This window comes from Cygnus atratus, chromosome 4 (assembly GCF_013377495.2).
Source record: "Cygnus atratus isolate AKBS03 ecotype Queensland, Australia chromosome 4, CAtr_DNAZoo_HiC_assembly, whole genome shotgun sequence".
In the NCBI taxonomy this organism is placed as follows: Eukaryota; Metazoa; Chordata; class Aves; order Anseriformes; family Anatidae; genus Cygnus; species Cygnus atratus.
Window position 1 is genome coordinate 6,865,960 of NC_066365.1, and position 288,358 is coordinate 7,154,317.

The 288,358-nt window shown below is 41.0% G+C and overlaps 1 protein-coding gene across 1 annotated transcript; it reads left to right on the forward strand.

Annotated features, from left to right (window-relative positions):
* The first annotated feature begins 40,833 nt into the window (after positions 1 to 40,833).
* Positions 40,834 to 239,293, forward strand: PPP3CA (protein phosphatase 3 catalytic subunit alpha). The gene is made up of 13 exons (XM_035540680.1): positions 40,834 to 41,257; positions 122,720 to 122,920; positions 179,333 to 179,457; positions 188,657 to 188,768; positions 189,744 to 189,889; positions 192,155 to 192,294; positions 203,927 to 204,004; positions 205,885 to 205,979; positions 215,669 to 215,794; positions 218,389 to 218,463; positions 227,294 to 227,378; positions 231,533 to 231,630; positions 237,541 to 239,293. Exons 1-13 carry the CDS (start codon positions 41,200 to 41,202, stop codon positions 237,732 to 237,734), a joined length of 1,533 nt encoding a protein of 510 aa, XP_035396573.1. The 5' UTR covers positions 40,834 to 41,199; the 3' UTR covers positions 237,735 to 239,293.
* Positions 239,294 to 288,358: the final 49,065 nt, after the last annotated feature.

Sequence of the window (288,358 nt, forward strand, 5' to 3'; positions counted from 1 at the left end):
CAGCACACCCTCATTATGAGAAAACAAATTTTATAACCCACCCTACCAAAACTTGTTATAGAGGAGGCTGGGAAAAACCTTCATTACAAATAAATGAGGTAATGAGGGGGAAATGCCATCATGTTTTCCTGAAACAACCAGTGCAGTCCTTACAGCAAATCCCATATTCTTACTCAAATTCGTACAGGAGAACTTCTCTTCCCTGCACACAGTAGTATCCCTGGGAAGAAAGAAGAGTTTGTAATCTGACCTAGAGTCTGTAGGTCTGTACTGCATCCCTTGAATACCCCGTGAGATACATGGGCACCTCACAAAGCCGTGATGTAGCTATATGACCACTGGTGTTTTGTCTGTGCAGTCTCTTAGAGGAGTCTGTAGTTTTCTGTGTCCTCCTGGTCCAGGCACATCAGAGATTGTCATCACTAAGGGAGCAAAGAAGGTAAGAAAAGGTTTTTAAATTGGGACATTTTCCTGCTGCAGTCTGAACCAAGACTAGTTATCAAATTAATTCATAAACACCACCAGCCACTGACAGTTCGCTTTTTCCAGATTAAACAGAATTCAGACCAGTGATCAAGCAGCGAAGGGTCTCTCACTCATTAGCAAACCCCTGAGCCATCACTTTCCCAAGAGCAGTAGGTTGTTAGGAATGTCAGGAAATATGCAGTAGTTGTGGTGTAAAGTATGCTTAAAATGTTAATGACCTTTCTAGCTTAAATATCTTAAGCTTAACTACTGTAATTAGACAGCAGAAGAGTTTTTTAAGATGCTGTCTAGGAGCAAGCTAAGCATTGTTTCCATTACATGTCATTCATCAAAGACAGCACCTGAAATACGTATGTGCAGCGTAGCATCTGAACTCTACTTCATTTACCCCTGACTTCACTGTAGCAGCCTTCTCTGAATTTAATAAGGCTTCATTAGAATGTGCCGTGCCCAGGGTAACCTGAGTCAATGAACAGCAATTTAATTTAGTGTATGGAAGAGGCACACTGTGTCTCTCCCTTCTTTCCCTCCAAATGTAGATTAAATGAAAATCTTTCTTATATATTGAGTGAATGCTTTCTAGGGTTGTGTATCATACTGTGATCTCTACAAAAGCTGGTGTAAATTTGTGTATTTGGGTCACTGTGTATTTGGTCTAAGATGCAAAGATGAACTGAGCATAAATGAATGCACTTCTCTATACATACATGAGGATAACTATTTAATTTGCTGAGATCCAAAAATAAGAACAAAATAGCTGAGGCACAACTGGTACAAACGGGAAGGCTGTGATAGTCTGTGTATAAATGCATTGCTTTTGTTGTTTGCAGTTCAGTAACACCTCTGATGGCATACATACAGGCCACACACTAATAAATGCTTTCTCTTACTACACCGTGGAGTTTTGCTTTTTGGTGACATGGTGCAAAGAAATATCCGGGGCTAGTGTCCAAAAATCGAAAAGGGCTATGTCCTCTGCCATGTGCTGATTTGGATTTCACACTGATGCCAAGGGCCAGTGAATGTGATGCGTTACATGTTGGTAAAGTGAGAGGCAACTGGCGTCCCTGAAATATCCCCATCTCTCCAGCCAAAGATTTTGACCTTGTTAGCCCACAGAAGAAAACTTTGAAAAGATTTCTGCATCCAGGACCACAGTCAAGATAGATACATGACATGTTCTGCCTGGAGGCTGTCAAGTGTATCCCTTAACTAGTGCTTTGCAAAGCCAGCATGGGACAAGTCCTTTTTGCATTTTTTTAATTTAGGTTCAGTTTCACCTTGTGGAGGATCATCTCTCTCCACTGACTGTAGACAGAGTCTTGGGAGAGACAAAGAAAGGGAGAGAAATATCAGAGGCCAAAAGCGTTCTGTGCCTGATGGTAAGCAGTGTAATACCTCTCAATCTACCTCAGTGAGCTCCCCAAATACAGAAGTGGTGCAATAGAGCTTAACCACAATAACTTTACTTGTTTTGTTTTCTGTCCACGAGAGTGTGGCTATATGGAGAGCAGGCTGATACATCCTGCAGCCATTAGTTATGGCTTACGATTGCCTCCAGTTGCTTTGCTGTGTGCTTTAGTGTAACAGCAAATACAGCCTCTGAATACTGTGCATTAATCAAGACCACCAAGGATGGGGCTCTCCATCACCATGTGGGGATACGGCACAGCGCATATAGGTGTTCACAGCAGAGGTCACTAACAGAAAACATCCTTTGCCACAGGTACAGAAGCTGTGTGTTTTAGTCTCCTTTGAACTATAAATACTCAGAAACACCACCATGATGTGTGTTGCACTTTTATTTTGTTTGTATTTGATCTCGTCTTTCATGTTTATTTCATATACTCTGTTTTTCACATTAAGCTTTCTGCTAGCAGCTTGGATCTTTTTGAGGCGTAGATGTTAAAACTGAACGCTTAAATGGGGAGGTCAGTGATTGTTATTCTCTGCTTTGAACTGTATGTGTTAACATTTAACAGCAAAACTTAAGTGCACAGGATGCTGCACTAAGAGTTTTAGTTTTTCTGGCCTAGAGGGCATCTGTACTTCATCTTTTGCTACCAAGGCAACAGTTTAGCTTCAGGCAACAACTCATAAAGTAACTGTATATGCTTAAAAGAGATCAAGCCTCATCAGAAAATAAAACTGTCACCCTGTGATTAGATGTAAGAATGAATTAATACCAGAATTGCAAAGCTAAACATAATCTCTGTAACACCAAATTTACTTCTGCCTCTGATAAACTGAGTTCATGTTTGAGACATTAACATCCAACAGGCTTAACTTCTCTTGCTGTAGAGAAAAGGTCAGGAGGAAAGTGAGATTTATTCAAACAGATGTCCATACTCTCCTTACAAGTAGGCTTAGAGGGACAATATATCACAACTGTATTCAGTGTTTGTTTAACAGAAATTATCTCACAATTAAGAGTACATAATTCCAGATGTTGCTAACATCTGTACATACTATAAACATCTAATAGATAGTTTAATGGTACCTTCTGCTGTTTGGAATTGCTATGGACTCGGTTTGATCAGCCATGTTGGAAGATATACAAGTTTCATGCATCAGTTATGCCTGGCCTGATTCTCTATTCTGTTGTGAAACTCAGATAAAAAATGGCAAAAAAAAAAAAAAAAAAGGGCTGGAGTACTTCACTGAGCATGAAGAATATAACAGTACTTTCAACAGTAGTGGTGTGGTGGTGGTGGTGGGATGGCTCTGCTTGTTGTTGTGAGGTGTGGAAGGATCCTGGTGCAACGGTAACACCCAGGCAGTGTGCTGATGGGGAGTATGAGCCAGTGCTGTGTGCTAGCTGGATTTACAGAATCGCTTGGGTTGGAAAAGACCTTCCAGTTCATAAAGTCCAACCATCAGCCTGACCTACTGTGTCCCATCACTAAACCATGTCCCTCAGAGCCACACCCACATCTCTTTTAAGTACCTTCAGGGTTGTGTACTCCACCGCTTCCCTGGCCAGCCTGTTTCAAGGCTTGACCACACTCACCATGAAGAAGTCCTTCCTGCTATCCAACCTAAACCTCCGCTGGTGCAACTTGAGGTTGTTGCCTCATGTCCTCTCACTTGTCACCTGAGAAAAGAGATAGACAACCTCTTTGCTGCAACCTCCTCTCAGGTAGTTGTAGGGGGCAATGAGGTCTCCCCTCAGCCTCCTCTTGTCCAGACTAAACAACACTGGTTCCCTCAGCCGCACCTAGTAACTCTTGTTTCCTGGTCCCTTCAGCAGCTTCGCTGCTTATCTCTGCACAACTGTGAGGACAGGAGGATGGAGCGAGGGGACACAGCAGGGCTGTGGGCCGTGCAAGACCACTGGGAAGCTGGACTGCAAGGAATGGGGAAATACAGCTGAGAGGTAGCCCTACGGTTGGTCTGTAGAAAGGTACTTGAAAATCCTGTTTGGTTCTCATAAAGGAAAGTATTTCCCCACCATGCTTTAAAGAGTGTATTTCCGTGGCTAGACAGAAGCATTAACAAAGAGCTTTCAAATTTCTGAAGCCTAGTTATGCCATCCTGATAGCCATCAAGAGTTATATTAGCAGCTGTTCTGTGGGAAGAAGCGACTCTCAGTAAGAGAAGGCCATAGTACAAACCTACTCGCATCCACCATGGATTATACATGAGCAGAGCAGTGACATCCTCTTAGCATTAGTAAGTACCTCGAAGTTGGAAAGCTTCTTGGGAGTGCAGGTTTGTTAGAGCTTCCCCTGAAAATGGTCCTTAAGCAGTGCTAAGTGAGATGGTACAGTCATGTCCCAAGTCAAAAACTCCCTGGACTCTTACACAAAAATCACGGTGCCGTGGCCGCCTTCTCTACTACCCCAGCTGCTGCTTCCTTATTTTGTAAGCTTCTGCCTGCATACTCCATGGAAGAAAGTCTGTGACTTGTAATTTTCATATGCTATTTCAGATAGAGCAAAGAAAGTCATCAAATGAAAGAACACTGTGGTATATACATGTAATGTGCTTATAATACAAAGTTTTATTTTTAGAATCTCTGTATCAAGCTACTGTAGTCTAGAACTAGTACTCAGCTTAATGGTTCCTCTCCTCTTTTACTTTGTCCCATATTTTCTGCAATAAAAAAGCATATTCATTCAGAAGCAAGCAATCAGTAAAACATCAGTACAACATACAGTAAAGCATCAGTAAAACAACTGGGACAACTCTTCAGTATTGCCAATTCATACCCTGGTTTTCTATCCACTCGGGAAAATACAAACAAACAAACAAAAAAAACCAACAACAGGGTCATACACTTTGGAGCTCATTTTCCATCCTGTTTTACCCAAGAAACCTGAGTAAACTTTGTAGGAGTACGTAGACAAAAATAATAAAACCTGATAGCACAGATACAATATGAATGGATTGACAACAACAAAAAAAGAGGAAGCCAACTTCTGAAAATATACTTGAAATTTATTACTTTAAGCAGCATCTCGGCATTCATACCATCCTTGGAGCCCTACCATTACTTTCTGAGTAATTGTCCTTCTCAGCCTGGCCCATACTGAACAAACCCTGAATAATTCACCTTTCCTCCACCTTAGAGTCTGTGTTAATGTTTTCATCAGTGTGTTTACATGAGAACATGTGTACAGAAGACCCACTGCTCTTCTCAGCTGGGATTTCCCGTGCAGAAGCATCTTTAGTCAATCCAGTTCACACTCATATTTTCCAACTCAGTATCAGAAGCCTGTCCCAATTTGATTTGTTTCTTTCTGGTCCAAGAACAGTTTTAGCAGAGATTCAGCAAAGACTCTGCACCAAATACTGTCTCCATGCCATCAGATGCAACTCTGTGGACCATACTATACATACAAAGTTTTTTTTGTTTTGTTTTGTTTTTTTCAGATTCCCTTGTCTCTCCTTCAAACCTTTCCTTCTTTTGCAAGAAGGACTGGTACGAGTTTTTTAAGCACCACAATTCATAAGTACTTCATGAAGTCCCAGATGTGCTCAGCTTACTGTGGTCAACAGAAAGCCTTCCACTTTTTAGTCCTTGGAATGAGTCCAACAACACCTCAGGTACCATTTTACCATATTTACGAGACAAAAAATTGTTAAGGATCTTCGACTTCATAGGCTTTCATTATTTTTGGAAGTACGGTTTCCTGTGAAATCATAAAGTTGGTTTTCAACTAAATGTGCAAGGATTCCCATTTCACTGCAAAAACTGATCCTGCACACAGCAGGAAAAATATAAAAGCAGTGAGGCTGTGTATTCTAATTCATTTTCATTGTTTTTTGCAATCTTATTTTTAGCCTTTATTAAAATATATGATCTTAGACTGTACACACACTAACTTATGATTCCCTTTTGGAAAAGTCAGTTTTGCAGGTTTCTTTAAGGCCTCTGAAAAGCATACATAATTGACAACACTAGTTGATCTATGAACATTGTAGATAATTTGTTAAAAGCAAGAACACCATTTAGAGAGGCAAATTGTTTGCAAATTGATCCTGACTACTTTTGAAGTATTTGTCCATGCTATGCAAGCAGCTTAAGTGAATAATTTTCAGCGCGAGTTTGTGACTTACTTGTTTTGGGTATTCCTTGTGTTTTGTGTGACTGAGACCGGGCACCAAAAACTGGAAACTTAGATAAAGCAGCCCAAATCTTTGTCACATGGAAGCAAATGATAGGAAACTTCTAGGAGTCTTAGAGTTCATTCTTCTAAAAATTCTCATAATCACATTATTTTCCTGAGTCCTACACGAAATTCTAACAGGAAGCACGTGACTAGGATAATTTACACTGCCCTTTGGTCCTTGACAAAAAAAGACTACAGTAGAAAGAATATCGAAACATTTGCCAGTGTTTTCTTCTATTTTACCCCTCAGTAATTGGATTAGAGGAATTTGTCTTCCTTGTTAGATCCATCTCTGTAGCCAAATCAGTTGTTCCAGATACGACTGCTCTGAGGATCATAAGCAATGATTCAATTAACCTTCCTTTGAAAAGTTTGTTGATAGCATTAGAAATTAATCTCTAACAGCTAAATTAGTATTTTTCTTCATTCTATTCTAGTTTTGACTTCTAATGAGTCAGAAGTGGCTCTCCTAAATAAATCTATGGATTTTGGATGAAGAAAATATTAAAGTATTTGTTTTTCCTCTTTTGGGGAAGGACATATTTCACTCACTTCTTATCACAAATCTTTTGCTAAAAAAAAGCATTCTCTCTTTTTGGTAGGAGAAAGAAAATGGCTTCAAAGAAGGGCTATGAAGCTGAATTCCAGAAGAAAGATAATTATTGAAATAAACAAACAAACAAAAGTCCTCATTCAGAAGCCAGAGGTTGTTTTAATAAACTCTGCTGGGTAGGCTTGGCTTGGGGTTTTATGTTTGTTTTCTCTGTCTTGATTCCAAGACTCTGGACAGTATGTGTATGTTATATATGATGTTGGGAATGAAGGGAAATAATCTTCCTTGTTCATACAGCATGAGGGGAAATGATCTTCCTCATTTAATTATTTATGTATATAGTCCTGGTAATATAAGATTTTCTGTTATATGTGTCTGTGGTTTTTCTTTTTCCTCTCAAGAATTTAAATTTCCCTCGATGTTAAGCAAGTATGTTGGTCATTTTTTGCATCAGTGTCTGGTTCAGAATTGCACCAACACTGAGAAGTCCTGTTTAGAGATGAGAAGAGTGTCAGACTTTGGACATGAAGGTTTTAGTAATTGCAGTTGCTACTGATTTGCATGCAGAGACAAGATTACTAGAGAAATGAAAACTTGACATTTATCTGTTCGTATAAACAGAATGATTTATTCTTTAAATCAAAGTAACCTACTTTAGTTACTTTTAAAGCTTTTTTTCCATTTTTTTATTTAGCATTTGATTGAGTCTGTATTTCTTTAGCAAAGGAATTTTAATTTTAGCAAGTTCAAATTTACTCAGTCCTGACCTTAGAAACTGCAATTTCTGCCTAGAAAGTTATATTTCTGAAAATCAAGGTTGAATGCCAGTGGAAACCATGGGTAAATCTTAACAGATGGCAGTACATGTTGCGATTTTATGAAATTCCTGCCCGTGACTGTATATACAACTTATCCTGCATAGTTGGTGGGATCTCTGCGTTTTAGTATAAATATATATTATGTGGTATTAGTTCTGCCTGAAGAGAAGAGCTTGTGTGGCCTGACATGGTGACACAAATGAATGCTTTCTTGCATGTGCCTCTGCCTTGGACAAAATTGCATTAAGGATGATATTCAATACAAGGGGTGTAAGTTGTACAATGCTTCCTGACATGGCCCGAGCGATAGCGGCTGACACGTCTCTGAGATGATTCACGTACACATGTACATGATCTGAGCCTGTTGCAAAGGTCATTTGTCCTGAGATATATATACAGATGGACAGAAGCATCTGTGCAAAATTTGGTTAACAAGAGAGCAAGTAAAGACCGAGGGATAATTTGGTACTGAGCTATTTGCCCTTTTTAAGGAATGCGACTTGTTTTGTACCGGTAGGATTCTGTTATGTTCTGTGTCCCCAGCAAAAGGTTGGGGTAATGTAAAAGTAACTTACATTTCCTCTGCAAAGATTTCTTGGCAACATCTCTGCTGCCCACTTCATTGGCAAGATCCTACTCTACCAGGTATTGCAGCAGATCGACCAGAACGACCACGTTTTACTCTCTTTTGTTCTTTGGGAACGATTTCTGGCTGGCCACAGAAAGGGTTGGATCTGACTTGCCAAGCTGAACAACTAATCAGTCTTGAACTCCAGAGGCAGCTCGGGTGGATTTCCACAATAGTCTCAATGCAGCTGATCCAAGTGTGTCAAGCTTTTTTTGGTTAGTGAAATATGAGGGAACACCGAATGCAGAAAAGAGGTATTAGGTTGAAAATGGCATGAAAATTCAAATGTGTCCAGGAGAAAAGGCTTAAAGCATTTAAGTCACCCCTCTGCAAACTAAATAGTTGCTGACCAGCATAAAAGAGTTAATTGCAGCTTGCTTTCCAGTAAGTAAGACCTTTCTAATACCTGCAGGTGTCCAGTGGATTCTTTTGTACCCACCAGCCATAAGGGATAACACAATCCTCCACCATTTCCTTTTGAGTGGAAGTCTACACAGTTTGTAAGGTAACGGGGAAGATGAATGGCTTCATCTCTGTTGAAAAGAAATCGAATACCGTACCGAAATGCTTTTCAACTTTTTGGAAGTTCAGACTGGGCTCCAGCAGGGCTCTAATCTGCCTCCGAACTCAAACTGAAGCACTCAAATCCGAGCCGCTTTGTACGTTTGGATCATTGCTTTACAGCTGAGTTTCAGCCCCGTCCTGTTGGAAACCCCCGTGCCCCGGTGCTCTCTGCCTGGCAAGGTCAGGCACGGGATCCTGGCTGCCAGGTACAGCAATCAACCTTTTCCTGGCAGCTCTCACAAAAGCTGGCTACCAGCTGTTTCCTGTGACTGAACGAAGCCCGTGCTTGCTGCTGCTTTCTTTTTGGCTTTCCTGCCTTTTATCAAGAGGTTTCTTTTCATTAAAAAGACGGTTATAGCAGCGCACATAAAAAATTCAGAAAGCTTTCAGCAAGGAAAAGACTTCAAATGCTCGGTGTCTTGGTGTCGTAATGAGGACAACAACGGCCCATGCATTCAAAGGCTACTCCAAGGCGATGCTTTTGGTGTTGTACGCCCATGAAAGAGTTTGCAGGGGACTCTGCTGGGTCCTCCCTTAGGCTTATGGAGAAAGGAGGGGCTGGTGAAAGAAGCCCTCCTCCCACTCAGTTTGGCTTTTTACGCCAACATTTCTGACCACAAGAAGCTATTCTTGAATCTTCAAATGTCAAACGTTCATAGAAAATGGGTTAATGGCACAAACTAAAACGTGGCCTGTATGCTTTGATTCAAATATATATTCAGATACCGCTTTACTAAATGGGACTCGGAGAGTTTGCTATCTGCAAATGGCTTGCTATAGAAATCACAGACCTAAAAAGCTACAAAAAGTAATTTTATCAGTCATTAAGCACTTCTAGGAAGTGATCACATAACAAAAAGCTTACCACTGCTAGGCTGGTCATTCTACGTAACAGTGCAGAAAATTATTAAATTTCTTCCTTAGGAAAAGTGGAATCTGAAAGCCTAAAAGAGGGGTGCTTTTTGACTCTGCGTGTCTGCTATCTTTTTGCACTGTTTTTTCAGCCTTTGTAATCTTACAGGGTAAGACATTGTAGTCATTGTGTCTTATCTGTATATACTGAAATACAGATGCTTGCAGAAGCATTTTGTAAAATGTAACATTTTATTTAATTAGTAAGCTAGATTGACTTATATGTACCAATGCTATGTGTATTTTTAGCCTTTGCAAAATGCTTCAGCAAAAATGGGACCAATAGTCAAAACCCCAGGCATATTCTCTATGTTTACCCAAATAGCTGCCATGAAAAATCTCCAGACAACTCTATAGCGATGCTTCTCTCTTTAAATGTTGAGGTGCCATCCAAAGACAGGAAACCTGTGAGTAGCCAGGACCTGATCCACAGAAGTCATCTAAACAAGCAGTCATGCAAAGATCTGGTTGTTTCTTCAGAGTAAATGCCAAGATCCAAAGACGACAACATCAGAAGTGGTCACTGAGACTCCAGTTTGTCTTCCCTCTAAAAAACAAAGTCTTAGAACTTCCCCAAAATAATTGCTGTTAGCACTGAAACATGATTTTATGAAAGCCTCATCTCCTTTTTCAAGAACTGCCAACCATGGAGAATTCAGCACAGCCCTTGGCAAGTTGTTCCAGTGCTTAGCCGTCCTCACTTACAGAAAAAGCACTTTGTTCCCCATCTAGACTGGTCTATCTGCACCTTTAAGACAGTCACACTCAGTCTGCGAATCCCAGGGACCTTTTGCTCCTTATGGAAATACTCACGGAGAGAGGATAAATTTCTTCTCTTCCATTGTAAGCTAAATGGGCTAAACTTTTAGTTTTGGACTGATGCAGGACTTTTCACAACCCTTTAAGCATTCTCATGGCTCTTCTCTATGTGCCTTGCATCATTTTCACTCTCCTCCTGGAGCTGTCAATACCAGAACTGGAGATTAGCATCCCGTAGCAGCAGCAGGAATGCCAAATGAAGGGGTTATGCAAACCTTCTGCTCCCACCAGGTTCTCCTCTTTATGTATCCATTAATGCTGGTGTTTTTTAACAGAGGAAGGTTAGAGTTACAAAGCTTCATGTTTCTGGCTGGAAGATGTCCCTCTTCCATGTAAACTGAAAGCCCTCAACATCTGAGCCTCTGTTCCTTAGCACCATGCCCTTTGCTTGTAAAACGAGGCAGCGAGCCGTAGACTTTGGCAAATGGAAGCGACGCACACACAGAAGGACCTAACTCTGGCATGCTTTACAGAAAGAGTTATCTAGGGTCTGGAAGGACATCTTTTCCTCCTCCCAAAAAAAAGCTTGATGACAAACATGCATCTGGGCACCCAAGCACCTGCTGGAGCTTTGAGGCCTCAGCATCACAGCAAATGATGTGTTGTGCTGATGCGAGAGATCGAGCTTGAAAGCAGGGGGGGAGAAAAAGTGCTGGGGCTACCCTGCTTGATCCCACCACACCGGGTGGCATGGGGCAGGCATGCCAGACCCCGACCTCCATCCCACCTGCAGTGCAGGGAGCTTGCCATGAGGCGCACCGCTGGCTTCAGCCCCAGCTGAAGGAGCGTGTGAGTCAAACCAAGTCCTAAACACACATCCCAAATGCACAAGCGCATAGTAGTGCTGATGAAAAGTCTGCGGCTGATAGCAGGTAAACCTCACACATTTATTAATGAGGATAACGGACCCATACCTGTGCCTTGAAAGGAGGCAGTGGGAAACTGAACAAAAGATGGAATAAAGTAGATTTTTTGGTTCCGTTGGCTGGTTTATTTTTGTCTGTTAGTTGGTTCACCCTTGTTTCTCCGTCCCTTTTGCCGTAGCTACTTTTGTATGCCTCCCACAGTGCAATATCTTTACAAACAAAAATATATAAAGATAACACAGCAATACACTCATTTTGTAACATACATACATGCGTACGTAACAAGGGATATAAATATATGTGCCTCTGTGTGTGTGTGTGTGGTTTCAAACAAGTTCCGGCATCTTACTTTTAACTTCCCTTCTATCGTTTTCTGTAAAAGCACACTTGTTTTAGCAATATTTGGAAAACGTTAACTTGGGAAGAAGCCACGAAAATAGTCTGACGTATTTAAAGGGCAAATAGGAAGTCTAGTACTCCTCTACAGTTAGACTGGGGTGAGGTGACAGTCTGAGAAAAAGAGTTAGGAACCCAGTGGGGACACAAGAGGATGTGTCATCCCTGCAGTGAATGTAAATAACGCGCAGTCCGGGGAATAAGGCTGGAACAAAAACCAGAGGATAGGACCAGTCTCTGAAGAGGGTAGTGCTCAGGAGCTGAAATTAATTCAAACAAACCGATCAGGTTTGATTAATTAAAAAGAGATACCACTCATAATTCAGGAGGGTTGTGGCTGTATAAGCAATTTTGAAGTTTCTGTTTCTCTTTCTGAGAGAGAGGGGATGGGTGAAACTGGTAAGAGAATTGCTAGAATAAAGCCATTTGGAAAAGAAAAGATACAAAAATCATCCTTTGGCCTTTACCAGAGAAATTGGCAAAATGTCTGGGAAAGTGTCATTGTAAATAACCTGAAAGCTCCCAAGTAGATTGTTTTTTCTTACAGGCTTATGGATTTCAGAATTTCCTTTCATCCTTTCAGTTCTTGGTCACGCCATAAGCACTCGGGTTTCTGGTTTCCCTATGACGACGTTCTCACCGTGGCCAAGAAGTAGATTTTAATAATCAGTTTTCTCTTGAATGGTGCAAAGATGGTCTTTGAAGTAAAATAATCCATGAAAGCTGCCCATGTGCATAAAATCCCTGTGCACTGCTCGTGCAGGCGCCTCATGGCCAGCCTGGGGGGGCTCTCATGGCCGAGCTGCCGCCTCCATCCCTGTTGCTTGGGCCATCCACACGGGCGTTCTCCAGTACTTTCCAACCCAAAGCCCTGTTTCTGGGTCTAAAAATTACGTGGAAATAAATGCAATCAGATCCCATCCCCGCACAAAATATACCCCCTCACAATTACAGCGCAAACAGTTCCAGATGTATATAAAGGTTGGTTTGAATTGGCTATAACTTCGGGAAAGTTGATATGGTTTGGTTTGTTATGTTATTTTAGAAAACAAATGCAAAATGTTTATTTAACTTTAAGCAGCTCTGAAACTTGCCTACTGTAACCCATAATCCTCTGATATTTTTAGATAAATGTTTTTAGACCAGACACCACGAATGCAACAGATTTTACATAGCCTTCTGTGGTTTCTTCGCACAAAAATAGTCTGGGACTAAACAAACACACAGAAGAAAAACCCAAAACAACAAAACAAAAAACTCATCCAGAAGAGAACTATTTCTACAACATGAAGAATTGTGTCATGTCTTTAAAAAAAAGTTCATGCTTTCATTTGTATTTGTCATAGGAAACTTTTCTTAGCAAGGATCATCTAACACTACCAGAACTAATGTGCCATCTTGCCTGTAGGATATGAAAATATCTCTGGGTAGCTAAGTACAGCTGCTTCTCACAGAGATTCACACTAAAAAACAAGAGGATACTTTATCCAGCTTGCATTGAAAAGAGGCTGGACGTGCTCCCTTGAATAACAAGAAGAGTATCTAGCAAAATAGGACAAAAACTTATGAAAACACTTCTCACTGCTTACAGTGCCAAAAATCTGGAGATTCCATCAATAACTCTGTCATCACTGACATGAATCAACAATTTAGAATACTAAAAGATATGTTTTATGCATTTCTCATCATCAGTCTTCTGTGCCCTATTACATATATATATATTTGAAGTTATTTGTTCTTTGTCCCCTGCTTTGCAGCTCTCAGAAACAAACCAGTCATTATAACATGTACTTTTTTTTGTTTTGTTTTGTTTTGTTTTGTTTTGTTTTCCCCAAAATTTGCATTTCTACCACAAGTCTTCTGGATTCCTGTACCTGTATAATTAGCTGGAAGTCGCTTTTTTCATTTAGAAAAACAAAATGTTTCTGCTCATTATGGTTGCTAGAGACATCTTAAGAATATAAATCCGAAAGGCTGTGAGTATAAGAATATGGAAAGAAAAACCCAATGTACTTTAAGAACTCATATTTTTAAGTGAACCTTGTGATGGTAGGCACCTTTTTTCTCATGTTTTGAATGTTCATATTTAGCGGTACTGCACTCTGTGAAATTAGAGGTTATCAGAGTAGCAGCTCTATGAATAAATGTTAAAAAAAATAAAATAAAAGGAATGCAGAAATATAAACTAGGGCTGTACCAGCCCTGGGATCTGGAATGGGCTTTCTTTTGTTCTACAGATTTGTTTCAGAATCTCTATCCTCCAGGAAGAACAGGTGTAGAAACAGAAGGCACTCTACCCAGAAGAAATTGCTGTCTAACCTAATACATTTATTTATTTCTAGTGAATTTAAAAGATGAGGATCTGTACATATTAATCCAAAAGGAAATCCAGTAAATACATGCTCAAAAAGGGAGAGGAAAGCTTTCCTTTGAAAATACAAAATATGAACAACTTGATCCAATACATAGAACTGAGGAATTGTTTTCTTACTGTCTCCTCGCAGCATATCTTCATGGCATAATATGCATCTATAAATAACCTCACTTATACTGCTATTGTATATTGCCTATTTATGTTGTAATATCCCTGGAATAGCCACACAATTTTTCTGCTTCGCTGCCCAAACCATACATGATTTCTTCTTGCATTAGCACTCACTGGAAACGCACATTTTCCGTATAAAATGGGCCTGATGTACCTCTTCCATGCATGCAAGAAGAGTCCAGTTACAGAGTTCGTCTACCATATGAAAGAGTGAAACAGTTTAATTTCAAGTAAAATAAGTGGGAATGCAGTTGTAAAACAGCTGTAAATGCACATTGAAGGTGTACAGAAAAATTGTAGGTGGTCCAATGATACAGTAGCATGTCTCAGTGTTTACATGGGCACAACCTGTTCCTGGTGTGATTAGCCAAAGCCTGTAACTTGCTAGCTGATTAAGCTGCCAGTATTTCACTTCCATACTGTGTCTTGCATCCCCAGAACCTGTAAGGTACTTCACAAGTTGCTAAGTTTCAAAAACCCAAGGAAATACACTTGCCCCTGGCAGAAGAGAAGGCAGTGAATGGCCATGCAGCACATGCACAGCATTTCTCATTCCAGTGCTTACAATACTGTGCACAAAGTCAAAAGGACTTCATTTTGATTTCCCTGGCACAATTATTTTTCCTCATAATTAACTCCACTGGCTATTTGAAAGTTTAGCTCGATTTCCTCTGGCGCGGGACCAGATTCAACACAGATTTGACTGAACAGTCACTCCCTTAGTTACCCAGCTGGATTACAGCAAAGCGAAGCAGCAGCCGAAGATGGATCAATACCATACCCAAGTCCTTTCCGAGCCCCAGCCTGACGACACGATGTATTGATTGAGCAGGAAGCACAGCCAGAATAAAGCAATTCATTAGCTGAAATCTTGGGATACAATTTCCAGTGTCTTTTCTCTCATCACTCTCAGACAACTCACTCGTGCTTCTTTTCCGTGGTACACACTCAGATTCTCCACAGTGTTTAGCTGCCAAAGTCTTCGTGAAAAAATACAGCAGGGCTCTGGTCCCTGGAGCTCTCCCCTGAGCTCTTCCTATCCATAACCAAGCATCTATGCACATAACATTAGAAACCCAAATAAAATACTTTTAGTAGTCATGTTTTGGTTATGCCTGACTGAAAATGTACCATTCTAAGTTTGATCAGCAGGACCAAAGTGCAGCTCTTGTCAGGTCAGCCTTTGATTTATGTATTATTTTTTCAACGGGATGTTTGCATCAAGTTCTTGAGTGGCTTGAACCAGTAGCAGAGGAATTGCAGCACACTCTGGAACACTGGTGAGGCATGCCAATGTCATTAGTGATGCTGTTCCACTTATGCAATGTATTATACTTATAGTCAAAAGAACATGCAAATAAATCATGTTAGTTTACTATGAAATTACTTGTTGATAAAGTACCTAATCATGACATTTCTTACCCTATCTTTTATCTCAACTGATCACAGAATTCACATCCTTAGAGTTTGAAATGGCTCACAAGATTGTCCCAAAATGTTTAACACTGTTTAAAAGGCAGGGAAAAGAAAGGGCACAAGACTTGATATGACACTGTTATTATGTGATTACTTCTAATACTCGTCTGTCTTCCAAGAAACAAGGAAATCAGTTAATCACAAGTTGGAGAGGGCGATGTAGGCAAAGTCCACTCTCAGTATCTCTTAAGATTCGACCAAATACTCCCAGCTCAACTGGCGTTACTTGCCTTTGGCTGCACTGGGTTCAAAGAGCAGGCTGTGCTGTCCTACCCTGCCCTGCCTGGTGGCCCTGCCACCCTCCCCGCGCTTCCTGAATGACCAAAAAGCTATTAGAAAAGGATGATAATTAAAGCTATTGGACCCTCTTCTGGTACTGAGAGATTATAATGGCCTAAAGACAAAGAAACTCCTCATGGACACCTTCCCATGGTGTGGTGGCAAATTTGCTGCCTCTAGAAGTGGTCAGGCAGCTATGGGTTGGGGAGTTCTTTGAAGCAGTATTTTACGGTGTCTCTTGAAATAGGTATAGAAACCTATATAGAGGTCGTACAGAAGTCTTGTTCCTTTTGTTATAATAATTTAAGTGCTAAAATTAGCAGTCCCCCCTCTCCCAAATGCAATATGACTCACATTGATGTGATGATGCCTACAGCCCACCAGACAGACCAATGCACTCAGATGCTCTGCATGAGGAATTCCTTGGCCACTGACACTTCTATAATTACTGCCCTGCTGTAAAACGAGACGGTGCACACCTGTCTAACACGTGAGCCACACACAATCTTTGACTTTTCTAAGCCCTGAGAGACACCTACTGCTACTGTTCCCATATCTAAAGGAGTATTGAGGTTATTTAATGTTACACAAGTTATGATTGACCTGGAAAAGTGGCATAAGCATTAGATACATCCCTTTATTTTGCATGAAACAAGGTAGGGCAGGAGTCTTGCTTGTGTTTACAAATATTATTTTTATTCTGTTGGAAATTTTATTTTGGTTGGAAATGCATTGATGTGACAGAAAAAAAAAAGAAAAAAAAAGAAAAAAAAGGAAAGTCCTGGCCTCATTAACTGTTGTAGCGTGGTTGTCTTCTTTATGAAAAGGAGGTGACTAACAGAGGTATGACACAGGTCTCTAAAACTGTAGATGGTTTGGAGAAAGCAGGTAGGCAGAGATGACTCATTAGTCCTTGCAGTACAAGGCTTGCTCTACACTTCACACTATCAAGCAATTTCAAAACAAACAAAAAGAGATAGTTATGGTGCTCGTGCATAGTGAATTGATGCATCTTGTGAATTCAGGGTATCATGAAGGCAAAGCACTGAGAGTGCCAAAAAAAAGGATTAAACATTCCTATGGGGGACAGGTCGGTCAGTGGCTAGCAAAAGTGTTTTTCAGGTGTAGTCTTCATCTCAGGGTGTTTGTTCTTAAGCAACTAGTTAGGAAGGTGGCTGAGTATTTCAAGGAATGGATAATTTCATAACTGTCCTTGCCTTTCTTCCCTGTGTAAGTGCTAATGGCCACCAACAAAGAGTGCATAGCGGAGCTAGAGGGATTTACACTTTGATCAAATTTAACTGCTTTTATGTCCCTTTTTCCTGAACTTTGCCATTTTCCATAACATAAACCATTCATAACTGTAAAAATACTAATTTTCGTGGCATTTTCTTGGCTTTTGCCAGCTAATGGGATTTGTATTTAGACCAGCACATGGCTTCTCATTTTGCCTAAGCATTGGCACTTGTGATGGGGCAGCGAGGCTGTCCTGTCAAAGTTACTCTTACCTGGACTGCTGGACACCTGCAGTTCCAGATGAAGTCTTCTCATAGAGCAAGAGCTGCGTTTAGTAGCAGGCTCAGATTAAAAAGGGCCACCAGAAATGGACTCAAACACCAAACTTTCTGTGGATTTTTAAGTTTGTTCTGTAAACTGGAGTCATTTCCTCATCAATTCTAATCCAGGAAGAACTTCAGGACATTCCCTGCCTTTCCTGGTGAACCCTTAGTGATGGATACATTTTCTAATGCTACAGCTACATTGCCAGAGTGGGTGGAAAGTTCATCCCCATGTCTAAGGACAGCTCCGTTTGCAGCTTAGGGAACCTGCTCAGAATGAACTGAATCACTTGGTAGTTAATAATAGCTTGGCAAGAGGTAGTTTTTAGAGTGAGCAGAGTGAGCAATGGCAGGAAAAATGACGGGAAGCTTGTTGTCACCTCTAGGACTCCTGCTGCAGGCTCCTTCATTGAGGTACAGCAAAATAAATGCTGACTGACTGTGTACAAGATAAATATTGGGTGCAGGCTGGACAGAAAATGTGTTAAGTACTCACTTCCTGGAAAGCTGATTTTTAGTCAGTATGCATGCTTAAATATGAAACATGTGGCTGACCTTCTTCAAAGCTCCAAGTGCAGCTCTGGACACATTTATCAGGAACAAGTTCCCTCGGCTTTGGGATTTAACGCGAGCCCTGCAAATGCTAAATCTGTGTAGTTGCATCAGGTATGTGTGGCCATTAGGCACGAAATGGATACAAGTGACTATAATGCATTTGCTGCCCAATTTATACACCCTGCATACAAAATCTCACTGCATTTATGTCACCACTGAATTTCTCCAAGCTTATGCTTATATTTCATTGCTTTCAACAACATGACGATAGACCAGAGCACAGCAGAATCATAGTTGGTATCATGCCTGAAAGTCTGAAGACAAGGTATTAGAAAGCCATAGAATAAAATCAATGCTGTGGTTAGTAACAATATGCTATAGATTAATTGGGGCCGGAGGCAAGGGTTTAAGCACAGCACAATCCTTTATGCAGTTTAGAGATTCTGACTGCAAACGCAGTTGTAAGTTCTCTAAGTGCTCAAAGGTTAAGGTCACGTTGTATGACATTGGTGACACTTGTTTTTTCCCCCAGAATTTCAGAGGGGACTCAAATTTCTCTCAGTCTCTGTAAGTAACAACGTACTTGGAACACTGTGGCCACGTGAACAAAACCTTTAATATTGCCTGTGCTGCTGTGATGTAGAACAGCATGTCATTTGTCTGGTCGTTTTCTTCAGATTGGCAATTACATTTTAGATATTGTTTTCCCCAGATTTATGTCATGATAAATCCTTGTTGTCAATGTGCAGACTCCTTATGAGGGAACCTTTGCCAGCTGGAGTAAGTTCTGCATTATTACTTGTCTATGTGGCTTCCTATGGTAATTAGAAAAGTAGTTCTAATTAAGTAGGACCAAAAGTGACAGAGGGATTGATTTGGTTCTGCCTTGAACTGTAATCAGCATAATCTCTGCCTCTGCACCCTACAAGGAATCTCCCACTCTCATCATGTTGCTCAGATGCAGCCTGCACACCTGCAGTGTTGTAGTTCAATGATCAGTAATATTTTTAATTAACGTGTCAAACTTCTGAGGTTAGAAGCTTTTTAAAACAATAATTAAAAAAAAAACAGTTGAAGACTTTTCCCAACTTCCTGCCAGAAACAGTCCCTTTGAAGCAGTGCTCTGTTGGCAGAGCAGCCATCGTCAGAGTACGGAAAAGCACGTACTGTGAGAACCCAAACCAGCGAATGAAAATTCTGATAAAGCAAGTAAAATCCAAGCTGAAAGCACATGGCAAAACCTTCAGTTTCGTGATCGTCTTCATTTCATGGAGAACACCAGCTGCTGCAAATCTAGACGCTGATTGTTATGGCAAACTGAAGGGCATGAAGTTGTCTACTGGTATGATCCCAACACAACTAGGAGTAACTCCTTTTTGGTGCTGTGTGTACTTAATGTTGTGTTCACTGTTGCCCTGAAAGTCATAAATCTCAAAGCAAATGCGAATCCTTAACACTTGCAATGCAGCTTCCCAAAATTGTGTTCTCTGCTGAAGGTTTTCCATGGTCTTTGAAGCAAGACCTCTGATCTGCAGGACTTTTGCTATCAGCACATCACTGTGCAACTTCAGAGCATTGCTTATTCTCCAGATGAAGTAGAAGCACTTTTATCTTTACACATCCCACATCTACTATAGCTCCAAAATATCTCTCAGTTTACAGGGTTTCTGTAACTATTACTCTTTGTGCAGTGGTTCTTTCCACTGATCAAGTGGTCAAGCAGTTCTTTCCAAATAATAAATTAGTTCTATTTTGGTTGAACAGTTATTCATGACCTAGTCTCAGTGTCCTCTGATTCTTTTTTCACTATTTGTAATGCTTATCCAGATATTCCCACTACAAAACTGTGGTTTGTTTGTGAATCACTCTCTTTATCCGTGCATTATTTGTTATCGTAGCTAGTCACCTAAATCTCATGGGATTCTTTTTGTTTTCTGATGAGGTGACTGCAACTTTTTAAGCAAGGGCTTCACAAATGAGCTCTGCTGTGAAAGATGGAGATATAATTACGCCACCGTAACTATGGGGAGGCTAATATTCACAAGCATTTAATTAGCATCCACAAGGATCTCAAATGCTTCAAAATAACTAATTACTGCATGGCTTACTCCAAACAAAAATTATTCTTTTGTTAAAAATGCATCAGCAAATTGGGATGAGAGTTTTGCTTTTGGGGGGAGGTTAGGGTTGTCAGCCAGACCTGTGACAGACACTGGTACCACAACATCACGGGGTTGCCCAGCGATATCTGAGGACAATGCAGAGAGCACTGAACAAATTGTACCTGCAGCGCAGAAGGTGCCAGAAACTACTCTCAACATAACTGAGTGCATCAAACCAGGTTTTTTGGATATACGGGAAAGGAGCAGCATAAATAAAATGTTATTTCCTAAGAGAAAACGTGGAATACATCAAACTCAGAGTGAGAATATAATAATCATACAGCAGACTCTCCCAGGAAAAGGAAGGGAATTTAGCTGCCCAAGATTGTTGCAGTATATGGCGTTAAACTTCTGTTAGGGTACATTGTTTTCCCCAGTTCTCTTCACAAGTGAAGCAGCTCCCTGGCTCCTTAGAAGCCAGCCTGACTGATGTAGAAATACCCGTCCCTTGCTCCCTGTCTTGCTTTGTTACACAGCACACCTGGCAGCAGTCACCTTTGCTTGCAGGGACTCACTGGAGATCGAGCACCATCCACAGCCCTCAGGGGGTTGATTCCTGTGTGTGGCAATTTGGTCCTACAGACTTCCCCGTCCCCTTCACAGTCTGCAATGCTGGAAGTGTGACCAGCTCTCTGTCCCTCTGCCTGTCCTGCCTGAAGCCACCAAGAAGCCTCCACGCTTCAGAATGAACTTTGGTGTGCCCCATTAAAACACTTCACCGGTCCCTTCGTGGCCAGGGGCACAGCTTTCTCCTGGGTCTGTCCCCAGCCTCAATAACCTGAGTGCATGTGTGTCTGGACTCTCTGTGTGAGGCTTAAAGGGTTTGTGCTGTTTCCAATAGGGCCCAGGGCCCTATTATACTATGGCAAAAAAATTTCGCAATGTTAGGGACTTGTCGGAAGTGTGAAAGAGACCTGATTTGCATGTTCATCCACAAAAATGTGCACGCATTCTCTACTTGCTTGAACAATAATTGGTACAGTAAAATTAAAGCTATTTAGTGGCTTCCTTTGGAAGTTACCATCTGCTTCAATGCAATATTTAACATTCAGGACTCTATTTATAAACAGGAAGAGGTGTAGACTTCAAAGCTGGATTTGCTCATCCCAGCATGATGGCCACCTCACAAGCTATATATACATTTAACATGATACAGACTACAGACCAAGCCCTGTTTAAGTGAAGGAACAGAATGTGAAAGTGAAGGATTAGCCACCCTCCTCCCCAAGCTTAAACTAGAAGCAGTCAGTGGGCGATAATTCTTCTTATCATTCTCCTTTCATTAAATAATCACCAGCACGTGAAAATATATTGGAGAAATAGAAATTGCGTAACTGCTTTGCCATGATACAGATGTATTTATAAATAGATCCTGCAGAAGAATACCTGTTGTATTGATCTAAGAGCTTAGCTTTAGTCTCGCCTTTTAAAATTGTCCTTTGCTGGTCAATAGATAAAATTGGTTGTCCATGAATGGTGTTTGGATTCGATCCAGTTTCTGCCTTAACCAAGCAACCAAACCCTGGTGTATAAAGGAGCGAAGGAACAGTGCAGAGAGGTCTGCGGTTGTCGGAGCTGCCTGAGAGGACCTGAGTAAGACCCATGAGGCTAAGCAAGCCAGGTTTTGTCTCCTTTCTACAGTGAAGGCAAGCGGGAAAACCCCTTGCTGTTAAAGCCAATGCTTATCAGTTGAGTAGTTTTGCTTTTGTATTTTGCCTTTGTATTTAAATGATAAATTGTTCTATGAAGCAAGGACCTTGAAAGGACACAGTCGTGGTGTTTGCTTCCCCGCTTTGGGACACAGCCTGCCAGGTTACAAGGTGTTTTCAAGTTAAAGGCAGGTTAACATATCCACCCAAATAGCAAATTGTTCTTTCTTTTTTTTTTCTTTTTTTTTTTTGTAATAATAATTTCTCAGCATCTTTTCTTTTTCTACAGTAGCTTTGAGTTGGAAAACATGACTACAGATTGATGTTTCATATATGTTCCAAAGAAAAAAGAGTAATTTGTAAGATAGATTTACAAATTAAAACTTGAATCTTTCATGACCATGCTCTCACGGTTGTCAGGAGCATCATCTCCATTCCTCTGCCTGCAGTATTGATTTCAGCCATCTTTGGTCAAACACGGCTCCTGGATCCATTTGAATGGCTCAAGTAGTCTTAGTTGTAGTCTTAGTTATATGTTCAAATGGGTTGCAGATGTGAAAAAACCAACAACAGCAAAAAGAACCCACCTCTTCTATAAACCCACAAATAAACTTGAGCAGAAATCTGAGTGCGAACAAATGCAGTACTTTTTGTGTTAGAGAATATAAAAGCACAACCACCTGAATTGCAAATGGATTTATTTTCAGAACTTATGTTTGGCATTCCGGGCTGACAATGAAAAGTCATTCTGACATTTCACACTGAAAGGCTACCTTCACTCCCTGCCATGGTCGGCTTCCACGGCCATCGGCGCGTGCTGCAAGAGGCAAGGTACCATGCAGACCTGCTGCTCCAAACCTCCCGCTCATTAGACCCATGGATACCTTTATTTGGATTTTGGACAGGGAATGACACAGAATTTCTTTGTTAAAATACCTTAGTTTGGTGAGTGTCTCAAAGTCTCTGCCATTGAATCAGTGAGAGGGAATTCTTTCCTCTCTTGGAATTTGCTTAGGGTGTTGCCGATCCTAACAGCACAGATATTAAGTTGTGTTCAACTCCACAGGTGTATTAAGTCTGTAGATACATTGGCTGAGGAATAAACCTTTGCACAGGTTGTTTTTCATTTGTCTGGTGATACATGTTAGCGAGACAAGGCAGGCAGTTGACTGGGTTATTACCAATAATTTCTGAAGCAGACTTGAGACTGCTGAGAGAGAACTGGGTAAAGAAATTGAGCTTACGCTTTGGGAAGAACATTCTGAGCATTATACAGAATCTGGAGGAGGTTATAAATGCTCTTTTATTGAAAGAAGTAAAAAGCAGCAAAGAAAATGTTGTTTGCATTTGGACAAGGCATTTGTACTGCCCTTGCCTTGCTGTTGTTCGAACCAGTGGAGAGAAAGAATGGTCAGCCTTGAAACATTTGTACTAGAGAGAAAACAAATGCATGGATGTATAATTAACAAGAAGGGGGGAAAAATAAAAGGTCTACAGAAGGAAGAACTTAATTTACCTGGCCAAGGGTTGAGCAGGGTTTGTTGTAACTGAAAAATGCCGAACTGATGGAAAGGCTGGTCTTTCCATGTAAATGTTTAGTCTATTGACTTCTGGGAGTCCTGGTGGACAACAGATTAACCATGAGCCAGAAAAGGGCCCCTGTGGCCAAGAAGGCTGGTGGGATCCTGCCCCTCTTCTCAGCCCTGGAGAGGCCACATCTGGAGTGCTGTGTCCAGTGCTGGGCTCCCCAGTACAAGAGAGACCTGGAGCTCCTGGAGAGAGCCCAGCAGAGGGCTGCAAAGATGGTTAGGGGACTGGAGCATGTCTCTGATGAGGAAAGGCTGAGGGAGTTGAGCTTGTTTAGCCTGGAGAAGAGAAGGCTGAGAGGGGATCTTATCACTGTATGTAAGTATCTGAAGGGAGGGTGTCAAGAGGATGTGGCCAGACTCTTTTTGGTGGTGACCAGCAGTAGGACAAGAAGCAACGAGCACAAACTGAAACACAGGAAACTCCATTTGAATATGAGGAAAAAATTTACTGTGAGGGTTACAAAGCGCTGGAACAGGTTGCCCAGAGAGGTCGTGGAGTCTCCTACTCTGGAGATGTTCAAAACACACCTGGATGTGATCCTGAGCAACGTGCTCTAGGTGACCCTGCTTGAGCAAGGGTTGAACTAGATGATCTCCAGAGCTCCCTTCCAACCTCAACCACTCTGTGATTCTGTGATTCAGTAGCAGAAGCTATATTTGGGATCAGCATCTTTATTTGGGTACAGAAGAGAATCTTATTATGTATATAGAAAACAAATATATCCAGAGCTACAGTATTAAATGCACAGAAAGTACATAACATACTCTCAAATTTCAGAGAACAAATGGATTACAAACAACTAAATGTTAGGAGGAAATTTTCTCTGGAGACATGTCTCATAGACTGTCTACTGTATGCTTTTTTTTTTTTTTCTCTGTATTAATAGCAAAATACTACACTAGATGCAAAAAAATATGGCTAAATTTCTTTTGGCCCATTGTTTTGAAGTAGATAGGTGCCTTAATGTTCGAAGTCCTTATGAGCCTAAGACTCCTGTGAGATTTTCTTTAAGTGCTGGTGCCTCCAATTAATGCCATCATCAACAAACAGAAAAAGGGTTTGTTTCCTGATGATCTTAATATTACGCCTCTGTCCGGAATACCTAAAATCAGATTAACAGCTGATGTAAATTACTAAAATACTGTAATTTGGACACGATTCCTGCAAGAGCTTACTAATTACTATTGTTTGCTCTTGTTCCTATTGTATCTAGGTTTAAGCCAAAGGTATCCACATCCATACAAATATGATGTGTCATCTTACTTGATTCAGCACTTTTCAAATGCTGCATGAAATCCTTTCCCCTTTCTGAAGCCCAGGGAAACCCTCTGACACCAGGAGAGAAGGAATTTACCTTGTTCACTAGTACAGGATGGCAACTGAATGTATAATCTCTGTTATAAAAAAGTAGCTAACTTAACCTCACCATGGAGAACGCTTCATTCATTTAGCCTGTAAACTTAAACCAGGGCAAAACTTAAAGGACAGAAAGTCCAGTTTCCTTAGGAAACTAGGAAGAAATTGTTAGCCAGATAAAATTCTGGGTTCTAGGGACTGTGTTGATGCTGTTTCCTTCCCCAGTGCTGCTGCTACAGTGAGTCCTGCTGCCTTCTGCTCTTAGACATATACTTGCAGACACAGGTGTCACACATAGGTAGAGAGGAATGCAGATATTTTTTTTTGCATAATTTGTTTGTATACCCAGCCTTGTCTCTTTTAAATAAATCCTATGTGAGCTATGCTTGATCATGAGGCAGATGTTGTAAAAGTTGTGTTTGTCAACAGTGGTATATTCACTCAGTTCCACAATGATTACACTTTTAGGGTCAATGTACAGAAAGCACATATAATTTCTCTCCATACACCTTGCATATGTAGCCTTTTTTTCAGGTTTTGGCAGCTGGGTAGCATCACAGAATAATACCAACCTATTTTTACTCTCTATGCAGCAATTCAAAGTGAGGACTAAGAAGGAATTCCACGTACAAAGAGAACTCAAGTAGAGATTGAGACCTGCGACACAAGCAGGAGGGTGGATGATTCTGGCTCTCTCTAATTTCTGATCCTGAAGCAAAATTCACTTCCTAATTCAGTTCGACCTAATAGGCACAATCTTGCCTGCCTTATACACCCCTCAGATGTGAGATGTGCAATTTGAGTAGGAATGAAGGGAGGTAGGATCAAATTCCAGGTGAGATATTGCACAGTGCTTCAGCCCATCCGTTCCTGAAAGAGATCGTCATGGGCCTTCTACTGAATAACATGGATTTGTGAACACTCTGTACTTGGATGTATAATCTTATTCATATGGTTACAGATCATATTAATTAACGAACATATTTATGAATGATACTAATTGATAAAAACATTTCCTTAGGACAATGTTATTTGCTCCGTCACGTAGCATGCTCAGCTCCTGCTCGTGGTTTATTTGATCAGTTGACAGTCAGTAGCCTGGGAGGGGGCTGTGGCAGATGCACATTTAGTTTAGTTTTAGAGCTGAATGCTCTTTGATACACAATTGGTGAATCTCCATTAAAAAGTCCTGATTGCTAAAGTTATAATACCATCTGATCCTGACAATTATTTTTGCAAACGCTGGCCCTCGAAGCCAGTCAGCCTCCTCTGTCCTATGCTTTCTGGCTGCCAAGTCCCCGTTCTTTACAAAATGTTGACAAAACACTGGTGCTACTGAGTGTCTATTTAATTTTTGACTGATTTTCCTGCTGCATGAGATCACTGGCAACTGCTAGAACACACTCTTGCTTTCCCAAACTTTGTGTTTATTTCCCTGAAGATCTTGCCATCTGCTGTGCTCAGCTGCCCAAATAAGTAAAATTTTCCATGTCTTATATTTTTTTTCCTGAAAACATTATCTGTTCCCTCAATCTTTCCAGCTTTCATCAGGTTCTTTACGATCAGTTCATCTCATGTATCATAACGTGCCATGTTACCACAAACAGAAGTATTGACTTTGGCAGTGAGACTGAGGTTACTGAAGCAATGTTCATTAAGTAGCATTCCAGATACTACTCAGAGGTCAGCCAATGTGGACGACACAACCATATATGATGCTCTTTGTGCTGTGTATATTTTGTTGGCCTTACTTATCATTTACACCTCATTTGTTCCAAGTTGCTCACTGTTGCCAATCCTGAGTGTTCAAAATCATGAAATTGGCTCACAAGCGATAACGCTTTGAGCAATAATACGTTTAGAAGTTCTTACGGCTTTTTAACCAGAGTGCTTGCATTTTCAAGCTTTTTCCTGTAGCTAGCAGGAAACATGCTTTCTTGTGGGGAGGGCAGAAGTGACAGCAGATATTCACACAAAGCATTGTGACCCCTCTGAGCTGAGAAAACATCAGATATCTCACTTTTGAGAACTCCTTCGTGCCGGCTGAGTGGCTGAGCTACTCTTGGTTTAAACCAGCATGAATAAAAGAGAATGCAGCATAAATAACTCATAAAATGACTGTGTGCAACAAAATCCATGTATTTTTTCGCCTGTTAGAACTTACGTGATCAGGGTCCCTCTCTACCTGTTCTGTCTTATTTCTCTTTAAGAATCAAGTGAAGAAAAGCTCTTGGAGATGGAAGGGCATGGCGTGCAATTAGAGAACTGAAGCAGACCAGCTAGTTCTCATGCTGATCTGGTTGTGCCCATCGTCTCTGCCAGTCTGTGGTATCACAGGATCAGTCTGAGCATACTTCAGGTCAATCTGAGCCTTGCTAAAAGTCACTACATTAGCAAGTGGGAACTGGGCCTGATTACACAAACATACTCTGTTCCTTTGCCTTGAAACGTGTTCAGAAACAGAAATATGGCCAGGCAGAAAACCACCCCAAAAGCCTGAATACCTCACAGTCAGCTGTTTGAAAACTAGAGCTGGGACACAGAGCAGAGATTCTTTCTGAATTTTATCTCCAAATCTATTTTGTCTATTGCTTCACCAAGCAAGCTCTTCAAGTTCCTATACCCTAGACCTCATTTTGTTTTCTCTCTTAGGTGATTTCTAGTGGCATGAGAGCAGGAGGCTGAGGGAAAGAGCAGAATGAAGAATAAACATTTCTTGCACGTTGATCTTGGGGACTCCCATAAAATCTAAAAAAGAAACAGAGAAGGAGGATGTGGCTGGCTGCTGAAATGTTCTGTGGGCTACATCCTGCCTGTGGCTAGGCCAGAACCTGCACAACCTTTTTCCTTCTTTCTTTTTTTTTTTCTCTTCTGTGTGCCTGTGTATGTTCTAGGCCCGTAAGGGTGCTTGCCACTGTGATGCATGTATCTGATATAAAAAGGGAGCCCATGCCTTGGCATCACATCCTTACTGTAGGTAGGCTCATAGTGCGCATGCTTGCTTTGTTAATTATCTGCTTATTCGTGCAGCTTGGAAGCGAATGTGAACTATCGCAATGTTACGAGGATGAGCTCTCCCCGTGGGAACTCTGTTTTTTTCTTCTCTCCAACGCAATCTGAATTTTTGTCCCACAGTGCAGTGTTTTCCCCCAGCTCTGTAAAACTTTTCTGAAATGCCTTTATATCACTTCGTGTAGTTCAGCAGAGTGTAAAATAACCTCTTGGCATTTGCTTTAGTTCTGTCATATTCTGTTTACAAATTCAAAAGGACCTAACATAAATAGCTGTCAACACTTAACATATTACTGTGATTCACTGACTTCACCACAAGAATTTTGGTACAGCGGCAGAAAGAGCATCAGTATAAAAATCTTATCTTGAAAGCCATTGCAGTTGTTCATCTCCTTCAGGGAGCATGAACAGTGAGTCTAATTTGCTACTTAAGATGTAATTATGCCGAACAGGACATCCACACAGTACCTCAGCATTAGCATGTGGGCCTGAACCACCTAGAGTAAAGGGCTTGCTTCCACTTGTATGGCTGTGATAGGCACTGCCTTGATCCGCTGGATTTAAAACTCAGGTTAGTAGGGGAAAAGGGGATAAAAGAGAAAAAATAGAAGACATCAGTAAAAACAAAGAATGTATGTTTTTTCTTCTTCTGTAAGTTTGGTTACACATACATCAAATTTTCCTGAAATTCTGCTGATTTTTTTTTTTTTTTTGGGGGGGGATGAATTCTGACGGAATCCTGCTAAGCAGTTTTCAGGCCTGAGGAGTTCAGCTTTCAGGAAAGACTACTTGGGGTCTCTAGCTTGTTCCACCTATTTGATACCTAACCACAGACCAGGAAAAACTCACCGCGCTCATAGCTAGCTAGCGACCCATGGTCCTGTGATCTCTGACATGTCAGGGCTTTCAGGTGAAAAGCCATCAACACACAGCAAACATCACAGACTAGGATTTAAATCGTGTCTGCCGTGGCATGGGAAGGGAAAAGCAGCGAGACTTGTTGATCCACTCTTACACAACAGTGTGGTGGATAAATAGGCTGCTGGCACCTATCACATTTTGAAAAATCACAGAGCTCCGGGCTTTCCTTCACAATTCTTGAGTTGAAAAATGCAGAAACACTGAAGGAGAGTTTGCAATTCAAAATGACAACCAACTCATTTGTGGCTACAGGACTGGGCTGTCTCCAGCTGGTTCGGTTTAGTCCTATTGTCTGGAAATGCAGTTGCAGGGATGCCAGCTTGACGTCTCGTCTGAGAGGCCTGGTTTCTCTGAGACCACCACCTCACTTCGCTTTGGTGCGGGCTCAGAGGGCTCTGGATTGCACGGTGACTGATCTGGGCAGTAAAAGGATCCTAGGAGACATATTTAGCTCTTGTGCAGGCTTGTGGAGCTTCACTGAAATAAATGGACTAATTGAGGAGTGAGGCAAAACCGCTGCCTTTAGTGGTTTTCATGCACAGGCTGAACGGGCCGAGTGTCGTCTTTTTTTTTTTTTTTTTTTTCCAACCCTAAACAAGGTAAATTTCAGCCCACAGTTCTGGCTAAAATATTCCATATACCTAGTCCAGTTGATGAAATTTATCTGGCAATTGAATAGCTGAATTGAATTTATCTGGCATCTGGATGACTGGCTAAAGTTAAGAAAAGCCATGACAGACTGTGAGCAGTAACCTGGACTAGTAGCACTAGAAAGATGTCACACTGTGTCAGGGCTGTGAAACAGTCACATTAGGGACTTTGTCACTGAGCTGCGAGGAAAAACAGTCTGGTGTTTTCATGGACGTCCTATTTTGCTTTCCTACAGGTACTTGGTGTGCGGTATTTTGTAAAAAGAGCCACCTAGTCAACAGGCTGGGTTGAAGAATTTGCTGGCATAAAATGCCATAAAGAACTTTTGGAGTTAATTGGAGGTGGCAGGAGGACACGGGACATCCAGCATTCAAATACACAATTCCTAGGAAGGAGAAGCTGCCATGGGTTCTGGCTCTGTGGCTAGAAGCCAAATGTTTACGCAAACCAACAAGGCGTGGGCTGTGAGGCTTCATTGCCTTCGTGATGCCTGGTCTGGGTGACCAGCGCTCCGAGGGAAAGCTCCGGCAGTAGAGGCCGAAGCTCCTTTCTGTTAATTGCTGGTGAGGGCTGGGTGGAGTTTTTCTGTTTACTCTCTCCTACCAGGATTTTGCTTTGCAGGGGGCTAAAGCTGCCAGACAGAACTGTAATTACGCTGAGCTTGACTGTGGCTTATACAAATTAAATGATGAAGACATACAGGTGTATCAGAGGAAATCCAAATTGCAGTGCCTTGGGAGTCTCAGCAGCTTGGTCTTGGCCAATGCAGGGCTACACGGGGTGACTTTGGTGAACTTCTGCCCTTCAGTTCTCCAGCTGCAGCCCGTCAGTATACTGCTGCTTCTGGAGAGCATTTCTTCACTTTCAGACTATTAAAAAGAACTGAGTAGGAAAAAGAATACAAGAGCAAAAGTGTGCAGACACAGGCTTTACATTTTATGGGAATTTTGCCTTGGTTGCACCTGAAGCCGTGCTGTCTCCCAGTTGTACACTTTCTGGTGTGTATGTTGTATATTCTGGTATGAGTTGTGCGGATACCCACAGAAAGCTCATTTGAAGTTCAAGTGCTTGAAATACTCAGCAAAGTGAATTCATAAATAGCGTGTATTACCAGCATTTGTGCAAACTGTGTTTTACATTTGACTGTGTTTCTGTATTTGTTTCCTAGCCACTAAAGCCCTAGGGACTGTCTAGTCTAACCTTCTGCATAACAAGGCCAGAGGTTCCTGCACCAAGCTCAGTATCTTGCAATCGAAGCGGTCAGTATCTTTTTGTAGACATCCAGCCTTGATGGGAGAGCTCCAAGTGTCAAAGCACATTCCAGGGCAAACAATTCCAATGGTTAATTACCCACACTGTTAAAGACGTGTGTCTTGTCCCCAGTTTGAATTTTGCTGCGTTTGGCTTCCAGGCACTGCATCTTTGAATGTGAAATGTGAAGCTCTCTTGCTGCCGATTACTTATGTATATCTGTGCAAGGAAAGGAAACAATGCTCTGTGGTTGGTGAGTAAGGTAGAAAGAAGGGTGTTAGTGTTCCTGCCCTTCTGCATAAGCAATTATGGAAGATGCCAAATGGTAGCTTTTAGAGCACTGAAAGGATAAATCCTACCAGGAAGTAGCAGGAATGAAAGGAGATGCCCTGAATTATAATAAATATATACTCTTAGTCTAATATAAAGTAAACAAAAGGCTCAAAAGCATCTCTATGCTGCTGAATACAAGAAATTATAAGCCTTTTTCATCCTTCAGTTGGGCATTCAGCATACTCTTAGGAGAAAGTAAATTTAATTTTTTGAGCATTTATTCATAAGAGCTTTCCTATATGATCTTCACATAGCATGAGCGTTATGTATGAATGATATATTCTTATATAATATGAAAATATTAACATCATATAGATGAACAGGCTCTCTCTGACGACCAGCAAAATACGCAGAGCTTCAGAGTAAAAAAGGCTGCTGTCTGTCACTGGTGGGTCATCAGCTGCTTCTCCCTCACTTTTGTGCTTGTATCTGTTCCACTGGCCTGCCCGATTAACTTTATCCAACGCCTCTGCAGTGTCTCCCCACCAATCTTTTGATTATTGCCAAGGCTTAGCAGTTTCTGGAGCGATACCGTACAGCTTGTCTGGGAAATCTCAATGCAGATGGAAGCTGGCTGCTATGTGTGTTACTGTTGGCAGTGACTATGTATTTAGAGCAGTATTAGCAATTTCTTCCTTTTTTTTTTTTTTTTTTTTTAAACGGAGAAACAATAGATTTATTAAGCTTCCCCTCTGTTTGTGAGCTACGTAGTCAGATTTTACCTGCAAATGTATTTTGGTAGATACTTCAAAAACATTGGCCAAAGAAAGCCTGAAATCATTCAAAGTACACGGGAGATGGGGAGAAATTGGAGATCACTTGCAGTAATGGAGTTTAAGATTAAGAGTCTCCAGAATACTTTGGAAAGTGTTTCTGGACACTATGAGAGTATATTCTGGGAATGCTGTGAAATGGCTCCTTCCTGGGAAAGAATCTCTGGAAAATGTCACAGTAGGGCCTTCTTCATCCTTCCCTATCACTGCCTGCCAGGGGCTGTAACAGAGCTAAGAAGATGAGCGGAAAGACAAAAAGAAAGGAGGGGAGGGAAAGAAGGAAAAGAGAGAGAGAGAAGGAGAGAGAAAGAAAAAGAGAAGGAGAAAATGAGAGAAAAGGGAAGGCAGAAAAGGCCCAGCAGCCCTAATTGGCCATTACAAAGATTCTTCTAGGAGCAAAGGATTGTATGTGCACGGTGCAATCTGCATTATTAAGAGGAATCATGCTGTTAGAAAGCTTGTCTGAAATACTCTTCCAGGTACTTCTGAAATGGGGGGATGGGAAATAATAATAATAATTAATAACAATAATAAGAAGAAAAACAATAAAAGGAAAGAAAAAGAAGAAAGGAAAACAAAGGAGGGAGATTTTGAGGACACAGAAATGGAAGGAGGTGGACCAATCACTTCCCACTGCATATTCTCCATCTGAGCCCATGAATATGCAAGCGAATATCCGAGCAAACATTATCACTGACACAGATTCCCTTCCACAGCATATTTGTGTTGCCATGCGTATGAATAATTGCATTAGCAAGGCAGAAGGTCTGGTTCCCATATTTTACATGCATCTATATTTTATCTGTGGCCATGCTTTGCACTCTAATTATATGGTGCTGGAAACATCCATTTGTCTCGCTTCTTTCCAGAAGGAACAAGACCTTTTTTCCAGCTGACCCAACACCTAGAAGAAATTGGAGCGAGAATAAAAGGTGTCAGCTCAAGCAAAGTCTGGACGGGGCAAAAGGCAAGCTTTTTAGTGAAGTGATGGAGGTCATGACCCACTCCTCAGGCCATCTGCTGTCTGGTAGGATCTCAGTGTATTGGTAGACCACATTTAACTGTTTACCTGCATCGCAGCAATCACTTTTTTCTGACTCATCTCCTGCCCCTTGCTCTTTAATGTAAACCTGTGGCCTGCAATGGGTGTATGTGTGGATGGGACATGGCTGCTCTCTCTACACCCTGCTCCCCAGCGAGGGAGAACAGGACCCAAGCACGTGGTGCTAGCGCTCCCTGTTCAGCACCAGCCACGGTGTCAGCACTGCTCCTGGCCTTTGAATCTCCAGGGACTGCTGTGCTGCAACGACGTCCAGATCCTCCAGCGGGATGGCTGTGATCCTGCTGACATGCTCAAGTGGAAAACTTACGAGAATCGGGCAGGGCCTGCGTCTCCTGGGCTACTTGCTGGGATTTTGGAGCTGGCCTCACCGGTCCCCACACTGAGGCCAGGCTAAGCCCTTGCTAGTTTTTAACTCAGAGCAAACCCATCTTTGCAGATATGAGATGAATTCGCTACCGAGCAGAAGGCTGGTGCTGGAGTACTTAAATATCACTTAGGCCTTATCTGAAGATTTTAATGGGACTTATTTGGTATATGATCGTGGCCTGGCCACGGCTCAAGGGTTATTTTCACCCGAAATGAACTACTGAGGGGCTGACAACATCCTTTGGAAGACAACCAGCAAGAAGTCATTACTCTTGGGATAACTGTGAACTCCAGGAGAGTTAGAGAAATATTTCCTTCTTAGGCAGAACGCAGTATCATACAAAGCAACTAACACAAGTGCTAGCTTTATTGGCAATGTTAAGATGGCGAGAATAACTGAAAGATATTTACTTACACTCAATAAGCAACATCTTCATAGTTTTGAATAATGTTAATATCTGTTCCTGGCTTACGGTTTAAATTATTTTCACAAACCATTAAAGTCAAGATGATGAAATTGCCCTATCCTGTAGGGCACATCTATTTATAGAATGGATGTGCCCTGTACCAATAAGGATATTTTAAACGGAAAATATATTATCTGAGTGCTTTTCAACTGCCTTCCCCAGTCCTGTGCACTTGATTGTCATCATCTAGAGCTATACCAGCCTCTCGGTAACACTTTTTTAGCAATTCAGAAGATTTATGTGTCTGTTGCTGTGCTGAATGCCATTCTTTGAGTAAGCACGGAGCACTGAAACTTTCTTTTGAGGAGTGAGGGAGGAGGAGGAAAGATTAAAGCAGCTCATGTGATTCTTACATAAAACTCGAGAAACTGAAAAGCAATTTTGATTAAAATATGATTGAAAGGATGTTCTGTGGCATGCCCGAGGTTGATGTTTTTAAATGACGCAGGTGCACGTGGGAGAAGGGGGGTGTTTGGTTGTTGACTTTTCTGCTACTGTTTAAGGATATTAACACCTGATCCTGCAGGCTGCCCTGCAGGAAAGCCGTGGGGGACCAGCAGGGCACCGGTGCGGTGAGGGAGTCCCCGTGCAGCAGTTGGTTAAGCCCGCAGCCCTGAACGTGCAGCTCTGGTTGAGAATGTTGGTAGTCAATTAGAAACCTGGTTCTGCCTTACATTAGGGCTGCTCTTCATCACCCCGGGAATATAAAATGGATTTTAAGTGAGTGCAAGTGTAACTTATAACCATTATAAAGCAGCTTTGCATCTTACAGCAATTTAAAGCCTTGGGGTAAGTAGGAGTCTGGATTCTCAGTGTATAAATTATGACCAGTCTGACTGAAAATTAATTGAAGATTTTTATATTTTGTAATGCTGCCACTAAACCAATCTGAATAAGTCAGCTACATTTAATTCAAGACAACAACTGTATGCATTAGAGCTCCTTAAACTGTACGGTAATCTCCAGGTTTCAGTGTTTTGCTTTGTAAATATTTGGGAATTGTATGGACACACGTTCAGAGATCAAGTTGTTCTGTCCTTTCTTTCCATAACAAACTTCCTAGGAAAAGGCATAGCACAGGAGGCCAGTACAGAAAACACATTCTAGTCTGTTGTTTCTTTTTGTATTCACCACGCTGCTTTAAATAATACATTACAAGCCGCTTTATATTCTGGGAGTTTTTGGCAATTAAATTGAATTTTTCAGTGTTTGTTTCTTGGGTATTAACTTATTAGTGATCTCACCCCTAGCACCAGTTATGGTCTGCTTGCTACCACCGAGCCCTCGGTTGGCACCGATGGCACTTGAATAAATCATTTACTCCAGGATGTGTTCCATGCATGTTACCTTTACAGGAGCAGGGCTTTAGCCTGTACTGCTTTCTGGCAGCAGAAGACAGCAAAAACAAATAATAAACCATGGCACCTTTATGAAAACAAATAAGGCTCTACTCCTGCAAAAACAACTACATGCATTCCTCCTTGTCCTTTTGTCTCTGACAACAGCATTGCTCCTGAAAAAGGAGGCAGAAAGGCATCCTGGGTATTAAACAGGCTGAGCATCCCATTTTGCTTCAGAATCTCGTCAGCTGCTCCTACGGCTGGTAGTTTTTAATTCCACGCCATAGTTAAATTAACCAGATAGGGGATGACTATAACACGAACTGAATGTGTGTCTCGTTACTTTGCTGTTCCCATTTCCTTCAAATGCTGTTCCTTTCTCTCTAAGCAGGCATCTGTCTGTCGTGATGTTTGCTGCTGCAAGTACATCTTAAAAAATGAATGAGCTTTTCTTCCATTCCTTTCTTAATTTATATATATATATTTTTTTTTTTTCTGGGAGATTTTAATATTCACGGGGATAACATCTTAAGGCCCAATGTGAAATTCTGTATTCCGTAGCCTCCCATTAAGAGCAGCGCCTAATTAAGAACCAGAGCCTGCAGGATGAACTCCCTGGGAGCAAATGACTAATTCTTGATAGCAGGACTGTGATTTTAAGCCGTTGCCAGCATCTTGAGAACGGTTTGATGTTGGAGGCTGCTCCCAAGGGTCCCCTCCCGCAGCTTCTCCAAGTGCTGGCACAGGCGAGGCAGAGGAGGCGGCTGCTCCCAGGCACTCTGCTCCTGGATGCTCAGGCCAGCAGGGGGAGACGAGGGGATGTCTTTCCACTTTTGGGAACCTTGGCACTGCTGCCTGCCATCAAATACATCTATTGCTTCTACACTAAGCCCTTTCCAATGCACAAACTTGCAGCGTTTAATTAAAGCTATAATTTTAAAGATATTTTGGCGAATCAGGGCAGTGGATTTGCACTGGATACATACACCAAGTTGAATCTGCTGCTTGCACCAGTAAATTTATAGGGACGAGCTACTCCTGCAGGTCCAGCTTTAAGCTGGTGCACAATTGTCCACACTGTCGGGCTCTGCCTGGGCTACGGTCCCTGCAGCTGGATGCAGTAGGGCGACCGGGACTGTGGCCCAGCTGCGCAGGAGCTAAGGCTTGTCTAATTTCCTCTAACAGCAAATGTGTCAGGCAACTCCACCAGTTGCTCTTGGCAGTCTGCAGTGCCACTTGGCTGTAGTTTTGCTTCTGTCTCTCCTGCTTTTCATTCCTGTTTGCTTAGTCTTGATCCCCGGTTCCTGTCTCCTTTGTGTTAGTCTCCTAGACCTCACCTTGTTCCAGCCCTGACTTATCTTAGAACAGAGATTTTCAAACTTCTGGCTTTATGGCTTTCTGACCATGCTCCTCAGTTTGGTAGACTCTTTGCTTCTCTGGTCTCCTGACTTATTCTTATGCTGGCTTCAGTATTTAGCCCCAAACTTAATTCTAACTTGGTCTTCACCTTTGAGCTTAATACAGTAGTTAGCCTGCTGAAGATATGGGCCTCTTAAGAAATCTGAAACTGCAGGGTAAGAAACCTGCATTACCTGATGTGTCTGCAGTGTTGGAAAGGGGGCAGATGGAAGACCTTGGCATGATTTGTCTTGGGTCTGCATGCTGCTTGGGATGACAGGCACGGCTTGTGGATCTGTTTTGCACCAGAGGCTGAATCCAAATGCAGATTTTCATTCGCAGCCTTGGATGACCATAGCTGTGCTTCTTTTATATTGAAACCTACTGCAAGCAGGCTAGTTTTTGCAGGGGGTATGACTGTTTCCAGGGCTCAAAGTTATTATCTTTCACTTGAGTTCTTTTTTATTACTATCTGTTGACTCTTTCTAAATGTCAGTTAGGCTCTGTATAATTGCTCATAGCACCATTTGTTACTGTTTTCCATGCAGATTCATCATCTTGGAATTTGGAGCTAACCTGCCTTCCCTCTCCAGCATTCCTGATGCCACTGCTTATATTTTATTCCAGCACGAATCATTCTGGTAGCATCCCCTCTATGACTCTGTAAAATTGTCTATTTTTCTTTGCTTTCTAAACCGGGCACAGTATCGTTAACAGCATGTATAAAATCTGCTGATAGCTTCAGGACCAAATCCAGAACCTATAGAAACAGCTGAGCCTAACAGATGCGTGCAAGGGGAAAACATGCAAAGCTCCAGAGAGGCTGACCATGCGACAGGTTAAGTGCCTGCACTGGATGCATGAGGATCACACACGGGGAACCCAAAGAATGCATTAAGTGATGGATTACGTGACTTGTGTTTTGCCATCTGAACTTGCCATCTCTTTGCAAGCTGGGCAGAACGTGTTTAGATGAAACAAAGAACTGTTAACCTGCTACAGGCCCTTTATCTAGCTCCCTCTTGTGTATTGAGGTAGAAGTGTGGGAAACCATTTGTCAAGAACACCATCGGATGGTGCCCCTTGGCCCTTTTAAGAGTGATCTACATTGCTGTAAAGGCTCTTTACACCGACGTGAATTTCCTCTCTTGGACGTAACAGAACCAAATGGCACCAATAAATTATATTGGCCTTCCAAGGCACTCGGTGTCAAATTTACTTTTGTCAGATGTAGATGAACGTTGGCCTTTTGGAAGTTTTAGGTGCTTGTAGTCAGCACTGTGAAGTTCAGCCTTGGGTTCTGCATATCTCCTAGAAATGCCCTGTCAACATAGGCTAGTAACAGTTTTAATCTTGTGGACAGCTGTGTTGTAGACATTATGGCCTATGCAATAGACTTCGATACACAGGTGTTAAGAATCCCATCACTTTTTATAGTGCAGGGAAGTAAACTGAAACAATTACAAATCTCTCTTATTTAAAAAAATAATCAGAAAAATAATCAGTTAAGGCAACACTGGTATCCAGACTAACCTCGCTGCACATATTTTCCGTGCAGCCATCATAATATTCAAGCACACTCTCGCAGTTCCCTTTACTTCCAAGATACTGCCCAAGTTACATTTATCATATGTGAAGCCAGAACTTCCAGGGGCTAAAGCTAATGTGTGAAGGACAGACTCCCTGCAGTTAGAACAGTTTTTCTCTAATAATAATGATTAAAATTTAAAATGCTATCTCTTACAATCAATACTTTTAAACAGGATCTTAATTGGTTGAGTCAGTGTGCAAACATATGGTTACATTTCTAGAGAATAATCTTCAGCTTGCTGCTGAAATAAAGTCCAGGCAACTCGACCACTGATTTTTCATGGGACACATGACAAGGTTTGGAGTCTATTAGCCCGTACATCATCATGAAACACTTGACCTAAAATGACTGCCTTCTCATTGCGTGGTCATTTATTCCTCCTTCCACTTCAGGTGGGTGCTGCTGCTTTCTGGAGCTGCTGTGTGCTTAAAAGAATTGTCACATCTCTGCTAAAATGGAAAAGAATTGCTCATATGAGGTGAAGAGGTAGGGACTGGCTTATTTCAGACTTGAAAAAAAATCCCTCTTCCCCTTCTCTGCCCTACCCCCAGCTCTCACAGACCTTGTCTCCAAAACCTGTGATCAGAAGATCAGAGCTTCCAGTTTATAATGCTGGGCTTCCATTCTACTAGGGGATGAAATGACTAACAATGCTACTAAGGTTTCCTGATGCGAGAAGTCAAATGTGTTAGAATTTGCCCAGAAATCCACGGACCGTGTTGTTTCCATTCAGAGGTATCTCCATGTTCTCCTCCTGTTAAATGAAATAAAGGAATCCAATAGAACTCAGATCTCATGAAAAAGAAATCCCTCTATGGTAAAGGAGGTCTTTGTGAGAAAAAGATGAAGGAAGAAGCTGTGCAGATGGGGGGAAAAGAAACATTTAAGTACTAAGGAAGTTACACAACCTTTACTACTAACATGGATCCGAAATACAGAATTTTTCAACTTTGTTACCATTACAAGAGAACAAAGAAGGTGTTCTCTGATTTTTGTCTCTCTCTTTCCTTCCCTCATGGCAAGGATAAGGAATTTACAAATGCTCCTGAAACAAGCCATGAGGTTAAGACTGCACCAGACCAAGACAAAGTGGTGATGAGGTCTTTTACCTGTGATCTGAATTTTAACTATACCATGTATTGCAGAGGTATGATATGCGGTCCTTGGCAGTGGTACTCATCTTTGTCTTATGTAAACTTATCTGAAAACTTGTTATGAAGAAAATACCTGCAATGGGGATTCTACCTTGGAAAGGAAGACTAAATGCAACAAATGCATAAACAAGACCCTCCCTCCACAAGATAAAATGAGAGAACCTCACCTGGCCTGGATGGCATATTATAAGTAAAAACTTTGAAGCAAAGGAGAAATGCTAAAAGAAGTTCTAGATGGCCTTCAGAATTCCTAGGAAGGTGCCGGAGTTGTGACACTAAATGTCCTTATATAGCTGCAACAATAGTCATAATTACTTGTTGAAAAAAAATCAGAGCTGAAGTCTTGTCCTGTGACTAATGGGGGAGCAAGTGTAAGCTGGAGACCCAGAGTCTCTGTTATTGCAGTCTATCAAGAATCCAAATGACTCATGCAAACAGCCTGCAGTCACAGAAGAACGGATCCAAACTGGTCCTCTGCGTCTCATGAAGTTGTGGCCCACAAGGCGTATGCAATACCTGAATTTACTGGCCATACCGCATTCCTGACGTGCTGCTTCTCCTTCTGTGTCCAAGTGCCGCTAAGCAGTGCCTCCCAGCATCCAGGATGAAGGTGTGGGGCATTTCTGCCCAGGCTCTTCTGTGTGCTTGGTGCTTCACAAAGTATGCTTAGCATGTGGGGAGCTTTATATGTACCTGATGTGGGCTCTGGGGTTTATTTGGGTGTATAGGAAATACCTTGCTTGAACACTGGATTTGTTTCTTATTGTTGTGTTACCGCTGTGAGAGGAATCGCAGATGGGTGCCTTGTTCTCATGTTCATGGGACCAGAGGATGGTGGCACCACAGGGAGCTCACCACGGCTGTTGGAACAAGACTCATGCCGTTGTACTGAAGGCCAGTCACGTACGATGCCTTCTCATGTTCAGGGAAAATACCACAAGGATGGCCAACCAAACATCCCCTAGAAACGCCAGGCAAATCAAAGCTGAGAATATGTGTCATAACTGCCGTGTTATTTTCTTTGTGGCTTTCTGAAGCAATAATATCTGCTAACCAAGCAACTCGAACGTCACCCCGGAGGGAAACGGGGAGCCGGGCAAGGTGTCTCTGGCTTCTTGGCTCACCTACACAGGAGTTGTTCAACAAGAGCTCTCTAAACACCCCTCTCTCCGAAGAGGCGCGCCCCATTTCTCCTCTTTAATTAAACCCCACAGCGCAAAAACCCAACCGGAACCGCTCAGCCCCAAAAACGAGCTCCTCCTCGCCAAACACGCACCAACAAGCCCTACGCGGCACCCACCGCGGGGCTGGGGGTTGCCGGCAGAGGCACGAAGCCTGCCTTCGGGGCACCCACAGGGACGAGGGGCGGCGGGCTCCCCCACACCGAGCCCCCAGAGCCCCCGCTGCGGGGCGCTGCGGCAGGGCCGCGAGGCGTCGGCGGCCCCGGCCGGGGCGCACCTGGGCGGCCCCGCGGTGGGCGGGCGGGAGGCGCTACCTGACAGTGACTGGCAGCGGGGCGCGGCCAATGGCGGCGCGGAGGGGAGCGGGGCCGGGAGGGCGGCGCGGAGCCGGCAGCGGGGCCGAGGCCGGGGCCGGGGCCGGAGCGGCGGGGCCGGGGGGAGCGGAGGAGCGGGGCTGCGGGGAGCGGAGAGGCTGAGCGGGGAGAGCGGGGCGGGCGGGGGGGGGAAGCGGGGGGAGACGGATCCTGACCTTAAGGAGGAGGAGGAGGAGGAGGAGGAGGAGGAGCCGGCGCTGCGCCGCGGAGGAAGGAAGCGCAAGGCTGCTGCGTTTGCAACCTGGCCGCCGCCGCCGGCTCGGGGCTCTGCCTGGTGCCGCTGGTGCCTGCTGACACTTGCCTGGTTCTGCGCGGGGGGAGAAGCCGGCCGCCTCCAGCAGCGGGGAGCGGGGGATAATCCGCCGCCGGAGGTCGGAGGAGGAGGAGGAGGAGGAGGAGGGAGGAAGGCAGCGCCGACCCAGCGGGACGCGGCAACTTCGGGCCACCTCGGAGGAGCCGGAGCCCTGCCCGCAGCGGCGGCCGCCGCCCGGCCGACATGTCGGAGCACAAGGCCACCGACCCCAAGCTGTCGACGACGGACAGGGTGGTGAAAGGTGGGTGCCGCGACGGGGTATCGCCCTCCCCGCCGCTCGGGGGGCTCGCCGCGGGGGTCGGGGGCGTGTGGGGGGGCTCACCCCGCGGGTTGGGGTCGGGGGAGGGTGTTCAGCACGGCGTTTGGGGCCGGGGGGGTCCCCCCGCTGCAGCGCGGCCCCCCCTCTCCTCGCCCAGGCTGCGCAGGGCTGGCTGCAGAGCGAGGGGGAGCTCCGCCGGGCATCCCCCTTCCTCCTCCTCCTCCTCCTCCTCCCGGTTCGGCCACCGAGGGCTCCTCGACGAGGGTATCCCCCGGTGCCGGGCAGCACGCAGCCCCCGGCAGCCCGCAGCCTCCCCCGGCCCGCGGGGCTGCAAGGGAAGGCGGCTCCGGCACATCAGCGCTTCCCCATTTCCACGAGCCAAAGCCAAACCTTCCATGTAAATGTTATTTACCGTGTTATTATTTGGAGGTGTATATTTACGCTTCCTATTGCCTTTTTCCCCCTTTTATTATTATTTTTTTTTTACCCTTTTTCCTCCAAATGGAATTGCAGATGTCGTAAGAAATGCAATTGCAACCATGACACTTTTTTTTTTTTTTTAAAGTGGCTTGGAAATTTATCTTCTAATACCCGGAATATTTATAACAATCAGTTATATTACACCAGAAGCAGGCTTCAGAGACCTGAAGCAGCTCTGTTTAGCTGATGCATATCCTCTCTAGGTACAACAAACCCTATTGGGGAGGCTTTGTCGCCGTTATGGGGTGGCTGCCTTTTTTTTTTTTTTTTTTGGACTTGTTTTAAAATCTGCCTTGTTCCTGACACATGACCAAACGTCCTGATCGCGTGTGTGACAGAACTTCCTTTGACTAAAGTAGGTGTTCAGCATGAGTAAGAATTGCTGCAGAATTGGAACTGCTATCTCCATATTGACAAACCCCCCAGTGGTTTGCATCTTAATGGGTTTTGTCAGCAACCACTCTTTTACATTTTTTTTTTTACACACGCTAATATGTTCGTAATATCTCAAAGCACCATTTTCTTAGAAAACTCAGCAGTATTGCATAAATAATTTTATGATGCAATTAGAAATCGACTTTGTTAAACTGAGAAAGTATTGAACAAAACCGAAATGCTGCTTGGGTGTCTCTTCATCTCCGCTGGTAACTGTTGTCTTGTGTCACTGTGTCACATGAAGATTTGTTTAACCAGTTCATTTTTTTATTAGATAGTGAGTTCTTTTCAAGGTCTTAAAATAGTACCTGAAGAGGGTAGCACACAGTAAACTGATTTCTTAATAGGATTATTCTTTGCTGTATCATAGGCACTCCACAGTGCCTTCATATAGACTGTAAGGAAATCTAGTAAGAAAACAATTGGTGGTGATAATGGGGATAGGAAGAGGTTGCCTTGTTTCTTTTCCATGGGATGTCACTTGTGCTTTCTTGAGGTGAGCAACTGGAATGGGCTTACAATGTTAAAATGAATAAGAAATAATAATAATAAAGGAAATAACACCTTGTTAGCACCTATGCAAATAGCCAGAGAGCCCTGATACTGTAGAAGGCAGACCAGGGTTTCTGATGGTGCTGAGATAGAACCGTGAAAACAACTTTATTTTTATTTTTTTTTAAGGTTTCATATCATGTGATATTTTAACTTAATTTGGAAAGGAGATGTTTGTAGCATATGGATGTAAGCTCTGGCTTAAGCTCTTTTCCGCCCGCATGCATGCGGTTGGTTGTTTTGTTGTTGTTATTTGGCTTGTTCATTTATTTATTTATTTATTTATGCGTGTGTGTGCGTTAAGCCCTTTCGATTTGCTGGTGCATGACAGGAGATGTCTCCTTCTAACAACAGTTCTGAGCTGGCCGGTGAAAGCCCCGGCCAGGCAGCGTTACGCAACGATGGGTGCGCTCGGGGAGGTTCCAGCTCCAGCAGCTGCCTGCAGGTTGCTCGTGGCTGCGTGCTGCCTCTTAGATGGGCTCTTGTGGGCTCCTTGGCTTTTTCTCTGCCCGAAACAATCGAGCATACCGAGGAGTGGGATATTTCTGTAGGCGAGAACTGCATCTCACACTCATTTTGCATTGCTTATTGAATCTTCTGAGCTGTGCTTAAACTGATTGCAGTCCCAAATAAAACGTGCTTTTGGGAGAAGGGGAAGATGGCTGAGGAGTCCCTAATGCTTATAAGGTTTTGGTCTTCTCTCTCCTCTGTTATGCCATTGGTGCACGATTACATCTGACAGTTTGAGTGAAATTTGCAGATCTGGGATGGTTGTGCAATGAGGGGTGCAAAGAAGAAATTCAAGTCTGTGTGTCATGTTAAGTTTTCAGAAGCAAATTAACCCTTGGTAAAGCTGGCAAAATTGTATTCTTTGGAGTTAAAGGGAAAGGGGTTCCTGTATGTGAATCTGCAGCATGCAGTTACAGTTCGAGTAGTACTTTTTTTTTTTTTTGATTTATTTTTGTGCTCTCCTTAACGTAGTATGTACTTTGTCATGAAATTTAGACAAATCATCTTTCATCTGTTGATTTATTTTTATTTTTTCCTCCTGTAGAGGAGCAATGCTTACTTGCAGTTATCAGACCATTCAAAGATGACCTGTACGTTCAAATGCTTGCAGGATCAAGGCTCAGGACAACATAGTGTTGCAGCAAATGCTGACTTGGCATATTTACAGATTGAAATTCCTTTCTTTTTTGTTAGAGGTATGATGCAGCCTTCACCCGGACAGAGCTGTTTACAAGTTTTAGTTCTCTTTCAGGATTGAGAAAGCTACTCCTTATCTACACTGCTTTAAACTCCTGAGACCTGCTAGCCAGAGCGTGGGCTCGGTTGTGCTAGTGAAGGTGGGGATACCTGTCCAGGAAAAACTGGACTGAGAATACTAGCTCATTCCTCGTGGGTCACAGAACAGCTGTCTGATGTCAACAGCTTTTGGTCACTACTGACATTAGCGAGATATGAACCCCACTGACCTGGAGGCAAAAGCTGCGTATCAGATTACTTGACCTCTTCAAAATATTCAGTGTTGCGTTACTGCCTTCTAGAAATACTGCTCTAAAGCAGAGTAATCCTAAATCAAAACTTCAAAAGTGAGCCGTAATAGTCATACAAAGAAATAAAAGCAGTATTTCCTGGAAATCTTGCTGTTAGCTAGGTACAGTGATTGATTCTTCTGTGCAGGTCAGATGGTTGTGTGCTTTTGATTTTGATTTTTTTTTTTTTCTTCCCCTTTGAAGGAAAGTAGAGTTTTAATGGAATCCGTCCATCTCAGCTCTTCAGATGGGCTGTTGCCATGGCTCTTGATCCCTGGTGTTGGCAATCTCGTTGTGCATTGTGTGCTTAGGTGCACGCAGTTATATCAAGAACTGACACCCCCCAAAACGCCAGACACCAGCCTCTGCTATCTCTGAATTTCCAACCGTGTCATTGTTAACGATCTCCTAATGTTCAGGCTGTCAGTTGTTTGTAATATAATATGAATGTCAGTTCCCAATCGATATGTTAGCCATCAGTGTTAACTTCAGATTCATGAAAGATAAAACTGGTGTTTATTGCCGTCAATAATAGGAATTAGCCATGAAGTTTAGGGTTTCCATTAGTCCAGGAGAGACCTGTATGCGCTCTCCAAAGGCTGGTGTACCAGGCTGGTCTTTACAGGAGTACTATAGAAGCCTGCCTCTGTCTTCCCGTGAATCAAATACATTTTTTTCCCAGCATGCACGTACCCTGCAAGTGCTGGGCTGTCCTGTGTTTTTTGGGTAGTTCCGTGCCATGACCTGAACGTCAGTAGTGCTGGTGCATTTGGTGTGTATTCTGGTGTGAATCTAAGTATTAGGAAATCTCTGCTGAGGACTGGTGCTACTTGGCTAGTTAGAGCTGTCCAGTGGCAGGAGATGAAACTGTTCTGTGCCCCTTCTCTGAGGGTGCTGAAAGTTCAATATCTGTCTGATCCTCGTGAGGGAAAGGAGGGAGTTGCGTTGTAGTGGTTTCTATTGGCATAGGAAGGCTGACTCTATTTTTGTTTTAATTAATTCAATTTATCCTTGTAATGCTTAAGAATGCACTCAGAGGGAGCCTGCATCTGGGTTTAAGGGATGTTACTGAGTGGAGAACCCACCTTGAGCTGTGTGCTCCGCATCCCCTTTTACCACCCTTCTTAGGGTGGTCCCCCCCTTGGCTTTGTTACCTCTGTAAGCAAGGACCCCCAGTACATTCATGAAACAAGCTGTAGGAGAAGCAGTTGAGGACAGAAAACAAGTGGGTGTGCTTGCTTAGTCCTTATCTTACAGGTACTTAGAAAAGAAAACAAGGCTGGCTTATTTTCTTACATGTAACTATGTTCTTGTGTCTCACGGTCAAAACTCAGTTAATGCTTGTAAAACCGATGGCTTCTGTCAGCTGGATGCTGCTTAGGTATGGCAGTCTGTGTGTGTTTGACTCCTTGTGAACCTGTGTACGTGTGACTAATGTACAGCACTTGTCGTAAAGGATTGTGAACGTAGTAATGAGAAACCTAAATAAAAGCAAAGTACAGCGCTTGACAGTTACGCTTGTGTAATTAAACTGGTGATGTATTTTGATTTGTGAACTCTCCGTACCTCTTACTCATTAAGATAATTTTGTAAATAAGACTGTACTGAAACAAGTCTTTTACTGCATAAGGAAGAACCATGTGTGCGCTGGAAGACACCTTTCTTACGCAATTCACGTTGCACTGCATAGGTGGGAGATTTTCCTCGTGCTTTGGACTGATACGAGGCGAGGGGAGAAACAAACTACCTTATCTGTGTGTTTAAAACCTTTATGTTTCTGAATTCCATGTTGGCTAAAGCTGTCTTCTGTTACGTGCTCTTTCTGGCTGAGCCCAGCGAGAGGATTGGTGCTTTTGATACCACTGGTGGTGGTGGTGAGAAACTTGAAAGAGGAGTTCATGCTGGATGTTATCAGTGTTTAACTTAAGTGGAAAATATGAGCCAGTTGAGGTAATTTTCCATAGGGGAATGTTGTACAGGGCAGTTGTTTCCTCCCCGCTATCTATTCCCAAATTCAATGGTATCTACTTCCATTGCGTGCATCCCACTTAGAGATGAGAGATTCTACACGGTTATGCTCGCTTTTCTGTGCGGGTTGTGGCAGGAAGATAAAATACAAAATATATTTATCTCTGAGTATACAGCCTGATATTCTTTTTTATTCTTTGTAGTTCCATGTCTTCCAGAACTCTCATGATTCTTCTTGCCTGGTATTTCTTAAGGAAATTTATCTTGGGCAGTGTTAATACCTCAGCCTGTTGTTTATTTGTTTATTGTAGCTTGTATGTTCCAAACTCATCCTCTTTCTTCAGCTCCTTCTGTTTTGCTGGGCAGCTCCTACTTAAAGTACAGAAGAAACACAATTTAGATTTGGTACTCCATTAAGTATGAATGTTAGTTCATTTAAGGCTTCCCAGTGATGTTGAAGCAGCAGGGTGTGGGGGATAGTTCCTCCTTTATAGCTTTAAAGAATATGGAGAAAAGCACTCCCTTAAGAGTATTTTAAGACACAAAGATACTGTTTTACGCTTTTCTTATTTTCTCAAGTATGCCATAAAAGAAGCCACAAGTTTCTGAAGTAAAAGCCACTTCAAATCACCTTCATGAAAAGGTGCCTTCTGATATTCTTTTATATGTGGTTTCACGAGTCAAATGCAAGTTGCTATTACATATCATTTCTTCTGCTGAATGCTTAAATCATTTCCTGTTCTGATAATCAGTCATTTACCTTGACTTTACCCCGTAAAAGATCGTTTTATGGCTTCTCAGTCGATAATGGTGAAATGCATCATCCCAGTTCTAAAAAACACTTTAGCGTATGTGTGGCCTAGTTTGTATAGGAGCGGGGCTTGGTGAATAATCTGCTACTTGGCTTCTAGATGCAAATGTAGCAGTGTTGTGCCCTGGGTATGTCCTCCTGATTATTTATTCCTTGCATGGAGGAAGAGATGGAAGAGCCTATGTGGAGAAACAGGGACAATAGATGCCGTGGTGGTAAATTTTATTTTTAAAGATAAAAATCCAAACTACTTTACTCCCTCACCAGAAAGCCAATACTGTTGAAGTAACACCCCCAGAGTAGGATCTCTTTGACAGTCATTTCCATGTGTTTTAAGCTGAGTATGAGACCTATTTTTATTAGCGAGGTTAGGCATGTTAACGTTGATATGGCAACACTGGTGTATGAGGAGAACATGACTGTCTTATTTAAGACTTTAATTATGATGCCAACACAATTTGCAAGTTGATAGCGCTTGTATTTGGAGCTGGAAAGGAGAAAGAGTGGAGTGGAAGGGCATCAGAGGTCAAAAGCTATGTTTTTATTTAGGAGTTAATTCCTGGGTGTTTGTGGGCGGGGTGTCCACGTTGCACGTGCTAAAGGTGTAGATTTTTATAGGGTTTTTCATGAAGCTTTGGAAAACTTTTTGCTGAACAGTAATCTTAACAATTAAACCTCTTTGTACTTAGAAATCAAGGTGTGCTATACTGAACTTCCACTGCAGCTTTCCTTTGTTTTCAGTCTTTTTTTCTTTTTTTTAATACTTTCTCCCTCTTAAGTTTCAATGTGCTCCTTCTTTTCCTGTTCATACTCTGTCCTTATATTCTTTTTAACTTTATTTTTTCTTCCTATTGCACCGTATGTTGAGCAGCTTAAGTGCTGCCTGTTTGTAGTTGGGATGCACTTTACCTAACGTAAGAGGTTCACTGGGTACAGTGTATAGCCTTTGATGCATCTGTAGGTGCCTGGGGGAGCACGTGAGAACAGGGGAAGTATATTATGACTCTTCCTCTGACTTCTGTTGTAATTCTGCAGCCAGCTGGTGACTCTGTGGCTTTCTTTTCAGTGACTAGCTCCACTATCAGTGTGTTACTCAAGCTCTACCCAACTTGTCCCAGAAGGATGTCTGTATTTTGCAGTTCAGCTGCTGCTTGCAGGTTGCTTAGCAGTAACATTGAAAGCTCACAGCATGACTCCTGGTTTTAACTCATGTAGCTTGCAAAAAGTTATGTGAGGGCTAGTGTGGTCATTGGTGGTTTTAGTTAATTTGGGAAGAGAGGCAGTGCAAGTACTTATGCTTTGGTGTCTCTGCAGCCCGACACAGAAATTAATTAGCAAGGGAAGGTAAGATTTGATGAAGGTGGTAATACTTGCTTGAAAAAAAAAAAACAAAGTTCATCACGGATGAGTGAACTTCAAAGCCTCCACCTTAAAGTCAAAGCGTTAAAGGTATAGAACCTAGTCTGTATAGAGATTAATCTCTATGGCAAAATCTCTGTGGCAAAGAAAGAAGAAAAAACTCTTCTAAAACATAGTTGCATTAAGCCTTAGCAGTATTGATAGCTGTTTTTCCATTTTTCAGATAAGCATATATGGATTGATTAAAATAATTGAAGTTTGCATTTTGGGGTTTTCCAAATCAAGAAGTTCTCCAATGGGATGAAGCAGGTATTGGTATGAAACTGCTAGTATTCTACACCATACTCTTTTTCTCCAGGCAGTCTTTTAGATACATGCAGCTTAGGAGTTCTGTTGCACCATGTTCTTGTTGGCCTTGAGTTGTCCTAGTTCTCGTACAGTGTAGAGTTGATGGACTGGAGGGGAAAAAAAGGCAACAGATTTAACCAGAGAATTTATTCAGAATCCTAAAGCCAAGTTACCTCTTTGTGGTGGTGAAGTTCTTACCAACAAAATCAGTATAACTAATCTCCTGCAGAGCAAACTGTGCTATAATGTTGGCTCTGATTCTTGCCAATTACACAAAAATATCAAGCCTGCACAGTGTTGCCACAAGAAAGGAAGTGCATTTTGACCTTGTGATTGGAATGGTGGAAATAACATGTGTTAATAATGGGTTATGCAGATGCGATGTTGCAGACAGTCTTTAGCACTCACTCTGGGCATTGTTCAATAGACTTAATTAATAGAATCCCAACTACAGTTTTCTGGCCTAATTTAGTGTGACTAGGGCTTAATTTTTAATTTAAGCATTTGTGAGTGTCCTTGTGAAGGTAGGTTATATACAGTTGTTTTTTTTTTTTTTTCTTGCTGATAGTGACTGCCAAGTAATTGTGTGGCCAGATAAAAGCTAAGTTCATGAGTTGTTCCTGTTTTGGACTACCCATCATTTTGAAATAAATCTTTAGTGGTCCAGATAAATAGCTCAAGGGGAGAAGAAGAAGCTCAGCTCCTTGTCTCCTTGGTTTTCCTGTTCTTGAGCTTTTTATGTTTCTTTGCTGTGGCTGTATGTTACTTGTTATAACGTCCCAGATCAGTTCCTATGGAGAAGGATATACGCCATGTATGGTTGTGTGGTAGTCTTTCTGAAGTGTTTGGAGTTCTTCTGGAATTGTTTCTGACATGGAAAGCCTGGTGGTAAAGTGAATGCTGGTTTTCTTCAATAAATCAATGTTTTTATTAGTAACAAGGAAAAAAAGCAGCACGGGGAAAAAAAGGAGCTTGGGATGTGTTTCTGGTCTATAATCCTATATGGGTGATTTTGGAGGGGAAAGCACATGGCTAGAGAGAAACATATGCTAATGTATTTTCTCTGGAAATTACATGAAATTGCTTGAAATAGTATATTCCAGGTTCTGCAGAGGGTTTTTTTTTTTTTTTTTTTGTGGGCATACATACTTTTCCCCTAGCTTTCTCTCCATCTGTCAAGGAGTAATGTTCCAGTAGAGAGATGTCTCTGAAAATTCTTTCTTCATCAATCTCTGTTTTTTTTTCTATTTTCACATTTTCTTTGCATGTGTGTTTGAATCCTTATGGAAAATTTGATTTGGTTCACATATACAGTTAACAAAACAATTAAAAGCTTCTAGATGGGGAAACCCACCCTCTTGCTGGCCTTGGAGAGAAGATGTTTCATCATCCACTTTGGACTTGAGATATTGTTATACTCAGCAAATTTGGAACAAATTTGGAAATTTCTGGCTCATTCCTGCTTTTATTACTGCAGAGACAATTTTAATAATTAAATACCTTTCATTTACAGTGATTTTTTTAAGGAATTTAAAATAATAGACAATTTGAATGCAGAGCCATTCAGACAAAAATTCAGAGCCATTCCCCCAAACACACACACAGAAAAACAACCCAAAAACCCACAAACAAAACTAAAACATCAAACACAGCAATTTAAATAAATTTTTTGGTCTTTTTTTTTTCCGTGATGTTTGCCAAGTTTCAGTTTGATGTAGATTACAATGGTCATACTGCGTTACAATCTTTGAAAAAGTGCAACTGGTCATTAGCTACAATGACACGAACAGCTGTAGTATTTTATGATAACAGCTGGGAACAATCTAGTTCTCTTCAATAACTTTTTTTTATTGTTCCTTTCATGCCATTTTAAAATGAGAAAGCGAGATTATTGTATTTGTTCTCTACTTTACACCAGGGATTTCTTCGTAGGCAATGGTGGCAATTAGGTATCAAAATATCGCATTGCTGTTTGTGACTTGGAACATTTCCCTTTGCAGGACCTGTTTCATAACCCGCTGAAATCTGCAGGAGTTGGAATCTTTTCATTAACTTGAGTAAACTGTGAATCAAGTAGTCAGCCTGTGACTTACAGTTTTGCTTTTGCTCTTCCTTTTCAGTGCCTGATTTTTGTCCACTGTAAACTGTGTTGTTATATCCGACCTTATGTGGCTTAGGCAGGACAGCGTTATCTCTTATTTTCACACTGAGCAAAGCACGCTCCTATTTGCAGTGCTGTCAGCTAGCAAGCAAAAAGTGAGTTGTCTGTGTGGCTCTTTAGCTAAAGCAATAGTTTGTTTTGTTGCCGTGTCTTCAGAGATTGTCTAAAATGTTTTCCATACATGTAGGAATGTTTTTATCACTGAAAAAACACATAGGAGCCATTCTTATATAAGTCTTTTTTGCCTGTGTTCTGCTCACTTGAAAACGAGTTTTCTTTAGTAGTGAATGCATCTGGGTTGCCTTAAATAAAAGGTAGTCTGCTTTGCTTAACAATTTTTCTGGCATAATAGAGTACGTCCTAATATTAAAATCACAGTGGTAGTACTGAAGATGGACATAGCAGATGTGTGTAAAAGCGTAATTTTCCTCATTGGGAGACCTGTAGTTCTGTGCTGCACAAAAATAAGGATATTGGGGGGTGAGAAGAGGGAAGCAGGGTGGCGGTGGCTGGTGTGAGCAGCTGCCTGCCTAGGAAGGAGGCCAGCAGCCTAATCAGGTGTGTTGGACATGTGGCTGGGGAGATGGGGGAGCAGAAATGAACAGTGCAGTGGGCGAGGGCAGCGTTTTCAGGGCAGCAAAGCATTACGTAGGGAGTCCTAGCTTGCTTAGAAATCGAAAGCACGGAGCTGTTTTAGGAGCGCTTTGCATAATGAGTTGTTTTGGCTCAGGTGAATGTCTTGGATTTTTAGAGGTGTTTGTGTGCAGCAGGGCGGGAAGCTGTGCGGTAACCACAAGGGAGCTGGGCTGAATCAACAAGGGGAGGACTGGCAAAGGCACTAGGTGAAACTTTTTTAGTGACTTGGATACTTTGTGTGTACAGCCCTAAATTAGGTTTAAATTATCTGCAAACGATCTTTGTGTGTGCATGTTTTTTTTTCTCTTAAGAAAAGTTTCCTGAGATAGTGTTTATAGATTTGGTTACAGCTTTTAAGCTGTTTGTCCATACGTTACCAGTAATAAAGAGGGGAAAGTGACTTTAAGGTGGTGTCCTTTGAGTGTACAAGATGAGGTTACTTTTGGTGGAGGAGAAGGAACAGTGAACTACAAAAAAAAACAAACAACTATTTTGTTTGTTGCAAATGGGGATGAGCCTGCCTTCATTTCAGTTGAGGGACTAGCTTTAGCTTATGGGTGGTCTTCTACCTTAGCAGGTGTGAGTGTATGGTATTTTTTGGTAACAAGATATCCTTAATTTTAACAATTTATCCTTCATATCAAAGTTCTTTTCTCAGTCACTTGCAACTTCATGGCATGAGCTTTGACAACTTCAGAGTCCCAAGATGGTTGAAGCTGGAAGGGACCTCTGGGGGTCATCTTGTCCAAGCCCCTGCTGAAGCACATAGGCCCACTTGCCCAGGACCATATCCAGTATCTCCAAGGAGGGAGACTCCAGAACTTGTCTGGGCAACCTATTCCAGTGCTTGGCCTGGGGAGCCCAGAGCTGGACAAGCGGTGCAGGACTACGCTACTTCACTCACCATTTGATTTTTGAAATGTCAAAGCAGGCAGTTCCTGTGTGAAATTTAAATGTAAATGCAAGCGAATACACGTAAAGTTCTTGCACATGAGGGAATAGCATGTCCTCATACTTTCTAACAAGACACCGCTGCTTCTCCAGAGCTATGAATCCCAGGTGGCACCAATCTCACATGTAAACAGTACCTGTTTACCACACACACCATATCACAAGAGGAGGGATAGCACCCTTATTAACCGAAGTCTTAACTGTGTGTAACTTTTTGTACAAAATGTTAACTTCATGTCTTGTATCCTATTTCCACAGACAATACTTCACTGTAGGATATTGTTTGTTTAACCTAGGCTAGCTGTAGAAGTACTGCCAGTCAGAAAGTTACTCCGCAGATATCTTTTTGGTTATAATCCAGTTGCTATGGTTTCTGAATATGTATTAGACTTCTTTTTTTTTCCCTGGCTTTGTGGGAGTTGAAATAGATGGATTTTTTTTTTTTTATAGGTAATCTTTGAGAATTTTCCAACAGCCTCCTGGGCTGCATTAGGAGGCATGTTGCCAACAGGTCAAGGAGGCGATCCTTCCCTTTACTCAGCAGGGATGAGGCCTCACCTGGAGTACTGGGTCCTGTTCTGGGCTCCCCAGTACTCCAGTGATGTGGAGCTACTGGAGAGAGCCCAGCAATGGGCCATGAGGATGACTGAGGGACTGGAGCATCTCCATTCTGAGGAAAGGCTGAGAGAGCTGGGGCTGTCTGGCCTGGAGAAAAAAAAACAAGGCTCAGGGGGAACCCAGGAAAACATTTTTGAGTTACTGAGAGGGTTGTCAAACATAGAAACATGTTGCCTGGAGAGGCTATAGAGTCTCCATCCTTGGTGATATTCAAAAGCTGTCTGGACGTGGTCCTGGGTGGCCTCCTCCAGGTGGCCTTGCTTCAGCAAAGGGCTTGGACCAGATGACCTCCAGAGGCCCCTTCCACCCTAAATGATCCTGTGATCGTCTTTCACTGAACTCTTTTAAATGGATAGTTGAAGCACAGTTTATCAGTTCACAGGCCTTTTGACCAGACATGAGATAGAGAAATCTTTCTTCCTTTAAAAATGAACAGCTGTGTCTGATAATGAGATCTTCTACAGGAAGAATGCTTTGTGTGATTATGAGGATCCACCATAAAATACTTACTTTGAAATAACACCACAATACAATGTATTTGGGAATCATATATTTTATTTTTATATTTCTACAGAAATTGACACATCCATATGTAGATGGTAGTGTTGCTGGCAAAACACTTGCATAGACCACTTTTGATGAGTTTCAGAACTTTCTAAGCATTGACAGCTCCAACATTTTGTGTAACTTAAAAGGGGAAACAGGAAGTATGCCCACTGTAGTTTGCTTTGGGCAGCTCTAAGAAAAGTTGGAAAAAGCTTTTATGTGAATTTTTCAGTCATTACCAAGGCTTCTGACATGATGGCCAGAAAGGTCCATTTTCTTTCAATTACTGGATGGAAGTTGTTATCTTTTACTAGTCTTTGGTTCATCTGATCTTTTCATAATGGCATGAAGATTAAAACTGAGATTGCTGTCAATCAGTTAAAAAGCTTTGAAAATTGTAATAATGAAAAAGGCTCTGTCTTTCAGATCTGAAGTTCTCTTTGCTGCTTTCTCATGCTTTTTTATTTCCCTGTGAAGGTACATGTTGCCATGCAGGGCTAGTTAGGAAACACCTGAGTACTGTATGTATAAACGTAAAATCAAACCTGCAATAAGTGAAGTTACTGGTACTACCCTTGTAGAAGTTCTGAGCAAGTTCTCTATGCGGAATCACCTTCACAGAAAATTAATCTGGATAACGGCCTTTTTTTTTGTAGTGAAAACGTGGCTTTCTCGCATTGTTCAGTTGACTAGATAGATATATTGGAAGAAAATGATAGGCATTCAAATATTGTAATTTGAAGTGAGAATTGCCTCAGTGCTCATGTAGATCATACTGTATAATAAGACATGGGACAACATGTGAAAGAAGTTTAAATACATTTACTGTCCTTGCAACATACAGAACAAGAACCAGCAAAGGATTTGCTTGTTCAGCTAATATGTCTTTGGCTGAGGAATTTGTTATTAGATAAATGTATGTCAGAAGAGTCATTGCTATGGGGAATCTTCTGGTCTCCAAAGAGGGATTCAGGATGTTAAGAGTTGCTGTAAAGGTACTTGTTGAACAAATCAAAAAGGCAACAGGTTGAACACAGGTACTGCAACCTGGAAGGATCTTCCTGGCAACTGAACACCCAAGAAGAGCTGAGGAGGTGCTTTGAATAGGTGGAAATGAAGAGCAAAACAAAAAGCCCAACAACCATCAGGTGCTGTTAATAGTATATGCACGTTTACCGTAAGCATGAATGGATATTCCAGTAGTCTTTCTTCTAGCCATGCTGCAAGGCATTTCTTCCTAAATTGCTTTGACAGTTACGCACTCTTCTTTTGTTGAGGTAGAGGCCATGCCAAGAGAAGGCTTGTTATCAAAGTGGGCACCTGTCATAGTCACAAATATTTTACCGGAGGAAATTGTTTCTGTGGGTTATAATCATGAAAAACTTCTCAAGAGTGAACTGATCTGTATCCTGATGCGGTGATATATATATATCGGGCAAGATTAAAAGCTGACTTCAACTTGTGCCCTTTTTAATCTGAAACTATAAAGCAACTCCCTCAGATAAATAATTTTATCAGCAAGTATTAAAAATTCACCAGAGTTTTGTAGGGCTTCCAAAATTGTTGCCTGAAGTGTTAACGTAACAAAGTTGTGCAAAGATAAACCCCGGTTCCGTGGTGATTCCCCAAAAATAAAGGGCTGTGTGAGGGCAGTGGATTCTTCCTGTGCCTTGATACAGGGCTAGGATTTTAACTGCCTCCCTAAAGGTTTAGCAGAGAAAAACCTGTCTTCAAAGATGTAAGGTTTTGTCTTTGTTCAAAGAAAATAGTTGGTGGCAGTAATAACGCTTCTAATGTGCACAGCAGCTGAGTGAACGTGAAAAGTCAGTGAGATCAGATGGCGTGTCTAGCCAGACGGTGCTATAAGATCCTTTCACAACTGCGTTTTAACTACAGAATGAATTACCTTAGCCTGAATTTTTTAATCTACTGTCATGGATTATTTTGGTGAAAACTGTTCATTTCAAGGTGTTCACCTTGCCTCCTGAGCATCAGTCTTTTAAAAAAAAGCTTTTCTTATTAAAAACAAACAAACAAACAAAAAAAAACAAAAAAACCCATCATGGTGCATTTCTAAACAGTAGTCTATAAACATGGGAATAATATATGGCAACCATTTCATTACAGGAGTCCTTGTTGAAAGAAATGCTTTTTTTTTTTTTTTTTTTTTGCACCTTCTGGACCTGCAAAATCGTATTTGTTGTTGAGCATCTGCCAAGATTTGTCAGACTCATTTACTGAGGGATGAGTCTTCTGGAAGTTTCGGTAGGCTGGGGATCCAGGGAAGAGCAGGCTGGATTAGTTCTGAAACTTTGAGTGCTGTAGGAGGCTGGAAAAGAGCAGGCTGAATTTATTGCTGGCGCAGTGCTCAGCAGCGGTCAGAGAGGATACTGCTCAGAGTTAGGGAAAAACACAAGTGGCGTTTGAATTACCTTCCCTTGTCTTCATCAGCCCTTGTCACAAGGTTATCCTTATGCCTTCCATCTGCGAATGCTAATAACATTGTAAATATTTCCTGCAAGCCTAGGAGACTCTGCTTTTGCATATTTTGAATTAAAAAAAGAAGAAAGTTACTTCTGTACTGGCTCACCCTGGAACACTCTAGTTTGGAACTGTGCTATTTAGAGGCGACTTTACGTGTGAGTAGTTCAAAGGAGAAATCTTTTCATTTGATGTGACCTTCGCTAGTGAGGAGTGCTGAGTATGATAAATGGACTGGAGAGCAGGGTTATTTATTCATGTGTGCGCATCTATATTGCATTGTAGAAGTCTCTGAGTGGCTGGTTTCTCCTGAAAGATACCCGAAGAAGAAAACGGGTCCACATAGGTTATGTGTTTGTACCTGGCAGTACTGTAGCACAGTACAAAGCTGTTACTGGTATTAGCAGGTGATTCAGACCTTTACTTCAGAACTGGAAATAGCAAACGTCCGAACAGTTCCTATTGAGCTGCAAATACCGTCACATTACTGGTGTGTTTCTGGTAGAACAGCATCCTAGGTCAGTGCACGTGAATGCACTTCTCATGTACTGGTGGTGTAGTGAGAGGAGCAGGTGCTCTTAACCAGAACCAAACCAGTGTGAAAGGGAGAGGTAAGTGCTAAAGGCTTTCTACTGATAACCCACCACTTCTCTTTTCAGCCTTTGACTTCCAGTTTAGATGGGGAAATGATGGGGGTAGTTGTGTGGCCTGGGTGGTCTCACAGAGGCAACTGCATTAATGCTTTGTGCTGTATACTAGCTAGATTTTGACGTTAACACTTCAGAAAAATACTTGCCATTTTCACCTCAGAAAAGACTCAAGTCTCAGGCTGCTAAATCCTACTGAAAATGAATGATTTTGTTCCCAAGTTAACCCAAATGAATGCCTTTGGTTCCTTTTAACAACAAAAACAAAGCAATCTAAAACCAACCAAACAAAATTGTGTACAGCTATACAGGATCTCTTTTTCTTTATATGCAAATTTGGACTTGATGAAAAAGAGGATGTTTTCTTGCTTTAGTGACCTTGCTGATATAAAGCCTCTGTTAATATGGCCTGTCTAATGTCGTAACCTTCTTCTTGAACAAGAAAACTGATGACTGGAATGCATGTTGTCAACTTCTGTAATCAGGGTACTTGAAATATTTACAGTACCGTGATTGCTCTAAGACTTCTTACATATACACACGCTGTAGCACTCTTAAATATTTTTGCCTTTCAAGTCTACTTCCTGGTTTGTCTCTTACAGTAGATTTTTTTTTTTTTTTTTTTTTTTAACCTAAGGTGTTTGGCAAAATGAATCAAATACAAACTCCTTGACCTCCTGGCTAAGGTTTGCCATGTAGACACTTAAAAGATTTCCTGCTGAAGTAGGTGGGAGGAAGGAGCAACTGTGCAAAGCCTGAAGCTTTCTTACAGGCCTCAAACCCCCTCAAGCACCTACTGAAGCTGCCAAGCTCTGTACCAGGGAGTTCCCTGCCAAGAGACTCAAACCTTTTTGTGGATCCAACGAAGGGCATTGAGAGCAGGGGGATAAATCCTGCTTTGCTGGGGAGGACTCTGTGCTTGGACAGCCACCTCAGGTGGCTGGGGCGACCTATGGGTAACTGCCCAGCTGCGTTACTTCCAGTAGGAGTGGGATGCAGAGGAATTTCAGTGCAGGGCTTGGCAGAGCGATACGTCTCCTTTCCATTGTGTCTGAGCTGTGAACAGTTGGTGTCATACCTGACTGAAAAAGCTTCGTTCACAGAAGCAGCTTAAGCTTCTTGTTTCAGACCCTGATATCAGTCCAACGGGAAGTAATAATGTAGCCCAAAACTATTACAGCTGTAATCTTTCTTGCCTGCAGGGCAAAGTTCACAGAAAAACCTTCTAAAACCTGGCTACAAACTCATTTAATTGAATCTCATATTTTAAACTGGGCATATCTTGGAGTGAGTCCAGGGCATGAAACTGGAGAGGATTTGGTGGCAGTAATAGATGATGTTCTCCTGTAACTGGATTGCCAGGCATCTGTTTTCTGCCCCGGAGGAGGCAGTGTGAAAGAATGTGCCCACCCAGCGATAGGCAAAACTTTGCTCTTGGATTGCTACTTGCTGGGGATCTTTTAGACACTGCTGGAGTGTTGAGCTCTGAAATGTGAGGCTTTTGGAAGTGGTTTTAGTCCTCTGGTACAAGAGGAGTACCCGCAGCAAGAAGATACGGATTTTGCTTTTTTTTTCCTAGTCTGAAATTGTGGAGCCAAGTCCCTCTTTTTCCACTGGAATTAAGGGTGGTCCTAGATGTTATGCTCTGTGTTATCTGTGTAAGACATGTTTATCTTTGACTTTCCCTTCTCTCATGTAATCTAGCAATTTTCTTTATAAAATCTAGGTGCTTTGGTGTAACTCCTACCCAAATGAAGCATGCTTTTTGCTTGCCACTCCCTCTGTGGAAAGGCCAAGAGTTTAGATATCAGTTTGCAGATGCTGATTGTTGTTTAATTCAGCTCAGGTTTTATGGCAAGAAGGATGATGCAAGAAGAAGAAACAGTGAAGAGAAGATAAGTATAAATAGAAACAAGTCATGCCTGGATATACAGTGATCTAACTTCTGTCTTCCTTCAGACATTCTCTGTTCATGTCTGCCTTAGTCACCTGGTCTTCACTGCCTGACTGTGGAGTCAGTCTTCCCTAACAGTTTTTCACCTCTGTCTGAGAAATTTCCATTTTTCAGTTGTTTATTTAGCAGTCTATTCCCTTCTCCAAAACATCTCTTGATGGTGATGTACATAAACTACCTCAAGATTTTCTTAAAGAATAGTGGAAGCAAGCCCACTAGTTCTCCCAGGAGGAAATCTCAGTGAGGTCAGTCATATTCCTTTAGCTTCTCTTTTGGTTTTGTTCCTTCCTATGCCTTGTTAAACAGTCAGGAAGATTTCTCATAAATCACTTTTAATTTCCTCTTGTGCAGAATACAATCCAATACGCGCTTTTTATAAATCTACCAGAAATTGTTGTAAGGGTTTAAAAAAAAAAAAAGAAAAAAGCCAGGTGTTACAAACATATCTGATGTTTAACCTCACTCAGACATTATGTTATTGGTCTTTCATTTGCTTGATCCCTGTGTGGTTAAGTTATTGGCTCATGGAATAGGTAATTAGGGTTCACCTTACCTGTATAGCCATTGGTTATTTTGACCTGATTTTAAATATTATAAATTCAAATACATATTTAAATGACTCTTGTGAGCATCTTTCTTTGTATCTGTTTATGGAGTATTATTCAGGTTTTCAGGCGTTTTAGGGTTTTATTGGGGGGACCATGAGATTAACAGAAGTGCTGCATGGAGAGAGAACCTTCAGAAAGGGGGAAGAGGGGAAAGAATAGACAATACAATGTTTTGTTCTCTACCAATTTATTTTTTGTTTTCATTTTAAGCCCAGCAAGAAGGGGGAAAGTTATATTTTTCTGTTTCTAGCTACTCTATTATATGTTGGCATCCTCCTTCTGTTTTCAATACAAGTTACTGAAAGGAGAAATGGATCAGGTGGCCTCAGTGGGAGTAACACGTGCTGGGATCCACAGCAAATTCTGAAAATGCAATGTTAGTTACTGGAGTTTGTTGTGTGACATTGCACATCAAAGGAAATGACAACATAAATTGTATTTTGCTATGCTGGTACTCTTGCTAATATGCAGGCTGTTTTTTGTTTTTGTTTTTTTTTTTTTTTTCTTTAACTTCTCTGAAACACGGAAGAAATTCTTATATCTCCAAGTCCACATGTGCTCAGTGGCTTTCCCGTGGTCTTGCAGGAAACCAGCAGTGTTTTGCCTCCTGAGTTGCAGCCCAGTGCCCCAATCTGTTGTGTCAACGCTGCTCAAAATAGTGGTGTCTGGTGCTACCTGTGTGACAGAACAGTTTGGTCTGGCACACGCCCGCTTTGCTTCTTGCCTAAGTTGAAGCACGTATTTTATCCTCTAGGAACACAGTCCTGCTCTCCCCAGCTGGGATTCCAGAACGGAAACAAGGATTGATCTTTAAATGAGAGTCTGAATCATTACAGCAAAGCCTGGACTTTAAATACATTCGGGTGTCCTTGTGTTTTCAGTAGCAAATCTCTTTTCCAGAATGGTCACAGTTAATTTTTATTCCAATTAAAAAAAAAAAAAAAGGGAACTTGCTACTTTTTTTTTTTAATTTTACTTGACATTTTAGGATGGAAAGCAGTTGAGCTGCTCACAGCACAGTATTTGAAGATTTACAATGTATATTTAGTCTGCTTTTTTTTTTCACAGCAGCTTTTGTTTTTGATGTCTCTAACTTGGTCCAAACCCAGTCTCTCTGGCACTGGGAAGTAGGTTTGAACAGCAGAGTGTCTCCTTCAGGCAGTGGCTCAGGTGAGCAGTCACTTAACTCCCCGAAGGCTTTCCTGTATCTTAAGGCTGTGTGGATCACTGTTATTTCCTCAGACCTTGAATGTGTTCTTAGGCATTCAGCCAAACACGGAGTATCACGGCCCTTGAAAACTGGTTAGATCCCAGTATAGTTTGCAGTCTTTCATAGGTACTTTGTTTTTATCTAGCAGTGACTAATTACAGCAAATGCCGTCTGAAAAGGCTCTTAAAATTTGAGAAAGGTCTTTTTTATAATATAGATTTTTCCTAAGGCAAAGTGATTATTCTGTAGAATCTGACTCGCTTGTGGTGATTTTTTTTCCCTTAAGAAAATCTACAATAAATCCATAGAAGAGCTGTGCATAGAGCATATATTGCTCTCTGCTCCTCTAAGGGAGAAAGTATTGTTACGATTTGTAAGTGCAATCAATTTACAGCATTAAGGAGGACAACTAATAAATGACTTTTTTTTTCTAATGCTTTCCTTGGGAGGTGGTGACAACAATTAAAAAAAGGAGTTTTACTTTTCAAGCAGAAGTTGAAATTGCTATTTGTAAAGTATTTGACTTCTGAAAAGGGCTACCAAGATTCATTGGGTCTGTTTGCAGGAAAAAATCATTCTGTGGGTTGGAGATGCTGGCTTAGAGGAGTGGCACTGTCCAGAGAAGAAACCCTGTCCTATTTTATCTTTCCTTCTACTTTGTCTCTCGCTTTTTTTTTTCATTCTTAACTGAACAGTGTTGATTTGTGACATTATCTGAAACACAATGAAAACAAAGTGTGTTGACAGGTTGGCATTCACTGAGCTTTGGTGCCAGGAGGCTTTTGGAAAAACACCTAGTCCTAACACGTACAAAAAGTCAGATCAAATACTGTATGGGAGACTGCTTGCATTTTGGTCACTGCAAAATAGGGACGAGTTGTTATGGGTGTTGTAGCTGAGGTGGGCTGTCAGTGGTATTGTCCTTCTGGGGACATGGGTATACTAAAGTGGAAAGGGCTGATTGTGTAGTTGTAGGGTGGGATTCTCTCTCTGCATTGCTGTTAAGTTGCAATTTTGTGCATTAACCAGCATTTTGTGTGAACTTAGTCATCTGAAAGTAAGCTGAAGGGGATAATTGTGGGTATTTGTGTAAATCACTCTTACGGGGGTTTTGCAGTGTTTCATGGAGGAGCAGTATTCCTGGGTGTTAGCATCCTGGATTGGCCATGCATGGAAACAGACCTTTCTTCACTCTTGTCTAATGAAGTATTTGCTTCAGCTGTGCAGAGACTGCTGTGCTCTTAATCCGACTAAGAGCTGATGAGAGCTCTCCAACAGGTAGCAGTGGAAGAAGAAACAGCCTGGCCACGCAGCAGGGCAGAGCAATGCCTGCTAAGTACGATGGTGTAGCGCAGCCCCAGCAGTCCATGTGGGCTTCTTGCAAGAAAGCCTCCTCGCTGAAAGATGACAAGCTTGCTGTCGAGTCTTCCCAGCTCATAGGCCTGTTATCGAGTCAGCTTATCAAAATGGCAGCTGCAACCTTGTATTTCTTTTCTTTTGTTACTCACTAACGCTGGTTCCTGGTGTGGCTCTGGAGCCCCTTCTGTACGACGTGCCACACGGGAGTTTGCTGTGTATCGGCAGGCAGCCCTGTCTTAATGTATCGGGTAAGCATAACAGTTTACAGAGGGCTGCGGAAATTCACTTAAGGACTGGTAAATATTGTTTGCCTTATCTCTGTTAACCTAAACAATTCCTCTAAATGGCTGCTGGTAAATGATCTCGACTAGGTTCTATGAAAATGAAGTATTTGATTTTAAATGAGTTTAAGAGGCCAGCCAGGGTTTACTTCTCTGTGATGGCAAGTTCTCAAATAAATCACAAAATCGTGCATGGGTGGTCTCGAGTCAGGCTAATTAACTATATTTGGACTCTTAAACTCTGTGATGCCATGACTTCTCTTCCTTATTTTTGTTCCTAAAGGCTTAGTTATTTTTCCAGAAGTGTATGATCTGATGGCTTACAGAAGCTTGCAGGGATTGTAAGAGTTTTAGCATCCCCTCAGAACAATTTAAGCGCAGTGCTTTTGCAAACATCTGCAAAAGGTTGAAGTATGTTACATTGTCGTTTCATAGGAGCAGGGCTGGACCAGAAGTTTTTCCTGCTGATGTCTCATTTGCTGCTCTGTGGTCTGCTGAGAGGGTAATTAAGAGATGTGGGGTCTTGGCTGTGAGGAAGATACAGCCCTCGACACATTCTTGCAAAGGCTAGAAGATGGCTTGTTTTCTCAGGGTCTTGCCTAAAGCCAAGTATAAAGTGCTTGTTCAGCGACTTAATGATGTGTTTCTGGTAGTGTTGCCAGGTCTTGTTCAGCTCGTGAAGTCTTGCTGATTATAAAAGAGTTACAGTTCTTTTTATTTTGATTTTAAATCTGTCATCCTCTTGCTTAATCTTTCTCCTGTAAAACACCAGGAACATTGCTAGCCATTTTCTTGCTTTGCTTGATTTGTGACATCCTTCTGTTTTATGATAACTTGTTAGAAGTATGTTTTAAACCTGAAGCCGCCTGTCCTTCTGCAGGGATAACAGGTGGCTGCCCAGCATTTCTGAAAGACTTGATACCAGTCACCTGCTAGCCGAGGATGTCTTAGGTGCTGTTGACCTGATATGAGAGGAAGAGATGCTGCCTGGTGGCTTGCTTCCTTCTGTAGTCACCCACTGTTCAGATGGAGCAGCTTCAGTATTTCTGGTGCTGTCGCCATGTCCTCTGTTACAGATTGCAGGCCAGATGAGTTCTCACCTGAGGGTGGGAATGGCCTGTAGTCCGCTGTGCTGTAGGGTTCTTCAAAGCCTCTCTGCCAGTTTGAAATCCTCCTGGAGAAAGAGGAGTGAGAAGAGATGGGTCTTCTGAGCTTCCTCCTCATTTCCAACAAGAAGCAGCTTGCTAGCTGATTGCCCAGACTTGCAGCAGTTGTATCCATGATGCCAGGCAAAGGTCACAATAACTACTACTCTTAAATATTTATCCTAAAATGAGGGATTTTAAGACTTACTAGAATATTCGAGATCAAATCTGGAGCTCATAAAGTATAGGGCTCTATTTGTTATGGATGTGCTATTTCTTGTCCCTTTTTAGTGGTTTTTGTGTATTTGAAAATCTTCAGTAATTTCTTCAAAAAGATTTCATTGGGTTGAACTTTTCAGCTTTAACTCACCAAGCACAATATATGAAATTTAATATTCTCCAAAGATGAAGTATATGAAAGAAGTGGTAAGGGTTTCCTAAAATCACTAAAGAAATCTAAATCCAGTATTTTGCCTTTTTTAAATTTTATTCCAGCAAAACCTCCCCACTATGCTGGAAAGTCCTGATATGATGCAGGGCTGTGCTTACACAGCATCAGTTGTCTCTAGGTAGGGAAGTTGTCTTACAAATCCTTCTTACAGTGTTGTAGCAGAATTTTTCTCTAGCCATGTGCAGAGCATAGGCTATTGTGACTTTTAAAAACAATTCTTACTGCTTATGAATGCAGCAGTAAAAATGAGGGCTCTGGAAACAGATCCAAATCCATGTTGTGGGTGGGAACACGTTTTTCTTTTTTTTTTTTTTTTTTTTTTTTTAAATCTGGAGTCTTGAGACAAGCAGCTGCAGTGCCTATAGCATGGCTCAAAGGGCTGCAAAATTGAATTAGGCAGACATGCTTCTCTTACTGATATTCAGAAGCCAATGGCTTCCCAAATGCTTTTTGCCTTACCCAGGGAAGTTTTTTTCCAGCTTATTAAGGGCTGGAGCATTCGGTCCCTTTGTTCCTAGGAATCTTCTGTTATCCTGAAGACGTCGACTTAGAGGTTGAAGAGTGGACGTTTCCTTCCTGCCTCAACTTTTCTTATCTGTTTTCCTAGGAAGAAAAAAAATAAGTGGTCATCGAAAAGTAAACAAACAAGGAAGTCTGACAGTTTCACGATAATAGTCTAGATGTTTGCTTGTTTTATTCGTGCAAGTTACAGGTGGAAAAAGCGTCAGTATTGAAGAGTCTGTCCCTGGTTGCAGTTAGTAAAATGGGTAGAGACAGAAACTAACCACTTTAGCACATTGCAATTTCCCCCTAAAGTTTTGAGCAAAACATCCTCAACCAATAGAGTTCTTAAACGCATGTGAAGGTTTGTACATAAAGTTCTCGTAGTTTTGCTTTTCAGGAATACAGACCTGTCCTTCCAGGCTGAGCTTTTTTGCATCAAATTCTCTTCTTAGGGTTCCAGATGACTCAGGCTGAACGAAAGTTACATTAGCCCTAATTATTTGTACCTCATTAGAATTAGTTTTAATATAGAGCCTATACATAATTCGTATGTTTGAAGTGATGCACAGGAATGTATGAAATTCCTAAGTTGACGAAACAAAAATGAAGATACTTGGCTATTCACAAGGCAGCTGACCGAAAGTACTGTTTTCTACTGGATTTACAGTGGTGTGAGAACCTCTCATATTCTGTTCTTTAGTCACTGACTTTCCTTTGAAGTACAAAATAATAATGATAGAACTTGTGATGTCTACTAGTGCAGTATGAATACATTTCAGATGGTGTTTTAAAGTCTGCTAGGTTTTCTGTGGTAACTTGTCGGATTGGTGGTGGTCAGGTTTTTCTTGACACTATAGAAAGAGGTATGGGTGAAATGCCTGTCTTATTCCTTCACCTGCTTTTGTCTGATTGTTAAGTGATCCCTTGGGGGTGTGATAACAGCAAAACCACCCAGCTGCTGCCAGGCATCGAGTGGGGTGCGCTGCGGTGCTGAGATGGGTGCTCGTGCAGTCAGCAGGCTGGATCGAGGCTCTTCTCACCTGCCTCTGGATGGGGCCTCAGTAGAGCTCCTTGCTTCCTTTATTCTAGGTGTAGAGATATTTGGCAAGGTCACAGAGCTGGAAGGAGGAGAATGTGGCTCTTGGTATGCAGCCCCTTGCCTTGGCTGTGTGTTGGCCCTCACTTACGGCATGGGAGCAAGAGGAGAGGAGGAAGAGCTGGGGTACAAATGTGGTGCCACGTCTCAGATTGGTGAAATCCTCCTGCTTGGTGCATTTTAATGTGTGCATTTCATGATTGTGTGCAAAGACCAGGCTCTCGTAGTGACATCCTGAGGGAGCCTTTGCATGAAGCACATTATGAATGAGAAGCTTGGCTTCATCCTAAAGGTGGAGTTTGCATTTCTTTCAGGATGCCTCTCTCGTTGTTCAGTCTGCATAAATACCAGATCTTGTCTTTGCTGTGCTCAATAAAATCTGAATTTTTCATGCAATTCTAACTAGTGGTTGACAAGAAGAAGCAGTGCTCTTGTGATTTTTGTGATTCGTAAGGTGACTACTTGCAAAGAATTAAAATGAAGCTTTTGAAAACTGGGAGTAGAAAAATATTTCAACTAGAAGCATGCTATTATTAGCTTTCTTTTTTGCAAGTGGACTTTCAAACCTTGTTAAGCAGAAGTGTAGCGATAAGAAATAAAAACCATTGAAAAGGAAGACAGTATTCATGTGTTTCCTGTTTTATCATTATTTTGAGTTTAACTTAATTTGGCAGCGGCAAGATTCACGTGACCTAAAAACATCCTTTTGAAATAAATTTGCCAACTTACATGACTGTGTTTAGTAGTTCTGCGTTTTGAAGAAATCCGGAGTGCATTTGCTAAGAAGCTTACTTTCATTATGATGCGTTGTATTGCGTGTATATCAAATATTGCTTTAGTTCACTTACGGGAAATGAAGCCTGAATGACCTTAAGTTATTTAGTAGGTGGTCCTTGTATGTTTTGGTGTATAATTTATAGAAAAAGCAATATGTGAACTGTGCAGGGGAAATGTACATTTCTTTTCCTCTATGAATAAAACCAAGGTTTTAATTGCTGTCCTAAGGAGTAGGGTTTATTTTACAAATGTATTGCTTGCTTTAGAATGTAACAGCTCTATTACTATTTTGTCTCCCTTGGTACTCTTGAATGGAAGAGGGGGAAACTGCACAAAATTTTATTTAAATTATAAAATAGGTATATTGTACAAAGGTTGTTAAAAATACTGGTGTGACTCTTCCAAAGATCAAGGCTGCTTCCTAGGCCTGCATCTGCCTTCTAGTTACACCATGACTCTGTCTCAGGACAAGACATGACACCTAGCGTCTTTTCCCTTGCCCGGACTCAGTTTTGTTGTGTTTTCCAACACAAAGAAGCTCATGGGTGGTGTTGGCAGGGTGCCTGGGTGCCTGCAGCTTGCCCTAGGGTGCGTGGCCAGCAGTGCCACCCAGCTGGGCTTCCCTGCGGGCTCCCCTGGGTGAAGGAGAGGAGCCCAAATGTGTCCTCTGCAGGGAGGGGGATACTGAGGGAAGGGCCTGAGCTCACCTTATTCTTGTTTTGAACCCAGAAACAAATCCAGGGCATTGTAGAGGTAAGAAATAGTGCCAATAATAGGCATTGGGGAGAAAAAAGAACTGAGCGTTCATGTGCAGAATAGAGCAACAGGAAGATATGCTTAGCTTCTGAAAAGGCTGGCACTTGTCCTACTGAAGTGATCTGTATAATGTTACAGTAGCCTGCTGACATTACAGAATTTTGGTAGATTAAACTGCAGTTTGTTTATATAGATTTTTTTTTCCTCTAAGGTTCAGTAATTCCAGTCGAAGGTGTAGGTCTTTAATTAAACAAAATCATTTCCATCTCTGTTTACGAAGCATGCATGGTGTTCAGGTTGAAGATCAGTTGCTATTTTTGGTCTTAAGCAGTAAGTTGTTTTTTGAGTAACTTCACAAATATGAAATAGCCTATTCTCTTGACTGTGGAGCTACAAATCTACACAGATGTGCTCTGGCTTTATTTCAAGTACATGGATCCTTTAGCATAATTTTATTACCTGTGTCTTTTGTGCATTTGGGGAGGTTTTTCTCCCCCCTCCCCTCTGTCCCATCTGGGGGAGCGCATGGTTTCAGGAGAGTTGCCTTACATCTGAAAACTTGGCAAGGAGTCTGCAGCTCATGTAGTCAGTTCCATTCCTAAATAGGGACTTCTCCAGATATCTTTTCGGTTTCTGCTTAATTACCGACTTGCGGCCACAAGGATGTTTTTAGGACAGTAAATGGGCACACGCATTTAAAAATATGCCCTGTTCAAACTCTGACCACTGAAGTAATGCTGGCATTCAGGAGTGTATCAACAAACTCGGCGAGGGAAAGAAGTGCTCACAGTGACAGGATGAGACCAGCTTGGTAACACAGCCGCTGAAGAAATGATTTCTTTCCATTGCCTGCATGATGGCAGGCAATGCACAGTCCACTGAGAAATTAGTCTGAAAGGTTGAGCTAAGCTCAGTAGTTTGCTGTCAGACTATTAAGTTAATTCCTGAAGGAGGCTGGCTTAGGTTGTTTACTAGTCAATATTGTCATTATCATCCATTTGTTACTGTCAGCGGGGATAATTTGAGCATTTTTGGAAGACAAAGCTGGAAGGGATTATAAACAGTTAAGAGGACAGATTGAGAATTTAAGATGATGAATTGGAAAAATGGTCTGAAATCGATGAGATGCAATTTAATAAAGACAACTGTAAAGTGTTACACTTAGGAGAAATCAAATGCACAAATATAAATGGGCAAGGCAGCATCCTGGCCAGGAAGGACCCAGGAATTGCAGTGGATCAAAGACTGAGTTTGTTAGGGGTGGTGTGTATAGCACTGAGATTTCATTAGTGCTGTGTAGCTGATAAACATGTCAGATAAATAGCTGAGGAGATAACTATTCTATTGTGCTTAGTGCTGTGTGTTTGCTCTCCGTTTTACACTTAATAAAGAAGTATGTGGTAGACAGAGGAGGCAGGGTTTCAGTGGCAGCAATGAGGATAGGATATGAGACTTGAAAAACTCAGCCTTTGGGGAAAATTTGAAAGCTCTGAGTTTCTTTAATCCAGAAAACTGAAAGCTTGGGGAATGCCTAAATCTTCAGTGATGTGAAAAGATGGTGTAAGGAAGATAGAGGTCAACTCTATTCCTCATTTCTGTTGAGGCTGAGACGAAAACAAATTGTTTTAATTGGCAGTGGAGACCATTTAGATTATGCAGAACCGAAATTTTCCAGCACTGAAAATGTTTTTAGGACTGAAGGACGTTCTCCAGAGACTCGCAGATGGATGCATTGACACTATTGCAAAGATGTACAAATTAAAGCTGACCTAAATAGGTAGCAGCCCCTCGCCCCCCCGCCATGGTACGGCATAGGAAAGGAGATTTCATCTGGACTCAGAACAGCAGAGGGGTGAGTTAACCCCATTAAGAGCCTGTGCTCTCAGCCTCAGAGCTGCACTGACGTAGCCAGGGATATCTGGTTCTGTTGATGTAGCTGCCCTGAGTGTTTCTGCTGAGGGCTCTGCTGAGAGTTACGGAGGTGCCCTAAAGATGTCAGAGTCTGCCTTGGGGGCAGGAGCTGGTATATTCAGGGCTTCTCAGCCTTTCTAGTCCATACCCAGCTTTTTGTATTAAAAATTCTTGTCGTGTTATAATATGTGCTTCTAGAGTGAGGAAGGGTCTTCGTGCTTCACTTGTCTCCTGCGGTGCTGCGGCAGTGAAGTACACCTTGCAAGTTGGGAGGAACAGGCTTAGACGACTGCCGGAGGGTATTTTGGAGTTCTGGGTTTCTGTCGTTCTGTGTTAAAATGATCAGCTGCGGTTTTCTCTTTGTATAACTCAAGACTGTTTGCAACTGACTGAATCTGAAACCTTAAATCTATCTCTTTCATTTTTTTTAATGTTTGTGCAGTAGCTTCTTTCAGGGCAGCATCTTTCATCTACCTAGCATTAGCATTAGTAATATTGCTTTTAAGATGTTATTAACAGTTATTATATGTTTGTATACACAGATTATTATTCTCACTTTTTTTCTCCAGTGTCTTATGAACTGTGTTTGATAAGCTAATGTGATGCACACTCAAACAGCTCCATATTCATTGTGGTCAATCTAGTATTGAATTTATCATTAAAAAAATATGCTTCTTTTCTACCTCTTTCTTTATTTCTTCCTTATTATACAGATTCTTCGGTCTTGGGATTTAAGGTTATTGGGATTTGTGTTGTCCCTTTAGCTTTGGTAAAGCTGTGTCCAACTAGGCAACGAATTGAAGTTCTGTAGCAAGTGGTAGTTTTATTGCTTCCTTTTTTATTTCTGAAGAGTACAGCATGTACTTCTGGATTCTCTGTGTGTGTGAATGCTTTAATTGGATAGTTTTCATGTTCTCTAAATAGTACTGAGTGATTATTTCTTGGATGTTTCTCAGTTTTATCTAAAGGTGCATTTCAAAGTTAGGAAAATGACTATATGAGGATTAGCTTGCAGCTTTAAAACAAGTCTTGGATTCATAAGAAGCGTTTAGTTTACCAACCTAAAGGAAGTTAAACAGTAGAGCAGGCTGTAGTGTACCCATCTGAGTCAATGCGGAGTTAGCTCCTTGGCTAGGTAAATTTGCCTAAATGAGACTTGGCGCTACAATGGCTAAATTACTACTTGTGCCTGACCTAGCACATTCAGAATTGGCTTGTGTGTCTCCGTAGGGTTGACCTACCTGAGTCTCGGGCATGTTCCCCAGCCCTGCAGCTGCTGTGTAGAGAAAAAAGCAGTCTTTCCTTTGATCTGTGTTTGGCAGGATTGCTTCTTTCAGCCAGCCTATGCTAACTAGTGTCTTTGGAGAGTTAGGTGGTACCTGGAATCGCAGTGCTTTTTCTTTTCCTGTCCACATCTATCCAGCTGCGTGGAATACTGGACACAGATAAACTATTTACTCCTTTTTTGCTGTGACTTGTACTAGGAGCTGCTTGCACTGATGAGTAAGAGATGTTTTTTCTTTCTTTTTCCCTCCACTGGCCTTAAACAACAGAGCAGTAGATTAAAGCATTAGTTATGTTTGAACATCACAGGAAATAAAATTCCTGATTATAGATCCTGATGACTTTTGCTTTTTAAATATAGTTGCTATTTTTGAAATGAATGTCTCATCTCTTGCACACAAAAGGGAGGATAAGACAATTTCAGGGAAAATGAGATGAGCTGTTCTATAGAAGCTGTAGAGCTCTATTTTTTTTTTACCAAAAAAAAAGAAAACCAAACAAGTTTTACTAGAGATTGGCTTTTGATTTCAGTGAAGTCATTTTCAACTTAGGTGCTTTTTAAAAAGGGAAAGTAAGTTAAGGAGGGAAGATTAATCTGAGTCTTGTGTGAAGTGATTTTATATCCTTGGAGATGGAGGAAAGTGCATAAAAGTGAAATGATGATACTTAAACTCATTCAGACAACAAATTAGCTTTTTAACTGATCGTGTAATGTGCAGAAGCTAACATTTTGAAACTCTTGTATTCATACAAATTTTTCACATGATAAGGGCCTAACTTTCAAAATGTTCTAAATACAAAATTTGTCTTTCTATAGCACTTGATAATGGCCATGTGTACAAAATCAATGTTGAGGCCGTTGATCATTTGCGTCGGTCTCAAGGAAATCAAGTTAAACGGCCTCATGCATAAAGAACACGCATTCCAAATGATTAATAGGAGGTTGTTATTATAAATTAGCACAGTGTCATTTCTAGGCTGCTATCATTAATTCCTCATTCAGGTGCTACTTGAGGAGAAAGGTGCATCTTGTTTGGAAAACAATGTTTTGAACAATTGCTTGTAGTGGTATTCAGGCTGCTGATTTATTTGCATCGTGGTATCTGGGTTGGTTCTCTCTCTGTGTCTCTTGGCTTCTCTCCTACTCCTGTAGCACATCTTTTTAACCAAAATTTGCCTAACCTTGATCAAACTCAATTAGACCCTGTGCACAAAGGCCTTCCAGTGCATGTTTTATTACTTGTCGTTGATCATGACTTGTCTGTGTGACTTGTTGGCACGAAATGAGAAGTAGGCTCAATGCCTCTATTTTCTCTTCAGTGGGGCTTCTGTATCTCCACTGTGGATGTGATTCAATGCTTTTTGCAGCTGCCTCTTCAACTGATTTAAAGATTATGTTGGAAGTCTATCTCACTGCTAGGAGTAAAATTAATAGTGGAAAGGTTTTTCCAGATAGTCCCTAGACCTGTTTTGTGACAGTCATCGAGATGAAGCTTAAATGATAAAGTGACAGGAGGCCTCTAATGAGCTGTTTCAGTGCAGTTTGTCAGTAGTAAGGCCGGTTTCAGCAGACCTGACTACTTCATTTAGCGACTTGCATTAGCCTACTGCGTTTTAGTTTCATTTCCTTCCTTGACAGAATACCTACACAAGTTTATCAGGCAGTTTTCATCAAGTGGAAATAGCTTTGTTAATTTGTTAACGTCACCATTAGGGTTCCCTTTGGTTCTGGTCAGTCCTTCAGTGTGTGAAAGTATTAGCTTTGCTGTTCATGATAGTATCTAAATATTTTTCAGAAAAACTCAAATATTTAGACAGCTGTTTCCTCTATTCAGTACAGCACTAAAGAGGATATTTTTACTATCCTGACACTGTGCTCTTAAACTAACTCATTAATTCATTTGGCTTGTTATTCTTCCTTCTCTGCGCTAAGACAATTGGTTTATGATAGTCTGTTCTTTATTTCCCCACACTGCTCTCTGCTTTCGCTGTGTGAGGCACAGCAGGTATTTCACCAAGGGATTTGGCATGTGTAATATCAGATGGTGTTGGAGATGGGGCTTGACTTCCCTGAAAACCTGAAGTAATAATGTTCAGTGTTGTAAGTTCGGGCTCTGTACATATTTTATATGCATCTGAAATAAGACTGTTGCACCGAAGTGCGAGCAGTGTGCTCTTAACCAGCATAGGCAGAGCTTAGTGTTGGGTTTTGCACACCAACGCTACTGCAAATCCCTCCCAGAGCACACCGAATGCTCTCCATGTTAAGTGAAGGGCATTTGTTCATGTCCAGTAGGATTTTACATACCGGCTGTACTTGCTACTCTTGCAAGGTGTAAATAGACTACTTAAATATGGTATATACTTCATTATACCTATTTAAATATGATATGTACTTCAGACATGTCTTCAGCTGGTGCGTCCTTGCACATCCAAGCCCTAGGTGCTCCTGGTCGAGGTTTGCTTGATCTCCTCTGAGAGAAGCACGTGCTGTCAGTCCCACTGTGAACATTGCGTGCTTAATGACAACGTGTAGTCACCAAAGGAGTTACATGGGAGGATTTTTTAACCTCTGATTCTATGTAGGCCAAATAATTCTCTGCAGCATGTGTCCTAAGTTCTCTGAATTGTTAAAACCTTTCGCTGCTTGCAGTTCCATGGAGCTTTCAAAATGTTCTTTAAGGCACGCAAAGCTAGAGTGTGAAATGTATGCAATGGTAGGAAATCAGTACAGGGCCCTCCAAAACAAGGCCTTCATAGTTAGAAATCTTTATGTTGCGAGGTTGTGAAGCATGGGTTAATGTTACTTGGCATGCAATATCTGTGTTTGCCAAAGATTTGTTTTTGATAGCAGATTTGTATGATAGAAGCACGTTTATATGAATCTGACCTTGTATCTGCTCATCTTCTTTTCCCCTTCAGATAACTTTAGGAGTGGCAGCAAATCTGGATACTGGGCTTTGTAGAGTTATCATATGGCAGAGGCGTTCTCCTGGTGGTTGTCTCCTTTTGATAAGAATCTGAAAACATCTGACATGCGAAGATGATGAAACACTATGTTGGCAGGTTTCTTCTGAGCAAACTGATGTAAAGCAGTCTCTCTCCTTACCTGCATTTTTTTCCTTTTTTTTAGAGGGGTTCGCTGAAAATATATATATTTTTTAAGCCTTCCTCGTTTTATTGTTTTCCTCAGAATTCCTTAACTGCCTGTGTTTTCCCCAGGTGCCTATTTATAGCCAGCGTCTCAGTTACTGGGAAGACTCAGCTGGCAGGGCTTGGGGGGGATTCCTGGAGGTGACATCACCCGCTCGGCAAATCAGCCTCCTGCTGGCATGGCGAGGAGGGAGAAACCCTTCCCTGCAGACGAGATGAGAGTGCTTGCAAAATAAAGAGAATACGTGCAAAGGTGGAACATCTTACCTGCTTCTCGCTTTCTGAAGAAATAATGTCTCAAAACTCCCGTTGCAGGCTTGGTCTTGAATTTTTAAACTGTCCACCTACTCCTTCTTTCTTCCTGAAGACTCCTTTGTATTCCTTTTCAAGTGGAACTTAAAAGCTTTTTTTGAAGTGAGTAGAGGGGAGAATAGATTTTAATTTCCTTGTCTTCCAAGCGGTGGCACATGAATTGGGTGGAACTCGAGACGCTTCATGCTGGCAATAGATGTGCATTCAGTGGCAGGTAGGGCTGAGGGAGATATGGGTGGTGGCGTTGTCTTGTCCTCCTGGATGCTCGCTGCTCCCAGGCTGCCCCTGCCCCTCACATCCAATGGCTAGAAGGTATCGTCAGAGGAGGAGATGTACGTGAGGCGCTTAGGTAGCTTACTTGACATGCATATTTTTATATACAAGGAAGAGAAATGCTTTTTATGGGGAAAAAGGGAAATAAGCATTTTCTCCTATTCATGAACCTTGTCTAGGAAAGTCCAAGTACTGGAGGAGGGAGGATAACCTTGTCCCATCTTGCAGATATGGATTTAGAGTGCATAGAGGCGTGTTGTTTTTTTCTTCTTTTTAAAAAATAATTCTCAAACCCAAAACGGAATGGGATCCAGCTTTCTGCATTTGAGGTTTGCCTTTGCTGAAGCCCTGGGTGCAGATAAGTGAGCTAAGTAGAGGGGCAGTGACCGCATAGCAAAAGCAGCACTTGGGCTCCCCAGGATGAGTCTTGATTGCAGTGTGGTAGGACTGGAGCAGCAGCTGATGAGCTGATGAAACCTGAGCAGCCGTATCCCCACTTCTTCACTTGCTTGAGTGTCAGAGGACTTGAACTCCAACCCATCTTCCCCCTCCTTGTCCCCCAGTGGTCCAGCAAGCTCAAGTTTAAGGTAGTGCTGCTTGCTCTAGAGACTTCAGTTGTGGTGAGTCAGGTGATGGACAAAGCTGTAGCTAAAATGCAGCGAAAACAATCACTTAAAAATAACATGCCCACAGTGATATGTGCATTTCAGGAATGTTTGTGCAAGAAGAACAGAGTTTGGAATAGGCGTTTTAAAGGAAAAAAAACCTGATGTGATAGATATTAGGGTGTTTATTTTTTCTGGCAGGACTATAAGAGTAGATGGTATATATAATCAAATGGGGGTATTTCGGAGGTTACTTAAAGTTGTAAGTACGACTTTGCTTCCCTCCCTGATTTGATTATGTACTGAGGCATGATGTGTTAGGCTTAGGTAGGCAAAAAAATATTAGGGGTGTTTCCAGACTTGAAAATACTGACTATATTAGTGTTTGTCTTCTTTAAAATTACCAATTCTTGCATTTTAATTCTTGTGCAAGTCTCCAAAACAGACAGCAGACAGTGGAGGGGAAGAGGTGTTGCCTGCAGTAGCCTAAGGACTTCCTGCTCCTGTCATTCCTTTTATAAAACCAAGGTGAGGGGGGCGAAAAAGCCAATTTCTTAGCCAAAAAATACATCCTGCCCTAGGAGAGGCCACTGGCCCCTCACCACAATTAATGGTGGTGTGGTACCTTCAGCTGGACTGGGTAGCAGATGGGGGGGGAGAGGAAAGGGGTAAGGTATGCTGTTAAGTCCTACTCCACGTGAGCTTGTGCCCAAGGAGGCTGGTTGGCAGCTGAGAGGCTGTAGAAGGAAGGAAATCCCAATCCATGGATGATACCACTTCACAGAGTCACTTCCATATCCTTTAAATATATATATATGTGTGTGTGTGTATATATACGTATATATATTTAAATGCCAATAAAAATGGTGCTTTGCTCCTTTTTAACTCCTTGAAATAAGCCAATTTATTTAGTTGCATAAGGTGACGTATGTGCTCAGGCTCTCGTACTGCCAGTCCTGATTAATTGTCCTCTCTTAGCTTGCTAATTGCTTCAAAGAACATATTAATTCCCATCAAATGTTAGCAGAGGCCTATCACCGTGTGCTCCTAATTTACTTGTTTTCAGGACTGCAGTGGGAGGGAGGGAGAGGCACCACATCAGTAGGACTTTCATTATTGTCACTTGTGTGTTGGCCATTTAAGTCAGTCAAGTGGAATTGGAAATGTATCGCATGCCCTGCGCTCTCTCTGACAGTAATCCCGAGGAAGGAAAACAATTAGTTCCTCTTCGTATCACTGGGCCTTGAGTGCGTGCTTGGGGCTGAGTGCAAGCTGGAATGCTTTCTTCAGCCGGGGCCATTAGTCATACTGTGCAGTTCAGTAATTTTCTCTGTAAAGAACTGATGTTTTCATGAGCCTTAAAATAAAGGAAATAATGCCTGCGTACAGCGTAGCCTCTTAGAATTTTTTTGTGTAGGCTTTTATCCTATTTCTGCGAGAAGAGGTAAAGAAGCCAAGAGGGATCAGACCGATGAAACTGCCCAAAGCACAGCTTTTATTGGCACTGGTGCCAGTGCTCCCTAGCTGTGCCTTGTGAGGGAACCTGTTACTATTCCTTTTAGGTAAAACAAAGATCTCCATCTGTGTATCCCTCCATCTGTCTGTGTGGTCCCTCTCTTTGTGTCTCTATTTCAAAACCAGACCTCAATGGATGTATGTTAATAGATCTGAAATCTTTGCTTCGTGAGCAGATCCTGCTGGGGGCCCCGTAGTCCTCGATGGCAATTTGGTTGATTCAAGATCTTGTGGGTTTGACCAACTTGAAAACAACATGAGCGTAAGGCAGAAGAGAAATGCGCTTGTCAATTAGAAAACGAAAAATATTTTCAACACCCTGTAAAGGTTGCTTTTCACTGTAGTGACTTGATGTTAATGAGGGCGTTGTGCAGTGAGGGTAAAGCAGCTCATGTTGGTGTCCAAGTGCAAGCTGCTGGGCTGGGACTCCTCACAGTTCAGTCCTGATATGGCATTCGTTTCTGTTCAGAGGGCAGATCCCAAGTTTGGAGATGGCTAATAGGAGGACTTAAATTTCCCGGAATGGTGTGGGTTTTTTTTGGGTTTGCTGCTCTCCCCTCCACCTCTGCTCTGCTCCTTTTGTGTGTGTGTGTGTGTGTGTGATGTTAGGGGACTGTGTGATGATGGGGAGAACAGGATAAAACAGATAATTCTCAGCTCACTTAACCATTGAGATTTCTTTTTTTAAATGAAAGCAAAATATGAACTCTTACACCAAAACTGACAGAGTGAAGAAAAAACAAGCTTCTGCAGGACTCAGAATCGTGCTTTGTGGCTGAGCAGTATGTTGCAGGCAGCAGCTCAGATGTTGTGCTTGTTTGGTAGCTCTGCTTCCTTTGTTTTGGTTGGCTTTTCTGGTTAGCTGCCAGGCTGTGACAGCATGGAAATGAACAGAGAACAGTTCGGGTTAAGTTAAGGCTGGCAGTCCTCTGGCTCCTCAGGTTGCCATGACTCCGGTAAGTGCATTCGGCCTCCTGAGCGCTGAGATGCTCAAGTGTCCAACGCAGTGTAGACGAGGCTGTGGTAGAGGTTGATTTGCAGCATCAGAAAGCTGTCGGCTGCAGAACAAATTGTGAAGATTTTACCAGCATTCTTAAAGCATGTGTACTGCAATGATTGTGGAAAGCCTATGTCAGTCGGCTTTGGATTTCCTTCTTGGAATTGTCCTTTCCATACAACCTGGCTTCTCCAAAGTCAATTTGTTCATGATAATTCCCAGCAGGCCCACACCCCATGGTCTTCAACTCTCCTCCTGCCAGGAGCCTGTGGCATGGTGGTAGGTGTGAGGGGAGATGCTCTGCCAAGATCAGTTCAAGACACGCAGTCAGTGGTTGCATTTAGACTTCTCTTCCAAGCAGCTCTGGCTTGTCTCAACCCCAAGAGCAAAATTCAGGAATAGAAAGTAATTGAGCCTGTGAAGTTCAAGAGGCTGAGAACAAAGTCCTAATAGAGTATCTCCTTCAGTCACTCAGGAGCTGCCATTTCCTTCTGTGGAAGTCAGATGCCATGCGTGATATCTAATGTGTCTTTTTGTGGGAGGTGGGGGGGAATCCTTGGGTGACCCAGCCTGCTGCATCCACATCATTTGCAACTCTAATTTCCATCTCCACAGAGGTATTGTGTCATGAGGTCTGTATGGCTCCAAATTTAGTGTTTGTGACTACTCCAAATTCTTTGTGCATAGCACAGCACTGAAAACCTGTAATCGGTAGAAGTGTTATATTTCGACATCGTTTTTCAACCTCTTCTCCATCCTCTTTCTTTGAAAAGAAAGGGATGCTTTTTCAGCAGAGCTGTTAATTATGCTTACAAAATTGTATAACGTGGTGGATACAAATAGTTAATGGCACTACATAAGCTTTTGAACATTATTCTTAAATGTGTTATACTGTTTATACTGTTTGCAATAATGAAATACAGCAGCTGACTTCTGACCCTCACACATCTTTGTAGAGTTGGATTTTTTTTTTTTTGCCATGAGTCAAATCTGCTTTTAGTCAAATAATAGCTGTATTTGAAGTTCTGTAGTCATTATCTTAGCACTGGCTTCTGATTTTCTACATTTATCCCGTAATATTACTTAACTTTACTGTTCTTGCTGGGAGGTGAAGAATCTACATGAAATTTGGGGTAATTATTAGCCCACACATTTGGTCAGTCAGGAGTGATTGTCTTCAATAAGTGTATTACTAGGATTTTTGAGCATATTGCTGAGCATGTACTAATTTGTAAAGAATATTACTGTAAGTAATTGCTACTAATGTATCTGTATTTAGGTAGTTTGTTTTTATTCTATAATGAGTTTTGCTTCGTATGGTATCTGGCCAAGTTCAATGATTAGCAGTTGACATGTCTTAATGAGCACAGCAATGCATAATGAGTATTTTCTCTCTATTTAGCTGGGCAAAATGGACTTCTGAGTGCAGACAGGGCAAAGTTGGGAGTGCCTGTGTAACACTAATAATGCATGTGGTCCTTCAGACAGCAGATCTTTAGGATGGTCTGGGCAGCTGCTGTATTGACAGAAGAAAATCATGGAGTGATGTTGGAATTCCAGTATGACTATTTTGTATTTGAGGATTTCTAAATTTAGTGCTATACACCTACAGTACTCAAAAAAAAAAAAAATACTTTCTGGAATTTTTGGCAAGTGCATGCTTTCATGTATTCTGAGGAAAAGGTGCTATTTTCGTGTGTGCTGCAGTGAGAAAGAGGCCGTCGGAGAGCCACGCTGCTGCTGCTTGCAACAGCATCCTTGAAAAGCTGCACAGCTGAACTCCCAGCAGTTAAAAACCTGTGGTTGTGGGGGGGGGAGAGAGCATATTGCTTCCCCTGCAAAGGAAGCGAAGATTGTCTAACAGTGCCACCCAGTGATGCCTGCCATAACAGCACACCAGGACAAGGTGCTCTGTGTGCATCTGGGAGGGAACCCAGGGCCATGGGGCACCCAGCTGCAGGCATGATCTGCTTTGCATGGGCTAAAGCTGCCTAAAGAGTTGGGTGTTTGAGAGGAAGGAAGCAAAGCTACCTGTTGGCAAGGTACATCTACTTGCAGCTTGAAGGGGGTATCCCATTTAAATACGTGTGGATGTGATTAAGCTTTGTAACTCGGTTTTGAGAGAGATGATTCTCAGTGAAGGAAATGCATTTTGTTTCATGTCTTACTCATGCTAGTGATATTAAACTGTCAGTGCAGTTGTGTCGCCGTACGTGCAGTAAGCACTCAGTCGAGCTCTTTGACTTGCAGTATGTACCCAGAGCACAGTCATTCTGAGACTGGGCTCGGTGGACAAATATGGCAGTAATTGAACACAACGGGGCTGCTGAATCAAATCTCCACTAAGTGCTCCTTCCTGATCTCACCTACCGAGCAGTCTTTTGCAAGCACATATATCTTTTGTGTTCAAAAATCACTTTCTAGATTTTTTAAAGTGTTAGGAGAAAGAAGAGAGCCTGCATAATTTCCTCTTTAGCTGGCATCAGTCCTTCTCTTGCCTCTTGCTTTGTCTTCCCAGATACAGTGGTGGAGAACAGCAAATCTAAAAAGTTAGATTTCAACTTGCAAATGCTGAGTCCAGAATTGGAATTAGACAGAATTGTAATTGTTAACCTCTGAAAGCCACCTGGAGAGGTGGAAAGATGCCTGGACTCTGCACGGGGCGGGGGGGGGGGTTGCATTTTAAGACTGTAACAGCTGTCATGACCTGTTTTTAGAAAGGTAATGTAAACAAGCCAGAGTGTTTTCACAGATTTGAAACCATTGAGCAGATTACATGAAATAAAAGACTAAAGCATATTTAAAAGAAAAAGGTGCTTAGCAGTGTGCTTGTGGTCTGAAAACTGAAAAGGATGCTTGTTATTATTCATACTATTGATGTACAGTCAGTAAAAGTCTCTCTAAGGCTATGGAAAGATGATCAGTCTCCTATTATTATTTACACTTTTTAATACTGTGACAAACTTTAAAAAAAAAAAAAAAAGGTGAAGAAAACAGTCTGTATACTGATGATATCATAAGCAGGTTCTGTTGTTTTGCATAATGTAAAATCTGAATTTTATTATTTCAAACTGTGAAAGGTTAAAATGCATTTTAATATCACAAAGAAGAGCTGAATACTCATGTACAGTGCTTCCTAGACATGTTAAGGAGAGGAGGGATAAGGTAGACACTTCACCACTAGCCTCTGGAGAAAGGTTAAGCTACCAGTAAGGATGTATATGAGCAGTTTTGTTTCAGATCTATTTTTTTTGAGAGAGAGAGGGGTGGGGAGCAGGCTTGCATGTTGGTAATGTTAAAATAAATAAAACATACTCTGGAAAAAGGGATTTATTTTCTTTGGCTTGACAATACATATAGAGTTCTTTAAAAATTTTCAGAACCGGAGTCCTAAGGCAGTTGCCTTTACATAGATCAGGCTTTTCTGTGGTGCAAGCTGGAAATGCCCGCACTGGCACCCAACCTGTAAACACTGCTTCCTTGTAAGACAGGGTTAAATCCTCAATTTTGTTTGGTAAGCCATGTGAGTGAAAGTAAAAATTGCTTGTAGGCCTTTTTCAGTCTCCCACCTTTTCAATTTCTTGATAGTGGTCAAGACCTGAAGGGATGTCTTTCACACTACTGCCTTTGAAAATCTACAGGTATAAACTGAGTTTGGCTTTTGTGCTGTCTACTTGGAATTTGCCGAGTCCATTGATAACATTTTTAGACTCTATTTAAGAGAGTCTCCTGCAGTTTCTCCTGCAGCTACTCAGTTTCCTTGAAGCTGTTTTGTCTACTTAAATTTTTGCAGTAGATGTAGCAGAATATATTTAGGTATGCCTTGTGCTTGCTGATTATCATCACTTTAAACATCAGGAAAAAAAATCATAAATGCTTAAAAGGGACTGATAGGACAACAAAACCTTTAGATTGATCAGGAACGTTAAAGAAAAGATGCTAAAAGATGAGTACAGTCACTATAGCCTGTCATAGTGGAATGTGGTACTAATTACGGTTTGCTTGACGGATGCAGAGACCGTAGTAGGTGGGAGGCTATAGGGAGGCTTGTCTGTATTTCATGGGTCTGGCTTTGTTTTGCTTTTTCTCTTGCTTTCATAGTACAGGGATGCTTTATATTTGTGTTTTTCTGCCTTAGGAGTGGTGGAGTTGGAGCATGTATGTCCGTGAACTCCTTGTGTGTTCATCGGAGTGCTGGTAGCAGGGAGGAAGCTCCTGAATTGGATGGGTTTAAAGCTGTGCCTTGAATTCAGTGGCTGCTGGGGTGCCTGATCTCCTGGAGTGTGTGAGGGGACTGGGTTTGTTGTGCTTGGAGAGCTTTTCTATACCTGCGTGTACTAACATAGGCAGAATTTGACAATTTTCCTTTAGTGCTCTGCTTTTGCCTGTAGCTGTGTTAGGGTAGAAGGGAAGGAAGAGCAGTAAGATTATTTATTACTTGGAAATCCAAAGGGATAAATGGGAGTGGCTCTTGAGTTTGGGTCTTGGCTATGCAATTTCTTCTTTATGAAATAAAATCTTCATTGAAGTGCTAATTGCATTCTTGTCTGTGTAAGCCACTTTACTGGGGATGAAATGAAGTGGAGTGATTACTGACTATTCTAGATGTTAAAACTTTCAGATTATTCACTTTTTTAACTTGGGCAGTATAACTTTATGTAATTACTGGTAGTACTGCTAAACTTTCCAATTTGACCTAATTTTGATAACAGCACTCTTCTTAACCCCATTAAGCTTGGCAGTGGCTCCAAGAACTGGTTTTTGTGGTTCATTTGGTGGTTTTCATTTACTTTAATGAAATTAATGAAGAAGTGTCTCAACTTTGCCTTTCAATAATCATCTTCCAAGAAAAAGCCCCATGCTGAGCATTTTTGGGATGATGTGATCTCCTCTATATCAATATCAATAGTTCCTCTTGACGTACACATTGATTTCTAATGATTGTCTATGTTGAATCTTGTGTTTGGATATACTGTGGTTTCTGGCATTAGCAAAGTCTGAGAAACATGCCATGCAGAACAAATTGGCAGTCTCCCCACTCCGTGTCAAAACATTTGGGCCTCGTGCTTGCAAAGGAAGATGCACTGGGCCACCTGCATTCAGATCCTGTGTGGCTGTCAGGACACCCAGCTCTGAACTCGTCCTTGGCACAGCTGTTTGTAGATTTCAGTAGTAACGGCTGCTAAGAGGAAAAAATCTCTTGGTTATCTCTTGGTAATGAGTGTGTTTTTAATAGAATAATTTTCACAGAATCCAACTTTTAGATTTGCTTGGTCTCACTTTCTGAATTCTAATGCTGAGACTTATTTTGGCATTTGTTCTAATGTGTTCCATAACTCAAGTCAACTGATTTTTTTTTTCTTTTTTCCCTCTGGTTTCTTAATGTCAGATTTGCAGTAACATGCTGTGCATGTACCAGGACATGAGTGTGTGTAGGTGTTTTGGTCTGTGTTAGTTCTTTACTCAGATAATTGTTAGCACTATTTAAGTATTTGCTTTCCTCGCTTGGATTTGCTTGTTCCTGTTGCATTGGAAAAAAGTAGTGTGGTGCCATCTGTTAGTTTCAGACTGCTGCATAGTTCGACCTTTGGAGTCCTGGGAAGATGCAGCACAGTGCCTTCTTGGCTGGGAAACATTAACAAGGCAGGTTTTTGCTCCACCCGCCATTTAAAAACTCAACTGGATGACTTTATTGTTTGGGGGTTAATTATTATGTATTTTTGAAAAGGCTTTTCCTACCAAAGGGACTCGATTGGCACATAGGCTCCAAAATTACATCCTGCTCACCGTTTTCTGCTGCACGCAGGCCATCGTTTTGTTCTGCCATTTGTTTTAGTTCACTAGATCATTTAAAATATTAGGATATAGGGGAAATCTGTTCGGTTTGTTCTGCAGCAGTACCATTTGTTTTCCTTTCTTAAATTGGTAAAATGTTAACCTTTCAACACAGGGCACAAAACCTGGAAAAACTTAATAAAAGTCTGCATGCAGTTTCCCTACTGGAAAGGGAGAACAAAAAGGTACTATGGGAATATGTGAATTGTGTAAATACCAAAATTCTCAATTATGATTGTTTTCTGTATTGCTATCTTATTAACAGACTGATCTCAAGTCTCCTTGAAAGCTCCATCAAAATTTTAGCTGAGAGTGAATTCTCAAATCAGTCTGCGATGCAGTTTCAAATAGATGCTGCCATTTTAATACTTAGTTTTACTTAGAATTATTTCTGTTATCTATGATGATGATACTGTGATAGCTAAGAAAAAGAAATAAATATAAAAGTCTACCAAAATAAATAAGTCTTGAGATGCCTGCATATTCCGAGAGGAAGTTAAGTTGTGTTTGGGAAATAGTCTTGTTCATGGACAAAAGGTCAGTCTTGAAATATTTGATACAGCTGTTCCCTGAACCAAAGGTGTTCAGCATGCTCCAAGCTATTTAATACATCTCAGTGATAAAAAGAGGAAGACCTGTCTAAGCAGTGTTGCTACCTGAGGACTGTGCAGTTAGCTGCTGGGTGATGCACCGAGGCGAGGACTGCACACTGCTGCCTGCAGGATGCACAGAGGTGTCAAACCCGACCCACGTTCACATGTGGTCTGATCAACTGATAGTCCTGCTAGGTCATAACACATCAGTCGGTGGCTTTGGTTGGAATAAACAAAACCAGGCTTACGAGTATCTTAACAGTAACTTTACTTTTCTTTTTTTTCCTCCCCCAAGAATGTAGAGCAGGTTGTCTTGAATTATGGGAAGGAAAATTTTCCTTCACTTGAAAAAATAAATGATAATAATAATAAAAAACTCTAAACCAACTGCTCTCTCAGAATCATGACTATATGTTTTTCTGTCCAGTTCAGAGCTCTCTATCCTTTCGAGAGAAACAGTAGAGCAATGGATGAATTTCTTTCTAAGATTTTAAGTACACATCTGTTAAAATGATCATCTTCTTTCATAGCTAAGTTTTCTTATTTTTTTCAATACTTGTTAAATTACCACATTTCTTTCAGTAATTGAGCTGGGAGATACCAAACCTCTCAGTTAATTGTGCATTTCTAAGCAAATATATAAGTTTTTGACTAGTAATTAGGTCCTTCACTATTAGTTTATTTTGGAGAAATTAGGTTGGGTAAATGATGTGATAATTTTAGTTGCTGAACTGCTTGTCAGAAATGTGCTGACCTGTGTAGAAGTTAATCAAATTGTTTGGCACATTAACTGAAGAAGTTGACTAATTAATAATTTAGAAATTCTTATGCATCAAGTATTTGAAGTCTTAATGACGTTTGAAACATATCTATATGCATTATATTTCATAGAGGCCTGAGGAATACTTCTATATATGGGGATTAACCAAGGTGATGTTTTCCTTGTGTGTGAATACAATAAATCTGGTCTTGGTGGAAGAAGGGAGAATTCCCAAAATGCAGTCTTAAAGGTGGAAGCAGTCTAGTTCTATAGATAAACATCTGTTGAAAAATGCTGATCTTAAGACGATAGACCCTTCCTGCCTCTGTGTGTTAAATCTCAGAAATAATCGACTGGATAAAATGAAAGTAACAATTCTCCTCCTGCTAAGCCAAATGAACTTTGAATGGTGCCTAATATATAGCAGGATTTCATAATGGAAGCAGTTGCAAGAGGTTCTCAGAGGGTAATATGTTATCAATGGAACAAAAATGGCGGTAATTAGAAAAAATATTTAGCAGATGAGTTACTGCTGGCTGAAAAAGCAAGAGCCTTACTTGGTAAAATGGATTCACTTACATGCATTGCACAAGAAGTGGAAAGGTACACAGGGCATGATGTTATTTAAAGCCACATCATACAATTATTCATGGTTTTATACCTAATATTAGGAATTTTTTATGTATTTCAGTGGAACCATATTTTGCAATAGTATTTTCCTAAATGTTTATCTGGAGCGACTTTTGAATGGGAACATTTTATGTTTTATTTACACATGCAATATCTATTGTGTATGTAGTACACACATAATAAAATTTGAAGTCATATAAATACGTATAAAACTATATTAAAATATTTTATTACAGTGGTCACTGGGTAAGATCAGACTTGACCAGGCAGTATGGCAGAAATCTGACCCATAAATGCAAATCTGATCTCTGAAGAAAGTTCTGCCTCAAAGCCAGGAGCTGCTGCCCTCTCCCTGCCTTGCCGTTCATCATCAGGGCTCTTCCCTGTGTTTGTGAATATGCAAACTATTGGTTGATGATGAACTAGCAGTTGCTGCTCAAGAAAATGCAGCGTTGTTTCTGCTCTCGGTAGGACAATGCAAAGTATTGTGCACTTGAAATGGCTTCCTCTGGGAAGCTGTGGATGTGAACCCTGTGGCTTGATTGAAAAGGCAACCAGCATCTGCATGGCACAGCTGACAGAGCGGAGGAACATGCCCAGTAATGATGGCAACCGACCAAGAACCTGGATGGGGTATACAATAAATCTCAAAACGAGGAGGTACAGGATATGTGGGCATGGGGAAGACATCTCCTGGAGCACTGAATCCTCTCACCTGTCACCCTCCAGTGTTCTTGCAAATTATTTCCAAGAATTGCTCACACTCCACTTTAACACTGTTGAGATCTGTTTCCCCATTTGCTGTGTTCAAAGACTAAATAAGAACTCTTCATGATTCACGTTTTTAAAGTTTATCATTGGCCAGACTTATACCCACTTCTCTGGTCAGCGTTGCCCACCAATTTATCCCTAGCTCATCTTTCCCCCCTGCTGGATCCAAATTATTTATAGCAGGCAGTCATCTTTCTCCCTTCCCCCCCTTCCATTTTGCGTAGCAGAACAATGCAAACTCTTGCAGCTTCTCATAAAACAGACCCAGGGCTGCTGTGATCATCTCCCCAGCCCTGCTCTGCACCTGTCAGGATATGAGATCTTCCTGAACACAGGTGGCCAGAGCTGTACTTGGTGCTTGCAGCCATCTCTCACCAGAGCCCTCCTAATTACTGCATCTCGAACCTGCCTCACGCATCCCAGGGTTGTGCATGGTAAATAACTTGTGCTGTTCTTCCCTCTCCTTTAAATGTATTTAGAGACAAAGACAACGCATGTTGTTTGCAAGAGGTAAGCTGACAGTGAGCATATAGGACCAGGACGCGTTTTGAAAATACGAAGCTGAAGAAATAGAAACATAAAACTTGGACTAATGAAATGAAAAAACATGGAGTCTTGCGGCGGAAAAAAGCAAAAGACCCTCAAACCTCCACTAGCCAACAGATAATCAGTGACAAGAGCAGTTCAAAATGATATTGCTAAATATTTGTCAAGTCAAACTGCAAAATGTCCTAAATTTACAAATAGGAACAAAATCCTGCCCTGTCAGGAGAATGCTTGGGGTGATGCAATCAGCATTTCCTTTTTTAACCTCTATTTCTGCAATATACCATTGATATTCGCTTCAGAAAATCATGTACAGAAGCAGTCTGAAATAAATACTGCAGTGGAAACAGCCTAAAAACATTCTTGGATGTGATGCACCAAGTCTCTAAGTGCAGTAAGCAGCTTGAGGGGAACTATCAGCTGGATTTTTGCACATCAAAAACCTGCCGTATTGCAGATTTCGGTGTTTAGGATGTAGTGGTGGAGACCTTGAGTGCTTGCATTTAGTACTGTGGGAATACGCACCTCAATTTTTTTTGTCAAGCTGTTGTTTCCCTCTCCTTTTTTTTTTTTTTTTTTGGAGGGGGGGGAGTAGGGGGAGCGGCACAGTTTGAAAGCAAACAAATCTTTCAATTTTTAAGAATTGCTGTGGTCACGAAAGAACAGTCATCACAAATTTCAAAGTAACTCTGGCCTTCTGAAGGCCTAGCCTAGCAAAGATTTGCCTCAACCCTATATAGTTGCTGTCATTGTGGATGAGATGCGGTTACTTTTATATTAAACATGATTTTTTTATTTTTTTAACCTCATTTAACTCGAAAAGCCTCACACAATCTTAGTTATTCAAAATTCCTCTGTCGTATTGGTAGCTCTAAGCATTGCTTACAGAAATCTCTTGAGCTTGGTGTGAACTCTTACAGGTGAAAGGGAGAAATCTAGTAGCAAAGCAAATGTTGGTAAAATGAGGTAATAGCCCAAGTTATACAGGTAGCAAGTAGATAGGAACCCCTTGTGTGGCAACACCTGAACCTCTGATCCCAAAACTGGGGGAAGGTCTGGGGGACACACAACTGTGCTGTTGGCTGAATTGTTGTGGATGCTCGTGTAGGGTTGGAACTATAAAAACCGTTTCTGACCACTCCATTGGAAATAGCATCCTGCTCAAACCTCGCAAGGGTCTCCCGCTGCTGCTGTGGGCTGCGTGTGGTGGGGGCTGTGGCATGCCTGCAGGGCTGAGGAGTTCCCTGCAGTGAAACGGCACGAGGCATTAGTATCTGCCTACATCGTTTCCGAAGAATTGGTTTAGGTACAAGAACTAGAAAACGACCTAGTTTTTTTCTTCATTTAAGTCCTCACACTGCGACTCCATGATTTCAACGCAGAATTTACATCGGCAGCAATTCTACTTTGTAAGTGGTGGCAAATCCATTTCTAATTAATCTAGATATTTTTCTCTGGGGGTGAATAAGTCATTCATAGTTAGCGTAGTACAAGGTTTGCTTGGCAGTTCAGTTCTTTGCAGAATATTATGTCCACAATGAATACTTCTTGGGAACTTCTCTTGTGTAGCAAGCAAATGTGAAATATACAGGGCCAAAAACTGTATTGCTTGTGTAAATTGAGTTCTGTTTTGCAGTTAGGAGCTGTAGGTTCACAACATGCCTGTGTGTCTACCTTTGACAGGTAATACCCTTCAGCTAAGGAATCATTTAAAGAAATCTGAGAGACTTTTGCAGCTTCCTCGCATAGAGGTTTTCACCATGAGTGAGTCATTCTGGCTGTGTGGTTCCTCCCCACCATGGGACCACTGAAAATCTTGGGTTTGGTCTAAACCTTAACAAAATGTGTCAGAATTCTTTCCTTCCTTTTCCTCTTCACCCCCTGAAACTCAGCTCAGCACTCTGAGCTCATAGGGGCTGGAACTGGGCAGAGCTTTCAGTTGGTGCTTGCAGCCAAAAATGCAGTTTTAGAAACACTAAAATATTTCTGGAATTAATTTTGATTTTGTGCAGCGGTTTATCTCTTGCAGGGAGATGACATTTCAAAAGTTAAGGGAAACCTAACCTTGACATTTAGAAAGAAATATTTTGATGTACATTTTTCATTGGTTCAACTTCTCTTAGCCTCAACAAAATAAGCTCCACAAATGCTTTGTTTGACCCGTTTCCTGTGTAACAGTCCTGTAGGAGCTAAGCTTCAATGAAGTGCTAGTGAACCAGAGCTTGTTTGCTGCCATAATGCTCTCACAGCGAGTTCTCAAATTTTTTATTGCTGGGAAAAAGAGCAGGAGAAAGCAGGAAGACTGATGTTTTCTTGGGACGGGCTTTTGATGGAATTTAATTAAAAAAAAAAAAAAGTTGGCAATCGACAGAAGTAATCTGTTCCTGGTGTAATTACTGTTCAGTAATTACTTCTCTACCCATCAGCAGCTTCTGTTTGATGGGGAGAGGGGGAGGAGTTTTCCATTTTTCAGCTCATAGGCCTCGCTTGTAGACCTCTCCTGCTTTCTTCCTGCAGCTCCCCACCCCAAATAACTTCTGTGCCCACCTGGCTCGCAGCAGTGGGGCTGTGATGTTTGTACCGATGGGTCTCTGGTGGCTGAGGAGCCCCTAGCTCCATTGGGGTTGCTCTGATTGCCCAAAGTGAGCCAATGGCAGCAGCACCGTGCAGGTCTTGGCCTTGGCACACTGGGGAAGCAGTGTGATGCTCGCAGACCAGCTGGAAGGAGCAAACTTGGTTTCTGCTCACTGACATAGAGCAGGAACCATCGCTTTGTGCACCTGAATCAGCATCTTGCAAGGACCTGCACCCCTTCCAGTTGGTGCTCTTTTGTTCCTCCTTCCCAGCCCTGATGGAGTGGGTGCAGTGAATGGGGGAGACAACTGAAGCAAGGCTGTGGAGGAGAGGGGCTGGGGGGCCCGGAGGAGGGAGGGAGATGCTCAAAATGGGCTGTCTCTGGAGAAGGGATGTAGGAGATGTAGGCTGGAAGGCAAGGAGGCAGCCTGCCATCAAGGTAGTGATGCAAGAGAGCTGTCAGAACCACCTCACTCTTCATTCACCCGTAGATGTCACTTGCTTAGATCCCTGTATAATGGAATAGGAAAATCGTTGCAAGCTGACTAAAAATCCTCTCCAGCTAGGATTTTCTCCAACCCCTCCTACAAGGGGTTTTCAGTTATAATTCTGTTCCTTGTTGTGGTAGATGTGTTCCTCTTTTCTCCTGCATGCAGCCATGGTATCCTGTTGTGATGGTGGTGTGCTAACAAAGCCGATGTGATTTTTAGTGCCCTGTTATTGATTCCAATAGAAGATACACAGGTATATTACGAATGCAAGTTGCGTTGCCCTTGCGATGCTGCAGATTTATGATTGTATTGGAGTGAGTCAGAACCAGCTACCAAAATTATTTATTTACAGTCATAACAGTAAAGAAGATGGCTCTTTGCTTCAACAGTATCGGTCCCTGTCTTTAATCTTTAATTAACTCTCTGAATTTGACTAGATCTGCAAATAGCAGATGGTGAAGTGCTGCCAAATTGCCGCTCATCATCTGCTCCTCACATACATAATTTGTAAGAATATAAGTATAAAGAAAATATATCAAAAGTCCTCAATACAGTATTCCATGATAACAGGGGGATTTGTCCTTTTTTTTTTTTCTTTTTGCAATAAAGTTTAAGAGCGAGCAAGAGATAAAATAAAGCATTTGCACAAGGGAACACTTTTATGATAGATCTTGAGACCAAGCAAATGTGTTGCTATTCTAAAACTCTGCGTTGTTCTAAAGCAAGTGAATAATTGATCTTTGAACTGTATAATGTTTGAATGAAATGGGTAGTGACCTACAGATGAAGTATGTTGCTTATTTCTGGTGCTAATAAATAACACCTTCTTGTTACTTGCAGTGATACTTCATAACTTTGTCTGGATTTTAGTAGTTTAACATGAAAAGGGAAAGAAGGGTTCATTAAATGCAGGAGTCCCTATTGGGGGCTGGGGGGAGAATTGTGACTAATTTTACCCAGTAAAAATATCCAATATTTCTCCCTTCAGCTCTGAGGAAAACTGGAGACGTAGACTGTTGTCTTGGCAGCATCTTTAAAAGCTCTCCTTGATTACCGAATATCTGCTATTTCCTTTAAAAGAAAAACTATGAACATAAATTTAAAAGTAAAATTGAAATGTGGAGAAAAAATGCTGCTTGCCCAGGCACTTATCTCTCAATTTCATGTTATTTCATATGCAAGGCTAGTTTTGCTTTATGTTTTCAAGGCTATTGTCTGTGGACAGTGCAGTCCTTGCTTGAATTATGGCAAGTGTAACATGAAAATGGGATTGTAGCTGTGGGGTTATGTTTTCAGGTCATATTAAGGAGGTGACTTGAAGCTTAACTGTGTTGGCTTGCCCATATTGCTTCTAAGGATGGCCTCTCCATCCTCTCAGTTGGGGTTTATTTAGAGTCCTGCAGCTGGTGGATGTCTATGTGAAAACTTGCAAGATGGGGTAGGAGATCACTTCTGCCCTTTACAAATTGATTTGGTCGTGGAAGAAGGTACTACCCTAGATTTTTATCACAGGGGCAGAGCCTTACTGCATTTAAGCAGTTTAACAAATGGGCAACTGAGTAAAATATGTCTGTACAAGCAACACGGAAAGGCTTGGGGGAAGGAGGGAGGAAAAAATGAGTAGTTTTTTTTTTTAATCCATTATCTGTACTTTTTGGCAATATTTTATTAATGTTTTTTTATGGCTTCTTAACTTTTCAATTCCATTCTAATTAAGTTTGCATTTAGAGCATACCCATTACCTCTAACTGATATTTGTCATGCTGTCAGGGCTTTATACTTATTTTTGCTGTCTAGTAATAGACATGTGGAAAGCTACATCTTGAGTATATAGGCTGGAAATGAAGGCATTAATTTTTCCTTCTTCACAGTTCAGTCTGTCAAGCCACTTAAAAAATCTGTTTCAAGAAGAGAGCATTGCTCAGTTACTAGATAACGTGCCTGTAGTAGAGGGAAGAAGGAATTCCTGAAAGAGAAAAGGTAAAATATGTTTTGAGTGTGGTTCAGGAGGTAGGTAGACTTGAATCAGATCGTCTCAGAGCTGAGATGGTGTCAGCTGTGTTCGTGGAGGCTGACTCTCTCCTGCGTTAGGAATTATGCGTGCGGGTAGTGTGGCTGCCATCTTCTTCAAAAGAAATTCACAGAAAGAAATGTAGATATATGATAAAAACCTTCTCATTCGTCATTACTTGTCATGTAAGGATTCAAACCAGATGGGCCAGCAGCCCAGCTTTTAGATCTAGAGGTTTACATCTACATCTGCCACATCGTATGTAACCAGAGGATGGGCCGTGATTGGGGGACTTTTCTTCTTCTCCACTGACTTAAATCTTTTAAATGTGTGGTGGTAGCAGGTAGAGGCCTTAGCTGAAAAGGAGACTGTTTTAAGGGGTATGTATAGAGACTTAGGGCTGGATTCATCTTGCCCTGTGACTCCATCTCAGCTACTCACTTCCACCTCTTCTCTAGGTGCTTAGGTGGTCTGGCAGTGGAAATCTCTGTTATGGGAGCATGTTTTGCTTTAGGACAGCATCTCGGCATTTGTCACATTAATGGAGAATTCCAGGGGGATTGAAAAGTGTTTAGTGAAGTTGTGTCTGAGATGGTCATTGAGGTGGTTTTATGATCTGTGTTCAGATATTTTAGGTCAAAATGCAATGTGGGCAAGCAAAGAGTACAGGAAAGCAGCAACGTTTGCTTGGAGTCACAGAGCAGGTTCATGACAGAGCCAAGAAAAGCGTACCTGACAAGGGACGTAGTCCTGTGGACAGAACCGTTAGGTTCATCTAGCAAAGCATGAATAAATAGGTTGGTCTTGCTTTGATATTCCATATGCTAGGTCATATCTGTAAGTATAAGTATGACCTAACTATAATTTTATAACTGGGTCAGACAGAGCTTTTTGATCCTCATTTTGACATACTGAATGTTATGAGGTCTTCAGTAAAATACGGGAGATCCACCATGTTGAGGATGAAACCATGGATGGGTGGGATGGGAAACCATTCCCTTAACCCTCTTTTCTAAGTTAAAAACAAACAAAACCCACAACTAAGAATGAAACACAACTTCCTCTATTTTGTATTTTACTTGGAAATGAACGTATCTGAGTGTTTCAGCTGCTTTCTCCTGCATGCTGTGAAAAGATGGATATGCTGCTTATGCTAATGTATAGATTAGATGCATAATGTCCTATATTTTGTCTCCCAGCAGAGGAAAAAAAAAATGACACTTGCAACTGATAGATGTAAACCAAAACTGGAAACCCACTTTTGCAAGTAAATAACGGGGACAGTAACAAGCTAAATAGATTTACAGTGACAAAAGCATACTGAAACCTATGTGCAACTGTAATTTTTAAAACCTGGCGTTTAATTTCTGCTTTGTAAATTCCTGCCCTTAATGGTGGATAACGAGATTTAAAGCTAGGAAGACTTCTTGGTTGCAGATTCAGTCATAATTAGGGTTTGGGCTAAAGCCTCATTGTCTCTTTGTCTGCCTTTTATTCCAATTCCAAAAAAATCTGTCAAGGAAAAAGAAAAGCGAGAAAAAATATGGCTGGAGTTAACAGCATGTTTGTGCTTTTGTGATTTGTTAATTGATGTAAAGGTAGTTTTGCGTGAGAACATTTAACAGCAGTTGATGAAGTTGTCCTAATACCTTGTATGTGCAAGCATTGCAGAAGCACCTAGGAGGGGAAGAGAGCCCCTGGCCGAGTCATGGCCTGGCGTCAGGGTGCAGGAGGTAGGAGATGGGTCTGTCTGCACAGCAGAATCCTGTAAACAATCGGAGATTATCTACTTCCCTTCCTCCTCATCCCTCTTCTTCAAAACCCCAAGACTATTTTCATATTTTGACCAATATAATAGCCTTAGAGTTAGAGGAGAGAGGTGGATAATAAGTCTATTGCTGTTCGTGTTACCTTGTAAGCTTGCTGGTGTATGTTTGTGACCATGCTGGGCTGCACACAATGGCTTTATCTTGGCAACTGCTTTGTTTGCTGTAAAGCAGATAAAAAGCTGTATAACCCTTGTGGCTGGTACTTCCAGGAGACTTTAAAAGTGGATGTGAAGTTGCCACTCAGGTGAGTGCTGCTGTCCCATGGTGCTAGCAGCACGTTCTTCCCTTCCATGGCTGCTGTGTTCAGGATGGGAGGTGGACGCTTGATGCCTTGGTCTCACAGTGATTTCTGATGGTACCCAAATGAATGGCATGTGCAGGTCTTGGCTGTGAACAAGCAACCTGCTTGGAATTTGTTCGTCCTCCTTGCCCCTTTTTCCAGTGACAGCAATGTCAGTGTTCAAAGGAATGAAGTTTCTAATGGCTTCTTGCAGCTGCCTCTTCCATTTACAGACATTCGTGGCATATGGAGAGCAATATTAAATATGAATAAGAATGCCTGTGATTGTAACCGTTGAAGAGCAAGGACATCAGATGGGCCAAGTATGTAAAGGCCTAGGTATTCAAGTGGTAAAGTCAATCTGTCGTGTGTGCAAAGAAATTAGGGCAGTAGTGAATGTGGCTCAGTGAAAGATGTATTTGTTTTTGCTCTAATTGATTGCAAAAGATGCATTAAAACAGAGAATGAGAAGTGCTGACTGGCCTTATTCTAGAGGTAGTATCAGACCTGAAACCTGTCATTAGCCTATTTAAATTTCCAAGAACATGCTTGTGTACATATTTTAAGAATAACACAGTCCCCACTCCACTCTTCTGTAGGGATACTTAAATCAAAACTTGTGGGCTGTTTTGGTGTTTGTTTGTTTTGTTTATTTTCTTAGAAGAACAAAGGCAGTTTATCATTACTAGGGAAAGCTGCAGAGTGATTTCTCCCTTTCCATCATATGCTAGGCATAAAAAAGATAGTGTACAAATCGACAACCAGTTGATCAACATGTGTGCCCTATCTGGTTTGGCTGTTAATATTATGCTCTTTTTTTGGTCCTCTTGGAATGAGAGCACAGTAAGCTCTAATCAAAATTTGCTGATGTTTCCTGTTGTTGTAAGTTATTGGAAAAAATAGGAACACAGTCACATCTGAGGATTGCACAAACCAAGCACTACTGCTGCTTAAGTTTTTTTTGGGTTGCAGGTTTTTCTATGTTAGTTAACTCCCAATGAGATGTAACATCAAGTTGTGTCCTAAAAGAAATGCCTGATTAGCTTCTGATACTAATCAGGCTGTGCTGCTGCTTTTGTGTACTTGCCCTATATGATGGGGTGGGTAACCTTTCTCAATGTTTTATTCCAGTCAATAACAGACTAGTACTTTTTTTGCAATGGGTGTAGGTATTGCTTTTCCTGCTCTTTTAAGATTGTTTCCTGTGGTCTAATAAATAGTGAGGCCAAAGTAGTTCTAGTTTTATTGCTAAGTTTGTGTGTGCATGTTATTTGATGTTTTAGCTATGTGTTGAGTGAAATGACAACCATGAGATTGAATCTACAACTTTGTTTAGCCCTTACTGACAGTAAGTAATACCTTTTGTGACAAAAGAGACTTTAGGCGCTTAGAGGTGAGAATTTTTTTTTAATAACATTAGAAAACTTTATTTGCAACAATATACCAACAGATGCTTTTTAAAGCGTGAATAATCATGACTGAGTTGTGCTTTCAGAGACTCTCTAGAACAAACTTGCTCAGTCTGAAGGTAAAAATATGATGTTTCTCAGCTTGTAATTGCCAACTCTTCAGTCCTAGCCTAGAGCATGAAAATGGAAGAAAGAAATATTTTTAGTAGATACATTATTCCTGTTGAGTAGAAGTTCTGCAATTAAATTTAAAGAGATCTTTTGATGATGCATGAGTCAGAATAGAATCTATCACCTATTCCTATAGGTTTCAGTTGCTAATTCTGTATTGTTAGTAAGAATAGTAGGACACAGTTTTATCTCAAAGCAGGTGATGTAAAATCAATAGAAAACACTAAAGCTTACAGACCAAGCGTTCCTAAAGTGGGAATACTCGTTCAGCTGCTGTTCGCATATGCATCACAGTACAATCACAACATCCGTTGTGTGATCATAACTGAATTTCCCAAGATCTTTTTTCAGTCTGCCCTTGTCTCAGTTTCTCGTGTCCTTTGTGATTCACTTTCCGTTTGCCTCTGAATATTAGCTCCTGTTTGTGTGCCATTGAGTAAGGAAGATATTGTTTTACACAGTTGACTTCTTGTAGCTACTCTGCTTTTTATTAAGAAAGTTATAAATGTTCCTTATTGACAGATTTCCTTTGGCAAGCAATTCTCAATGTCAGCAGATCTGTCTTTCTGTGTGTCAGAATATGAGCTGAGGTAGTCAGTTGAGTCAGAGTGCAAATGGATATTCTGGTTAGCCAGAGCGTAGCAAATGCAAACTTAGATCCCTGTTTGTAACTCAGATTTTTGTGCTTTTGGTCACTTCTTGACCAATTCTGCTAACTTTCAGGAGGAAACTTCAGTTTGTTTGTTGTCTCAGACTGTGATGACAGTATTCTATTAGAGTGATATTAATTACTACAGGCCAGCAGTACATCAGATCGCTCTGTGCTGTAGGACAATCTATAGTGATTCAGACATATGCTCATTATTAAATATCAACGGGTGTCTTTGTACAAGGTATGAAACACAGATGCATCTCCACCAGGGGAATAGACACAGACACAGACACAGACACAGATTTCTAGGTTGGAAGAGACCTCAAGATCATCGAGTCCAACCTCCGACCTAACACTAAGTACTCCACTAAACCATATCACTAAGCTGTACATCTAAACGTCTTTTAAAGACCTCCAGGGATGGCGACTCCACCACCTCCCTGGGCAGCCCGTTCCAATGCTTAATAACCCTTTCGGTAAAGAAGTACTTCCTAACATCCAACCTAAAACTCCCCTGTCGCAACTTTCGCCCATTCCCCCTCGTCCTGTCACCAGGCACGTGGGAGAACAGACCAACCCCCACCTCACTACAGCTTCCTTTAAGGTAACTGTAGAGAGCGATAAGGTCGCCCCTGAGCCTCCTCTTTTCCAGGCTGAACAAGCCCAGCTCCCTCAGCCGCTCCTCGTAAGACTTGTTCTCCAGACCCCTCACTAAAGAGGGGTCCAGACCCCTCAATAAAGAAAGCAGAGCCAGGTTCTTGTCAGTGGTGGCTACTGACGGGACAAGAGGCAGTGGGCACAAAGTGAAACGCTAAAACTTTGTTTTAAAGTGGTTTGAAGAAATCATTTGACTGTGGTGGTTGTCAAACACTGGCACAGGTTGCTCAGAGAGGCTGTGCAGTCTTCATCCTTTGTGATGCTCAGAAATGACTGGACAAGTTTGTCAGCTTCGGCACTTTTCCTTTCGTGAGAATCTGACAATGTAAATGGAAAACAATGCAGGATTAACGTAAATGTTAAAGGTAGTAAGTTTGGAAAATGACGGTAGTATAGTTTTCTACTTTAGGTGAAATCATTTAGTCGCGTTTACCAGTTCTTGCTATTGCACTGGCTTTTCTGCAGCCACTTGACTTGGGCTGATGGAGGCTGTGGAGCACAGGCTGCCTGCCGCCTCCTCTGCTTTTGTCTTTGCTCTTCCATTTGACCCCCTTGTGTCCTCCACTGCAGTTCCCTTTGCCATCTTCCCCTTGTTACTGGACTAAAGTGGTGTAATCTTGTCATAACGTTTGTCACAATCCCCATGCAAGCTAACCACATTAATGGCTGACTGTCAGAGGCCGTGTGCTTCCAGAGCACCCAGAGAAGTGTTCAGGCACCTCACTTCAGACAGGCCACAGTCTGGATACCCCGTGCTACTCATACCCTTTGTCACAAATGCTCACAGTTCGTAAAGCCACTCTTGTTCAGGATGTGCCTGAGGACACCTTTAAAGACCAGACGCACAGATTCTGCTCTTCCAGGATACTTGTGTGGTATGTTTAAAGGAAATGCAAGCAAACTTGGCCTGTGCACAGAAAGCAGCGCCCTGAGCTGAAGCACACACTCTGCTTAAGCAGTACATTAGGGCAGGTGCCATCCACAAGTGGTTACACGCCTTCCACACGACAGGGCTAATTCACGTCTCACTATGCATTATCTTATGCATGTCCCACAGACGTAGATATCGTCTTCATCTCCATAACTAACTCCACATTGCATCTGTTGCGAGTCTTCTGTTCTCCTTTTCCTTCCTCTGTGCCAAATTATGAAATCTAGGAAGTGAATTTAACATTTAGAATTTAAGAAAATGATTTCTTCTCCTGTCCTCTTATTACTGAAGTTCTGAAAATAAACTACCTAAGAGAATATGCTACTACTGAAAAATTGGAAGAGTGATGTATGAAGAGATTATAAATGATACCATCATGAACCACAATTTAATGGGTTGAAAAGTCAGTAAGATAAATATTTGGGCAGCCAAATGTTTTATGCAGACCTTTAAAATGCTCACAAGTAAGAGAATGAATGAGGAGCAAGGCTAAGGAAAAAAGGCACACGGGTATGGCACCGGTTCTCCCTTTCTGTAATAAGGTAGGGGTAGAGGGAGACAAAAGGAAGTAAAGATTAATTGTGTGGAGAAGCCAGACCAAAAACTATCTACCATTTGAAGTGCAGAGTTGCAAAAGGAAAATAAGTCTTCCCCAAATGCAGTGTTTTAGTTTCTAATTGAGCTCTTTCTCCATGTCTCTTGCATTCTGCTACAATCAGTAATTTCTGTTAAAATCAGAATAGAAAGAGAAAACTGAGAAAGCACTAAGTAAATCACAGAATGAAGACATTTTTCAGAAAATAACAGCAACAACAAAAAGTTAGCTTCCAGCTCACACTTGTTCCTGCTGTTTGGTTGCCTCTATTCTGATGAATGATACAATATGGCTACAGTACAGAGCTAGTGTTATGAAATATAAAAATTTAAAAATAAAATATATATAATATAAAAATTTAAAAATAAAAAAAAATAAAAAAAGAAATATAAAAACTATAAAAATTCGTTTTTCTCTGTTTAAGCCGGTTTCTAGCCAGTTTCTAGCTACTAGAGGTGAAGAGCAGTGGTACAGTTAGACCCCAGCCCCCTCCAGTGTAGGCCTCTAGTATTTTCTTCTGAAATGTTTGATAACGTCTAGTGTTGAAGAGACTAGGGTAACCTACCAGCATCAGGAACAGCCAGGATATTTCACTGCATAGGGGAATAATCACTCTTGATTTCTTTTGTGTGCTTTGTAATCCCAGACACATGTAGATACCTAGTAAGGCATTTATTCATGGGCCCAAAACTTGCTTTCACTCAGACGACTGGAGACCACCTTTTCTCCAGGCTCAGATGCTACAGCAGTTAATAAATGACTTTTGATTGTGTGCATCAGAAAGACCTCTTACTGCTACATGGATTGCCAATTCACCACTATGTTTGTGATGAAACACAAGTTTTTTGTTTGTACCTGTTCTTTATTACCTAAAAAAAAAAAACAACACAACTATCAGCTGCTGAAATTGATGGGCACAGAGTAAAATCCATTATTAGTTTTACCTATATATTGCATGAAAGCAAGACGTGGCTGAGCAGAAGTTTTATTGTTGGCTTCTGTAGCTGCTGATTTCATCTTCATCTGCTAGGTCTTGTACATAAATCCAAGCCTCAACCAGGTACTTCAAGTGTATGAGATTCCTCCTTTATTAATGTATTAATTCCTGTATAGTCTGCCAATTAGGTATGTGCTGCTAAGTTAGATTTCTTTTTGAGTGTAGGCAACCGTTTGACTGTTTTTCCTCTCTAATCTTACCAACTACCTTGCTCAAGTGTGAGAAATCTCACCCTTTTTGCCAGTGTTGTGTTTTGTTAACTGTTTTCAAAATTAATCCATGTGTTTCCCAGGTCACTGGGGGAGGAGGCCCACTTGATTGTTAGTGCATCTTGCAGTGAAATTTCAGTAGCTACTATCTTGAAGCTACTATACTGAAATTTCATGAAATGGGACTGAAGATCTGTTAGCAAAAGCTAAAGTATTTATTGTAAGCTTGGAAAAAGCTTTTTCTTGTGCTGAAATGACATTTGAACAATCTTATTCTAGTTTTGCAGGGAGCATGGCTTAGTGTACTTAGCCTGAAGTTGGAGTTCCTTATTTTGCATTCCCTTTGAGCCAAGTCCCTGATAATAGATCAAACTGTCATTCTTAATGGAGTCAAGAGCAATAAAAGGAGGACGAAGTGCAATGTGTTGTAACAGTGTGAAACTGGAATCAGGTCTGTTACTGTGAGACATAATGGCATATAGCTCATTCCTGCATGCAGGCTGCATCATCTCAGGATAATGATCTCCGTGATGAGACAAAGTGTTTCTGAGAGAGACTGCCAAAAATGAAGAGTATGAGTAAGACAGTGGGTTTTTTCCCTGCAGAAAAGCACTGTGTTCCATAGCCCTAAATGTCAAATTAAACGGTAACTTCCAAGTATAAATACACTTTATAATAGGCACTATCAACTGTGCTTTGGAAAGCTGGAAATCTTGCAATATATATTGGAAAAATGAGATAATTTCTGCTTACTTTATCATTGGCCATATAAATGATCTGGAAGAGCAAGTGAACAGTGAGGTAATGAAGTCCTAATTCGGTCAGAGTATTTAAGAGCCAGCTCTGAAGAATTGTGCAACTACCCTACAGTGCTGCTTAACTAAGCCACAAAATTGTAAATGGTACTTGATGTAGAGAAGAGTAAGTGCAAGTGTGCACGTAGGAATGGGAAGCATCAAGACATTACAGCTCTGCTGGGGTGGGCTCTGGCTCGTACCACTTTATGGTTACTGTGGGATCATCTTCCCATAGGTGGCTCTGGGAAAGCATGAGCTCTGTGCTCAGTAGCGCTTAGTGGTAGTATAAGGCAAATTGAACACCAGGTGTTAGTAGGGGAAAGATGAAGAACAAATGATGAGACGACATTGCACAGCGCTGTGCCAACATCTTAAATATTCAGAGCAGTTCTGGGCTATTCCATCGGAATAGATGTGGAAAAGTGGAGTAAAATAACAGGATCAGATGTGTGAAACAGCACCCATGCACAGGGGAAGCGCATAGTCGGGATCCCCAAGCCTGGGAAAAGATGACTGCAGACAGATAAGACAAAAGTCAGCACATGAGGAGCACAGTCAAAGGGAACCTCAAATCCCTGTTGCTTCACTTAGCCCCCTGGTGCTGGGGTGGCTTGCCAGGACAAAGACCATGGGGCTAGTTGGGCTGCTGGCTGTGGTTAAGCCTTTTTTTTTTTTTTTTGAGTCCTTTTTACAGAGTAGATTGGAAGGGTAATATTTCATTTTATTTAGGGTAGATTGTGTTAGGTGGGTATTTATGTGTAGGTGTATATGTGACTTATTTCCTTGGCTCTGAGCTCTTTTCTTTGTATAGAAGGCACTAACCTCTGTCCTCTCAAGGCTCACTGTAGACTTGATTTTCTTCATTTGTGTTTTGTTGTTTAAGAGGATGTTTTTTCTCCCTCTGAGATGGAGGGGAAGGGGAAAAGAGAACCGTTCCAAAGTATAGGTTTCTATTTAAAAGAGTTTTGGTTTGTTTTATTTCTCCTAATAGCAAGTAGTCGATTTCATGTTCTGGATGAAGATAAAATAGCTCTGAATATTGTTTGTGTTTGGGTGGATCTCAAAAGCCCTGGAACAGAAACAATTGTAGAAATAAAAGCTTAGTTGGGGTGGGGGGAAGAAAACACTTTTAAAGTTTTTTTTTTTTTTCTTTCCCCAACATTGAGTATGAAATAAGTCACTCAAGCTGTTTTCTGTGTTTAGGGCAAGGAGAAAAGTTACTTTGCTTTGGTTGCTCTAGCCTTTTGTGTGTGTCTGCAATTTGTGTTTTTTTTTTCCTCCCCTCCATCTCGCCTTCCCTCCCTCCTTTCACGTGCATGCAGACACAATCTTTTCCCTAGTTCTCCATGAGGATCCTAAATTGAGCTTTCCATTTTCCCAACCATGTGTAGCAGTGAGACCAGGAGGGCCCTGTGAGATTGTGCATAGTGAAGTTTGGGCTTTGTAAACCAGAATTTGGAAGGGATCTAGCCTCAGTGGGTCTGCATCTGTGTTTCCCTTCCTATTTTTAAGAGTAGGTGTTAATCCTAATCTAACAAAAAGCGTGGTTGTCCTGGTATTATGCTGCTGCTGCTTGTTTATATAAATGTGATGAGATTGGTTTGATACCTGGTTTGGTTATTAAGAAAGGAAAAGAAAAAAAAAAAAGTACCCACACCATGACGGCTATAAAGCCCTGCAGAATGATGCACAATGTTACAAATACTTTTTTCCCTCTTAGGAACAAATGCTGATTGGAAACCCTTATATTAGGGAGGAGAAAATAGTTAGGAATTTTCTTGGCGAAGTCTCCAAGCGTGAATGTTGCCTCACTTTTGTGGCAAACCTTGGAGTGCTGAGGTAATGCAAGCTGCCAGATGTTGAGGGAGTATTTTCAATTTTGGAAAAGATTAAGCTTTTCCTTGGGCTCTAAGGCTTCCTGCAAAGGAAGTAGGTGAAGGAAAAACATCAAGAGCCTACAAAGGAATGCAAGGCAGCCTTCTGTTTGAAAGAAGGACTTGCATGTGCGTTAGGTATAAATTTATCTTCAAAGAGCTGTTCAGTACTTACACCACAATAACTGTTTGGAAATAGTGTGTTGCCTACAGGAGAGGTTACTTCTCGTTTCTGAATGTAGTCTTATTTTGTCTTGTATTTTGAACCAAGTGTATCCGCCTGTTTTCAGAGAAACACGTAGGCCCCTGTTCTGTCCTTGCCTCATAGATGCGTTTATTCTGTGCTTTGTGGTTTGCCATTAAGGTTTTCTAATCTAAATTCCTGAATGCGGAAAGATGAGGGATAGAGTGCTTTTCAAATATGGTTTGAAACATCATTTCTCAAGTAATCAGGTAGAGTTAAATGGCCTTGATGGCAGCAGACTGTTTCTTAGTGTTTCAAAAAGAGAAGATAGCAGTGTGATTGCATGTCCTGGTTCATTTTGAATTCCAGAGGGAAGGATTCAAAGTTGTCTCCATCAACATATGTATGTATAAGCATAGATTTTGCTTTTTCATAGCCATTTTTTCCCCTGTGGCAAGATTTTTGCAATGAATACATCTTCAACATGCTTCTATATTATGTTGTTGTTTTTTTTCTTTCTGGAAAATGTGAAAATTAGTGTTACTAGCAGTTTGTAGACCTGGTAGACTGGAAAGCAAGCCTTTTGCAGTTGTGCTGAGATGTCTACCTGTAACCCAAGCAAGTTAGGTTTAATTGATTTGTAAGTTGCTGTGTGAGCATTGCTGGATTTGTGAGTTTAGTATGTTCACTAGGTTAATAGGGAATCCCACAGATGAGAGCACAATTGAATGCAGTCCAATGTGCATCACAAAAATTTCAGGGTGAAGCTTAAAGAAAGAGGGACTGCTGTAGAAACTAGTTCAGTTTCTTTTTGCAGGATCTCTGCCAAGGTCATTCCTTTGTAGGAGAAGGCATAATCTGTTTTGTCTACACTAGTGCATTATAAAATATATAATGCACAACCCTCACATGGAAAAGATGGATATGAAATGTTTTCTTTCCACTTTCTGGGAGTCTGTGAACCTCAGAAAACACCTTAATCCATTTCCTTGCTTGCATTTGTTGTGAGGAACAACATTTTCTTCTTGCTTACTGGATTAGTCCAAACAATTTTTTCTTCTCCTTGAAAACATAGCTCAATATATAGCTTCCAGCCAGGAAGCATTCTGGGATTCCATTTGGAAGGTCTTAAGCAGGGGGAAGAATCGACAAACAACTTAACTTGCTGACATCTGCTGCTAAAGTTGATGTGCGTGAATGTGTCAGATCATTTTGGCTGCCTGCGGAATAGGGAAATACTAAAACTGTAAATTCAGTAATGTTTTGTTTGTCCTGTCAGACGAGGTCGCAGATTCAAGCGATGACTGCTGGTTGAGAATTTGGGATGCAGTTTAACAAATCTCCCTGCATATCTGCCCCCGACTATAGGCAGGGTGGATTCTAACAGTGATACTACCAACATATGAAGTGTAGGACACAAGTAATTTAGAAATAGCATTTTTGTAAAGCTGAGAATTAAATAGCTTTTTTTTTTTCCTCAAAAGGAGTTAAATCAGAAGACATTAACTTTGACCATTAAAGTTTTAAATGAAGAATTTATCCTTTTTGAATTTGCCATTAAGAATTTATTTTAATATTTAAATATTTTAAATGATTAGGACAGTGACGTGGATCTTTTACGATCTTCAGATAATGAAAAAAGAATGGATATCCATGTACTGTGATTCTTTAAAGCATCCTGCGGGGTACAACCATGAAACAGGTCTGAGTTTGACTTGAAGTCCTTAAAAGTGTGCTAACTGCCCTTCTGTTGTGGATTCCCTTGTTTTGGGGCCTTTTAGGCTTTCTATAAGAGTAAGTCCATGAAAGGTAGTAACCGAGTATGGCTTTGGGTGATGATGGGGTATTTGCCAAAGCATGCAGTGTGACGGTGCCTCAGGTGGAAAATGGCAACAAGGCAGAAGTCAAAAGTTAATATTACTAAAAGTTAAACCTTAGAGGCTAAATAATCATATTATTTCTGACATGCTATACTGGACTAGTATGAGTATGGATGGAATCTATAACCTTACTTGCACCTAGGAAAGGACAGGGTGGATTCTCTGCTGCTTTGGGAAATTCCCAGAGGAGGTCTTGGACTTTGTTAACAGACATTCAAGAAATTAAGCATAAAGGATTTTGTTTGTGTCATAAACCCTACTTAGTAAACATTGTAACTTTATGTTCTTAATGCTAAGATAATATTAGGCTTAGAAAAGCCTTTGTGTCATGCAAATGTAATATGTAATAAATACTTGCCTTTCACTTGAGTGACAGAAGGGTAGGATTTTCTACCCTTTATCAAGTTGCCAAGCAATTTGAGACTGCTTCATTCTGCAGAAAATGATTCAGTTGAAGTGCACTTAATTTAATCTCCTCTGTTTCACTGAGTATTTGATAAAAGATAATTGAAAATGCCTCAACTTGTGCTTCAGAAAGTTGTAGTTAAACCAGGCTTTGGTTTGCTCTTTTGTTTTTTGCTCCCTCCTAAAGGTCAGTGGATCTTACTTGTAATGTGAACTGTGCTGGCAAACTAAGCCATTTATGGGCTCGATCCAGAGCCCATGGAGCAGCCAGTTAAACATGCTTCTAAAACGTATTTGTTGCATTATTCACTCTCCTGTGGTGTGAACATTGAATTAGTAATTCATGCAAGTTGTCGCTGGCTATAAGGTGGCTAATAGTTGATTTGTTACCTCGCGATTTCTAGATTTTTATAGCAAATCTCTTTGTTCATTTATGAAAGCAATTTGAAAAGGATGTGCGAAGGGAACGTGTAATTGGCTGGGATTGTTTCTGCTGCTTTCTTCACAGATATTGGTTTGCCAGAAGGTCGATCAGGGTGCTGGTTCTGTAACATGAGTTCCCAGCCAGTTGTCATCTAAGTCATTGCAATTGTCTTGATACTGCTGAGAGTGTCTCACTTGCATGCCCCCAGTGCTGCTTTTTCACCAGAGAGAAACAAGTATCTTGTCCTTTCTTTTTTCCTTATAAAGTTTAGGGTGTTCTGTACTTTCCCCCAGAAGGCAATGCTAGAAATATTACCCCATCCTCAACAGAGCAAATTTTGTCCCTGACCTTCACCATCCTCTTTGTTAAAAAATAGTTGTACCCCTGTTGTCTAACAAAATGGTGATGGTTTGAAGACTGTTCTTTAAAGATATTCAGGAAAACAAAATGTCTGATAAAAACGATCAGATATGGTTTATGAACAGAACAGTCTATGAGATTAATAATGTTTGAGGGAGATAAAGGAAGGGTAAAACTTTTAAGCAAATAATGACTGTAATTAACCTACTATTTTTTAGTTTAAATGAAATCTGAAATAACCTCTCAGTTGTGAGGTGAAAGATGTTCCTTCAACAGTTGGTGCTATATTGCTGCTACTGTGCATTACTTTTGGGGGCATTGACTAAGAAGTAATATAGGGGAGAAATGTGGGTTTTCACTTAAAGACAGAGGGAAGTGCATGGTTGCATGCCATAAACCCTTGTCAATTCAAGCATTCATTTAAAATTATTCAGAAAATGGTTCAAGAAGCTTGAGCCTACCAACTCTGGTCAGGAATTTGAGACAGTGCACTGCAGAGCTTCTCTGTCAAGGGGTTTCCACAGGTCTTGTCTGGTCCCTGTGCCCAACAAAGCAAGTCATGTAAAGATCGTGAGGCTCAGGCAGGGCTAAAATCATCCTAACAGTGCCTTCTCTTTGCTTGCTGCACTGAATCAAGAGGTCACGCAGCAACATTAGCATCATTAATGAAAACCTCGGGGGCAAGCATGTTGGAAAAGGCATGTGGGCTGTTATGCTGGGGGAAGACTGTTGGACAAGCTTTTGCCACGGCTTGTACCAGAGCACAGTCACCTTTCCGAGCAGGGATGAACACGAACAGAGGCTCCGTGCAGGCGGTGGGAGGCATGAGTGGTTAAATGTGCTACTTTCAGCTGGAGTATGCTGGGTTGTGCATTGTTTCCTGTGGTGGAGACCTCCTTACTGCTGTGGCAGAAGGTAATCAGCTGTGGTAAAAAAAAAAAAGAAGAGCGAAAACCCAGACTCTCTGGAACTTAAATATACATTGAGCTGAATTGCAGTACTTAAGTATTCAAAGATGGATTAATTCTTGGATATACTTCTACAGGCAGAAAACCAATAGAAAAACTTATGTCACAGACACCAGAAGACTACCTGGCCACCTGTGGGCGGTAGGCCAGGAGGCACAGAATGAGTTACGCTTGGAGAGGAGGCTGGATTTCCCTCCTGGCTGCCCACCGAGGAGTAGTTTGTTGCATTGTAATAAAAAGACACAAATTAGACTTCAGTGTCCCGAAGTATACATCAGTGATGTGTTTTCAAGACAAAATTATATGCCAGTCAGCTAGGCCTTTGCAGCTTCTGTTAAGATTTTGAAGGTGTTTGATGACAGGAATTAGTTCAGTTAAGTCTTGTGCTATACAGTATAAGCATTGTGAAAATTAGTTTTATCCTATGGTAAAATGTAGTCGAGATTGTGTGTGTGTTTGTGTGTGTATGAGATAGAGGGAGATTCTGCAGTCTTTTTTAGACATGTGCTACTGGAAGCCATTCATAAATGTGAAGTACAGAGTAAAATATGTGCTTTCTTGCATGTCAGGACTGGAACCAGATTAATGGACTGGGAGCATTCTGGTCTGGAGCACAGTTTTTTTGATGTTGTTATTCTAACTTTTACTATGTAGTCTACAAGAGTGTGATTTTACCAAGTATAGAAAAATGCTGTTGTCTCCAGTCATAACGTGCTCTAGGGGAAGAACAAAGTTATTCCTAATGCAAAGATGGTTATTGATCTCTATCAACTCTATTTATAAATTTATTTCTCCTTAAGCATTTTTTTATACTGGATTACTTTATCTTTTTGGTAATGTGCGTATGATGCGTTAATAATGACAACTGTTGGTTTTGTCTGGTCATACCAGACATTCAGAACAGCTGCGTTTCTAAGGAAATAGTGTAGGCCATTAGAAAAAGCTGCCGTTTAGTCATGAAAACCAGACAGTCTACTGTGCTTAGTGTCTCTTACGTTACAAATATGAAAAGACTATAAAAAGGTGTGAAGGCAAATTTAAATACTGTTTCAGCTCTCCAGTGGCACTCCAGAAGTCCAGTTAGCAGAATGGAAGAGCTGGGAGCTGCTATCACCATACTAATTTGTTTTGTCTTGGAGAATTTATTTTAAAAATCAATTTTATTTTAAAATTGGAAATGGGGGTATTCAGTACCTTTTTGATTGTATTTTGAGACCTTCATAACAGGGCTAAGACCTTATAGCTGATCTAAGATTACTCCCAAGGGTGAGGAGGAGACAAGCATCTGTCCCTCAGCCGAGCACTTACCTGCAGTGTATGACTGGTTTAGCTGTGCCTAAATGGAGGCCCTCGAAAGACTCACCTCCCTAGGGCCCTAGAGTTTTCTGGTGATAAAAGAGGGTACTTCAAACGTGGAGCTACCCACTGGCTGCCCATGGAACATGAGAGACTCTTCTGTGCGTTCCTCTCAAAGTAATATTGCTTGTGGAGATAATGGCTTTCCTTAAGATGCTCTTTGAACAGAGACAAGGCTGTTGTAGTGATTTGGGTCAAAATGAAGGTAACTGGCACTGAGAAATTCCTTTCAGTATGCACTTTGGGTGTAGTACACGTTATTTTAGAAGGATCTGAAGGATCCAAATTGCCTGGGGTACTCAAAGCTCCAGGGTACATTTCTTGTTTTACATCTTCACTTGAAAACTTGTTCAAATGGAATAGGAATTTCTGGTGGTAATGTGCATTTGGGAGTTTGTGCTTGAATTCGCATCGATTGGAAGTTAGTACTGTTTAGAAGCCTTACAGCTGTTCATTGTGTTTGCTAGTTATGATCCTTGAAGCTTTTGGGAGCATGTGGAGTAGCGTCCATTGCCCTTTGAATTCAGGTGGAGTATCTCATTTGAAGTGGTGAGACTTTGACGTATACTTCCCTCAAACTTTTAAAAAATTGATTTAATTTTGGCCCATTTGAATCTAATGAGGTTCCACAAGTCTAAGCGCAAGGTGCTGCACCTGGATTGGGGCAGTCCCAGACATGAGGACAGACTGGGAGAAGAACTCACTGAGAGCAGCCCTGCAGAGAAGGACCTGGGGGTTCTGGTGGACAAAAAGCTCGACACGAGCCAGCAGTGAGTGCCTGCAGCCCAGAAAGCCAGCTGCGTCCTGGGCTGCACCAACAGAGGGGTGGGCAGCAGGTGGAGGGAGGTGACTGTCCTCCTCTGCCCTGCCCTTGTGAGGCCCCACCTGGAGTGCTGCAGCCAGGTACAGGGCCTCCAGCACAAGGAGGATGTGCGGCTGTTCAAGCGGGTCCAGAGGAGGACCACAAAGATGATCAGAGGGCTGGAGCACCTCTCCTATGAATAAAGGCTGAGAGGGCTGGGGATGTTCAGCCTGAAGAAGAGAAGGCTCTGGGATGACCTCACTGTAGCTTTTCTGTACTTAAAGGGGGCTTATAGAAAGGATGGGAGCAACTCGTTGCTGAATCAGGTAATGACAGGACAAGGGGGAAAGGTTTTAAACTAAAAGAGGGGAAATATAGATTAGATGTTGGGAGGAAATTGTTTACTCTGAGGGTGGTGAGGAACTGGCACAGGTTGTCCAGAGAAGCTGTGGATGCCCTGGAAGTGTTCAAGGCCAGGCTGGATGGGGCTTTGGGCAACCTGGTCTGCTGGGAGGTGTCCATGCCCATGGCAGGAGGGGTTGAACTGAATGACCCTTGAGGTCCCTTCCAACCCAAACCGTTCTGCGATTGATTCTAAGAATTTCTTAGAGTGTCAGTCTTAGAAGTGACCAGTTGATGATGTTACTGTTCAGCAAACCTAGAGAAGTGCTCTTGATTTCTCAGCTATGTGTGGTGTGATTTTAAGTTTTTTGTGTGTGTGTGGAAAGGAACTAGAAGTCATTATAGGTGTTGGTACTTTTCTCTACGTGTGTATAGATAGATAAATAGATACAATCTGTAATCTATATAGGTTTTGTGTGAATGAAAACACAAATACAGGTGTATGAATGCATTATTTCTGTAGTCGTAATTCCTTCCTTTGTTACTAGACATGCGAGTGTTAAGAGCATAGGCAGTATGTCTTGATACCACTGTGGTATAGATTTTCTTTCTTCAATAGATTGTTATATTTTGCATTTAATAATGTTTTATTTAGAATAATTGTGTAGATTATTCTAAATATTTCACGTCCAGGTGCAGTCTGTCCACCTGATAGGTACTTCTGTGGATTGCAGATGGTGCAGGATAATAGAAGTTAAAAGCAGAGAAGTCACTCTAAGAGACATAATCACTGTAATTTTTGCAAATGTTTTAATATTGCAAAGCTGGAAGTATATCTTTATATAGAACCCTGCTGATTTTGAAAATGTAGGGGGAATTACTGGCTGTGGGATATCACTGTAATTTTTAAAGGTGCCTCCTTTTGTTACTCCATCCACTATAGTAACTGTTACTATGGTCATATCATATCCAGAGAAATGGGTTTGAGGTACTGGCTGTGTAATTCTTCACATACCTTTCTAAGGTCTTTCAACTCTATCTTCCAGTTAATGATATTGTGGATACTGTGTCATTTTTTTTAATGTCATTCGTGTGCACATTCAAAGCTAGAAGGGGTTTGTCTCTTCTCTAAACAAACCCCTTTGCAAAAGCCTTTGTTCTCTTACCTAGGAGAAAACTACAGCAAGCCTTGACAGAGATGGTATAAAGTGCTTGTGTTGTGCGTAAATAACAGACATCTGCAGGATCCACGGTAGAGGCTCAGCTGAGAGATGAGGCAAATATTGTGTTTTATGTGATGTGTTCACCTAGTCTAGTCTGGCTTGCATCAGGGTGTTAGAATGCAGCATTGTCGCAGGCATTTTGCTGCATTTATCAAACTTTTTCCTACCTTTTATCCTGCTTGTTTTCCCCCTACTTGTTCAGGCTGTGAATTTTTCTTTCTCCCGGAGTGTCTCTGATCTTCCTGCTGCTGCTGCTGCCTCTCTTGCGTCGTCGTGGGGCTGGAGATCTGCATAAAGCAACAGCCAGTGAATCCTCTTGCATTGTGCCTTATTGTTCCCCCTTGTTCGAGCTGTGAAGTATGCCTTTCATCTGTGGTCTTTATTATACACTTAATGCAAAGCCGTTTTTCAATGATAAAGATAGCTGCAGTCTTGGAAGGATGCTTCTTTAATTCACTAGTAGCAGGAACTAGCCCCTTGATATTTGAATAAAAGCACTAACAGCTGCATGTTCCACTTAAGTCAAAGTTGGTTTTTGTGACTCAAGATATGCAGAAATGAAGTAACGTGTCTAACAGAGTAGAACAGCACAGTGCTCTCTCTCAGAGGAGAAAAAAAAAACAAACAAAAAAAAACACAACAACAAAAAAACAGCTCGCACATTTGTGATTGTATGTGCTGGGTCACTTCTTGGTGCTAGGCTTTGAATAAGGCTTGCTGCATTGCTTTATGTCGGTAATAGTGTAATAGACCAGCTCTATTATTTAGATCAGTAGTATCAGCTATATATAATTTTGGATAAAAGTCCTGTTTCTTGCTAAGGTCATCTATTCAAAAAAATTCTGGTAAACCTTTAGCGGTAAGCTCATATCTTGGTAACGCAGCGAACGAATAATTTTGAGAGATTAAGAACCAGTGTAAATGTGTAGGCTAGTTTTATTGTTTGCCATCCATTGGTGAATGGATCTGTTGTTGTTATTTCCATGACAACATCATCTGTGGCTTCTCTGCTGGCTAATGATGATTACTTTCATGCATTAGCAGAAATATTACAGAAAACCTGACTTGAGAGCTTTGCTACAACCCTTGAGTCCTATTTGCTGCTTTTGTTTTTGCTGTTCCCTATGTGAAAAACATGTTCATTTTATATCTGTTCTAATGTTCATTATTAATAATAATTTTTATAGATGTGCACACACTGCAAACCTGCCCTGCTGCACCATCAACTTGCACAATTGTCCACCCCTTCTTCTCCTCCTCTCCCTCCCCCCAATTCATCCTGTAGCCATAGCTGCATCTCAAGTTAATTAAAGCTCATCAGTTTAAAGAGGAGTGAAACTTTCACTTCCAGGGAAGGTGCACTAGCACTCTATCTCTTCCTGGAGGAAAAGACAATTTCTTCAGCTTAAAGAAGCCGAAGAAACTTGAAAATTTACTGCTTGGTGGGGGTGGGAGCCGAAAAGACCCCAGTCAGCTACGGACTGGAGACAAGTTGTTTGTGCAGGAGAGGAGCGCTGCCCACCTTCCTGGCCCTAGAACAGATGAACCCATTTTTTCTCCAGCAACTCCTGAGCGTTAAATATGGGACAGGCTTTGGAGCAGACCGTGTAAGTTCAGCTTCTTCTCTGCATGGGGACTGCACCTGCCTAGGCTGCAGCAGCACGGTTCCTCTCTCCGCAGGTCCCTCTCTCTCTCATAGCTTTGCTGACTTGGTGAGCACATTGGGAGTTCCCTTCTGCGGTGCTGATCTCTCCTGGGGCATCCTTCACGTAGCCACGTGCCTGACGCACACCTGCGGGATGCAGAAGCGAGCACCCCGGTGCTGAGGTCTCTGGATGTAGTCATCGGCAAGTGAAGATTAAATTGCTTGTACATGACAGAGCTAGGAGTGAAGCACACATCTCTTCCTCTCTCATAGCCTAATAAAGCTTTTTCAAACTCGAAAGCTCTGCTTAAGAACAGGATGTTTCACTGAGTATCAGCAAAATGATAAGTTTAGACAGATTTATTTTTATCCAACATGTTTATTACATGGCGATTGAGATTTGAGGGGAGATACGGTTTACAAAAATATAAAAGCATCTTTAGGACAAAAAAGGAGGATTTGGCTTCAATATCCTTTTAAATACAGGACTAGAGGCTTATACCAAGGGCTTTGAAACTGTCTCTGTTTCTGCCACGTATGCCCAGATAAAACACTGCTGAACAACAGTTTAAAAAACAAAACAAAAAAAACACCCTTTTTTATTTACATCCTGCATGTGTTTTCCCAAGACTTTTTTTTTTAAACTAAAAGCAGCTTTTTACAGCAGTCCAGGTTAGCTGATGGAAATAAATGTGGATGCTGAGAGGTGCTACTTTGGAGACGATTCCAGGGGAAAATTTCTGTGTTGACACGCAGTGGTGTAACTGCCAGTAGAGCCAAGCCATGAAAACAGAACAAAAATACCAGGGCTGATTCATGGCCACATTACTTCAGATTAGTGCCAGCGTAACTCGATTTGGTTTGGTAAGTTTTATTTAGACATCTAGAGCAGGCTGAACCCTGTTTCAAAGCTCGCAGCATGATCTGCTAAGGCTGGATTAGAAAGACCATTTGTTTAATGGAATTACAGCGGCATAACACAGTGATGAATGGGGTCCATAATCTTTAGCACTGATCTATGTGAACTGCAGTAACATCACAAGAAAATTAGTTCTCAAGTATGTTGAAGGAAGAACAAGGAGTTGTTGGGAATTGGTTCATACAATATATTGGAATAGTTTCAATTCTTTTCGTCAGGAGTGAAAGGCACTATTGTTTACAGGGCCAGTGGAGGACTTGTGTACCCTTTCCATTCTTCTTGTACCCCTTCTGAAAATGCTGTGCCGAATTCCCTTAGTGAAGGTTCTCGTAGGTCTTGAATAGACTTTCAAGTGGGGGTATTAGTCTGAACTAGCAAGCAGTATCTCGGCTATCAGGCAAGACAGAACAAATTGTGTTGAGCGTGTGGTGAGTTGATTAAAGTTCAGTTCCAGGAGAAGCCAGTCATTTGAACTGTATTTGAGTATTCAAAGCATCAGCCAGTGTGAGTCCATGTAGATACACTTTTATGCTGATTTAAAATCTCTGTCAAAGGCAAAAAATGCTACTAAAGCAAAGCCATTTGGGACCGAATAAATAAATAATCCATCAACTGCAGTTTCCAACTACATTTTAAGGTTAATTTGGCTCTTGGTGCACTTAGGCCAGGCACGTATCTATGGTTGTAAGCCTTTACTCTTTATACAGTTTTTGGCCTTGTCTGACTGATGTGGAAAGTGATGTTGTAGATCTACTTTCTGCATTTCTCGTGACCAGCAAAATAATAAAACCATATTGCCATTTATGAATCAACATGATTTTTTTTATTTAGTTCACATGGAGTAGTTCAGACATTAATGTTATAATGTTTTTCATGTCCTGAAAGTGACTGGCTTAGGTAAGGTGTGCTGCTTTTTTTTCCTTTTATTCTTTTTTGTTTTTTCCCCTGAAGGTTTTGAGGAGAGGGGGCTGGATAAATCAAAATTTGAACGATTCAGACGTGCTACTTGAGGGTGGCACTGGTCAGCACTAGTGGCTTAGAGCCTGGAAGAAGCAGTCGGACTAACACCAAGATCTGTTAGTGTTCCTATCCCAGTGTCTTTGTTCTGTTGGCTGCAGGCTCTTTGGGCAATGTGTTGATTGCTAGATGCCAAAACATCCTAAATTTGAAATGTGACAACATAAAGGTACATTTTTTTTTTTAGGGGTTACTTTGCAAGGATAGCAGGAAGTTCTATTTCCTCCGCTTGGTAAATAGCTTCATGATTTTCATGTAACAGGGATAGGTGAGCTACTGTTTTGTGTTCCAGGAAGTGACTTTTGTAGTATGATGTTTAACCAAAGCAACTTCTGTAATAAAACATTTAACCATAAATGTTATAACTTCATCTTTCTGTCTAAGACCCTTTTTAACAACTTCATGGACTAATGTGAGATAATGCACAGTGGTCAGTGTTTGCGTGTTGAAATTTCCTTGTAGTTGAGTCTTGTCCTGATTGAACAACTTTGGAAAGGAAAAGATGTGTGCTTTTCTTCCCCTTTGCATGGCGCACAGCAGGCTTTCACCTGAACTAAGCTGATTTCTGGCCAGACTTGGTTATGGTACCTCATGGTGCCCCAAATCTGTGAGAGGGACCGAACTAAGATTTCGGTTTCTAGGTGAGGAATTGTCAGCAGTGCTTCTTCTATATGTGTTGCCAGATACGAGACTGAGATAGATTTATTAGTGTCTATGGACTGAAATGGGTTGAACAAGAAATTCAGAGCAAAACAGTTCCATAATCTGTGTTGATACCTGTAGGTTATTCAGGTCCAAGAATTTATATTTTTTTCCAATATATTTAAATAATTTCAGTTATTACCCACATGCAATTGCTTCTTAATTGCTTCCAATTGGGAACAATAGTTCAGTCTTACCATAGAAGAGAAGTTATCCATCACTCAAGTATCTTGGGGGATGGAGGAGTACGTCTGATTCCTTATCTGCGTCTTGGAAGATCTTTGGTATTTTCCATTGTTACAGGGCTTTTTTCCTCTGACTTTGTTTTCTCCAAATGAATTGTTCCTATAAAGGAATTTAAACTGTGGATAATGATTGTTCTCTGTTCCAAAAGCTAATAAAAACAAAGCTCAACAGTATGCAGTTGGAGGCCTATGGAAAAACTTGGGTGTAACACACAAAGTAGAAAAACAAACTTTGCTGATGAGGCCAGGAAGCTACAATCACATTTTCCAGTTTTAGCTGTATGTTTTGGTCCTAATTGGAAAGGTTTCCTGAAAAACTTAATTTTTCCTCTCTCTTTGACTTTGTAGTTGTTTTTTATCCATAAACTGTGGACAGGAGGGAACATTAAATGTCAAAAATATTCATGTATGATCTTGAACATAGGGAAAGGATGTATTTTTATAATATTTTACAGGAACACATGTTGTTTTGCGCTCAGTAAGACTGTTAGGATTTGTTTGTTTATTCCAACAGTTGGCCAAAAGATACTTCGGGAATGCTGTTGCTAAATAACCACACACCCTACAATTTTATATTTCAAACAAACCCAGTTCTTTGACTTTTGAAACGTTCCTTTAAGGCAGCTTTTAAAAAGTGTACCTCTTTCCCTTCCCCTTTCCAACGTGTGCTTTTTCCTAGGTTCCCAGGGTGTTCTGTGTGATGTGTATGTTGCCTGTAGATGTCTTTCTGTGCCTTTTTAGATTTTTTTCTTGAGAAAATTTTTTTTATTGCTGATTGATAATGATTGTGGAGGCAAGATTCAAGTTAGATTTGGCTTGTAATGATTCCAGTCTAAAAACTCCTTCGCTTCAACTAGCAGTAATGAAAATTTATATTTGTTACTGATATGAAGAGTGTTCAGAGCAGTTGGGATGGATACATGTCAATCACTTCATCAGACTAAAATCAAACAACCGAAGCAGTTTTCTGTGTTTATCCAGGTCTTGGTATGTTTTATTACTCTTGATTGGAGCTCTGAGTAAGAATAATGTTTCACTGCTCTAACCTCCTTAAAGAACCCCTATATCTGAATTCGTCTTTATGGCTCTTAAGGTTTCCCACATTGAATATAAATTATACCCAGTCCTGTACTGGTGGGTGGTTCTGTTTTGTTTTTAATGACTGTTTCTTTGTGGTGGCTTAAATTGGAATAGCTACTTATGGTTGTTCTTAAGTAAGATTTTTATGAGGAGTTTATGGAGGCATTGGTTATTTTGTCTTTATTCTTTTGAAGAATTGAAGACAAGGGTTGCTATGTACTTGGCTTATTGTTAGGTCTGGAAGAGGCCAATAATTTGATGAAAAGACCAGACCGATTCTTGAAATGGTGGAAAGGGGTAGCACTGTGACATTTAATCCTCTTGCCTGATAGCTATGAGAATGGGTAACTTTAATGGAAAGACTGACAGTAATTCAGATTTGAAGTTGCTGAAAATAATCTCTTAGCTGAGCCAAATAATTCAACAGAAATAACAGAATTTCAGCCCTGTTCTGTGGGTTCCAAGCTAATGGGGACTTCTGGCGTCCTTTCTGTCCACTGTGTCACAAATACGCTTGCAGAAGGGGCCATTTGTGCTTATTCAAATAACAGAGGTAGTTGAGACAAGATTATCCTGTCCAAAATGTAGCCTCATCATTGAGAGGTGACAAAACAGTACAGTCCCTGCTTTGCGGCCGGTGGCATGCGACTTTCTCCTGTAAAGTAGCAAGGGTTAGGTGTTATGGGGGGAGAATCGGTCATTCCTTTGCAAGCTTGAGGGTCATATCCTGCAGAAGTGCTTTGTGTGAAGGATTGTCTTCCTATATGTATCACAGAGCTATGCTGCATGAGGACTGCTTGTGGTGTGCTCGGGCAGATTGGCTTAAGTAAGGCAACGCAAGTGAGGGGTGAGGAGGTGATGTGTACTGGCTAGAGATGGATGGAGGAGCTTGCACTGCCCCTGTTCGTGTGGCTAGGGATTCCAGTTCATCCTGTTTACAGGATGTGCCACGTGGCCTTCTGGCTCCTGAGCTCACATGTAGCTTCCAAACTCAAGGTGAAAAGTTGCCCAAGTAGTGGAAGTGAAGGAACTGCCAGCGATTTATTTCAGGGATCAATCTTCTGCAAAAGTGCCATTATTCCAAGTGAAACTGATAATTTAATTCAGAAAAGCAGGTAGAGAAAGTGCACAACTCAGCATTTTAATTAGGTGGCCACTTTGAGAGCTTTAGCATCTGGAAACAACTTGGCGCTAGGTTGAGGGCGCTGCGTGATGGACTTAGGCCTTCCTTTTACAAACACCTTCCCAGCACAGCCTCTATCCAGAGCTAGGCAAGCTGGTCGGGGGCACTCCCATTGTTGCTGTTGTGTTCTCTAGTTGTGATTGAAATGTCAAAAGGTATTAAAAATAGTGAGCTAACTCCTCAGAGCTGTAATACTTGATGAAGTGTCTTGGCTAGTTATTTCTTTTTTTTAATTTTTTTTTCTGAGCCTACAGATATTGAGAAATGCTGCTAGCACAACTCATCTCTGTCTGTTTTGTGCAGCAACTTCCATGCCAACTCGTAGTACCTTTTGGTGATGATATAAATGACTAAAATTGGTTAACCTCTTCAACAACAATAAAGCAACCCTGCTGTGGTGGGTTTTGTACATGTGTTATGTTAAAAGGACTATGAGTTGACTATTTTTAACACAACTGACTGCTCACTCTATTGGTAGTGGTTAATTTTGGGCTGCAGGTATTATCGCCTCTTCTCAAGTGCCCCACTTTCCATGCTGCCAAATGAGACAGCTGTTTAATGTATCTGTCGAAGGAACTCTATTCTTTCTATTTTTCTCGTAAGTCCAGTATATGTGGGCTTGACTGGGGAATGACCCTTCTGTCTGCTTCCTGATTTGGTTTGCAGATGCTGTTACTCTGAGGTGACTTCATGTAGCAGCACCTTCTTTTTGATGGACTGTTTCTTGATAGGTTATTGACTAGCTCGCCCCTGGTAACAGGCAGCTTTCTGTGAAGTAGCATGCCTTGTTCTCTGGGAGATTGATCTAATTACATCTTTAAACAAATACATCTGTGCCGAGCACTTCCAACTATGCTGCAAGAACTTCTTGGCCATGGGAAAATTGATGCTAAATTTCTGTAGATAATTTGTAATCCTCATAGTTTATTTTATACTGTAGATACGTTTTCCAGACTTCAGTTTTTGCTGTTTTCACCGTATTGGCAATTATTTAGTTTAGTCAAACTGTTTTTGTGAAAATCTGATGAACGTGTTTAATAAAATAAATAAAGAAGTAGTCCTCAGGTACATAATGTCTTAAAACGGCACATTAGAGTTTGATCTTTTAGAGGTGTGTTGCTAATTCCAGTGATGTTTCAGAGTCAGTAATAGCTTCAAGGTAGGGTTTGCATCAGCTATGCCTAGCCTTAATGAAACTAGCTATTGTAAGGTGAAACCCGAGAGTTCTTCAAAAATAGCAGAATGAGTTCCACTTGTAGTTCCACTGAGAAAATTTTATTCTGAGTTGAGTTTTTCACTCTCATACGAATATTTGGATTTTTACCAGTTAATGACATTTTTACTCTCAACTCAAATGGACAAAAAAAAAAAAAAAGAAAACAAGAACTTGCATATGTTAAAAGTGCTATTGTACAAAATTTTATATTTAAAGAAATGATGTCTTCGAAGTAACTCACTCTCCTGTCTATTGCTCTTTAAAATACCTGCTAGGAAAATGTGCAGGTTAAGAGAAGATCACAGTGATGTGCTTGGATTGAATGGCTAATCTGTCACTGGATAACTTGTATGTGGAGACAAAAACATCTTCCATCTATATGCTGCCTGAGGAAATCTGTGGAAAGGGATGTTTGTCATGTGGCAATTGTACGCGCTTTCTATACGTGTCAGCATTAAGAGAGATTTTGGCAGTGCTTTTTTCCCCTCTCCCTGCTTTGGTGAGCTCTGTGCTGCCTGGGAGGCTTTGCTCTGTTCTTCTAGCAGCTATCAGTGACAGTGATTCATTCTCTAGCTCCTATCTGTCACCTGAAGTAAATCATGGAAAAAAATATTTACTTCATTCTTTCCCTTTTGGTTCATAGAAACCTTGTAAGCCAGAAATTCACAGGTAAATGTATAAGAACATAGACAATCAGATCACAAAATGTTAAAAGTAGGTCAAAAGGTGATCCGTCTGCTGCTTTATGTATTGGCCAGCATGACCATGCACAGTGTATGTGAAATGGGGGTAGACTTTCAAAGTCAGCCTGAAAAAAGTATTTAGGTAGCTATTAAAAATGTTACTGTCCTTTGAAAACACGGTTTTGTTGGAGTTTCTGAGGTGGCAGGGAGAAATTGCATGTATCTGGGTCCAAAGATTATGAATAAGTAGATGGGAGTGGGGTGGGGAAAGCTGCAGCGACCCTTTTGTGAGCTTTTCTTCTGCATGTGGAGGAAGCATCGACCTGTTCACGAACCCGTGCTGTCACCACTGCTGCTGTGCCAATGTTTCTTGAAGTGCAGAATTGCAAATTGCCATCAAACAAAGGCAATATATTGTAATACTGAGATGATGGTAGGCACCGGTGTGTTTCCCCTACAAATGAAGAAGAAAGCATTTACTTATTTCCCCTAGAAATCCGTCATGCTCTAGACATAGTTACAAATAGACATATGGCATTAGTTGTATGAAATTACAGGACAAGTTTGTTACAGAGGGGAGATAAAATGCAAGGAACTTGGATATTGATGAAAGATAGTTTTTCTTACGGGCAGCCTCCTCTGAGAGTATTAATATAGTGTACAGCTTCATTTTGAAATGAATAATATATAAACAAAATAATGCATTCTTTGTCGCATGCTTGTATTTTATTTATGTGTGTGCACATGTTCAACACTAATTAAGCACAGCTCTTTATGGTTTATTTATTTGTTCTGGAGAGGCTGCTTAATATTTGAGAGAAGCAGTAACAATGTGTCTGACCTTTACCGTGGCTGTGTTATCAGTAAGATGGGTTCTGCAGGAGTCTGCAAGAACAGGAAAATAGCAGGTTGATCTTTTTCTCCATTTGCTGGAACACGTTCAAGAGACCTGAAAGCACAAGAAAAACAACTGCCACCACCACCAAAAAAACAGTGAGTGGCTCAACAGTTTTCTTGTGTTTTCAGGTCTTGGGAGGATGCTACTGACACGGTGAGGTAAAGGGTGGTTAAAAATCTGTTTCATTGCTTTTTGCTATGGTCTGTGTTTTATTACCACATCCTGGTGATAGTATTTCATATGGTGAGCAGTTTTTCTTGTTTAATGCCAATACCAGGAAACAAATGGTATGCCTTTAAAAGGTTTCAAACAACTATAAATGGAGTTAGCGACCAGGCCTTATATTTTCCAGAGTATGGATAGCGTGCATGACTTCTTTGTCTAGTGTTCTTGTGGGATTTGTCATCAAACTTCTTCAAAACGTATTTGCTATATGCACACATGTTTTATGGCCTCTCCCTTTTCTTCATCTGAGGTTGCATCCCCATCTTTGTGCAGCAGAGACCCCAACTCTTGTTACAGAAGCACCCACCGGGGCAGTGCCAGCAGCCCTAAGCAGCCATCACCTCCTTGGGCTCTTCTCCAGGGCTCCTCCAGCAAAGCCTTCGCCAGCCACCCAGTCCTGGCTCTGCTCTCCCCAGCCTCTGCCTCCAGCATTTTCCCTCCCAGGGTTTTTTCCTGCTAACACAGAGGCTGCTGCAGTATTTGTCCTCACCTCTAGATAATCAGAGTATCTAGCAGAGAATTATTCAAGTACCAGAAGATTTTGCTTCACAAAGAGATCAAAACTTAGGTCATTTTTTTGTAAAGAGGGGAAAAAAGGTTGCAACTGATTCTCTCTCTTTTTTTTTTTTTTTTTTTTTTTGGTCTTAGCTACATACTCTTCCCTATTGTGCATGCTGTGTGCACAGTTGCTGTCTGGTTAGGCTCTCAGTTTTATTTCTGACAAATACTAAACCACTGGGAGAGACATAGTTATTTGTTGCTTGCACTAATATCATAGGTTTAAGGAAAAGCAGAAAAAGCAAGCAGGTATGGAGAAGCTGATAGATGCCTGTGTATTTGGATGGTAATGCTGTATAAAGCAATGTAAACTAAATGTTTGTTATATTTATAAGAGGACTGTGATTGATCCTGGCATTTGTTGGCGATTCCAGTAATGAACTCTGTTTAACTGATTTCCACGTGAACATGACCATTTCTTATGTTGTTCTGTGGAAGCGCTGTGTATGTGTATATACAAAATTAATATTCTCATAATGGAAGATGCAATTTGTGCTCTATTCAGTCGCTCATGTTTGTGCTAATTAATCATTAATCATCCGCTGTTGGAACAGTATCTTTTTTCCTTTAATTAGCCACTGGTACATGTTTGTTAGAAATCTGTCTGCAGAGCTTTTCCAGTGCTGCAGTGTGGGCCATATTTTTCTGTTAATCAGTAGGTAACATCTTATAGCTTGCTTTGTTTGTGTGCTTGCTTGCTTGTTTGTTTTGCTCTCTGTCTTTATAAATGTAAAAATCTCCTCGTGGCATGCATTTGTGTATGGCAGTTACCTCCAAGAAGCAATATGCTGCATAGGTTTTTATACCGTGATCCCTTAGGGGAAGAAGAGAGGCTGCTGTCTTGCCAAGGAATGCAAGCTAATGGTAGCACTTCTTCCAGCCACGTGGACTGGAGATAAGCAACAACTTTCTCCTCTCCTTCCCCCATTCAGGAAGGATGAAGGATTATTATAACTAGCTGGCCTTTTATTTAAGTTCTTCTCCAGCAGGACGATTAAGACGTGGAGAACTGCTGAGTTCTCCCTCACCTTCATTTATCTCACAATGATTTGTTTTTTTTTTCTGCGTTATATAACAAATTGTTCATAGCTTGTGTAGATCGTTGACTTGCTTTTGAGGAATTGAGGCCTACAGTGGATATACCTGAAAGAGACACAAAGCACAAAACCTCCTGATTTTTGTGAGTGTCGTGGGCTACGCCTAACCACAGTAGTTGCAAAAAGTAAAATGAGGTTTTGGTCTTTACCAGTTTAATTATAGAAGTAGCAGTCAAAGCATGAACTAATTTAAAGCAGTTTAGGAGTTCTTGTAGATTGCGTGAGAAAACTGTAATGGATCTGGGGAAGGCCCTTCTGAAACCAAGGGCTGCGTTTCAACTTCATTGTTCGCTGCACACATGAATCCAGGTGGGGTCTGGGGCTTGACAGCACTTCACCTCTTCCCAATTTTGTTCCCTTTTCAGTCTGTTCTCCAGTTTCAGTGAATTTCATAAACCGGTATTCATTAGTCCACACCAGAGTATTTCAGTGCATGGACTACTGGAGTCAGGGCAGCAAAAAGTTGAGACAAAAAAAGAAAGTGTTTTCTGAAGACATATGTGTTTCAAGTATCAGTAGAAAACAACTGCACAAAATGAAATTGTTTATTATCTGCTCCGCTACTTCTGGTAGAAGTTCGTGGGTCCAGGCTTTAAACGATGTGTGTGATCTGTGGGCTGCTTCCAACGCACAGGGATCGTGAAATGTGAAGAAAATTGAAACCAACAGACATACTGGTCTGCTGTGTTTCATTTCTCACAGCAGAGCTCCCAGGAAGAGGCTCAGCAGGGGACAAAGGCCCTTGGCAGGGCCCAGGTTGCTCAGGGGATGCAGGGCCGAGGTCAGCCCTGCAGCTGCCTCTTCCCTCTCAGAGCTCCCCTATAATCTGACTGTCCTGCAGCTGTGGCAGGGAGCAGTGTAATTACCCTGCAGCAGGCAGCGCCTAATGCTGCTCTGACTGAACCGTGAGGGAAAGGGGGTTAAGCTGGGATAATGCTCCAGCCTCATCCTGGCAGCCGACAGCATCACCTCAGAGCCTTCTTGCTCCAGCTGGCTTCGGGAGAGGGAAGGCGTGAGCGTCTGAAGTTTGCTCTAAGCCTGAGCCCTTACGTGATGGCAGTGCGCAGATTGCTAGTCATTGCTGTGTTGCTAGGGCAACCAGCTGATTTATTAATTTATTTAAAACTCCAGACCGATGCAGCTTTTGCTAGAGTGGTCCGCTTTGCGTGCAGGTGTGCTTTGGTGGTGGTGGAATGTGTCTTGTATAACTGGAGAAGACATCTTCTACCTCCTCCCAAGTCATTAGAGAGAGGACTGTCTTGGAGTTCAGCATTTTAATTGGAGTGTATCTGTGCATGTCTGTGCACAGAAATTAAATATCACACTGGTTTGTGTATTCATGTTGATGCTTTGCAGTGCTACCGAGCACTGGAAGCTCCACTCCCTTCTTTCCCTGAAATTCCCATGCCTTTTTTTGTTTTGTTTGCACATATCTATCTGTAAATGTGGCATAAGTCTTCCTTTCAATTTTGTTATAAACACAAAATAGTTGTTCTCGTATGCGTGGATAACTCTGCCTGCAGAATACGTATGCTTCAGTGATATCTTCATTTATGTACACTTTAACCCACAAGATATAAGAGGCAGTAGGAAATTCATTCCAGTACTGTTCAGCAGCAGAGATGACTTTTTGAAATGTGTCATGATTAGTAATAGAGGCTTGACTGTAAAAACTGATGAGACTTTTTTTTCTTCATGCAGCTGTCCCGTTTCCTCCAAGTCACCGGCTCACAGCTAAGGAAGTGTTTGATAATGATGGAAAACCCCGTGTGGATATCTTAAAGGCACACCTTATGAAAGAAGGGAGACTGGAAGAAAGCGTTGCTTTGAGAATAATAACAGAGGGAGCTTCAATTCTTCGTCAGGAAAAAAATTTGCTGGACATAGATGCACCAGTCACAGGTTAGTATGGAGTTTTTTTTATGATGATGGAGGTGATGGTTGTTGTTTTGGGACATGTTAAATAATACATTAGTGGATGCAGCTTCCTAAGGAGCTGAAAGGAAGCTTGAAAATAACTTACTCTCTTCAATTCTTTATGCTCTCTTCATTTCTTACCACTAAGTTAATGGAGGCCATCAAGCAGCTTGTAAGAGAGGAAATGATCATATCTCCTGAACTCCCAATGTTTCTAAATCAGACAATGTTTTTAGCCTATATGAGATGATTAGAAGAACTTTCTTAAACTTGAAAAAGGTGTCTGGCCTTTTGTACCAGGAATTAATCCAAAAATGTTATAGATGTCCTTTACCATAGTAGCACTATTCAGACATACACAGTTTGGCTCTGAAGGAACGATGGTGGTACAGTAAATGGAAATTTTAATTAAAAGTTGAGGAAAATAATGAGTACAGCAAAAAGGAAAAAAATTAACAGAATCCCAGTTTGTGTTGCCTGGGGAATTAATGAATTGTGCTGGCTGCAGAACCCATTCTGCCCTTGACTATCAAATACTACCACCCACTCATTAATCCTCAGGAAATGCCTTATATTTTGAATTTCCTTCTCTAATTGTCTCCTGCCTCGACTACATTCTGAACGTATGAAAGCATTTGCTTGCTCTAATGTGCCTCCTCCCCTGTTTTGTTGCTGTTATCAGATATTAATACATTTTTGGCATGAGATCTATCTGTGGCATAAAAAGTTAGTTGTGGGGCAAAAGATAACTAATTTTAGTCAGATTAAACTGTGAAACCAAACCATGAACTTGATTTAAAAAGGCAAGTCTTTTTGTCACTTCTTTTGTTCCTGGGGAGGCCCCCCTCACCTCCCCAAGCAAATGAACAAAAAATCAAAGCAATATTTTCTTCTATTCTTTCTAACCTAGAAGGGTTACCAGTATTTATTGTCTTGTACTGGTAGCATTCACAAAAAAATACATAGAAATAGCCTTCATTTTCAGGAAAACTTTTCTTCTCACCAAAGAGCGTAGTGTCTGGACTAGAATGATGCAGAAGTTATTAAAGCCTGTAATTTTTAAAATGACATCCAAATAAGGGATTCTGGGCTGACCTGGAGAGGTAATGTATATCATCTCTTATGTAATAATTAGCTTGTCACGCTGCCTTACAATTCTGATGGAAAAGATGTCAATCATATTGCAGCTCAAGGATGAATAAAGGGAATAGGACGAATAAAAGGATCCCCTGAGTAGACTGAGAATAGTGTTCAACAGACATTTTCTTTGAGGGGAGAATACAGGCTGTTCAGGATGTTAAATGGAAGAAGTTGTGGAGAGGCAGTACCATTGTCCGTAACTGAGTGGCAGACGTGCAGAAATTCTGCCTGCTGTTCTGTGGAATATTTAATCTACTGAGAGACAGACTGTGGGATAGGTCTGCTGTGTCCTGACTCATTTCCATAAGTCCATACTTAAAAACAAACAAAAAAAGAACATTAATTTTATTGCTTCTTAAATGCTTTTGAAGGTGTGTGGCTTGTTTTGAATTGTATTTTGGCGATTAATCTCCTGAAGGTTACCCGATTGTATATCACTGGTATAATTTAAGTCTTTGATTCTTTTTTCAGTTTAGCCTACGTCTTGCTTTTGAAATTATTCTTATGTGATGATTGTGGTACTGCAGCATTCTTCAGGGTAGCTGATAGGTATTCTCTTTTAAGCTAGCGTAGGAAGGCTGGACTCCTAATGCTTGTTAGTGGGGTAGCTGAGAAGTGCTAATGTTCTGTATGAACAAACTTGAAAGCTGGAGTTGTGAAAGTGATCATCAAAAGAAGAAAAAAATATGAAGGGAGGTTGGCAAAGCTTGTGAGACATTGCAGGCCTGACAATTTGCTTTGTATGAGTAGTATGACAGCAGATGACTGGATAATGAGAATATCAGTTGACCGATGGTGTGGTGGAAGTGCAAGGTATACAGGCAATCAAGAAATAACTATGGAATGGAGGAAGGCTTTTTTCAAGCATACAGAAAAATAAAATCACTGAAATAGTGGAGAAGAGAATAAATTTATAGATTTTAGACATGGCAGGCAGTCTTGTTGAAGAGTGTCAGTCATTAATCATTAATATGAGATCCTTTGTGGGAGAAGCATTCATCTCTTAGAAACATATCCCTGTAGTTGGTGGTTGAGATGATGATCATCAAAAAGGGAAGGAGGAGAGAGAAAACTAACTCTTGAAATAAGAGCATTGTGGATTAGTGCGATCTGATACTTGTTAAAAAACATGAAAAGTTTATTTTTCTTGAAGCCTTTTGCAGCTACCCCTTAGCTTGAAATGTCTCTTTTTGTTCATTTTGAGGGGCGAGATAATTTTCCTTAGAAAAAAATATCATAGTTCTGCTTATAAGAAGTAATGTGAGATAGAGGGTACATAGAAGACCCTGATTAGAGGGAGAAGATGATTTGTATAATTAGGGGATGGGGCAGAGGCTCTGAGAAGAGTCTTAATGTGGAATGCATAATCCATTATTTTGTATCTGTGTAAAATTTATTCTGATTCTGTGGTGAGCTGGAAGTACCAATATGATTGTCATTTTGAGTTAATATATTTTATTTTCAAATTTGTCAGAGCTTTCCAAATTCTCCTGATTAATTCATTTGAGACTTTAGCTCAAATTCCTACAGTTTGCTACATGCAAACCTATGCATGTATTTATGTTACAGCTCTGGCTTATAATCAAGGTGAAGTATCCTGCAGTTGTTCCTCAGGGCTGCTGTTTGCTGGTATGAGTCTAAGAGACTCCCAAGTCCATGCTTTCAGGGATCTCTTTTTACGTCTGGAAAGCATTTAGGCAACTTTGTTTTGACTTTTGAAGGTGAGTTTGGAAGGATGGAGAGAATTGCATCAAAATAATAAAAGCTATGTAGAGGGGAAGGCTGAAAGTAGGTATTAAAAATGGTCCCAAGAACTGCTCAGAAGACAGCAGGAAAATGGTTGAGACTGGCCACTTGTCTTGGCCGAGAACATGATGGAGGTGGAAAGCTTGGGAGATGAGGAGAATGAGGAGCCAAGAGCGCTGAGGCAGCAGGCGATGGCTGGTGGCTGTGCAGGTCAAGCAGGAGATTGACGGGGTACTGGGGTAGCTGGGCAAGGCACCTGGGCTGGGAGGCGGAGGGGGCACATGGTGGTGTGGGCCTGGCTGCAGTGGCAGCTGCCTGTGGGAGGAGCAGTTACCAGCACAGACCTGTCTCATGTGCTCATGGCAGCAGTGGTGGGCTCCACAAGGGTTGTGGGGACTTCTAGGTCCCTAGCCTGGGGAAGAAGTGAGCCAGGCACCCTGGGCTACCAGGATGCTGTCTGGTTGCCTGCAGCACCTTGGAAGTAAGTATCCCTGCCAGCCTTCATCCCCAGGGGAATGGGCAGCCAGCAAGGGAACAGGGATGCTGCCACCTTCCATGGCTTTGAATTGTTTCTGACACCATCTTCTCTTGGAGGCATGTGGTCTTTTTCTTAAGCTCATGGGTTCGATGAGGTTAATGTACCACTAGCCTACAGCTGTTCAGTGTTCAGATGAAAGATGTCTGTATAGCAGCCTTAGAATTCCCCATCCTATATTATGTACTTAGCAATATAATGGCTTGTGGTGAAATTAGCTCCTTTTTAATTGGTTCTTTCAAAAGGCTAAGGAAGCACAACTCTGAACCTCCCTGATGGCAATATTACTGGAGTGACACCGCAGAACACTTGGGAATGCCAGATTTAGGATTGCCTGAATAGTTTTATATGGCCTTATTATATGCGTTTCATTGAATGCTCTTACCTGCATGCTGAGCACTTGCCTCTTTGACTTCAGTGCACAGGTGTATGTGTCGACTTCTGTGGCATTATCTATAAAATGGTAATTTTGGGGAGTTTTGAATGTGTTCAGTCAGGAAAAAAAAATGTAGGTAGAGGCTTTGATGGGAGTGTTGTCTTGCTTAGTCCCAAGCTGTAAAACAGACCCCTTGGCTTGCTTGTGTTGCAAAGACAGTAAGTCATGCATGTCTTTTTGAAGTGATGAGATACTGTTATGCTGAGTGGTGTTGAACGGATGCGAGCAAGTTGACCATACTGTCTTCAGACCAGGGTTTATAAAAGTTTTGTAACTAAAGCATACTTCATGCAAGTGAAGAGACCACAACTTGGAAATTGGTCACTGTCAATGGTTTATTCTGTCCACTGCGTTGAAAAAAGTGGAAAGTGACAATATGATGAAGGAATTTGTAGCATATGCAAGAGAGGTTGTACTTGAAACCTTAATTTTGTCACATCCTACATATGGAGGGTTTTTTTCTCCTCATCATATTTGTAGTGTTCTCTTTAATTACTAGGTGTATGATTTATTGTCATTAGTGGGCCTCAATTCAGAGGTTCTTTTCAGAGCAACAAAACCTTTTGAAACGTTATATATTGTTGTTTTCCTACATCTGCAAAAATCTCTACAAAAGGTTAAATAGTGTTATTCCATCCCCTCCAGATTAATAAAATAGAAGTGGTGAACGGTCATATTGCAGAATTTTATTTCAACAGTAAAGTAACTGATGGCAACAGCCAATTCTAACTTTAAAGCTGGATCTAATTTTGAAATCGGCCCAGTTTTGAGTCTAGTGTGTTGCACTTGATGACCTTCCAACCTTAACATTTCTGTGATTCAAATTTATACCTTCTTAAACGACATCAACTCCAGAGTAGACCTAGAACTTGAGTGGTTTGTCTAATATATTTCATTGTGCATCTTTTACCTTTTGAGTTATGTTTCTTGAAGACGTTGTTAGTTTTACAGATACTGAAAGGAAATACCATGATATCTTTTGTATATATGATAGCACAAGTGAATAAATTTGTAAGAGATTTGTGTTGGGGTTTTTAAGGTAAGTCTGTTTTTCCTGTTTATCTATTTTAAAAGAAATTATCATGTACTCCGTTTATTCCTGTAACATGTGGCATCTCTCATTGTATACTCAGTGTATGTACCTTTTGGTTAGTCTCTGCCCATCATTACTATGAAAAGTTTCCTCTAGTGAACTAAGAACACAAAAATCGAAGTCATACGCATCTTTATAAACCTGTGCATTTTTGCATATGGTGCTTACATGTAATACACCCACATTACACAGGCAGCTAGCTGCCTGTGTATAGATATTCTCAATTCTGTTTGCCTGGGTACCATCACCAGCAGTAGCAATGACAGCAGTTTCTGGCATGGTGACAGTAGCCAGGCCACGTGCAGGCATGGCGTGGAGCTAGCATCTATCAGTCTCTCATTTAGAAGAACAGGAAAATAGAATCAGAGCATATATTTGTTTTACCTAAACTTCCACGTCCTTTGTTGAGAATGCACTTACTGTGTGCTATCCTGTGTGCAAAGCTTTCTGAAATGGTTGGTTCCTTGGCTGCGTTGTTTGCCTCTACAAGTGCTAGTTTTTGGAGTTTGCATGTTTATAGATGTTGTAGACACACAGAAAACACTGTTGCTTGTAGAGCCTTCCTTGTTATTTGCATTGCATAATTTAAGGTCGGTAAATACACATTTCCAATAGGTATATAAGGGTGTTAAAGGATAACGCACCCACTTGCAGTTTCATTGTACTGTCTTTGGGAGAGGGCACAGAATTTCATTGGGTTGGTTGAATATCAGAATGGTACAGAAATATAACTTAAATACTTGTTTTGCTTGCTATGTTTGTATTGTACTGAGGACACAGAGTTTCAGCAATTTGAATGAGAAACTGATTGGCTGGGGGGAGGCTGTAGGCATCTGAGAATGGCCTGTGTGGGAACAACCGCAGCAGCTCTGGTGACCGTCAGAATCATTTGTTGGATTGTAGGCTCATAAAAACTATAGAGGGAAAGCCCTTTCCTGCCAGCATGTGCCTTTCTGATCTTTGAGGCTTCTGGATATTCCCCAGAGGCATTATTCCATGGGATGGTCAGGCCTCCTGGGTCTGAATGTTTCCTCGTGTTCCACGTACATTTCTCCTTTAAACTGCATCAGTTAGAACTTTGTAAGCATAGAAAGCTTCTAGCTAAAGTGATGAATGCTAAGATGAGCTAATAAAAGTATTTATGCCCACGTTATAGTAAAAAGGCAATAATGCTTAAAATTGCCTCAAACTGTAGCACACATTTAAATGATCTGATGCAATTGAAGAGCTGAACTAAACCAATTCTTTCTGTTTTTTACTTTTGAAGCAGTTTGAGATAGAATTCCAGCATGGAAAATAAACAAGATTGCTTATTAGCGGCCTACAAGTAATGTAAAGTCTGTCTATATTAGCACAACATCAAAGTTTGTCTGAAATTAACATTTCAGTAAAAGCAATTTTAGTTAAAACTTTTCTATTTCACACTTCAGTGATTTAATTTATACTCTAAACCTAACATGCCATGATTACTGTTGAGGACACTATTGAATTTCCAGGACACTGTTATAACTAAAATATTTACTTGTCTCGAAGAAAACCATTTGCATGGTCAAATCCTAAAACTTCCTCCCAAGTAGCTGGTGTTTTCAGATGCCAAGCCTAAATGCTTTAATGCTAGTCGGAAGTCTGGACGCCTGCTGCTTCTGAGGGTAAGTGTTAATCACAAGAATTTTTATTTTCCCATCTTTGCCATATCGCATTCATTAAAATTATCTTTAAAGGCTGTCTTTAATATTGTTTGTGATGCTATCACATGGGTCTATACAGATGCTATATCACAGGGGTCTGCACTCTGAGCAGGGTGCGGGGGGTCCTATGTAACGTCGTTTTCTGTACCTCAGCAAAGTAGTGGTATCTTTCACTTGTGAGTAACTTCAGCTGCTTTAACTGTATTGTACACTTGCATCCTTATTTAAAACAAATGATGCTACACTGCTTTTACATGGCTGTGTAAGGCAGTTCTTTGACTCAATAAATAAACTAGACGTTATGAAGACGTATTTGCTATAATTTTTAAAGTGGTTAGGTTTACTCTCAGTGTATGCATGAGTGCAGTTTACTGTTGTAGCAGTTATTTACGTTTACATATCACTGTTGAAAATGTTATTAGAGAACCTCCATGTTAAACTTCTGTTAAAAAATAATTTGATATAAACATACTGTTGAACAGCTAAAGTGAACTTGATTAAATCCTTTAATTGGCTTGCTGATTAAAGCTGACACTGCTCCAGCTATTTTGCATGCTTTATTGAGAACTCATAATAAGTCAAATCACTCGCGACTTAAAAACTGAGACTTCTGAAACAAGGTGAAGATGTAAGGCTGTATGTATTGCAGTTTTTTGATCTGTTCCTTTGCTAAATGCTTCTGTCAGTTCCAGATATGGATTGAAATATGCCTGCCTGCATCCCTGGTAGAACAAAGTGATTGCATCTTGTAGCTTAATTGAGCTGCCTCAGACATTAGCATCTGACATTTTGGCAGAGCTGATGTTTTCTAGTAGCAGCTGCCTAAATCTATCATTATTGCCAAGGCAGTGGATACTACAGACAGTGTTCTTTACAACTACCTCACTTGTTCTTATAAATAAGCCATTTATAGTTAACTTGCTGTGGTGCAGAAATCATAGTCAAATAATCCAAAGTGAAATTGTGGAGTCGTAGATTCCCTTCAGGTATGAAGCTTAATTTGAGGCTATGAAATGGAGGATCAAATCTGTATTGGGCTTCAAGTCAGCACACAAGTTGTATTGATTTTAAAACTAACCACCAGTGAAAATACAAAAAACAAAACCAAAAAAAAAACCTGCTTGCAAATACCTAGCCCTTTTAGGCCTTCGTTCTGACCATTTAACTTTTATTTTAATGTAGGGATGCTTCTTCATCATGTAAATGCCAATGACTCAATATAGCATGTTAGCATTTCATCTAGGGCTACTTCATGAAGACACAGAACAGCACATTATTTATTTTGTTTCTCAAAGATATTTTTTTTTTTGAAACTTGGATATTTGTTTTATGATCATTTAATCAGTGGCACAACTGGGGTTAGCACTCGGTAGTTCTGTAGTTTTGCTCCTTGGGTTTCTTTTCAAAAACAAGCATGATGTTTGCGCTGTGTAGTGCTTGTTAGAGATAGAGAGATCCTTTGTTCTTGCCTTTTGTGCTTTCTTCACTTTGCCTAGTTATCTCTCCTTTTGATTCTGGCCTCAGGTTAATTTAGCTCCATCTTAAGTCATAGTTTATATTGGAAGGAGGTGTGGGAATCCAGTGGGATTGCTGCTGAAATCACAGCCACCCACGTTCCCTCCTCCTCCCCCAGTTTGGATTGCGGAGCTGCTGAAATGAGTAAGACAGAAGGGGGTAGAGGGAAATTCCAGCATACGTTTGCCTTTTAGTCCTTCGCCCCTGGCCAACCCAAAATCTAACAGTCGTGCACGAACTGGAGTGTCCCTCCCCTTTGTGCGTGTGTGTGTGTGTACATGCACGTGAGGAAAAAGTAGAGGATAAGGATTTATACATAAGGGAAGGGAAAGGGAATTGATTCTGTGTTATTCACACCATACCTGCAACTGTAGAGCAGCCAGAGTATAGAAATCAAGCTGGGAACAGTTAAGAGAGAGAAGAAAAGGAACTGGAGGAGTGTGAGGGGGTGGACTAATAGCAAGACAGAGACAAACAGCATTTGTGTTAGCTGATCATTGCCACTTGGAGACTATATCCTGATGAGATAAACCACTACGTTTATCTGATTTGGGAGCTGCTGTGCAGATGCGTTCCCCTATTGCTTAGAATCCTGTTGCATTTTCGGAGCTAACACAAGCTGTCTGCTGTTTTCATCTGTGCTTGATGGTTGTGCAGGTAGCCTTTCACCAAAGCCTGGCAAGTGCAAAGGAGATCGCTGGCAGCCTCTTTCTTAAGAGATACTATAAATATTACCTGCCTTCACTTAGGAAGAGCATGACTCCGAGAGCGTTAGTAGTTGGAAGTGATGCTTATAGAAGGATGTTATTCTGGGCTGGGTTCTTTTTCTGCTTCTCCCTGCCTTTAGATGCTTTTTCATTAGCATTTTAATCATTTAAAAAAATGCTATCAGAGCTGAGATGGATACTTCCTCTATTTGGTTTTCTGCGATTTATCAAGATAAAGCATTTATAGAATAATTTTCAAGTGTATATAATATTCTCTGTGAAGATTTTGCCTTTTAAATGGAAAAACTGCTATAGTTCAAAACATTTTAATTAGTTTAAAAGAATCTAGTACTTCTAAATTGCCTTTAAACTCTGTAAAATCCGTGCTCTTTACATAAATGCACCAATTGTGAAGATTCATTGTGCTGAACAGGAGCATGTTTTCAATCTGCAGTTGATTTCAGAGAATCTTGGCAAGTGTCACTGGTAGGATTGTGGTAGTAGTGTATGTGATTTGTACTGGTGGTGTGTCCAGCCATACAGTCTTCCGCTGACTCTAAGAGTCATTATCTGCCTTTTTAGGGCACCAAACTATTAAAGGGTGAATGAGTTTCAAATTGTTCCTTGTTACTTTTTTTTTTTTTGGCATCCAAAGCTAGTTGAAATTTATGCGTTGATACCATTCAGGATGCTAATTACTTTGTGAAAATACTCTTGGTAAGTGAGGAGCATCTTGTTCCTGGTCCTGAAGCAGGAAGTCCTATGCTGTTTGGTTACTGCCTTTCTTTATTGCGTAAGTAATACCTGGAGCTTAGCAGTTGTGTTGAACTTCATGCATCACTCGCTCTGAGTGTTGTGGCTTTCTGTGAGGTTTTTTGAATCCAGCTTGCACAGTCACCTTTAAAAGAGGCAACCTAAGGCAACAACAGCAGTGGAGTAAGCTCCGCTTAAGAGCCTGTGACTAAATATCCAAAATATTCTTCTGGTGCTTAGCTCAAGGGAAGGCACTACAGAGAGTCCTTCTGGCTTGTTAGGTACATCAGTATCATTGCTTTCAGAGGTTATGTCTGAAAATTGCTATGTTGATTACTGGGTAGACACTTTTTCCCCTCTGCTCCTTCTCCAAATCTACCTCCATATGAAATTCTACTTTTACAGGTGGAAAACACCACGAAAGGATTGTTCCAATCAAAAGGCACAGAACTCTGAAAGCCAAATGAATTGCTCATGAGAATTCACTGCAGGGGTTTATTCTGCCAGATCAAAAATTATTGTCTGAATAATGAAGGAGATAGAATTGAGTGAACTGTCAGATTTATTCTTTATTAACCTGTATTAATAAAGAAAACTTTCAAGTATCGTTTTAAATGTTGAAACTTAAAAACCAAGCCAAGCACATTTCAGCTCATCTTTCATGCGTGTTCTCCTGTGTTCCGTGCCCTCTGTACAGCAGTCTGAGAACTGCAGGGTGGCAGCATGGGTGGGAGGCACTGCTGGTGGTCACAGAACTCAATCCTGTGACTTCATCCTTTGGCAAAGTGGCAATGCAAAAACACTTCTATTTTCTTTCTGCTTGGCTTACTTTCTGTCACAGGCAATAGTCGGGGTTGTCTAAAACAATAAATTATGAAAGTTAATGTTGCTTCTTTGTTCCACTTCATTTCATTTTTATTTTTTTTATCAGGCTTGAGAGAAAAGGCTAGCCTCAATGCAGATAACACAACTAAAAATAAAGAAAAAAAGACTGGAGAGCTGTTTGTGAGGTTAGCCTACATACTTAAAACTTGAGTATATTTTTTCCCTAAAGAAACTCAACAACTGTGGTTGAAAGGGTAAAATACTTTTGAGAATCTTGCCTTCAGATTTTGAACAAGTGAGAAAATGTATATTGTTATTAATTATTAGAGCCTAAGACAGGTGATAGCCGTTTAACCAAAATTTTACCTTCAATCAATGAGATTAGCATGATAAGCCAGTGTTGAAATGAGAGTAGGCTGCTCTTTAATTACAGCTAATACGATCATTGTTAAGAATTTGAAGGTGGTTTGTATGTGATGCTTGTTATTTTAATGATGGATTGCAGCAGATTAAAAATAGGTTTGTAGTCTGCTGGTACTCTTAGAATCACTTTTTGTTTGTTTTTGTTTTCATTAAGGTAACTACTGGAAATAGAGTTGCTAATTACAGGATAAAAAACCAACAAAAACAATAGCTTAATTTCTAAATGCATATGGAAGTTACTTAGGGGCAAAAATGCCTCTTAATATAAAGGGTCAGAATCAAACAAATCCTTTGTAAGTCAGTAGTCCCTCCATGGCAATCCAGTGGCAATGCACCTAGTTTTTCTTTTTTGTAAAATTAAAGAGGAAACACTAAGGACGTGTGGGGAGAAGTCACCAACGAAGCATGGTGTAGACTATTTGTATTGCTCCCTGAATTCTTGTTAAGGGAACAGATCTATCCTCAGTAAACTGATGACTTTAGCAATACAAAATGACTTGTGACCACTGCCTCTAGTCTAGGCATGTGTAAGTGCTTCTGCTTTTTGTAGTTTAGAGGCTTGAGGCTGCAAAATATGGAGGCTATGTCAAATGCAAGATCTTCTGAAGATACTAGCTGTTTCAAGTGTAACTGATTGCAGATATCATCTGGTGGTATGCGTTTGGTACACCTGGCTGCCTCCATCAAGGCCATATATTCCTCCATACGCATGAGAGCAGGAATAGCCACAGCCATTATGGTAGGTCCAGAACACAAAGGTCTCCAGCTGTTGCTGCAGTCATAGGCCAGAAAACTCCAACAAGCGTGCGTGAGAATATGAGTATAAACACTTAATGCAAGTCAGCCTTTTATTTTTGAAGTGCAATTTCCTTTTTCAAATTGCGCATTTCAGAGAAGTTTTGGTTATCTTAATGGCGCAGGCGGGGACAAACTGGGTTTGTATTGGATAGAGGTGGCAATGACATGATGAAAATCTGCCACCTTTGCTTGGCGCACATTTTTATTGCAGAAGGAAATTTGTTTCAATCGCCTAAGCGGAAATTTTAAGTTTTGACTTTAGTTGATCAAACCTTGTTGCCTCTGAGTGTGTTGTAGCACCTCAAGGGCTGTATTTTAAAACATCAGTAAGAATATCAGGAATATATCATCTTTCCTGAATTTTATATAAGGCGTTTTATCTTTGAGAAGCGGTCTTAAAGTCTAATATTAATTGAGTGGGTAAAGGTTAAAACGTTGTAGCAGTAGCAGTTCTTCACTGTGCTTTTGAAGCTAAATTACTCACTTAAGCTAGTTTAAACAAAATCAAAGCATTAGTCTGCCAAAAGACATCTATCTTCTGTCACATTTGCAGGTTCTTTTGTTCTCATTTCATCACATGCTTTCCCCAGGCATCAGTGACTTGTTCTCCAAACTAAGTCTTTATTTTCAGCATGGGATTTCGTTCAGTAATGAAGATGATAATGTTTTTGTTATGTTCTCGCTACACAAGCCCTTTCCTTAAAATCACAGAATAATTTAGGTTGGAAGGTGTTTTGGAAGTCATCTGGTCCAGTCCCTTGCTCGAAGCAGGGCCAGCTTCAAAGTTAGGTCAGGGCTAACTCTGCTGCTTTGTTTCTCAGCTCCCATCTTCCAAATTGCATGCATTCCTTCTTCTGACACCATGTTTCTGAACAGACCTCCTACTGTTCCAACTGTATAACGAGGGAAGGAATCATATTCTTTAAGCATCAAGCCTATCCCATGTTATCAATTATCCACATTGTCTGTTTTGCTCCACGAACCCCAGTGACTCATTCTGAGCTCAGACCGTTTCACACTAAGCCTATGAAACATTTCTTTGACTCTTTGGACAAGGAGGACTAATATGCAGTACTCCCTCTCTTCTTCCCCCCATCCCCCTGCCCCTTGTTTTTTTTGTCTTTTCCCTCTTCTCCTTGTGACTTTATCCGTGAAAAAGTCTGGCCATGGACGAGTAATTTTTTTCAGTGCACTGGCTTGTCTCTCTTCTAAAGACCAAGTTCTTTCACATGTATTTCCTGGGGCAGGCATTGCTGACACTTAAACCGTTGTTAATAGCTACCGCTTTGCAGTGCCTGACTGATGATTATTCACCATTAAGCGTACAGAAGGGTTTAGGGGAGAGCATGTTATTCAGAAAGACAGTCGTGCCTTTCTGTAGCTGTCTTGTCTGTACCTTCCTTGAGTAGCTGCCTCCTCTGTCTGCCTTTGGAGTTGTAAAGCATTGCTTGTAGAAGACTTTGAAGATATTTTAATAACAAAGAGAATGCACCTCTCCAGTTTTCCACAGAAATTCACTATTTCTCTTTTAATAAGAAAGAGAATCCACCTGATGGGTCGTTGTTCTAACTGAAACCTTGGCCTCGCTAACAGATAATATTTAAAATTTGAGTTTTGTGTCCTGAGGTGTACTTGGATATGGAATCTGACTTATCCCTTTTTTTTATGTTTTAAAGTCATGGCCTAAATCTTTTGAACCTTTGGAAGTGAAGTGTGAGGTTCAGCTCCTGTTAGCAGTTTGTGTTATAGGGGTATAAAAACAAGTTGTCTTCTCAAAGTGTTTGTCTACAGGAACAGTATGGGGAGAAGTAGTTAAGAAGGGCATGTTTCTAGTTGCAAGAAATGAATTCACATTGAGAAGTTTGTGGAAACTATAGATGCTAATGTTAGAATTTTTGGTTCAGTGTCCATCCTGTTCCATTTCTTCCTGGTGAACTGGAAGCCTTCTTCCAGTAAATAAGTATTTATATTTACAGGGCATACTATATGTGATCTCAAAGCATGATTATTGTAACTGATGAATGTGCTGTGTGGGTGCTGTATCAGTTGTGAGGCTCTGGTGTATTTGCATGCATACAGGGAATCATGTAATTAACCACATTAAACTGAATAATACACAGCCTCCCCATTGTTCCTCTTTATGGGTGTAATTAGATGCTGAGAGAACTATAGCAGGAAATAGGAACAGTTTCCTCCTGCCACCCCTCAAACAAGTTTTCAGTTCCAATTAAAATAAATTACATTTTCAACCAGAAGAGATTACTCACGTGATATCTATGTCATTTAGAAACAGGCACAGAAAGCCTGGTGCAAAGGTAAATATTAGAAAAGAGAAAGCGGAGGAGAACAATTTAGAAATTACAACCAAGAGGAATTCCAAAGCTGACTCTCTGAATTGCTCAATACTCTCCAATATGAAATTTCTACTAGAGGTTGAATAATGGGGTGGGAAGCCTCCTTATGAAACTTTGGGTACCAGAGATTCCTTTTGTTAAACTGGGTGTTGTGCTTTGATGCTTTGATTGAAGAGTAAAGTTTTATAGGTTAGTATATTTAAAAAACAAAAACAAACATAAAAAAACGACAACAACAAAAACTTTATTTTGTGAAACTAAGTAAGGAAGAAGTAATATATGACACTTTGTGCCCCAAACCCTCCTATTCTGATCCATCAGATACACCAAGAGTACATTGTTTCCTGCACCGCTGCAGCAAGAAGACTTGTAAAACAAACAGAAGAAAACCCTTCACTATGATGCAGTTAGATGAAAGAATGTTTTATTATTACCTTTTTTTTTTTTGCCGAGGCATCACATTTCATGTCACAAATAAAGCAGATGTTTGGTTTAAAAGCATAAATAAGAAATGAGAGGGAAAAACACAGTGAAAATCGTATGAAAGAGGAAAAGCCTAGTCTTCGGGCTAATAAACTATGCAAGGGAAAACAGCTGTCTACTTAGGTGTTTTCCAGTACAGGTAATTTTATTCCTTTTCATGAGGATAAAAGGATGAGTAAGATGGTGCGAGAAGGAAGTTTTGGGAGATTCATAATTCTCTAGTATCATCATGTATTTTCAGTGACTTTTAAATTTTTTGATAGAAGCCATGGCAAATGATGGTAGTCCCTTTAGTTTAAACGTGCAGAAAAACTAGCACTAAACTGCAGGAAAACAACTGCTGTCTCCTGTCCTTTCCTTAAGTATTGTGGCTGTATAAGATGGTTTAATTATGTATAATTAGTATATTAATCTCATTGGCTTGTGTATGTGGAAGATGGCTCCCTAGGCTGTGTCTTCATGGTACCAGCTACCTACAGTACTTCCACGTGCTGATCATAATGTGAACAGAATGTGGTTTGGGGGAGATTCTTGGGTCAAACAGAAGGGAGCAAATACATATGTATTTTTATTATCATGCTGCTGTATATTTTTCAGCACTTTCTTATCCTGCAGATGCAGTCAACCTGTGTTTGTGTGTCTGTTGGAGGATGCTATCTGTTATCTGTCCTTTCTTCTTCTTAAGTATGCTTTTGAAGCTACGCGTGTAATGCATCTTACAGTCCAAATTCAGCAGCATCAGAGGATTCTTGCAGGCGAGAGAGCTCCACTGTCAAAAAAAAAAAAAAAAAAAAAACCATGATCTGAAGCCTGACTAGTTGAGTACAGTCTTTCAGAGGTTATAGCTGAGTATCTTGATAAAAAAACGAAAAAATAAAAGTGTTACCGGGTTAATTGTTGTATGGAAAAAGCAGGGAGGTGGAGAACCTGGCCAATCAAGCCACGCTTGTTACATTTGGATTAGGAGCAACCTCACCTTGTTTCTGTGAATTTTCAGCATGGCTTATCTTGTGAAATTTAGTATAAAGATAGTTTAGATCTGGACTGAAAATCTGAGCTGCATTTGCAAGATTGGGTAGCAGTTCATGTTTCTGCAGTTGTGTGGTAAACTCTGAAGTACAAGCATTGCTATGACAATTCAATTGGAAAATTAGCAGCACAGTATGGAAGATAGCTCATTCTCCTCCCACTTCTTCCCCATCTTTTCATCTACAAAAATAGTATAATTCCTGGCAATCTTCGTATTTTCTCTGCAATTTTCCAGTGTCCTTGATGATATTGGAGAAAGTACAAGGCTTAATTGCTTCCTTTTTTTTTTAAGATATATGAAGAGATTGCTCTTCATATTTTTTTTTCAATGAATACTGTTACTTTTTTAGGTTTAAAGTTAAAATGCTGAGACAGTTTTGTGAAATTGGCTGTAATAGTAAGTTCCGCTCATTACATAAGGAATTTAGAGCATGTTCTGGTGCAATCCCCACTGCTAGTTTGCCAGCTGCATAACTACTCTCCTTTTTGGTCTGATGCAATCCTAGAGTTATTCTAACAACATTATACCTGTTGTTGGTTGAAGGGTGAAACAAGTTCTTCAGAAGCTGCTTCCTCAGGTTAGCAGAACTGAGCATCTTGAGGCCTTCATTTTCCCTCATCTGCTGAGGAACTGCTGAGCCCATGTAAGTGACATTTCCTCCAGTGTGGTGGTGACCCCTGGAGCTGAGGTTGCTGCCACCTTGGCTTTCTGACTCATTTGTGTGGCAGCAGCCTGACCTACCTGCTGGCTGTCGGGGCTCCCCAGGCTCTGGAGCACCTCTGAACCTGTCTGCAGCTGTTTCAGTGCGCTAAGCACGCTGAGACCTAACCTGGCAAAAATTACATAATTAAATATAGCGACGGACTTTTTGTCCTTGAGCTGTGCTGAAATGGTTCATTCTGCTCAAGGGTGGTTGGGATCAGGAGCTGGAGTCAAGGGGGACTATGGTGGCCAAGGGCATGATGAGCTGAGACTGCCACAAAACCTCAGGCTGAAATTACTTTTACTTATTAGGGAAGCTAAAGCTACTGTGCTTCTTGGAAATAAGGTGTTTTCCTGAATGCTCAGGAAAGATTAAATACCAGTACCTCAAATGTGCAAGAAAGTCAAATATATAATCGAGGCTTGTTTAATATGCATAGCCAAAGTGTGTAATGTTTTTCTCATTTTCTTATGGTATGATATTTAAATTATAGGAGAGATTTAGGACTTCTTGAAAAGTAATTTGCTATGGTCCTGTGTTGCTGAAGTATTGCTATTATATGGAAAATCTGCTGATATTTTTCTGACTGTTGTAGAATTATCCTAGACTCAATATTTGAGTCATCCTGTTTCAAATGAGCTGTGATGCTTTTGTCATCAAGGAATTCAGTACAGCATGACGCTTCTTCACAATGATTTCTATCTGGTAAATATGCTGAAATTATACTCGTGAAATTTGCTCAAAAGATGAAAAGGTTGCATTTGGTTTCGCTGAAATAATTCTCTGTGGAACCAATGTAATGGAGGTCAACTGTTCACTTGTAGGCTTAAAGAGAATCTGAAATCAGTATGGGTATATGAACACACGAGACAGAATTTATTTTGGCCTGGGTTTCATGCAATTGTGTGTATAAGCACACACACATTACGCTTTATCCTAGTGAGGCATCAGAATATATATTTTATCTTTTTTTAAAGATATGTGAAGTATTGATAGTAAATAAGCCTGCATTCTTCTTCAAAAGTAGCAGAGTCACTTGTGCAAGTGCTCGAAATTATGGCTTGGCTTGCAATTGTTTGTAACTTGTATTCTAAATACCGTATAATTATATACTAGATGTATCTTTTGCTGCAGTCTTCCTGGGGTTTTGAATTCTATCCTTGCAAGTTTCATTTTGTTGTACTACAAGGAATATCAGTGAGAAAGTAATTTCCGATAGCTTAGCATCCATTCGCTACTTTTTCTTGTTTTCAGCCATGAAGTCTGTTTATAGAGATTTTTTGTCTCTGGTGATAAATGATCTACTTCCTCTTGGCTATGTTGTCTCTACGATGTCCTTAAAGAAGCCAGCTAACTTTGTGTAAGGTTAGGAATGCCAACACGTAGTTAACTCTGCAATTAGTTCCGGCAGGAAGCTTTTAGCTATATTCTTCATGTAGGCTGTGGTGACCTGAAGTGGAGATTTTTTTGATGTTATCTCCTCCCCTGTGTTTTCCATTTTTGCTGAGTATAAGTAGGTTGATCTCGTGCTTGTGTCCTTTTAGGGGCAGGCACCTGGCATTTCATCTTTTCTATTGCATGCTTGGGTGGAGGCTGCCTGAATACTGGGGCCAAGAAATACTCAAGTCTAATTTAATTTTTTGTCCCATTTTGTTTCATCAGAACCTTTTGCTGAAAGCATGGGAAAAACAAAAAAATCTCATGTTGGGGAGAACTTTGCACACTCTCTCATGTGTTCTCTTAAATTAAAAAGCAGCCCCTTTCAAACAAGAAAATCTAAATCACCCAGAAATGTCTGCTTCTTACTGCATCATGCAATGTTTTTCTGTAACAATTTGTCTTGCTAATTCTTCTTGTTGAAATTACAATGCCTTTGTTTGTCAAAAGCCCCGTGCAAGTTCTCTTCCAGTCATCTTTCCCCAGTTCTCCTGTGAGAGTTTTCAACGCTCTCTCTGACCTTCTGCTCACTTCTGTTTTCTCAGCACATCTGGTCTTGGCTCTTCTCATTGTTTTTTTGCTATCTGAAGCCCGCTTCCTCTCAGTCACATCCTTCCGCAGAGACACGTGAGATCAGTGCAAGTGTTCACTTTATTTTGGCTGTCATTTGCATGCTGTGGCCAAAGGCTGGTATGTGGATTATGTACAACTTCGTTTGAAATTCTTTATCTTAGTGAAACCAAGCTGCACCTTTCTAGGACTAGTATGTCAGTTCTTCATCAGCTGTTGCGGTTTATGTATGAAGTTCAACAGCCTTCTTCCTTCTTTTGAAAAGCAATTGCTTGTTTTTTAGTTTGGAGTGTGTGTGTTTGGTGGTGGTTTTTGTTGTTGTTGAATTTGGTGTGTGTGCCAAGTCCCATTATAAACAGAATTGAAAGGACTTGCATCTTAAAAACAAAGAAAACCCATTCTAGTTCTGTCTTTAATCCTGATCACTTCAGCAGTCTCATTTACACTCAATCTCATTGAGTTGCCTTGGCACATTGTATTTTCTGTGCACAAATATTCAACAAGTTTGTCTGGTACAGTTTGAAAACAAGCTGTATAACTTGCCTTCTGTGTGAGGAAATGTGGAGATGGATTAGTTAATATCGATTATGCTTGTTAACAGATTTTAGGAAATTCTGGAGAAAGATGCAGTGTTGCCTTAAAAAAAAAAAAAGCAAAATCTTAATGTAAATAAGTGTCTCTGCTTCTATCTTCCTCAAGGAAAATGGGTTATGCTTTAGATGTCTCTAAGCAGGAGGTGAGGAGGGGGAATTGTGCTTAAAAATTAAAAAAAAAAAAAAAAAATTTTCTTTGTGAAGGAGTTTGAGTTTATTATAGTTCTTATCTCAGACTTTTCTTACAAGATGAGCAGCTATGACAACTATGGTATTTAAACAGGTTTTAGGTCATTTTTTTCTTCATATCCCATAGTATGAAATACATTTTGTCTGCATTTGGTAATGGTAGTAGTAGTAATTCAGCTAGCACTGAAGTACTGCTGTGGAGTCATTTGGGATGTTATATCCATGTTATACTGCAGTAGTGGATGTGACATTCCTAAAGTACCTAGTACAGTATCTCATTTAAAGGGATATTAAATGGCCTTTGTACTTCCGGAATCAGACATTATCAGGTCTCTTTTTCTCTGGAATCGGGCATGAGTGTTCTCTGCTCCCAGCTTAAAAAGAATAAACTTCTAATTCATTTACTGAGAGCTGCTTTTGAAATAAGAATTGCAGCAAGCACTGTTTGCGGCAGTTCTCAAAGGACATGTAAAGCTTGGCTCTCTCCCTCTAATGGATGACTGCTGTTAATCCTGAGTGATGATTCTTGCTGTAGTTAATATTTCATAACCAGGCAGCGTGTTTGCTGAAGGGAGTTTTAATATAGTGGGCCCTGGTTTTGGGAATAGCTTAGGGGCTCTGTACCCGTGTGTGTTCTGACAGAGCAGAGCACACGTTTTCTCTTCTGTGTCACTGCTCGTGTTTGCAGAGCTTTCAGCTGTGCTTTTATTTACTTACTTAGATTTTATTCCAAGTACTTCATCTTGCAGGCACCTTTTAGGTGCCTCCTAATTTTGTCATAGTGGAGCTGCAGGCAAGGTTGAAGCAGGTAATCTGAAGGTTAATTGCTGTCCCAAGGTACTGCGCAGCCTTCCACTTGTGGTGCTTCTAGCAGCGGGAGAAAACTGCACTGAGTTCTGTTTCTTCTTTTTCCATGAGATAGCTAACACAGTATATAGCAATAAATGTCACAGAACTATGAATTAATACTGCTTTGATTCCTGTGTTAGTAGCAATTTTTTTCTGGAATCTAATGTTCCTTTTCCATTCCTTATTTTATTTGTTAGCTCATTATATATTGCTTGGGCAGACTGATTGCTCTTGGCAGCTCTTTGCTGTTCTTAGCACAGGCAGCTCACAGGCAGCCACTTTGTTGTTGGGTTTGGGTTTTCTTGGGTTGTAACAATATTGACTATGGAAGCGACCACTCACATTATTGGTGCTTGACATGATTCAGGGCTAGCTGTAGTTCTACTGAGTGTCCTGCTTGCGATGACATGTCATGCACTGGATTTTCTCCAGAAGAAGAAAAAACCAGTTATTTCTGACAGGCTGAGGTAACTCTGTGGTAGCAGGATGGAGCTGTAAGCCCTGAACCCCAGAGGTTGCAGGGGCTGCAGTGTCCAACCACTGCTGGGACAGTGCCAGGGCACCTTCACGCAGCAGTGTCTGGAGAGGGGCAAAAGAGTGGGTATGGGAGGACCCTACTACAGAGCGGTCACTGGGACACTTAGTGTATTGGTCAATAAACTAACTGGGAATTCTTGAAGGAAAGCCTCTTCTAAAGATAAAAACATTATTTTATGCATTCAGTCAACCTGGGAAGAACACAAGTCCATGTGCTTATTCCTTGGTGTAAACATTCCTGGAGATAATTCTTTTGTGGTTGCTATTACCCTTAACATTTGAATCAAGCATAGTCAGTGATTGCATGTAATATTTTACGAGGTTCAGTATAGTCGTCTCAGAACAGATGAACCCTAAATGGTATTTAAGCACTGTTCTTAATCATGCTTGTTATGCTACATATGCATCTCTCTATATGTATTGATTTTTTTTAATTAGATCTGTTCATTTGGACTGCTGTTTCATCCCAACAGAGATGAGGAGGTGCTAAAGAATGATCTAGTTTAGATGCTCCGATGGAAAATGAATTTGAAAGAAACAGCAGAATGTGTGTACTGTATAGAGTGGCCAGGTGTATTGCTCTAAGCTTTGTGCCAAAGACTTAGGCACGTGCTATTAAAACAAACAAAACAAAACACCAAGAAAACCAACCACCACCACCAGAAAAAAAAATAAAAAATTGAAAGTTGCATGGTGTGGCCTTTTGTATTCTCTTGGAGTATGTTTTGTTCTTTGGAAAGGCACATTAACTTGATGTTCATCAAAAAGCTTTTGTCAGTAGGTGACTCACATGGAGTACCCCATAAATGTGTGATGGAATGAGGACACTGAGAAGGCGTTCATTTTGCTTAGTTGTTGTTCAGAGGAGCACAGTATCAAATGGGCAATGCACGTAATAATGGTAACATTCTGGAAAATAGAATATTCCAGGAGTGAAAAAGGCAAAATTGAATGGATTTTGAGCTCTCAGGGAACAGCACTCAAGAAAATGCTGGGATTTGTAGACTGAGTTAATTTTCTTGTGCCTTTTTTCCCTGAGGACTTGTGTATAATGATGTATACAGCAGGTTGTCTGTAGCCAAAGGCTTTTAGAAAGTACTCTGCCTAGGTCTTTGTTTCATCCTGCTGAAATGGAAAAGGATTTCCAAGGGACAGAATCAGGCAGATGTTGAAAGGTTTTGAAAAGCTCCCTGTTCCTACATGCTGACTGGATTAACGAGGCACTTCTCAGCTCAGAGCATAATTGTATATGCTGTTTATCTTTTTCAACTTAAAAAAAATAAATTCCTTTTGTTATTACTAGTCTTTGATATAACTATTCCATTTACCTGTCCAAGCTTCATTTTTGACTATTCCTTCCGAATTTTAAATGAATATAGAATCTTCACATACGTTTTCTAGATATCTGCCCTGATGAAAAGACAGTAGATCTGATCTGAAAGAATCCATCAAATTCTGCAGAAGGTTATTGCACTGCTCAAAAATACCCTAAATTGAAACAAAGCAATAAAACCAAGAACTCATCAAATACATGCTATAGTAACTAAAAAGTTACTATATATATTAAAAAATTATATATTAAAATACATTACATATACACTATTGTATATGTAATGTATTTTTAAAAATACAGAGAGTATGTTACAGATGTACATCCTAAGTAAGGGGGAGTATGGTGCAGAAGTACTTTTTCCTTTTCCTTTCCTTTTTTTTCTTTAATGAAGTTGCTTCCACCCAGGTGGTCAGCATCTTAAACCTGTGGAGCAGATGGTTCTCACCAGGAGAGTGAAATGCAGAAATGCAGAGTGCAATGTAATGGTGCCAGACCATGCAGGACAATCTGTTGCCTAAGCTTGCCTTAAAAGCAGAACAGGAACAACCCAGAATTCACAGATGAAAAACAGTCACAGTCCAAAGTGGGACAGAATAAAATTTAATGGAGTATTTCCTGGGGAACACAAAGAAATGCTTGAATAGCAGTAGGAGAGAATGGATTTTAAATGTATAATCATATTTGAATTTATTTCCCTGCTTTTACCTACTTTACCTACTGAGTGGCCAAACTGTACAGTGAGGAAAGATTACTTTTAAGAGCTGTCACCCCCTTTCCTGTGATGAGCCCATAAACACGTGCTTTGCTGACCACCTCGCACATAAATAGATGTAGAAGGAATCCTTCCATTTTTGGCCATATAGTAAGTCCTGCAAATCTTGTGTTTTACACTTTCTCCCCTTCTCTGAAAGCGAAGTCCAGTCCTTTATGCAGTCATGCATTTGTTTATTTGAGGGGCTACATTCCTCTCCTTTCTGTTATGCTCTTTAAATTGCAGAATTTCCTGCAGATAATGTCACTATACCTTGTATCAAAATGGTGGTGCTTCCCATCTCACCATGGAAGCATCTTTTTTTATTATTTTCTTTGGCCTTCAATCACATTTTATGTCTCTTCTGCAGGTGCACAAGCAGAGTTTGAAAGGCCTCTGCATTAGAAATGTGGGCTTGCTCATATTAGCTTTTCTCATATTCTTCAGTGCATCTGCATTATGTTTGCCTTTGGGACGCTCATGATGTCCTGTCTGAGAGATGGGGTGGGTTTGCATCTCAGAGAGCAGGCTCTCAAGGCAGGCCAGTGTTAATTTAATGTCTTTGTAGCAAGTAGGCAGGTTTGATGAAAATCAGGCAGCAGATGGAAACTCAACTAGGAATGGAAGTCAGAAGGAATGCATCTTGCAGCATTGCTAGCTGGAGAGGTTTCTTGAAGTGGTGCATTATGTTGGTTTTTCAACTGATTAATGTCTGTTGTTCTGTCTTAAAACTTAAGATAAGTATGAGGCGTTTTTCCTTTCAATTTAATTCTGTTTGCAGCAACCAAGAATTCTGGTGTGTAACAGTGCTTTGATCTATGCAGTAGTCCTTCCTAAGCAGCTGATGGTTGAAAGAATATAATTAATTTACAAGCACATGCTGCTTCCTACTTGGGGCATATTTTGCTTTTGTACTTCCTTTTGCTGACATATGTGTAAGTGTGAGACTGTCAAAAAGAAGTACAAGGTTTTGTTGTCTTCTTTAGAATAAAAGACTTCTCCCTCGCCCTTGGGTTGAAAGATCCAGGAGAGAGCAGGTACTGATATGTGTCTGTCCAGGGAGAGCTCATGGACCTCTCTGCTGTACGTCAGTATTCCCTAGGACTCTGGGCCAAGCTGTGCCGATGGTGTCCTGTTCACCTGCCTGTAATGGCTCTGTTTGGCGTAAGGCAAGTGGCTGTAGGGCTAAATACGATACTGAAACACAGGCATCTTCCACGGGGGCTTCTTGTACATGCCCTTGTCAACAGGAGAAAGCAGTAGGCTAAGATTTTTCCTCGTGCAGAGCAGCGGGTCCGTGTCACCCAGCCCCTGAGGTGGGCCTGTCAGCCACGCATCCAGGCAGGAAGCAGCGGTGTGCGTGAAGGAGAGGACAGCTTGGGCTGTAGTCCTGGCCTCATTTTAGCTGCATATCCACTGCCAAGATGGGTTTTTGCTAGGTGTGTGGGTGTGTCAGTACTTGAGCGAGGCAGCAGGCGTGGAGACAAAGCCATAGGGGTCAGCGTCCCTGCTGTGATGTATACATACAGGTGACATGGAGCAGTTAATTTGGAGAGGGAGGGTCCTGATGATCAGTTAACATATATGCTTGAATCTCTCTGAGAAATCAAATTTGGTCATGTACTTAGCACCCCCTGAACTTACTGCAATATTGAATTATTTTAATTTCTACCGTCTGAGAGTTCATTACTGTAAATTATTATTTAATAAAAGTAGTAGTGAGCCATGCTAATCAGATTGCAGCACCATTATGCCAAGCTCTCTGCAGTCATCTAGAAAAAGGCAATTTCTGCTTCACAAATAGATCACTTTCCCACTCATTCTTGTCCCCTCTGTTTTTGTTTGCCTGCTTGCTTTTGCTTATGTGCTAAGGTGCTAACTGGTGCTAAGGAGTCAAGGTAAGAATTTGAGCTAACCAGCATTTGGAGCAAACTTCACGTGCTGTTACCCAGCACGTTTTTTTTCAGAGGTACATTGAATAGAGGGAAACGATTGGTGTTTTCCAGTTTTTCATTACCAGCTGAGAGTGAAAGTATTCTTTTTTGACCCAAACAATATTTTAAGGCACTGTATAATCCTTTATTTAGAAAGCCTTTAAAGTCTTCTCTTTTATCCTGTGTTGCTCTTGAACCTTTTCTGATGTGATTTTTAAAGTAACATTGGCCTTTGCTTTCAACTCATCGTTGTGTGGGCATTGGGGAAGTAGTGTTGAATGGTGTGCCTTTGCTCCTTCCAAAGGAGAGTAAGAAGGTTTATCATTTTGTATGACTTGACATCTTTTATCAGAGTATAAAGAGAAGGGAGAGAGAGATGAGGAATGGAACAGGAAAAGAGTCAGGGTAAAGCACGCGTGCCTGATACACACAGTTTCTCTCAGTGCTTCTAGAGAAGCAACAGAAATTGTTTTGAAAATCACCATGGAGAAGAAAAGTGGGTTCAAGGAGAAAAGTGGATTCAAGCTTTAATTTTTTTCTGTGGCTTTCATTTCCATTAAATAACTGTTGTTGGTGATGTTTTGTTCTACAAGCAGAGAACCAAGTCTGTGTGTCACTTGGTAGGTCCAGTCTCAGGAAGACCCCAAGTTGTCTTCCACCCCTCTGAGAGCAGCACCTGTGCATCAGCTGAGTCCTACCAGCTTTGGGCTGCAGCCATGGCTGGGATGTCAGTGCCCGGGAGGTCAGGCAGAGCACTGAGGGGTTGTTTGGCTCAGCTGGGCATACTGCTTTTGTATTCTGCTAAATACATCTCTAGAGCCATAATAATTGAGCAAATTTATTCAAATTTAGCTGTGAGTCGGTAGGAATGTATGGTACATGACACAGAAGAGGATGCTCTGCTTTTAGATAGTTGCATGAAAGAGAAGGATAAACATGCATTAGTATGGAGCCAGAGAAGAGGCAAATATTTAGCACATGTGACGGTTTAATTTCATGTTTTCTATAAAATACTTTAAGCAATTTTTCCATGGTTTTTGCAACTTTCTTGATTTACAAATATTTCCATTCTCTCAGATTTTAAGTCTGGAGGTTCAGTATGGGTAGTATCAGCTACATGATGTGGAGATTGTCAACCTTATGACCATTTTGGCTCTACAGATATGTGAGGCAGCTTTTGCAGGTTAGGCTGATACAACTGATTCAGCCCAAGAAGTGAAGAGGGAGATTTGTGAAGGGAGACGAGGTCAGAGAACTACATGTGGGAATTATAGAAATCTTAAAAATTGAATTGAAGGAAAAAATATTTCCAGCTCTTTATCCCCAGGTATATACTGTACTAGGAAGCTATTGAAACTACTGACGGTGTAGAATTAAGCCTCCCAGTTCTAATGTGCATCTACAAACATTATTTTATTTTTTACTCTAGTAAAAGGCCATTTCTAGTAAAAGGCCATTTTTTTACTCTAGTAAAAGGCCAATCTAGGCCATTGGTGAAGATGGCGGTTTCTACTTACATCCAAATAGGTTAGATTTGTGTAGGGAAATCCAGCAGTTGCAAACTAGGTTGTGAGAAACAAAAGCATAGAGCAAGTTTAGTTTTATTTCTATATAAAATATAATACAACATTAAGTATGTGTGAATAAAAGGGGATGAGGAATTGCTTAAATTCAGATTCAGATTTTTATTGTCTAAATGGGATTCTTGATAGACTGAGTGTTTTTTTAATTATTTTTTTTAATGGAGGGAGGAATGGGGAATGAATTTAACCATGATCTCTCTCAATAAAATGAATATATTTAAAATTGACAATGTGAATTTCTGAATTTAATGGAAAAGTAGGCCTGCTCTTCTTAGAGTATTACTTTACGTTACATTCTCTTACGCTAATCACTACTGTGCAGTGTGAATATGTGCGCCAAGTTTTGACTGGTCTTGAAATTGAAACAGTAAAAGATGCTGTCTTGGAAAACTGTCTAAGGAGCATACAAATGGTTGATCAGCTGTTGCTAATGCACGCTTTAAGGGGTAAGTTTTAGTTCCTGGACATGTAGCTGTGATTGCAGGGACATCAGCATTGCTCACATCAGCAGCTGCTTGTTGCCAGGGCAGGGTGCTTTACCTGGTACAGTTAAAGGTGAGGGGTTTCTGGAGACAGGCATGCAATTTACTGAGAGCAGTAACTGAAATGCCAGCAGAATAATCCCTCATCCGTGCATTCACCCGTGGTAAAGCTCTGTTACGTACAGTTGCACACTCCCCAGCAACGTGTTTCCAAGTCTGGCTGAACAACAGGGTTTCAAATAGCATCGTGTTAGCTACAGAAGGGTGTTTTCTCGACAGGAGTGTTGCAGTGGCTTTGTACTAAATGGTATGAAGCAGGTGCCTCGTGTAAGTTCTTTATTGCAGTGCAAGTTAGTTTGGGGAAGGGTTAAAATTCTTTCAGAGAGTGAGCTCAGTGGTGTGGGTGGATGGCCCATGCTGCTCACCACCACCGCTCGATTGTGTGCGCCGGGGGTTGTTCTCGCTGTGGGAGGTGGAGCGCAGAGAGGAGGTGAACAGAAAGTCTCTGCAATTCCTTGCCTTGGTGTCGATGTCAAGAAAAAACAAGCCAACCCTTAATTCCTTTCTTGAGTCGCCTACGGAGGCGTCTGACTCACGTTGCGTAGCTGATGCTTTTGTCAAATAGGTAACGGATCGCTCCCGGCAAGTGGTGCTCCCCCTTGCCATGCTAATACCAGGCAGTACTTGGCTGCTGTGCAGATGTTTGCCCCCTTCATATGTGATGGCTGTCTTGTGCCCGCCAGCTGATGTGCTGCGGTAATGTCTGCAGCCTTGCCGTTTATCTGAAGTTGCACCAAAAAGAGAATGAGGATAAAAGAAACAACCAGCTCTTGAGGGCTGTAGTCAGCTTGCTGCGCAAAGCCTCTTCTCTGCACTGTGTGCTGACAGGATGTTTCATCCTGGGATGCTCTGAAACACCTGGAGACAAACACCTGGGATGGTGGGGGACTGTTCCCCGCAGTTGCTGAAGGTGCCTGCCCTGAGACGCTGCAGCAGCCTGCAGGCAGGAGGCCTCCTTTGAGGTGTTTGGAAGGATGTGGCTTTAGCTGTCCATCTGGACAGCTGAACTTTGGCCATCCTACAAACTGTTCCCTGATGATGGATGCATAGCAAGGCTTTGGGAGGAGCTTTGTCCTCGTGCTAAGAGGGTGCTGTCAGTGCATCTTTCAGAGCTTGCCAGTTTTTCAAGATACAATCAGTGATTTTTGCATGTGGTTTCTATCAGTGCAGCTGAGGTAAAGCAGGTTGCTAGTGTTTTCCGAGATTGTGGATAAAATTTGCAGCAGGCGTATAAGAAGGAAGATGAACTTCTCTGTTGTACTTCAGTGGAGCTGTTTCAGTTCACCAGAATTATACAAGCTGCTAAAGTTTTCCTGAGGTTTGCTTGATATCCCTTCCCCCCAACATAGAAAAAATACACTTAGTCTGTGGTACTGTAGTTCTTTAAGGGATTTGTTGAGCCAAGCTGGGATGACAGCATGGTGTTTTGGGAGACAAAGGGAACCGATGGTCGGTAACTAGAAGGCTGCCAGTTGTTACATAGCTCACATATTACAGCTGTACGATGTTTCTCCATTTGCTCTCCCTTGTGCATTTCTCTGTCCTTTTCAGATCTTGCAAATGGCCTGCCTCTTGTGTTGAGAAATGGGAGGATGGAGAAATTACCTACTGTCCTGGGAGTTACACAAAGATACCAAATGCTTACTTTGGGTTATTTTCCCTCCGTTCCTAGTTTTGAAGGCCCTGGACGTGCTTTTAACTGAGAGAAGCAGCAAGCAGTTACTCTGTTGTTCTAATTGTTCTGTATTTTATACGGAAAATATGAACATATATATTACAAATACATTGCCTTTGTCCCAGTTTTTTCTGTTCTCGTCCACAGGACTTCTTCCTAAGCATGGGAGATGCTGAAACTTGAAAGTCCTCTTACCACAAGTGATGGAATCCTCTACCATTTTAGAAATCATTTATTTATGGTTTTATATTTTGTGTCATGGTGTGTAGTTGTTCTTTTTGACTGTGTTCACATTTCTGGATTTAAGGCTGTAATTTAGGACACAGTGTTTGATTAGAAAACATATTCAGTTCTGCAGACAGTGCCAATAGAGTTCTGCAGCCCTGACCTGCAGGACCAAGCAACATGGATGGAAGAAAGCCAAATGAAGCCAAGTCATGCATAGGCACATCACCATGGGCACGGTCAGCTGTGTAGTGTTGTGTGACTGGAGGACCTTGGCACCTAAAAGGAACAAGGAAGGAGGCAAACCTGGCTTGTAATGCCCTGCAAAAGCAATTTGTGCATCTGAAATTCCATCTTATACTCCCTGTGGTATGATTATAGCTGGCTGTGCATTGACAGTTTTTCATGGTGATGTTAGGTACTGGAGGCTAATCACATTTGAGGCTTGTAAATAGCTGTGTGAATTGCAAGTGTCTTAGCTAGAGTTTCAGAACTGTTTTATTGCTACCTCTTGTGGGTTTTATCCTGATGATCAGTTCTTATTAAGGTATGTACTGAGGAGAGGATAACCCAGCTGTTTTTCACTGCCTACCTGATTGTATTTTTTACTTTCAGTGAACATGTGAATGATCTGATTTATCTTCTGTTGTTGGACACAGTGGGCATTGCAGCCAAGGACAGGGTACTGAGGGCAATGTTGGTCACAGATTAGAGGGTCGGGGGAAAGGTATGTGAGTAGGAGTCTAACTGTCAGATTGCTCCATTACAAAGGTGGCTGCAGCATTCCTGCTGAGTATGATGTGGTCAACCTCTGAATGTGCAACAAGGAGATGCAAGGAAGTTGGTCAGAAAGAAGGGGCCAGACTAATAAAAGACAGAAAAAGGAAAAAAAAAAAGTGAGCAGGTATAGTGGCTGATGGATTGCATTTTGCCAAATTGCCTGCTCCGTTTTCTCCCAATGGAGCTGCAGCTGTCAGTCTGCATGTGCAGGTGCTGGTGAGGGAAGGTAGCTCTGAGGAAGGGGAAGGGTAATAAGACAAGCTGCTAGGTCACATCCTTCCAAGCTGGAATTTAGCACCAGGGATAAAAGATGAATGCCAGGTGAGTATCACAAGATACCAGAACTTAAGGTAAAGATTTAGTGATTGTAATATTGCAATCAGTTTGCTCTATGACTGACTGGCCGCGTGAGAGTTTTGGTGTAGGCTGGGCACTTAGGTCATCTGGTCATCAGGCTTGTGATTCTCGCTAAAACTCTGTCAGCCTTGTAATGAGGAGATGAGGTGGTATGAAACTGTTGAAGCAGAAAAGCCTCTTTCCAGAAGGCTCAGAGGTTTATCAAGAGACAACTTACGTATAATATTTTCATTGGTTATCTTGGCATAAGAAAGAGGGAATGTGCTAATAAAATTTGCAGGGGACACATTGTGGGAGGCACTGTCAGATAGAGAAGGATTGGAAATGAGGGAAGAACTGGAATGTATGAAAGGTTGCAGTAGTAGGAAAAGGATGAAATTCTTTGGTTTCATAGCATGAAGCTGAGAGTATCTGCTGCGAGCAGGTTGTTCCTCAGCTTGTCTGTCGGGGAGAAAGTCCTGGGTTTGGTGGCTAATGGCAGAATGGCTGTAATTGCGAGAAAGGTGAATTCTGTCCTATCTGGAAAAAACATTTCCAATAAACACAGAAGTGTTAAGCTGATTTTCATCTGTGTGTCTGTGTGGTTCAAAGCTCTGGTGAAACCCTGTCTGGTGTGAAGCACAGAGTTCTGATTTGTTTGTGTTCAAGGTAAAGTTAAACAGAAACAGGAATAGTGAAAAGGCCACAAGGACAAATGATGGAGGACTGATGGAACAGGCGAGTCCGAAAACAAAAGGTTAAGGGAAGATGACCTACTTTATTTAAAAGACAGTGTTGGTACAAGAACTGATGGTCACCTATTAATAAAGATAAGAACTGAGCTGTGAGTGGGAAGAAATGTTCCTCATCTTCACAGCAAAAATGTTCTGGAATGATTCCGTTAGAATTAGTAGAAACAAAAAATGAATTAGTTTAAAAATGGACTTGGTTAGTTTTTGTTTTTTGTTTTTTAAACAGATTTTTTAACGCAAAAGGTGTTTGTGAGGTCTGTGGGCTTTGACCATCTCAATCCTATATTGCAGTGCCTCTAAGAGTCATAACTGAGTGCTCACATATATTTAACAAGCCTTGACCGATTAAAGATTTTTGTTTGTTTTTAAATATTTAATCTATGTATGTGCTTGTGGCTTAAACTGGACTGCTATAGGAAGGCAGCTGAATTCTGACATGCGTAGATTGTCAACTAATTTGTTCTCAGTGCTCAAATGAATTCTTCCCACAATATCATATCACTGGAAGATCTTTTAATTTTTTTCCTCAGAAAGCAATCTTAGGGGAGAAGTAGCCACATGGTAGTGTGTGTTTTTTTTTAATTTAGTAGCACATGAGGCAGAATTCCTGTTGGTGGTTCTTGTTAAGATTTCATATTGCAGTATAAAAAATGAAAAAGTATGCAGATTATGAAAAATAAGCTCAAAAGACTTCAGAGTAGCTTTAGTGAGGAAAGAACCTGTTGAAGAACAACAGCAAATAATCTTGAAAGGAAATAAAAATTGCTTCAGAAAGGAAAGAACAAAGAGAATTATCTACAAAATTAAGAAGCACGAGTCTATTGTAAACACTTATAGTTGTAGCTGCTGGTGGGAATCTAACTGATTTACAGGGGTTCACTGGACACTGAACAGAATTAAAAATCTGGAATGGAAGAATGAGAGAGCTATCTACTTAATCAGTGTTTCCATTTCAAAACATTGCTGGCGTACTTAGAGGTTTGAAATCTTACGTATCGTAGTTTAAGATGTTGGAGATGATATGGCAGAAGTCCAAAAGGAATTCTGTTGGGTTTTGCAGCATGGAGGCTGTAAAGATCACCAGACGGTTCTCACTATATTTAATCTCTGCAGTACAGCATTGGTAGAAGTACCAGGGATGTTAGCTTATGGCATCTGGGCTAACTTTAGCTGTAGAGAGAACTTTAGGCTTCATTACCTCATTCTAATTTCACATGTGTAGCGTAAATGACGGAGCCCCCACTAACACTGTTAAAATGTTGATGTGGACAAGGTACGTGACCATGGCTTTGCTTGTACTTGTAAGAGTTGTGATTCAAAGGCATCCCAAAAGAAAGGACACAAGCAGACGAACAAGTCACTGCAAGGTAATCATGAAGGTGTGAGGTTTTCATAGTGCCTCTGCTGATACTGAAATCTTCCTATCTGCCCAGGCCTCTCCCACTGGCAGAGCAGAGCAGCCTGCCTGTTGGTGCAGACCAGGCATTTTACAGCTGGCTCTTCATCAGATTTTTCTCATTTTGAGGGCTCCTGAGTTGAAACCCTGGGTTTTGATTTTGCTGAATTGCTGGTTAATCATTTCTGCACATGAAGTTGTTAGGGTGTGTGCTTGAGTTCATCAAGGCCTGAATGTTTGTGGTTGTTTTTTGTTTGTTTTCCTTCTAAGAGTTTGAGTTAGCCTTGCAAATATATCAAGTTGATGTGTAGAACTGATAGGTTTTTTGTCAGGAATCCACCTGAAGTCCCCCTTGTGTCTGTTGCTGCACGCATTAGGAAGAATCTCTGAGGAAAATGACCACTTCACTGCTTGAATCCTGGTGTGAGAGTGCAAAGCTTCAGCATGGACCCATGTGTTGCAGTAGGAGAAAAACAGAACATGGCTCTTTGAAACGAGCACGGTCCATCCTTTGCACTCCATGGGGCAAGATGCCTGGGGAGGAAAGGAGATGATACCCTTGTCTCCGATAATGCATGCAAAGACGACTGAACTCTGATGCTGAATACTTTACTTTGCATTTTTGAAATGTTCTTTTAACTCTTATACAGTGCCTACAATTTACGACTATTATTTGGGTTAATGCAGACAAGGATTTAAAAAAAATAAAAATCATGAAGTTCCATACTTTCACTTCAAACAGAAGGGGGAAAATTAATATCAAAAGAAGAGGTCAACTGCAGAGAATAAGCCCCAAAATGAAGGTTTCGAGCTCTGTGTGACTCCTTTTGTGGATTAAAAGGAGTTCTTTAAGCTGAAATAGCCACTTTGAAAAGGGGTGGGGAAGCTTAAGTTTCATGCAAAGGAGGATATAAGTTCAGAGGCAGGGGCACCACAACTCCTTTATCTAAGATGGTAAGGAAATTCTTTAAGTCAGACAAAATGTCCAGTATACAGCTAGACAAAAACATCTTATGATGGATGAATAACTGGCTGATGGGAAGGGCTCAAAGGGTTATGGTAAATGGGGCTGCATCAGGCTGGCAGCCGGTCACCACTGGGGTTCCCCCCAAGGCTCCATTTTAGGGCCAGTTCTCTTCAATGTTTTGATAAACAATGTAGGATGTAGGACTAGAAGGTGTTTTGAGCAGATTTGCTGATGACACTAAACTTGGAGGAGTTGTGGACTCGGATGAGGGTGGAAAGGCCTTGCAGAGAGATCTGGACAGATTGGAGAGCTGGGCGATCGCCAGCCGCATGAAGTTTAACGAGCAAGTGCCGGGTCCTGCACCTGGGACAGGGCAACCCTGGCTGTATGTGCAGACTGGGGGAACGAGATGCTGGAGAGCAGTCCTGCAGAGAGGGATCTGGGGGCTTTGGTTGACAGCAAGTTGAACATGAGCCAGCAGTGTGCCCTGGCAGCCAGGAGGGCCAGCTGTACCCTGGGGTGCATCAAGCACGGCATTGCTAGTCGGTCAAGGGAAGGGATTGTCCCGCTCTGCTCCACACTGGTGCGGTCTCACCTCTAGTGCAGTTCTGGGCACCACAATATGAAAAGGATGTGAAACTGTTGGAGAGTGTCCAGAGGAGGGCTACAAAGATGGTGAAGGGCCTAGAGTGAGACGTACGAGGAGCGGCTGAGGTCACTGGGCCTGTTCAGCCTGCAAAAGAGGAGGCTGAGGGGAGACCTCATCATGGCCTACAGCTTCCTCACGAGGGGGAGTGGAGGGGCAGACGCTGATCTATTCTCTTTAGTGGCAAGTGGTAGGATCCAAGGGAATGGTGTCAAGATGTGACAGGGGAAGTTCAGGCTGGCTATCAGGAAGAGGTTCTTCACTGAGAGGGCTGTCGCGCACTTGAACAGGCTCCCCAGGGGCGTAGTCACGGCACCAAGCCTGTCAGAGTTTAAGAAGTGTTTGGACTGTGCTCTTAGTCATATGGCCTGAATTTTTGGGTAGACCTGTGTGGTGCCAGGAGTTGGACTCGATGATCCTTATGGGTCCCTTCCAACTCGGGATATTCTATGGTTCAAAGTCTCCAGAGTCTGTACTGATGGCCTTTGTAAAAATATGCTGCTCTGATTTTCAGCAAATGATCCCTTTCTGGTCTTTGCTATGCATTTAATTATGGTGGTGTAATATTAGAGGTGCAAGAGAATGTGTACAAAGTTGAATGTTGTACATTTATCTAAAGCATTTTGGTGGTATCTTACTGTGTGCACTGGGGAAGTGGTATCTTCCTTATCTGAGGCAGGGAACAGAGAGATACTAGTGCTCAAGTTGCATTAAACAAGCAGAGATAAATTTCAGTTTGATTTCATGAGAACTGCTCGAGTTCTTTAAGTGTGAATGTGGCTGTGAACTTAAGTGGTCTGATAGTGATCGTGCAGAGATCTCTAACGTGGCCAGGAAATGAACCCATAGCCCAATGCCTTACATGTAACATGCTGTGAGGGAATCGCAGCTTTGTGAAGGAGCTGGTGTTACACGCTTAACTGTTCAATGTAACTAGCTTTGGACAACGGATACTTGTTTGTTCATTTTTTGTGTCCTCTTGGGGTGTGTGTGGTCTTGCTTGTGTTATTTTTATTTACTTTTCTATCCTTTGGCATACTAGTGCATCAGCAGCAGAAATTTCAAGGAAAGCAGCCTGAACATCCCAAGTCACCAATATTTGGCACCTATGACACGGCTGAGCAGGCCAGATAACTGCAGTGGGCACTCGGCAAATTGAGCACATGGGTAGTCGTGCTGGCAGCCAAACCTCTATCTCATCACTTAGGAATATCAAATAGGTTTGGAAGAGGAGGCTGGGGTGAGGGGACAGGAGACTCTGTTGGGAACGTCCATCTGTTCTCCCTGTTGACAAGGCTATGTGCCTGTGATTTCTTGGCTGGAGAAACTTGAGTAAATAAATAATAATAATAATAATAAAAAGCTTATGTGACTAATAACAATACTTGTGCCAGAAGAGGATGCTATCAGTCTGGGTGGGAGGAAGGAGATAGAGATTGAAGATGTTTGTCCTGGGGATCACTCAGCATCAGTGGGAAACTCAGTTTTTGTTTTTTACCCGTTAAGATCTTTTAACACTTTATCTTATTCAAACCAATAATCGCATGTTTTGGATCTGCTAATGCACTTGTTCTTAGAGCTGCCCTTCCCATGTGGGAAATGCAGTGCTATTAACACAGCCTCCTGCTGAGGATATAAACCTTGCTATTACATGTTGGAGGACAGGATTGCAGGGAGCCAATTTGGAGAAGATATAGATTCATTTCTGCAAAACTGTACTGTGCTCTTATTTATTTTAGCACCAAATGTCTGGCATGACCAAAAAGATGCAAAGTTGTCATAGCTGGCAAGGCAGACAGCTTTTTGCAAGTCATGTAGTGTTGCACAAGGAGTAAATTACACTTCTGGTAGCTAATTCGGTGAGTTGAGTTCAGTAAGATGGAAGACGGGACAGATTCTGTTATGAGATTGCTTACCTGAAATTATTGAGAAGGGAAGTAAGAAGCGGGACACTGATATTTCTGCCTTTTCATGAATTTAATATCATGCATGTTTTTAGGCTCTCTGAAAGTTATTGAAAATATTTTTAAGTTATTTTTTCTTCCTGTGATTATCAACATCATATGGTCACAGGCTTTTTTACACTAACATTAGGGAAACAGAGATTTTCTTTGGTGCTTGTATTTTTCTACTTGCTTTTAGTGGCATGTCTAGTCATCTGTTTGGAGTCACAAGGTAACATACCATCTTTTGTGACCTTGGCAGTGAATGTTCTAGCTTATGTTTTGGAAGGCAGGCAGAGCCTACCCAGTCTTCTCTACAAATCCATCCAGAAGTCATTTGTTGCACAAAGACTTGGGTTAAGTCATGCAGCTTAACAAGGAACTGCTGAAATTTCTGTCAGGTGAGGAATAGCTTCTGCTGCCTTTTTTTTTTTTTTAAAACTTTAATACAGGTTTCTAAAGAGAAACGAAGGCAAATTATAATTTGTATTGTGTGAATGTCTGCTTAAGTTTTGGCATGATCCGCATGATAGAGAGATGTCAATATCTGTAGCATCCGGTGATTTAATCATTTCCTTTCCTGAGAGAGGACATAAACACTCTTAAAGAAAAAACTCTCGTGCAACATACCATACAGTTACTTTACTTGTCTGTATATGTCCAGAACATGTGGAGGCATTTAATTATCAGAACCATTTGTTGTTATTATTTCATTTGCTGATAAGGAAAATAGAAAGAAAAAAGAAGTAAAAAGAAAAAAAAAAAAACAAACACAAACAACCCTTCTTGGAAAACCAAAAGCTTTTTAGACTTGTTTTGTGGTTGTTGTTTCATGCTTGTTAACTCCAGGATTTGATTTCAAAACCTTTTTAATAGAGATGCTAATGGACTTCTCAATCTTGCAAAATATGTGGAAAGCTTTTGTGTAAGAGGAACATAAGCTGCAAAAGGTGATACACCATTCAGTAACAGTGTCCAGATTTCCGTAAAGCTGGTGCTACTGGGATTGGATGGACACCTAAGGCAGAGGAGGTTACTCCCCGTGAACTCTCTGTTTAGTTGTAGTCACCTGGTCCCTCTCCAGCTTCTAACAGCTCGTGTTGGTTAGTACTTAATCCGATGTGGCCAGTGATGATGTTACGGCTTTACTTGCCATGTTTGAAAATACAGCCTTACCTTATGGGTCTTTCATTTCCTTTATTTTAAATCTATAGGTGCTGCTTCTTAGTGTCTCCTTTCTGGAGTTTTAGTCATCCCAAGGGTAAGAGTTACTAGACCAAGCAAAACAAACAGCTGTTCTAAGGTTAGTTTATTATGTCACGCAGTAGATTTTATTTTGAGCTGTGGATTTCTGCTCTTTAAACAAAAGTTGACTGAAGTGACTATAAGCTCGGATTTGTTTCCTTGTGCTGTTGCTCTGCCAAATGTAACCCCTTGAGATGAATAGGTGAGGTGAGGGATAAGGATCTAATGATACTTGTTGAAAATTAGTTGTAAAAAGAGGGTGTACTCTGGATGTCTTCCTTAATTCCTGTTCATGTCTAGGCAGTTTAAAAACAGGTTTTGTTTGGATTTTGTGATTTCTGGTTTACATTGTTTCTTTTCAACCAGGAATCCTATAAAGCCTTTTCAAATAATGTATCTGACTATCAAATGTGTTCCCATATCAACATCAGGCACACCCTTTGTACACTTAATAAAACAGAAACTGTTTCCCCTGGAGGTGCAGAGAAACAGAATTAGGTTTGAATGGAAAATCAAATAAAGCAGAATTGAAAAGGAGAGAGAAAGAAAACGCATGAATTTCTGAGGTGAGGGTTGAGTGTATTGTATTGCAGGCTGTAAAACTGCTTAATACAGTGACTAATGTAACTGCAGCTACTCAGCATAGCATGGTGCCTACCCCTGCACTCTATTGACATTGTCCTTTACAGTCCTTAAAAATGAATTTGAAGTGCTGCCAGCAGATATTACCTGACTTTATTGTAGGCTATCCACCTAATGTGCCACAGCTGTTCTGCACTGAGTGCTGTGCACTGAGAACTAACTGCACAAAATCTTTCCGAAGAAGCACTTCTCCAGAAGTGCTTTTATTTTCTCAAACAAAAACTAAGGAGGGTGCAGATGATTCCTGGGAATGAATGCCACCAACCTGAGCCTCCTTTCCATGCTTGGCCTGGCAGCACGAGGCAGAATGCTCTGGTGCCACACCATGTGGTGCAGTGCCACGGTTCATTTATCACTTATGATGTTACTTTTGCAGAAGGAGGCTGCAGTGTAAATGGATGTGGAAGTGGGGGTGATGTCTTCATGGTGACAAGGCCTTCATACTGAGCCTTACTTAGGAAGTTTGACGACTACCAAACCAGAGTCTGAGCTGATGCAGCTATTTGTGATAGGTAAACTTATGGAAATTAGGGGACCCCAGCAGAACTTAAAGGCCTGAAGAGATGATAAAACTTTAATGATGTTTTGCAGCTTCATCTGCATTTCTGTATTTTGAAGCTGCTAATTTCCACTTTGTTTTCTTGATGGTTTTCAAGGGAAACAATGAAATGCTTCTTTTGTATTGTTTTCTGCTGAAATAAGCTTCTGTCTGATAATAAGAGGAAAGCCATGAGGGAGAACTGGTTTTATCTGGGATGCAAGATCTGTGTATGACTCATGCCTACGGGTAGCATTAGACTGTTGATTGCAGAAGACATATTTTCTCTAAAAATGCATTGAACTAAGCATGAAACTTGATATTGAATATAGCTTGAATATATATTTATTTTGTTTGCTCAGTTCCTTTCAGGATAAAGTATTTCTTCCCAGCTTACAGCATTTTAAAAAATAGTGATAGTGCATAGTAGTGGATTATTAAATAATGGTTGTTGTCTCAGGCTTTTTTTTTTTTTTTTTTTTTTTTTTTTTTCAGAAAACCATTTTTTTTCACTTCTGTGCTTCATTTACTCTTGGCCTTCCACTTAAGTGTGGACCTGTTCCTGTCCTGAGATGATGCGAATCGATTCTGGTTGACCCAGATTTTGATGCAGTCCAAGTTTCAGTGCAAACAGGAGCCTTGAAATGTGCACTCTTTTCCTTCCCTCCCGCAGTAGCACTTTCATCGTTGTCCAGATGAGTTGAAAAATAGGGCAAAAAAAAAAGCACAAGGGAAAGAACAAAATAATAAGAGTGGGAATTAAAACAGTTGTAAAGCCCTGTCTTTAGATCAATTTTAACATTGTGCTTGTACTTCATTTTGAAAGTGTATCAATACTTTTGCATGACCATATATATTTATTTTTCTTAGCATTGCTCTTGCTGTAATTTCTGGCAAGGTCTGCATCTACCACTTGAAACCACTCACTATCTTTATTACTGAAGAGTAAAGTCAACATCAGATAGCTAACCTGTGTGATGAAATCACTGAATTTTTCCCCTCAGCTGTTTTTAGGCAGCATTTTTCCTCCTGTAATGATTATCCAAGTAGCAGAAGAAAACATTTTTTCCTTGCGTTATTTTTATATGTATTTTATTCAGGATACACATGGTCTTGAGAGAAAAATACCATTTTGCTTTTTATTTAAATTAGTTTTTTTTTTGTGGATGCAGAAAATGACTGGTCTTTGTTCTTTTTCTCTACCTTATTTAGTCTGCCAAGCTACAGTGGCACAATATGAAAATGATCTGCATAATTGCTGGTGTAGTTTCCTTTAATAATTCCAGACTATCTAATTAGGAGATACCTAGTTCTCAGATTGTGTGGACAAAGCAACACTTGTACATTGCAAGATCATTTTGCCCAATAATTTAATAAGGAAGATGTGTCTCATGTACCTCCCTTATTCATTACTCTCTTTTTGTTCTGGCCAGGCCAGTATGTTTAAAGTACTCTGAAAGCGGGCAATAGTTTAAACAAGTCACCCTTTCTAAGGGCAGTAAGTTGGAAAGAGACCTTTCTGACCGCTGCCAGCTCATAATTTGTATTCCTGTTGAATGAATTAATCTTATATACAGTTCAGAAGACTTCACATTTGCAAAGCAGGTTTCTTACAGTAACTTCTTCTGCATGAGGTTCTCAGATGCAACAATGAACCAAGATTTTTTAAAATTATTTTTACTTTTCTTTTGATGTATTTTGTTTAAAAAATAATAATTTAACAGCCTGATTTTGTGGTGATAAGGGTAGTGATATGAGACACATACAGGAATTGGTGATAAGAAAATGATTATTTGTAGAAAAATCCATATTCCTTGTACTGATTTAGAATTCAGTGGCACTCTGAAAAGCTTGTGCTTTGCATGATTTTGGCAACCTGAAGAGCATCAAATTAGGCTGAGGTTATTTAAAAAAAAATAAAAAAAGGAAGAATCCCTGTAAACCTGGTGAGTTCTGATCTCTCACCCCAAGTGGGTGTGTTTCCAAGGAACTGAAGACTTCATCCCAGAAGTTTAGGGGACAGGCAGCATGACCTCCTGCATCTCATCAGGTTCTTCTCTTGTGCTTTCCTCCCTTCTCCCAGCACTTCCACCATTTCTCTGTTTTGACAAATGTGTCCTTCAGCGATTCCAAAATATGAATTTTCACTTTCTAGAGGTTTACTAAATTAAAACATTTAAAAAAGGCAATACGCAGTCTTGTGTGAAATCACTCTCTGCTTCTTACAATGGCTAACAGAATGACTTCATGCTGGCTAGCAACTCAGAAACCGTGTCAGTCAGTAATGAATATTAGAATACTGTATGTAAGAATGATGAGAAACTTAAAATGAGGATACAGGGAGAATATTATATTCTCAAACAGAAATGGCCTTTTAAGGTACCCAATAAACTCTTTACTGTTGCAATTTTCAATGTAGAAATATTTCTTGATTAACCAGTAAACTGAAGTAGAAAAACAGACTGGTGTGGATTCTTCTATTACATTCCTGATTCAGCTGAAAAGACGAGTTTTACCATGTACTTGCGTTGTCACTAATTGAGTTTTAAATGTTGCAGTCTATTTCCTGTTGTAATAATGATTTATATCTTTGCAGTTAATGAACCCAGGTCATTAGTGCATCCATGTTTAATGGCTGCCTAGAAAAGTGCAGCTATTGTACAGTCCATTCAAAAAGTTACCTTAAGTGATGGCTCCTTACCCTCTTACCTAAAAGAAACTTCCCAGAAATGGTGTGATTTGTAGGTGGCAAATAAAACCTCTGGCAGCAACAGAACCTCAGTTTGAAGTATTTTGGCTACTCAGGTATGAAACGATAGCACAAATTGTAACTGTGAGTGCTCTACAGAAAGAAGGCAGGGCTAGTCCAGTTCATGGCTGCATCTTGTAGTGCTTCTTCAGTGGTGCTAGACTCTTGAAGTTTCACAACCTCGCCTTCTATGCCTAAAGGACACTGTGATTAAAGAGAGGCAAGTAAGTTGATCATATTTATTAGCTGTAACTACCAAAAGCAACAAACCAACCAAGCAAAAACAGAAAACAAGCAGTAAATGTTTGTTTTGGTGTTTTTTTTCCCTCTTTGGCAAGTGTTTTTTCTGATTTTTCTGAGATTTTTTCTGAACTGACAGTAGTCTAAGTGAGACCTGTGTGAGTCAGATATTTTTGTAAGTGGATAAAGACTTTCCTTTGAAGGGAATGCTGAACCCTATTTAGTTTCTTGTGTATAAACTACACGGTATTTTTATTTTTTTTTAATGGCAAAAAAATATATTCTTTAGCTGAGACAGTTTTATTTGTATTCAGCTATATACAGCAAGCCAGGCAGCAAACAATCTTGAGAGAAGTTCAGTGAATATTAACAATCATTGATCCAATACAAATCACATTTGTTCCTTATTGTTTACCAGTGTTACTGATGGCTTGCTAAGAACATGCAATTTAAACAGTTTGTTTTTAGCTGAGATATCATGAATAGCTGTAGTAGAACTTCATTTCTACAGGTGAACAAGTGAAAACTGCTTTCTTGACTCCTGTGAGATTTGTTTAATGTCTGGTACTGAAGACTTGCTACACAGCAGAAGCCCTCTGGACAAAGTTTTGGGCTTTGGTCTTCCATTGCCTTATTGCTGCTGTTGGCTTGTAAAGATTGGTGGATGACAGGGGTTGAAAGGAAGCTGTGATGAAGGTCGGGACTAGAAGCTGCTCCTTTTAGTGGGTGACATTGATAGTAGGGTGATGGCTAGATCAGATGATCTTGGAGGTCTTTTCTAACCCTTATGATCCTGTGATGCCTTGTTCAGCTTGGGAGGGACAACTCAGGCTCTCTGTATGTTGGAGGAGGATCTTCTAGACTGTCCAGACCATGAGATCCCTTCTAGCTCTGTGTTTGCTTTCTCAGTCCTTGATGGAATGGTTTATAGCAAAGTAGTCCACAGGAGGTTTCTAATCCTCTGACCTCTTAGAGAAGTTGTCTAAACAGCTCTAGAGTTTTAGATTTTGTCATTTGGTCCATTTTCACAGTGTCTTTTAAATAAGAGTTTAATCAAAGCTGAAGACGTGTGACATGAACCAAGAGGACTTTTTTCATGTATTTAGCTCTTAGTCTTTTAGACTTAAATAATTCTTAAACAAAGTACTAACATTTATGAAAGGTGGCGTTGTCTCTTCTTCTTAGCAGTGGTTGTGGAGATTCGTTTGTAGTCTTGATAAAATGCTATGCCAAGGCATGTGTACTCATCTTCTATACTGATGTTTTCATACTTAACTGGCTCTGTTATATAGCTTTTTACTTTGATGAAAAAACTCAAGTATTTCCTAGATCTACGTGCTTTCTTTTGAGTTAAAAGAATATTTATTTTTGGATTGTATTTAGAAATCATGTATTGTCTGAGACTGCATAAAAAGGAAGGAAAAAAAGATTGAAAGCCTATTCTTCCTGAATTGTATTTTTTCATAGCAGATTCATCAACTGAGCTTCCTGTGATTAGACACTCCCGTGTTCTCTTACACACCAGAAAGACACACCCACAATTACATTCTTTAGTGGGTGATGATCTTCTGAGACCCAATTACCTTACCTGCTTGTTTTCTGAAGATAAGATCCTATCTGTACTGGCTCATGTTTTTAAACATGACTATGCGTCCTGCTTTTTTTTATATATATAAAGTTTTTGTTTTGGTGGCTCTTTTTTCCCTCCTGATACACATGCTCTTGAGCTTTCTAGCAAGCTATGTGCAGCAGCAGATCAAATGTTGTCAGTCTAAGGTCTTTAATGGTTTTTGTGTACAAAATTTGGTAACAAATATTTCAATTCAAAATGTATATACAGGAAAATCATTAAAATTTCCATGAAAGTATAGGTTGTAAAACCTTTGGAGTCCATGAAAACATTTGGGTGTAATAAATACAGGTTTATGATCCAGGAGGTATTATTTTTTTTATTACCTGGCCGGATAAGAGGCTCAAAAAGAGACTGCCAAGCAATATCTAAAGTTTCAGTTAAGTGCAGACAATCTTTAACAAACATATGAATACATTAGAATTTTATTATTTTTATGTGCCTGCAAGGTTTCTGCTTTGCAGTCACTTCAATAACCTTGCTATCGCAATCCAGGGGGAGTAGTCTGAAAAGCCACTGAAGTGCAAATAGTGCATTTTTTTTCTTAGCACACATTTTTCACTTGACAGTAACAAATCCACGAGAGAATGGTTTCCCTTGAATTGCTGGACTGCTGAGAGCCAAATTTGACCAATCAGTCGTGCTAACTAATACGGCGGAGAATCAGCAGCAGAAACTGTGCTTCATAGAGGAATGTATAATGTGGGCAAAAGATTGCATAAAATCAAGACAGCATGTTCTTGGGAATAAAATCTTTTGCTTGCTTATTACATCTAGGACTGCAGTAGCTAGAAACATACGTAAAAGATGAGCATAGACAATTTCCATCCTAAAAATGTGTTGTCAATGTAGAAGATAGCAGGTCAGCTTTTTTTTTTTTTTCCTGTAAGGGAGCAGGTTAGGTAAGGTACATACGTGTTGTAGAAAATAAACAAGGCAGATAAAGGAACTAATGAATAAATGAGTAAACAAAGGAAATTTGGTTGGACCTAATTTTTGTAGTGAAAGCCTGTTGAGCTCATGTTGGAGCTCTGATTTCTTACTAGATGCTGAAGCCTGGGCTTCCTGACTTATACTGCGTGAATGGGGGTATTGTTCTTAAAACCATGGCTTTACAGACAATAACCACCAGTTTCAACTCTTGAAAACATTTCTTTTTTTTTAGCAGTAGTAGCAGTAGTCCTAAAACTTAAGCATCTGGAAGTTTCAATATACCAAGAAAGGCTTATAAACATGAGGCAGATGGAGGGGGGGCAACAAAAACATTATTTCTTGAAAAGATGATGGAGCTTTGTTTGTCGACTTCTTTCCTTGCTAGTGACAGGAGTTTTATTGCACGAGAAATGGTACAGATGCGGGATTAAGTATATTTTTCCTGAATGCATGAGAAAGTTGGCTCTCTTCATTTGGCTTTTTTTTTGCTTGTAGTTTTTATTTCCTAATGAACGTTCAGCTCCCCGTGATAATTCACCGTTCTAGTGAGTGATATCGTAGTCAGAGTGGAGGGTGCACTTTTTTGTGGTTTTGCTTGGAGTTGACCAGGTTAGCACAGCTTGATTTTTTTTATCATTTTTTATTTGTCTGTGTATGTGTGCAGGACAAAAGTGAAGCAAACTATAAGCAGGGTTTGGGGTTAGTATTGTAGTAGTTGTAGTTGAAAAGAACATTTTTGGAATGAACTGAACTGATAATACTATGTTTTATCTTAGCCAGAAGTAGACAATGTTTTTTTCTGAAAAATGAGTCACTCTAGAGAGGAACAGAGTTAAAATGTGTGTGTGTGTGTATATATATATATATATATATGTATATAGAATAATAATAATTAAAAAATAAAAAGAAGAAGAAAATTCTAATGAAAGAAGGGCTTGACTTCTTCAGTCACTGCATTGTGTTGGGTTAACAAATGACCAGTACATAACTTGCATGGAGTAGAAGCAGGAAAATGGTCATCTTTTTATTGCCCCATTAAGACATTGTTTTCTTGTATGCTGTGATAGAACAGTGTTACATAAAATATTCAAAGGAGTATATGCATTGTGGTCTGAAATAATGATCACAGAGCACACTTAGCTTTAGTTATCCTAGTGTGTTGTGGAAATACAGCAGATATTAACCCAGCAAGGTTCTGAACAGTAAGCATCTCCTGCTAAAATACAGATTTGTCTTATTGCACTGGGAGTAGTAGTCTTGTTGCAGTACTGTACTCCTTAAATACGTAATGTCTTACAAGAGCCGGAGTATTTTGCTTGTGTCTACTATCAGTTCGTGCACCATCCTCCAAGAAGAACAAGCACAAGGGACACGTTCAGAAATGATTTCAGTAAGTCAAAAAAAAAAAAAAAAAAAAGTTTTCCTTGGCTGACATATTTTAAGTTTATCTGTAATTTCATTATTAAAACCAACAGGTGTAAGAGATTGGAACTTGTCCCTGAACTGGGAAGAGTTGAACTAAGGTTTAGCTTGTTTATACTGTCGTGGTGCTGAGAGGACAATGTGACTTACGGCACTAATACTGACCGGTACATCTGGAAAAAGACAAGGCAATAGGTAATTCCCAAACTTTTGGAAGCAGCCAAGCAACTTTAATGGCAATCCTTCTCTTGGCAAGCTTTCCCTTGGTCAATATGACTTGACAAAATGAAAATTTAGGAAGTAAGTTGTGTATCTACTCCGATGTAGTTTAGAAATCCCTGTAACAGATGACAGGGTTGTATTGATCAAGTGGAGCAGAAACTGATTTGGCTTGTGCAGCTGTTGGCAATCAATGCCGGTGGGTGCAGGGTGAAGCTGTGTGTCTTCACATCCCTGAAGTCCGCTCTCAAAGCTAAGAAAGAAGCAAGGAAATGGGCATTTTGTAGCATTAAGTTGGCCCAAATACTTTCTGGTTTGGGTATTACAGCAGTCAGCAGAGCAGCAGTATGCAGCGCTAGGCACTTCTCTGTAATGTGACATCGATAAAAGGCTTTATTTTGTATTGCTATGGCAGCCTTTTGGTATGGCCATACAGGTCTGGCCACTGCCATCAGGAACACGCACCTACAATTGCAGTGTAGTTTCAGTTTGCAAAAATCTATATTTGAGGGGTTTTATGCATTTTTTTTTGTCAGCAACTTTGAATATTTTTGCAGTAAAGGATGGTAATTGTTTCTTCTGATGCACAGTGCAGTTAGTTTCTGCTTCTTTCACATTTACTGTTGGAATTGCTCTCAGAAAAGAGCTGGTGTCTGAGGGAATCGGTTGCTGGTCTCTTGCATTTTCTTTTTGTGTTTTCTGCTAAAAGCATGTGCTTCTGAATGTTGCTTTAAGAAGAAAAGCATTGTATTATCAGATACTTCCTTTATTGTAAAGGCTTCATTAAAATGGTTATATATGATATTGGGGAAAAAAATCATAAGGTCGTGTAAATACTGTTTCATATTTAGATTATATATGTCTGGGATTTTGTTCTTTGTAACTAGATAGTCTGGGAAGTGCTGTGGAAGAAATAATCACGTAGCTCCTATCAGAATTAATAAATTCTGAACTGCCTGAAAATCACGTTGTTGCAATATACAGTATTACAAAAGCTGACTCAGGAGTTTATTTGCTCTCCGTACATACATTTTTTCATTAAAATATCAAGTCCGTGAGATGACTTTCCTTATGTGGCGCTGTGTTTGGGGGAGTTTTCAGGCCATATGTGTTGTTATTGCGTATTTACGTACATGTGATCTGTTCACATGAGGCTAATTGAAGCAGGCCTTGATCCTGCAAGTGCAAAGAGTAAGATGATGGAGATCCTTGGACAGAGATGCTTAATTCGTATACACTTGATTCGCATGCAATGTTTATCCTAGTCAAATGCCAGTGAAATCCTGTTTGATTGGTAAGATACTTAAACATTTACCTCTATTTGGAATGCTTGGTCTGTAGTTATTAAAAATGCATCTGATAACTCTAAATCAGAAACCTGAAAAGATTTCACATTTGAAATTACTGATAAGACTACAGACCATAAAGACTAATTCAGTATAATAATAGAGTATTTTTCACCCAATATTCTCTTTGCAAAGTACTTTTGATGGTGACGTTGTCTTCTTTCCTCTGTTTATGAATAGAAGTACTCTGCTCCCTCCCAGAACAGCTTACTGTATAGGGTGTGGTTGGCCGCTATTTGCAAAAAAAAAAAATAATAATACTTCTTCCCTCTGACATACATACATATTTATTTTTTCTTCCTCAGCCAGTTTGATATAGTGGGAGAGAGAGCCTAGTTTGCCTGAGGAGCAAGGCACACGACCTAGCCCAAATCTGCCTGGTTGCCACCCCAAATACTAGAGTGCTGCTGAGATTGTGTCCACTCTTTTATATCCTTAATAACAAAGTTATAGGAAGAAATGTAGTTAAGGTGGCTAATTTGTTCATCAGTCTCGCTTTTTTGGAGGTGCTCATTTTCATAATTGTCATTAAGTAATAAGTTTTTTAAATGGGCTAATTTTTTCAGTGCTATGTTTAAGATGATATATATATATTTACTATACCATTTGTTTTTAAAGATCATTTCTGCAAAGCTGAAAAATCCAGCTATTACATAATTTTGTTCTTCATCAGTTTCAAATCCATTTGCACAATTTTGTCCATGCTCATACCAGTCTGCCATAGAGCATAACATGTCTTTCCTTAATCAGTGTTAGCTTTTTGGAAACAAACAACCTTTTTAACATAGTCATGTTGAATTAGAATCAGCATATGAATTTTACCACCTACTCAAGATCATGTTTAGGCATATGTTTTCAGCAAGAAGAAATTAATGTGGTCAACTCTTCTTTTCAATAATTGTAAGATGAGCTTTTACCAGGATAGAAATTACTGTGGAGAGCTTTCTCTTTTCTCAGAATTTAATCTTTTTTTCACAGAGGATTACATTTTCTCAGCATAGTGCAACATCAGTACTTCCTGGATAACATAAGTACTCTATAATCTTTAATAAATGGTTAATTTTACTTGAGTTTTGTATAAGATTTTGGTTGTGGAATTTGGATTCTGTAATTTGAAAAGGTCATCTTATGTGGCTTGAGTTAAAAATGTGAAAATATTTGCTTTCCTTAACCCTATGCAGTCACTGTCCTGGAGGTAGCCTCTTAGCGTATGAACACCTGTAGTAAAAAACTGTTGGAATAAAATAATAGTTGGAGCCCATTAAAGACATGGGTGCACAAGCTGAGGTTAAAGCTCAGTAGGCCCTCACTGCCTGTTCTTTTCTCCCATGGCTCTCAATACAGGTCATTAAAGCCGAATGCTGAATTTCACAGCATTCCTTAGAAATTAGTCGTGCTGTCTCCTGCCAGAAAGGGTGCATACGAGTGTCATATTGATACTGCCAGTTGCTTATTAAAAGCCCAGGAATATGAGAGACACTATTTTTATTTTCCTTTAACGGCTGTTTCTGTGAAATGCAGGCAGAGTGCTACAGATCTAAGGGTAATAAATGCATTGGTTCATGTTGAGCAAATGTTCACCTCCCATTGATAAGACAGACTGTCATGCTGAAGGAAGAAGGATGCTTTTTGTCACAGAATACTGCTTCTGATTCTTAATGAAACACCAAGTTGGGGGTGGGATGGAGCATAAAGCAAATTAGTTATGGTTTAGAATAAAGAGACTGTGACAACACAATATTCTCTGGTAAAAATGGAAAATACTTATTACAAGCCAACGTGAACATCACTTTTTTTTTGTGGTTAGGTTTTTAGATGCCAGGCATTGATATATTGAAGCTTGACATGCTAATGCTGCTACCTTTAAAATCTTGTAAATACTTGGGTATTTGGAAGATAATTAGATTGCAATCTGCTAGGGAAATAATGCTCTGAAATTCTACTTTAAGAAGATCAAACGAGCATATCAGAGCTTTTCTTTTTCAAAAGCCCTTTCCCCTGTTCTGTCTTCCCCTCCATTTCATTTGGAGCACTGTGCAAGGCTAGTCTGTGCCTGCTTCTTGTGCAGGACCTTCCTCCTCTACAGAAAGGTGTCCATTGCTCTGGTGAGACTGGATGAAGCACTCTGAGGATGCATTATTCCCTCTCTGGCTATCCCTGCTCTTCCGCTGACTGAGCTTGTGACCTTATAAATTATTAAGCTTCTTCAGGCCTTTGCTTTTCATGTCTGTAAAACTGGGGATAAGAGAATTTCCCTACTGCTATAAATAACCTTGGTCTAAGGATATGAACTGGGAATCCTAGCCCATACACCAGTGAAGCACTTTCCTCGCAAGTAATTCTTTGATGAGGTTGTTTGGGGATTAAGCATTGCTTGCTGATACTGAGGATGCATTAACAAGAGACGATGACAGCGTGCTTGCTTTTCCATTTGCTGTGGAAGATGCTCAGGGGCAGTGTTGACCTTGGAGGGTGGCAGGGAAAGAGCCAGTAGTTTTTGATGCCCATGGGAGTGAATGCTGTTTGCTCCCACCTTGTTTTGGTCCTCTCCCCACAGCCTGATTCAGCATCTTCTGGTGTGTGAGTGATGAGAGGACCTTTCCCCACTGATTTTACAGCAGTTGGGTGTGGGCTGGGGGAATTCACTAGACCGACATCCCATTTCTACTGCTACATTGCTTTGACTGGGAATTGAAAGTCTCTGTTTGCCACCTCACTGCTGTGGTACCTGTTTGGTCTCCTGAAAAATGCAGGTGGGGTAGGAGTTGGGGCCGAGGGGATTTTTCTCTGCTGGTGTAGGTTTTACAGCAGTTGGTAGAGGCTGTTTATTGAGAACTGCTGTTTCTGGTGATCTCCTGAGTATAGAAAGTTGCTCTGCTTGCCAGGTTTGTATACCTTTGTTGTTGTTGTTTTGGGACATTGCAAGTAATTTTATGATGCAAATGGGAAAGTAGTTTTGCAGAGCTATTTTTAAAAACTTCTTGCTGAAGATATTTTTGTAGCCTTAACATCTGAAGAGTTTGCTGCAGTGTGTCTTGGGTTTTTGCTTTCTCCTTCCCTAGAGAATGTTACCGACTGCTGTCCTGAAGGTCTTTTCTGATGCAATGTTTTCCCTTCCCCACTCTCTTTCACTCTACCTTTCCAAATCAAGTGTCATTAATTTGTTCTAGCCTTCAGGGGATGGTGGGAGAAAGCTAACTCTTATTACCAAGAGTGAGTGTGGGTTGATCTTTATAGGCACTAGCATTTCAGTTGTTCACAGACCAGAATGTGGTACAGCATCCTCCTCTGTTGCACAGAAAACAGCTTTTCCCAAGACACTTGGTTTTGCTCAGTACAAAGAAGGAAAGATGGCAACCAAACAGTGTTGTCAACTGCGACATCGATGGTCCGTTTGCGGTGTCCTTTGCTGCACTGTAGGGTCTAATGGTTTCTGGCATTATCTTCGATAAGGCAGGCCTCTTTATAAAAATATTTAATTGCAGTTTTTTATTAACGCCAATTGTCCCTAGTAGGATCAACTCATCAGTTTGCATGAAGTGAAAGAAAAAGATGCATGAAAGCCTATTATAACCATGTAAGATAAGCAGATACAGATATGAATGAAATCATGGTTCCTTTGGAACTACAGAGCTATGCTGTTAAATACACTTAGTATAACAAACATTCATATGAAAGACCATTGTGTCAAGTCTAGTAGATTTTTTCTTAGGATGATATGTTACCTAGTGAGCTGTCTAAATGCTTCTGACTCAAATTAAAGAACTTGCAGACTTCATTACTTACACATGAAGAGAAATAAAAGTGTGTGACTGTAAAGTAATATATATAACGTAACCACTGGGCTTGTCTTGAGTAGTGTTACAATGAGCGGCTACTGATCAAAATTTTTGGAGTTCCTTCCTTTATTTTGTACTTTTCCTCATTCTCCAAAAAGTAAAGAAAATCTCTCAATCTTTAGCAATAAAAAAATTGCGTGGAACAAATCTGTGGCATTTAAAATATTTCATACTGCTGTGGCAACATATAATGTTTGTCTGAAGTAGGTACACTTGGAAATGAAGTTCTTTCAAACTCAAAGATTGCATTATGAAGGACACGTGACTTCTATAGAAGTCTTTGTTCTTAAATCTCAGGAAAAATGAGAGCCTTCTGGTTAGCAGTTGAACCCATCAGCAGCAATGCAGTACTTTTCCTTGAAGCAGAGTTTTTGACAATTTAATGCATATAGCTCTTGCAGGTGTTTTTCCTCATATTTATCAGTCGGCTAAGCTCAGTCTTTCACTTCTTTCTCTTCATCCATTTGTTTTTGCTTTCCTTTTGTGTGTCCACTCTTGCTCGTACGTGCTCCTTTCTCACTTGGCTTTTCCATTCAGCCTTCAGTAACTTTTTATTGCTACAGACCGCTTCCCTGGAGAAGCGGATGGGGGCATACTCCTCATTGGGGTGTGCAGCCTCTTTACCACGTTATCCAGCAGCTCTGGATGAATGCAGTAGGTTTTCAGAACATCCACAGAGTCAGCTCAGAGATGTGCAGGTTTACAGTGTGCTCGTCCCTTTGTCGGTAAGGCCTTGTAGGTCCTTGGAAAATGGGAAGCTCTTGGAAGCACGTACCGAGTAGTGGAACCATGAGTAGCTACACTTGAGCAGTGTATGAAGAAAACCTGTTTGCAGTCTGCATTCTGCAGTGTAACTCAATAGGGTGGTTTTCTCCCTCTAGATTTAAAGAATTGCATGCTTCTTTGCTGAAGCACAATCTCTTTGAGCTCTGTGCAAAGACATTCCTGGCTTAGTGAACGAAAATAACAAGTTTTCAAGCAATGCATAATATTCCCTACACAGTGCTAGTTTCAAATTTAAAAGGTAGCTTTGTTTCATTATTGTTAATTGTTATAACAATATGAATTTGCAGATGTTGCTTCTGACGCTGATGATGGAGTGTTACATATCTGCTGCTAATCCCTGATGCTATTTGAAGAGGCAACATAATCTTGTGGTACATGGAATGTGAATTCATTTGAAATACTAATAGCGTCTTACTATTGGACCATAATTCATACCAATTAAATAATTACATGATAAATGTGAAAATAAGTGCAGTATATCCAAGCTCGTACATACAGAAAAATTTTGAATTGAATGTGTTCAATGTACTATGAATATGCATTCTGTTCTTAATTTTCAACTGCAGTGGGAAACTGCACATAATTGTCTCTGGACTGAGATTGTATGTAGTGAAGAGCATTATTTCTGTGAACTAAGACATCTGAAGAGCATTTGCAGACTTTTATTTGTTCCAATAATAATGCAATCTAAATTGCTACTCTGCCACTTTCTTCTCTAAATAGTGTGGCAATACAACTGCTGAGCTTTGGGCTTCCTCCACTGCTAGTGCAGCTTTAACTCACTGGTTCACTATTGTTGTTCCATTGACATAATTCAGAGGGACATCCTCTCTGTGAAGCCATCCGAAACATAAATTAATTTGTATTAGGATGACAATTTCTTACAAGAAAAAAAGAGAATACCTTCTCTCCTTTGTGTCCAATCCCTATTTTTATATTAAAATGGTATTACGCACTGTTTCATTGGACAAGTTTTGGTGGTATAGTGCAAGAAAGCGTAGTGTATTAAAGGACTCATTATAACAAGTAGGAGACAGTGCCAGTAATAGCATGGACAGTCCTGTAACCCTGGATCTTTTGGAGGGGCCCATTTTATCTGTGAAAACTTCCTCAACAAAGGTAAATTTCTAATGAGTCCCCGAATAAACAGTGTTTCTTAAACCTTTTTATTGCCTCAATGAAGTCAGTAGATGACTGTAAAACTATCTAAAATTAGTTTTCTTCACGTAGCTTGTAGTGCACTTGTGGGCTTGGTGCCACGAGAGGTTAGGTAGGTAGACACTATCAGATTATCCAGATACACAAATTCGTGGTTAACAAGCTTGGGGCCAGAACTGAAGCTTGGTGCTGAGAATGGTAAATTGGAGGAAGCGTTGCTGCTTTGTTAGAAAAATTGCTGTTGTGCAGGTGGTAATGGAAGGGCACAAAGAAGGTTGTAAAGCACTGGATAAATGAAAAAGTCCCTTTTGGGGAGGGGGTTAAAAAAAAAAAAAAGGCACTCAGATTTAGTTACAAACTGATGAACATAAAAATCAGTTTAGTGTCATGACACGATGGCACTTTCAGGAATCCAGTAATACAGGAAAACATGGGCAGTCCTAACAGAAGACATACCATATACAGTATTCCTCCTTTTGAGGAATTTGTTTTTGTATAAACACAGCTGCTTCTAATGTTAATTCCACACACACACAAACTGTGCTTTATGTCCCCCGTGTTCATACTTTAAATCCATAAGTACATTGATCCTGGAGATTTTCATTAAGAATTGAATTTCCTGCTTCACTGTGCTGTTGTAGTGCAGAGGTTTTATTTTGTTATCATTTAATGGAAAAAATGTTCATATTTTGCAGAATAGGTTGTTCAATAGCTAGTGTTCCAATACCAAAAGAGTATACAAAGGGAAGTTTTCAGTAAAACTGAAAGGAACCAGAGATCCAGTGGTAATGCTTGTCCAAGAATAAACACAGACCCACAGCAATCACTGGGCTTTCAAAATTTTCGTCTGTAACATGAAGGGGGAAGGTGGTGTGGATGTGGACCTCTGCTGTAGGCTGTTAGTTGGACTGTGCTGCAAGAGTGCGAGCGATCAGAAGCTCAAAGACCTGAAGGGACACAGCAGAGCTATGGCTGATGGATGTTTCTGCCTTTATGAATGGAAATACAATGCTGGATCTCTTCTGTCCCCACCTAAGGAAAGATGAAGTATTGATTCAGCTGCCTGGGAAATCTTCCAGATGGGAGATTTGTATGGGTTTAGAGTTGGAAAAGAAAGAAGGCAAAACTATAGCTTTAAAGCAGTTGATTTCAAACTGCATACAGTTCTTAAGAAATCGCTCTTGAATTTATTTCCGAATAAGACCACCCGTCAGAACGTGGGTACCCAGACTTCACAGTCAAAGGACGTTTCAGGTCTGTACATTCAGACCTGGAAAGTGTAAGATCCTTAAAGTACTTCATGCTGTTCCAAAGCAAAATATTGGCTTGGGTTGCCTGTATGTAACACTGTGGTCTTTCGGTAGGAATTCTGGGATCTCACTGAAAATTAAATCTGTGTTAACTCTTAATTTTGAGCATCTTCTCTTGCTCCCACTGCTTTTACCTACTGATGTTATGCTTCTATTTTGGAACTACTGCAATTGCTTGGCAAGACTGAGCTCGAGGGCTTTTTAGCTTTCTCTTTTTTTTCTTGGACGTATTTCTGGATCTGTTGTCAAGCCTGGAAAGAATAGGCTGCTGTGTGTAGAACGTCTGGAGTTCCCATCAGCTATTGATTCTCCAGTCCGATTCAGAATTTTTGCAAGCTGTGGGGTTGCAAGGCTCTGCGGTTTTTATTTCTGTCCTCTTCACCGGTTTGCTCTCTGCTTTTCTGACTCGTGACAAGCTCGTGGACGTGTAGCTACTTGGAGAAAGCTTTTTAACTGTGCTGGTTTCTCTATAATGGCCTCGGTGTACTTACCTGTCCACATACAGAGAGATAAATAAATAACTAGCCTTCTTTCTTGGTGGTTTTGGGAAAGAGCAAAAGTTAAATCCATCTAAAATCTTTCAGTCTCGTTCAACTTCAGTTTTTTTTTTTTATGGTTGGAGCAAATGGGGGCGGGCGATAATTGGGAGAACTGTACAGTTATATAACTAAAAGCTTTTCTGTTGGAAGTTAGGAGAGCAGATTGCCTGGCCATCAATGCGCGACACATGTTCGTAATCTTCCCACAGTGTCCATGCAGAGGAGTACAGTCAGGCACTGTGCTTTGGTTTCGTGGATGAACATGTTCAAATGAAGACACGATAAAAATATTTTTCCTTTTGGGGTACACATTTTATTTTTTTAAAGAAATAGGAGTGGTTTTGTACTACTTGAGGATTTAAATAGTATTTATGTTGCATAAATTATGGCAGTTGTTATTCTTAGCTAGAAATTCTAGCTGTTGATGGCTTCAACATGAAGGCTGTCATCTAAAACTCATGGGGGAAAAAATCGACTTGGAAAAAGAGATTATGCAATGTAATTCAGTGGTGATAAGAGCATTTTGAAAATACCCTGTTGCTCTCACGGAAAACTGCTCAGCTAGCCAGCAGTTATGAATTGTCACCCATTTCACATAAATATTCATGAAAACAGCGACTGCAAGATCAATGATTTTTTTTCTGTTTTGTTGATTTTATTTAGTTAGGTTTTGGATGGTAGGACAATGTTACATCAGTCCTATTGTTGATGTAGGCATTCAGAGAAAAGCGATGGAAGTTAACAATATAATGCGAAAATGAACTGCAGTGAAAGACGAAGCATGGAGACTGCACTGCACTGCAAGGCTGTTGTATTTAGTGTTACAACTGTTGTTCTGTATCGTCTATACTGTTCTATTGTATCTATGTGGAGATGTGACTTCAGCTTCTCCATGGCATGAAATAAATTTGAGGTTTATTCATCTGTGATGGTACAAGACCTCAGTATTGACTTCCAAATAAAAGCTCAAATACGAGTACTGCTTGAATACAAAAATAATAAAAAAATCAAAGAAAGCATCTGAAGTCTTCTGAATTTATAGTTAGCAGTAAACTAGTTGTATTGCTGTTGCAAGATAAGGTACATCTTTGACCCTTGCTTTATTCGGTCTCTTTGTAATCACCCTTCCAGTTGGCAAATCAGAATATTTAGAGTCGCTGAAGGGAGACCCAGTCTAAAAGTGGGAGGAATGAGATTCGTGCAGGTGTCTTTGTGCTTACCAAAAAGGCCTGGAGAAAGGGAAGCCACTTTGCTTCAGAAGCTTGTGAAAATCCCCAGAAGCCAATGGTAACAAACCAGTTTTGTTAAACCACGACATGTTGTTCACCTTGGGAATAGAACAGCATTGGAGGAAAGACTTAATCAGGAGCAGCCCAAAATTGGTCTGGATATTGCCATACCTAAGACTGGTGTTTGACAGACATTCGTAGGCTAAACTCCTTTGCATCCACTCTCCTGGGGGACCAAGCTGCAGTGCTTCTCCTTCCATCTCTTATCTCTTTCAGTTTCAGGCCTTAAGGCTGTTAACATTTTTCTTTTTTAAAGCTTGTTGCCTGAAAAGGCCTGGACTTGGCCCTAAACTGGGGCCAGGTTGTTTTGTTTTGTTTTTTTCTCCCCTTCCCTTGGGTAGAGGAAACAAAACAAACCAGGTTTTGACACAGCATTGTTAGTTAAGCTTCCATGGGGGACTCCAAAAGCTTTGCCTTCCTTCCTGCAGATGTTTGAAATCACCCGCTAGTGAGTATGAAATTTCACAAGATAGCAGAGCCAATCTATTGAGTGTGAGACACAAAAAGAGGCATCTCTGCTTAGCCCTGGCTGCACATCGTTTGTGCCCTGCCTGGTGTCCTGGGAGCTGCTCTTTTTAGAGGTGCTGCTGGTTAGGTTGACTTCATTGTAATGAAGTGAAACAAATCATAATTATGCAAGGATACGTAAAGTGGTAAAGGTTAAAGCATGAAAAATCTGTGTCGTCTTGTCTAAGACATGCTTTAGAGAAGCAAGCAGGCCATTTTTTGTATGGTTTCTTCCAGTTCTAAAGGAACCTTAAGTCCAAAATTTGTCAGTTATGAAGCAGTAGCATACACAGGACTGGCATGTTTCATCTTTCCCAGAAAGCCTGGCCTTGTTCATCTGGGGCTGAGATGAACAGAGGCATGATGGTGAAAGGAAGAGTAAATCTGCTTCAGCATTTTCTCTTTTCAGGCCTTCTTTGGCTCATCTTATTCCTATTGCCAGTATTGTGTGCTCTGCTGGGCAGCAGCAGGTGTGGATAGATGTCTGTGGAAATAAATATTGGTCAGGTTTGCTTGATAGCTCTCCTCTAGTTGGTAGCATCTTGCACACTTAGGTGGATGCACGTCATAGAAAAACTGCTTCTGCTGAACAGCTGCCAGCTCTCACTGATCATTTAACGATGCACAAATTGCCATAACATGTTTCTTATAAGAGAGACTGACTTCAGAATGTGGGTGTCTAAGATGATTGTAGCATGGTGAAACTGAATACAGCTCTTTCTTTTCTTTTTCTTCCAGTTTGTGGAGACATCCATGGCCAATTCTTTGACTTGATGAAACTATTTGAAGTGGGAGGTTCTCCTGCCAACACGCGGTACCTCTTCCTGGGGGACTATGTGGACAGAGGGTACTTCAGCATTGAAGTAAGTTTCTTATTTCTTTTTTTGGCTGTGAAACTGCTTGCAGCCTATTGTGTGTATTTGACATAGTAATTTAACCACTTCAGGAATAGAGGCTCTTTGCGGATACCACTGTGAGCAAAAGAGGTCCGTGTTAAATGTCACTGTTGGGGTTTTCATAAAGGCTGTGTGGTATCCAGCCAAATCCTGCTACATCTGTGCAAGAGAGCTGATGGAGAACAGTCCTAGGAACTTATAGCGACCATCCAAATATAGCACAGAAGGCAGTCTGCTCTGCAGCTTAAGTTAAATAGGATTAATAGACATGAGCTATAAGAAAAGAGATGTAGAGGAATAAAGTGACACACAATTTGACGTACTGACTTAGTTGATCTGAGCCTCCTGTATGCAAAATTTTTATGAAATGGAAGGACTAGATATAGAAAGAGAACAAAAAAGCCAGCAACATAACATGCTGTGCTGGAGAGAATGAAAGAGTTCTGTTTAAATCTGGGTTGCAGCAGTGCGTGATCTCTGGCACTTGAATCCACAGAGCAGTGATGGACATGTGCCCTGTTGAAAGTGCTGAGACCCGGTGCAGACGCAAGCATCAGGATGTAGAATGCAGAGGTCAAATGGTAGCATTTTTAGCTGGCTTGTGAAGGAAAATCTATGAAGAAAACTGTCCTGCCCAACATACCTACCTTTGACTAGAAGAAAGTCAACTACCAGGCACAAACGCATTGTTAGAGTGCTCATAAAACAAACTGGATTTCTTTAGTTGTTTTGTTGCCTGGTTTTGCAAACTGACAATTGAGGCGCACAGTTACCCAATAAAATCTAATCTAGATTTGTTCATCCAGATCATAGCTGATCTGGATCTCATCTGATTGACCACTCAATGGTCCATCAGAAAGCCTTGCAGCAGCTTTTGAGCTATAGTTTGAGTCTTTCCTTTGAAGAGTTCAGACTTGAACTCCCTCTGAGCCAAGGGAGTTATGTTAGAAACAACATAGGTCCTATGGTACATGGTTGTGTAGCAGTGACTAGTTAAGATGGCAGCATACACTGCTGTTTCGTTTTACAAATGACATCTTAGTACACTTCTGTCACATTGATATAAAAACATGTAGTCCTAAACAGCTGAGTTACTTGCAATGTGTTTGTAAAATGGATCAGTGCATTATCTTGCCAGTTCTATATTTACACTATGCAGAGAAGTTTCTTAAAAATAAGATTCTATAAAACTACTTATGCTTTATTGGCTGATTTTTTTAAAAACTAACTTTTAAGTGTTAACAGCATCTTTGGGAGGTGATACATTCTACAAGTAGAAATACACCGTTTCAAGTGCAAAATTGCAAGGTTCTTTAGCCCACATACCATAAATGTTTAATATAGTCAGGATTTAGTCTTACACTAAAGTCAATGCTACGATCAGGCTTTTTGTTGTACCATGCGTCTGCTTTCTCCCTTCTCTGGTCTTTGGCGAGCTGTGGGCTAAATCATCACTGCATGGATTGCCGTACGGGACTGCTGGAAGAAGGGTGGGAATGTGGAAGATGCCTTTGCAGGCTTACGTTGCTGTGTGACTGAATCTTGCACTACCATTTTTCAGTTGTGATAGCCTAAGGTTTATCTCATGAAGACTTTGACTGAAGCAAATTATATCTGGAAGATTAGAGTTTTGTCTCCATTTCCTTATACCTTTTATTAGAAGAGAATGAACAAATGGTTTGCTTCAGCTTTCAAGTGCCTGTCTGATAGTTTGCCAAAATCTGCTTTAGGGCTATTACTGGTTACAGACAAGAGCAAGCCATATAACATGGCAAAATAGCTTATGGGTGGGGAACAAGCCCCTTAAAATAATTCATTTTGCAATCTGCACATACACATTTAGCAAGTTATATTCTGCATTTAGATTTTCCGTTCTGGAACACTGCTTTTTCACTGGAAGCTGCGCTGGCTTCTTCTAGAGCAAAGGAAATACCTGAACTGTCCCTTATATTATTCCTTTTTGTATTTAGGATGCTCAAAGTACTACTTTTCTGGTGCATAACTGATTGTCCCCACCTGTCACCTTGATTAAACAATGCCTTTGAAAGAAGAGGAAGGTTTCTATTTCATAACTGTATTCGGATTTACAGCTATGCATTCAGGCATGAACTCAACAGAATAAGTAGTGACAAGGAGAGGAAAATGGAGAGGAATGCACTTTGGCAGGCTGGGGGGATGCTTTTGGTGGAGAAGGGGTCCTGAGCACGTCTAGCAGGCGCCAGCTCTTGCCAGGACTTTGTGCTGGTGTAGAAGTCATGGTGGAAAACAACCCAGCCTGGCCTCAGTACCTATTTCCACCACGGCAGTCACCCTGTGATCTTTATTCCATGTATCTGTTGGCTCTTCTTTCTGCCAGTGTAGACGTGACACAATCGCAGTTTTGGGGTCTTTCCAAAAGAATTAAGTAGGTGGTCCAAGGTACTAATCACGAGTAATACGAGCTTTTTAAAAATCCCTTCAACTGCCGTGAGCTATCTAGCGTAAAAGTGATACCATTGAGCCTAAACCTAGCTGAGTTCTGGTGGTGGGCGAGATAATCCCCGTCTGTGGGCTGCAAAGCATTTGGGATTCTTCTGGATGAAAGGTACTATATAATGTAAGTTATTATCATTAAGAACAGAAGAAGAAATTGCATAAGGTAGGTGGAAGGCATTTGATAATGCAAAGGGAAAAAGAGAAAAGTATTTGTATAAGGCACTCAGCAGAAATGACAGTCCTTGCCCCACAGAGCTTTTGATCTAAGGGCTCAATCCTTCACATGTGTGCTCCATTTTTACCAGGCAGAGTTAGCTCCATTGCTTGTAGAGGGTGTTTTATGCCTGTAAAATTACTTCTAAGCACAGTGTTGCAGGATGAAAGACTAGTAAAAAAACTACAATAGCTAAAAAAAAAAAAATAAATTCAAAACTGTAGATACAATGAGACAAGCTTTCTTGGCACAGACCAAATCTTTATCCCTTAGCTGCACTCTTTTCCATTTGACCTTTTGGCAGAGCCTGAGCGTTTCTTCTCGCGTTTCTTCTCTTAGAAAAACAGACTTCTGCAACTTGCAGTATCTGATGTGGTGCACTTGTTTCCTCAGCTCTGTAACTGATAACATTTCCAGGCTGTGCTTGTGCACTGTTCCAGGGTTTTGACTCCAGAGTAGAAACCCCTCACTTCTCCCTTTAAAACAAGTTTATGGTCATGGATAAAAGAAATCCAAATGATTAAAACAGAGGGCTATTTTTAAATCCAAAGAACAGTTAGATTGTAAGTGTTTCTGCAGGAATGGATTGTAAGGAAGAACTGGTCTTTACCTGAGTCTGAAAACTCTTTTGAAAGTCAGACATAAATGCAATGCAGTGCAAAGGAGTATGCGTGTAGACTGCTTTTCATCAATGTTTGAAAAATGACAATCACAGTAAATGCCAAATGTAATGCATTAATATCACGTGAAGGAACTGTTGGAATTCTCTTCCTGCTCAATCCCACATAAAAACACACAGGCTTAAATTTTAATTGCACACCCTTCTGATCATTTTTGACAGAGCAGACAGTTGAGATGTAGAATTAAACAAAAGTTCAAAACGAACAGAAGTGGAAATGTGCTTAATTAAGGTTCAAAATATGTATACTTGTTCACTTCCCAAATACAAAGACTGACATTCCAAAAGGAGAAGCTGCTTTAGTGGTGTTTCTGGCAAGATCAAAGTGAGGTGTTTGGATTAAGTCTGAAGATCAGGAATTTGACCATCAGACCTTAGTTCAGTTAAAAAAAAAAAAAAAAAAAAAAGCACCTGGCACTTTAGATGCTTACGAACGCTGAGCTTTTAGAATTTGACTGATATCTCCCAAGGAAAGAGTTGCATGTAATAAATTCATGTTAGTAAGCTGTGGGTGAAGTGAATGCTGGCGAAGTCATGTGTTTACCATCTCTCAAGTCTTCATGCACTTCTGAGGGCTTTATTGGAGGAATAAGCACCTTTTTCTCCATAGCTCCAGAATATTAATGTTTCCTAATAAAAAGCTTGAAATATTTTTGGTCAGTCAGGAGTTCATTGAAGTCAATTGTTTTGTTTACTTCTTTCAGAGCAAATAAAGTCCTAGGAACTTCATTATCCTAAATTTCCTTGCCCTTTTCTTTTTTCTGGCAGTACCAGATGTGTTCCTGTGTATCAAGAGTTTGCATCTTGTAAGATCTTATTTTTGCTGGGCAATAATTCTCAGAACCTTGAATATTCAGTAATTCAGCAAATTCAAGTTATTTTTCTCTATATCAGATTCCCAGATTAGAACACCTGTTTGTGTCAGGACTGTCCTCCCAGCTAGCAGCCTGCATCAGCTCTTCCAGAGTGAGCCACCAGCGTACCAAGAACACATTTGGGATGCAGGGAGAGAGTGCAGGATGGTGCTGTGAAGGTCACTTGCACTGTTTTCCCCTCATTTCTTCCATATCTCTCTGGGACTTTTTTCCACAGAAAACAGCTTGGGCCAAGACACGAGGTCCAATAAAGAGAGCTAGGAGCCAGCGCTTAAATTTTTGTTTAGAAAGTACTACTTATAAGAATTAGTGGAACATTAAAAACAAAAATTATCTGCTCACCTTTTTGGTATAAATTGAAATCCTTCCAAAAGGCTGAAATGGGTGTAATGTGTTTTAAACACTAGGAAAGAGTATAAGGCGAGTAGCGATGTTTTGCATGTGATCATTTTTAATAAAACCATCTGGGAGACCAGCTAGAAGAGTGTGTTTCAGTAATTAAAATCTAGAGGTGCTAAAGTACCGTGCAAGTGTCAAAACAAGTTCCCAAAGCAGCTTGGGAATATTCAGCAGATGTTTAAAAACAATAAATTAAACAAAGGTTGAATGATTAGAACTGAATTCTTCAACAACATTTTGGAACCAGCTGAGACCCTGACTGCAAGGAACGGTTTCACTGTTAGTCCACGAGAAGTAGATTTCCACGGCAGTAGCCTTTTTAATTTTTAAACATGCAACCTCTACGTTTTTGAGCACTTCTTTTTGAAACACAAAGAACTGGCAAAATAAGAGCACGTTGGCAAAGAAGACTTGTGGCAAGAACTGTAAGTTGTCACTGAAGGTGTGGTTGATGTAGGTAGTTCAGAAAAGTATTTGCATCAGTGGCATGTGTTTTGGTTACAGATGCAACCTGTCTTTATTTGTCTCTGAAATAATGCCACAATGAATGGTACTAGTAGTGTGAGTGCAGTTGTGTGTAAAAAGGCACATAGTTTCCTTCGGGATAACTATTCCATTTTAGAAAGCTGCATCTGTACTAGGTACTGCAATGATACAATTACTGCAGTGCAGTTAAAATAATGCAATTTTTATATTTAGATGAGATGTGTGTTAGGTAGAGTGAAGGAGCTGTGCTAAAATACTGTTCAGAGAGCGTCAGTAGAGATCTTAGTAACGTATGGCTCAAATTATCTTTTTGAGTATGAATTACCTTGTGTTTATTCACATTGAACTTCTTGTGCTGGGGGAGTGCCCAATGGCATCAGTCATTTGGAGGAAGAGTTCATCTTTTGTTACACGTACAAAGCTGTAGAGCTAGCAGTGAGCTACAGCTTTTTCTTCTTGGCATCATCAGTGAAAGAGCACACAGGAGGCAGAGGGCTGTGTTGCTGTGGTTGCAATCTAGTGGCAAGGGTAACTTTTTCAAGGTTACTTGCTTTGAGCACTTAATGTGAGATTTGTGGAAGGAGGTCTGGGATTCTTGCTTTCCCCTTTCAGAAGGAGCTGAGACTTAAAATTGTGAGAAGGCTCCAACTCAGCATGCAACAATGGAGTTAAATCCCTAGCCCATTTTGAAAATATGCTTCTTTGGCTTACATAGCACTTAATTGCATAGACCTTTTTTCGTGGTGGTGAGGCTGCCAGAGCCTCAGCAGGAAAACAGCTTGACTACTGTAGGAGCTGGGAGCCGGGCAGATCACCTCTTTGTTCTTACCTCAGGGACGTCTGGGTTGCAAAGTTACTCCTGTACATTTTATGGAGAGCCACAGCAAAGATGACGTGTAGCATATTATTAATAATAACAAAACTTGGAGAAAAGAAGAGATTTTAAAGTTTTGCTACTGGGAAGCAACACTACCAAATAACCAGAGATTATAAACTCAGATTTTCAACAGCAAATTGACTTCAGTAAATGTTCATTTTTTTGTTCATTTGTTTTAAACAAGTTTTCTTATGCTTTCTGGACTTTACTTTTTTGTATATAAATGACTAAGTTGAAAAGCCATGAAAAACTATCACCTTCATATTTGTTGTTTAGTTTGCAAGGAAAAAAAATCTGCTAATTAGCTCTCGTTTATTCTTATGATATTACGTCAGTGGACTTCTGAACAGAAAAGGGAGACAAAGGAAATATCTAAAGAAAATAAGCCTTAAATATGATAGTACTGAAAACAACACAAATTGTGAAGGCTGGGCTTATGTTACTTGAGGAGTAGCTTTGAAATATGGTATTTTCTGGACTGTGTTGCTTCCCCCTTATCTTCTCTAGTTCTCTTGAATGCTTCAAAGAGAACATGGAAAAATAAAAGTATGATAAGCAAACATAAAGTGATCTAACTATAAGCAAGTACCAAATGCAAAAAAAAGATAAAACTTAGTTTTCCTTATTTGCCTTGCTTCCTAGACCTGGATGATACTTTAAGTATTTTGTGCTCATTTCAATCTTGCCAAGGCGTTATGAATTTGAAAAACTTAAACGGAAGACATTACCAACTCTATTTTTTTTCTTAATGAAGCTTTTCATCTATGCACTAAATGTTGTGCTTTCCTAAATTATAAAGAGATTTGGCAGAACTAGAAGCTCTAGGGTAGCTTCAATACAACTTTTTTATGGTTGGAACTTTTTTTGGATGAATGGAGGTGTCACTTTAATCATCTTGTCTTGCAGCATTTACCTCAAATTTTTGCATTAAACTATAAGTTAAAAGAATTGAGTTCTTGGAAAAATGATGAAACCAAGCAGTCATCGTCAGATTTGGAGAATTTTGCTGGTAACGTGGAGAGTCCAGGCTTTCTTGCCTATTGAGGTGAAATCCTCAAAGCCAAGTCTTCCCTGTCTATGCAGCCTTCCCTAGGCACATCCCTCATGATTGTTTTGAGCCACAGCATGTAATTCATAGACTCATCTAGGTTGGAAATGACCTTCAAGTTCATCAAGTCCAACCATCAGCCTGACCTACCATGTCCCTCAGAGCCATGTCCACACCTCTCTTAAGTACCTCCAGGGATGGGGGACTCCACCACTTCCCTGGGCAGCCCGTTCCAAGGCTTGACCACCTTCTCCATGAAGAAATTCCTCCTAATACCAATCTAAACCTCCCCTGGCACAACCTGAGGCCGTTAAAGCCTGCAACCCAACAGCATAATTTCCCATTGGATTAGGTCAACATCGTGTGCGTAGTGTTTGGACATTTCTTCTTGCTGCCTGGGGTGGCAGTAACGCCTGGTAGGTGGAGGAGGTAATGTGAGCCTGGGAGCCCTTCCTTACCTTCCCAAGTGGGAGGATTGATTTTTATTTATTTATTTATATATATTTTTAAGTACTGGAGGGTGCTGCCTGTATCTTCTCTACTTTTTAACCTACCTCTAAAGTCTCTGAATAAACAAACAAATTACGGAGTCCAGACAGAGCATCTAGATGTTTACGCACAATAAATTCAAGACAAAGTGCAGCATTGTAAAACCCCTGCTGCTGTGTAATTATCTATAGATAGTGTGAGTTTTAGCACAAATGGAAAAATGCGGCATTATGTTTTCTTTAAGATGATGACTGTAAAGCAAATGAGAGCAGAGATCAAAATGTTCAGATATGATTAACATAAATCTTCTATTCCTTTTTATGAAGACATTCTGAATCATAGAAGGGAATTCATACTGTTCATATTTAGAGGCATGAAACTGACAAAAATGCTGGGTTTCCTCTAGGCAGAAACCACTATTAGAAGTACATTTCCAGATTCCAGGCTGTTGGTTATTAAGGTAACTAAACTCCCCAACAGAATGAAGGGAGGTAATTAGGGGATGGTTGCAAATGAAAGTGTTGAATTTTGACACCTTTTGTTTCTTGTGCAACAATCGTGCAGTTGGTGGGTACTTACAAAAGGAAGGGCTGGAGGAGAAATCGTTCAGACAGTTTTGTAGCTCACTTTTCCCCAGGCCATCATGGTCCTTGCCACGTTCTTCTGAACAGTGGGCTCATCAGCTTGGCAGCAGTGGGAAGGCTGAGCGCATCCAGCAGTCTCGTGGGATGAGATGGGACGTGTCTCATTTCCATTGGCTTCCCTGGAGCTGCCAGCTTGTCAGCCAGGTACCTGGCCAGGGCCGTCATGCAAGGGATAAATATTCTGTGAAGGTTGCAAATTTATTCATCTGTCAGGAGCTTCTTAATGCTTTGACATTGGTGCCATGTCAATTTTGTTTCAAAACAACTATTTTGTTCAGATGTTCTCGAGAGGTCTCAGCACAGACTACCCCTCCAAGTCTTCTTTTCTACCTTTTAAAAACATGTCTACAAGAAATGTCATCTCAAATCGAAGTCTGGAAAGACAAAAGGCTTTATCTGAAGCTTTGTAGTAACTGCATTTAATGCAAGAGCTTTGTGGATTTTTCTTTCTTGTCTGTTTGTGCGGAACAGCATAAAGCGAATAACAAGCAAGTGTTTGTTACAAGTATTCCTGTAGAAATTCTGTAATACTGGAAGCTAAGGTATTTCCTGAAGTGTGAGTTAAATTGTTCTAGGGCAACAGTCTTTCTTCAGGCAGGATATGCAGATCTTCCGGTGAAATGGTTTCCACAGCAGATTTCTGCCTCGCCTTCCAGGTGGAGTGTACGCATTTTGTTTTGGAGATGCATGGCATTCTTGATAGCTGTAACAACTGAAGGCTGAGCAGGGATTCACTTAGCCAAAGTCAGAGACTTTGATATCAGAGAACACTGATACTAGCTTCTGCCAGTCCGGGTTTCACCAAGGAGAGATGTCTGCATGTAATAAATACATGAACAATGAAGTTTAAGTGTTGAAAACATGTTTCATGCAGAGTACTTTTTCTGCCGCTGATTCTTTTTGGAGTTGGGGGGGGATCATAGTGGTTGAATTTTGTAATGAATTATAAATTGTTTCTCTTTCTTGTTTCTGCTTTGCAGTGTGTGCTGTACTTGTGGGCCTTGAAAATCCTTTACCCCAAAACACTGTTTTTACTTCGTGGGAATCATGAATGTAGACATTTAACAGAGTATTTCACATTTAAGCAAGAATGTAAGTGTACCTTATAGCCTGTCTTGTCTTTAATCCCTGTTCAACAGCTTCGTTTTGTTATTTTGTATTTGATACTTGCTTTAACTATCAGTAATTTTTAAGGTACTCCTAATGTTTACTCTGAGCAATTTTCAGTTGTCATCCCTGTTCCCCGAGCGGGCTGTCATCCTGCAGGGTTTGGGGAGGGTGTCTCGGTGGTGGAGAAAGGAGGGGATTAGTCTCTGAGCTAACTTCTGATCAGAAGTGCAATTCACTCTTGCCCTGTAAGTTGGTTTACACTTCTTGGTATGCTCTTTTTATAGGAATTCCTTTCTGTATTGCAAGAAAGGATGCAGTGACACACAAAAGCTCATTAGGTGTAGACCTTCACTTGCACATTGAAACTTTTTTCTGTGGCACTGTAAACTGAAGCTATTGCCATGCTCCTCTGTTGCATTTTTAGCAGCGGGTATAAAGGAAATGTTAATTGGCTCAAAGGCTTCATGGTTTTCTGACTTTAATATGCACATTGGTAAATTAACATTTCAGCTTCATTGTACCACCTCATTCATTTCATAATGGTCTTTCGGTAGATAATTAATTGTAAGGGACTGGGCTAAAGTTCTGATTACTTCATAGAGAGCTTTGAGTGAAAATGTAGTAGCTGATTACCATTCAGCAGACTTTTTAAGCCTTGCTGTATAGGTTTCATGGGAGACAACAATGGCATATTAAATTGGTTATTTACAGTTTTTAAGAAAAATGTAATGAACTTTTCAGAACTTCTGTTAGTTTCGCCTCAAATAGTAAATGAAGAATTTTTCCACCAATGAATAACAGTAGCCTTAAAGGTTTTTTTTGCATGAAGCAAGCTTTGCTGTAGTTCTCAGTGCAAGAGAGAGCAGTGACAGCAAGATTAGGGTTAAGTAGCATTCTATTGTTGTTTTCCTCTTAAGCGTTGGTTGCACTTTTTGATACCATTTTAATCTTTAAAAGGTAAAATCAAATATTCAGAACGAGTATACGATGCCTGCATGGATGCCTTTGACTGCCTTCCCTTGGCTGCTCTGATGAACCAACAATTCTTGTGTGTACATGGTGGCTTGTCTCCAGAGATCAACACCTTAGATGACATCAGAAAAGTAAGTCTGAGTAGTGTTTAGGTCTAATGAGAGAACGGTTAATCACTGATAACTAGAAATTGAATCCTTTCTCACTTTCATTTGTGTAAGATGCTTGTATGTCATTTTGACATTCACATTGACATTATTGTCTTTTAAAGGTCTTTTTAAATAGAATGTAAAAGGAATTGCTGCAATTAGTGGTGTTTTATTGAGGTGAAGAAATCACCAGCGTTCAGTATAACGCAGGATTTATCATCTTTTTTTCTGAAAAAAAAAAACTGCATTAGGAGGGAAATCAGTATTTAGGAACAAAGGAACACAGCATTAATTTCTTTAAGTAAAATCTATTGGCAGATTGTGAGCATACCAGCTGATGACTCCTTGCACCTTGTTAGGCATTCTGCACTCTTGGAGAGAAGTTAAATATATACATATATATATATGTATATGTATATATATATATATATTTCTAGAAAAATCTCACAATACCTAAATAATATAATAAAAATTGTGATATGATAGCAATAATTGTAGTCAAAACATTATTACTTAAAAAAAAAAAAAAAGTCAAGAGCTTCATTGTCAAAATTTTCTGCCATGGTTTTAATAGTACTGCACTTTGGTGTGCAGTGCTTATAAGAAACTTTTCATAACACAAGAGTATAATATAAGCACCAATTTACTGAGCCACACTTAGACAATATCAAACAGTATCTTTATGCACTCTAGTGTTGTTGCATGCTATCAAGGATTAATTCTTTTCATGTGGTTTGGTAAAAGAGATATTTAACCCATTCGTTTTTAGTGTTTCTAGTAGTAAAGATTTCATATTTCTTGCATGCAGTTTGAAACTTGTAAATATGGGTATACACTTCTGAAACTTACAGATACTGAAAGATGAATTGTATTCTAAGGTTAATTTTTAGCCTACTAAGAAATAAATATTGTTTAAAAATATAATTCTTAAACCAGTAATTACATATTCTGATTTAAATGCAATTAGATTAAGATATTGACAGCACTTTCAAAAATTACTGAATACAAAGTTTGGTTTCTGAGTTAAAGGTTCACTATTTCATTAAGCTAAAATATTCTCTGCCTGAAAATTAGCTGGCTTTGCACAGTGTAATAGCAGAGCAGCATTGTTTAGCGCTTAGATTCTAGATTAGGATCATTAACATCTTCACTTCACCCCCCCCCCCCCCCCATCACCCCCCCTTCCCCAGCAGGTTTATTGATCTTTGGCAATCAGTAGGAATTGTTTTTGCATATTTATGAATTGTTATTTAATTTAAATGAGTTATAGTTACAAAAGCATTAATTGCTTAGAGGGTTGAAATAAGTTAGAAGTGTAGGTATGCTATGAATATTTCATAATGAGGATGCAAAGATAAAATTGTGGTGGTCTCATTAAGACTCTTTAACTTGGTGTTGCAAACAGGTAAGACCACTTCTTTCTGGTTGAAAATTACATTTTTTTTTTTTTTTTTTTTTTAAATTATCAAATCTTCACTTGATCTTTCTGGAGAGAAAGATCCTCTTTCTTTCTAGAGAATGTTTTGGACTGCTGGCTTCACTCTTACAGCCATCTTAACAAGGACTGTTTTTGTATTAAAGGATGCTTACAGAGGAATACTGCTTTTTAATATTTTCATATTTTGTTATACTCTTATATGCAGTGTGATTCTATATAATTTAAATTTTTAATGCCAGTGGTCTTTTAATACCAGGCAGAAACACTAATTTTTAGCTGCTTAATTAGAGCTAGTGTTATGGGAGCAACAGGAATACCATGGCAAGATGCTGTAATGCAGAAATGTTTATATATATGAATGTATATATATATGTGTATATATATATGAATGTATTGAAATTAAAATGGGAGCTAGTTTTGAAATAACTTGTATTTTTTTTCTTGAATTGTCTGTCACATTAATCAAGTGCAATGATATTTGAAAAATCACAAAATACAGAATTACTATCTTTTTTCCATATTCACAAAGAACATAAAAAAAAAGGAAAAAAAAATCACATTGAGTGGGAATCCACTGTATCTCTTCATTTTTCATCTATATCTAGTACTGCTTCTCTTCATCAGTGTTAGCAAGGAACATTTTACTGTTATTCAAAATTCAGTGCTTTAAAGCTGAGAGTAACCCAAAGTTGAAAAGTAGTTTGCTTTGGGTGTTAGTTTGGCAACCTATGGAATGAAAAAAATAATACCTTTGCTTCAGTGTTTCTATTGAAAGAAGTTAGTATTTCTTTGTCTCCTATTTTTCTTAGTTAGATCGATTCAAGGAACCACCTGCATACGGACCTATGTGTGACATCCTGTGGTCAGATCCATTAGAGGACTTTGGAAATGAGAAGACTCAGGAACACTTTACTCACAACACAGTCAGGGGGTGCTCGTACTTCTACAGGTGAACATTACTTCTTTGATTTAATGGATTTCTCTGCGTCAGCTTGTTCTGGTTTGGTATAAATGTTCGCTTGAAGTTTACAGTGCTTCTTAGATAATTGGGTTGTGAAGAGGTCTGGCCCTTTTTTTTTCCCTGCAGGCTGGGCTTACTTTCAGGTAAATTCGTCTTTTATTTGTGTCTTGCCTTCTTCATACAACTGTAAAAACCTAAATGACTTAATTTTATTCACCAAAGCCCATGTATTTCATTTATGTTTCTCCTTACAAGTTAGGGAATGAACTTGACTCTTTTAAAAAGGGGTAGTTAACTTTTAAGTTTCAAACTAGAAATGTAGTTAATTTTGAATAAAAAATACTAGCGTTGGAAGACTCACTACCTATTGCTCTGCAGGGTACGTAAAAATTGATTTCTCCACACAGGCACGTTTTTTCCAGGTCTATTGAACTTCTGCTTAAATTTGGGACTAGTTCTTCCCATGAAATTTAGTATTTGAACAGTGTTGGTTAAATCGGACTTGCTAAGAGCTGAAATGTAGACAACTTGCCTGTGATGTTCTCGCAGAAACGTGTATGGATTTAAATGCAAGGACATCAAATTATAAGTATCTTTAAGTGATTTCTTTTTATATGTGTTAAAAATAAACCTGAGAATATTACCGAAAAGTAATAGTGGGTATAGAAGCAAATCTAAAAGAAACCTGTGGGTCAGTTTCTGACTGTTTAAAGGAAGCTTTCTGTTTCTTTTCTGCTTAGTAGTTATTGTAAAATACTATCCTTTAAGCATGGTTTTTATGTGTCTCTATCAGTGTAAAGAGTCGGGAGACTCTTAACTACCGTACATTGAAGCAGTGCCTTTCTTTGGGTGATGGGGAATGTGCCCTTGTCAGCACACAGGGAAACCAAAGCAATCAACCAGTTCCCTTTTCTCAGTTTGGTCTGACGTGAAGCTGGTTGCTGCCTTTTTCCATTCCCAGTGGTAGGTTTCTTGGTTTCTAGAGTCCTGTGGACACCAGGCAGTAGAAACCCTGCAGGTGTGCTTGAGCTGCTGGTGAAGAACTACTCAAGTGCTGCTTCCGTTCTCTCTTCATCATAAGAAGAGTCTGTGTTACCTTATGAACGGTGGTGGTGATTTTGAGGTGTACACTGTAGGGATTTTGAGGGTTTTTTGTTGTTGTTAGGGTAGTTCAGGCAAGCTTGCAAGGAAAAGAGTGGAATGGAACTGACAGAGGGGGAGGTTGAGTGGCAGAATGAGAAATGTATTCAGTGAAATCTTCATTTAAAAAAAAAAAAAAGGGTTCAGTCAAAATGTTAAGAGGTTGTTGAATCTTCTGAAGGGATTAGTTCTACTTCAGTCCATGCTAGCGATATGCAGGTCTAAGTTTTCCATAAGACGTCAGCAGAAATGAGGAATCCAGCTTTTTTAGTGATCTCAGAAGACCTCACCTGGAATGCAGCTGACCCTTAGCTGTTTAGTAACATGTAGAAAGAAATCAATGACTTCCACCAGTAACCAGGAGACAGAGCTGCTAGAATCGGCCCCCTAGTTGGTAATGTTAGCAGAAAGGTAACTGATGGGTTGACCTATAGAAATTAGTTTACCTACTCCTTTCTCTGAGCTGTAATTGCTCCAGCATGGGATGGGCTGAGAACAAAGCAGTTTGTACCGCAGCCTGTGCTGTCCACACGCACCTTTTGTGGATAAGTAATACCACGGCGCTCAGATCAATAAAGCCTGGAATGTGCTCAATAAATGTGTTTGGTCTCATTATGAAAGAAGGTGTCAAACTGTTGCAAACAATTGATCTGTGGAGAAATGGGCTTATGACTCCGAGGGCTAAAATCATTTCTCTTCCTTTGAATAACACTGAACACTGCGCTTGACGCATGCCTAGGACTCCCAGGCACTGTTCACTACAAACAATGAGTAATAGCAGTTTCCTCTCATGAACCTCTCTTGAAATGTGAAAAGCCTTGCAGACATGCCTTGTGCTCAGATGCTTGTTATGTACTTCTTCAGAGCACCTTTTAGATTTTAGGGTTGTCTTCCAGGGTTGTTTCTCAAAATTACCCTAAAATTCCCCTAAAGTATATATCCGTTTTTCTCCTGAAAATGTAAGATATCAGATCTAGTCTGTATTCTGTTTCATATTCAGAAAAGTGCATATTCAGGAAAAGATGAAATATTTGCAAGATGCCTAGTTGTGAGGTAACGTGTGAGGGGAAATGGAACTGCGTAACGACACTAGCAGATGCCTAGCTTGGTGCCAACTTTATCCGAGATTATATAAAAGCAAGTGTTACTCTAAAAAGAAGTACCTAATCGTTTTTAAGTTCACTAATTGCTTACCTAATGATAATTCATGGCAAAAAATAATAATAATAATAATAAAAGAATCCATGATTACACAGTGCAGCATCTAGTTTTGCTTGCCTTTTCTAGTTAGCTCCTAAGAAAAGGAGTGTGTTTTCCTAAACAGCAGCTCAGCTTGTAGAGAAATGACTTAATTAGGCTGTCCTTCCTCAAGGCTGTCCTTCCTGTCCGTTGATAGAATGGACTTTGTTTATTCTTTGATAAATAAAAGTTCTTAGCCATTTCCAGAATGGAAAGTTAAAAGATAGCAGTGGGCATTTTGTAGGAAGGTCAGAAAGATTTCAGAGACACGCAAGCCAGAAAAATGATTTCTAGATGATTAAGATCTCTTAATTACAGGAAGAATCAGTAATAAATAGTTGTCATTTTGTCAGACATGTTCATGATCATGGCAAATTCCAAGTGACTTTTAAAGTGATTTTAGAGCTATAACAAAATGCTATGAGAAAGATGCATTCAACAGTAATGCAGCTTTCCGTGTACATGCAATGTGTTAATTGGGCTTTCCAGCTCAGTAGTACATTCAGTCTTCTCTATTCATCCACAACTCATTTGTGAACTGTTGAGCCATTTGTATGAGCTAAATATATATGAGAAATTATAAAGAATGTAGTTTACATTAATCTGACAATCTTTTCACTACTTTTATTAGGTGATCTCTCACAGTCTATTGAATTTCAAACTGATCAAGGTTTTCTTCAAGAAATTTCCTTTTGTATAACAGTCCTTGAAGCTAGTATGGCTAGCACTGTAAAATCTCAGTTCTGGAAATTACAGACCTAACCTGTCATTTAGAGATGTAAAGAATAGCTTAATTTTCAAGGGTGCTAAGAGTGAGCACTTAATAAATGTCTTTTGTATCCAGCAACAATTCACACTGTAGATTGCCAAAATCTGTGCATCCTGGGAAATAGCAGTAACACAATGCTAGAGAAAAAAGTAATTTTTGGAAATGTATTTAATTTCTTTGTACCTTAAAGTAAACAAAGAACAACAGTGATGAGATTTCATTTCCCTTTTCTGAAATAAAAGCTCATATGACCTTTACAGTTTTGGTCATGTTAGTTGATGCAATTTCTTGAAAGAGTAAAAAATAATTAATGGAGTGCTAGTTGTGTAAATTAGTTTTTAATTATTAAAGCAAACTTTTCTTCCATCCTAACCCATAGAAAATTACTTTGTATTCAGGAAATGTTACAAACAAAGGAAGTAATTTTTCCTTGAGTGTGTTGTTTTTGTTTTGTCTTTTTTTTAACATATTTTTCAGCCGATTGCCAGTAAAGGTGTTTCCTCTTTGTTTATCAGAGTATGTAGCTTTGCTTTGTATTTATTTAGTGTATATTTATTTGTGCTTGGCTGGTTGCACTGATCTTGCCAATGACCCATTGCACTTACTTCATGGAGAAGGGTTACAGTAACTTGAGCATTTCTGTGAGAAATGCATCTAACGTGACAAGGTATACTGCTACTTATATTGAGAATGGCTTCTTTCACTGAACGGAAAGCTTGAAGAAGTCAGCTAGACTTTTTTCCCCTCAGAAAAATAGTACTAACTTAAGGAGAGACAGCCAGTAAGTGGGTTTAGGCAATTGTGAGGCAGGAGGGAAAACTCTCCTTTCCAAACCATACTAGGATCATGAATGTCATTGTTCCCAGGAGATTTATGGGATGGATGAAGAATTAAAATATTCTTTCATCACATTTAGACAAAGTTACTATGAGCGTATGTAGTCCTAACCGTGAAAATTGCAATTGGATCTGAGCCCAGCTTGTTTAATTTCCTTTGTGTCAAAGCTCTGGTAAAGAATTTCAGGAGTTTGGTTACGCCACTGAGGTAATTAACTGTGTCTTATCCTGTGGAAAGGGCTTCCTATCAGGAGTAAGCACATGCAGAAGCTAAACACTCGCTTTCTGGGATTGATTTATGTGTATGAGACTTGGTTAATTAATAACTGTTAACAAGAGCACAAGAGTGGCACGAGCCCGGCCCAAGCCAACGGATGGACTTAGAACTAGAGCAACTACTTGGAAATTTTCTGCAGGTATTGCACTCTAGGTTCATGGGTCTTGTTAGTGAGCTTCATATTAGTTCTTAGGGAATGCTGAGATATATCAAGGTGTTTGGCTGTTGATTGCATTGTTATATTTTTAAAAAGCAATAAAAAAAGGAAGGCAGAGATGTTTAATGGTAGCAAAGAGTGGCTAGCGTTGCAGACCCCTGAATGTTCTTCATTTGCTAGCCTTGGGCAAAAGTGAAATGACTTGGCCTTACAGATGCTGTGGGTTAGAATAATAATTCTAGACCTGCCAGCACATCATTTCAGTGGCTTACTTTACACATATTTTAAGTTTGTGAGTATGCAAGCACTAGATAAATGTGTGCTAAAAAGCTTTTGAAGATTGTAGCACCTTTCACCTTAAGGTGTGAGGCATAGTTACATGAATGTTTTTGAGCTGTAGCAGCATTTTGAACAGATTATTTTGCCCACCTTTTCATTCTGCCATCTCCAAGGCCAGAAGTCTTATGCTGCCTTCATATTATGCAATCAGCTGTATTAGTAGGATTGCTCATGTACTTCATCAGACCTGGGAACACATCCAGTCTTAAAAAGAATGACTTTGCAGAAAAAAAATACGTGTTTATGTGTTCTAATCCAGTGCAGCTCCCTAGTCCATTTCTGAGTGCAGACAGCACGATGAAGGGCAAGAGAAAACAGGCAGTAAGAGCTGTGATAGCAGCTGCCTAGGACTGTGGAGTAGCAAAAGCATTTGCTTTTGACTTTGGCCTTTGATGGCTGAAGTGCAAGGTCAATCAGTTTTGATGAAAACCTTTTTTATACCTGCATCCAATCTTATGAAGTTGTTGGGTTAAATTTGAATGCCTTCTTTTTAAGGAAATGTTCACATCACCTTATTATTGGTATGGTGAAGGATATGAAGAAAAATTAATTTTTTTTTGGTACTGGTTCACAGTGGGAGATCAAGCCTATTTCCAAGGCCATGTGTTCTTAAGAAATACTTGATTTACTACTTACTCATCTTTTCCTCTGATGCTTCCAAAGTTTCTTGTGCTTGGCAAAGATTTGTCTTTTCAGTTATTATCGTGTAACACTAAAAGAGAAGAAAATGTAAATGGTTTACAACTTTGTAATTATTTGTAACTGTTAAAACTGCATACACAGTTATTTGGCTAACCAGTAGTAAAAATCTGCTGGATGTCATGAGTATAAAAGGGAGAAACAAGATTATTTTAATTAGGACGGGGAATTTTGTCATTATCATTCCTTTAAGAAATTCATTCTGTCTCATATATTGAAAAGAGCTTTCATGATTAAACATTTAATCAAGAGAGCAATTTGTGAATATGTTAACATATATTATCAAGCTCTGAAGTTACTACTATGACACTAGCCACCTGTCCAAGTTGCATTTAGCCAGGTGCACATAGCAGGGTTAAAGGCAGGTTAGTGAAGAGCAGAAAAGTTGCCAGAACATTCTGCTGTTGTCCTGCTATGGCTGCTTCTACAGCTTCCAAAAAGTCATCTGGGGGCGAATGTGGGGGGAAGAAAGCCAACTGTCTTGGTAGATCTTTGTCATTTCCTCCTACCTTCTAGAAAACCAGTATGTGTAGATACCCTCTTTTGTTTGTTTTATGTTACAAACATTTCAAAATATATTTAAAGCATCGTTATCGAATGTATGACTCATTTTCTGTCCTGTCCATGTCAGATAGGTTGCTTAGCTCCATCTTCACATTTCCTCTAATCCTAGATCTAGCTGAGAGCTCTAGTTGTGCTTGGCTGAAACCTTTAAATTATGCCTGCTAGGAACTGACCTCTGAGGCCATGTGGGAGGTGGAGATCACTGGGCTCTTGGAGCGTAGGATCATTCACTGTAATTTGGGGAGATCTAAAAGAGGCTGAGATGGAAGCTGTTATTCTTATGTACTGTTGGTATTTTTGTAGCTTTGAAAGGCTTCCTGAAGAGTTAGTGCCTTCAGGATATGGTGTTGATGCAGAATGAAGGAGAACCATGCTCCCAAGGTGCTTGTGCCTGTTGTCTTAAAGTGTAAGAACATTACTGGATGCAAAATAAACTTTGTTCAAATAATAATACAGAATCACAGAATGGTTAAGGTTCGAAGGGACCTCTGGAGATCATCTAGTCCAACCCCCTGTCAAGCAGGGTCACCTAGAGCACATTGCACAGGATCAGATCCAGGTGGGTTCTGAGTATCTCCAGAGAAGGAGACTCCACAACCTCTTGGGGCAACCTGTTCCAGTGCTCTGTCACCCTCACATATTCAAGTGGAACTTCCTGTGTTGCAGTTTGCGCCCATTGCCTCTTGTTCTGTTGCTGGGCACCACTGAAGAGAGTCTGTCCTCATCCTCTTGACACCCTCCCTTCAGATATTTATACATAGGGATAAGATCCCCTCTCAGCCCTCTCTTCTCCAGCCTAAACAAGCTCAACTCCCTCAGCCTTTCCTCATCAGAGACATGCTCCAGTCCCCTAACCATCTTTGTAGCCCTCTGCTGGGCTCTCTCCAGGAGCTCCAGGTCTCTCTTGTACTGGGGAGCCCAGCACTGGACATGGCACTCCAGATGTGGCCTCTCCAGGGCTGAGAAGAGGGGCAGGATCCCACCGGCCTTCTTGGCCACAGGGGCCCATTGCTGGCTCACGGTTAACCTGTTGTCTACCAGGACTTCCAGGTCCTTCTCCACAGGGCTGCTTTTCAGCAGGCCAGCCCCCAACCTGCCCTGGTGCATGCCATGATTCCTCCCTAGGTGCAGGACCCTGCATTCACCTCTGCTGAGCTTCATGAGGTTCCTCTCTGCCCAACTCTCCAGCCTGTCCAGGTCTCTCTGAATGGCAGCACAGCCTTGTGGTGGATCAGCACACAAGTAGAAATTATCGAGGTATACATGTAGCTGAGTGTGCTTGCTGTGCAGTCCATTCAATTTTTCCAGCTGTTGGAAGACCAGCTTGACAGTATCTAACATTTTGGTTCATATTAGCAAAGTATTGTTTCTATTTCACAATTGTACAGAAGAAATGGATCATGCAAAAGATACCTCCGAACTAGTAAAATATGCATGAGAAATTTTAATTAAAAAGGGGTGCAGAAGGAGGGAATAACACAGTCCATGGAGAATAACATCTCTAGTTTAGCACTGGGGTATTTTGTTTTCTCTGTGAGTCACTGCTCTTCTGTGATTCAGCATGACACATGAAGCGCAGGCAGAGCGGTAGGTTGTTCTGGAAAAGCCTGTTGCGTGGGGGGGGTCTGTTTGTTTGTTTTCTCTCTTGGCCAAATATTTTATTTCTGGCTCAGATGAATTACAGCCTGGGCTCTGCAAAGCAGGGCAAGGAGGAGAGGCTTTCTGGAAGGGTAGCAATCATGAAAAAAAGTTGGGAATTTGCTTACAGGAGGACCGTTTTGATAAGAAAGATTTGAAAATCCAGCAATTTTAATTAGGAAAAAAAAAATCAAGAATCCAAGTAGAAATTCTCTTCTGTAGAAGCTTGTTTCTATTAACCTTTGACATAATCTTTGGTTGTTTGGCAGTTTCCAGGGCTTGCTGCTGTTTGTCTGAAGGCTGTGAGATCCTGTCCTCCCAAGGCCCAGAACTTCGGGATTTCATATTTTATATCTCTGGATTTGCTTCTCTAGATTACTGTAGAATGTTTTTCTATATTTTGTGTTGAAGGATATTATTTAACATGAAATCACATTTAGGCAGGAGCAAACTCATATTTACAAAGTGCTGAAAATTAAAGTCCTGTATTTGTCAAACTGGTAAAGCATATGTAACAGCTGCATACAGCTGAAAACTTTGCTTCTCCCCAGCCCTCACTTCAGCAAGCAGCTAAAGAAAAAATAAGTCAGAGTTGCTTTGCATTTTTTAAACTAAAATATTCAGATAGGCTGCTCATCTGCTGAGGTTTGGTAATAGGAGTATTATCATGCTTCACTTGCAGGAAAAGATGGCAGCCCAATTTTCCTCCATGTGCATGGAGCACTATTTGGCCTCTCTGTCCTTCTAGATAGTGGACCCTATAGAATCTGAAAAAGAGCCAACACCTGCTAATAGAAGTCTATTTTCCATGGTTGTATAAAGAATAAGATAAAGATTTAAAAAAAATATATAACTTTTCTACTTTGAAATGGAAAGAAGAACCTATTTAGAAGCATTTTTTTTTACCACTTCATTATATCTTCTTTAAAAGCAGTACTTAACGCTGGATGAAAAGAATACCATAGAAAAAAAAATAGTCTAGACATTTTGAGCAGCTGCACTGATAATGAACATAATCAACTGTCTATCAGATTTTTCATTATAGACCCCAGTTTTCAGAAGTTAATGTAAAAATTTCTAAACAAAATGTACCATAAGTCTACATTTAGTCACAATTAATTATGAAGAGAAATGTATGCAAATTAGATCTCATTTGCCAGTGGTTTGAATGGCAGCCTGTCAGCATTTGAGATCACTGCAGTTGCCAAAACTATATCCTATCTAATCTGGGAGTTTAAGTTATAAAATAACTTCCAATCTTTTTAGACAATTCCATGTACCATACCTGTGTCTAAGAATATACAGGAGGTGGGCCATATCTGGAACCAGCAATATATCCTTTGAGTGGATTTGTAGGCTCTAGCTGCAGAGAACATTTCAGCTTCAAAATGTGCAGGAAGGTTGGAAGTGAACAGTACCATTTCCCTTGGATAAACCAAAGAAAGATGATACATTAGATTATGCTTTTTTTTCTCATGAATTTTCATCTCTTTCATGCATGTAGCGAGAAATGGGATGGAGCTGTTAAGTGGTTGTAAGTAGGCTCTGAAGGTGGCCCATGAAATCATGGCTGGGACAGCAGGTCTTTTTTATAATGTTTGGTTGAGATATTTTTTTTTAAAACTTGGTCATAATATTTAACAACAGTTTTTACTTATGTATTTTGCTTAACCGTGCTACTACTGTATGGCTGCATCTTGTTCCTAAGGTTCTGCAAAATAGTGTACTCGTACTAGTCTCTTCCATACTACGTACAGCCCCATAACATAATACCTGTGTGTGAGTTACACGTAGAGATTCAGAGACTCTGCAGGTTGGTTTGTGTTACTTACAGGCATGCCGTGAGCCCATTGTGCTGCAGAGCCAGCACAGAAGCGATCGCGGAGATGCCTTGGTGTCTTCCCCGACACCTTGTATTTCCTCTTTTAAACCTTTCCGCCTGTTCTATTATTTGAACTACAGGAGACGTTGAATCAATACTGGAAAATAACATGGTGAATGGATGTTAATGCAGGGTCTGTTCTGCTTTTTCTTCAGCCATCAGGTGAAATTTCAGAGCTGGTTTGTGAAGTTTACACCATTTGTCATCAGTTTTTTTTTTTTTTGCAGCAGGTTTGATTTTTGCTCTCCAGCTTGTCCAGCAGTGAGACGAGGGAATTGTAACATCTGTGTGCCATATCCTGGGCCTCCATTCCAGGAAAACATGTCTCCTGGATATATCTGCTGCCTGATAATGGCAGGCTGGAAGAATCTCTGGCCTTGGTTCCACAAATGGCTCGTCTGCTGGTGCTGAGAAGCACTGCTGAGGGCAGGACAACACAGCAGACTAGCACTCTTATCTGGTTATTATGGAATTTTGTCTTTATGTGAGCGTTAATCAAACAGAAGCAAGTGACAGGAGGTGGTAACACTTGCCGCCTCCCCAGGATTAATGTTTTAAATGCAACTTCTTTAGGCTCCTGTGAGCGTGGGGCCAGTACCGTGCTGGATCTTTGCCAGCGAGGAAGGCTAAATTCAGAAGTGCCTTTCAGACGTAGGGTCACCAGGTGCCGGGATTTGGAATGAGGCTGTCTGCTACCTCATGGGGTGCCCACTTCCCTGCCAGGAGGAACGATCGTGAAAGATACAGCATTTTAACGTAATGATTGCTGGGTTTCAAGGGTGGCAAATAAATCTGCATAAAGCAAAACAAATTGCATAGAATTGACCTGAAGGGGGGAAAAAAGAGAAGAGCCTCTAGATGTCATCTGGATAAAGTCTTTCCCATCCTAGATGCCTTTAAGAGGCCTGATAAGGATTTGTCAGATCTGTGAAGCATATTTTTAATTCCCTTGCTACTTCTACTTTACGCGTTTACAAGCATGTTCTTAGTCCTGTTTTGTTCTTGCTATAGTTGGCTTTTGACAGGGGAAACCAGGACAGTTCTGCATTAAATTAATACAGATAGGAGAAGAGTTGTTTTGCTGCCTGACTTGAGGTGATAGATGGCCATCATGCTGGTTGTCCTTGAACATGGAAAGTCATCAGTGATTTAAAAGCAAGAAGAAAACAGTCGTTACAGAAGTAAACAACTTATTTTAGAAAGCAGCAATATGGAGCAATTTCAATTTCTGTAACGTTTATTTAGGTATAATTTTAAATAAATATCTAAAATAATGATATTTCACACTTGTGCTGTCAAAACTGCATACAGGTTGTTTTGTGGTTTTGTTGCACATGCTTTTCATTCATGGTCAGCGTCTCTAATGGTACGAAGGGTTTCATGGTGCAGAGGTGGTGACAAAAGGCTCCTAATTTTTCTTTGAAAGCAACACTGTTCATGTGCAGTGAAAATTATCATGACAGAGGAATTTGTACATTTCATCTAATGATTTTGTTTACATTCATGCAGTAGAACAGGCCTTGTGAGGATGTATTTGATGGGCATGCTTTGGGGGTTTTCAGAAGTCATGCAATTTACATTTGAAGTTGCTAAGGGGAAAGATGATTCTTGTTTACCAGGGAGATGATGTTCAGAAGATCACAAATCTGTAATTTGGAAGCAGTTCTGCCTTCCTTCGTTCTTTCTCCTACTCTTCTCACATACCACATTATCTGGTGTCCGTAAGCAGCCTGTGTATGCTGCAGTTAGTGTGTGCAAGGTTGTTTGTTGCAAGCAACCATTGTATTGCGTTTTTTCTTTTTCTGAGCTCATTGAATCATAAAGCACAGTGGAAGAAATTTCCCACAAGCTACAAGGTGATTACTGTAATGAATTGCAACTTTACAGTATTCCTCTCCATGCAATTATGGGGTGAGGGAAAAAAGTACTGCTTCTAGTGTTGTCTCTACAGAAATCTGCCAGCAGAGCAGGGGCTGATTTCATGAATGATGCATTTTGGATGAAACATTTTTTGAAAGCTAGAACTAAATGTGGTGTTTCTGATAATACCATAACAGGTGCTGTTATTTTCTTCCAACAGTTACCCTGCTGTATGTGAATTCCTCCAGCACAATAACTTGTTATCTATACTTCGAGCTCATGAAGCCCAGGATGCTGGGTAAGTGCATGTGGAGAGGGAAAGGGGGCACTAATAATGAATAATGGCTCGTTGTTGTCAGACATGGCAAGGAAAGAAAGAATAACTGAGTGAGAGTGAACTGGAAAACTTAATTTTAATTTGCAACAGCTCTTGCTTTTCATTAAAGATACAAAAGCATACACTGGCATTAGAATGTGCAGTCTTGTACATGATTGCTACTGAGTTACAGGACTTAATGAATCCTTATATATCCCACTTAGCCTTAGCGATTTTAAGTGGCATACAGTGACCCAAAGTGATTTGGTTGGCAAGTGTTGGGGGAAAAACTAATTCAGCTCAGCAAAAGAAATTTTGCAAGTGTGGCTGAGACTTCTGACACACAGACTGCCATAATGCCTAGGAAAAGATTTGGCTTCTGATGGTCAGAACTGTTTTCTCTCAATACGTACATGAACAAAACTTCAGGGCCTACTGGTTTTACATTTTAGCAAGAAAATAATCTAAGGGAACTCAAAATGGCCACACATTATTTTTGTGCAGGAGTATCAGTAATGAATTTAAGGAGTCTTATTAAAGATACTGTGTGCAAAAACAATCCAGGTCAGGTACTGGGTATTGTTGATAGTTTGGTCATGAAACTATTGCCAGTGTAAAGACAGCATTTCTTTCTGCCACCTCAAAAAAAATCAAAAAAATTATCTCTTTGGGGAAATGTACCATACTTGTGAGACTATAATGAAGGATTGGTACCTGAATAAATAGTTTTGCATATCTTGCATAAATTACTAATGTGTTTATTGTGTTTATTTGGAGGTAGAAACTTTACCCAATCAGAAGAGTAATGAAAGATAAAGTAACAAGTTTATAGGAATGAGGTCGATACTCACTGCGCATATAAAAAGCTGTTCTGAATGCTTGAATTATCACATACTTAAAAACCTCAATGCAATTAAAAGCAATCGATTACTCTGCCAAAAATAACTGGCATAAAATACCCAAGGGTAATGAAATTTCATTTTTATTGTATTGCTTTCCAATAAATGGTGAAAAATAAAATTTTGTAGAAGGGATTGCACTGAGACTGTAGAATGGTTTCAGTGCAACTATTGTGGATGGTTGCCAGACTCTTCAGTTTCTTGTCACTGAGGACTAAAGAGGAGTATTTAGTGTTACTTGTCTCTAAGTAAGACAAAAGTACTCCTTGGTTGGTTTGCTTCCAGTTACTTGCAGGTTTAATGCTTGACCGATTGTATGTTGCTCTGTTGGACCAGTAAGCCTTTTATTTTACAAAAGGCAGCAAGGTTAAGTAATGAAAATATGCGAGCATTAATAAGGTGGCTAATAGACCAAATTAGATTAGACATAGCACCGAAAATATCTGACCCTTTGTTTCCCCTTCCTTTCTCATGCTTTCTACCCTGGCCTTGCCTTCACTTGCACATGCAGAAGGGCAAGCAGCTGGGAGGTCATGGGAGGACATGCCCTTCCCTTTGGTACAGTCACCTCTGAGGCACATGCTGGTGCTAGCCTTTACTCGCAGTCCTGTGGAAGGCAAAGTGCTGGGAGCATCCCAGGGTGTGCACATGTGCAGGCCACCTGACGCCGGAGATGGGCACTGAGCAAATCCGTAACAAAAAAACAACCTCTGCCATGCTAAATTGCAGACAGAGGTGTACTTTTGAGTATGGTGTGGTTCCCTTGCCACTCCGAGTGGAAATAATGAATAAATCTGCAGGAAGAATCTTTTTTCTTGTGATTTTAAAAAGCATATATGCATGCTTTCTGTCTTGGCATTTGTAAAACCCAGTGCAGTAATTTACTAGTTTTTTTTGCACTGCATTTGGTCAGTGACAAGTGCACTTTCAACGCAGGACGCTAATACCTTCTCTTTCCTTTAGGTATCGTATGTACAGGAAAAGCCAAACAACAGGCTTCCCTTCACTAATCACAATTTTTTCAGCACCAAACTATCTAGATGTATACAATAACAAAGGTAAGATTTAATTTCTGTTAATATACAGTAGACTGTACTTCTCTTTACTCAAATGTTTTACATTGTTTTTCCTTTTCTCTTCTTTCTCTCTTTATTACTTCATGTCCATTTCTTTCCTCTATTTATTAGTTCATGCCCATTCAATTTATTACATAATGCAAATCTAATTAAATTTATTACAGGCAGATGTACGCCTCTGAATATACTGTAGATTCTAATATGCCTTAGGATATTTCTGTATTTTGACTGCAAGTTATTAAGTAAACGTTATACAGGAAACGAAATTAAAAACAGCTCTATTAACTAAGAGAAGTATATTATGAAATGCTGTGGTTGAGGTGTTTGGAGACCAGTGCTCCTTATAATCAATTGTTTGTCCCTTTGCTCCTCCCCTTAAAATTAATGGGGTTTGTACACACAAACAGTCCTCTACCCAGCTAACAAACATTGACAGAGCATCAGTGGATAAGGAGTAGAATACCTGTGCTTTGTTTATTAATCAATTGAAAACTATTATGTAGGAAATAAAATATCATTAGCCAAAAATAAGTTGTTGCACGAATTAGCAGTCACTGGTCACTCTATAAAGACTCCATTAAATACAAGTGCTTGCAGCTTCTCTTAAAATCTTCTCTAACGAACTGGAAAAAAAATCGTGTTTCTAAAAATAACGCTTTCTAATAAATCTGTCCTCCTATATCTTGAAATGAGCAATAATATCTCCTTTCTCCTATTCCTAGTAAAGGTAACGTTATTGTGTTTGTGAGAAAAGGAAAATATTTTTTTCCCAGTGGTATTATTGAAAGCAGTTTCATTGCAGAGAGATCAATCTTTCTTGAACAGAGACATTTTTAATTTGGATACTTGTCTGCAAAGGGAGTAAGCTTTTTTTTTTCTTTCTCCCAAAAGAAAGCTTCCTCAGGCATCATTTTGTATTATAAAACCTTTAACCTAAAAGGTGTTATACCGTGAACTGTGTGCATGGGGAGAAAACAGCTCAGATAGTTCACTGTTAGGTAACGGGTTTTGTACACTTAGTTCTCAAAATGTATGTTAACTTGTGGAAAAATTAATGAGAGCATTCGGTAAAAACAAAAAAAAAACAACAAAAAACACCACCCAAGTAGAGCTTTCAGTAGCTATTTTTGTAAAAGTAAATAGTATAGGGACTTGTTAGCAACACAAGAAGAGCAGAATGAAACAAGGAATGCGTTAACTTTCTTGGCAGCATCGTTGTTCTTAGTGGAAAAGTGTTTACTTTCTGAGTTGGCTGCTTTGGGTAGAGCACAGACCGATGACAGGTCTGTAGAAGTAATCTGACATAAAGCATTTGCCTCTTATTTCATAATACGTGAAGGCAGTTCTATGCACGTGAAGGCAATGAGTGAACAACATGAGATTTTGTCATGTCAGCAAATGTTAATTATAAAGTAATGATTTATAATAATCAAAATCTTGAATTTTAAACCACAAAGTTTGGGTGGTAAAAAGAGCTGCCTTTCTGTTATCTCTGCTTCAGAGCAGAGTCATTTCACTTGTCTCAGGTTCTTTGCTGTGGTGGGCAGGGGTTAAAACTGGTGGAAAGTTTTTTCTGGTAAGAGGCTCAAGGCCAGCTTCTGAGAGGTAATGACTATCTGCCGTCACAAGTGAAGTTTGGATGCACTGCTGGGCATATCTGGTCTGAGTGAGCTCAGGCGAGATTGCAGCGGTGCGAGAGCAGTGCTGATGTGCCACTTTAATGTATCACTTTTTGTAAATGTAGAGGCTGACCTTTACTGGATTTCTAATGCGTTTCTGTTCAGTTTAACTGCCTCCTTTTCTCTCATTAGAAGTTTTAGATGTGTTATTTCATGAGACTGATTGCACTGTCTCTTGGCTTATGAAGTACATCATGCATATTTTTTCATGCTGCATCTTACTCATGCATCTTCATCTGGATAGCATTTGGGTGCTTGCTTCCCTGTTCAAGAAAGAAAAACTCAGCCATCCTAAATCAGCTAAAACCAAAACAAAACAAAAAAATGGCCACTTGTTGACTTCCTTGATTTGCAGCAAATGAACTAGCAAAGAACACAGCTTCTGACGGACAGACTGATTTCAGTAAGTGAAGGAAGGCTTGTCCGTGCAGAGGTGTTACAGAACAATTGCTGTATCTGACTCATTGTGCATTGGTGCAGAACCTGATTGATTTTTAAACCAAATCATTGGATTTTCAGTTACTGTCAGGTTTTGGAAAGGTAGTTACTGTCCTAGTAAGTGCCTGTCATTTCTAGAATACGTTCTTAGTATGCTTCTGGTTGTCACTTTAGCTAGTAAAATAACCCTACATAAATTCATGAGAGGCTCCATCTCCCACTGATATGAATGAGGTGTTCCAGGGTCATTTTTAAATATGGTGTTGCTTAAAAATAAAATGAAATTAAAAGCTGCAAGGGGCTAAGAACGCTCATTTTCTATCCTAGGTTGATAGTTCTTATACCCATTAAAGCACGTATACTTTTCTGTGTGTTTTCAGAGCACTTCAAGGACTGAGCTTGGCTGCCAGCTTTAAGGGTTTATTCAGCCCTCACTGGAGGGCAATCACTGGATTCAGATAATCACTCAGAGAGTAGTAGATAGGGAACATTACTAGAGCAAAAGGGGATTCAGCAGGAATAGCTTGAGATAAGGTACCCAAAGAAGACCACGTTCAGCATATCTGCTGTTAATAATGCTGTTATGGACCCTTTGCATATGCTGTCACACAGTACTGATCGGCCATGGGAATGTCTTTTGGCTGGGACTGCTTGGATTCTGGCACTGAAGGGAGTTTTCTGTATCCCTTTGGTATCCCTTTGGCCATGGTGTCTTGAAGGCTGCGTGAGTAATTCATCTGTCATGTGGCTGCTGGTCCTGCTGCAACTCCAGCCCACCCACATACATGACTTCAGGTGCCAAAGTTAGGTTTTTCAATTAGGAGGCTACTGTCAGGGGTTCCTATTGTAGTTAATGGAGACAGATGCTTTCAAAGTATTCAAAGACTCAGAAATGACCTAGATATGTGGAGTCTAGTGCATCTCCTCTTTCCAACACTATCCTTCTTCATTATTGTTATTAATGCCTTCCATATTCATTATAATGAAGAACATTGGCAAAGGTGAGGAATGTGTACATACGTTTTTGGCAACTTCTGAGCTTCTGTTCATTGTTTCATAGCTTTCTCAAACCTCTGTGCATTAAAGTATCTTTTTCTTTATGACTTTTAATAATATAAGATAATTATTAAAACTTTTTACAGGAAATACAGGTACATTGATTATCTTCTAAGACTGCTGTTGTTGGAGAGGATCAAAAATCTTCCTGCTGATTGTGGTAGTTGATTTTGTGATAGTTACTGGTGACTTTGAGGCCTCAGTTTAAGGCTGTACTGGTCAAGAAACTTCGAGAAAGCTGCATAAGTACAGATTTACCTCTAGATTTTAGGGCGCCCACCATCAGGAGGAATTCTGTATAGCAACAGAGCAAGAGGTTGCCAGAACGTACTGCATTGTGTGATCTATTGGCCTTGTACAGCTTTTAAACATTCATTCCCACACTTCAATTTTTAGTGGCTCTTGCTGCCTTAATTAGGGCTAGCTGTAATGCTCTTTGTGCCACAACAACAACAACAAAAAGATTTTAGAGAGGATCTAGAGAGTCAGGCAATTTATTTGTAAATTATTGCCAGTACTTAATATTTCAGTGTCTGGCTGTCATGTCAGTGTCATGCATGTATGTGCATGCTTTTTGGCTGAGTGAACAATTTTAACTAGCTGTCTAAAGACACAGACTATTATCTTTTGAACATTTTTAAAAGATTAGGTTTCACAGTGACGAGATAACCACCAGAGAATCCAAAGCTATTGAAAAAAATAACACGGTGTCTCTTCCAACATTCTTCAAAGTACATGTGCTGCTGCTGAAAGGGTGCAGATGATGGAAAGAAATGAAGGAAATATGCAGAGGAGGGGGGGTTTGGAAGACTACAAAAATCAAGAACAGATGTACATTGGTGTGCTTGTTAACAAATCCGATAAGTAACATATCAATGAAGCGTGTGTAAAGTATCAGCATGTGGTATACTGTAGATATATGTTAAGAAATATACCTGATGCAAACGAATCTGATGGGAAAGTTGTTTTCTTATTGGAAAAAGGCAGAGCAATGTACCTGGAAGGCAAGGATGATCTTTGAGAAATAACAGCACTTCAGGAGAACGAAAAGCTGTGCAACCTTCTGTTGGCCCTATCAGTTTTCTTGAATGCTTTATCACTGCTTTTGTGATGAGGCCTTCTCGTGGAAACAAAACCTTTTAAAGGGAACCTGCTGGGCTATCTTGGCCATCTCATTGCCAACGCAGAGATGTTTGTTACAAGTGATTTTTTTGTGGGCAATTGATAAAATCTTGAACACTGTGGCACTATTTCTTTTGAAGACACAATTGTACGTGTAAAATAAAAACCTTCTGACTTCTGTAAGGGAAGATTTTCCAACTGCAATTAGCCCTATTTTGGTATTGTGTTATTTACATCATTACCTTGGCATTGTAAGGCTTTTTTTTTTTTTTTTTTTTTTTTTTTGCCTTTGACAATGTTTAAACTCTGTTAAGCATTTTGCTAACCCTTCTCCCCGACCTGTCTCCGGCAGAAAACACGGTGGTTACTTGGCAACTCTGCTGGAGGAGAGAGCGCTGCTCCCCAGTGCGCAGCTAGTGCTAGTTAACTTGGCACTAAATCAGAAATTGCAAGTCTTCATTAAACGTGAAGAAGTTGAGACCTTTCACTGCTTTTATTTCCTAAATGCAGGATGGGTGTTCTGAAAAATGATGGGAAAATTAGTTAACTTGTTTGTGAAAATTACTTTGAGGTTGTTTACCTAAAAACATATAGTTCATCCTAGGCTAATATTTCTGCCATGCTCAACTTTTTTCTTCTGACAGACATTTTTTCAATTACTGAACAATTACACAGCAGTACTTGAAGCAGGTTGTGTAATGTATTTCAGTAATTCTGAACTACAGGTCATACAGTTCAATGTTGTTAACTTTGCCTAAGGCCTTAATTCAGCTCCCAATATATAGGCTTTTAAAGTGCTATTTGAGATGCCAGAAGGATCAGACATCCACTCAGATCTGACAGGTATGACACAAGATGAGTGATCTAGACTCATCTTTAACAGAGGGAGGCCAAGGAGATCCCCCAGGGGATCTCAGGTGGCACCAGGTGCTTACATTTGACCCTGAGAAGGTTAGAAGAGCTGTCTCTGTTCCTAGCTGAAGGAAGGAGGCTTCTCACCTGCCTATTTTTCACCACCTGTATGTCCAGCCATAGGTACCAAGGTAAAATGCTTAAAGCTAAACAGTATGAATGCCCCTTGTCTGCTTCATTAGTGTTTCATTTCATTCTAATGTGATTTCAGCATCCGATATCTCAGTTTACAAGCATTGGAAAGAGGTATAATGTCATTTGGGATATCTGCACATCTTCACTTTACAAAACATTGGCTTCTAAAACTCATTTACAAGAGCAAGTACCAAAATTACATTAAAATGTGTGTGGCTGTTTAGGAATAATAAAATAAGGTTCTTGCTCTGGTTTGTGATTATAGACTATAAAACTGTTACTGGTGGCTTAGTCTGCTAGCATCTGTCTGAGTACAGCTTTAGAAAGAGAAGTTTAGGGACTGGATAACGAGGAACTAAACTTGGAAATTAAAGTTTGAGAGAGTTGGGTTTTCCTCAGTTACCAGTTTCATAATCAAAGGAACCCATCCCGCTTTTTTATCTCCTCAACCAGCAACCATGTGGCCCATAGTCATATAATCCTCAAACAATTCCTCCTCCTTCAGGGCCTTTGAGGTCTCCTGTAGCTACTTAGGCATCGGATTAATGTGGACTTCAGAATGAAGAAGAGGTGAAACGCCCAAACCTTTTCTGAGCCAACAAAGAAAGAACAGAGCTATGACCAGAAGAAAGCAAGGGGCCAGAAAACCTCAGAGAAACTGCTGCTATACCAGAGAAGGACTTTTCTTGACCAAGCTAACGTTTTCTTCTTCTGATTACAAAGCATCATACTAGTTATTTAATAAAAAAAAAATATTTTGTCTACATTATACATATAGAGTAAAGATTTAAAATTACAAATTCATAAAAGCATTTGTGACACTGGTAACTAACCTACCTTATTTTATTCTCTTAAGAGTAGAGTTATTTTAGAAGACTTCCTTCTTTGTTATTACACTGCTCTATTGTACAGTGTTATTTTCCTTCAAGTGGCTCTTGAAGTCATTGGAGGACCTGTACAGGTCATTTGCAGAGGGGAAAAGTTTCTGAAATACTGTTGTTGGAACTTGCTTTAGTAAGATATTCAGGTATATAAATTAATAAGATGATGTGAAGATTTTTTTGGACAGTAATCTCAAATTATCTTCCTTCAGAACAAACCACCCAACCAAATAAAAGCCCTAAAACCATTTAATCTGATTTTTGCCAACTGTTCTGTTTACAGATCGGTCCTTTTTAGAGGCTAGTTAATTTTAAAAAAAAATCTTATAAAATTGAATTATTCAACTTTCATATAATTTAGAAATAAACTTGATAAATTGAAGAAATAGCGGAAAGGAAAAAAAAACTCTACCTCAGCTCACTAAGATGATGAAGTTGAAGTTTTATTCCTAAATGAATCTTCACATCCATTAAATAGTCCTTTTTGTGTGGTTTTGATTCATTTTTACTATAAAGCCACAAGCTATTTATTTTTATTATGCAATTGTGTCACTGTAATGGAAGGAAAATGATTTTTGATCTGCCCTAGGTAATTTCAGCCAAAAAACGATGGAAATATTAAGAGCATTGATACTAGTTCTCTCATTTTTGCTAATACCAGTATTAAACCATTTTTACTGAAAAGCAGAATGGCTGCCAAAAGAGATTGAATGGGCAAGAGTCAAATGTGGTTTATTTAAATGAAGGGTGTTTGGCAAAAGTTCATGTAAATGTTAGCAAATCAGCCACAAAATGGAAGACCTTTAGCAAGCTATTGAATTTTTGTACTAACCGACAATGTAGTGCATTACAAAAAAAAAAAAAGTTTATTGTCCAATTGAAACACTCTTTAGTCAGTGGAAATAGATGAATAATTAAATTGATTGTTCACCCCCTTCAGTCAATGTTGTGATACATGGCATCTCCTATATTATTTGACATATTGCAGTCATACAACTTCATTGCCAGTACTGGTGCCAGTACTGGTTGTTGAGGAATAACCAGCTGCAGAACTATGTTCCTCCTAGGTAAGGCACAAATGCAAAGGCAGGTGGAAAGGGGAAAACAAGGAATGATATATCTTCTAATCTGTATATTTGATGTAGTATATTTCTGACATACTCTTGATTCTTGCTGTTTCATTTATGATGGTATTATCATGCATGCTCCTTCTCTGAGTCATTTTTCTTTGACTAAAGCTGAGGAGGATCGTTCCCAGGGTCACAGGTTCCTAGTTTTCATTAGGATGGCTTAATTCAGAGCTTCAAAAGGCAAATTGAAGCCTATTTACAGTTACATATGTTGTCCAAAACGTGCAGCATGTTGTCTCCAGCATAAACAGTATTTGATGACAGCTTGTCTACAGCTACAGAACTAGAATTGTGACGTGATCAGGTCATTAACAGCAGAACACAGTGAAGTAATTTTTATGTGAAGGTAAGCACTTGAATGGGAATTATGTTCACAGCTATATGTAGATGCTAGTAGTGAGTTGACCAGTGAACTTGATTTTAAGTCCATTGAGCTGTCTTTTAAACTGAAAATCCACTTTTTTTTTCCAGTAATAAAAATGTAAGGCACTAGCACCTTTTACAATGGATGTAACCTTCAGATGTATTGACTTAGTCCTGTGTTGATCAAAAATCTTCTCTGCGGTCCTGTACCTATATTATTTAGGAACTTTTATTTATGTTGGAGATAGTTATGAGTCCCTTCAGTTTTAGATGGTCGTCTCAAAATTACCTTTCTCTCCATGAGCAAAGAAATATTTTCTCTTCTGTTCATAAATGGCTCTGTTCACATCCATGCAGAACATTTGTTCTGTGCATGTGCATAATTCGAGAAACTACTGACTTTTAAAAAGCACAATCTGTAAATTAAATTATACACTAATTATGTTAGAGATGCTGTTACCAGGTTGAGTCTTCAACTGCATTATTAAGATTTTACAAGAAGATTATCAAGGTTTTTATGAGAAGACAAAAAAATTTTTTTTTGAAGGAGTGGAGAAGGAAAGGATAAGATTTACTGCTTTACTCTTTCCCAAATGGGAGCAGATAGCCCATAAAGCAAACAATAGAAATCCAGCGCTCGGTGATTTTTATTGAAACACCATATTATTGAAAGCTCTCCCTCAATATATTCTTTTAAAGCCAACAAATAGACCTGTGATCCAAACACCTGTTGCACCCATCCCCATTCTGTGTTCTTCCAGGTGGTCTCAGTAAATGACCTGAAATTTTAGTCATCTACAGCAACCTAATAATTACAGCTATTAAAAAATAATAATAATAATTTCAAAGTGCATAGAAGTCTAGAAATGCTGTGGAACATGGTATTAGCATAATGTTGGGCAAACTTTATGCTTCAGAAAACGAGCTTTGATAGGGGCAGTTATCTAGGTTTATTGTAGACTTCGTTTTATGTCATCTGTTGCTTTTTCATTGTTATTACTTTACCCCTTTCTAGCCAAATTGATATTTCCCCTTTCTCTCCTGCTTTCACTCTTAGCTGTCTTAATAATACCCAAGCACTGTTCATGCCTTTCCTCCTTCATCAGACTTCCAGCTGCACTGGGCCTGGGTACTGCGTGGTCTCTTCTGGAAACAATTAGCTGTTTTTTTTACTGATGTCCTTTGTGACACTTTGTTTTCCTTTGTTCTGAGTATTGGATAGACAACTTAAAGTCAATCAGGTCCTGTTTCAGGTATGAGCCTGAAGTCCATTATCACGAGTTAGCACTGAACTTGACAAGGTGCTTTAAAAAGCTTATATGTAGCTATGTCATAAATACCTATATTTCTGCCTATTAACAGGTGTAGTCTTTTTTTCCTTTTTCTGTTGACAGTTGTTGACAAGAATGATAGGATTTGTAGCATTTAAAATTCATATTATTATGCATTTCTATTATAGGGGACAGTCTCATGTGCATATAGCTTAAATAATGTGAGAAGAAAGTATCATGTGTTGTACATTAACCATGAATGAAATATGTGGAAAATGTTCCCTGAAAGAGCAGCATTCAGAATCTGAATGATTAACATTTTCATTTATTATCTCCAATGTGGCTGTGAGGAGCTCAGATAACTGTGGAATGGAAGTCTGCCTGATTCCCTTGTGGTGGCAGATCCTAGAGCCTGTGCTTGCGTCTGTTCAAAGAGTTATTAATTCACTTAACAATGCATCTTAGTGCAAGGGAAAGCTGACAACACCGCTTTCAGCTTGGAAATGACTTGTGTCTTCTTTGAGGCTGTATCCTATCATAACTAGTGGTCAAGTGCTGCTGCTGGGTCAAGTGGTTGAAAGCCGGTGTTGCAGCCAGAAGGCTGTGAACACTACCAGCGCTACTGGTCTGGTAGCGAGTCGTACATGTTGCTGACATCTCTTTTGTTTCTTTTCCCCATTTTAGCTGCAGTATTGAAATACGAAAACAACGTTATGAATATCAGGCAGTTCAACTGCTCCCCGCATCCGTATTGGCTTCCAAATTTCATGGATGTGTTTACCTGGTCCTTGCCATTTGTGGGTGAGAAAGGTATGTAAATTTGCTGTGTTCATAGAAGCTGCAGAATGGTTTGCAAGTCACTGTGCATGTGGCCTAGTTTATTTGAACTGACAAGAATAATTTGAAGATAGATCATTTGCTTTTGAGGACAAATTGGAAGAAACAAGCCATAGGGACAAGCAATTACCAATGGTTAATCACACTTGTCATGTTTTTGATTTCCACTTTTTCCAGGCTATGATATTGTTTCTGCAGTGGAAATAGATTTTTATGTCATTGCAGGCCAGAGGTGAATTCACTGAATAAAATTCTTACTGCTTGTTACTTTATAAGCTTTTGGGAATTCCCATGGATGTTGTTCACTGCTTGAAGGACAGCACATCAGACTTCACTACATCATGGTTACAGCCTTAGCTCGCTGACCTGTCTCAATAAGATGATGATGGGTTGCTTTTTCATCAGTAAATACAGAGCTGGTGATGCTAAGACCTGCTCTGGTTTACTGTTCCTTGAGAGCAGAGGGATGTCCAGAAGGAAAATCTTCTTCTCAGCCCTGTCTCCACCCAGAGCGTATGGTGCCTCAGAGGACTCGCCCTAAAACATAGTGGATGTTTTATTGAAACATGATGCTCCTGATCTTGCCTGAAGACAACTTCATGCTATGAATGGCAAGCACATAAAAGGCATGAAAAAAACTTTAGTCTAACATATTAAATGAATACATAGTGCAAACTGCTTAAACTCCAAGTCATTTTATTCAAGGCCTGAGATGAGACTTGCTTTGATCCATCCATTATAGTACGATGCTGCAACAGCAATTACTGCCAGAAAACTATAATAAACTCATAAAAGCTGCTTGGAAAAATAGTTCTCTCTTAATAAGCAACTGTGGAAGTACAGCCGGCTATGGCTCTTACCTGCAGTCATGACCAGCTTTGTTTGCAGCTACTCTTTTGTACTAGGAAAGCTGCTGGTGACATGCCTGAGGCCTCTGTGAACAGAACAGACAGAACAGATAGACAATAAAGCGGGGATTAACGAAGAAGAGACAGCTGTTTCCACTAATGGAGACGTTACATAATCCATGCTGATGCATGTTTCAGACTTGTGAGGCAGATAAAACACTTTCATTTTGTTCGGCCATAAATTCAGTCAGGCCCTGTTCTTAGGACAAGCCTGTTCTCATGACACACTGCAGTTCTGTGAGATGCTCTGTAAGATCATTTCCCATAGGTGGCCTCCTCAGTTGAGGCTGCAGAATGGATAGTCAAGATTCAGTGAGATCCCAAGGCCATGAACACTCCTTTTTGGTCTTGTTTTCTTTTTTTTTCCCCGTCTTCTCAGCAGTCATTCTTGCCAATTGCTTGGAAACTTTGAAGCCCCAAGAAGGGAAAGAGGAAGTAAAATTAGTGTTTTCCCTTTTTCTGCAAAACAAAACTCACTGGGTGTAAGAGTCGATGTTCTACACAGCTTTTTATTTATTTCTTTTATAGATTTTTTTTTATTCCTCAAAGGCCAACCAAGGTAGGAAGCAGTTAGTAACACTGGTCAATGTTAGTGTGGAAAGTCTTTCCACTAATACTGTCAAAGGAAAATGTTAAATCTTTCACTAATTTAGGAAAAATCTGGCTTTGCCCTGCCCTTCAAATGTTTCAAACGTCATAGTTGTCACAGAAGAGAATTTTAACAAACACTTGATTTAAAAAATTAAATTTTCAGCCTGTGTAGCTAGTGCAAGTCTAGACATTCCGGGTAACAGTTTTAATGGTGCTTACTACATGTAGATGTAGTGGAGTTTTTATCAATTTGCTAATGATTTTACATTTTACCTCATAACTTTGGCTTTTGATCTCTGAATTCCATTTATTTGATTGTGATTTTTTTTCCCTGCTGTTCTCACTCTGTGTGCTCTCTGGTTCACATCTCACTCTTGCCATTTCCAAATGGGCTGGGATTAGGGGTAGCCTGATGCTGACCTTTGCATGCCCGAGTTGCAAAGTAAGCAAGCTGAACATATTCTGAATTTACCAATCATGACATTTGCATTGGTGCTATTTGTCATAGATTTCTAGGGATGCTGTCCCTTTATGGATATCTCAAAAGGTTTGATATTTTTTGAACAAAAACTACAGTGTCTAAAACCTCTGTAGAAATGAAAGCTTCTGGACATCCTTCTTGCTGTAACTTTTTGATTTGGATTGATATTCCATTTGCTATGCAGGGAATTCAAATCCTACTGCAATGTAGCAGCAAGAGAAGAGCAGTCAATTCTAACTTGACTGAAAATCAAAAATTGACAGAGGGGGAGAAAACAAAAGTTAGGTACTTGGTTGGCAGTTGCAAAAAGAGAGATTGTAAACACTTTTTTAGAAAAAAAAATCATTTGTTGCAGTGATTGGTATATTTGCAACAATTTTTATGTAAAATTATACGGACTGTCCTTTTAAAAACTACACCAGACAGTTCATGCTTATATTACTACATGCATAAAATAAGGTCCATGTTTAAAAAGCGAGTGCCATTTGTGTACTGAATTTTCATTAACGCTACTACAGCTAGAGTTTGCTCTCTGACTGACCAGGGAAGCCTGACATCAACATCTTGCATTTTGTTTTCTATTTCAGTGACAGAGATGCTGGTAAATGTGCTGAACATCTGCTCAGATGATGAATTGGGGACAGAGGAAGATGGTTTTGATGGTAAGAGCCTCCTGCCCTTGATTGAGATTGTTCGCCTTGAAACTACTTTAAAAGGTTTATTTACTAACCCTGGGATAATTTTCTGGGTCCCGTTTAAGTTCTGTGCTGCTGAGAGCAACTGTTGTGCTGGACTCCAATGGATTTGCTTACTGCATGTGTTGGAAAGAATTAATGGAAATTTTGCCCTGTTCTAACCCTAGCCAAAAGTACAAATCTTTCCTTGGTCTCACTCCTTTGGTTTTGATTTTAAAAAATAAAATAGAATAAAAATTTGCCCTCCATGAAATCTTGGTTGTGATGTCATGAGGGGATACGGTGTTGATTTTATGCATAATATGCCAGCAATTCCTATAGAAAGTATAATTATATCAATGAAATTATCTTTTTATGATAAAATCAGCTTCTTGCAGAGCTCATTCCAAAATGTAGATGCTGTACCTTTGGAAGAATTGTACTTGAAATATTTTGTTCGTCACATCTTTTAATGCACTTGTGTATTTAAAAGGCTTTAAGAATCCATTTAATCAATAAAAATCAACCTGTACAGATGCAGAGAATGTTCTGACCTGACATTTCTGCTACGAAGAAAGGAACGTTCACTTCTGTTATCACTTGGGCTGGAATTTATATGATGATAAGTTGCCATGTTCCTGTTGGTTTGATGGTAAAGGACACTTTATATCTTGCAATTTGGAATTTCTTGGAAGTAAATTTATTTCATTAGCCATTACTTACTCTTGCACAGCTTAACAGAAAATTGCAGCTCTCCAGAATATTCCTTTTCAATTGAGCAAAACTGGAAAAAAAAAACAACCATGCATCGCTGCTGTTCTTACTATGGATGCTTTCAATATTTAAAAAATAAAAATAAAAATCTAGAGAACAGGAATTTATTTAGGTTTTAATATGGAAAAATAGGACTACCAAGCAACCACTAGAAATATTTTCATGATGTCTGTAGGTAGAATGATAGAATGGGGAGAATGAAAAGCTATCAAGTAAGACAAATATTTAATGAAATTATAATTAATAATTAAAAGTTCCCTCTCAGAGCCTTTATTCTTAATCTTTAGAAGAGGAAGTTAAATCATGGATTTTGACATGTTTCCTTTATGATGGGAAGGAAGGATACGGATTATAGCACTTTGCATTTACTCTGAAAAGCCAATTGGATTCCCCTGTTCTGTAGCCGCCACAGTGTGGACGTGAACAATTATCTTGCAGGACTTGGGACAAAGACTGGATTTACTGAAACCAGTAATCAGTGCAAAGAAGAAAACACCTGTTTGAATATTGTGCCTGAATTTTTTCTCATGAAATTTAAATAAGTAGCTACTGTGTAATTAAAGCAGTGTGTGAAACAGCACAGAGGCATACAATGAGTAAAAACTGTGTCAAATTAAATACAGTAGCAGGAATACCATGTGCTTAAAATACTTGGCTCAAGAAAGCACTTAAGCATGGGCTGAAATTTCACTGAATTCGTTGCCAAAGCAAAGGTTTTATGGGAAGGATTTTTAAATCAGTTCAGCATTGGCCTAACATTTTCTCTTAAAGTTGTGCTATAAACTTCCATTGACACTAAACAGAGCATAGGTAGGCCAGTGGCTGTAGACCTTTTCTGAAATTTTACTGCCTCATCGTTCCTATGCCTAGGTTACAGCTCAGCAGCAGGTTTTCAAACCCACGGCCACAAACGAAGAGGCATTAGGGGTCTTTCAGGACAGATGCTCTTGTGGCGGATAATTCTGCAGTGACAGTGAGAGGAGCTCTCCCCAGCTGCAGGAGGGCTCTGTGTTTCCTGTGTATTTTCCTCGCTGTGTGCTGTGAGGAGTGTGAACCAGCTGTCTCCCAGTGAGTTTTGCCATGGCACGCTTCCAGGCGTGGAGTTTGCAGCATTACAGGTGTCTAAGCAGGAACGCAGGCTGAAATCCCCTTGGCTTGCATGTGTGTATACTCCATAATTATATCCAGCAGTGTTAAAATTTCTAGATGAGGAATAATTAAACCGTTCCTGGTACTGTAAAGCTAATACCGTTGTCTAAATCTACTTCAAGATTTTTTGGTATGAATGCTTTCTCTGTGTAAAACATAATTTTAAGAAAGTTATTAGCAGTGTCCTCCTCTTTAGGATGTGCAGCTAAAACCACAGTTGATGTACATTCATGTCTGTTTCCCCAGATAATCCCCTTACAGCTCTAAAGCGGAATCTGTGGCAGCGGTGCTGCAGCTTGTAGAGCGTGTACTCTTGTTCCTCCAGCCCACTGGGAGCACTGGGCCTGTGGGGACTGTACACATGGGAGAGACTGAAGGATTCAGGCATAAAAGTAAATTTGAGAGTTGATTTAAATTTAAATAGAGGCTGATATCTGTAATGACTTCCCAGTGCATTCTGATTTATTTTCTGTACAACAAAGGAAAATTATCTTTCTCTCAGAGGTAGTTATTTCCTCTTTTTTTTTCCTCATTTTTATTTTTTTATTTATTTATACTTAGAGCATTGCCTTTTAGGGGGAGAAAGTACGAGGTGTTTTATTTGTGTTCTTGGTGAAGCAAACTGGAATGATTATCGGTTTAAAACTTCCTGTAAGGGCGGTGTGTTGACTGTCTTGTAGTGGTTCAACATTTCCACTATTCTTTCACAATTTCTGTCCACCTTCCTTGGAGGACTGCAGCAGCACAGTCCTGCTCACCACTGACATTTTTCTTTAGCAGTATTTCCCATAGAAGGAAATGCCTGATACCTGCAACAGCAGATGCATTTTGTTTGATGGAATGATTCTTTAAAATCAATGAGTATTTTTGCAACATCTGTAGCTTTCAGGGCTCGCTGCTGATTTCCTTTCTCTCCTTGCAGTTTGAACATGCCCTGACCTGGGTTCCCACATGTAGTAAGAATGATCCATCGCTATGGTTTGCACTGATCATTCATTTGTTATCTTCTCTTACACTTCCTTGCCCTCTGTCTTCCCCTCTCACTCACTTTCCCTTTCAAAACAAAGCCCCATCAGTACTGCCTGACCTCACTGCATGGTGTTTGTGAGCCTTTTTTTTTTTTTATATATATCTTTTTGTTCCAAGTCATGCATGTTGCATCTAGCCTTGAGCAGGATGCCCAACAGCATGTATTCCTTTCTTTTTCCCCGTGTTTTTTTTTTGTTTTTGTTTTTGTTTTTTTTGCTTAAGGAGATATATCGTGGGGATATGATCAGTTTGTTAGAGGTGGTTTCTGTGTATGTTTAGCAGAAGAGAACCTAAATAGTGATTGCAGTGCCCTTTAGACCATATCTCCCTGGTGGCCTGCATTGGCCTTTTGGTTTCACTTGCTTTAAAAATGAGAGGTTATGGTACGTTAAATTTTCTCATCTCTGATAGCTTCCTCTTGCTGTACCTTCTCTTTCCTGTTCACTACGGTGGTTGCAACGTAATCGGATCCAGTAAAAAATGTCTTAGGTGAACATTAGCTAGTGGTTTGTGCATCAAACGTATTGCTTAGCAACAGGAGCTACAAATACTTGTATCCAGCCAGCATGTAGTCAGAATCCTGGTTTATTTTAATTAGTAACATTTCTGGCCTCATGCATTTGATTGAAAAACGAAGCTGCTAATTAAAAGTGTGCAATAATGTAATAGACAACTTGACACAAATGCTCTCCTTGCTTTGTATGCATCGCTATCATGATTTGGCATAAAGGCACTTCTAAATTACCTGCGTTAATTTCTGTATTGCCTTCAACATCGTAGCTCACAGCCTTCTTGCGGAAAAAGCTGCTGGCATAACACTAGGTGCAGCATTTATTCCTCGGTTGGAACACAGCTTCCGCAGCAAAGTGCTGTAGTCTGAGACTAAACTGAATTACCATGTCAAACGTGTGCTGTTGATCGTAACCTGGCTCCAATATGAACAGCAGCACGTGAGATTTTCCACAGGTCTTCAGTGCAATAAACTACACCCAGGAAAGCTCTGCAGCAACTAACACGGAGACTGATCAAGTAAAAGTCAAGCCTTTGTCTTTAGGTCATGGTCACTTACCAATGCCTTGATCAGAGCGTTCATGATGCTAGCTAGGCAGACAGGACAGACTTAGCTTTTGAATAAGTTAATTTTTAGCTAGGAAAGACAAGGAGGTTATTTTTCACTGTATTACTCTTGTTCTTCCTGCAAAGCAGCAACGTTGGGCAGCAATGCATACCTCCCCTCTGTGAATTAGTAGCAGAGAGGCATTTTAATGGCATTTTTATTCTAGTTGTTTTAGGTCTAGTTGTTCCATACCCAAAATCTTTTTCACAAGAGCCAATACAGCACATCGGTTTGCTCCGTATTTGAACCAGCCTAGTAGTATGCACTAGACAACCCATGTCCCCAAAACACTTCTTATGGTGGAATTGTGCCACGGCTCTGAGGGTTGCTCTCATCTTGCTCTCAAAAATAGCTGATTTTAAAATGCAGTACCTTGTAGCCACTTGGATTTGCTAACTGTAAGCTGCTGGATGATTCTGACAAATGCATGGGTACCCTAGGTAACACTGATTTTGGTAGAGGCAGCATACGTCTGTGATAGTAAGCAATTCTGTCGGATATCAGATGTAAATAAACTGGAAGAATCAGCTTGATCACTCTAAGAAAAAGAGGCGTCATCAGGCAGGCACACCCCCAAATGGGGTGTGGGATGAGGGATGGAGATCTTTTAATATCTGCTGTTTTTGAGAAGTGATTGAGCCTTATCAAAGCAGCTGCAATAATGTAGAAGAAAATATGCATTCAAGAGATCATAGCACCAAGGCTAAGCTTACCTGCTGATCTGCCTGCATGTTAGTTTCCTACAAATCTACTAACAAGTCTTTAACCTGAAAACGGTTGTTTATTTTTTTTCTTTTTTCCCCATAGTTCTCAATCTGTTTCTTTCCTTTTGGATGTTCCCTGCCTAACTTGTTTCTTTTCTGTTTTTCAGACTTTACTTAAACATTGCGTTTCCATTGATGTTGTCAAATGTTCTTTATTATTTTTTGTTTTCATTCTGCAAACATCACTGATCTTTTTCTTTCCCCCCCTTTGGAATTCATAAGAAGATCCCATTTATGCACAGAAGAAAGGTATTAAATTGGAAGGCTTAAGTTTAATTAATTTGCTTTCATATCATTTTCCTAATGCTTAATTAGATCATACATAATATATTAGGATATCATTGAGAGATTTATTTTTTGTTGTTTTTTAATCAGTATTATCTATCTATTCAATCCTACCTCTCAGAATATTTTCAGAGTTTACCGTCTTTCTTCATTGTTCTACTTCTTAATCTGAAGGTCTAAATTACATTTTACCTAAGTCCTACATATCCAGCTTGCAAAATACTTGCTTAGATGCTACAAATCTGAGCTCCAATAGAACTTGTTAAATTTCTGAAGTAAGGTTCAAAGCTTTTATTCTACATCCCCCCCCATATTTGTCCAATTTTAACCGTGGTTGTGTTCATAACACTTTTTTGCTTTGTTTATTTTAGTTCTCTTCATGCAAATAGGGTTTAAGGTATTGAAAGAATAGTTTGTTTTTAAAAGTATATATGGGGATATTCGACAATGTTTGCCGACATGAAAATTAACCATTTTACCCATAGTCAGTTCTCAAGTTATGACCTATTTACTTTCATATACATGTATGTTTAAGTGTAGCTGAAGTAATTCATAAAGATTTTCCATAATGGTGAATTTCAGAATATGAAAATAGAGTAGACGCACTTGAAACATGAGTCTAAGTTTTATGTATATATAATTAGGGAATCCAGATATTATCAGGTTAGCAGCATTGAGTCAAAAGTAGCAGGGCAATGTCACGTGGCAATAGTAGGTGCATTATTTAGCACATAAAGTTTTCTTAAAAAATAAGGATAAATAAAAATCATTACCAATAATTGAGCGGTGAACATTAAAAAAAAAAAATAACACATCTATTATAAATTAGGGAATTCAATAGAGACAGAAATTTTTTAGTGTATCTTTTAGTAGAGTATATGTATTGATGAGAAATAAAATAGTCGTTCTGAGCCTGCTCTGTTTTATGATTGAGGGTGGTTTTATTTCTTATTTTTCATTTGTGGGTAGAGCATTGTATTTTACTTCAGTAATAAATTATATTCCTGGTTTCCAGTTCTCAACTCCTCTAGAAATTAAACACTGGTTGGAAAAAGGTCAAAAGTACTTATAAGATCAACTAGAACAGCTTGTAATAAAGGAGTAGTGAGACCTGAAAGAAAGTACAAGTTGTGTTTTAATGCTTTCGTGGGGGGAAAAAAAAGGATGAAAACCTTGTCTTACATACCTTGTGGTTTCAGTGGCCTCGTGAGATTCTAGGAACTGAGGTAGGAATGTATCCCCTCTATTTCCTGATGAACCTGTTGCTGTTTAAATTAAATTTTTCATTAAGCTCTTACTAATAGGTTTAGATATAATTCAGTTACAGATGAATTACAGCCCTTTCTCCCACTCTTTATCATCTAGAATGATGCATTTATGCCCCAAACTAGCCTTCTATTTGAAAGACATCGTTCTAAGCATAGTTTCTTTCATTTTGAACTTCAAGAAATGGACATTCAGGCAGGAATGGAAATTCAGGCAGGTTAGAACAACAGTTAGAAATGTCTGGAAATAACACATTTAATAGCTGCCCCAAGAGATGGAAAGGCAAAAGTAGCATGCATGATTATAAGACAGTTAGTTTGTGCTCCTTGACACATGGATGAAGATATACCAGTGTGTAAGCATAGAGTTACCAGCATTTCAGCATGCAGATTGTGGTAGCTGCGGGTGCATGCAAGGTAGTTCATGTGTCCCCATTTGTATGCAGGCTGGCTGGGGACGTGCAAGTGTACAAAGAGCTCTGCAAAATTCTTTGTGCATCTATCAAGCTCCCATTTTATAAAATATCCCTTGTTCTGTTAAGGGGTTGAACTTGCTCTCCACCATGATATTAAGAGTTGCAGTGTGATTCATCCCAAGATATTGTGTTGTTACCTGTGATATTTGTTTTTCAGGTTATTTAGCCTTCTTTTGAACAGCTCTAGAGTTTGAGTTATTTTCAGTTTTGAAAGTTTTGCAAAGGATTGTTATTTGTTTTGAAATCCAAGCACAGGAAAAAAAAAATACATCCTTTTCACCTCTTCTAAAATGTCAGAGTATCAGCCAGACCACCTAGTCAGCTGGTAAATAGCATTAAGCAATCCTTGTGTTTCCAGGAGTTGTCTCAAGCTGTTATGAGTGTAATTGTAATTGAGAGATTTGCAGTAGGGGAAGTAACAGCGCTTGATAGTGGAACCATGGGGCTGCCATCAGCAGAGAAGTGTGGAGAAAACCACAACGATGAGAATTATCTTACAGTTGGCCCTGAGAAGTACCCAACAAATCTCCTGCATTGCACTATCAAACCTCTCCTGCACTCTGCCAAATGGCTGGAGCCAGTGTTTCCTTCCAACCCCTTCTGTCTGAGGTCACTTCATGTTTTAAATATAGTGAAAGAAGGCCTACATGGCAAGGCCCCTTGTTTTCTGCTGCTTTTCACCTACTCCATCCATCACTGGCATTCAGCAGCACCTTGCTCCTCTGCGGCACATCTCTGCTGCTGCTCTGGCTCCCTGATTTTTGGCTCTTTCTGCTATTTTAGCTTCTACAATGGATTCTGCTTAATAAAATGGAGGGCTTTCCTAAGAACTGAAGATAGGAATTGTCATTTTGCCATTGAATTCTGGCGCAGCAAAGAAGGAAGCAGTATCTTGGTGTGGTATTTTTCTAGTTGCGCTCTTGAACCTCTGAGGTAGGAGCTGTCAGCATCCATATGAGCTGAGGTCACCTTTTGTTAATAATGCTTTGGGGAGAACTTTTGGATGTATGTGGTTATGATTTTGATAATTAAGTGAAGCTGTTTACTTAGTATACTGTGGCATTTTCTTGTAGAGTGTTTTACTTTTCCTTGTTAAAAGAAATGGCTAGTTCTGATAACTTAGTTCTACAATTATAGGTTTTCCCCATTAAGGTGGTTTTCTTTTTTAATACATATATAATATTCTTGGTAGTAATTACACGTGCAAAATCAGCTGAACTACAGTCACTGTTACAGTGTATGATGTTTTTAAGGCAATGTATTTTGTGAGTTCATAAATTTGAGAGTAATTATAAGTTTGAGCAGGCTATAGCATGATGAGAAGAAAGTTTTTATCTAAAGAAATCTGTCAATTACTACCAGCCAACACTATCCTTACGTTATCATGCTGGTTTTCAGGGCTCTGTCTTTTAGGTTTCATAACCTTTTAAAAGCTTTTCAGCTAGGGATGTGAAAGATGTATTAGGATCCTCTTGGCCTTAAATGTACCCCAATCCCTTTTGTAGAAAATTAAGTGAAACATGATTATTTTTCACTTAAAATAGCAAGTTTAAGAAATAGTTTTTTAAATCCCAGTTTTTTTTTAACTTCATGGTTTGAACACTGTTCATGTTGAATATCTTTTGACATTTTGACAATTTTCGAAGTAACGTGTTTTCAAAAGAGTTTGATCTCTGAAAATGTTTTTTAAATGGAAAATTAGAATATATTGATGAAAAACATGCTGGTTTAATGTGTAGCAGAAGAAGGATTGCAACTGTAAAGATGCTAATAACTAGATTGTTCAGAAGTGATTAGTCTTGAGTTGTAAGTAATAAAAAAATATTTTTGGCTCTGAGAGCAGATATGGCTTAGTTTGGCAAACTGAAGTATAAAAATGATGTTTCTTTTACTTAGAGTTCAGAACAGTGATGTATTATTTACAAGTCTCTGTAACTATTTTTAATGTATTTTCCATAGGAGCAACAGCTGCTGCTCGAAAGGAGGTTATAAGGAACAAGATAAGAGCAATAGGAAAAATGGCTAGAGTTTTCTCAGTGCTAAGGTAAGGTTTTTTTGTTGTTGTTCTTTTATTTTCTGTTAAAGGACAGCTTTTAATGATTACTTAGAGCTCTACTGTTCATCAAACAGCAAACTTAATATTTTAATCTACCACCCAACTGAGCTTTGCTGGAACCTTTTAAAGACTGTTTTATTTAGACAGTGCTGTTGTTTATTATGGCTCTAAAAAATCTTCCTCAGTGTTTTTGCTGAACTTGAAACCAACAGACAGACAAAAGACATCAGCAAAGAAAATTGCAATTACCCTTTTCTGAAGTCCTTTTCTGTCCAGGTGTGCAAGTTAACTCTTTTAGCTTCTAACTGTGAGGCAAGAGTTAAATGAAGAGAGAGAGCATCTTCCACATAACATCTCATTAAAAAGGAAGCCAACTGAACCACTGTCACCTATAGTTATTGCTACAGCCACGAGTAAAGATGATTAAATATGAAAGCATTAGGGTCATTTAACTAAAAATCCGGGAAATCAGCGCAAACAACAGCAACTCATTACCTTCAGCTGCACTCCCCCAAACACATGAACATGAGTAACTAATTGCTAGCCAATGTTTAGAACTTTCCATTTGATGTCTCTGAGTAGAATAGAAAACATGCTGTACTGTGCTGAGGTCTAAATATAGAAAATACAGTTCTTCCTCCCTTTCAGCAGAGGGAATTTTTCCAGGAAATTGTATGTTGCTCTGCTGTAGTCAGTTTATGGCTTCTACAGTTGGTATAAAATTGAGGTTTGGGTTTTTGGGGTGTTTAATTTTTTTAATGTATTGGTATGATAGTTATGATTGATATAAGAGAAGGGAATAAAAATAGTTACTTCAAGAATACGTTCTTGATTTCAGATGAAACTTAGAAATTTTCTTGTTTTGAGACTCTCCTGGAGCATGCACCTTGGGCAGGTTTTCACTGGGGCTTCTCATGGACACAGCAGTTCACCTGTGCATTACGGAGTGCAGCAGCACAGCTTTAAATTGCATACTGAGACGGAGAACCTTATACCTGGGGTTCCAAAACTGTTATATGTGAACTATCAGTTCAGTGGTACCCATAAAAAATAAAAATAAATAATTTTTTAAAAGTTGGCATAATGCCTTTTCCCTAAACAAGATGGGGGAGCAATCAAATGTTTCCACCTGTTCCTCTGTATTAAATCTGGCAGAGAGCCTGGAGCTGACATTGTAACCACCTTCATAAAACAGCACAATTATTTTTCTCTGGTGATAGTTGAGCAAACAAAGTTTGGGAAACCTGGCTTTCCCCATGCCCTTGAACTGTAGCTTTTGGATCCCCACTGTATTTTGCTCTGGATTGCATTTTGAAATATAGGATGAATTTAACAGAAACCTGGCCTTTAATATGCAGAAACAGAAGGGTCTGGAATTTGATGGTCAGCTGATGTTTTTGGTTTTTTTGATAATTTGCCAATGATTCTCATCACCTATATGTCAAAGACTTTCAGAAGGAACCGTGGGGCAGGAATCATTTCATGCATGGAGTAAGAATACAGTGTAATTCTTGTTTGTGCCCTGTTTTAAGTGACATGCACGAGCCTCATAGCTCAGGGTACTAGCACCATTTGAAGCTTGGAGCTCTCTTAAATTATTTCATGAAAATCAGTGTAATGTTTTGAGGTACTAATGGAAATCAGGCTTTATCTTTTCCTGAAAATCAGCCTAATTTATCTCAGTGTTTCATGAGACTTTTTTTTTTTTCTTACCACTACTACATGCATCCCAACATCTCCAGAAGGCCAGAATGGACTGTATCTGGTAGAGAAGCCAGTGGTTCGCTCACTGAAGCTGCTGAGTCTTGGATAGATTTTTTTTTTGATACTGATGGGCCTTAAAACTTTGCAGGATGGAGTGAAGACAAAGAGTATATTTGTTCTCCCTTAACTTTAACCAGCAAATATAGCACACCCTCACTGTGGTCGGGTATAATAGGCAGATAAACAGGTACATCAAATGGACAATTTTGCTGACCAGTCTTCCAGGTAAATGAGTGCCACTTCATTCCAGCCACCATTGGGTGTACCTATTCTCTTGCCTGGTAAAGGTTGATTCTCCTCAAATTGATGCTAGACTTCTACACAGATAAAATTACGTGAGGTTAATCCTCCAAGTACTATTCCTACGGAATAGCCTGGATTATTTTTTCAGTCTTGCCAGCACAGTCCACATTTAACACCCGAGTGTTTGATAACGGTGTATAACCCTACAAAGACTGAGGTGACACTGTCATCTAAAACAACATATTTCAGAAATCTTTGAGGTTCCTGATTGTCATTGCTGTTCTGTGAAACCTGTTTCACTAATTCTTGAAAAGCTTTTCCAAATAATCTTCACCTGATCTGACCGCATTCAAAGGACTCTCTTCTCTGAGCCAGAACGGCCACCTCCCTTGAGATATGTTTTAAATGTAACCTGAATATAAAGCTCATATCTGAGATCATTTCAGCCACTTCCATCTGAAAATTAGGTATCAAAAAAGCACTATATTCAGTTTCAAAGGTTGTAGATGAGCGTTTCAAGGAAAAGCCATAAGAAAGCCATCAGACTTAAGCTCAGTGGAAGACCTTGTGATTCTCTGTCATTGCCTCTCTGTAACTTTGTATTTTCCAGTCTAGCTTTTCTATGGATGTATCTAGACAGGGGGGAAGCAAATAAAATACTTAATCAGTTCATTTTTATTTAAAAAAATTAAATAAAGGAGGTGAAATACAAAATTAAGAACACTGAAGGCTAGCTAAAAGTCTTTAAAGTTTGTTGAGATCAAATCAGAGATTCGTTGGGGACATGTATTTTAAAGATAATAAAAAATACAATGGATAAACATTTCCTTTGAAGGTGAAGCTAAAAGTGATACTGCAGTTTAATTCAAAAAAGAGAAGAAATTGATTGAATTGAAAATGCAGATTAGACATTTTCTTGTAGAGGCAAATAATCAAGAGCAAGCAAATCTTTTAATGTGTCACACTCTGTAGTGGCGTTACAATACCCTGTTAGTTAGGCAATATTGGGCTATTGCTTTAGTTCTAATTGCCTGGGCAGCTTGAAAACAGTCACAGTCTAATTTTGACTTTTACACTAGGAAGAGTATGTGTACAAGAAGAAACATTTTCAAACTAAAAATGGAACTTGAAGAGTATATGTCATAGATAAACAAGAGTAGTTTGAAATACATGATTAATTCAGGACATGTAGAGGTCTAAAGAAAATTGTATGTGCTAGAATTGTTGAGAGACAATTTTGATAGACAAAACCACATTATCCTCGAGTGAATGCGGAACTAAATTCTGCCTTTGTGTTTGCTTCCTCCAGTTTAATGTCATTATATATTTCAAAGTAAAACACTTCAAAATATTCTTCTCTTAAAGAATTGGGGTCAATTTTGCTGCTGAGAAAGTATGTCATCAGCATTACAGTGCTTGCAGAAGGCTGTATGTAACTTTGTCTGGATAGAGCTGTTGTATTCCTCCTGGCATATATTGAAAACTATATGTATTTGGGGACCTGTAAAACATATTTATATTTCCTAAAATATTTTCCTTAAATCCTGTATCATTTTCAGCATACAAAACTATAAGAGCACTAGCAAGGTTGAAAGTGCTCATTAATTTTAATGAGTTTCTAGCTCTTTTTTTTTTTTTTTTTTAAGTGGCTGATGATCAATAATAAATAATGCATCTTAGTGCTAGCATAGACAAAAACAAAACAACAACTTATTGTGTGATCCAAGAATCAACTACTAAGACAGATTTAAATATATTGTTGGCAATAACTGCTCCTTTGGTCTTCCTCCTTTCAAGTTTGTGGTTTCAGCACTGTATTCCAATGTGTGTATTTGCATACGCTGTTTGATAGATGCAGGTTATACTGTTGCTATAGGGGGAGTCTGTGTATTGTGTGGTGCCAAGGTGAAGTACTTACATATATAAAGGAGAAATCCCAAATGTTGTGAGGGGAAACTGCATCAATGCTGGAACTGCACCAACAGAAGATTCTCTATTTCCTGGTAAGGAGATAGGAGATAAATTATTGCAGGACAGGCGTAGCATGAGGTGTAGCTAGAACGCTTTCTGTATTTTTTGGGTGGAAAAAAATCAACACAAAAAACAATGATTTTGCTATATTTTTTCTTCTGCAGAGAAGAGAGTGAAAGTGTGCTGACGCTGAAAGGTCTGACTCCAACAGGAATGCTGCCCAGTGGTGTGCTCTCTGGAGGAAAACAAACACTGCAAAGCGGTAAGCATGTTTGCCTCTGTGTGTCATTATGTGTAAAAGTAACAATTGATTTTTAACTGGAGAACCCAAGGAAAATAACCACACTCTTCTCAGAAATAAATAAATAAAGGACAGAATAAAACAGATGGCTTGCTGTACTGGAGCATTTGGAGCAGTTCACGTAAGGCCATTTCTTAAGACTTATTACGTACCACTGATTTTCAAAGAAGGAGAGAAAAAAAGTCCCTGAGAATCAACTGTTCAGAATGGTAGATCAGCATCACATGTGAAGTGCACTCTTTCCACAGTTCATAGTAGTCTTTTATTTTTCTCAAGAGCAGCTTTTGATACACTGAGTACAGAAGATTCAGCTTAGATAATGACACTCAAACTCTTATTTTATCTGATTTGTTCTTCCTCACAGAGAATCACCAATGAAAATAGTTCTAGAAGTAGATTTTATCTTCTAGCAATTCTAGGTGACAGCATGAGAACAATTTCACATTCTGATTTAAACCAAAGTGAAGGGAGGCTCTTACAAACACTGTGTTTGCCTTGCGCACAAACACAATACAGATTGTCAGTTCAGTTTTATACCAAGTGCTTTTTGTTACAGGAAATCTGTAAATCTGCCTTTGATGAAATATTCCTTGTGGGATGAGGAGCTGCAAAGTATTTAATTTACTACTATAAGCTCTCCTTTTTTCTGTGTGTATTACTGTACTGTATATACCAGGCACGCAAGAATGTCTCTCACTTACTGAGGTTCTATTGGCAGTAGATGTTAGAAATAGAAATGTTTTATAATCTTAACACAGTCTCAGCCTCTGATTTTCTTATTTCCTTCCTGGAGCATTCTTTTCTCTGTATTTTTTCCCCTTTACTGTCTCTTTTCTTACCTAGAAGATTCAGGTATTCTGTGGTAAACTTTTGTTTCCCCTTTTTTCCTTCCCTTTTTTCTTTTTTGACAACTTGTGTGTTACAGACATAGTAACGTTCTGCTTTGAAAATGCTGCAATATGATTCCACAGGGTCGCGCTTGTTATCTAGGCTTTTCACTGTATAGTTGCTTTATGTTTGTCAGAAAATTTTGTCCAGGAAAACTGCTATTGTTGCCCTAGCAAAATATTAGGAATTGAAATGAATTGGAGAAAATTGCCTACACTTCTTGTTTACCATGACTGAAAGTAATATCTCCTCATACTGCAGTATTCTAGCATAGTAAAACATTACTATACACAAGCTCCTGCATTGGTTAACACGTAGTACCTCATTCACTAAATCCGAAATTTACATAGTTTCTGTTAAGCACACATTGTTACGTGTTTTAACAGAAAGTATGAGTAGTATGTTCTGTGGAAGTAATGCATCTTAGCTGTCTTTTTTTTTTTTCCCTAATATGTCAGTGCTGGTTTGGATCTGGTTATTCATTTTAGTTTCTCATCGTAGTTGTCATGTTTCCTTTTCTTTTATGCTTGTATTGGTTTAGTTCCTTGATTTTTGCCATCTCTCTTGCTCTGTAGCTTGAGAGGCATAAGATTACCTTGATGCATGTGGATTAGCTTCTCTAATTTCCCCATGCAGCAAGATAACGGTATGTATCTTTTAATATTGATCTCAATCCATTGGAGGGCAAAAAAGCTCCTCTGTGGAGAAAAATAAGATAAAAGAAGAGAAATTCCTAAAAAAAAAAAAAAAAAAAAAAAAAAAAAAAAAAAAAACCTGCTTCTTGAGCTATTCTCTACACCAGCAAAGTTCTTGAAAATCAAAATTTCTTTAAATATTTAACAATAGCAGTGCTGTATTAGATCACATTTGCTGATTTGCTTCAGCTTCTAAATCTCTGACTACTGTAGAAACAAATTGAAACCAGAACTGATGGTTAGAATTCAAATGAAGGCTATGTTTTTTAAGAACAATGAAGTTTTCAAAACAGTGGTAACATACGGTGTATTCATAACACTGCAGCAATCTCCTGATTACAAAATTTTCTCTCTCTGACCAGGCTTCGCAATTCTGGGGGCCCAAGGGTTTTCAATATGGTATCTATGTCCATCAATTGAAAACATTAAAAGAATTTTATTTTCAAAGATTAGGTTGCCATAAAGGATGCTTACCGATGGAGCAGACTGAGTGAGATTGCAAGCAAAGAAAAAAGCTCTCTGAGCAAACTCTTTCCCATGTTGTGGGGAGGTTTCTTTTAGTCAGGAGAGAGAAAAAACTTTCTTAGAAGTTGCAGATGTGGTTCTTTTGCCCTGTACCAGCAGTGAATACTTTTCAAGCTGACTTTGTAAGTGGTATGAATTTTGTGTGATGGCTTTTTGCCATTTTTTGTTCTCTTTTGACAGAGCAAATCAAACCACTCTTATTTAAAACTGTGAGAATTATACAATAAACATTGCAGGTCAGATATACGATATGGAAGACATTTTCATTTTGTAAGTTTTTTTTTTTGAGTCAAAAGAAAACTATTCAAATATGTCTTTATGAACTTTGTGAATCTTTCTGCTTCAAAACAAACTGTAGCTTAATTCAATCTGCAATTTATTGTTTTTGTGTAGCATTCCTGTGTGTGTCTGTTTTGCCAAAATCCAGCACTTACAGTAACATTAGTGTGTTAGCTCCTTTGCTATTCACTGATTTGTTCTTAGAGTTAAAATCCTCTGCTCATTTTTCTCATTCGTTTTGCTACCCCTTTCTTCTCTTCAGCAACTGTTGAGGCTATTGAGGCTGATGAAGGTAAATTGGCCAGTCCCCTTTCTGTTGGTGCTACAACAGATAAGGGCTCTGCTGGGTGTATTCATTTTGCTGTAGCTTGTACAGATTGTGTGGGTGTTGGGCTAACAATTGTGGCTCGGTATTAACCAAAATGTAATTGCTTTAAAGGGGAAAATGTATTTTTTTGTTGTTGTTGTTGTCTGTTTTTTCTTTCTGAAAGTTACAATCATGTTGGAATTCTTCCTGTATGTTGAACCAAGCACTGAGTAATGCCACAGTAGGAGATCAGGGGACTTGGATCTCAAGGGACATAACTCGGCAGCAGCTCATAAATACTCTGTGACACATAGCTCCAAAGCTGTACGCTAAAGGCTGGCTCTGCCTCTAATCATTCTCAGCAATCTCTGGTCAAGGAAAACACACAAATTTTTTAATATTTTTTGTTGTTTTTTCTTTTTTCAGTTTGTTTTTTCTTTTACTTTTAGGTCACTATTGAAAAATTTTTATTGGTCTTTTGTTAAAGTTCAGCATGTTTGTTTCTCTTTAAGTAAAACAACATGACACATTTGTCTGTAAGACGTCTGTTTCCTCTGGTAGTGGCAGTTTACACACTGGATATTTACATTAGAGCAACCATTAACACTAGCACCATTTTAGCTACAAACATAAAGAGAGTGGCTGCCTCAGAAGGTTTCTGAGTGTTTAGTATCAAAAGCTATGGTGCTTTATTGACAGACCTCTAATTTAACCCCTAAGCAATTTTTAACTACACAGCTAAGACCTAAGTAATTACATATTGCAATACAGATGTACAATATTCATTCAGCATTATAAAGTTTTGGAAGAAGAATTTTCATAATTCCCCTTTAAAACAAAATTCTTCAGTTGTATTTTGTTCTTGCCCCTCTCAAATTTTCTGCGGGTATTTTTTTAGTTAATTTAAAAAAAAAATAAAATCTGATGATTGCTGTCTGTTGGTGAGATGTGCCCTTTTGGCCAGTTGAATTTGTTTTTGATTTTTGTAAAGCAGTGAATAAGATTCTAGAACAAATAAGTAAGAGAAAATACAACTGCTTTCTAAATAGCAGTGAGTAAGCTGCTATTTATGTTGGAATTATCTATTCCTATCGGCAATCTCTAATCTGCAGTGTGCATTCTCGTTGACAGTTTGGCTGTTTTCTGTGATTTTCTGTGACTATGTGTTGTGTTTAGTATACTCTCAATGTAAACTGCTAATACTCGTTGTCTGACCAGCAACTACAGCAGAGCACCTTCTTCAGTATTACAGATGATAATGTGTCTGCTTGAAATACAATTGGTTGAACATGATCCTGTTCCAGGAATACGCACTCTTCAAGTTAATTCTTGATTTGCCATCCTCGCTAGTTAGGCACGTAACCATAGTCATAACGACTAGTCTACACAGACGAAGCTAACGATGGAGAAAATGTTTCGTCCTTTTCTAATTGTCCCTCTACAGTTTGATTCAGGGCATGATGACACCAGGTGCTCCATACCTGTAATTCCAACTGGGCTGTGCTACTTGCAAGCTCCAGAACACAGCAACTGTTTCAGCTTCAACATGGCCATCCATTAAACTGTTGCTTTAAGGGATTGGCCTGGGTGCTTGTTAGACATCTTCATTTTTGTGATAGACGATAAAGAAAAAGTACTTGAAAAAACTTACCATAGGGCCTGTTCTGTTTTCACTGCTCCATCCCTGCTCACTTGACTAATCACCATTATGTTGTTGTTGTTGTTTTTCTAAGTTAAAGTATGATACATGTTAAAACCATGCACTTCAAAGTTCCAATATAACGTTTGTGAAACTGGTTACGGAACTAAATCCTGAGGCAAACAGGATCTATCCATTTTTCAGAGGAATGGTTGGCAAAAATATCAGCATGAAAATGCTTTTCTCACTCCCCACAAAATGCAAGGAGTGGTAGATTGGTACCAGGGATGTTTGGAGGTCTGGGGGTTTTGGTTTTGTTTGCTGTTTTTTTGGTTAGCAGAAGTACAAGCTTGTACAGAATTGGGACTCCATATTGGAAGGAGATGAGGGGTACTTTAGGGAAGAGAGGGGAGAAGGTAAAAGGTGGGAAAGAATATTGAATTTGATCTTTGAAACTCCCCTACCACTTTTCTACCCAGGGAGTTTGCAGTTTCCTGGTACTAACACACCATTTCTGCTATATGGCATGTTAAGATAGAGGCATAACAAAAGTGCAACCGGTGTTCTGGAAGTACAGCACACGGATTTGGTGTAGATAAGAGAAAAGCACACAGAAGGCTATTACAAATTTGCTATGGAGCTGTGAGCTGCTGTTTGCCTACAGTGCTTTTTTCTCTTTTGCTTTAAATCTAAATATCTTAAACTCATCAATCAAAGAAAAAAAAATAAAAATAAATAAATCACACTCCGTGAATACATTCCTGAGCCTGCGGCTGCCTTCTGAGGTCAATGCGGCCTCATCGGTGCTGCTGCCGTTCAAAAGTCCTCAAATTCAGTTGGAACTTTGGTCCTTTGTGAATTTATTCTCAAAGTTCAGTTGTACCAATATGACAAAATAATGATAGCCCTCATCTGCGTTGCACGGCATTACTGCTGTTTGACTCAAACTGCTTTTTAGAGTCCAGGGAGGTTGGGGAGTGACTGACCGGCAAGTGGCTCGCCTGCACTGAGACCCTAGGACAAGCTGTTATAGGGTCAGCCCAAATGCCCTGTAGCTTTAACGTGAAGACTGGCCACATCACATCATCACTGTTTGTAACTGGCCAGTGCTTCCAGATTTTGTGTGGGCTTTGAAAATCAAAGGGGAGTTTTCCCTGAGTAAGGATGTTATGGAGAGGCCTAACGTTGTTCAGGCTGTAGGCCGTGACAACCAAAGCCACCTCACCGGGTCACTGCTTGCCCTAAGCATTGTTCCGACTTACAGACCGGAGCATCACAGCAGCCTCTTAGTACTTTAAGCTGAGCCTCAGAGGACAGCAAAGTAGTGGAAGTTGGTCTTGTTTGAAAAACATAGTTGGGTTGGGTTGCAAGAGACGGTGGTGGCTTGCCCCCAGCTCTTTCTGCATACGGTAAGGAGTCCGTGGTGTTGTCAGATCTTCTCATTGCCTTCTTCGCAAAGAAGGACATTGCTGAGTTGGGGGAAAAACTGCCAAGAGTTCTACGTTGCTAATTGTACTTTTTAATAATCCTTTATTTAGCTATCAAAGGATTTTCACCCCAGCATAAGATCACTAGCTTCGAAGAGGCCAAAGGCTTAGATCGAATTAATGAGCGAATGCCTCCGCGCAGAGATGTGCCATCTGATGCCAACCTTAACTCCATCAACAAGGCAATCTCCACAGAGACTAATGGCACTGACAGCAACGGCAGTAATAGCAGCAATATTCAGTGACCACTTCCTGGGCGGGGGGTTGAGCTGCAGGGCGCGATGGGGTTGCTGCACATCAGCAGTTGGATGTTCTTGCCTCTGATAATAGCTTACTTGCTCTGGGGGCCAGGTGTTGGATTCAGTTTACAAAATCATCTACGAAGAGATCGTAAACTTTAATTTGGTGGGAGGGGGGTGGGGGATAGACACCTCCTTTGGATATGCCTTTAAAATGCTTGTAGAAAAATGAAAGCTAATGCTGGTATATATTGCAAAGTTAGGGGAATGAACATGTTTTCCTACTGCATTGGGAACTTCTAGATATGTTACTGAAAGGCCTTTTGTTATGTTACTGGACATGAAAACTTTGTTTAATTTCTTACTAACTATTGTACGTTTACAGTTGCAGCACTAAACATGGACAACATCAAAACATTTTTAACAAAATGTACAAACTAAATAAGGACTATTTATTGATAATGTTTTGCTACTCTTGTCAGACAATGGCTATGAAATAAATTAGGCAGTCTTAAAAAATATAGAAAAAAAGAAAAAAAAAGAATGTTGGAAATTTGTTTAAAATGCCAAAAAAAGAGAGAGAGAAAGAGAGAGAGAGTGAGAGAGAGACAGTTTAATTTTGTACAGATTATGCTTACCTCAGGTTTCTTTAGTGTGCTTCAATGCCCTTCTTTAAATATAACACTTATCTTACTAATTTGGCAGCGATTATCCTTTTCTTTGTTTTAAAAAAAAAAAACTGGAATAATGATAACAATTATCTTTTTTTGCTGTTTATATTTAGGGGGGGTTTGGTTTGGGGGGTTTTCTTTTTTTTTTTTTTTTGGTAAATCAAGTCTTGGTTGTGGCTTGCTGAATTTAAATATTTATGAGTGGTGCATTTTTAAGTATAGTGAACAAGACACCATATTAAGTGCAGTGAAAAGCATCTATATTCTGTAAAAATCTGCCTATGCATGTTTTTTAAGAAAAAAATGGCTGTATAGGCCTGTATGGGACTGTAATGCGCTTAGTGGTCTGACTTATACTGGAAATGTATGTATACTGGCGTACTTTATATTCTCTAAAAAAATGCTTAATGCCTTTGAAATTTTGTAATCGAAAAAAAAGCTTTGAAAAATCTAAGGGGAGAGTATTCTTAAAGTTTTTAACATAAGCTTGTCAGTGCACATATAGATGGGTAGCATGTTTAGCAAACCTTGTGAAATTTAAATAAGTTTGTAGTTACATGTGAAATTCTAAATGCATGATAACTGTTAATGTCATAATGGTTTGGTCATTTTGTTATGTTCTGTCATGTGCCACAAAATGTGTAATTTTTTCACTTTTTTCCCTTTGTATATCAGTTACGGGTTTCGACTGGTTCATTCTAAAAAAGAAAAAGAAACAAAACAACAGTCCATTGATATTTTTTAACAATTGTATAAGTGCCCAAGTAATTCACTACAGCCTACAGCCTTGCCTTTGTAATTTGACTTCGAAATGTTGGCAATCAAAAGCATGCACTTGTAACAATGAAAGAAGCATTTTATATTACTACTCAATAAAAATGTGCATGAACGTAAGTGCTCTTCCCTTTCTTGCTGACTAAATCACAGAAGTGTGCGCACACGTACGTGCGTTTGTTGCTCTCTTTTGCTTTTGAACAAGTGGAGACCATCTGTGTAAAGGAAGAAGGACACGTTTCACAGTTCAAGGTCAGTTCTTTACTAAGAAAAATGCATTTATTACCTAGCTGTACTAAGCTACTGAACGCTGCTTCTGCAAATTCCCTGTATGTCTGATTTTTTTTCCCCCAAGTTCTAGTTAAAAAGGTGTTTTTTCTCTGAAATGAGTAGAATGTATCCCACTAATAGAGTGCACAAGAAATTGTGTGCTTTCTGTGTGCTTTGCTCTCTCATCTACAGTGCCCTGTGATTGTAATTTGCTTTTCTATCCCCCCAATGTTGTTGCAGACTTTTTTATTAGAAACAAATATAGATGATTCATACCTGGAAATCTAAACTTACAGAGAAAGCTTGGAATTGGTAGCAGAAAGACTCATCTTAGGCTCTCACGGCAGAGAGAAAATTCCAGTTCAAATACAGGTTCCTCTTTTTCCATTGTGACTTGTGAATTATGAAGATGTAATTACAGTATGTGACTAGCATCCCACCCTCTGTGGAAACAAGGAAATGGTATGGACAGACCTCACAAATGTTCCTAGCCAGCTCTCTTCCTGTATTTGAAAAGGTGAATTAGTATCATTTGCAATGTTCCTTTAGGAAAAGAAAAAAAAAATCGATGCTTTTCAGTATCAGATTTCAAATGTTGTCTTTTAGTCAGAGATGAATTGTCAAAGCTCTGCGTTTTTTTTCTCATTTTCTCCCTGACTGTGCTCAGCATCCTTCCACAGTCCATCATCCTGTGAAGAAGTGATGGAAAATGCCAAACGGTGTGACAACGTGGGTGTTGCTTTAGTCTTCCTTTCAGGTAGCATTATTAAATGTTGGCCTGGTGCCTGTTTTCTTATGTGTTCTTCCCACTTTAGCTCTGTCTTGTTATTTTTGGCAAGGTAGGAATGGTGGCAAAAATACAGTGAATTCATAATATCCATGGCTACGAAGTTGGACTAATTTTAGATTTAAAGTTTTATTTAGGCTTATATAGAAATAAAACACAAAGGGGAGACATGCAGGGTCTAACTATTCATCTGATCGGTGGAACTGCTCATCTGGTGAATGAAAATGGTCTCTGGAAAAAGTAATGGTAAAACTGAGTGATTATTTGTCAAATCAGTCCTAGGGACGTGCTAGCTGAACAACTGTAGGTTACCTTGTGTGAGTTTTTCTGTAGAGATGTCTGAGCTAGCACTCAGCAGCTAGTTTGTGCAACATAAAGCCAAGTTGTTTGTCAGTGCAAAATGTTGTCTGGATTCGTTTAACTCGGGCCCTGGCAGTTGCCTAACTCAATTTAACAGGAAGAAAGGAGCTTTTCCATCAGCAGTGGTGGTGTTGCTTAGACCTCTCAATCAGTCAGCTTAACCCAAACTATCAAAGCTAAAAATCAGCAGTGGGTTTGCAAATGCCTTCTGCAGTTGCTCAAGAGCTTAAGAGTAAGCAAGGGAGCCCAGGCTGAGTACTGCATCAGGAAACATACAAATTCTGTGTGGTCAGTAAGGAAATATATACATTTATTTAACTTTTTCTGTCTTGGAAGAATAGAAAATGTCCTGAGCATATGAAATAGCAGTTTCCCATGGGTCCAGGTAAGATGGCCCAGCTCTGCAGGACTGGGTCCCACTCTCCTAACGTGGGGCAGGTTCTGGGTGAGCTCTGAGGGGTATTCTACTCCATAATTAAATGTTCTAAAAGGATAAAACCATTTTTCAAAAGTCATCTCTTTCTAGGGCATCCCATTTCTTCCAGCTGTCCTTTTTCCTGCTACAGAAAGAGCCAAAGATGAATTTGAAGAAAAACCATGGTGCCACTGAAGGCTGAATTTTGGATGGTCTAACTCAGTGAAATGCCACACACTGAAGTACATCTCCCTTTACAGGTTTCTTTGCGTCATTGGTGCCTACATCAGGATTTACTGGATTATTATTTTTTTTTTAACTTCTAGGTTTCCACTGTGGGATATGGTATATTGGATACGTGTATTATATTTTCTGCATGACGATAATTTTCCTTTTCAACAGCTATCAAGTGTGTAAGCTTTTAGTATATGTCCTTCGAAGGAGACAATCTTGATTATTGTCCAGGGTTTCCCCTAAATTGTGCTAGAGTCAAACCTGCTTAAGGTTGTATCATAACTGCCAGCTGTCACACACAGGCACAAACTCTTTCAGTGTTTTCTTTTACTCCCTTTTTTATTGCCGACAGAGATTTGTCTGCAACCCCCAAAGCAGTTTAGGCATAATTCTCCTGAGAACCTGGCCAGCTAAATTGAGGTCAGAAAAGAGCTGCTTGTTACTATAGACTTGATCTCTGTCTTCCATAGCTTCAGATTTGTTTTTGGTGAGAGGGTGGAGTTCACAGTGAAACTTCAGGGACACTTTTTAAGTTCAAACTGAATTTATACTTTTAGTTCTTAGAAATCTGTTTCCCGTCTTTTTCAAGGTACTGTTGCTCAGATTAGTCAGATCCATGAATCGTCCCACTTTTTCACAAAGAGAGGGATGTGAGAATCAGTTATTTCAAATGTAAAAAAAAAAAAAAAAAAAAAGCACCAAAGCAGCTGTTTTGAAAATAGTTTGCAGATCACTTTCTCAGTTGTTTTTGGGAGGGTGTTTAATTCTTCATTAAAAAAAAAAGTCCATTTTCAGTGTGCAAAAGGATGAAGTTTCTGGAACTTGAAAGGTTTAGAAAAAATGTGCCAGTTTGCATGTGTTCATATGTGTATGTTCGCGTGTGTGAAAATACAGAGGACTGTACTCGTCCCCATGGGGGACACAAAGGAGGAGGATTTGATGGAGGTAGAGATTGGGTTTTATTAGTCTTGCTGAGCTGACTTTGCAGTATCAAGCCCGCTAAGTATTTTAAAATATATGGTTTATGAGGCTTTGATTTATTTCTGTTTTGTTAAAATAACTTGGGGGCAGTTTCAGTTTTATACAGGACATTATGTTTCATCAAGCTGAAGGATAACCGCGTGCTCTGGGCAGTACTCTGCTCTGACACAAGCCTGCAAAGGGAGGAGGGGCTGGCTCGGCTCTGTCATCCTTGTTCAAAAGCTTGTTTTTGGTAACACAACTTCGCCAAGAAAATGCTAAAGGACTGGCTTTGCCACCAGTGACAAGTCTACAAGCATGGTGGAAGAGGTGACAGTGTCTACTCCTTTGTCACAGGCCATCCCTAGCTGTGCTGGGGCTCACCGAGGCCTCCTCCTCCTGTTTGGATGGAGTCTTGTGTGCCTGTTTGCTGGAGGTTCGGGGCTGTGTTCCCAGCTGGGCCATTTTTACGGCAGAAAAACTTGAGCAAGAGCTGGTCATTTCAGACATAGTCAATGCAGACAGCCATTGTGCGATCAAGCAAACCTGTTTTTCTCAGCATCTGGGTATTTAATAGTCTCTTTTTGCTTTGTGTGAGCAGCTGAACATTGTGACTCAGAATAATTTCACAGCTTTAGGTCAGAAGAGATGAGGTGGTCCAGACCAACTCAACCGCTCACGCAGTGCTGGAGCGGGCTGCTCAGGGCCGTGTCTAATTGGGTTCTGGGCATCTGAGAAGGGAAACTCCACAACCTCTCAGGGAAACAAAACAGCAACAAAAAGCTTTTTCTTGCATTTAATACCCTGTACTTGAGTTTGTGTCCATTGTCTCTTGTCCTGTCATGGGGTCCCACTGAGCAGAGCCTGGCTCCCCCTTCTTTACTCCTGGCATCAGGTATTTATACACATTGATGAGTCCACGCTGAGCCTCCTTTGCTCTAGACGGAATAGTTCCATCTCTCCTCATAAGTCAGAGGCTCCCGTCCCTTAACACCTTCATGGTAAAGTTAAATTACCTGCCTGGTTTCCATTGTATACTATTAAATGCTGATCACGTATGTTGGTACCAGTAATTTAAGACAGGAGAAGACATTTCCAGCTTTGGAAGTCAGAATGAGGAGAGCTGTATATCAGAAAACAGGGGAAGCAGAGGTATACTGCAGTAGCAGAGCAGGGATGTACTGAGATACAGATTGAAGAAGGTAAGAAAATGAAGGCCTCACTGGTCTGAGAGAACAGTGGAAGACCAGGAATAGTATTTATTGACAAATCTGATAATAAATTGGATCACAGATCGTTCAGATAGGTATCAGTGCAAAGGGATCCACTTCACCATCTCAGTACAGTTCTGTCATGCATTGTGTCCCACCTACTGCTGGTCCTCAGGGCTTCAGAAGGTGAAGAAGTCTGGCCAATGCTTTACTGAGGGAAACAGTCCCTTCTTGGATTCAGCAGGCAAATGGATGAAGCCCTGAAGCATGTGATTTGTATACAGTCATTATTATAGTGCAGATTTGCGAGTATTATCAGGATATGAGATAAATGAGAGATCTTGTGCCTCCCTGGGGACAGAGAAGTAACCTTCCAAGGAGGTTGCCTGAGGAGAACGTAATTTGTTTATCTGCCAGTTGGTGGTTTATTGCTTTCTGTGCTTATTTAATAAGCTTTGCACTTGGACTGCATTTTTCTGAAATGAGAAGAAAGTGCCTTCTGAAGGGAATATCGGGCTGACGCTCCAGCTGAGCTGAAATACGGCTGCAGAGCTGACATTTAGGCAAAAGTCTGAGGAAGTCCTGTAACCTTGGACTGTGGAGCCAGAGACAGGACCATGGCAAAGGCAGAGGACACTGGGTAAGAGCTGGATGGTGAGAGCAGGGACCATCTCACTGCTGGGGAGACAGAAGAGAAGGAACAAGCAGAATCAGAAGGGAAAAGAGGCACGGCTTTGCTGCCAAGAGGTGAGGGCAAGTACAGCTTACAGAGCTGGTTCCCTGATGTGGTTTGGTGGCACGGTGGGCTGTGAAGTGAAGACACAACTCAGTTCTGCCTGTGCTTGCTTCGCTTTCACTTGCTGGGGGAGAAATAGAAGAACGGCAACTTTACAAGCCATACCCAAATCCATCGCATCACGCCTGTCGTGATGTTAGAGAGAGAAAGTACCACCAGAAGTTCTGTCTCTCTGGAAGGCTAATTCCTAGCACAAGAACTGATGGATAGGCATTGGTTAGCAATATTTGGACGCTGTTAATCTCAGATTAAACAGCAGACAAAAGTCTTCAAATTGTAGTCACAGCATCAGTAAGAGGTGGCACTGTTTTGTGTTTGGAAAAATGACCTGGCAGCCAAGCAAGCTGTGGATTGCCAGAAAAGTCTAAGAATACAGTGAAAATCAGCATGAGTCCAGCTAAGCTTCTTTGCTGATCGTGGTCAAAAAGCAGCACAGAACTTTTCCAGACCCTTAAATAGGAAGAGCAAGGTATAAAGAAGAAGGGAAATGATGCAATAAGGGTAAGGGAAAGATTTAAAGTAAATGTATTGGCTAAAGGACCATGGAAGAAGAGCCAAGGATGAAATTTAGGATATGGAAACAAGAACTACCAGAATCAAGGCACAGGCAAATTCAGCGTTTAATGCTCTTTTTTCCAGGAAAATGCAATAGTTTCTCTCCTGAAGCTGCAACAGAAATACCACATATGCTTACTGGTCAAATGGCAGTGCTCTTTAACACTTCTCTGAGTGGGTGGTGTATTTTGAAAATATACTTGGAGAGTATGTAAGTACAGAAGGATATATAAATAAGGAGCAACTGCAGGCTCATTGGTCTGAGTGTAATCATATGCAAAGCTTTAAAGAAAATTTTGAGGGGAACTGCTGACCAAAATGTGCGAGGGGGTGGCTATTTGCTACAGTGCCGTATGGGCATCAGAAGTAAGTTAGGGACAGTGGGAATTGTCATAAGGACGTTAAGGTGATGCCTCACAGTAGCAATATGCTAGTGTGCAGTAGCCCTTCACGTGATCTCAGAGGTGAGGAAAACAAACAAAAAAAACAACTTGGTGAATTCCACAGAGACTGGCCCAAACTTTAGGAGCAACACTAGTGGCTGATCAGTTCCAGTTTTTTATTCCTATTAACAATTTGTGCTCCTTTGGAATACACTGATATTTGCAGGGAGAGGATGAGTTGCAGGAAAATGTCTTTTTTTTTTTTTTTTTCCTCCTGAGATGAGGAAATAATGTTGGTAACAAAAGTTTTCATATACGTAGTGAGAAGTGCTGACATTGCCCCAGAAGTAGGTTGGCGTTAGTAAGTGGTAGTGCAGATCCTTCCCGAGGAGCTGGTGGGGAGAAGCACAAAAGGGATCGGGTCAGGAAGGGAGAAAGGGGGGCTTCTTGTGGTCTTTTCTGCCTCCACGTGGCTATTTAATTACAAAGGAGAAAAAGTAACTGTCGGTTTTCCCTTCCTTATCTCCCAGCAAACCATTTTTCTTGCCCATTTCACTTCCACAGCTTTTTCTTATGAGGAGCGATTCATGCGGGTGCTTTCATATGGAAATAGATTTGCGAGGCTGGCCAAACAATGCACCTCTTGAAAGTGCAGCTGGGCGCTGGCGTGGCAGCGATTCCCCAAGTCCAGAAAGCTCCATCCAGAAATAACCTCCTCCGTGACTCACAGGTGCTCTGGGGAGGGCGGGGGGATTCCTGTCCCCAGAAAGCCCAGCTGCAGGGAGGGCTCGGCGGCGGCTGAAACACCGCTGAGCTGTCAGAGCAAATGGCATATGCAGGGACCGAGATTTGGAGGAGACGGGCAGTGAGGGACGGGAGCTGAGGACAGTCTGAAGCAATCCTGCATGCTAAACATACCCTTTCTCCCCCAAGACTGGAGAACATGTCCCAGTTGCCCTCAGGGCAGACCTTTTCTGCTTCCGAGATGAGGATCCTTTCCCATGCCTGGGCAAGGGCATGGGTCTGCAAAACTCCTGCCAGGAGCTTTGGGCAAGAGCTTTCCCGAAGGGGGAAAGATTTGTGTAATCACAGTTGTGATTCATGCAGCTTCCCGGCTCCCATGCCTGCCGTGGCGGGGCTGCTGGCTGCCAAGTGATGCGTTCTCTGTTAAACCGCCTGGGTCAGGGGTGGCTTCTCCAAGGCTTGAGGGGGTTCGCCCTTGTGAAAGAGCTCCCCTGTGCTGGTCTTCCATGACGAGTGAGAATATGTGCTACTCGGTCTAACATATTATTCTATTAAGGCATGGATATCCATTACAATACAGATACCCACGCACTACTTACAGAGCACGCAAGTGCTGTGCACCGCTGGGGATTCCTTGCTGGGTTGGTCTTTGGCATCGTTGTGCCTCTGCCGGTCCTGGAGTACAAAGATTTGGGCAAAACTATCCATGGAATTTATTTTTTTTTTTCCTTCTTCCTATGGGTTGTGCTTTTATTGCTGTTTTTAAACACAGTTAACCTGACTTAACCTTTGTACCTACAGTGTAGGAACAAGCTAAGGCTCCTCACAGCTTAATCAGGAGTGTGAATTTAGCATCAGCACAAGGAGCTGCAAGGATGGAGATATATATATATATATATATATATATATATATATATATACACACGTGTATAAAACACTGATGTTTTAGAGAGAGAGAGAGAGAATATGATATTTTTTTCAGCTCTTTAGATTGGATCTGCCTAAGCTAAAAATTTTTTGGGAACCAGACCACAGCCCAGCAAACAGAGCTTTTGGGCTGAAAAGCATGCGTCTGTGTAATATTATTATTTTTCTTGCTGTTCCACTGCAGTGGCCACGCAGGCGCTTCCTGCCTGTATTCCACTTAATGCAGCTGGAGCAATGTGCTATAAATTACCCTGTGTACGTGGCGATGTGCTACGGAGGAGCCCAAGCCAACAGGCAGGTCAGGAGCTTGCCTGTGTGGAGTGCGCTGCAGATATTTCCAAAAATCCTGGACCTGCAGGAACCCAGCAGAGCTGCCTGCGCAGTGGCTGGGATTTACATCAAGCGTATGAGAGTATGTTTATTGCTGTGAAAATACTCTTTGGCCAAAGCGTTATTGGAAGCAGAGAACGATATAGCACGGAGCAGCAGGACAAAAGGATATCTGGGCCATTTTAGAGCTGGTAGTGAGGTTTAGGTAATATTATTAACTGTATAATGCCTTTTTAGTGAAGCTTGCGGAGGAAAACCTTTGTATCTAATGGAACAACTGTCATTGTTTCCTGGCTCAGAAATATTTCCAGTCTCCTGCAGTATCACATGTACTGGAGAGGTCTTGTGTATTGCATAGCTGCAAGGGCAGCGAAAGGCTAAGGTTGGGGATGCTTAACAAAATAGGAATGGAAAAAAATAAAATTTTAACAGCAGGAAACATTTTTCCAAATCCCCATTTCAATTTTTTTTTCTTTTATCACCAAGATTAATTAAGGATAAAAATCCCTGAAATATGGATCATTTGAAAAGAGATCAGCTGGGAATGAAGCTTTAGCAAAATTGTCAGAAGACTAAATCCATCATTTATCTCTACGCCGCAGCTGAGGTGCAGTGAAAAATACATTCTGCTGAGTACTGAAAATTAAATTAAGTTATGCTCATGTGAGCAGTTGTATGTTGTTTGAATGAAACCCTTGGGTTTTGTAATTGGCTTGGATGCGGAACCCTTTGGGATGGCTGTTACGGGGTGGACTTGCCTGGTTGTGCACTGGCTGCTGCTCTGCCAGCAGCTCCATCCTTCACGACTGTCGGGGATGCGATGGTGTGAGCATTACAGATGAAAAGCTCGTGCTGCTGCTGGACACCACCTGTCTGGGGACCTTGCCACTTTTCCAGGGAGCAATTTTGCCTTCCCTTCTCTCCAGTGGGCTCACAGGCAGGACACGAGCCCTCCCAAATGCAAAGAAAACAAGTGGAAAAGTCACAGCATGAAATGTGTCACCCATCTTTCCATTCTGTAAAGCTACATGGTGTTGCACAGTGTGACACCAACAGTCAGAAGACACTGGGAATAATATATATTTTTAGATGTACATTGGTACTCTAAATTCAGCCATGCTCATTTCCATCCAATGTGATGTCTTCTGCTGGTGCCCGAGCCTTCAAGGCCATCAGGAGGACCTTGTGATCCCCAGTGATGAGCAGGGCCATTCGTGGCAGCGTGATGGGCTCTGGCCATCTATGTGGACCTGCCCATTAATGCTGGAAGTGCTGCGCATGTGTAGATGAGCTAAGGTGGCCAGGCTTCATATTTGAAGGCCCCGAAGTCCCGCCCTCCTCCATCCCCAGCCAGGATCTGGCTTCAAGTGGAACATGGTCACTTGGGACTTTCCAATTTTGTCAAGCTCAGTCACACCTTCTTAAAGTGTTTTAAAAAACCCAGTAGTGCTAAAACTCTGCTCCCTCCACGCAATTGGTGCTGCTGAGTGAGCTGGAAAGCAAGGCGGTATTTCCTTGTGAAGTGCTCAGGTTCTTCTGTGGGCAGATGAATGGCCAAGGCTGGGAGGGCTTGGAGAAGCCAAAGGAGAGCTGACCTAGATGGTAACAACATGAAGGAAAACCAAGCCCAGCTGGAGCTATCAGTCCTATGGGCTTTTCACGTCAATTTTAATACAGTCCTAAGGGCTGTGAAGGGTGAGGGGCTTGTGCCCACCTATATTCACGCCGATGATGCTGCCAAGGCCAGGCAACCCATTTGAACATCCAGCAAAAACGCCCAGAAAGGCCAAGCCATTCATGATCGTGGACCTTGACTGTGCTGCAGCAGCCTTGCCACGAGCTCTGCTGTCGTCTCCTTCCTCCCGGGGTTCGGCACAGCCCCTGCGCGCATCACTATGTGTAAGAGAAACCTGTTTCCATGGCGACTAGGGGCTTTCTAAATTCGGCATGTGATGTCCAAAATCCCCTTCACGTTAACTGTTGAGGTGCGTGTAGAGTCCTTTGCGCCATCGGAGGCCTGCTGTCGGGGCTTGTCTGGAAGGAAAGTGTTGGCACTGGCGTGTGAACTTGCTGAGCTGGTGTTAGCCACAGGATGTTGATTCCCATCTCCCACAACGCAGCAGGTGCTCTCCAGGCCGGGACACAGAGGTGATAGCTGTGGGGCCCTGCACGCTGAGGGTGATGAGGAGCTATGCTGTATTTATCTTACAGATACGCACGGGCATTTGCGCTGTATTAAGTAACTGATGTTGCTGGGTTCCTCCTCTCACTTAAAGCAGCATATATAATTACCAGCTGTATAATTGCATACAAAAAAGCCCCAGAATGAGCATCTGCATCCACCAAGAGTCAGGTACGGGAGCATTAGTGAAACCTGTGTCTGCCCAACCTCTGCGTACACCTTTCAGTAAGAGCTGCAGTGTGAAATGCCATGACGTGTTTGAAGCAGCAGCGCCTGCCTTGCACATTTCTGTCTGTCTGTACCAGCTGGCGTCCTGCTGTCACGTGCCCGAGGGTGAGAAACCACCTTGCAAGGTGTGAACGCTGTCTGTGTGTGCCCAGCCGCCCCTCAAGCACTGGAGCTGTGTTTCTGGGGCAGAAATCATAGCTTTATGTAATCGCCAGAGACATTTATAGAATACTTCTCGTCTTTGACAAGCTCAGATCCAGGCGCAAGATCTGAGCCTGGTGCATTGTCATCATGAGTGACGGGCTCTGCTCTGCAGGTTGTAAAGACAAAAAAAAAATATCCTGCAGAGTTCCTAAGACCCCTTTCCTCAGTGTAAGGTATTCTGGGGTCCCCTACTAAGGCTTATTTTAGTGCCAGGCTGTCCTCAGTGTGGGCCAAGGCATCAGGATTTGGCCCTGACCGACAAGAAGTTCAGCAGGAGGCATATGCAGGACTTTGCAAGCAATACAAGATGATTTGTGGGGTGAGATGGAGGTGGAAAGCAACGGGAGAGGGCACAAAGCGAGGAGACCCCTTGGCATTGCCGCAAGAGGAGGAGGACAGAGTATGGCAGAGGTCACAGCTTCTGCTTGATCTGCTTCCCAGAGCTTCCCAGCTTCTCAGAGCAGCCAAAACCTTCATAAATGTCAGATTTCCTGCAAAAGGACAAATAGCTCATATTTGAGGTATGAGGCATGGGGGGGGGGGTTAGAAATATGATGCCACGAACCTTCCACAAGCCATTGCAGCTAATAAATAATAAAACCAGAAGCAAAGCCAGACAGGGGAGGAATGAAGCCTGTAGGGCAGTCCTGGACTGGTGCAGTTGCTCACTGGAGAAGCAAAGGGACAGAAAAGGGGGACCATGAATTTGTCAGATGAAAAAAAAGAAAAACACGTACGTACAAAAGAGAGGACAGCAACAGGAATTTTTTTAAAGACTGAAAGGACACTGGGGACATCTTCCCTGGGAGGACCACCATCTTCAGCACTGGGTCTGGTCTCTACGTTGATCCAAGGCGCATGGCCAAGCATGCATTACCAGGGCTGAGCTGTAGCCAGTGACATCCAAGGGGGCAAAAAGGAGATGACTGCATGTAATTCAGTATGAGGGAGGCTCAAGGATGGCATTGGGACTGCTGTGCTCCCCTCGTGTCGCCCTCGTTTCCATTTCAAAACAGAGGTGAGGAGGTGTCGTGTGGAGCTTGGAGGTGGTTTTGCTTTTTGTGTGAAATGTGCAAAATGAAATTGCTCTCAGTCCTACACCCTCAGAATTATTTAGGTTGGTATTTAATCCCATTTGCGTTTTCCTGCCCACTATGTTCTGATTTTCTCTGTGCTTTTGTAAAGCTGTGTGAAAGCAACGCCCTGGTTTTACCACCCAGGGCTGTTTGGACATGCAGCCATGGAGGGAGGTTAAAAATTATACATATGTAAATTAATAGAAAACCCCATTGCAGTAAATCTGGGCCCCAATCTTTTTCCAAAGGCTGCTGGCACATTTCCAGGGAGGTTTCAAGTCACAGGTGGTGACCCCTCGCAGCCCAGCAGGTTTAGGGTTTGGTGAGCTGCAGTGGCTCACCTATGGGGCAGGGGCTGCCAGCCCGGTTCCTATGCCAGTTAAGTAATTAACAGAGCTTCCCCGTCTCTTACATCATCCACCATTTCTGTCCGTTTGTTCTCCCTGCAGCATGTCGTCATCTGTGACTGGTTTTATTCCCTTTCTTTTCTGGCTCCAGGCCCCTCAGCAGGCTGCCTCAGTCCAGCAGAGGTGGAAAGCCCTAAAGGTCCAGCGAAAAATCATGCAACATATGCACAAAACAGAGGCATAGGTGTTTCCCCTGCCTAATTCTCTGTCTTGCAAATTTGGCTGGCCAAGCTCTCCAGATGACTTCCTTGAGCCCATCTTCCTGACTTGGCTCGAAGCAGCTGTGTCTGATCTTGAATATTTGATAAGTATTTGTAAGATAAGTAACATATTTGATAAGTATTTTATATTTATCACTAAAACAAAAAATCGAGGCATGCTCTCTGCCCAGTTGGTCGCCAGGGCCCTCTGTGCTTCAGGTGCCCACAGAGGTGGCACTAGCACCGGTAGGGGAAACCTGTAGGCACCTCCTGGGGCTGGGAGATGCCTCCATGCAGGGAGAGGTCCCCTCTCACATGGGCTTTGCAGCAAAGCATCAGCTGAAGAGGGGCTTGTGGGGAGAGCTCGATGGGGCCGAGGGTACCCCCAGGTTATTCAGGGCTTAAATAACAGAAGCCCCCCCCCCGAACCAGCCCCAAATAGGAAGCAGCAGCTGGCTGGTGGCAGATTTTCTCATTCTCCTCTTCAGCAGGGCTGTATCCTAAGCAAACACTTTGGTGTGGTCGCACAGCCTGGGGGACATGTAGAGATGGAGTTGAGAGGTGGGATTAATCCCAAGACCTCGGGGACGAGGCTGAAAGGGCGATTTGGAGTTGGGCAGTGCACCAGTCAAGGTGCTTGGTTTCTGTAGGGTCATTTGGCTTGACTTCCTTCAGTTGCTGAGCAGGTAAGCCTCACATCAGTGAAGACGACGATTTATGAACGAGACAGCAGAGCTTCGTCAGGATGCCTTTTCCAGCTGGAGTTAATTTCTGCAAAAATTTGTGTGGAATTTTTCAGCTCACTGGCCCTCGTCACGCCACACTTGCCTCTTCTGTCTCCTCCATTTGGCTGGCGAAGGCCTAGCACAGTAACCAGAGACGTATCTAAGGATTAATTAATTTAATTTACATTAATTTAATCCAACTTCTGAGACGGAGCCCTAGAGACTGCTTGCAGCGCTTGTGCTAAACGTAGAGTCGGCACCAGCGGCCGGTGGATGAGGGGAGAAGTGCTCCTGGCATGGTGTTTGCAGTGTGCTGCCGGCTCCTCCATCTGCAGGGAGCAGAGCCAGCCCCTCCCCAGGCTTTTGTGGCTAACGGGTTATTTTCTCCCTCTGCCCAATAGCTCCTGTGGGAGTAGCCTGTTCCTTCAGTGAGGAGGTGTACAAAAGCTTGGCCACACACGGTAGCTTCAGGATCTGGGGCACCTTTGCGATGGTCTGGTGCACATTTCCATCTCTGAATCCACACCAGCTGCAAAGAGTGTGCTTGGGCAGGGGGCCTACTGCCTTTAATTTATCCATTTGGTTCACCACAACAGCATTTCCCTGTTTGATCTCTTCTCGTGTCAGCTTGCCCCCCAGACCGTGGTTTCTGCAGCCACCATCATGGCCCAGAGGCCCAGGCCTGGCTGCAGGCCTGCACCTCAGAGGCCTGCGTCACCTCTCCGACATCGGCAGGCGGAGCAGGAAGTCACAAAGGTCAAAGAGCAAAATATGAAGAGGCAGAAAAGTTTGGCCTGTGTTTGAAAATGAAGCTATATTTCCTGGTTCAGTGTCCACCTGGGAGTATTGGATCATTACTTCATAGTCAGCCTTTGCTTCTTTTAGAGGAAAAGGTGTTAACCCAGAGAAATGGGAGTAGGTGCTTGGATTTTCAGCTGGAGGAGCCAAGAGCTTACATTCCTCTGACCTTTGCACACACAAAGGTCTGCTCTTTTCCACAGAAATCTCAGAGTCTTGAAAATACTAGCATTTATGGTCATTAACTTTGTTACTAATTACTTGTCTTTCATCAGGTACTAAAAATGCGGTTATGGTTCCACCTTCTGTGGTGTCCAGCAGGAGGAAACACCCCTTCCCACTGACCAGGACCCTGCTTTTTCTCATTGCCCAACACCTCAGGTTGCCCTTGCATCAGCTGTGCCATTATGGGCTCCTGTTTGAAGGGTTTCCATGTGGTTGCACACTGCAAACCCCAAATCTCTTCTCCTGCTGTCTTCCTTCTCCACCTCCCCACTCGGGTCTAGCAGGCCTCGCCGTGCACGACAGCTGTGCGCACAGCTCCTGCTATGAGTGCACTTGCAAAGCCCTGATTAGACACCAAAATGAAGGCAAGCAAGGCTGAGCAGTGCCAAAATACCCTGTATGTGAGGCATCTACTGTTCTCTACCCCAAAACACTTCTTCCAACCTCGACATGAGCACAGGGGCTGCCGTTTCCCAGGGCAGGCTCTGTTGCTGTCCAGGTACCCTCACCTCAGCATCTGAGCTGACTTGGGAAACACCCCGCAGGGCAGCGAGTTCAGAGTATTTCCAAGCAGTTAAGTATTCCTGGGTTTAAGTTCAAGAGAGAATTGATATGATTTAAAAGAAAACAAATTGGCCTTGAAAACGGCAGATTTATATTCTGGGGCATGTGAAGAAACTCAGGGATTTAGCTAACTCGCATTAAAAAAGAAAAAAAAAAAAAAGAACAAACCCCTAAAAACCCTGCTGCAAGCAGTATTATCTGCCAAAACTATAATAGTGCAAAACTGGAAATCCCTTGCTCAGCTGAACCTAGCACATTGGTATAGCATCTTAAGTGAATTAGCTGGCATTGGAAAGCTAGTATTTCTTATAAATAATAAACCAAATATTTTTTCAAGTCATCCTGACAGTCTTCTTGGAAATCTGCAAATACAATGCTTATTCTAACCAGCTGTGTCATCTGGATCAGCATTTTAATTTTCTGATGGGGAATTAGAAAAGCCAATATTTGTAAAGCAGTACAATTCCTATTGAGTATAAAATACTGTCTCTAATGCAGTAATAGATCAGCTATAAAGTGATAATTTAAAAGATATTATACCTGTAATTTATAGATGTGTTTATATTACATTGTAATTTATGATGTTACTTTGTTCCCCTTGTTATTGTTTGGCTTTTATTTTTCCTTGTTAGTCTTTGATGCATAGGAAACTTATTCTGCTGTGTGCCCCAGAGCTCGGCGCACACCAGGAAGAGGGCTGGGAGGAGTTGCTGTAATGAGCACATTCACCATGTCTTTTGCAGCACAGGCAAAAATCCAGTGCAGGTGTTCAGTATTAGGGTGCAACTTAAGCCATTGGGAAAGATCACCTGGGAAGGTAACGGTTTCTGGAAGCCTGGGGACCTTGGATTAGGACTGTCACTATCAGCAATGTCCATGCTGTAGTTCAGCTGGGTGGGAAAGCCTCATCTGTGCTATGGGGATGATGGCTTTGGGGCCCACAGTCCCTGTAGGCTTTGATGCATTTGTAAATATTAAGAGTAGACAAAAAAAAAAAAAGGAGGAATGGTCAGCGCAATCATTGTGTTTACTGAAGGAAAACTGTTTGGCTTTGTTCTTCCAAGTGATTTTAGACTGCAGTAGATAAGGAGTGAAGCCATTTTGCTAGTCTGGCTTTCCTTGAGGGACATTCCTCCTACCACCAAAAATTTTGTCATTCTCAAGTCCTGTCTGAAATCACTGGGCATTAAAATTTCGACACATTGAGAAGCAACAAATTTGCCAACACCACCTCCTTTTGGTTTGGTCTCATGAAGCTCAGTGAAAGGCTTTTGTAGAAAGCTGGTAGGCAATCGACGCCTGTCTGACGAGCACAGTGGGATGACTGTGCACACAGACAGGAAAATGCTGATCCAAGGCATTTGGGAATACGTAACATCATTCCCAGCCTGGCCTTGGGAGGACTGGGAGTTACAGTGGATGAGTAGTTATGCCTTGGAAGTGGTTTCTTGCGAGCTTCAGACAAATAGCACGGCTGTCATCTGAACTCTGTGGTTGAATGGTTTTACATACAATGTGCCATTACGAAGCCATGCAGTATCAGCATCAAAGACAGGCTGCTGGTTGTTTGATCCCCCCTCTATATCTAATAGGGGAGAAGTGTCCTCCAGGACATGCCCCATTCTGAGTAACTTTGTGAACTCATCTCTCATGTCTGCATGTCTCAAACCACAGATAATAGGTTTGAAGAGGGAAATACAACAGAAAAACATCAAAAAGGCTTATGGTGTGTCTTGTTCAGGCTCTTACCTCTAATCTAGAGCAGCCCCATGGCCAGATAAAGAGGTCCCAGAGCATTGTGTGGGTGAGTGTGGTATCCATGGCCTGGATAGAAGAACTGGTGAGATTCAGGCACTAGGATCCCTTTTAAATATCGAGACGGGAAGAACTAGCCAGGGAAAGGGAGGCCCCAAGGCAAAGGGTAAGGTTGTTCTGTGTGGGGTTGAGTGGTGAAAGCTTGGGAGCATGGGCAGATTAGGAAGAGGCTCTGCTCTGTCTGGTAAGCAGCACAACTCCAAGTAACGTGACTTCTGATCCCCAAAAGCATGTACAATAAGGGATAAGTAAAAGCAAGTACCCAAGAAATACGGAAGTCTTTCTTCTCCCTTGTATTTCAAGGGGTGGCAGATAACACACTATGTTGTGGACCAGAGGGGCTGTAAGGGTGCCAGTGAAGACCTGGTTGCTGCTGCGCTGGCGCATAACCACTACGAGCACTGCCTAAACAGCATTCACCACAGCACGAGGATGGATGGGCCCTGTCCTGCAGCGAGGGGAAGCCTGCAGAAAACCACAGGCAGGTGAGTGACTTTGGTTGGCTGCACCTTCAGAATCATTTCAGGTATGAAAACAGCTCTGGATGGCCCAGTGGTCGGTGATGCTGGACCTGGTGGTTCTCCATGCAGGCCCCACCTCCTGCAGGCCTTGCCTGCTGTGAGATTTAGCTGGCTCTTACCCGTGTTCTGCACAGCATTGATGACTGTTGGGATATGGACAAGCGTCGGCACGGACATCTTAACATGTCCAGTTACCATGGTGTTGGGATGGTATGGGTGCTTTACTTTGCTGGAAGAGCTTAGCTATATAGTTGTTAGCAACCATGAAAGATTTAAATTTAATTCTATACCCACGTACATTGTCACCACTCAAATTAGAACAGTTATCCCACAGGGACATGAGAAATCACAGCTTTTTAAAAATACATGGTAATTAAAACTATTAGAAATATTAAACATTTTTATAACCTCGGCTTCCCAGTTCTCCAGTGGGACTGTGGTGTTGGTAATTTAAGATGTGAGGTAGGAGAAGATGCGCAAATCTTGGAACGTTAATTTGGGGCTGAAGTGCAGGAATCCATCCTGAGTGATGAAAATTGTCAACAGCTGCAGCTGAAGGAGGCAGAAACAGCTCTATCCCACTTGTCATACAACTGCCCATATGGAAACGCTTATTTGGAAAGAAATAATTGAGAGCCTTAATACGATAATCATTTTAGATTTGCCTCAGAATCAAGAGGTCGTTCTCCTCAGAGACTAAAATTTCGCATTAAATATTAACAAAGGAACAAAGGCAATTTCTGCTGAGTGTTCACAGTGCGCCTGCGAAGCAGTCAGGAAGGTGTTTGCAGGGCAGGAGCATCCTGGCCTGGTTGGAGGGAATCAGGCAGTTGCTGCTCCCTTCAGCAGGGCTAAGACCTCAGCCATGAATTCAACCTGGCCCGAGCACGGTGGAAATTAAAGATCGGTTCCAGATCAAAGAATGATAGAAAGTTGGCCTGTCTCCTCGGAGGTTTGTAATTAAAACAAAGCATTTTGGGGTTGAGCTCTTTGTGCTGGTGAAAATCTCTGTGCACTTATGATTTTGCACGCGGCCATCACAGTTACGTCTGTGTCAGGGTTCAGTCTCCTCACTTCCTACTCCTGCTGCTCTGAGGAATAGATGTTGTAAATAATTCAGGTTTGTAGATTGTCCAAGTCAGTAACTGCCTTTTAAGACAAAGAGTCTTTAAGTGCACTAATGTAACTCAGCAGATACCAGTTATTTTATTTCAGGATGTTTCTGGCCAGACTAGCCTGCCTACTGGAAAAGTTACCAAAGCACACTTCCACCTCTGCTGAGCTAGTGGTGGCTTCTTGTGTCAGAGAGGACAGCTATTTTATTCTGTCCTGTTTCCTGGTCTGCCTTCGCCAGACCTGAGTCCTCAATGTCTTTAGTGAAATGCTCATAACATAGCCAGAATTAGCATTTAGAGACTTAAGTGATAGCTGCACTTCAAATGCATACAACCTGGATATAGGTTACAAATATGGTGGCCATAGATTACAGTAGCTTCTTCCCTTTAAGCACTTCTAATTAAATGGGGGGAAAAGAATAGGATGAAGATTCCTCAAAAAGAAAAAAAAAATGCTTTTGAAAAAAATGTTATGCAGCAAATAACTGAAGCTATGAGCAAAAAAAATCGGGCACGCCATCTGCCTAATGCCTATAGCAGAGCCACGGCTTCTGGTATTTGGAGCAAGGGATACAAGGAAGTATTTATTTATCGATTGAGAAACAACCCAGTGTTCCTCTGATTCAGTATTGGTTTCCAAATCTGATTTAAATAAGCTCTTACAGTGTATAAATCCAGACAAAATGTCATTCACCATATGTTTATTACTGAAACTTGGCACTTGCTTGCATCAAAGTATTTTTCACACACAGGCTGTTTGTTACAAAACCTCTGCGAAGCAGGTATAATTAGCATTAGCACTTTAGGGGGAAAACTGGGGCTGAGAACAGAGATAATAATTTCCTTGCTGCTGCAGAGGGACTCAGTGCAGGGATTTGGATTAGAAACAGTTTTTCATAGCTTCCAATTTCCTGCATGCCGACGACTCGATTTGCATCTTTTATTAATATTTATAGCAACCGGACAAATAGTACTTTGCTAATTTCTTAAAGAAAGTGCTTAAAATGCTTTTAAGATTAGCTTGGAAATATCCAGATAAATGGTCTTCCTACCTGGATGGTGATTACTACCTTGCAAGGAAGATATGGGATGAGTTGCTGTCTGCCATTTTGCATACAATTAACTTTTATCAACTAGAACAAGAAATGCTCTCCAAGTGCATCATTTATGAGCGCTTTATAAATGACCCGCTCTGATACTGCTGGCATAAGTTGCTTCAATGAAGCCACACAAAGAGCCTCAAAGGGATAACCAACTAGCACAAGATGTTTTTGCATGAAACTTCTCCAATAATTTACATATCACCACTAGGATTATTAGGAAGTGCTTGGAGACTTTGGGCTTTCAAACAATGTTTGAGAGCCCTAAGGATGCAAAGATAAATGATCTTTTTTTTTTTTTCTTTTTCACTTTAGTGTTTATACATGAGCAAACCAAATTATAGGCTGGTTTTGATGTTTTCTTGGCTGCAGAACATACCAATCAAAAATCAAATTCACATGCAGGTTTCCCTTTTTAGTTAAATTCCAGATAAATATGAACTTGACATTTTGTCTGAAAGTAATGACATTAAAAAATTAAAATATTGTAAAAGTTATTTCTCCTAACATGTGGAATTGGTTTTTCTTTTTCTGGGAGCCAACGTCAGACCTCTTCACAATGGAAACCACAGATCCCCTTTCACCTTCTTACCCAGCCCATACAGATGTTGGGTTCTACCATGACCTTTCATGATCTCAAATCTCCTTCCCTGCCAATGCAGCCATCATTCCTGGCTGCTGAGTGCTCATTCTTCAGCCTATTCTGCTTTACTGTTTGAAGAGCCACCAATAGAAGAGCTCAACCACAGCCAGCAAGCCTCCCCCATCTTCCCTGCGATGGCCCCATCAAAGTGAGATGAGATGCAGGGAGCTGCTCCTCAATACCTTGTGTTGTGGCTTTCCCCATCCCATCCTGATTGACGAAATGCAATGAGTGACAGTTGGGGCTGTAACCCAGACCTGTCTGCCATGTTACCTGGCTGGGAATGGGATATATATAAAATAACGTCCTGGTGGGGATTGGCAGGGTGCCTTAGGTCGGGTGCAGTGAGTGTGAAACTGCCGACCCTGGGGTGACAGCTGGGTCTGAGCGCACGCTTCCTTAGGAGTGCATTTAACTGCTAGGGACATCAGTGGGACAGAAGGGAAATCAGTTAAAGATGTCTCTGTAAAAAACAGAAACAGAAGGGTAAAAGGAGGTGCTAGCCTCCTAGGGATGACTCGTAATTTTACAAAGAAATTGTATATTTTATGTAATCCACAAAGGTAATTGATTTTGAGGTAGCATACTGAGGCAAAATAAAATGGCATAACCCTTTGTCAAGCATATGTCCTGTTTAGTGGCACTCAGAGAAGATGTAAATAAAGGAAATGTCATCTACTGCACGTACCATAGCTGTCCTTCAAGCATGAGCCTGTGTTCAGGGAATTAGAGCTTCTGATCTTTGGTTTAAAAACGTACCTGTGCAATGCCTACCCTGTGTTATAGTTTATGTATTTAAATGTGAAAGTAATCTGTTGGGTGCTCCCGTTGAGTCTAGTGGGATGGCCCCTGGGATAACGCTGAGATGGAGGAGAGGTGTCACGGCCTGGAGTTAATTGGTGAGACTGTGAGTACAGAAGGATGATGCGAGTGGTATGAACCATATGTACGCAACGTCATGCAGCCAGGCGTTTCCCTGGGTCTTAGTACAATATCAGAGTGAAATTAAGCCAATTTTTCTGTTCCCCAAATTGTGCTGGTAGATGGAAGGTTATGGGTAAATGCTAGGAACATTACACATGCTGCTACTGTGATTTGGTGGTAGGGCATACTATTTAAAAAACCCTTATGGCACTAACTCTTTCGCAAAAGCATTTTTAGTGCATCAGAAGAGCTACTCATACCTTCAAAGGCTGTATGTTACCAGTCCTATTTTCATTATCATGCAAAAAACTAGTAGTAAAAGCTGAGTTTAGCCCTGGGGAGGGATGACAGGGTGATTTTTGGAACGCCATACAGAGCTGAGCTGCATTACCGGTGCTTTACATCCCTCTCCACAGCAGTCCCTGGCCACACATGCTGCTTTGCTCTGGAAGCCAGCAGCAGGGAAATGGCCAGCCCCAGATGTGCCTGACCAGATTTTGGGACTGGTCTGCACCTGTTGAGCCTCCTTCAAGAGGCTATATCTGTCAAACACAGCTTTTGGGGTGATGGGGAAGGCAGCACAGCATGAATGAAGCTGTCCTTGCCTTCATGTCTTGAGAATACTACTGCTGGAAGTTCACCCTGAAATTTTAATGGAGGTAGTGGTTAAAATAGTGTATCTCTTTGATTCAGTTCAAAAATAACAGCTCAGGTATGAAATGGGAAAATAGAACCCGGATCCAGAAAACAATCAGTTTTTCTAACCCACATAACTCAGCTGGGACCATTACAGGAAATGGGGTGGTTTCAGGATGGCACTCTATGGAAATTAGAGTTTTATTCAGTCTAGAAGGGGAGGAATCAAGAGACGTGGAAAACATGTTGAGTTTTTTCATTGTTATTTGTTTGTTTGTTTTTAAAGTGTGTCTCCTGATGAGAATCCAGAATTCGAGAGCAAGGCAGCTGATTTGACCAGAGACAGTTGTGGACAAGGCTCCTGCATCTCCCTAGGGTGGGCTCTCCTCGTGATGAGTGCCGGTGTGGGAGAAATGTGTGTGTGTGTGTGTGTGGTGGGGGGAGCTGAGGAAACCCTGACACCTTATGGCAACATTTCCCCAAGCAAGGAATTTGTTTCAAAAAGAAAATGAAATAAGGTCAGGTTACAGATGATGCATTGAAATGCAAATCTCTTGTCTCTACCAGGCTCTCAGGGATGAAATAACAATTGTACATCTCCAGGGTCAAAGAACAGAAAGTTGAAAACAAAATAAGAACTGGGTCAGGCAGGAAGAGGGCAAAGGCTGTTAAAATAAGACCTAACAGCAGACCTGGAGTAAGCGTGAATGGAGATGAAGGTAAACTGAATGGGATTAATTAGAAATGCACCTTTGCATACAATCAGGTTATTTGCTTGAAACTCTAGATACATGCATTTAAGCTTATTTCAGTTGCCATAACAACCTGATACAAGCGTCGCATCATCTTTTATCACATTATTTTGGCTGTGATTACATTATTTTACAACTCCGGTTGCTAGGAGAGCGCAGCACCTTTTTGCGTGCCTGAAACAATTCTCACTTTGCAGAGGCATTAGCTTCTTGTTTCTGGCCTCCCAGGTAGCTTATGTAATCATTAGCGAGGCAAGGAACCTAATTACAAACGTAGGAGTGAGTTGCGCTGGGAAAACTCAGCACGAGGGTGGCTGGGCTGTTCTGCTGCCGCTGCAGGGCTGGCAGAGGCGGCTGCTGGAGGAGGAGAGCCGGGACGTGAGGATGCCATAGTCTGGGGGCAGCCGTAGAGGCAGAGTTAGTTGAGAGGTGGCTTGAGCTGAGGATCCTCTGGTGCTTTTGTTTTGATGAGGTGATGGTATTTCTGTGCTACAGAGTACAAGTTGCGTTTCTTACTATCAGATTCCTTTGGTGGAGGTGCTAATAAATGTGGAGTTATAACTGAAGTCTTTTCTAACACGACAGCGTAAGGCAATTCCCAGTCCCTGAACTGCACTTCTGTCCACAGAATAATCTAATATACACAGAGCAAAGATGGAAATAAGTCGTGGGGCGACTGCTTTACAACCGCAGGGCACTGCAGGAATGGAGGGAGTGCTATTTAGGGTACAATAAGGGGCATTTCTCTGCTGCAGGAGGCAGTGCTGAGAGAGGGGTACAAGGATGGAGGGAGAGGTTCCTCTGCCTGAGACCAAGGGCAGTGGCATAAGGGAAGAGCTGCTGATTTCAGTGCATTATAAAAGGATTTTTTTTTTTTTTGGTCTGACCCCTAACTTCCCTATTAGGTATTTCTTTTCTTAACATTCCATTGCAGAAATGGCTCCACAGAAACATCCGTTTTTCTTCTTCCAGTAAGAAAAACGACTGGTTTTGGTGGACATTATATGTTGCTCAGAGTATGTGTTTTCTGGCGCCATGTGGGTTCGGAGCAGCATGCTGCATGGGCAATGGATGAAGAGAGGGGCACCTGCAGGAAGAGCTGGGGAGGGCACCACCAAGCTGCAGGGAGCCCGATGGAGGTCTAAAGTGAGCAGGGAGGCCAGAGGAACACCGACATCTTTTAAAAGTCTGTTTAAAAGCCAGGAGCAGGGTTTTTCTGTTTTTCTTTTCTTTTTCCTTATAGATGCATTTATGCTCTCTGGGAAGATTTTGTTCTTCAGCCACACCCAACAGTGTGAAATGGAAGAAAATCCAGGCTTTTTTTTTCCCTCCTCAATCTTCTTCCCTCCCGTGCCTTAAACCGAAACCACAATTAAAAAAAGCCCAGTTGCCCAAGAAACAAAACAGAAATTTGCGGGGTGGCCTAAATATCAGCCTCTTCTTGTTTTCCTCTAGTCTTTCCCCTCGAGTATTACAGCAATTGGACAGTGAATGCAGCAGTGTTGAGCAGCAGATTTGAGAAGCAGCATGCATGTCTTAAAATGAAACCTCGGCCATGTCACGGTCACCATTTCTCACGATGGCCGCGTGTCCCCTCGGAGGCGCATGGGGCCGGGGTTTGCTGGTAGGGCCCCACAGGAGGAGGGATTTGATCTCGCAGAGAAAAGCTGCAAAACGAACATTTCTCCCCATCCGCCCTCCGCCGCTAAATGTCAGGCGTTGGCATCTGCAGAGCACCTTGCTGCTTTGAAATGACAGCCCGGCACTCCAGAGCGTCACCAGCAATCCAGTCCCCAATTAACGACGCGGGTTTGTGGGTTTCTGACACTATTCTCAAAGCTTCTGTGGGCTGCTGCAGCCTACGAGCCAAGGAACGTTGCTGCTTTGCAAGGCTCAGAAGAGAGGAAGGGGAAAAAAAAAAAAGGCTGGGAAGGAAAAGCTCTGGTTTCATTATTCCATGCTAGCAGGATAACAGAATACATTTACTTTAATACTAAAATGTATCATTTGAGAGAAAATCCTGCTGTCTGATCAAGCTCACTATTAGTTATTTTTGCATGTGCATGCACAAATCCAGCAGCTAAGCCTACAGCACTGCTGTATATTGGAAACCAGAAAGTGCTGCAGGGTGTTTCTAAAGAATAGCAATTTGGAGGTTGTGGGTGGTTTGTGGGTGTAATAAAAAAGGCTGCATACCAAGGCATCTGAATTAGGCTTCTCTTTAGGCTGCTTACAGCATCTCTCAAGATTGTTAAGAACCCAATTCTGCCATCCTTATCCTCACCTACTGGCATTTGCTCATGTGAACAATTTTATTAAAGTGCTACCCATTATATACGGGGCCCTGGCTCAGAAGCTGGGTGTCTGCGTGACTGAACCCAAGTGGAAAAACACTGAGCTTTGCCGTACGGATGGACTGGTGGCCCCTGTATTCTTAGCAGCTAATGAAAGCTGAGGTCAGTCAATCACCAAGCCATGGTGCGTGGTGGATACACTGCCTGGGTCATCTCTCCACGCTGCTCCATCCCAGAGGCTGCCAGGGCCACCCTGGTCAGCCTCAGCAGAGGATGGTCCCCACGTGCCTCTGACTCATGCCGTTCCCCTCCGTGGTGGTCAACCACAGCCACCACTGTCTCGGGACCCTCAGCAGCTCTTATCTTCCTGTTTGTGCTTTTTTTGCTTGTTCGTTTTATTTTTGGCAGGTTTTCTCATTGGGCTGTGGGAGTTGTTTCGCTAAATTCCCTCCTCTTCCACCCGAGGTTCCTCCTCCTTGCTCAACTTGCAAGGGACGTTGCCTAACCTGGCTTATCAGCCACCACAGGGGAAAAAGCAGTCCCTGTGCTCCCTTGAGCTGAAGTTTTGTCTGGCTTTTAACCGAAGCAGTAGCATGCTTTATAACCCCTGCTCTTCCTCTATGCATCAGTGCTGGAGCCAGCTCAGCCCGAAACGTTATTTCAAGAGCACGCCTAGCAAGTTCTCTTGGTGGTTTATGGCCCTTATTTTGCTAATGGAAAGTTAATCATTGGCTTGAAACTGTGCAAAAATGTCAAGGGAAAGAATCACAAGATCGCAGGAAGAACTCAAATATGTTCCCTAGTACACCGCTCTCATTTGCCTCCGTGGATTTCGGCTCTAAATAACCTCAGGGTGAAATGTGTCTGTGCATTTCAACACCTGGCAAATATTAACTACCATGGGACAGACCAGAACAAGCAGGCTTGGGGGTGCCCCTGTGCTGCAGCCCACAAAGCCTGAACGCCGAGGGCTGTAGAAATAACCATTTCTAGGCACTGCCCTTTGCTTCTGTCTTTTTGTGAAGGACAAGCGCTGGAATAGAGTAATAAGACAAAAACCACTCGGAGCACCCAATGACCTTAATGTGCTTGACAAACGTTGTTTCATTAAGCTTTCTGATGCCCTTCCAAGGAAATTATGGCATTGTTATTCCTTCCTGCCTTTAGAAATGGGAAAGATAAGGATTCTCTAAGAGCAATGCAGAGACAACTGACTTGCGATGTCCATCAGTTTTTTGGAGGTCCTCTTGTCTCTACTGAGCAGGTCTGACCAGTGGTATAGCGTCCACTTGCAACCTTCAGCCAGCAGAGCTAAAGATGCTGTCAGCTGAGTGGTAGCTATTAAGAATTCATTAAATCCATTCATAAATCCTAACTCATTAATCCAGATTTCTTTCTAAAATCCAGTTTTCCTGCTCAAAAACCCTATTGCATTGGCTGACCATTGGAAGAAAACACAGCATTCTGAACAGCAACCAGCAGGTGAGGAAGCTGACCAGGTAGGGTTGCTCACTAGGGTCCTATTTCTTATTTCCTGAAGGTCTTTTCCTAGCATTCATTACTGTCCTTCACAGGGGCAGGGTAGTGGGCTAGGTGGACTTCACGAACACATATTGTTCTTAGTGACTTCTTTGGTCAAAGGAAATACAAAAAAAAAATTTGCAAAGACTGGAAATGTGTTTCTGACTATTTCTGTGTAATGGATTTTCAACAGTGCCTGGCTACCTGCCCGCGCCTCCAAGCACTGAATGGCCTGTATTAACCCAGCACCGGAGCAGGGTTGGAGCAGTGTGCATTTGCCAGCAGCACTCGCTGCTCTCCCTGCAGACAGATTTTCCTCTTCCAAACAGCAAGGGTCAAAATCTGGGCTCCACGTTTTCGGGGCAGGCTGTTGCATCCATTTAGCAGTCAGCTGTAACCCACGGCCCTGGCCCTCAGCCCCTGCTCCACCTGTGGTCTTACTCCACAAAAAGGCAAACCACACCATCTTACTCCAGAGAAGGCAATGAAACACAGGCAGGGAAGGAGCTGTGATGTGCTCCAAGTGGTCCTCTTTAGAGAACCAAGGGTACTGGGCCTGTGCATCACACCTCATAATGTGTCCTGCAGTAAAAGTGAAGTCTCTTTGCACACTCTTTTGCTTTTGCCTTTTTTTTTTTTTTCCCAAGGATTTTCTATGGCAGGAATGATACACAGCTGGTTAAAAATGCATATGGCAATGAGAGAGAAAAATGAAATTTTGATGTTTATGCAGAGCTAGGAAGGGGAGTGTGTGGAAGGGCTACATGCCTTGTTGTGGTTTAACCCGGTCGGCAGCTAACACCACGCAGCCGTTCACTCACCCTCCCCCCTCCCTCTCTAGGATGAGGGAGAGAAATGGGAAAGTGAAGCCTGTGAGTTGAGATAAAGACAGTTTATTAAGACAGGAAAATAATAATAATAATAATAATGATAATAGTACTACTAATAATAATGTGTATGAAACAAGTGATGCACAATGCAATTGCTCACCACCCGCTGACCGATGCCCAGCCTATCCCCAAGCAGCCGGCCCCCCACCCCGGCTAGCCACCCCTATATATTGTTCAGCATGACGCCAGATGGTATGGAATACCCCTTTGGCCAGTTTGGGTCAGCTGTCCTGGGTCTGTCCCCTCCCAGCTCCTGCTGCACCCCCAGCCTGCTCGCTGGCAGGACAGAGCGAGAAGCTGAAAAGTCCTTGGCTTGGTGTAAGCACTGCTCTGCAACAATTAAAACATCAGCATGTTATCAGCGCTCTTCTCATCCTAATCCAAAACATAGCACCCTGCCAGCTACTAGGAGGGAAATTAACTCTGTCCTAACTGAAACTAGGACATGCCTGCTGATAATTTATCTGTGAGGTTAGGGGTTTTTGTGTGTTTTAGAGAATATAATCTGGCCACCCATAGAGAACAAACACAAGTCCTGGTGGGTGGGATCGTTTGCCTCACAGCCATGCAGCTGTGTTCTTTAAGGAGCAGCATCCCATAGGAATATAGCCCACAAAGCAGAACAGGCTGGCCATTTTCCTTCCTCAGATTTGAACCACTGAAAAAAAAAAAAAAAGGATACAGGCAGAAGAAACTGATCTAGAGAGAGGGTATTGCACACCGCTGTTCAATGGCTGGAGCAGCAGCTCTTCTGCAGAGAGGACAGAGTATATCCCGCGCTGTGTGTAGTAGTGCTCGTGCCCACCACTGCCTTGTGTCACCTCTCGGTCCCTGTTTTGCAGCCACGTCCCTTCCTGTGACACCTCAGCGCATGTCCAGCGGGATGTTTGTCACCAAAACCACACAGCCTTGGAGGCCTCCCTCGCTCTGCCTCAAGCAGCCCATTTTCTGTCTGCAGCAACATGCAATGCAGCAGCGAGAGTGGCTCTGATATGTTTGTGTTTCGGCTTGCTCGCTTTACTGCTTTAGTATAAATTACGCTGATTTCTAGCAAACCCAAATGCTTACAAAATTAATGAGGCAAGAGAAGAGCACTATATGTAAATGCCAGAGAGCAACCTGCACTTCTGCTATTTATGATGGTGTTTTACTGCATTATGAAAGCTCCCATTGAGGTACAAACTTCTCCATGCTGTACAATTTTAAGACCCTAATAAAAATAAGATTGAATACAACGGCCAAGAACTAGACACTTAAACAAACTGAAACCAGGCACATACTCACAAAAGAGTAATTATCTTCTCCACACCGCTGTGCTCCTGTCTCTCTAGTGAGTCACGCAAGGTGGCATGAGAGCAATCATCTCATTCTCTTGCTGGATTTCATGGCAGTCTCCCCAGATAGGACTTCAAAGAAACAATTAATGGGAAGCTTATCCCTAAGAAGGCTTTATTTGCTGCTGAGCACTGGGGGCTGTCACTGCTTGGAGCTGGCAGTGCCTCTTGTGCGGCATGATGACACTGTTAGGCGCAGGCCCCCAGGCCACTGCCTGCATCCTGAACCGAATGGGCCAGAGCGATGCAGAAGCCATGGGGCTGTTACCTGGGGCCACCAAGGGACTCCAGGATTATCCATTTTAAGCCACCCCTACAGTCTGTGAGAAGTAAGCAATCCAGATGTGCTTACTCTGGGAGTGAACCAGACAAGACGGTACAACAGCATGGGAAAATAACCGTAGAGAACCACCACCTCCAACCACACGGCACGAGGCACCAGGTAGGTCCTTCTCTAACCTCTGTCCATCCAAAGGAGCCAAAGCAGCATCAGCTGGTGGGCAGAGTGACCAGCTGGTTGTAAATGAACACACCTAAGGGCTGCTGGTCTGGGAGGGACGTTGTGAGGTCAGTGGTGAGCTTGGAGGTGGGCTGAGAGCCCAGGCCACTCTATCTGGCACACCTGCCTCCAGACGAGGAGCTCTGAGGAGATCCCAAGCCACGTGGATGCTCCAGATACACTCTGGTGTCTGTGGCACTGTGATGTCCAACTGAGGCATCCACCAGGCCCAAGGTAGCTATTCATATTTTGCTTCAGTGTTGGCAAAAAGATTCTTGGATCAGGTAGGGCTTGGGTCTAAAGCAACCAGGCTTTGACAAACTATAGTTGCTTTTTAATTATGCCCTCTTTGTCCTGACTTTCTAGAGATTTTTGTCTTTTATTTTACGGAAGGGTGTGAACTTTACTATGCAGGTGGCACACCTACATCTGACTTTAATTTGTTCTAATCTCATAATTACATCCCAGAAGAAACACTGAGCGTAGTACAGAAACACAAGGTTTAAGTCACTCTTCCAGGTCTGCCACATAGTCTGGCAAAAAGAGCATTATGAGGGTGTTCAGTCACCCCTCAGCGCCCAAATTATCACTTTTGTCTGATCGCAGCTCCAAATCCTTCTGCTTAAAGGCACCTGATATTTCTGGCACTTGCAACAAGCCGAGTACAGGGAAAATGGTGCTTTTTTACAGTGTTCTGAGTGTTTTAATTTCACTCGCCGAGGCGATCGGCTCCGGGACAGACGGATTGTGCAGCGGAGCCATGGGATGGAGGTGGGCAGGGCTTTTTTTTCCGGCATCGAGGCCACTCGAGACACCCGAGGGAGCCCCCAGGGCCTGGAAGCCCTCGTGAGGGAGGCTGAGGAGATGTGGACAGAGCCAGCAGCAGCCCCTCCATGTTGTACAAAGGCAGCCCCTGTGGAGCGCGGCCACCAGACCGGGCAGGCAGGGCATGGCGCCTCAGGCAGGGCGCGGCACTGTGCACGGGCAGGGCGCGCTCAGAGAGGGCAGAGCGTCCCTCCCTGCTCAGGAGAACAGCTCGTCTACCGGCTGTCTGCCTGTAGCTAAACCGCCATGGTCTGCACTAGGCAGAAAGCTCTTTCTAGAAAGTCTGTGGTGACCCAGACTGACTGCCCGCTCAAAAACGCAGCAGTTCAGGTCGAGTGCCTGAGCCTGTTGCTGCCATCTGAGGGAGGCAGAGACACTGTGTGTGCGAGGTGCGAGCAAGTGGATGGCCTGCTCAGCCTGGTGGCAGAGCTCGAGGAGGAGGTGTAGAGGTTAAGGGCTATCAGGGAGTGTGAGCGGGAGATAGACTGGTGGAGCAACTCCCTGCCAGGCCTGAAAGAAAGGCACCGGGGTGAGGCACCCCAGACAGTGGTGGACCCCCTGCCCTGTCGCTGTTGGGCAGAGGGAGGGGACCTAGGAGATGAGGAGGAATGGAAACAGGTCCCTGCTCAGCGTTGCAGGGAACCCCCCTCCCTAACAGACTTGCCTTCCCAGGTGCCCTTACACAACAGGTTTGAGGCCTTGGAGCTTGAGAGACTTGTTGTCTGTCCTTGTTGAATAGGGAACTGTTAATCCCTCAAACAGGGAGGTGTTAATTATTGTGTTGTTGCAGCTGTGGGTGACTATTTCAAGCTGTAGGCAAACAGACTATCACCTGATGCCTTCTGCCCTCGAGACTGTTTACAGGGTCCACACAGATTGTTACAGCATGGAAACCTTCCCTGTGGTTAAAATAATTTAAAAAAAATAAATCCAAATGAGACAGAAGGGGAGTGAGTGGCCATGGCGGTGTGCTGGGTTGGTTTTGGCAAGACATGGTTCTCCAGCCAGAAGGTAGCTGAGCCCTCAGGGGAGCAAGCTGCACTGGCACCCACCTCCTAGAGGATACACAGGAGGTAGTGACCTCTTGTGGGGGCATCCATTTTGCTTTGATGGAGACAAGTGGTGCAAGACATTTGCAGGGCTCTTGTAAGAAAATGCAGGGAGTGCTGCTCGGCAGCCTCATCCTGCGTCTGCAAAGTAACATGCGTGTGCTGCTTTCATCGTGTTGTCCTCTCCGCTCTGCTGTGACCCCAAAGCCAAAACCAGCAGAGCACGCTCGAGGTGTTTGCTTTGTCTTGGTGGTTTTTTAATCCAGGATGCGGGTGATGCACTGAAATTACAGGAGTAGCAGGCTCCTGTAATTTTGGACAGGGTTAAATAATGCTCCAGTCTGTGTTGTAAGAAACAGCTTTTTAAAAGAACAAGCACATGCTGACAGAAGAGCCATCCCTGAGCAAGAAGCCGATCAAGAGCATGTGCTAACTGGGAACTCCGCAGGGAGCTCACTTGCCTAATTCTCTGTCTTGCAAATTTGGCTGGCCAAGCTCTCCAGATGACTTCCTTGAGCCCATCTTCCTGACTTGGCTCAAAGCAGCTGTGTCTGATCTTGAATATTTGATAAGTATTTGTAAGATAAGTAACATATTTGATAAGTATTTTATATTTATCACTAAAACAAAAAATCGAGGCATGCTCTCTGCCCAGTTGGTCGCCAGGGCCCTCTGTGCTTCAGGTGCCCACAGAGGTGGCACTAGCACCGGTAGGGGAAACCTGTAGGCACCTCCTGGGGCTGGGAGATGCCTCCATGCAGGGAGAGGTCCCCTCTCACATGGGCTTTGCAGCAAAGCATCAGCTGAAGAGGGGCTTGTGGGGAGAGCTCGATGGGGCCGAGGGTACCCCCAGGTTATTCAGGGCTTAAATAACAGAAGCCCCCCCCCCGAACCAGCCCCAAATAGGAAGCAGCAGCTGGCTGGTGGCAGATTTTCTCATTCTCCTCTTCAGCAGGGCTGTATCCTAAGCAAACACTTTGGTGTGGTCGCACAGCCTGGGGGACATGTAGAGATGGAGTTGAGAGGTGGGATTAATCCCAAGACCTCGGGGACGAGGCTGAAAGGGCGATTTGGAGTTGGGCAGTGCACCAGTCAAGGTGCTTGGTTTCTGTAGGGTCATTTGGCTTGACTTCCTTCAGTTGCTGAGCAGGTAAGCCTCACATCAGTGAAGACGACGATTTATGAACGAGACAGCAGAGCTTCGTCAGGATGCCTTTTCCAGCTGGAGTTAATTTCTGCAAAAATTTGTGTGGAATTTTTCAGCTCACTGGCCCTCATCACGCCACACTTGCCTCTTCTGTCTCCTCCATTTGGCTGGCGAAGGCCTAGCACAGTAACCAGAGACGTATCTAAGGATTAATTAATTTAATTTACATTAATTTAATCCAACTTCTGAGACGGAGCCCTAGAGACTGCTTGCAGCGCTTGTGCTAAACGTAGAGTCGGCACCAGCGGCCGGTGGATGAGGGGAGAAGTGCTCCTGGCATGGTGTTTGCAGTGTGCTGCCGGCTCCTCCATCTGCAGGGAGCAGAGCCAGCCCCTCCCCAGGCTTTTGTGGCTAACGGGTTATTTTCTCCCTCTGCCCAATAGCTCCTGTGGGAGTAGCCTGTTCCTTCAGTGAGGAGGTGTACAAAAGCTTGGCCACACACAGTAGCTTCAGGATCTGGGGCACCTTTGCGATGGTCTGGTGCACATTTCCATCTCTGAATCCACACCAGCTGCAAAGAGTGTGCTTGGGCAGGGGGCCTACTGCCTTTAATTTATCCATTTGGTTCACCACAACAGCATTTCCCTGTTTGATCTCTTCTCGTGTCAGCTTGCCCCCCAGACCGTGGTTTCTGCAGCCACCATCATGGCCCAGAGGCCCAGGCCTGGCTGCAGGCCTGCACCTCAGAGGCCTGCGTCACCTCTCCGACATCGGCAGGCGGAGCAGGAAGTCACAAAGGTCAAAGAGCAAAATATGAAGAGGCAGAAAAGTTTGGCCTGTGTTTGAAAATGAAGCTATATTTCCTGGTTCAGTGTCCACCTGGGAGTATTGGATCATTACTTCATAGTCAGCCTTTGCTTCTTTTAGAGGAAAAGGTGTTAACCCAGAGAAATGGGAGTAGGTGCTTGGATTTTCAGCTGGAGGAGCCAAGAGCTTACATTCCTCTGACCTTTGCACACACAAAGGTCTGCTCTTTTCCACAGAAAATCTCAGAGTCTTGAAAATACTAGCATTTATGGTCATTAACTTTGTTACTAATTACTTGTCTTTCATCAGGTACTAAAAATGCGGTTATGGTTCCACCTTCTGTGGTGTCCAGCAGGAGGAAACACCCCTTCCCACTGACCAGGACCCTGCTTTTTCTCATTGCCCAACACCTCAGGTTGCCCTTGCATCAGCTGTGCCATTATGGGCTCCTGTTTGAAGGGTTTCCATGTGGTTGCACACTGCAAACCCCAAATCTCTTCTCCTGCTGTCTTCCTTCTCCACCTCCCCACTCGGGTCTAGCAGGCCTCGCCGTGCACGACAGCTGTGCGCACAGCTCCTGCTATGAGTGCACTTGCAAAGCCCTGATTAGACACCAAAATGAAGGCAAGCAAGGCTGAGCAGTGCCAAAATACCCTGTATGTGAGGCATCTACTGTTCTCTACCCTGTTTCTTAATCTGTTTCTTAATCCAGGATGCGGGTGATGCACTGAAATTACAGGAGCAGCAGGCAGCTCTGCCCCCAATACCTCAAGGTACTCTAAATTAATGCTGATAAAGCTGGCAGCCTCTGCTAATCCCCAACTAAATGCATGAAAACTGATTAATAAAACAAAGCTTCAAGCTCCAGCAGCTCCTGCATTCAGGTCACTGACCCCATTTTAAATAACCGGCTTTTGTGCTCGTACATGGCTCCTGCTCCCGGGGTGGAGAGGCAGAAGGGATGAGCAGGGCCATGCTCTCTGGCATGGCCTGGCTTGGCTTGGTTTCTCCCAGGCTCTTCTCCCCTGGACAGAAAATATTTCCCATTACATAGTCTTTTAACTAAATCTTCCACTTATGTCCTATTAAATGCTTCCTGATGTTTTGTACTAATGGTCTCATTATTTAGCAGTGACAAAAGAATATATTTTGTTTCCAGGAGAGCCAAAGCCTTATTTTCTAACCATGTTTACCTCACTTGGGAGTTTATTCTAAATGTGGTGCTATTAAGACTGCATAAATTTAAGCCAGGTGTGGTCTATGACATGCTTAAAATGTATATCTAATTTGTTTATACTAGTGAATTGGGCAGGAGGTAGAAAGCATATTACTTCTGGACACAGAGGGCTTAGCTGTATCTAGTTCAGTTGAAGTTAATGAAACATTTCAGCCCGAGGGGCAGAGACCTCTGCCCGAAGGAGCTGCCCTGCCTGTGCTAATGCCTTCAGCGTGAGGGGTTTGAGGAGCGGGGCAGCAGCTGGGTTAGAAGAGATGGCTGCAGGTCTGCCGTGTGGTGCATCCATCGCACAGCCTGCAGAGCGGCCCCAGTGGTTGAGCACTTTGCTGTGATTAAGCCGCCAGGAATTCGGAGATCCCACTGACTTCAGCGCTGGGATTTGCCTTTATCCTTTTAAGAGGGCTGTTATTACTGTTGTGCTCTTTGCCAGGATGGATTTGGTCAGAAGATTGCAGGCTGCCTTCCCGTCCCAAACAGTTCGTGTTTGCTGCCCATAAGCGGGCACCCTCTGTGCACCCCTTGGCTCCCCTCGGGGCTGGCCAGAGCTGGCGAGCAGATGGGGCACGGAGAGCCCTCCAAGGGTTAAACACAGATGTTTGCTGGCCCAAGCTTGCCTTCATCAGCCGTAGTCTCAGCAGAGATGCCCTGCCTTCTAGAAACATTTGAAGGCGTTGCATTATTCCCGAGCATGGGAATTCACAGGCATTTTCATTAGCCTTCATGAGGAGCTGTAAGCTGCAATTTGGATTCTGTGCAAAACCCTCTGAGCACAAAGCCTTGTGCCAAGGGCTAATGTTCGCTCCTGCTGCAGACTGAAGGGTACATTTGCAAGCAACAAAGGAGGAGAAGACATTCATCTCCTGTGTGGTTTAGAGATGCCACATAGCATCCCAGTCTCTGACTTCCAAGAGCATTCTTGCTTCGCTGCAAAGCCTGTGACAGAAAATTGGATTTCTCTGAAGTATGGGGTGTTCAAAACACTCATTGCTTCTGTCTCACTTGAAAAACATCTCCCTCTCAGCCCCGAGATATATTAATATCCTTCCCCTGTCAATTCTCCCAAGTTCAGCTACAATAGGAATGAAATTCAGTGGAAGCTGCAAGCACCAGATCATCCTTGTCAAGAGATGGCAACAAATCTTTATGGAGCAAGTTGTATTTAATCAGCGTTTTTTTGGAGAATCACAGGCAGTTTTCTTTCCCCCGTCTTCTCTCTCTAAAGTGAAATTAAGTTCATTTCAGAACTGAATGAACCTTCTGTGTTTGCTTAGTCTAGTGTTGACAGGGCAAGCTGAGCTAGGGTAGGAGTGTGCTGGTCCTCACCTTGAACAAAGAAAATGGAGAGACCGGCAGAGCACAGCTGTCTGTGATGGAGGGAGCACATCTCCCACTAGGAAGCCATGGTGCATCTCATGTTGCTCTGTCAGAAGCAAAATCTAAATTAAGGTGGAGGAGGTGGTGGGTTTCTCTAGCTGAGGAGATGAGCAGGAAGACTTGACTCCAGGAGGAGCACAACCGGGAGGGCACTGCAGAGTGACTGTAGGATTTGCCAGACGTTCCTTTTTTAAACCTGCAAAATTTGAAAATCAAATTAATAGGCTCTTTGAGTCATTCTGTGAAACCTGTAGCAAGCTGTGAAATTTTACTCAATGGATAAACTTCCGTGCTTGTTGTTTGGGCTATTTTTCCCCTACAGAGAGGGGAAAAGAGAGAAAGGGAAGCTACAGCCTAGGAAAGACCAATGCCAAAGTTGGATTTCATTCCTCTCCAGCAGTTCAGTGGAAAACTCTTGAATAGCTTCAATCCCAAAAAGTTTAAGTAGGCCATAAGTTCTGCAGCCATTTTGTGGTGTGCAGCTACGCAGGGTGGTGAAAGTCATCTCACAAAACTGGCACCTGAACTGGGGGGGGCGGCAACAACATGGAATAACTCCTGTGCACATGTGGATCTGCTGAGAAAACTGGGGTGGTGATAAAAGGGGATCTGGGTAAAGAAAAATTATCTGATTCATTAGTGTTTTGTCTCTGTTTTATGCTGTTTTAGCTCATATTCCCACAGTAATATTTGGACTATCTTATAAGATCAAAATGTTGAGTTTCGTATACCATAAACCATTTTGCTTAAATTCTACAATAATAACATTTTTGCTAGAATGGGAAAAAAAATGGTGCATGGAGCTGAGTCCTTGTGAAGGATCTTCTTATGTTTTCTTGGGATACAGAAACAGGGACAGGGAGTAGGCCCCATTCCTTACATCCTTTTTGTCTCTACACTCTCCCTTGTTTCAGGGAATCAGGCCTACCTGAGGGTCACTAAAGCATTCTTGTTTAGAGCTCTTACAACCCACAAGACTCCTTTTGCCATTTCTTCCCTTCTCCTGGACCCTTCTTCCACTTTAAATTCACTGCCTGCCATGAGATACCTCATGTTTTTCAGCAAGGCTTTGTGTAGTGTTTTTTGGGCTAGCACTGACAGCAAGCCTGTGATATTCAAAACCTCCCAAGGGGCCTGGATGTTATTTCATGGGGAGTCTCTATTACTCAGGATCTGTAACAGCCCAGCCCAAGACCTACGTATTTTATTATTTATTTATTTATTTATTTATTTTTAGGAAATGAAACTGTTTTCAGAAAAAAAAAAAAAAAAGATTTGTTCTCTTACTGAAGAGACAAAGTAACATCATCCGTCCTCAGGGCAAATTTCTACTCTGGACCAGCATGCCATATCACATGTGGGGCTGTGTGAAGCTCAGGCATATGGGGAAATGGGGTTGGGACTTGCTTGCCATGCAGGGTGCGTGTAACCCTGCAACCCTGGTGTCCATGTGGCAAACCAGTAGCCATCCCCTCGAGGTTTAAGCTGAACAAGAATTCAGCAACTTTAGTGAGTATTCGAAACTCTTGAACCAGCTGAATTAATGTGGTTTTTCTACCTCCACCCCCCTCAAGCTCATGCATGGGTTTTCTGGTACTCATTATGCCCTGTGCTGATGGAACACAACAAACAGGCAAAGCCCAGCCATCACGCCGTGACAAGGTCACAGAAAGCCAAGGTGAACCCCACACTTTCACATAAGTGAAATTCAAATTTAGTTTATTAAAAAAAAAAAAAGAGCCAGGGTTGGAGAATACTTCTATTCTTTTTCTCTGTCTTGTTTGTCCCACTATACTCATTATTCTGCTTTCCTACATGACATCTGTAGGAGTCCAGCTCCTATCCCAGGGGCACAGCAAATCTTTCCTGGCATGATACAGAAACACTGTTGGAGGACTCCTTAAGCCAGATGGAATTGGTTCAGTTTTAAATAAGTCTGAGGAATAATGCAGTTTGGTTAACATTAAAAACAAAAACAAAACCCAAAACTTTTGTCCTTTGCTATCAATAGCTCTGTCCCTTTCTCAAATATCACTGCAGGATTTCTATGCTGTATGCAAGGCTCTCCCTTACACATGGGGAAAAGATAAATTCTTCTAGTAAGAAGTATATTTTATTCCACTTGTGTCCTCCAACTTATTCTAATAAGAAGAATTAATGTCGTGAACAGTGTATGCTGTGGAGTTCAAGGAGTCAGTATGAAATGCCACATAGGCGCAGGTAATTAGGTCCAGCGCACTGGCAGCCCTGCTGGTGACTGCTGAGAACGTGAAGGTTAAAGGAGTGTTTGCCCCTGATGCTCACTCGTTCCTGAGCTCCCTTCATGTCCCACCGGGGCTAGAAAGGAGAAGGGTTCCTTGTTTAGCTGAACGAGAACACGCAGCCCATGGCTACTGCGTTCCAGCTAAAGTTTTACCAACACTGGTGGCATAGTACAAAACAACTGATCAGTGTTTCGCATCACATCAGGACTGTGAACCCAGGTGGCCAAAACATGCTCACACGGCTTGTTTTGCTGCTTTTCCTGTGAGAAAAATAATTTTCGATAGGGTGGCAGCTGGGGGAGGGAATACCTTGAAGCCTTGCATCTACATCACTCAGTCTTTGGCTTTAATCAATCCTCCAAGGGGCTGAGACGAAAGTTAAAACAGCTGGAGCAACAGTTCCGGTGGTATTCCTGAAGGTAATTAAGCTCTCATTTGCAGGATTTTAAAAGTGCCTAACTATATCCTCTGATAATTTCAAAAATTTGGCCACGGTGTCCATTGCAGATGAAGGAAAACCTTTTTTTTTTTTTTTTTCTTTTCTTTTTTCCACCAAACCCAGCTGGTCCTTAAATGAGAACAACCACCATGACAAGTTTGCATTTGAGGGGAAAAAAAAGAAATGCATAATTCAATTATTGCAGGAAAGTACTGTCTTGGCATCACTTTCCTCTGGGAAACAGCACCTGAAAGGCCCCAGAGATGCTTTTGTGCAGAAAGAGGCTGCCATACCGATGAACAATGGCTTGTAGGGAAACAAGTCTGAGAGACAAGTCTTCAAATTACCCTGCATCTTGTGCTAAGAAAAACAAAAAGTAGCCTCAGGTATTTCTGAAAAGAAAAAAAAAAAAAAAGATGGAAATTTAGTGATAGGGTAGGTGGGAGTTGGAGATGAGGGCTATGAAATGCACTTATTTCAGTCTTGTGAAGTACCATAGCATATCAAAACACTTCATTGAAAATCAGCAGAGATGGATTTTGACACAAATGTGTCTTCTGAATCATCTAGATGCACTTCTCCCTGCCGACATTATTCACAGGTGAACTTTGAGAAGTGCTAGCCTCATCAAAATGAAAAACCAGATCACTCCTTCCCAGCTCCAGACAAGCTAAGCTCTGAAGCAAAATATATGGTTAGATGCAGGAATATGAACTTTGATGAACTTATAGGACTGCATGGACCTCCAGAGATCAGCTACTGATTTTATTTTTTTTTTCTAAGAGTCTGTGTAGCTCTACAAGGAAAATGTAATTTTGTGTTACTGAAATATAATAAATTTCTTAATATTTCACGCAGGCCCTAACTTTACCAGCTACTATTGCAGAAATAACTAGAGTGCTCATAACTGAGAATTTAAATGGAATACGAATTGTAACCATTCAGCAAACTCCGCTTTTCTTTCATGCAATGTATGAGATATATCTAGAATAGAGGCAGAGCTCTCTTCTAATCTCACCAGGAGTCATGGTGGCCCTGTAAAACTAAGTTATTCCCAACAAAGTAACTACGTGGTTTCTGGTGGTGTCAGGCAAGGCTTTCAGCTTCTTATTTTTTTCCTTTTGTTTTCCAAATGGGTATCTTCCGTGGAGCTACTACCGAACGTGACCTACACCAAAAGTGATCAAGATGCTGCTGTGCTGCTCCAGCTGCGGAGAGGATTGTGGCAGTGGTGCACAAGAAGATGAGGGAGGGAACTGAGGAGATGGAGATCGAATCATCGGGAGCTTCAACACCATCTAAAGCTACTCTGGCCTAAGGGGACGGCCACCTAGATGAAAGGTACTGTATCTTCACCTTTCTGTATTACATTGTGATGTTGCAAGGTTTGTGTCTATTTGTCTGCATTTATAAGAACAATTTTCTGTTATTTTTTTTTTGGATGTGTCTGTGGAAGGATTATAATAGAGAAAAATGAGGAAATATAGGATTATCTTTTGAGCTCAGTCCTCAAATCAACAAAGGAATAAATCTGAAAATGATTCAGCGAGATTGTCAGTCTGCAAAATAACCTATTTTACCATGAAAACACTGCAGAGCATTCCCTGAATATATACATTTGATTCAAAATCCACAAAATCGTGCTCTGATCTGGTACAGGAAAGGTTTTTAAGACTCTCTCCGATGTCCACGTCTGGAGTGGACCCACAGGTACCTAACGTGTAGGTGAACAACCATCTTCCTTGGCTATCTGCTCAGTGGGTTCATTCTGACCTCCGGTGTGGCTCTTTGGTGCACTCCATCCCAGTCAAACATGGACCCTAAATCTAAAATTTAGAAAGCTTTAGAGTCTTTCACCAAACCTACAGAAAATCCACGTTCTTTGTCAGTAGTGTAGGACCTCTGTTCCTTCAAAACCACAGCTAGCAGCAATGCACCAGTACCCCTGCCTCTGCCGACACTCATGGTAAAGAAGAAAAAAAAGCATTTCTCTGTTGACATCAGTGCAGCAAGGAGTGGGCCCAGCTTTATTCACACCCACACAATATGCTTAATTAGAAACTATTTTCCTCTAAGAGCAGACACTTGAATTTTCTGAGATGTTGCACAGAGCTTCAAGAGGGAGGTACCAAGGGGTGGGGGTGCTGCAGCTAGGAGGAGGCAGATAGCTGTTGGAGAAGAAATTAGGGCCTCGGATCAAGGTAATTTTGTAATGATCCATAATCAAAGGCTATTTGAACGTTCTTCAGATACTTTCAGAAGCGTTTTCCATCACTTTCGAGATGGATTTGTCTTTAAATCTATTTTCTCTCCAGAGGTAGCAGGGGCCTGAATTTCCCTGCATAAGGGAAGCTACCTGAACGATGAAGAGAAGCCATCTTGTGCTGAAAGTCGCTTTCCTCTAGATTTCTATTTTTTTAGCCCGTCATGAACATTTTCCGTCAAGTGCTTTCAGCCCTGTTCCCAGGGAAATGGGCATAGTTGTTTATTAGTATTATAAAGAACAGGTTTATGCTCGACTGAATTAGCAGAGCCTGTGTCCACAGCCTACTTACAGCTCGGCCATCAGGATTTATGGAGGAGACATTAACCACTTGCCTTGTATGTACAGTCGCATGAAATTACTGCAGATCACAGTCCATATGTGACAGCTTAATGGCAGTGGTAAACTGCAGTTAAAGTCAGAGACTTCACAAGAGCTGTCCTAATTCATACCCTAATTGCGTGCTTGTAAGTGCTGTCGTGGCTCGCATGAAGGCAAGCAGCTGAATGTCCCAGCGTGTCCGTCCCAGCTCTTGGAGCACGTGTGGGGTGAGGAAACCTGACCAAGTGCAAGCACTGTTCCTTGTTTAAGGTGTGAGAGGGCCTTGCTGGGACCTAGTAATGCTTTAAGCCTTCTTATTAGACTCTTCAAAGCACATAAACGCAGGCATGCATGCATACAGACCCACAGCTATTTCTGAAGGTGTGTGTTAGGTGTGGTGGGAGAAGCTGGCTTCCTGGTGGATGGGAGTTGCCTAAGGGCAGCAATGGGGAATCTGCAGCGATAATGAAGAGAGGGAGCTGTGCGGAGGCTCCCCGAAGCGCTTGAGTGCCCACTGCTTTATTGGAGCCAAGCGCAGTCCTTCCTTCTGCTGCTTAATCCATTTTGATTACTTGATAGCTGACTAAAATTGAGTAAAGCTGTCACTACCGGCAGTGAAGATTAAGATGTGCTGTGCTACTCGTGGTTATTTTCGTTTCAATTTGGAGGATAATGCAGTGCCTAGGCACACTGGGGCTATGCCTAAACCGCAGCCTCCCCTTTCCATCCGTCTGTCCCTTGGCTTCACCTGGCCAAGCAGGTGAAATGTAGAAAACACTTGGATTTTTGCATTAGAATGTGTATTTTAAAGTTAGTTTAGTAAAGCGTACTGGCATACTGAAATTTCTTTTTGCAAAGAATTCAGAGTTTTGCTCAAGCAGGACTGTAAGTATTGATGATTAGTTCAAGATATGGAAAAACAGCAATTTGCAGAATGTAGTATCTGTAGTTAATTACAGGCGTGGTTTTTTTCAGGGAAGGCTATTTTTTTCCATTATAGATTTGATGCTCTTATAGTGTACTTCTTTTCTCAGTGGTTCTAAAGTTAACATGTCCAATTAAAATAAATAAATAAATAAAAACATTCCCAATTTTACTGAACCCTTAATTGCTATACCTGAGCATATTAAAGGGCACAGTATCTGAAGTAGTTTTTTACTTTCAGCAGAGGGAAACCCGAGTAATTCACGTAACGTTCAACTTCATAAGCATCAATTGATGGGATGCATACTAAATGCATTATGTAGCTAGAGACTCATCTAATTTCTCACAAATAACGTGAATTTGTATTTTGTAGTATGAAGAATGTACACCTATCTTATAAGGCAAGTTACTATATGTTTTACAAGGACAAACTCACTTCCAGGAAGTTGACTTCTAAATGAGGAGAGATTATTTAGTAGTATCTTGTGTCTGAAACCTGGCCAGTGTACGAGCCTAGTGCTGGATTTCTGGCCTGCTTTGATTTTTTCTTTTTGCTTGGCTTAGAGTTGTTCTCTTCCTCCTGACTACTTATTAGGCTTTATTTTTTCTATTGTGCTTTTGTGTAACTACTATTTGAGGAAGGGCACTGTGAGTCCATTGTAGGGTTTCTGGCATGAGGGGAAGCTGAGCATGACTGCAGCTTTAATATGCTATCATATTATAATGAGGGTTTTGTAATCAGGAGCCTATTACAGAGAGATTTTTCAAGATACAACTAAAAATGTCCAGGTTTCAAAGAAGCTTAAAAGCAGAGTTAAGGCAGTCTGCTGGAATTGTACTTTGGATAGCATTAACTTCATAGTGACGTATTTTGGCTTGTGCCTCTTTGAAAAAGGCTGAACCAACAAACCCATTGCAAGAGTCTGGGGAAGTCCAGGACGGCATTCTCATCAGAGACGTGCATCCGCTTCCAAGCTACCCCACAGCCAAGACCAACAGGGCCTTTTTGTTTTGGGGAACCATATAATAAAGACTGTAGTAGTTGATGTGCTGTAGGAGTGAGTTGTGTCCCTGCGGTGGCAGCCTGTGATTAGGAGGAGCTGGGTTTCCTCCTCAGACAAGGAGAGAGCAGAAGAAAGCCCTGCTCCTCACACAGCGTGATCAGGTTACTGGCTGTGCAGCACATCCATGACTAAGTAACCGCTCCTGCTGATGCTGCAGTCCCAGCAGCAACCCAAAATGAAACCCCAGCCAGCAATCAATGCATGAATCAATGTAGCTAATTTTCTTTTATTATTATTATTATTATTATTATGCAATGGAAACAAATAATCGGATGCCAGGAACAGCTGCTTGATCCAAGGGCTACACTTTCTTCCTCCTGATAAAGGTAACAGTGGCTCCCCCCTTTTTTTAAGTAGTTATTGAACAGCTCAGTGGGATGCTCTGAATAGTGCTTGCAGTAGCAGGGAATTTATTCTACTGGAAAACTTACTATTCCTAAAGACTGGAAGTGTAGCATTAAAAAATCACTAAACCAGCACCAGTTACCCAAGACAATGGGAGTAGTCAGGTGTTCCCCTCTGTTCCTGATGAGCAAATTCATGCAGAGACGTTAAGGGGCCTGTCTAATGTGCCTTCTACGGGGAGCAAAGCTTTGTGGGCCACTCTGCCTTCCCAGAAATAATGATGATCTCTAAAGATGTAATAAACAACAAGAAGTTCCTAATTCCAGTGAGATATGCTTGATTTTGTTCCTGATACTTACCATGAAAACTCTGATTTAAAGGATTACTGGGAATGTGGACAAGGGGAAAAGTCCTGAATACTTCTAAACTGACTCAATGCTGGTTAAGGCCAACCTGTCAGTTGGATAGGTTGTTATCAACTGAATCTTAAGCTGATTTACAATCTTGGCTCCTCCAGTGCTTCAAGAACTGGAAAAAGCAGAACTTGAAGCTTACTGCTAAAGCTGGCCTGCTGAGTTACTGAACTTTGAGGAAGATGGTAACGGGATAAAGGATTGTTTATCTTCTTCTTCATCAAAACTTTATGAAGGTGGTTTTGTAACAGAAGACAAAATTACTAGTGGGAGTTAAAAATACAGTCATCCTCAAATAGATTATGAAATTGCAAAATCCAGAGATGGATAACCTGAGTGTAGGTTGGACAGATTCTTGAAATAAATTTTAAAAAAAAAAATGGAAGGGAAGGAAAAGGAAGGGAAGAGAAGAAGAAAGGAAAAGAGGAAAAAAGAGCATTTTTAGACTGATGGGGGTGCTTCAAAGTAAAATGGCTGAAAAAGTAGTGGAAAGAACAAAGGATATGAAAGGAGGATGGCTGTGAAGCTCAGAGAAAAGGGTCCTTTAGGCAGCATTTATGTTTGTATATCAGATGAGGCATTGAAGATTCATGGGACAAAAATTACTCCTTTTTTATGTTTTTCCAAATTCAGAAAACACAGATGAACATAGTAATTGTTCCAAGCGAGCTGCAAAGAATAGATATCAGCCAACTGTCTAAGATGAGGAACTCGACAGTGTCATTTCCAGTCCGAGAGAGGAATGAGAAATGATAAGTTGGGGATGCTGTGGGAAAGTATTTGTTTTATGTGGTAGTTAGCTCTTCCAAGTATGGCTCTAAAGTGGAGTTTTCCATAGGACAACATCCCAGACATGAGAGTTTCCAATCTATTTTGGTTTAAGTGGCAGTGAGTTTGTCTGTTGTGGGGGTTTTGAAAATCTCCATATCAGAAGGTAGATCTGATGAGCAGTGTGTGGATATTCATGAATGCAAATGAGAGGTTCTTATGTCTTGCATGTGTCCTTCCAATTGGCAACTGCCTGTTCTGTGGTACACCTCTCCCCTTCTTCAATTTCATATAATTTCGGTTCAAGACGACAGAAATGCTGCCAGTGAGGGTTTCAACCACAACCAACATTCCAGCACAAAGGGTCACTTTTGACTCATCATGCAATTTTGATGAAAAAGGTAGGTAGAAAATTCCCAAGCCAGCTGTCATTTCAAATGTCATTCTTTCTGAAGGGGAAAAGCTTTTTGGAAAAAGGATTATATTTTTGTTTTACCTACAGCCTCTGAATGTGTGTGTGCTTCCAGAGATAGATCCCTTCAAATGAGAATGCTTCTTGTGAGCCATCCCAAGCTTCATCCTAGGTTGTACGGACTGCCTTGTTTCAGAAACATGCAGCAATTGCTGGTAGAGCTATACTGAAATCCAGGCTTTGGCACAGCAGGACATTGAGTTTAGAGCCTTAAGCATGCACCTGAAATGTTTAATGATTGTGAATTATTGAAGAGAAAGGTGGGCAAAAACAGACTTTATTAAAGACAGCTATAGAAATTGTTCTGTTCTGCTACCATAGGCAGAAACCTGAGTTACCTTCCCATTGACTACTGCAGCATCAGTTGGTTGATAGAGCAAAACAGAGTGAGTCTTCACATCACACTTACGTGGAAAACCCATCATAATTTTTGGCAGATCTTGCTGTTTTAAAACGAAGGAAAGAAACAAAACAAAACACACAAAAAACGTGTTGACTTAGTACATTGTAATTTAGAGGACTTCCAGAGAACAGGTCCAACAGTTTCACAAATTCAAGCTACCCTAGCTGTTCATTAAGGACAGTACTTGGATCACGGACGCTGCCAGAGGTACAGTTTTGGATATGAAGGTGCTAGCATAATTTTAGGAACAGCTGTAGGGAGAAATGGAAACCTTTATTTCTGCAATCAGTGCAAGTATATAAGTGGATGTTGGAGTCCTGAGTGGAAAAACACAATGTTTTACTTGCTTTTCCTCTTTCTGCTCCTTTCTTGGTTGTGAAACTATCCATAAGTCTTGGTTTAGCAGCTAGTGAATAGGGCTCTATGAGTACAGGCAAAGAGTTTATATATTTTTTAGAATTGTAACTTGTAGAAAGGAAATATAAACCTGGCTAATTATTAAAGAATATATTGTAAAATGTCCAATTGTTTTAAATTACAAATTTTATCAGTTACCAGTGGTTTAAACTGAGTTTTTTCAAAGGGGCATAAGTAGAGACTGGAACAGGAGAGGAATAGATTAAAGAATATTCAGATAAGATGGATGTAGTGTAGTCAGCAGGGCCTGATGGAGTTCACCCCAGAGTACTTAAGGTGCTGTCTGAAGCAATCTCTGAGCCATTAGTGATTATCTTTAAGAACTCATGGAGGAGAGAGGAGGTCCCTGAAGACATGAGAAGGGCAAACACAGTGTATTATGCTTTAAAGAGGGGAGAAGGAGGACCCTGGGAATTACAGACCTGTCAGTATAACTTAGGTCCTTAAAAGATGCAGGAACAAATCATTAAACAATCAATTTACAAGTAGCCAGCTGATATGGTGATGAAACAAAAAAAGAGAGGAAAAAGAAAGAAAACGTAGACTTGTCAAGAACAATTGATGTCAAATCAATCTCATTTCCTTCTTTGTCACAGTAGCTTGTCTAGTGAATAAAGAGGAAGCAGCAAATGCAACAGTGCTTGATTTTAGTAACACTTTTTGACATATATGACAGGCTAAGGAGTATGGTATAGATATAATTACAATGGGATAGGTGTGTAACCTGTTGAAAAATAGCTCTGTAGCAACAGCTAGTGCTGGATCACTGTCAGGAAGGATATTTCAAGTATGTAATTCAGCAGCTTGTCTTATACCCAGGTTTTAATAAATATTTTTTCTTGGAAGCTGAACAACAAGCAAACAAGTGCAACCTGTGGATGGCACAATTAGGAGATACCGAAAGACCAAGGAGGCCAGGATCTGAACTTGAAATGATCTTTACAGCTTGTGGAAATGATTCTGAAATATTAAAATGAAATTCTCTCAGGAACAGTCCAAAGTGCTGTACCTGGGAAGACGAGATGCAGAGACATGATGCGGGGTGGTGGTGGCTGGGGGGAATAACTAGGCAGCAGTATCTTTGTAAAGGACTTGAGGATTGCAGGGAATCATGAATTAAATGTTCTGGGTTGTATGAGGAGTGCCATCCTTGAGACACAGCCTATGATTACTTTCCTGTCTTTGCTTCACTTGTGGTACTGCATCCACTTGTGGGTGCCACCTTTTGCTGCAAATGAAGAGGAAACAGAAAATACAAGGAAAGCAGTCAGCACGTAGAGTGCTGAGAAGCACGAACTGCGAGGAGATGCTGAATTGGGAATGGGGTTTGTTTACTTCAGGAAAGGGAAGGCTGAGAGAGAAATATGGTAAGACTTCCAGTATATATATATGTGTGTGTATATACATACATAAGTGGTGGCTATGAACAAGACAGTGATCAATTGTTCTCTTTGGTCACAGAGAGGATAACAAGTAGAAATTATCTTAATTTGCCACTTAATATCAGGGTGAGAAGAGTTGGCGCAGTCATGCATGGATGCTCCTTGCTGTTGTTTTTTTTTTCCTTTTCTCTCTTTCAGACAAGTCAGACAGTGCCTGTTGGGAGGCCCTGGCTCTGTTTCAGTGCAGGGAGCTCATTCCATGAGGTTTCATACAGCCTCACATTTCTGCTCAGGAAAAAAAAAAAAAGGCAAAAAAAAAAGGCAAAACTGTTCTTATCGCTAGAGTTTCCATTTTAACACTGCTTTGACTATATGCCAGAAATTGTTTGATTTGATGGTCTTACATTGCTCACCACGAAAATGTCAACATTTATTCTCTGTTACCATCCTCTGTACTAAAGATACTGCAGTATTTTAGTTCATAATAAGCCAGCTGGTCCATTACACATACTCTCTTTGTGAACATCAATTACTGCCTGCTTTAGACTCTCCTTCGTTCTCCATGGCAGCATCACTCCAAACCTTATTTCGTGGAAGATAAGAGACAAAACAGGCTTATATAAATATTAAATGAGAATGTTGTGAAAAGAGATTATCCGAGAATCTGTCCCTTGGAGAGAGAAGCAGAGCAGACCCTCGCATTAAAAACATCTTAATGCAGCTCTCCAGCAGAGCACAGACACCCCTGAGTACTCCAGTAATCAGATTCTGACACAGGCAAAGACCCAGGGCTTTTTTGTCGTGTTGCTGGCAGGGATTTCAGTAGCCAGCTCCTGGCTGACCCCAGGGCGAGCAAGAGACAAGGCTGAGGGATCTGTGGGACCAAAATCACTCGGATGGAGGCATCAGGGAGAGCACGGGGACAGCCCTGTTCAGGTTGACACCATGGTTCAGCAGTGTTGACAGCTACCTTGGTGACTTTTTTTCCTCGTGCCGTCACCTATTGCAACTCAGCCAGTCCCTTCTTTAAATGATACATAGGCTACGCCACTGCCAGGAGAAGTCATTGATTATAGGGTACGTTAGCAATAATACCATGGTTAACATGGGGTGGTTTATTAGAGCGGCGAACACCCTCCGCTTTGCTTTCAGTTATTAATTAACCAACCAGTCATTAACTGCTGCTAACAATTGATTTACAGGGAATTATTGCTTAAATAGCAGGAGGTATTTAAGGGGAAAATAAATTAAAACAAAGAACTGCTGGATCCTTGGGCACAGAAAGGACTCCTTGTAATATAGAGAATGGCTGCTACAGCCCTGTAATTACAGAGTGATAAACAGTCATTGGGAAGTGCGTTCCTTTCCAGAGACAATGACATTATGTCTCCTGGAAAGAGCCCCTTTGTCTGCGCTAATTGAATGATCTGAAATGAATGATGTTATCAGAAACCTAACCCAGGCAACTAATGTTATATTTATGGGTTATCAAAAATATTTAATCGCAGCCACGGTCTCTCCAAGATGTGTCATGGACACTGCAGCGTCCAAAAGTATGATTGAGGGCTGGTATGGCACATTATCTTAATTATAAAGCAAAATTACAAGTTCTTCCATTGGTTCTGCCTCCCTCCACACTGGCAGAACAAATGAGACCTATTAACCCAAGTGCAAGTGAACACCGCCTCCTAATGACATTTTTTCCTCTCTGTGGGCAGAGAGAAAGTGGTTGCATAATTTTTTTTTTCCTGGGAAATAGTGACACAAATCAATTTATGGTGCTCGCAACACGTGCGAACCTCTCTTGCAGCTCCTCCCGCTGAATCTGCCCACGCCGGTGCCACCAAGGTCAATGCCTGGGTTGACTTAGCAGGCGTCGCTGAGCACTTCAGTGTGCGTTTGCCATTTCCAAGTTTAACCGTGTTTCACTGCCCTCTCCTGGAGCCAGAGGTTGAATGCTCGGCTGCATTTTAGGCCCTTTACTGCAGCATTAGCAAAGATTTATTTCATATGATGGCAAAGAGAGAAGACTGCTGCTCCTTCAGACCTGAGGCTGTGAGACATACAGGAAAGAGGTGGGAAGGTATTGCTGAAAACAAAAATCAAACATGCCCTGTGCTTCAATTTTTGGGATTGTTTGGTTTTGTGGATACATGCCAGTTTTCCTCTTCCACGTCTTTTCAGGATGTGATTTTTGTAAATAGGCTGGCAAAAATTTGACCTGCTCCAGGAGATGAGTAGTGGTATGGGGGTTCTGGGGTAACTCCTTGAGGGGCTTCTCAAATCTTCGATCAAAATCTCCATTTTTGTTTCCAATGTTGTTCATACATGCTGCAGGAATTCCCTCGGTCCTTCAGTGAATGCAGGCATTTCTCACTAAAACTTTAAACTCCCAAGGTTTTTTGTTGTTTGGCTCCTGCTAATTTGATTGCCATTTTTGTTTTGGGTTTAGCTGTGTTACGAACACCTCGGAAAGGAAAGTCCATAGTGACCTCTTGCCTTTGACAGCTCCTCTGCCATTTCATTCATTTATAGGTACAAGAATATTTAACTTTTTGATTACCTGCAAAATAAATAGCTGCTTATGAAAGGCTGTGGAGAACAACAGAAATTGAACGTAACTTGGGGTGTGGGACATTTTGCATT

Excerpts from the sequence above, each read along its gene's own strand:
- PPP3CA (XM_035540680.1), top strand. The coding sequence starts at position 41,200 with ATGTCGGAGCACAAGGCCACCGACCCCAAGCTGTCGACGACGGACAGG. Across the intron at positions 192,295-203,926 it reads GGGTGCTCGTACTTCTACAG|TTACCCTGCTGTATGTGAAT; the intron begins GTGAACATTACT and ends TTCTTCCAACAG. Across the intron at positions 205,980-215,668 it reads AGATGTATACAATAACAAAG|CTGCAGTATTGAAATACGAA; the intron begins GTAAGATTTAAT and ends TCCCCATTTTAG.